The sequence below is a fragment of the Hemibagrus wyckioides genome, linkage group LG23 (assembly GCF_019097595.1).
Source record: "Hemibagrus wyckioides isolate EC202008001 linkage group LG23, SWU_Hwy_1.0, whole genome shotgun sequence".
NCBI lineage: Eukaryota > Metazoa > Chordata > Actinopteri > Siluriformes > Bagridae > Hemibagrus > Hemibagrus wyckioides.
Genome location: NC_080732.1, coordinates 9,832,706 through 10,121,063, shown reverse-complemented (window position 1 = coordinate 10,121,063; position 288,358 = coordinate 9,832,706). Strand labels below are relative to the sequence as shown.

General features: G+C 39.2%; 3 protein-coding genes across 7 annotated transcripts; all 3 read left to right on the top strand.

Moving 5' to 3' along the window:
- Window positions 1-4,964: 4,964 nt before the first annotated feature.
- lztfl1 (leucine zipper transcription factor-like 1) lies at window positions 4,965-47,699 on the top strand. 2 transcript variants are annotated; one of them, XM_058376612.1, is made up of 10 exons: window positions 5,162-5,191; window positions 5,717-5,841; window positions 6,074-6,268; window positions 11,625-11,682; window positions 16,664-16,735; window positions 16,884-16,949; window positions 33,738-33,815; window positions 34,159-34,335; window positions 37,977-38,080; window positions 46,046-47,678. In XM_058376612.1, exons 1-10 carry the CDS (start codon window positions 5,189-5,191, stop codon window positions 46,062-46,064), a joined length of 897 nt encoding a protein of 298 aa, XP_058232595.1. In that variant the 5' UTR covers window positions 5,162-5,188; the 3' UTR covers window positions 46,065-47,678. The 2 variants fall into 2 exon arrangements, with proteins under 2 accessions (XP_058232594.1, XP_058232595.1); XM_058376611.1 differs by lacking the exon at window positions 37,977-38,080 and having other exon boundaries at window positions 4,965-5,191; window positions 46,046-47,699.
- A 24,816-nt stretch (window positions 47,700-72,515) lies between these two features.
- Window positions 72,516-75,635, top strand: ccr9b (chemokine (C-C motif) receptor 9b). Its single transcript, XM_058375989.1, has 3 exons — window positions 72,516-72,878; window positions 73,127-73,179; window positions 73,997-75,635. The coding sequence occupies exons 2-3, from the start codon at window positions 73,132-73,134 to the stop codon at window positions 75,041-75,043; spliced, it is 1,095 nt and encodes a 364-aa protein (XP_058231972.1). The 5' UTR covers window positions 72,516-72,878; window positions 73,127-73,131; the 3' UTR covers window positions 75,044-75,635.
- A 23,872-nt stretch (window positions 75,636-99,507) lies between these two features.
- gli3 (GLI family zinc finger 3) lies at window positions 99,508-244,783 on the top strand. Of its 4 annotated transcripts, none has more exons than XM_058376353.1 (15): window positions 99,508-99,917; window positions 114,737-114,912; window positions 135,893-136,144; window positions 148,467-148,572; window positions 193,152-193,360; window positions 206,456-206,611; window positions 210,431-210,632; window positions 214,222-214,438; window positions 215,506-215,619; window positions 216,579-216,719; window positions 238,267-238,416; window positions 238,560-238,724; window positions 238,955-239,251; window positions 240,328-240,727; window positions 241,010-244,783. In XM_058376353.1, exons 2-15 carry the CDS (start codon window positions 114,777-114,779, stop codon window positions 243,295-243,297), a joined length of 4,833 nt encoding a protein of 1,610 aa, XP_058232336.1. In that variant the 5' UTR covers window positions 99,508-99,917; window positions 114,737-114,776; the 3' UTR covers window positions 243,298-244,783. The 4 variants fall into 4 exon arrangements, with proteins under 4 accessions (XP_058232336.1, XP_058232335.1, XP_058232337.1 ...); XM_058376352.1 differs by having other exon boundaries at window positions 99,509-99,917; window positions 210,428-210,632; XM_058376354.1 differs by lacking the exons at window positions 99,508-99,917; window positions 114,737-114,912 and adding an exon at window positions 155,549-155,731 and having other exon boundaries at window positions 136,111-136,144; window positions 210,428-210,632.
- Window positions 244,784-288,358: the final 43,575 nt, after the last annotated feature.

The following is a 288,358-nucleotide window of genomic DNA, read 5'->3' as shown; positions in this document are numbered from 1 at the left end:
AACGAGTACAGTTTGTGCTGTGTACGTTATATTTTTACGTTTTTTTCTGCAAGCCCTATTATGTCACCCAAACGCTCTACACCTTAATATTGTATGGGTTACATTACTTGTAAATACTGTACAGTACAGTACGTATAATTTTATGTATTAAAATAGCTTACCAAAAAACTTTATTGTACAGTAATTACAAAAACAAACCTTCTGGAAATTGACTAATGAGTTAACAGGTGGTTTGCTAGTGGGCGGTAGGTAGTACTCTCTCTATCTCATCCTGTATGTATCATGTTGAAGGGCTCATCTAATTTAATACCTGTACTGTATGTACTTAAAACAGTAAATTATTGCATATTCTTATAGGTTTTGTAAATACTTTAATTATTGTACCGAAAAAGTAAGCATAGGCTACGCTATTATACAGTAATATACAGTACTGTACAGTACATTACTGTACATACAGTACTCACTATAAATGTGATATTTCTACGAATTTACCCCAAATTCATCTTACTATATGCTTGCAAATGTTTTCTGCATGTGTTTAAAGAGTTTGGAAGGGTAATTTACGGCTTAAACAATAAAAAAAGCATTTGGGTGTGGCATCCGTGTATCGCAGATTTTCGGGGGACTACTGTACAACAATTACAACAACCCGCCAATCAAGACTCTCCTGAACCTTATTGGCTAAACTGAACAATATAATTAAAACGTTAACACTACATATTATACTTTATTGTACAGTACAGATTATAAAAAATATCATGTTTATAATCAAAAATAAAAAACCCACCAGTTGCATAAAAAAACAGCCCAAATTTTATCAACCGTTATATTAAACGTGACCAAAAAGACCCCAGTTGAGTGGGAACCCGCCCAATCTGGCAACACTGTCAGTACCTGTCCGTTAAGTGACAATCTGCTGAGCAGTAATGAGACTCTTTCAGAATGGTCCAATAACATGAGGACAAATATATAAAAACAATATTGATTCACTAACAACAAAAGTGGACGTGTTTGTGGGCGGGTTCGCTCAGAGAAAATTTAAAACAAGCCAATCACATGCTTTTCAAAACTTTACAGGAGCTACTTACACACTCGTTTGCCCGGCACCCCGCACACACAAACACGCACATACACACACACACACAAATGAACGAAATACAGTTTTGCTTTTTTTTTATTTGAAATAAATGATAATAATTATTAAAATATTCTTCTCTGGCTAATTTTAAGGGGGCAGTGCCCTAGCGCTCCCTATTCACCACCACTGTTTCTGGGACTGTTAATTACTGCTGCCAGCAAGGGTGTAAAATGGGGGAAAATGTTTTCGATTTGAATCCCATCACAATGGTGATACAAAATCCAGGAAATAATTAAGTTGATTATAATGATAAATTCTGCCAAAACGAATAGTGGGCTACTAAACTAAGTTCATCCTTTTAAGTTCATCAATTTTTATCACAGTTTCCTGGACCTGAATCTACTAAAAACACAATGTCCTTCTACATTTAACTGTGCACTGGCATGTACTTAAAGGCATATAAATTTAAATTTTTTATATGTGCCTTGTAGGCACTTTTATATGTGCCTTGTAGGCACATCTATGTCTTCTCTAGGAAGGCAATAGCACACTGCAATAGACAATAGACAATAGACACTGCTTGCATCATTGTGAGTTGACCTTTGTGAGCTTGTCCTTCTCTTTTTTTCATCTGCTGCTGCTTGCTTTCTGCGAGCAGTTTCTCTGCATGAGTAGCGAGCTGGTCAGTGAGGCTCAGTTTCCCGGTGTCCCACATGATGCATAGGTATTTCTGGGTTTAGTCAATTCAGGAAACTGTTTCTCAAGTGCGCCTCATATCTGTCATCTGGTGGATGACAGAAGTCCGCTTTGCACATTTCCTTTCCTTTCCACATTTCCTTTTGATATAATGGGCCATTTGTGTCTGACACAGCTCTCATGAGAAGACAGCTGCGAACTGGTTGTGGTGATTGTTACACCCCACTGCTGTGCTCCCTCCACTGGCTTTCAGGAGCTGCATGGATCAGATTCAAAACCGCACCCTCTTACTTAAAAGATCTTATCACTCCTCACACTGCACTGTCCTGTGTTTTCTATACCTTTGTATTTGGGTTGTACTGGGTGAATAAGGGATATATTTACTGTGAATACAAGTAATCTAATATCAGATGTAATCACTGCTTGTTGGTAAGAAAATTATTTATACAATCAATTATACAATCAACCTAGCCTGGAGATCAGGCAATATAAAAGTCAATATGCTAATGATAAATTGTCTCTGCCTCCTGCTTCCTTATCCCACCACACAACCACTTGGAGACTGCTACTCTGTTGCTGCAACCTGGGAATTGAAGAAGCCAGCGGATTCCTCACCATTGGTACAAATCATAAAATCCCTTGCCAGCCTCCACCAAACCCAATATCATTATCAAACCCCATATCAAGGTATTGACACATGCTGTTTCTAAGCTTCACTTACACTGGCCTGATGAACAGGCTAGCAATACCTGTTCTAAGCTAGACAACCACTATCTGATTTCAGGCCGTGTGCTACCGCCAAATCTCTCATTCTTCCATGTCCTTCACATTGTCCTGTTACATCCAACTATTTAGTGAAAATGGGCCTTCATGAGCATGGGGTGTTGCCTAGGGTTGAAAAGATGATTGCTAGCTATCTTTCCCATTCTTCAGCAGCACGGAGAAAAAATGCATTGCCTTCTAAGCCATGTAGGATGGCATGTGCCCTCATAGATGGATGCCCTCCTCATGGGCTAGTATGTGGTCCTTGATGACTACCCTGGTCATAAAATGTGTAGAGATGAAGGCTGTTTTTCTGGCTCTGAAACACTCTTGTATATTTCGGGGCTGAGGCTCCATCTCTATGCCTTTTCCCTGATACCTCTGCTCCTAGAAGTCATAGCCAGTGTGCACTAAGACCAATTCTGCCTGTTGATGGAATGGCTACACTTGCTATGCCTGGTTCGGGCCTTTAGGGCCTAAATCCGACACTCTAGCATATGGTGTAAGTCCAATACACTTTTTGTTAGCCACAATAGAGGCAACCTGGTCACCAAGCAGTGCCTTGCACACTAAGAAACAGAGACCATTGCCCAGGCCTCTGGAGCGAATAGTATGACTTCACCCCAGATATCAGGACTCACTCCACTCCACACAATCCAGTGTGCTTGCTAGAGTCGTACCCCCACACAATGTTTTTGCTCCAGCAGACTGGTCCTCTTTGCACACATTAATATGGTTTCATAGCCTAGACCTGGAGTCTCAGGTCCTGTGGGTTGATCTCTGTTCCCAACAGCAATCTGTGCCAATTCACATGGCCCTGCGGGACAAACATCTACCCTCATGTGCAGCATTGGTATTGATGTTCCCATAATGTGTGTAACCTGATTCCCTGAGAGGGGAAGAGAGTTTGAGCATCCGAAAGCACCATCCTTTAGACAATTAGAAGCTGGAGGTATATGATGTAGAAACCCTTTTATGGTCTTGCTGAGGCACGCTGCTACGTCCCCTGACCTTCTTCAGCCAACAGATTGGCATGTGTTCCCACAAAGCTTTAGACATCACTTCTGTGTTCCCATAGCATCATGCGATGACTCAGCATCTTGTTCTCTTTTTAGAGAATTGGGTTACACATGTAACCTGGACACATTTTCATGTTCGGCATAAGGACAATTAATGTAGTCAACCTCCTTAGTCCCTGTGGAAGAAGGGGCATGGTAGAGAGCCAGTTTCTGTATGGAGAGCAGAGCTGAGGGGAACACATGTAGCCGTGTTTGTATGTACCTTTAAATAGTAATGCTGAAACTTGAAAATAAAAATAAAGCACACTGTAGAGTTTCCATAGCCTGCCTCCACTTTGTCCAAAACCCTCTCCTTTGTTCAAAACCCTCTGAATCACAACAGTCCTATTTAGCCACATGTAAACTACCATCTTTTTCTAAACACATAAGAATCACTAGTGGGATACTACTAGTGTATTTTATGTCATAGAATAAAAAGTGAGCTTGTGTTAACCACATACCTGATCTCAGACATTTAACCACAAATGACTATTGTATGATGAACCGGAAGTGCAAGATGCTAATTTCTGGGTCTTAGGGCTTTTTATTATTATTATTATTATTATTATTATTATTATTATTATTATTATTATTATTATTATCATTATTTTAATCATTATTTTAATCATTAATACTACTACTACTACTACTACTACTACTACTAATAATAATAATAATATTATTATATTGCCAGAATAACAATTTATTTTCAGGGTAAAGAATATAATTTTACATCCTTACATAGTTTATATTAAGTAAACAAATTGAAGTGGCACAGTACCTCACAGTCCCAAGTTTTTTTAAATGTTTGTTTTATATTATTTTAATATTAAGAGTACACTATATCCAATTTAAAATGTTTATATAATTCCTTAACAGGGTTAAGGACACCCCTGTCTTATTAAAGATATCTTTATTATGCCATATAAAATTTCAATGTGATGAATAGTTGTGTTTGAAGACTAATTGCCAAGTCAGCAGTGATTGTTTATGGAAGTTAGACAGTTTAACCAGGTTTTTTAACAGAAAACATTTGGAGAAAAAATGGATGCCACCTAAAGAATTAAGTATAAAATTGGGGCAAATGTTTCTTACGCCTTGTCTTTATTGATATATTAAATTATCAATTTTACTTTAAAATTAATGTAGAGGTGTGTAAAATTTAAAACCTCAAAGGTCCCTATATCCTTTATCAATACTTATAATATCTCTTCACTAATAGTATTTTTTCTTTCCGCGTTTAGTGCGATTCCTGCAGTATTACGAACCGGAAAGACTCAAAGCGAGTCATACCATTGGCCCTTTATCACTTCTTCGCGTATTTCTTCAATGCTCTCTACTACCACTTTTGCTTCAGTGTTCCCTGCCGTCTGTCAGGTAGTAGCGCAGTGACGCTATTCCGTTGCCAGGAGCAACTTAAATAGGCTGGGGGAGAAAGGCAAGACAAATAACGTAGCTAATTCGCGTTTACTAATATACCAGACAAAAACTAGAATTCACGGTTCAGTGCCTGATTGTTCCCCATGTTGGCACACTAGTTCGCACTCTGACGTCTGTATTTTCCTGCTTAGAGTCGCATTTACATCTTGGTGCCATGGTAAGTAGCTAGCTTAGACCTGTTAGGCTAGTGAGCTTACTAATTACATTACTGCACTCCTATTTATCAAGGCTTTATAGTTAGCTCAGAGTCACGAAAAATGTAACCAATAGCACCAGTAAACATATAAATAGAGTTTTGGTAACTGCATGGAAACGACGAATTAGCTGGTACGATCGTTTGCAGGCTAATAGAATAAACTGGTATATGTCCGTAGCTACTCCAGCAAACTGTGAATCCTGATATCTAGTGAACTAACAAACATTATATTGTGTGGGGCTTCCGTTTTAGTACTTATACCTTGGACTGTTTATGGATTGTTTATAAATGTCATAATATGTTTCCCATGTTTGTAAGTAGGCCGTTAATAGCATAGTAATTAGGAATAGTTAATTTCTCGTGTACAGAGAGTTTTAGGACACCTCATAGATGGTAGGAGTGCCTAATAAACTGGGTGCTGAGTGCAAGTATTTTGGGTGTATTCTTCATTATTACAAACAAGTGTTTCTGTTATCAACATTGCAGGCTGATTTTGGGTTCAGCGAACATCACCAGAACGAGGTCATAAACTATATGCGCTTTGCTCGCTCCAAGAGGCTACTGCGACTCAAGACTATTGACTCGTGCTTTCAGGAACTCAAAGACAGCAGGTGAGAGGCCACATTTCGCTTCATAGACTAGGTTTTTAATCTCCATTTCACTACCATATAATATATATATACCTTATCTTCTTTATCTGTTTCATTCAGTCTCACTTTAATTTTCTTTTTACTTCACTTACTCACTTCCTACATGTCGCCCTCTCACACCACCTCTCGTATCCTCTCTCATTAGTTTAAACAGCAATGATATCAATAATAATGTCACTCCCCCTTCCTCTAGACTTGTTGAGGAGACATTTACAGTGGATGAGGTGTCAGATATGCTGGATGGGCTGCAGGTGGTGGTGCATGGAGAGGTGGAGATGGAGCTCATCAACACCGCCCACACCAATGTCTTGCTCCTTCGTCAGCTCTTTTCCCAAGCTGAGAAGTTCTACCTGAAATTGCAGACTGATATCTCAGAGCTGGAGAGCAGGTACTACTTTTTAATGTCATTGATACTAAATACTCATTCTGCCCTCTGCAAACCTAAATACTGTGAATCATAAAAACGTCTTCAGTTAGTAGCAATAATAATAATAATATTTATTGTTATTGTTGTTATTGTTTTCTAAATAGCAATACTGTTTTTTACACAAAAAGATTAGAATAGCTCTTTATGAGTATTAAAGTACCAAGTACAATCACAGCAAAAATATAGTCACTATTGTTTTAACTGAGAACTTGAGATTAGAAGCCTAGTTCTTAGTGTAGCTTTACTGAAACCTTTACTAGGTTTGACTGGGTCTTGGAGCTATGCCTTACAAAGAAAACCACTTCCTTCCTCACTCAACAGTTAAGGGACACATATAATAATGTAAATGCAGAAGAAACTATATGGTTTAGGAGGGTGGCTAATATTTATTTATTGTGCTCTTACATTTGCTTAACAGTGCTTTAGGCTCTGTTATTATTCAGAAGAATATACATGGCAAGATTCACACACCGTGCGAAAAAGGATAGTAAACATGTAGTGTACCTTTAAAGCTTTACTCAAGGCCCACAGGCCAAATACAAGCCACAGTCATGTGCAATCTGCAAAAAAAATATATTCTGAAACAGCCTGTAGTATCCAGCAATTTTACTCTATTTAGAATTCACAGCAGAGCTACAGAGGTTGGCCAATGAAACTGAAACAACTGGTTTTAGACCATAATAATTACTATCGTGGTCCTTTTATGGCCAATACAGCATTATTTTGACTTTGACATTTTGACAGATACAAATCCTGCAGTGGCCAGAAGGATTTTATTTGCAGAACAGTCAAATGGAAATGGAAAGCCAAGGCACATATTCAGACAATGCCTTGTTGCTTTATAAGAAATGCATTGGGACACCACTGTATCATTTGTAATTTGAATTTTGTGTATTGTCACAAAACCTAGTGCTATGTGTTAATAGAATGATGAAAAATATGCACAAAATCATAGGTATAATATATATTTGTGTACCTAGGGCAGTGTTTTTAACACCACTGTCTTTACAGAACAGACTGCAGTATCTTTTTGGCTAAATATGTAGAATATACTTAAAACGTATTTTGGTATTTTACTTCTTACAAATGATTAAACTTAGCTGTTAAAAACTGTTAAACATCAAGCAGCTTCGCCATGGTGCCATGAAGGACACTATGTGGTCAAAAGTACTGGAGCACAGTAATGTTATTTGCTGTACACTGAAGACTTTTGGTTTGCAATCAAGAGATGAAAATGAGATAATGGATTAGAATTTCATCTTTCATTTCCTGACCTTTACATCTGATGTAACATACTTTTGGCCATATATAAAAATAAAATACAGTAAGCCTAAACTCTATATGAGTATTTTAGTGCTTACAAATATTTTAATCAATCAGTCAACTGCAGATCCTTGTAAAGTGCACAAACAAAAGTAAATATAAAATAATGCTATGTAAGAGTCTAAAGTCTTAGGACCATACTTGTCACTATGGCTTGCTTAAACACACAGGCAGGGAAAGCACCCTTCACTTAAGGCTCTATGTGTGCTCTGCTGTCATTTCAAACCCTGTTAATTTTGTTGTTAATCTCATCTATCTTAGGTTTTCAACTAATTTTGAAAGGAAGTTTATTATATTTAGTAATTGGATTGACACAATTTTCAAATTTTTGCTTCTGTACACCATCACAATGGATTTTAAATTAAACAATCAAGATTGTATTGTAGACTTTCAGCTTTAATCCGAGAAATCCTAATCTTTATTTAGGACTATTTACTACATTTCAGACTAAATTACTAAATATTTACTAAATATTTTAATATTTAAATATTTATGGGACATAAATTCAGGGAAGGGACAGTGCAGAGACATTGATTAGATAGCAAAACTCTTCAAGGCTTCAGCAGGGATTATTTATAAGAAAAATGTAGTATTCAGTGTTATCTATTGATAAACAAAATACATCAACAGAAACAGACATGGTGGTTTATGCTTTTACTGATGGGTTGACGAATTCATTGCAAAGTGTCTGGGCTTCACGCATGTTTATCAGAACAGAACAGAACAGAACAGAAAGAATGTCCAGGCCAAATCAAAGGATATTATGGTCCTAGTCGAGGTCATAGATGAGCTCATAAACAAATGGTATTACACAGTCAGCTCAGGTTAAAGCATGCCTTGATGGATTCAGAATTTATAATTGCCCCCTTAGGTCCCAACTGGACCTGTGCATACTCTTAACAAGCATCAACGACTCTCTCTCACTGCTCACTGGGCCATCCTATAGCCCCAACCTCATACATCAACCACTATTTAAGGCTGTGCATGCCAAAGGTCAGAGGGTGGTCCTGTCCAGCAAGAAGAAGACCTATTTTATTGTGTTGAGTGGAACTGATATGTAAATGTTTTCAATTAGGACACCTATGGATCGCCTTACACAAGTATAAATACATTGAAAGATTGAAAGATACAAGGTAAGAACAGAAGGGCTGAAAACAATATTCACAATAATTGGTACAATGGAATGCAAAAGCCAATAACCCCAACCACCTCAAAGAGAAAAGAACCACACATACCATAAGTCATCTGCCGGTGATGGAGAGTAGAGCTTCTCTCATATGTTGAATGATATTGGTGATGTTATCAGGAATAAAGAAACAGCATGAGCTGTTAAGCATCTTACAGACACCTCCCCACTATAGATAATATTATCCTATTTTGAAGTACTACATTTCTTATAGCTTCTAATTCACTGTTGACTAATTTCAGCGCTTGTTCGGAATTGTTAGCTAAGGATTAAAGCATATAAGTCAAGCCATTTATTTTGTTAAGAGTGGCTATGTTACCTCCTCCTCCAATGTCTTGGAACATGCCTCCTATTATAGCGACAAGACACACAGTACTCAGTACTCAGAGTTGGGATTTTGCCAAGGGTTACGTGTGTGTACACTGGGGACAACAAAGGCTGGATAGCAACACTTCCAATTCCAATGACGATGTATATCAGTATAGGCCTTATTACCGCATACCCAAAAAACAGTATTGGTTCAGGTCAAAAATCTTAAAGGACATTCATTATGTACTGTGACCGACGGCATCAGTAGATGGAGGAGAACCCTTATCATTAATAAAATAGAAAGAACAGACAAGTTCCAATTTTTCTGTGCCCCTATTATGGCAATATGATTTTTTTTTCTTTCTTTCTTTTTTTTTTTTTTTGAAAAAACAACCTTTTGTCCAATTTTCACCATTTTTGGCTCAGGTCCAAAGCCACACAAAAGTTACCAGATAGATTTTTAAAATAATCATAATAACAGTCAAAATAATTTGACATTAATTCACAGAATTGGAAGTGAGGTCGTAATGAAAATGAACAGTATGGCATACATGCTGGGCATACATGGGCCTATAGTGTGTGCACAGCATCTAAAGTCCCATAAGAATGTAAAAAGCACAAAAAAGCCAGCCCTCTTTTTATGGATAGTACAAGCACTACAAACATTTCAGTCAGTTCCTATGTTAATCAGCATGCATGCAACTGAAGTCTAATACTATATCAGACATGTTGGTCCCACGTTAACCATGTCTTAATAAATTCATGCTTTTCACAAAGGTGAAATATTATTCCAACAATTGACCAATAGATGGCAGTCATAAACCACAAATGACTCACCATAATGCCTCTTTGCTTATTGTTGCAAATTACCTATGAAGAGACAAAAAAAATCTGATTATTCAAAAATCATGTACAGTTCTCATTAAATGTCAGTGGGTGCAATGAATGCAAAAGAAATAATGTCTCTCCTAAACCTACTGCTATGACCTTTACACAAACCATTTAAAAGGTATAGTGTAAATTACCTTAAACATTGGGTCAATCTGCATAGATCACCAATCAATATATTAATTGATTATCCTCTCTTCTGAAGAATAGAGATTTTATATCATAACATGAGTCTCACCATAATGAGTTTATTTACTGAATAGTGCATCAGCTTCTGATGTGTGCAGGACACACCTGCCCACTCACTCACTCTTTTTTCAAACCTGCTGGTAACAAGTATTTTTTAAGGAGAAACATTATTTCTTTTGCATACCTTAGGTATGTCATAAACAATAAATGTACACTTTATATACGTCACATACTCTGTATATTGTGACCTTAATTTAATCTGTATAGCACTGTCTGGAAAATAATTGTGTAGTGATGTTATTTATATCTATACTTTTGACGGTCACAAACAGCTTGCCACCAGTTTCCTTGTCTGTACAAAACAGACTTTGCCAATAGACCTGATTCTGACTCAAATTCAAATTCCTGTTCATGGTTCACAGTGTAGTCTTATACCAGCGTGCTCTTTCACTGTTGCAGCCCATTCACCTCAAGGTTTCATATTTTAAAAAAGTTTAGTTGCTTTTCTGCTTACCATGGTTGTAAAGAGTGATTGAGTTACCATATCCTTCCTGCCAGTTTGAACCAATCTGGTGATTTGGCCTCTCTCAACCAGGCCCATCCCAAACCTACAACCATACCATTGTCACAGAGATCATACTTTTTCTTTATTCTGTTGCATCATTAATTGAAGCTTGTAATGTGTATTTGCATGAAATTATGCATTGTATTGCTGCCACATGACTGGCTGATTGGATAACTGAATAAATAAGCAGGCATTCAAGTGTTCCTATTAAAATAAACAGTAAATGTACACTGATCAGCAATAAAAGTAAAACCATTGACTGGTTAAGAGAATAGCATTGATCTCGAGTGGTGGGATATATTAGGCAGCAAGTGAACAGTCATTTCTCAAAGTTTGGTTTGTTAGAAACAGTTATATAATCTAAATGACTGACAAGGGCCAGATTGTAATGACTAGAGCATTTCCCAAAGACAAGATCCTGGGGGGAGAACTCCTGGGGAGTTCCTGGGGTGCAGTGGTTAATATATCCACAGAAAAGCTACTATAGCACCAAATTGCTTGAAAAACACTCCAAAATCTTGTGGAAATCTTGCCTAGAAGAGCGTAAGCTGATGTAGCTACAAAGGGTTGAACAACTTTATAATTAATGTCTATGTATTTACAATGCAGTGTTTTAATGGCCAGGTGCCCAATACATTTGTCCATATAGTGTAGATAAAAAATGAATTACTGTATATGTAGGTAATGCATTACAGATTTCATCTGCTTTTAATATCACAAAGGTTGTAGTTAGTTGTAGCCCTATATGGAATGTGCAAGTAATGTTTTAAAGTCAAATCCCCTTATTTAAACTCACAGCTTTTATTTCTATTTTGACCCACCTGTAATCATCACTCTTTTTTTTTAATCTCCCACAGAGAATTACTGGAACAAGTAGCAGCATTTGAAAAGACTGATTTTAAATCCATCATCAAGGTTGGTGGTTTTGAGTCTACAATATCAAATAACTCTCTCAGGCAGGTTAACATGAGGCCTGTGACTCCTGCCATCTTCACACGGATCATGCAGCACTATTAGATGTTGGAATCGTTCAGAGAGCCCATTTTGTGCTGTAAAGATACATTTTGCTTTCAGTGATATTTGCAATACTATGACATTTTTAATTTTTTTTTTAAGTTCAAATTTTCAAATCGGTGTATGTCGCATATACACTGATCAGCCATTACATTATGACATATAGGTAAAGTGAATAACACTGATTATATCCTCATCATTGGCACCTGTTAGTGGGTGGGATATATTAGGCAAGTGAACATTTCCTCAAAGTTGATGTGTTCGAAGCAGAAAAAATGGGCAAGTGTAAGGATTTGAGTGAGTTTGACAAGGGCCAAATTGATGGCTAGACGACTGGATCAGAGCATCTCTAAAACTGCAGCTCTTGTGGGGTGTGTCTGGTCTGCAGTGGTCAGTATCTATCAAAAGTGGTTGAAGGACGGAACAGTGGTGAACCAGTGACAGGGTCATGGGTGGCTAAGGCTCATTGATGCAGGTGGGTAGCAAAGGCTGGCCCATGTGGTCTGCTCCAACAGGCTGTTGCTCAAATTGCTGAAAAAAGTAATGCTAGTTCTGATGGTGTCAGAATGCACAGTGCATTGCAGTTTGTTGCGTAAGGGGCTGCATAGCCACATAACCAGTCAGTGTCAAGATTCAAGAGGCTTTATTGTCATTTCAACCTATAGCTCAACATATAGCTGACGCCGTACATAGTGAAATGAAACAACATTTCTCCAGGACCTGGTGCTACATAAACATACAACATAAAGATCAAATATGAAAAGAACAACACAGAGCTAGGACCAAGTTTTTGTCCTAGCCACATAAAGTGCAAAGTGTGCAACTAGGTGCAAACAGTGCAAGACAATACAGTGCAAAAACAGTAGGTACAAAAAGACAGCACAAAAATAAGACACTTGAAAAAGAACGAAAAAGAACACATGTAATGAAATGTAAAAAATGAAATGGAGTAAAAAGAAATGATGTACAGAGTAGCAGCAGTTGAGGTAGTGCAAATAGAAATAGACATAAACATAAATATGAACATAGCAGTGTAATAATAACAGGGCTTGAGGTAGTGCAATAAGTAGTGAAAAATATAAGTTATGTGTGTGTGTCCACACAGGTGAAAGAGAGTGTGTGTGTGTGTGTGTGTGTGTGTATGTATGTAAGGCCCTGTCCACACGAACGCGGGTGTTTTTAAAACCGCAGCTTTTTTTATGCGGTTAGGCCATTCTTCCACATGCAAACACAACATCAGGTCACTGAAACCGAACATTTTTGAAAATTCTTGCCAGGGTGAAGTCTTTTAAAAACTCCGATTGCAGCATTATCGTGTAGACAGCGAATGAGAGAGACAGAGAGTTTTGTACAGTTCAGTTCTCTTGTCTTGTACAGTTCTGGGTGTATGTGCGTGTGTGTGAGAGAGAGAGTTTTTGTACAATTCAGTCCTGGGTGTTGAGAAGCCTGATGGCTTGAGGAAAGAAACTGTTACACAGTCTGGTTATGAGGGCAAGAATGCTCCGGTACCTCTTTCCAGATGGCAGGAGGGTGAAGAGTGTGTGTGAGGGGTGTGTGGGATCATCCACAATGCTGTTTGCTTTGCAGATGCAGCATGCAGTGTAAATGTCCGTGATAGAGGGGAGAGAGATTCTGATGATCTTTTCAGCTGTCCTCACTATCCGCTGTAGGGTCCATGTGTCCATGCTGACGCCTGCAGCACCAACAATGGGCACGTGAGCATCAGCACTGGACCACGGATCACTGGAAGAAGGTGGCCTGGTCTGACAAATCACGTTTTCTTTTATGTCACGTGGATGGCCACGTGTGTGCGTTGCTTATCAGGGGAACACATGGCACCAGGATACACTATGGGAAGAAGGCAAGTTGGCGGAGAAAGTGTCATGCTTTGGGCAATGTTCTGCTGGGAAACTTGGGTCCTGCCATGCATGTGGATGTTACTTTGACATGTACCACCTACCTAAGAGTATCTTTCGAATCGAGTATCTGTGGGATGTGCTAAACAAACAAATCTGATCTATGGAGGCCCCACCTGGCAACTTACAGGACTTAAAGTATCGACTGCTATTATTTTGGTGCCAGATAGCACAGCACACCTTCAGGGATCTAGTGAAGTCCATGCCTCGACGGGTCAGGGCTGTTTTGGCAGCAATAGGGGGACCAACATAATATTAAGCAGGTTGTCATAAAGTTATGGCTGGCTTTTTATAATCATGCACAGTACGAATGTTTTTCCATCAGAGAGAGTTAAACAAGAGGTAAATAAATTGCACAGTCAGTGCAGTTATGAGGTAGAGCTGTAAGGACAGACTTAGTAAAAAAAATTTACACAAATAAAAATGAAAAGGTAAAATGTGAACAAGATGGGTAAAATTATTCAAAGGAGTTATATTCAAGTATAGGTACAGAATAGGCTTTGTGCAAATTGGCTGAGTGCAATAATGAGTAAAATGTGCATATCATGATAATCTAGTCTTTGGTTGTTTGTTTGTGTGTGTGCGTGTGTGTGAGTGAGATGAGAACCAAATTTGTTGTTAACTGGTTAGTGCCCAAATGGCCTGCGTAAAGAGGCTCCTCCTCATTCTGTCTGTGTTCGCCTTTAGGGAGCGGAAGTGCTTCCTTTACTGCAACTGAGGGAAGAGACTAATGTTTGGATAGCTGTGGTCCTTTTCGTCCTTAGCCCAACACCTCTTGCTGTAGATGGACTACAGGTCGGGGAGCTCAGTGTGAATGATGCATTCAGCTTATTGCACCACTCTCTGTATAGCCCATCTGTCCTGCATGGTGCTGTTCCCAAACAAGGTTTTAAAGTTTCCTGTGATGATGCCTATCTATGGTGCAGGTGTAGAAGTTCCTAAGCACCTTTGAGGGCAATCTAAAGTTCTTCAAATGTCTGAAATGCTATAAATGCTGCTGGGCCTTCCTTACCACGGGGTTGTTACAGGTCTGGTGAGATGTGGACACCAAGGTACTGGAAGCTGTCCATGCTCTCCACTGGTGTCCTGTTCAGGATGAGGGGCTGGTAGTTCCTCTTCTGCTTTGTCCTAAAGTCTACTATCAACTCCTTTGTTTTGTAGATGCTCAGGAGGAAATTGTTCTTTGGACAAATCTCCAGGTGAACTCCTCTAGGTAGACTGTCTCATCATTGTCAGGCCTTTCAAAGCACGTCATCACGCATGAGGTCAGGGCTACAGGGCAGTAGTCATTGAGGCAGGTTGGGGTTTCTTTGGGACTTGGGGATTACTGACTCTTTCAGGGAGAGGCTGAATATGTCAGTGAACACAGGTACTAGTTGTTCAGTGCAGGCTTTGATGACCCGACCTAGAATGTCATCTGGTCCTGCCGCCTTACCGGTGTTCACATTCCTAAGGGCTTTTCTCACATCGTGGTCCAAAATGATCCGAGCTTGCACCGGCATCACTGTTAGCATTGCTAGCACTGTTGCACAGTCAGCTGCAGCCTTGAAGTGAGCGTAAAAGGTGTTCAGCTCGTCCATTAGAGAGGTGTCTGTGCTCATTATTTTGGTGTTTGGTGTTTTATAGTCCATTAATGTCCTTAGTCTCTGCCATAGTCTCCTAGAATCACTCTGTTGGAACTGTGACTCTAGTTTCTTCTTATAGCCCTGCTTTGCATCCTTCACCACACTGTGCATGTTGTATGGTGCAGCTTTGTAGTTATCCATCTTTCCAGAAGTCAGCCCCACATTGTAGCCAGCCCCACATTGTAGCCAGCTGTGTGAGAACTCAGAGCATCGTGGATCTTTTTTTCCACCCAGTGCTTTTGATTGTGGCTTTTGGGACAGTATCCTCCACCAGTTTCCCAATAAATCCTAAACATGCAGAAGTCATCAGAGCTGTTCTAGAACATGTCTCAGTCTGCGTCAACAAGACTGTCCTGCAGAGATGCCATTAATTGGTCTATCCAGCACACAACCGCCCTCTAAACCAGAGCTTTCTGTTTCAGCTATTGTTTATATTTCTGCATGAGGAAGATGGCATGGACCAATTTCCCAAATGGTAGACACGACTTCTCCTTGTGGTCGTACATAAACGGTGTAACGGTGTAAACGGTGTCTTGGTGAAGCAGAGGATATTGCAGGTCGGAATGTCCCTCTGGAAATTGACCCTGGCCCTGAGATCCTCCAGCTTGTTCTCTAGAGAGTGGACACTGGCTAGCAAGATGCTAAGCAGGGGGGGCACGGTGTGCATGAGCCCTTAGTTTGCTTTTGATGCCGACTTGTGTCTCTGGGGTCATTGCTTGTGGTTGCATCCTTTGTTCCTCCTCAGGATCTCACTCAGCCAACATGGATCCATTGTTAAAAACAACGGACGGTGAGTGAATTCTAAATCAATAGATATGAGTGTATCTCTCGTATCTAATTGTAGCTGTGCTGAAGAAATTAGTACTCTGCTTTAAGAAAATTAAAGGATAAAGGTAAAAATGGGAACTGGTGGTCAGAGTAGTCATGAAGGTAGCTGGTCTCAGCAGAGCCATCTTGATCTCAACATTCACAATTCCACCATGAATGAAATGTGGTGATGGAATGACCATATTATGATGGGTTAGATCATATACTTTTGTATCAGTACTTTAGGATTATATAACATATAATAACTGAATTATTGTCACCAAGCGAGTGACGGTTTGGAGTTTGATTGAGTATACTAATGACATATCATGAGGTGCACAGAATATTTCATATGAACACTACTATTATCCCAGTTCTAAGCAAGACCATTAGTAGAGTTTGCATCTAGATACACTAGGCACATAATAAACGATTCATACTATGAAGATCTGAATACATATTATAAAGATCTAAAACAATTGTGTGTACATTAAGGTTTGTCCACAGGGTTCAACTAGGGTGTTTTTTTTAAAGGTAAATCAAGAATCAAGCAAACCCAAATTAGCCCCACTGAATGAGGGAGGAGTGTCAGAACTACTCAACAAGGTAAATTGATTTTCCTCATCTTAATACACAAACAATGTTATATTCTATTTTAGCACATTATCATTAAGTTGCTTCTGATACTGTATGCTGCTAAAAGTCATGTATTTGATTGTCTGTGTTGGTTATGGTTCCTGATTTTGCTTACCAGGAAATTTCCAGATTACAAGAGGAGAATGATAAACTGAGAGCTAGACTCAGAACATTGGAAAGCCAGGTAAGGCGATTGAAGTGAGCCTTTCTGAATTTTAATTTTAGGGTCTGTAGCCCAAGTCTCATGCATGGGGGAAAAATATTTATCCAGATTTTTTCTATTTATTTGTTATCTGTAATTGTTTCAAATCTTTAAAGTTTAATGTAATTGTAGAGCTAAAATAAAATTTTCCAAATGAAAATTTAATTTATGAAAGGAAAATAATTTTACAATTATTATTTCCAATTATTTCCAATATTTAATAGGTCTGCATTAAATGGTAATTCCCCATTTAGTTCATTAATCAACCAATTAACCAAATGTAATTGATTAATGGGTTCAATTAGACACACCCAGGCATTATTACAGTCAGCCTTGTTGCATCTAAATATCACTTAGATAAAGCCTTTTGGCCTGCAACATGAAGTAGGCTAAAAAGTCTCACCATGCAGCGAGCATTCCCAGAATTGGCCAGCCTAGTTATTGGCATTCTCCATATGCGTGTATGCCCTAGATGCAGCATGATGCACTGGGAAATGTTCTGCTGAAATATCATGGTGCCTAGAATTCATTTGGACATTACTTTGACATGTCCACTGACCTAAACATTGTTGCAGACCAAGAACATCCCTTCATGACAACAGTATTATTATTAGCAGTGGCAATAACCTAGTTACAAAAGTGTGCTTACTCTTTTATGATTGCGGGTGTGGCTATGTTCACATTCAGTCTCATGTTCAAAAGTAAATTATCATACCGATGTCATCAGTGAAATCAATCTGATTAACCTCAAATAAAGATCACTTACTGTATTACTGCAGGATTTTCTTAACATCTTGGTTTTGTCTGACTGCTGTACCCATGGTCCACAAAGAATTTACAGCATTCAAGGTTTCTCACTTTATGAAAGTTATTAAGATAAATGTATGAAAATATTTTCAGACCATCAGATGTAACGCAAAACCATAAAGGCCTTCTAAATTTTGAAAGGACAAAACAAAAAGGCTGCCAAGAGACTTAAAGCAACAATAAAGGAACTGTAGTAATATTTGACATGGAATGATTATTTTGTGGAAACCAAAAAATATGTGGGGTGACCTGAAGTGGACTTTGCACAATAGTTGACCTTACATTTTTTTGGGATGTAGAATGTTTTTCAAGAAAGAGTGGGAAAATAGAGCCAAGTTGAGATGTGCCACATTGATGGACTCAACCAGTGTGACATAGGACAGTGTGTTGGCTCAGATAGCCCACTGGTAGTGGTTTGCAAGTTCTTAAATTGAGCGAGGTTTTCCCTTGCCGCGCCTGCACGAATACCCTGGCAGCTGGATTGTCTTAAGTTTTTGTGTCTGGGGAATCTTTCTTTGTTTCTGTAAGAGAATTATGCATATTGAGAACTAACGTGAATTTTCATATTACAATCACTGTTGATGTTTATGCATATAATGTAGGTGATGGCTTATATTTTTTGTAGAAGACTGATGTGCTTGCCCTATACCAATCTTTTAAACAGTATGTTCCAAATGGGTGGAGCTGAGTTGTGTTAAGTGGCATGCAAGTGTAGTGCTGTTTGGAGTTTGTTATTGTGATCCTTAGAGTCAATGCTTATGTAATATATATTTGCCTTTTTTGGGGAAGATTAATGTGCTGATACTTACCTGCTACATACTTTATAAATGATATGATAAGTGGGCAGAGCCTCAGTTTTATAAACATTGGTCTTGCTTACAATTCAAGTGTTAAGGATGCAGAAGATAGGGATAGGTGGAGAGAGATGATTCGCTGTGGCGACCCCTGAAGGGAAAAGCCGAAAGAAAAAGAAGAAGGTCTTGCTTATAACTGGAAAACAGAATAACTGGAACTGGCAATGCTGTGGAAAATAGTGTTTTTTATGTTCTCTTTGATGGTATTAAACATCTTGAATGTTGCAGATCCCTAATTTCACGTCTTGCACACCAGAAAATGTAAAGCAGAAGCAGTTCCCATTTATGTTGGCCATCCATGAACACAGATACACTTACATACTGTTCTACATGATCTTTCTGTCAGAGTCATAGTTGTCATAGTTGGACTGCTGCAGAGAAGCAGTGCCAGGAACCAGTACATTCTGTCACTATACAACCTGGAACCCTCAAGCCTTCCCTATATAAGTGACCACCAATGCCATAGTAATCAGTGAATTTTTTTAGTGTTTTCCGGTGCCAGCACTCCAGATGAGATCATCTACATAAACTAAAGCACCAATTTCACATTCAATCTCATGAAGCTACTCCACTTAGCATCAAGAACATATTTTGGGTTTTCAAGTTGGTCTATGGCTGGTTTGTCCAAAGCCTATTGGACCTGTCAAAGAACAGCTGTGAGGCACTAATATCATCTGCTGTGAGACATTGTCCAGTATGTTCTTCATATGAGAGACCATCTGGAGATTTCCTGAAAACAGGCCCATGTGAATGTCTATAGAGTTTAGAGGGACCAGAAGCTGTAGAATGACCATTGTGCCAGACAGAAGGTGCTGCTGTTGCTGCCATCATCTACGAGTAAATTGTTGGCGAAGTGGTTATGACACTACACCATCTTTAGAACAACAGGACCAGTCACATATGAGGTGCACCCCCAAGACAAAGGAAAGGAGAGCCATATCTATCATGTCAACCACATCAAGAAGTGGCAAGAGCGGACACCTGAGTGAAAGTCCTTGATCTTGGGCAAAGGTGAAATTTCTAAACTATTTGAAAGAACTGGGAGAGCCAGAACATCTGCAAGGGTAACTGGCAGGTTCCAGAGGAGAAAAAGTCCAAAAAATACACTGCATTCAGGACACCTCTAGGTCTTTTCTTGTTCAATTCAATTCATTTTATTTGTATAGAGATTTTAACAATGGATATTGTCTCAAAACAGCTTTACAGAAATATAAACATTTAGAATAAAAATTACAAGGTTAAAATTAAATTTAAATTCATCTCTAGCTAGCAAGCCTGAGTTTTTTAAGGAAAAACTCTGAGAAGATATGAGGTAGAAAACTTGAAAGGAACAAGACTCAAAAGTGGAACTCTTCCTCATCTGGGTGACACCAGAGAGTTTAGTTCAGTTTAGGTTATTTATATAGCACAATACAACAATAATTGTTGACCATTGTGTTGTACAAAAATTATAAGATCAAAATGATGAACACCAATTATGAACACCAATCAAGGCAGGAAATAGTACATACAGAGAAAAAAAACAAGCTCAGAATGATTCAGATGTTAAAAGCCTTTTCTAAAACATGAGTTTTAATTTTTAGTTTAAACAGAGATGTATGGATTATCCTAATAGATAAAGGAAGGCTGATCCACAGTTTGTGGCCAAATATCAAAAGCCCGGTCTCTCCCTTTCTTTTAAGCCTTGATCTGGGATCCTTTAACAGTTTCTTATTTGATGACTGTAAACATCTAGCAGATATGTTAACAGTCACAAGTTCAGATAAATAAGAATGTGCCAGACCGTTTAAGACCTTAAAAACGTAGAGTAAAATCTTAAATTCTACTCTAAAATGAACCAGCAACCACCGCAGAGATAGTAAGATGGGGGTGATGTGCTCAAGTTTACGTGTGTCAGTAAGGAGTCTAGCAGCTGCATTTTGGACTAATTGCAAGCAGTTCATATAGGAATGACCAATAGCTATATAGAATCAATTGCAATAGTCTAGACAAGAAGATATAAATTAATTAATTACTAGGGGTTAAAAAACTTTCAACTTTGGCCAGCAGTCTAAGCTGAAAAAACATCATTTGACAACTGCATTTACCTCCTTGTCAAATAAGAGGGCAGAGTCACAGACAATACCTAGGTTTTTAACAGATGGTTTTACATAAGCAGCTAAGCTGCCTAACAATTGATTTAAGCTATGTGCTTTGGAGGATAAACATCCATTTATATAAACAGAAAAGGTTCTATTGTTCAAATAAGATTTGAACCAGTTCAGTGCATGACCTTTGATACCAACACAGTATTCAAGACGAAAAATAAGAATGTCATGATCGACCGTATCAAAGGCCGCACTCAAATCCAACAGCAGAAGTATTACTGAGTTCAAATAAAATATCATTTGACACTCTTAAGAGAGCAGATTCTGTACTATGAAATTTCCTAAACCCAGACTGAAAAGATTCAAAAACTCCATTTGACTCTGAAACTACCTTCTCAAAGATTTTAGAGATAAAAGGTAGATTAGAGATTTACCTAAAATGTGAGAGAACTGTCTCTTAATTATTATTATTAACTCTTATTTATTATTGCCAAAATACAGGGCCCAACATCAAAAACCTGAATAAGTTGGCGCACTGGAATAATGTCAGTTACAGATGTGGTTATTTTTAACTTCATAACCAGTTCATAAAAAGAGTCTATCGAGATTTCAAAAGCATTAAAAGATGAAGTACAAACCACCAAAAAGGAGGGATCTTAGTTTATAGGGACAATAAGCTGTATAATGTCATGTATTTTGTTTGTAAAGTACCTTAAAAACATTTGCAGGCAATAACTGGTCATCAAAATGCAGATCAATAGAAGGGTTTATAACAGAGTTAATCATGGAGAATAAAATCTTAGGTCTTTGATAATTTCTAGCTATGATGTCACAGAAATATTTTGATTTAGCCTCCTTCACAGCTCTTTGATGATTAGTTAATAAAGTATGTAGAATCTCTAATGACACATGCAACTTATCTTTTTTCCATTTACGTTCTGCATGCCGACATACTTGTCCCAGAGCCCATGTATCAGTATTTACCCATGGCTCTGCCTTAAGTTTAGACTGCTTACTCCAAAATGGAGCAATAGAGTCTTAACCTTTAGTATAAATAGAATTAAATAAAGTAAGCTGCTGTTCAGCATCTAAATTATTTAAGGGACAGTCAAGAAAAACCAGCTTACATGCCTCATCAAAATGGGAACCAAATCCTCACTAAAGGTAGAGCCAAACATATGTGACCAAATAATAGGCTTTTTGGTTTTAACAACCTGATCTAAAATAGGTGAACAGGTGAACATCACAGGGTTATGATCCGAAAAACTTAAATCACTGATTTCATGATCATGAATAGTGATACCATGTAACAAGACAAGGTCCAGATTATGACCGAGTGAGTGTGTAGGCCCTGTAACCATTTGGACAAAGTCAAAGGAGTCAATAAGACTTTTAAACTCTTTAGCAAGCGGATTTGTATCGCAGCATACATGAATTTTAAAATCACCAACAATCAAACGTTTGTCGAATTTAGAAACAATTCCACCTAAAAAATCAGCAAACTCTCATATAAAGTCTTTATTTTTGGAGAATGGTGTACAACAGCAATCGCTAAGTTTCACATGAAATAACAGTACCTCAAAGCTGGAGAAAGTCTCAGATTGAACAGTCCAACAAGTGAAGCAGCTTTTAAAAACACAAGCTAAGCCGCCACCCTTCCTAGGTGATCTTGGGCAATTTAAAAATGTACAGTTTGAAGGTACAAGTTCAGAGAAAGGACTCACATCCTCAGCTGTCAATCAAGTCTCAGTTTGTTGTAAAAAAAAAATCATGTAAAATGAATGTCTTATTCACCAACGATCTAGCATTAATCAGAGCCATCTTAACTTGCATTGACTCACTAATCGACTGAGGTGTGTGATTTAAAGTATGAAGATTCCTGAGATTAATTCCACCTTGATGAAAATGAACCAGGGACCACCAAGACCTCGGAGAGTTTAAGAACATTCTGAACCACAGACCGAACACATTGCTGAAGAGACTCCAGTAGTCGCTGCGAGACCAGGTGACCACCGACAGGCTCAAAATCTGGGAAAGCCAGGAAAGGAGATCGCATAGACAGACACGTTAAATGTAATTTTATCTTAAATGCAATTCCTCCCTGCTTTCCTCTCCATCTGCGGCGTTTCCTCTAGGAAAAATCCCGCGGTGTACGACGCAAGCAGGTGGGAATGGATGCCAATACAGGGGGAGGTGGACGATTAAAGGTGTGATTATAATGTCCTTTCTACAACTGTGTATAGTCAGGTGAAGTTGTATAAGCAGGAGCTTTTGAGTAACTTATAAATCTGCATAATTTTTAAGTTCACTATAAATTTAACACTAATTTCTTAAAATAGATACTCTATAATCAAAAAGCTTACTTTTGGCTGCATGTGGTCCTACCAGCACTTCTGACTTAGCATCCACCATCTAATGTCCTTTACACATTTTACACACTTGTCATTAAGCTGATGTCTCTTATCTGGCTTTACTGAAACATATAAATGTGTGTCATCAGTGGAACAATGGAAGCTAATATTATGTTTACGAATAATAATTGTACGAAGAGGTAGCACATATAAGGAGAAAATCAGTAGGCCTGAAACAACCTTGTGGAACACCGAACATAGCCTTTGTATGCATAGTGAAGTCACCATTTACATCTAACAAACTGATAACGACCAGTCAATTAATACCTGAGTCAGAAGAGGGCTGTTCCCTTAAGTCCACCAACATTTCCTAGCCTATCAAGTACAATAGTACGATGACACACTCCTGATCAGAGGCCAGTAATAGGTCTTTTACCACTTTAATCAGTGCTGTCTCTGTGCTATGATGAGGCCTTAATCCTTACTGATAGGTATGAGCATAACTGCTGTGCCACAACCTTTTTTAGGATCTTGGATATTAAGGGGAGGGTTGATATTGGTGGATATTTGGACAGCTGACAGGGGTTGAGGTCAGGGGTTTTTATAACCATTCATTTTATAGATTTAGGTATATAGTCGGTACTAAGGGAAGAATTATAATGTTGTTATCTACTGTATTAGCCATCAAATTGTCTGGGTTTAATCTGAATTTTTTGCCTGACACTCTTAATTTTGTCGTTGAAATAATTCATGATGTTGCTGCTGCAGATTTCTGGCATATGGTTTTGCGCAGTGGTTTTATTCATTATTATTTATTATATGTAAGTGTGCTACAGTATTAAATAAAAACTTAGGAATATTTTTGTTATCTGCAGCTAGGTTGGAGACTTATGTTGATCTAGCAACATTAAGATATTTCCTGTAGCTCAGGAGGCTTTCCTTCCATGCTAATTGAAATACTAACTCTTGTTCACAACTATGCCACTGGATAGCATGGGGTACCAGTGACCATCCAGTGGACACTGGTCAAGAGCAACACATACTTTACCTCAGCTGCAAGCTAAGAGACCTGTTGTAACACAGGCTCAGAATCTTCACATTGCCACAGGGGAATTAAAGGCAAAAACTCTCCCATCTTGCCGCTGCTCCATGAAACTAACTAATGAGAATAATGTTGAGGCTTAACTGTACACCGTTGAAAGGTCTGCTGTCAGGGAAGGGTAGCCCAAGGATGACTGGGCCTTTCGGAGTCCCAGCTGGCCTACTACGTGCTTGATCCAGAGGAGGTTATTGACTATGAAACCCATAGTTCAGGAGGGAGATTATGCAGTGAGTGTGGGCAGTCTCCAATCAACACGGCAGCAGAGTCCCACCACTGGACCTACTGCCTGGGAGACAACCCAAGAACTCAGATTGACACTTTAATGTGAACCACAAAGTGGTGGTTCCAGCCAGAGCAGCACTCAGGTGTGGAAATAATTTAGAGGTTTGTGATGGACCAGTTCTTACGAAATCTGTCGCTGGAAAAGAGGTTTTATCAATATTGTGTGTTCATGGAGATGTCTGTAAAGTCCCCACTGCACAGATCATAATCCAGACTGATCCCTGAACTCCTCCTCCCACTGCTACTGGGGTGAGACTGGCCCAATTTTCCCTCAGACTATAAAGGCAAAGAACACCAAGGCACACTGTTGATGGAAACCAGTAACTGCCTAAGTAAAGAGGGTCTGCATGGCTTGATGTGGAGGAGACACCAGAACATCCTCAGAAGGGGAGACACACAGCCTAACCCAGTGTTGTCTGTATTCTAGCAGGTCACACAGGAGGGGAGCTTTGGGTTCAAGCAAAAGGAAGTCTACTGGCTAAAGCATTGCTGAAGACATGATGCAAGTTGAAGGAGATAATGTGGATCCTTAGTGTAGATTCATAGCCTCCTAATTCCTGGTCTGTAGGATCAGCATAGATCTCAGGCCACTGCTGAAGTCAGCCTAGGTTCATGAATGCATCCTAGTCATTTTAGACTATCACCACTTTGGAAAGCCACCTCCCACAACATTGTGAAGCACCTGAGGATATCTGTCTACCATCCCCAGACAGACAGACTAATTGAAAGATTTGATGAATCTTTGAAATGGATGCTCCAGGGGCTTAAGTGGGGGGTGGCATAGTAGATAAGGAGGGGAGGAACTAGAACCTTCTCCTGCCTTTTGTCCTCTTCGCCATCTGGGAGACCACACAGACGTCCAAGAGATTTAAACCATTTGAGCTCCTCTTGGCAAGGAGCAGCCATTGCTGTTTCCCCCATAGATCCCATGAAGTATACCTTGGTGCAGCGAGGGGAGGCTCTTACTCCAATGCATCATAAGGATATTACAGTGTTGGTGGACCACTTTGCTGATATGTAATCTATTCCACTTCTGGATTAACGCATCTGGTCCACCATGAGATCAAAATTCTTCTGGGAGTAGTGGTGAGACAGCAGCCTTATCAGGTCCCTGAAGCCTGCCATCAGGCTATTGAGGAAGAGGTTAGCTAAATGCTCTGAGATGGGATCATTGAATAGTCTGCCAGCCCCTAGTTAAGCATTGTGTCTCTTGCAGCTTGATGGAAGTCTCAGTCTCTTACAGAACCTAAACTAAGTATCAGAGTTTAACAGCTATCTTCTTCCTTGTGTGGACGACCTGGTGGACCAGCTGAGAAGAGCCAACCCTTGACATCACAAAGGTGTACTGGCAAGTGTCCCTGGTCCCAGATGCCATGCCTAAAAAGTCTTACACAGCCTTAAAACAACAGCACTGGGTTCCTCCTTTCGGCCTGCACAGAGTGCCAGAAATCTTCCAACAACTGAAGGACATCATTCTAAGGCCCCATTACAAGTATGTTGCAGCCTGCATCAATAACATTGTGATCCACTCCACCACCTGGTTGGATAATCTATACTACCTGGGGGATGTCCTGAGGGAGCTCCGGAAGGTGAGGCTGACCGGCAATCCATGCAAGTGCCACCTGGGGCTGACCAAAGCCAAGTAACTGGGGTACCGCATTGGCTGGGTCTGTTAAAGCCACTAGAAAAAAGTCTAAAGGCCTATTTTTGAGCCTCTTACATTCAACTCAATTTAAAATGAGTATGTCTCAAAAACTGCAAGGTGTATTTGAATAATTCTGGTACCAAAATAAAAGTAACATGTGTGATTGCAAAGTGTTAAAATAAGTATGTGTATTACCAGATCAGAGTAAAGGAAGATGGATCACAGCAAAAAAAAAAAAATTCTAACTGAAAATTTTTACAATTTTATAGAATATATATATATTTTTGAATTCAAGCAGCTGAAAGCCTAAAAACTCAAGAAATCCATTGTATAACATCTCATCAGTAAATGTTTCAAGATTGATTTATCTACTGTGTATCAGAGATGTTATAGAGAGGTTTTTGAAGAGGAATATTTAGGTGGACTCTCCAGTGCCATGTTGTTACACCTGTGCCACCTGGGGTTTCTTAGTTACCAAACTATAAAACTTAATTTATTTAATTTATGCCACTATAAATGTTCATTCCATCCAAATGTAACTATTTAGGATTTGTTTTGGAATTTCTCCACCCCACATCCCCCTCCATAGCCATTCATGTATAACCTACACAAAGGAGATTGTTTGACTCCAACTAGAGCATATTTTTTTTTTTACAAATAATCTAAAATAGTATTAAGTAAAATAAAGTGGTGCATATTTAGAGTTATTGAGAGAGCTACGGAAGAAACCGGGCACTTCCGGGAATAAACGCAAAATAAAATAAAAGCGGTAATATCGGACCACATACAACAAACTAATTCGTGTTTGCATACTTTTCATAAGTATTTGCATAGGTATTTCTGATCACTGTTCTGATGAGGACCCAGCTGGAAAAACATTAGCCCCATGCAATTCACACATGCAAAGAAATCAATCCATAGATGTCCATAAATTATGTGTCAACTGATTGCTTATAAAAAGGTGTCTCATTACCAAAGTGTCACACAAGAAACATCTCATGATGGGTAAAAGGAAAGAGCTCTCACAAGAACTTTGCAACCTTATTGTTTAAAACATACTGATGGCATTGTTTACAGAAGGATTTCAAAACTTCTCAATGTTCCAGTGAGCACTGTTGGGGCCATAATCTGGAAGTGGAAAGAACATCATTTCACCATAAACTGACCACAACCAGGTGCTCTTCGCAAGATTTCTGACAGAGGAGTGACGGAGGAATGATCAGAACAGTTGTCCAAGAGACAAGGACCACTTGTGGAGAGCTTCAGAAACACCTGGAATTAGCAGGTACAATTGATTCAAAGAAAACAATAAGTAATGCACTCAACTGCCATGGCCTGTATGCACACTCACTATGCAAGACTCTATTGCTGAAGAAAAAGCATGTTGAAGCTTGTTTAAAGTTACTGCACAACATGGACAAACCTGTAAAATACTGGGAGAATATAGTCAATATAGTGCACCAAAATTGCATGCCTCTCTGCATTGCTGGCACAATCTCCTTAAGGTAGGAGTTTGTTACGAGTGTTACAGATGAGTTTTTCCTCTCACACAACATTCCGGTGGACATAGCAAGGAGCCCCAGCTCTCCATGGATTATCATCCCTGTGAGGAGGAAGCGAAGGTGGCGCTGTGAAAGCAAGCAGAAGCGAGGCAGCAGGGCCAGTGCACTAGCTAGGCTACGGAAGCAGCCACTCAGACCATGGCTCCCCAGCCTTTTACTCATGAATGCCAGATCCCTTGCTAATAAGATGTATGAACTGAGGCTTCAGATTGCGACTAAGAAAGTTGCAAAGGATGGCTGCATTCTGCTGATCACAGAAACCTGGCTTCATTCATTCATTGTGGACTTAGATATCGAGCTAACAGGCTACACCATACAGCATCGTGACAGGACATCTGACTCCGATAAGAGCAGAGGACTGGGGCTTTGTGTGTATGTCAATAACAACTGGTGTACTAACACAGTAACCGTAGACAGTCACTGCTCCCTAGACCTGGAGTATGTGACTCTTAAATGCAGGCCCATATATCTCCCAAGAGAGTTCACTGTGGTCATGATTACTGCTGTTTACATTCCACCGGATGCTAATGCTAACTCGGCTATCGGACATTCACATGTCAGAATTTGGAATCAGCATCATAGCAGGGGACTTTAATCATGTGGACTTGAAGGCAGTGTTCCCCAAATTCTACCAGCATGTTAAATGTTCTACAAGATTAGCTAACATGCTGGACAAGGTCTACTCTAACATCAAGTGGGGATACAGGGCTAAACCACTTCCACACCTGGGTCAGTTTGATCATGTCACTGCTCTTAATCCCTGCATATGCCCCCCTCAGGAAAACTGCTCCTACCATCACTTAGTCTGTCAAGATTTGGCCAGATGGTGCCTCTCAGCAGCTGTAGGCATGCTTCAACAGGACAAACTGTTTTTGAAATCCAGACCTGGAACTGTTCACAGACAGTGTGCTGTGTTACATTAGGAACTGCATAGACACTGTCATGGTGGACAAACGTATCTGAGTTTATCCAAACCAGAATCCCTGGATGACCTGTGAGGTCCAATGGCTGCTGAAGGAGAGGAACACCACCTTCAGGCCTGGCAACAGGACTCTCTACAACCCCGCCTGAGCTAACCTGAAAAGAGGGATCAGAGAGGCCAAGACTGACTACCAGAAGAGAATTGAGGACCACCTATACAGCAACAACAACAGGCAGGTGTGGCAAATTGTCCAGCATCTCACCAACCACAGGGCCAACCTTGGAGTTGCTAATGGTGATGTCGTGCTGGCAGAGGAGCTAAAACTCTTCTTTGCCTGCTTTGAGGTGGCACCACCGGAGACAGCTAGAGTAAAACCCATGGCCGACAGCAGCTTCATCCACACAGCAGAGGAGCATAAGGTCAGGTGCACAATGTGGGCCATCAACCCGAGGATGGCTGCAGGACCCGATAGCATCCCAGGACGTGTGCTCAAGGACTGCACGGACCAGCTGGCTGGAGTCTTCACCAGGATATTCAACCAGTCCCTGTATCAGTCCACTGTCCCACCCTGTCTGAAGTCCTCCATCATAATCCCCCTGCCAAAGAAACCCCACAGCTTCAGCCTCAACTGCCAATTGCACTCACTCCAGCTTTGAAAAACTGGTCCAGGGTCACGTCACCTCACTCCTGTCCCAGAGCTTTGACACCCACCAGTTTGCTTATAGATCAAATAGGTCTATGGAGGACGCCATAGCTACAACCCTTCATGCTGCACTGTCCCACCTGGAGCAGTAGGGGATCTATGTGTGGCTGCTCTTTGTTGATTTCAGCCTTGCGTTTAATACCATCCTCCCCCACAAACTGATGGACAAACTGCGGGACCTGGGACTTCCACACTGCGCCTGCATGTGGAGTCCACACTCCACCTGGATCAATAGCTTCCTGACTGGTCTCAGCCAGAGAGTTAGAGTGGGTCACCATGCATCTACAGTTCTCAGCATCAGCTCTGGCTCCCCACAGGACTGTGTGCTGAGTCCTCTGATCTACACCCTCCTCACACATGACTGCACCCCTGCCCACCAAAGCGACACCATCAAGTTTGCAGACAACATCTCTAGAGTGAACGAGTCCACCTACTGGGACAAGGTGGAGCGGCTGACAGTGTAGTACATGGAGAATAACCTGTTCCTCAACACCTTGAAGACCAGGGAACTGGTTATAGATTATAGGAAGTAGAAAATTGATATCGCACCACTAATCGTCGGTGCGGACTGTGTGGAGAGGGTGGCTGACTTCCGCTTCCTAGGAGTCATTTGAGGTGGATTTGACCTGGAGCATGAACACCTCTGAGCTGCTGAATAATTAGTTGTAATTAGTGGAAATTGATCCTCTTTTTATAGGGATTTTTAAGTTGATATCCTGATGTCATGTTTTCTTCTTCTGTCAGTGGAGATTTACTGGCATTTTCAAGTAAAGAGGTTGTTGTTTAAACCATATTTATCATATTATAAAAAGAGCACCGACTAGTAAACTGTCTGTTGTGCAAAACAGTTGTAGTAGCATTTAGAAAAAGTAGAGATGTAATATATAAAAGAAATTTCAGTTTACAGCAGCATGTGCAAAATCACAGTTTGTAGTAGTATTTAAGAATGTAGAAAAAACGTGATGTGCAAAAATTGCAGGCCAAGTGCAAAGATGCATAGTTACGTTTGTGTGTGTTCAGTCCAGTCCTTGAGTGTTGAGGAGTCTGATGGCTCGAGAGAAGAAACTGTTGCACAGTCTGGTTGTGAGAGAATGAATGCTTTGGTACCTTTTTCAGTCACTAGGATGGTGAAGAGTATGTTTGAGGGGTGTGTGGGGCCAGCCACAATTCTGTTGGCTTTGTGGATGCAGCATGTGGTGCAAATATTTGTGATAGATAATGTTCTCAATGCTACCAAATCAGCCCTGACTCGTCGAGGCATGGACTCCACTAGATGCCTGAAGGTGTGCTGTGGTATCTGTCACCAAGATATTAGTAGATCTTGGTTAGCAGCCTTCATGGATCAAACTTATTTGTCCAGCACATCAAACAGTTGCTCATCACAGTTGCTCAATTGGATTGAGATCTGGGGAATTTAGAGGCCAAGTCAACACCTCAAACTTCTTGTTATGCTCATCAAACCATTCCGGAAACATTTGTGCTTTGTGGCATGGTGCATTATCCTGCTGAAAGAGGCCATAGCCATCAGGGAATACTGTTTCATGAAAGGGTTAGCTACTATTCCTCATTTGATACTAACCACTGCAGACCGGGAACACCCCACAAGAGCTGCAGTTTTGGAGATGCTCTGATTTAAGTCATCTAGCCATCACAATTTAGCCCTTGTCAAACTCTCTCAAATCCTTACACTTGCCCATTTTACCTGCTTCTAACACATCAACTTTGAGAACAGAATGTTTACTCGCTGCTTAATATATCCCATCCAATGACAGCTGCCGTGATGAGGAGATAATCAGTATTATTCACTTTACCCGTCAGTGGTCATAATGTGTTATGGCTGATCGGTGTATGTCAGTAGTGGACTTTCTGCTTAAGGTGCACATGGCACCAGGATGCGCTATGGTAAGAGGGCAAGTTGGCGGAGGCAGTGCCATACTTTGGGCAATGTTCTGCTGAGAAACCTTGGGTCCTGCCATCCATGTCGATGTTATTTTGACAATACCACCTACCTAAGTATTTTTGCAGACCATGTACACCCTTTCATGGAAACGGTATTCCCTGATGGCTGTGGCCTCTTTCAGCATGATAATGCACTGTGCCTCAAAGCAAAAATGCTTCAGGAATGGTTTTATGAGAACAACAAAGAGTTTGAGGTGTTGACTTGGCTTCCAAATTCCACAATCTCAATCCAATCAAACATCTGTAGGATGTGCTGGACAAACAAGTCTGATCCATGGAGACCCCACTTTGCAACTTACAGGACTTAAAGGATCTGCTGCTAACATCTTGGTGCCAGATACCACAGCACAGCTTCAGAGATCTAGTGGAGTCCATGCCTTGATGGGTCAGTACTGTTCTGATAGCAAAAGTGAGACTAACACAATATTAGGCAGGTAGTCATAATGTTATTCCTGATTGATGTATTATATCTAACAAATCTGTCAAAGTCCCTTCTACTAATCTGTGATCTGTTAATCTGGAAGAACATTGTCTTTGGCCACTCTATTAACTAGTCCAAATCAAAGATATTATTACAGTCTGAGTGGCATTGAATTTCAGCGGCTCGGGATTTATTATTCAAACTAACTGCCTCGTTTAATAAATATCCTGGAACTTGTATATCTTTCTAACTTAATTTCACATCTGTGCTACAGCTGATAAAAGAATAACTGTTTACATGGAACTAATTAAAATGACTTTTATCCCCTATTGGATGAATCTCCACAATCAAAATAAAGATACTCCCAAAAATTATTCTTTATTGTTCAGCGAGTCCTCTTTTCCCACCCCAAACTGGTTCTCCAAATGTCTTCAGTGCATGCAAACACATGAATTGGCCTTGTCATTCAAATGTTCTCTCTCTCTCTGTCTGTCTGTCTGTCTCTCTCTCTCACTGTCTGTCTGTCTCTCTCTCTGCTGTACAAGTATAGATGTTTCCTTTAATTTGAAGATAATTACATTACCTTCAAACATGGTATGGTTGATGGTTGGTTGATTGGCTTGTTTGTGTATTTCACAAACTAAAGTCTCTAGCGTTCACCGAGTGGTGCGAAAAGTAAAAATATTGTGTTAGTGGAGGGTTTGTAGCAAGTGTTGATGAGAGACACCAGAGAATGACCAGACTGGTCTAAGTGGGCAGGAAGACTATAAAGGCTCAAATAAGCACTTGCTACCCTGGTGAACAGAAAAGCATCTCAGAATGTACAACACATTAGACCTTGAGGTGGATGAGCTCCAATAGCAGAAGGCTGACCTCTCATATGTCAATAAGTCTTTTCCACAGACAGAACTGTTGCACACTTGAAAGAGAATGCTGTGTGGTGGAAAATTCCAGGGGTTTCTAATATAATCAACAAAGCCTTTCTGTACCAATTGACCAATTGAAGTCACAGAAATCATACTTGTTTCTTTTTTTTTTTTTTTATGTGAACATTACGCAAACTCTTGACCTGTATCTTCATGATGTTACTGAGACCCTCATACTGTAAAACTCTATAAATTTTCCTGTCATGCCCATGTTTTCTGGCATTATATAGATGCAGATCATTTAAGGGAAGACGTCACTGGAAGTGCTTAATGGAGAAGTTCACTTCCAGAACAAAAATCTACAAACAATTTACTCACCCCCTTGTTATCCAAGATATTCATGTCTTTCTTTCTTTAGTGATAAAGAAATTATGTTTTTTGAGAAAAAACATTTCAGGATTTTTCTCTATATAGTGGACTTCTGTGGTGCCCCAGAGTTTGAACTTCTAAAATGCAGTTTAAGTGCAGCTTCAAAGGGCTCTAAATGATCCCAGCCGAGGAAGAAGGGTTTTATCTAGTGAAATGACTGGTCATTTGCTTAGAAAAATAAAAAATTGTATAATTTCTAATCACAAAAGCTCTGGGATGCACATCCATGACACTACGTACTATGTAATCACGTTGGCAGAAGCGTTGGTGGAACTACAGATGCAGTGTTTACTAGTGTGGAGAAGGAGGACCACTCCGAAGTTGTTGCGTTAGTAAACACTGTATCTGCAGTTCTGCCTACGTCATGTGTGTCCTTCTGACATGATTACGTGGTATGTAGTGTCGCAAACATGCATCCCAGAGTTAATACTAGACGAGTTTTTATTTTTCTAAAAAAAATGACCGATTGTTTCTCATGATAAGACTCCTCTTGCTCATCTGGGGTCGTTTAGAGTCCTTTGAAGCTGCATTTAAGCTGCATTTTGGAAGTTCAAACTCAAATCCACCATAGAAGACCACTAAATGGAGAAAAATCCTGAAATGTTTTCCTCAAAAAGCATGATTTCTTTATGACTAAAGAAAGAAAGACATGAACATCTTGTATGACAAGGGGGTGAGTAAATTATTTGTAAATTTTTGTTCTGAAAGTGAACTTCTATTTTAAGCAACTTTTTTTTATTTTATCTAAAATTGTGTTTAACAACTGCTGCTGTTTTGTAGGCCATGAGTGCCCTAGATGAGAAGTGTGAGGTTGAGAGGGCCCTAAATGACCTTCAGAAAATCCAGGGAGATCAACAGGTATGTCTATAAGATCTGTTTCCCTACCCTCTGAATCCTGCTTCTTTGAGCGAATGCTTAATTAGGTGAGTTAATTAGGGTTTTATTGAAACTGTTGGATTCATCTGCAGTGTAGACTATGTCAAATGCTCTATTATTCCATACAGTTCTTTGGATGCTGAATGGATTTTTTCATTATTTATTTTACTGTCTTGTTTGCTCTCTGGATTTTGGTATGCTGGAGTCTTACCAACATCTCAAATACAGATTTTGGAGTTAGGCAGACAAAATGTCAAACTTAATAAAACTCAACAAATACAATGAAGGCATATTTTATTTTTGTTTTTTTGGTTTTGTCCTTCAGCACACCATTCATGCTCAGGAGATTTCTAAACTGGAAGACACTGTAGCAGCCATGCAGATAAATTTTGAGAAGACACTCAGTGCCAGTTCTGCATCACAGAAGGAGCTACAGGACAGCCTGGTGTCAGCTAAACATGAGCTGCTCCGTGTTCAAGATCAGCTCACCCTTGCTGAGAAGGTATTCTAAATGCTCCTTAGGTTCAATGTACAGCTAATATTGCTATGTTGCACATTCAACTTACATCAATATGTCAAAGCACTGTTATCATTTCTAATATAGCCATGCACAGTTATTAATAGATTTGACATCTTTTATCAGTCTTTTGGTGAATTGTAAATGTTTGCAAAAAACAAAATAAACTTTTCTGCTTTTCAGTGGTCACCCAGTGAAAACTGCAGCCATATAAATATATTTCACTGGCAATAAAATGCTACAATGCAATGAATATTGTTGAATATCATAATTTATAGAAGTTATTACATCTTAACATATAATGTAAATCTCAATCATGTTTTTCAAAAGTGACATTCCCTACCCAGTATAAGGATAGATTTTGTGGACTGCCTATGCCTCTGTTTTTAACATAATCATATTCAATCAATTAATTTTATTTTGTGTTTGCGTAGGTCACATCAGGGTCCTTTTCATAGGCATTTTGAATGGAACCAGACCCTGATCACATGCATTTAAAAGAAATAACCATATTTTAAAACTACCATTGAGTGACCCATTTACAAACGTATCAAAAAAGCTGTCCTCTGTTTATATTTGGCATTTCTTTTGACACAATTAAATAATTAATTTTATTTGTTTTAATTTATAGTTTTGTGTTACCTTACTTGCTTTATTTTTCATAGCTTTTAATTAATGGCAATGATATAAAATTAATGATTTTCACAAGCTTATCCTAGTAGTCATGAAGGCACTTTGGTTAAGAATGTCTGCTAAAAGCACAATAAACATAAACCATTTAAGCTAGATGGTAATCTAGCCATGGGGTCACAGTCCAGTGACTTCTGTGCCGATCCCAAGCCCAGATAAATAGAGAGGGTTACATCAGGAAGGGCATCCGGCATAAAACATTGCCAAATTTAACCATGCAAATCGACAGTAGGATGGACATGGCTGTGGTTAACACTTATTTTCAGAAGAGGGAGGAGCATAGAGTGACTTGCAAGAGTGGAGGTAGGAGCACACAGGTAGACTACATCCTGTGTAGAAGAGGCAATCTGAAAGAGATTAGTGACTGTAAAGTGGTAGTGGGAGAGAGTGTAGCCAGACAGCATAGGATGGTGGTGTGTAGCATGACTTTGATGGTCTGTAAGCAGAGGTCATCTGGAAGGAGGAAAGAAGATAAGGAGACTTGGTGGTGGAATGAGGAAGTTCAGGATAGTATTCAAAGGAAGAGGTTAGCCAAGAAGAAGTGGGACATGGACAGGACTGAAGAGAATAGACAGGAATACAAGGAGTTACAGCACAGAGTGAAGAGGGAGGTGTCTAAGGCCAAGCAGAAGGCATATGATGAGTGGTACACTATGTTAGACAGTAGAGATGGAGAGAAGGACTTGTACAGGTTAGCTAGGCAGAGGGATCAAGATGGGAAGGATGTGCGGCAAGTTAGAGTTATTAAGGATGGAGATGGAAAGGTGCTCACAAGTGAGGAGAGTGTACGGAGGAGATGGAAGGAGTACTTTGAAGAGCTGATGAATGAGGAAAATGAGAGGGAAAAAAGAGTAGAAGGGGTGAACTCTGTGGAACAGAAAGTAGATTAGAAAGGATGAAGTCAGGAAGGCTTTGAAGAGGATGAAAAGTGGAAAGGCAGTTGGTCCTGACGACATCCCGGTGGAGGTCTGGAAGTGTCTAGGAGAGGCGGCAGTGGAATTTTTAACTAGTCTGTTTAACAGGGTTTTAGAGAGTGAGAAGATGCCTGAGGAATGTAAAAGAAGTGTATTAGTGCCGATCTTTAAGAATAAGGGTGACGTGCAGAGTTGCAGCAACTATAGGGGGATAAAGTTGATGAGCTATACAATGAAGCTATGGGAAAGAGTAGTGGAAGCTAGGTTAAGGAAGGTAGTGGAAATTTGTGAGCAGCAGTATGGCTTCATGCCCAGAAAGAGCACAACAGATGCAATTTTTGCTCTGAGAATGTTGATGGAGAAGTATAGGGATGGTCAGAGAGAGTTGCACTGTGTGTTTGTAGACTTGGAGAAAGTGTATGACAGGGTGCCAAGAGAAGAGCTGTGGTACTGTATGAGGAAGTCAGGAGTAGCAGAGAAGTATGTCAGAGTGGTGCAGGACATGTATGAGAAGAGCAGGACAGTGGTGAGGTGTGCTGTAGGGAAGACAGAGGACTTCAGAGTGGAGGTGGGACTGCATCAGGGATCGGCTTTGAGCCCCTTCCTGTTTGCTATGGTGATGGACCAGTTGTCAGAGGAGGTCAGACAGGAGTCTCCTTGGACAATGATGTTTGCAGATGACATTGTGATCTGTAGTGAGAGCAGGGAGCAGGTGGAGGAAAACCTGGAGAGGTGGAGGTTTGCGCTGGAGAGAAGAGGAATAGTCATAGTAAGACTGAGTACATGTGTGTGAATGACAGGGAGGGAAGTGGAACAGTAAGATTACAGGGTGAAGAGGTGAAGAAGGTATAGGAGTTTAAGTACTTGGGGTCAACAGTCCAGAGTAATGGAGAGTGTGGGAAAGAGGTAAAGAAGCGAGTGCAGGCAGGTTGGAATGGGTGGAGAAAAGTGTCGGGAGTTCTGTGTGAAAAATTTCACCAAGAATCAAGGGGAAGGTGTACAGGACAGTGGTGAGACCAGCCATGCTGTATGGTTTAGAGGCAGTATCACTGAGACAGAGACAGGAGTCAGAGCTGGAGGTAGCAGAGCTGAAGATGTTGAGGTTCTCTTTGGGAGTGACAAGGTTGGACAGGATTAGGAATGAGTACATCAGAGGGACAGCTCATGTTGGACATTTGGGGGACAAAGTTAGAGAGGCCAGGTTAAGATGGTTTGGACATGTCCAGAGGAGGGAGAGTCAGTATATTGGTAGGAGAATGTTGGACATGGAGCTGCCAGCCAGGAGGAAAAGAGGAAGGCCAAAGAGGAGGTATATGGATGTAATAAATGAGGATATGAAGCTAGTGGGTGTAAGTGTTGAGGATGCAGAAGATAGGGATAGGTGGAGAGAGATGATTGGCTGTGGTGACCCCTGAAGGGAAAAGCCGAAAGAAGAAGAAGATTTAAGCTAGACGGTATATGCTATATTCAAACGTGCAGTAATGCATGTAAATTATTTGATTTAAAGTCAGTCAAGGTGAAGTGTACATTAGTCAGTCATTTTGAGGCTGATTTTATGCTTGCTGTTAACTGCACATATACAAGATAGCTGTAAGATAGAAACTAATGCAACACATCTGCATGGTACAATACAAATAAATTGAATTGAATTCCTATACCAACATTAATAGTGGAGATAGTATAACATCATGTCACATTGTGTCTTAATAATAGACCAATATAAACAGTAATGCCTACTGTGGAAAATTTGAATGAGAAATGGAGATCATTATTATTATCAGTATATTTGTAGGTCTATGAATAAATATAAATAATTTTCATGAATTCACAAATGTAAATGGTTCTGCAATGATTTATGATATACAATTTGATCATTTTATACTTAAAGGTCAGCTTTAGCAAATTTCATTAAAAAAACAAAATAATAAATAAGAATAAATAAACATGATTTTAAACTGTGTTACTCATACTTATGGACATACAAATATGCTTTACAAAAGATAATTGTCTGTGTTTATATAGGAACTAGAAAAGAAGTTTCAACAGACAGCTGCGTATCGGAACATGAAAGAGATTCTGAATAAGAAGAATGACCAGATTAAGGAGCTCAGGAAAAGACTACAAAGGTTAGGCCTATTTTAATATTTAAAATATATTTAAACAATCAGTTTGCCTATATAAATAGTTACACTTCTTTACAAATCTTTGTAAAAATCTGTGTAAAATGTATGCTCCATAGGAACTGTGAGCACCACTCATGTTGGCTGGTATGGTACAATTGGGTGTGTGTGTGCTCACTGGGTGTTTGCAGGTGGAAGTGGATGTCTTGTGGACCGTGTACAGGCCCTGCAGTGGGCCAGGAAATTAAAAGCATAATTAGACTCAAAGAGGAGCATTTGATCACCTGTGATCACCTGGTTGGAACTCCTGGGCAGGGCTGCCCTGTTGAACACCCTATGTTATTATCTCTAGGCTTCCTTCATGTGTTCCCTGGATGATCTGAGCCACTAAATTGATTAGCTCCTGGATGTACTCAAATAGCAAGTGCTCCTCCCAAGCTTTCTGGGCCACATCCAGCCGTCCCTGAGGTTGCTGCCCAAAGAGGAGTTTGAATGGGGAAAAAGCCTGTGAAGGCTTGTGGTATTTCCCAGATGGCAAAGAGGATGTTGGGCAGGAGGAGGTCCCACTGTACCATCTGCTTCAGAATTTGGTTGAATCGCTTGGCCACCCTGTCAGTCTCTGTGTCAATTACGATGTATTTCTGGATTTCAGCACAGCTGAAGAGTAGAATGAGCTATCTAGTGATGTTGCCTAAGGTGGCTTTCTGAAGTGAGATTACTTTAGGGTACTTGATGACATGGGCTGACTTTGGAGTTAGCACGAAGAGATCCATGCCAATCCTTCTGAAGTGGATGCCAGTGGGGAGTGGGATGGATGCCTTGGGGCTGTGTGCTAGCACTGGGGGACCTGCTGACAGAAGGCCTGGACCTCTCCAACTGTGCTAGCAAGAGAGATATGTCACACAAAGTGGCCTACCTGTGTTTGAGCATGGTGCATCAAAAGTCATGTCTTGTAGCTGGGGACCATAAGGATGTCATGTGGTTGGCTCCGTCAGCCCAGAATAATTGCCTTGGCTTTGCCCACTTTCGAGTAACATCTTAATGACATTAGAGAAGCCCACCAGGTTGATCACTAAACTAGCCAAATGCCAGTTTTGCTGTAAACGTATGATTTTGGGGTATCACATCTGTCCAAGTGGCATCCTGCCAGACCAAGATAAAGTGAAGGCTGCTACAGATTTTAAAACCCCTATTAGCGGAAAAGAAGTGGGGTAGATTTGGGGCTTAACAAGCTATTATTGCTAGTTTATACAAGACTATGCCTGCCAGACCAAAAAGCTGTTTGTGCTCACATAAAATTGATGTTCCTGTGTGGAACAGAGCCTGTCATGAGGAAGCACCGAACATATGATGAGTCACTAATATATTTCTTATCTGACAATGCTGTCTCTGTACACTGTCTTCAGTGACCCATATGGATCCATCACATTTAAGACAGCTCAATGATCAAATTACAGGTGAGCTTCTCTGCAAAATCAAAGCTGCAATCCAACAGGACAGTGACATTGATTATTGTTCTCAATATTCCATTGAGGATGGTCTACTGCACTTCAATGATCCCAAAACTGCTTGTGGCATCCATGCCTTGAAATGTTTTGGAAACTTGAAATGAAAGGCTATAAGCCCCTACATCTATCAGAGAGATCTTGCTGGGATATTATCACCAAAGTGCTGCTAATACCACAGCCTGACTGAAACTCATTTATTTTTGGCCTTAAATGGCATCTACGATGAAAAAATATGTAGACTCTTGCACAGTCTGCCAACTGATTAATCTGAGTCAGAGAAAGCCTGCTGGACTAATGGCCCCTATTTGGCCTAAGAAGCCTAGGGATTATGTCACAATTTGTTTTTTTGGCCCTTTGCTGCATGACTCACTGCCTGGCAATGCTTACATCTTGGTCTTTGTTGATTTTAAAAGTGGGTGGAGATTGTGACAGTGAGGGAAGCTGCAATTCAAGTGGCAAACTGCTTAGGAAAGTATTTTCTCATCACAGGGCCCTCATCACTGTGAAATAAGGTGCTAATAATTCATGATAAATAAATCATGCACTGGGCTAAAAACCAAAAGAAAAAAGGTCTGGCAGTACAAGTTGATTCATCTGTGTCCGCTGACTGACAGCATGGTGACAGCAACAGATGAATATATGTGTGAATATATGTGTATACTGTAGGTTTCCCAGGACTATCATGGCACCTGTTAGTGGGTGGGATATATTAGGCAGCAAGTGAACATTTGGTCTGCAAAGTTGACGTGTTGTGAAAGTTGGGCGAAGTGGACGTCCTTTGGCCACATCCCACGTTGATGACCGCTTCATTGTGAACAGTGCCCTGCGGGACCGGATGATGAATGCCACTCAAATCCAGGCAGATTTAAGGGAGGTGAGAGGCACCCAAGTGTCACATCAGACCATTCCAAACCTGTTTACATCAGCGTGGTCTGCGTGCTAGACGACCTGCAAGGGTACCTGACCACACCACCAGGCACAGGCGTCGGGCCAGTGAGCATTTACTCTGGACGAGGGACCAGTGGGCCTCAGTGCTGTTCTCTGAAGAAAGTCAATTCACGTTGAGCAGAAATGATGGCAGCCAACGATGTTGAAAACGTCAAGGAGAGCGCTATGCATCAGCCACTGTTGTGGTGGTGTTACAGTCTGGGCAGGTGTGTCTACTCAATACAGAACTGCCCTACATCTTGTGAATGGTACAGTGACAAGCCAATACTACCTGAATAACATCATTAATCCAGTCAGTGTGCCCCTGCATGAGCAACACAGGCCTAATTTCATCTTCATGGATGACAATTCTCCAGCTCATCGAGGTCGCATCATTAGGGAACAGCTGCTGGAGGCTGGGGTACCTCAAATGGAGTGGCCTGCACTTTTTCCAGACCTGAATCCCATAGAAAACCTATGGGATCAGCTAAATTGCCGTGTAGAGGCTCGTAACCCTGCACCCCAGAACCTCAATGACCTGAGGGCCGCCCTTCAAGAAGAGTGGAATGCCATGCCTCAGCAGAAAATAAGTTGACTCGTGAACAGCATGAGACTTCGTTGTCAAGCTGTAATTGATGGACAAGGGCACATGACAAATTATTGAGACATTGACATTTTTTGTTGTTGGCTTTTGTTTCAATAAATTCTTTGAGATGAGGAAATCACCATTGCATGCTTCTACTTAAATGCCCCACTTTTCATTATATAATATCACTGTAATGTGAACTTTTTACATTTTCCATAAATTTCACCCAAAAGCTAAATATTCTTAACTTTTTGTGAGTAGTGTATATATAATCAACTTTGTGTAAGATGTAAAGAGGACTGAAACAGAGTATATAGTGGCTTACCTTGCGAACACTGGGTTTAAGATGAGTATAACCTGGGGTAAGATGCAGACTGGACACACTAGAATACTTAAAACATACAATATAATATAAAATATACAATAGTTATGCTGCAGAACACAGTCATGGGTAAACAGGGAGTAGAGCAATGGCCTCAGCATGCAACCAGTGGGATGCTGTTGTTCAGGATACGAGTTGAGAATGTGATTACCCAAGTCTGAGGTCTATTTGTTAGGAAGTCCATAATCCAACTGCATATGTATGTGCAGATTCCCAGGTCACTGAAATTAGTGATAAACTTACTAGGAATGACTGTATCAAATGCAGAGTTGAAGTCACATCCTAATGTATGTTTTGTTATTATCCAGAAGGGTGAGAGCTAGATGAAAAGCAGTGGAAATGGCATCCTCTATTGAGTTATTCAGATAGTAGGCAAACTGGTGTGGATTCAGTCTAGGTGGCAGGCTTGCTATGAGATTACTTAGAACCAGCTTCTCAAAGCACTTCATAACAATGGGGGTGAGTGCAACAGGGTGGACAGTGACTTCTTTTCACTCTTTAAGAGACTGATTTAGTAGACTGATTACAAGTTTGAAGACACCTGCATATGTATTTACAGTGCCTTGCAAAAGTATTCATACACTTTGACCTCTTCCACATAACTCTGAAGCGGAAGGAAAATGATCATTTTCACAAATAAAAATCAAGTGGAACCGATTTCTTTCAGAAGTCACTTAATTAGTAGAGTCCACTTATGTGTAAGAGGTTTGTTAGAGAACATTAGTGAACAAACATCATGAAGCCCAAGGAACACACAAGACAGGTCAAGGATAAAGCTGTGGAGACGTTTAAAGCAGGGTTAGTTTATAAAAAATATCCCAAGCTTTGAACATCTCATGGAACACTGTTCAATCCATCACCTTAAAATGGAAAGAGTATGGCACAACCTAAACTGACAGGCTGGGCAAGGAGAGCATTAATCAGAGAGTAGCCAATGTAGCCAAGGAGCTGCAGAGATTTACAGTTCACATGGGAGAATCTGTCCACAGTACAACTATTAGTCGTGCACTTCTCAAATCTGGCCTTTATGGAAGAAGTTATTGTTGAAAGAAAGCCATAAGAAGTCCCATTTGCAGTTTGCAACAAGCCATGTGGAGGACACAGCAAACATGTGGAAGAAGGTGGTCTGGTCAGATGAGACCAAAATTGGCCAAACTTTTTGGCCTAAATGCAAAATGCTATGTGTGGCGGAAAACTAACATTGCACATCACCCTGAACACACCTTCCCCACCGTGATGGCCCAGTCAAGGCCTAGACCTAAATCCAATTGAGAATCTGTAGCAAGAATTAAAAATTTCTGTTCACAGATGCTCTCCATCCAATCTGACTGAGGTTGAGCTATTTTGCAAAGAAGAATGGGCGAAAATTTTTCTTTTACTCTCTAGATGTGCAAAGCTGGTGGAGACAAGTCCCAGAAGACTTGCAGCTGCAATTGTAGCAAAAGGTGGTTCTTCAAAATATTGATGTGGGGGCTGAATACAAATGCATGCCAAACTTTTCAGATATTCATTTGTAAAAACTTTTGAAAACCATTTATCATTTTTCTTCCACTTTACAATTATCTGCCACTTTGTGTTGGTCTGTCACATAAAATCCCAATAAAATACATTTAAGGTTAGTGGGTGTAATGTATGTAACAAAATGTGGAAAAGTTCAAGGGGTATGAATACTTTTTCTAAGGCACTGTATACACTGATCAGGCATAACATTATGACCACCTGCCCAATATTGTGTTGGTCCCACTTTTGCTGCCAAAAAAGCCCTGTCATGTCGAGGCATGGACTCCACTAGATCCCTGAAGGTGTGCTGTGGTATCTGGCACTAAGATGTTAGCAGCAGATCCTTTAAATCCTGGAAGTTGTGAGTTGGGGCCTCCATGGATCAGACTTGTTTGTCCAGCACATCCCACAGATGCTCGTTTAGATTGAGACTTGGGGAATTGGGAGGCCATGTCAACACCTCAAACTCATTGCTGTGCTCAACCATTCCTGAACCATTTTTGCTTTGTGGCATGTCGCACTATCCTGCTGAAAGAGGCCACAGTCATCAGGGAATACCGTTTCAATGAAAGAGTGTAAATGGTCTGCAACAATGTTTAGGTAGGTGGTACATGTCAAAGTAACATCCACATTGATGGTAGAGCCCAAGGTTTCCTAGCAGAACATTGCCCAAAGCATGACACTGCCTCTGCCTGCTTGCCTTCTTCCCATAGTTCATCCTGGTGCCATGTGTTCCCCTGGTAAGCGATGCACACGCATCCTGCAATCCATCTGATTTCAAAGAAAATGTGATTCATCAGACCAGGCCACCTTCTTCCATTGCTCCGTGGTCTAGTTCTGATGCTCACATGCCTGTTGTTGGAGCTTTTGGGGGTGCAATGGGGTCAGCATGGGCACCCTGACTGGTCTGCGGCTATGCAGCCCCATACGCAACAAACTGTGATGCACTGTATATTCTGACACCTTTCTGTCAGAAACAGCATTAACTTATTCAGCAATTTGAACAACAGTAGCTTGTCTGTTGAATCGGACCACACATGCCAGCCTTTGCTCCCAACGTGCATCAATAAGCTTTGGCCACCCATGACCCTGTCACAGGTTCACTACTGTTCCTTCCTTGGACCACTTTGATAGATACTGACCACTACAGCTGCAGTTTTGGAGATGCTCTGATCCAGTCATCTAGCCATCACAAATTGTCCCTTGTCAAGCTCAAATCCTTACACTTGCCCATGTTTCCTGCTTCTAACACATCAACTTTGAGGACAAAATATTCAATTTCACAAAGGACAAAAATCAATTCACCTATCATTGGTCATAATGTTATGTCTGATATACACTACCAGTCAAAAGTTTGGACACACCTTTTAATTCAATGTTTTTTGTTTATATATTTTCTACATTCTTTAACAATACTGGAGATTTCAAAACTATGAAATAACACACATGGACTTAAGTAATCCATATGTAATGACAACAAAAAACAGTCAGTTGTTATTTTAAGACACGAAGGTCAGGTGTTCTGGAATAGTTCTTGCAAGAACAGTATTGTCAAGTGCATTTGCAAAACCCATCAAGCACCATGATGAAACTGGCTCACATAAAGACCATCCCAGTAAAGCAAGACCAAAACTTACCTCTGCTGCAGAGGAGAAGTTCATTTAGAGTTGCCAGCCTCAGAAATCACCAATTAACAGCACCTCAAATTAGAGCCGTTATGAAGGCTTTACAGAGCATCAGTAGCAGACATATCTCAATATCAACTGTTCAAAGTACTTTATTGTGTATTTCGACCACCTTCAGCATTGTTTTACAATGTAGAAAGAAATAAACATCAGGAAAGACCATGGAATTTGATGGTGTGTCCAAACTTTTGACTGGTAGTGTATATGCAATCTAAAGTAATTAATGTTGATACTATGTTGATACATAAATCTAATAAAAATTACTTCATGTGCAGTAAGCTTATTGAATAATCTCACTAATAAAACACAAAATGATAGCTAACTGGACAATATTCATGATTAAATTAGTTCTGCATTTTTAAAAAATATTATAAAAGTTGAAATTAATAATAATAAAATACTAAACCTGTGAATCGAGATGTCAGTTTTACTCCATATATTATAATTAGGGCTGTCAATTGATTAAAATATTTAATTGCGATTAATCGCACGATTTTCATGAGTTAACTCATGATTAATCGCAACTTAATTCTTAATCTCATTAACTTAATTAATTAATGTACCTTAAATTAATACTTTTTTAGTTTTTAATACTCTAATCAACATGGGCATGGACAAATATTGAAATGTATGTTGTTTATTATTAGTGAAACCATACTCAACATAGAGCATGAAGACTAGACATGTTTCAAAGTTCATAGATATTTTTCAAAGAACTTGTTCATGTCTATTAAACATATGAAAAAAAAAGAACATAAAAAACAATTACTTCTTTCTTTGCACTGAGCTATTTACTTACACAAGCCTGTTAACATTTTCAGATAACTTCTTCTAAACATGCAAAGTGTACATTTATTACTGAAACCACCTTTAAATATAAAGCATAAAGAACATAGTCATGTTTTTCAAATAACTTGTTCATGACTATTAAACACATGAAGAAAAGAACATAACACAGGTTCACATCATATCTCCGCTGAAAACAATCTAGTGTTGTCTGCCTTTGGCGAGGGGCAGGAGAGCTCTCTGCATCAGTTGTATGCTTCGCCATCAAGTGATATTTTAATCTCGACGTGCTGCGGTGATGACTTAATTCACATCGACAATAAATCAATAAATGCAGACATTGTCTTGTCGACAGAACCATCAAACATCGTTTTATATATAAAGAAGATGTTTTTATTCCTCAATTTTGGTTTGCTGCTGCATCTCCCATTTCCCAAACTACGGGCAAGGCCAAGGGTCAAACAGAAAATGTGTGCTGCGTTAATCGCGTGTTAATAAAAATTAGTGCCATTAAAATGAATTTGCATTAACGCATTATTAACATGTTAATTTTGACAACCCTAATTATAATAATATTCCTTTGTGCTTCTTCCACAGGTACGAGTCTGATGAGTGATGTGATGGACTATAGAAAATGGCTTGTGTAAAGGGGTTTTACAGGCTTTGAACAGTTTTGTCCACAACACTTGGAAAGGGACCAAAGAATGAAAGAAAAGATGGACAAAAAGGAAGTTTTTTTTAAATAATAAATTAATTGATATTTGCAAGCTTTTCTTTTAATAAAATTATTGCTGTGCTTTAGGGATGAGCTTATTGAATATGTGCAGTATGTCTTGTGAACTATATGTACAATTATTATATATACTTTTATTTGTAGATGAATAGTAGTTTTCCACACCACATTATTTACCTCTAAACATTTTGTAAAAGCTCAAGCCCATTCACAAACAATGACAGACTGTCATTAATAAAGCGTGTTCCTGGGAGCTTATGAACACTATATCTTGTCATCAAGAAAAAAAAACACTTTTAGGGTTCGTCATAATGTATCCCTCATGAGTCAATTTTAAACAAACAGTATCAAAATGTGCAGCAATAGGTTACCCCATTTGGTTATGCTTGGAGAATTTCTTTTTCAAAATCTTTGTGTGATTTATGCCATGAAAAAAAAAGTAACTTCTTAGAGGAACAAATTTTCAAAAAATTAAAATCCTGTTAAAGTAAAAATCCACAGAGGTTTTCTTTCATATGATGTAAGTGAAGTCTATGGGGAGGTTTAGATTGTATGGGGCAGTTTTTGTATATGCATATCAGAGACAAAAAGTGTATTTTCTTCTTCATTTTCCTCTAATTAAACTATTAGTTCTCATCCATGAGCACCCAAGAATTGCCTTCCATTGTGATGGTTCTGATGTGTGAACAGAGGAAACTAGAGACAGGCTTGAGGAACTAAAAAGATGTGCTTTGTTTTACTTTTGCTTTTCAGCTGTATTACTTAAATGCACACTACCATACATTGACGCATGGCTCTGTAAACTCAGCTCTGTCTCCTTTCAAAGACAGGGACTCATTTAAAGTTTTTTAGCATACCACAGAGTCCATAAAGCTAGATAAATTATGATTTGTGGGTCTCTGAATTCTGAAAATAAGCATAGCAGGCTAATGTAATAATCAGATATGTTTTAGTGCCATGAGTGAACAGGATAGTTGTCCACTTATGATCCGACCACTCAAGATGGCTGTTAATGACTGGTGTGAATGGGGCCTATACTTTTGAGCATGTGAGCACATACACATGCTTCCTTCATGGTGTGATACAAACCACATTTTATTTGTCAGTTTATACATGTTGACTGCCGGCAATTCACACGACAGGGACATTACAAATTTGGCCATTACAAAGCTTTGGCCCCCTCAAGAACCCATTTGTTTAATTGGGCATAGATGGGCCTGTTGCCATTGTCTGTGTCTTTATGACTGGCAAATGGTGGTTTGTGTCTGTGCCACCTACATCTGCAACTGGAACTCCCAAATTTTGGTGTTGTGTTCAAAAAGCAGAATTAATTTGTCTACATACAACTGGCTCAGCAGAACTTTCACCAATCTATTGTTGTATTAATGATTATTAATATTTTAATAATAAGATTATTAATACTTGTGTTGTGTGTTATATGGCTAATGAATAATTTAATATGTGCAAAATATTTCATCAGTTATAAATAAAATAGTTTACATGAGCAGTGAGCGTTAAATGAGTGAGTTCCTTCTTCAGCCATAACAGTAAATTATTGTGTCGCCAAAATTGTGTCACTTAGAGTCATCAGACATAGACTCCTCAGGACCTCTAAAGGTGTTATGTGGTATCTGGAACCATGATGCAGGTCCATTAAGTAAGTTGCAAGGTGAGTCCTCTATGGAATAGACTTGTTTATTTAGCATATCCCACAGATGCTTGAGCGGTTTGAGATTTGGGGAATTTGGAGGCCAATTAAACAAACTGAATGCTTTGTCATTTTCCTCAAATCATTTGTGAACAATTTTTGCAGTATGTCAGGACACGTTATCTTGCTGAAAAAGGCCACTGCCATGAAGGGGTCTACCTGGTCTTGAACAATGTGTCAAATTTACATCTACATGAATGCTAGGATTCAAGATTTTCTAGCAGAACACTGCTAGGAGCATCACAATGCCTCTACCATCTTACCTCCTTCACATAGTGCATCCTGGTGCCATCTCTTCCTCAAGTAAATGATGGCACACACATAGCCATCTGCCTGATGTAAAAGAAAATGTGATTCATCACATCAAGCCACTTTCTTCCATTGAACAGTGTCTAGTTTGGATGCTCAAATGCCCATTGTAGGCTTTTTTGGCAGTGCACAAATAACAGCATGGGCATTCTGACCAGTTTGAGACTATGCAGTGCCATATGCAGCAAGAACTGCACTGTATTTTGTATTCTGACACCTTCTAGCACTTCAATGGGATTGGACCAAATGGGCTACGATTCACTCCCAGTGAGCATCTGTGAGCATTGGGCACCCTGTTGCAGGTTCACCTATTGGCCATCCTTGAACCAGATCTGGTAGGTACTAACCCCACCCCAAAAGACATTTCTGAGATGCTCTGACCGAATCATCTAGATGTCACAAATTAGTCACTGTCAAAGTCAGGTACTATGTTAATAATCAAATCCTAACACTTCCCTAGTTCCAATACTAAACTGACTGTTAATTTTTTGCCTAATATATCCAAAAAAATATGACAATAGGTGACGTTATGAATAACACTGATTATATTTTTATGTCATCTGTGGGTTTTATTGTTATGGCTCGTTGGTGTAGTCAACAGACTTTACCTGTTCATTGATGGGTTCAATTATATTTTTTACCATAGTTCACTAAAAAATTTGTTTAAAATAATGTCACGTTTTAAGACAACCATATTGCTACACTAAAGAGGCATGCAGCTTGATATTTTATTTAGACTTGATTACTTTGCTGTATTTCTGTGCATGATTTGTTTTTGCTGGGAGAAGTTTAAGAAGTAGCGAGTCTGTATAGGGTAGATTGCATGTAAAAAAAAACAAATACTCATTTGACAGTATCCAGACAAAAATGTACAAAGCTGAAAAGTTAAAAAAATGCTATTTTATTACTTATCTTATTCACATAACTAAATGTAAGAGGTAACTGCAGGGATTTTTGTTTTGATAATTAATCGATTACTTATATAAAACTGTTATACACAACTATGCAGTTTTACATGAAACCATCATTCACTTTCTGTAATTTTGTCTGTCATTCACATGAATAATTCTGCATAGCGTTAAATTTTATTTGGGTGGTTTAAGCTCCTGATATTTTTGCTACCATTATGTGTGCTAATATCTTGATCTGTTATTTATGTGTTATTTATTCATTATGTGTGTGTGTGTGAGAGAGAGAGATAGTACACTGATGATCACATACACTACCAGTTTCCTGATGTTTATTTCTTTCTACATTGTAAAACAATGCTGAAGGCGGCCGAAATACACAATAATGTCCTTTGAACAGTTGATATTGAGATATGTCTGCTACTTATGCTCTGTAAAGCCTTCATAACAGCTCTAATCTGAGGTGCTGTTAATTGGTGATTTCTGAGGCTGGCAACTCTAAATGAACTTCTCTGCAGCAGAGGTAAGTTTTGGTCTTGCTTTACTGGGATGGTCTTCATGTGAGCCAGTTTCATCATGGTGCTTGATGGGTTTTGCAAATGCACTTGACAGTACTGTTCTTGCAAGAACTATTCCAGAACACCTGACCTTCGTGTCTTAAAATAACAACTGACTTTTTTGTTGTCATTACATATGGATTACTTAAGTCCATGTGTGTTATTTCATAGTTTTTAAATCTCCAGTATTATTCAAGAATGTAGAAAATAAATCCCTAAACAAATAATATTGAATTAAAACGTGTGTCCAAACTTTTGACTGGTAGTGTACACCACAAAATAACTGAAAAAGAAAAAAAAAAAAAAGTAGCTTTCAATCAACACTAGCCTCTGTAATCTCTGTAATCACCATGAGGCTGTGGAAACCTGACATTTTATTTGACTTTGTACTTCTGTCTAAAATGACACAATATGTTAGCTGCTAATATAGAGCTTATTAGACTATTTTTATTAACTCAATCAAATTTTAACTCTAAGGTTTTAGATCAGATGATTGTACACACTGAGGTGGTAAGAAGTGCTCACACATTGTCTTATGGGACTTTTTGTGTTATATTATGGTTTTATAGCTTGTATCAGAAATAAAATAGCTAGCATTTGTAAAATTTATAATAAATTTTCTTAAAACCTTTATTAGTTTTCACTTATTTGCACACACACACACACACACACACACACACACAGGGGCAGCACGGTGGCTTAGTGGTTAGCACTGGTGCCTCACAGCAAGAAGGCCCTGGGTTTGAATCCCGAGTTTGAACAGGCAGGGGCCTTTCTGTGTTGAGTTTGCATGTTCTCCCCATGCCTGCATGGACAGTGTGAGTCCACAGTCCACAAACATGCACGTTAGGTTGATTAGTAATTCTAAATTGCCCATAGGAGTGTGTGGTTGTCTGTCATTATGTGTGGCCCTGTGATGGACTGGCAACCTGTCCAGGGTGTACCCCTGCCTTGTGTTCCGGGATAGGCTCCAGCAGATCCCCGTGACCCTAATTAGGAATAAAGTGGGTATAGAAAATGGATGGATGGATGCACACACACGGCTGCATGCTGCTATTGTGAAATGTGTTGCACCGTACCAGATATTTTTGTCTTACAGTGAAAGATCAATGTGGTTATTCCATATTGTATATAAATATGTTTTACGTATTCTAGTGTGTCCAGTCTGCATCTTATCCCAGATTATACTCATCTTAAACCCAGTGTTCCCAGGGTAAGCCACTATATACTCTGTTTCAGTCCTCTTTACATCTTACACAAAGTTGATTATATATACACTACTCACAAAAAGTTAAGTCTAATGAATTTATCTCAAAATTTAAATATTTAAGTGTAATTATAACTGGTTATAATTAATTATAAATATTGAAATGGGTGTTTTAGAACTAACTGTTAGAGAATCAATAACATAATTATTTGATTTGTTCATCCACCGAACAGACAGTATAATTATGTATTAATTCCAGGGAAATTTATCTTCCTGGCCAGGAAAGAATAACTACTTTATAAAGTACTAGCTGTAATTTAGTACGTAGCAAGAGCAATGTTCAGGGACCCTGAAACTGTGAGCAAAGCACAGAGACAATCACTCGTGAATAAAATGCGTTTAATAAAACAGAAACACACAACACATACTAACTACGACACATACATAAAAGACAGAATAAGGCCTATAGAGAGAGAATAAGGAGGTAAAGAGAGATAGATAGTAAGGAAGGGAATACGGAGGAAATCAGAACGAGAGAGAGAGAGAGAGAGAGAGAGAGAGAGAGAAGGAGATAAGGAAATAGAGAAGAGATCAAATATGGCAAGTTTCAAATCTAGTTTTGGTTATACCCGTGTGAGAATCGTCAGGGTAATTAGGATTCGCCTTAATGAAGGGGCTTCAGCTTAAAATTGCGAATCTAAAATAATTAGTAACTTTTACTTGCATTGGTTCGTTGATAAGAGTCCTGATGTAGTGGACCAAGTAGGTTCGGAGATTCGAAGTCCTCGGAGTAAGCAAGAGATTCTGCTGGAACGAAAAAGGTTTCGGTGGTGCAAACAAAAGTTCTTCGATTGAAGCTGCCGGCAAAGTCTCAGAAGAAAGTGAAAGTCTTGTCCCGAAGAAAGATCGGAGTCAAGTCGGGCGACAATAGATGAGGTCGTGCCGGGAAGGAAAGGCGCACGGGGGCCCCCCCGACCGCAGAGCGGAGAGGGGGTCGGCCCCTGTGGGGCCGAGCCGCGCCGAGCTGAGCCGAGCCGAACCGAGCTGAGCTGAGTAAAAAGCTGAGCAACGATAGATGGGTGCTTAGGGTTTTTATTTATCCCTTGGTTGCGCCCAGTTTTTCAGAGTGACCAATCCAACACCTGAAACTTTTGGAGGGAAAGAGTTTCTTTGTCTCCGCTCGGTCACTCATTTGCATACTTTATGGTGAAGTCGGGGAATGGATAAAGTTTCAATTAAAGTATAGTAGGCTCATGTTATGTACTTGGATGACCATATGGCATACACTATTGCTTATAAAAGTAAAAGAGGATCATTTTGATAGTAGACACAAAAGAGACAGTATGAGAAGAGAGGAAACTGGGTATAGGCAATTAAACATACAATCTTATATTATAAAACATTGTTCTGTTTCATAAAAACACAGAACAACAGGTCATGAGTGGTAATACAACAATAAAAATATAAAGGCAAAAAGGGGAATACATATACAGGTGTGTTAGGTATGGGTCAGGTAGGGTTTTACTATTGTTTTATTGAAACTTGAATAAAGGAACTCTCCTTATGTGTGTGCGTGTGGGGGTCAGAATGAGCATTTCCAGACGCTTTGGGGGTGTGTGTGTGTGTGTGTGTGTGTGTGTGTATGTGTATTTGGGTGTGTGTGTGTGTGTGTGTGTGTCTTCAGTCAGAACTTTGATCATCCCCCGGTCAAGGCATTGATTTGGTTTAGATTAGGGAATTCTTGTTGACTTTTAACGGCAGTAAAACTGCTAGGCGCAGGGTGATTTGCATGTTAAGGTCACAAGTTGATGAAGTTCCAGGGGTGTGAGGCTGGGCTATCAGTACTGATGGTCTGCAGAACTCCAACATTCATGGAGGCAGGATTCCTCCTTTGTCTCCCGTCTTGTTGTGGGGGTCATTGGTTATCCAGAGCCATCAGACATCCCGGAGCCTGGCTCCCGTGAGTTACAGCATGTCAGTTGAGTCAAAATGAAATAACTATAAGTGAAATAGTTTAGTTGTGAGCTGCGTAATGGTTAATTGAGTTTTTGAGAAGGATGCAACTGACCCCATGAGCAAGTGAGCCAACCTGGAGACGCTACAAAAGGATATTTGGCTTTTGGGTGAAATTTATGGAAAATGTCAAAAGTTCACGCTACATATCATGAACACATATACATATACATATACATACATATACATATACATACATATGGTACATATATCATGAAAGTAGGGCATTTATGTAGAAGCATGCAATGGTGATTTCCTCATCTCAAACAATTTATTGAAACAAAAGCCAACAACAGTGGTGGGTATACCACAACAAAAAATGTCAATGTCTCAATAATTTGTCATGTGCCCTTGACTATCAGTTACAGCTTGACAATGACGTCTCATGCTTTTCACGAGTCGACTTCTTGTTTGCTGAGGCATGGCATTCCACTCTTCTTGAAGGGCCTTGTGGCCCTCAGGTCATTGAGGTTCTGGGGTGCAGGGTTATGAGCCTCTACATGGCAACTCAGCTGATCCCATAGGTTTTCTATGGGATTCAGGTCTGGAGAAAGTGCAGGACACTCCATTTGAGGTACCTAATGATGCAACCTCGATGAGCTGGAGCATTGTCATCCATGAAGAAAATTAGTCCTGTGTTGTTCATGCGGGGGCACAATGACTGGATTAATGATGTTATTCAGGTAGTATTGGCTTGTCACTGTACCATTCACAAGATGTAGGGCAGTTCTGTATTGAGTAGACACACCTGCCCAGACTGTAACACCACCACCACCAAAGGCTCATCTGGTGACAACAATGACTGATGCATAGCCCTCACCTCCCTTAAATGTGCCTGGAGTTGAGTGGCATTCATCATCTGGTTCCGCAGGGCACTGTTCACAATGAAGCGGTCATCAACGTGGGATGTGGCCAAAGGACGTCCACTTCTATGCCTTTCTGTGACTCTTCCAGTCTCTCTGTATCCCTGTCGCAACCTGCTGATGACACTCTGTGACACTCTAAGCTTAGTGGCCACTTCCCTCTGAGAACATCCTGTTTGAAGCCTCACAATGGCGGGGTACTGTTGATCAATTGTTAGGTGTCGTCTTGGTTTCATGATGTCAAAATGTGAACAGCATGATGAAGAGGAGTGTTTAAATACCAATTCTAATTGAACCAGAAAATGTATTGGTTGATTCATGGATCAAACACCTTTTGTGAATTTTGCCATTAAGCACCTTGTTAGAGAACAGCAAGTTATGCGAAAAGTACTGAAACACTGAACAGTTGGACATGTGAATTCAAAAGTGTAGAGAAGGTCAAATTAAGTTCACCTGTAAAGGTTATAGTGCATTACAGTGCACATCAGTGTGTGACCTCACAAATGCGCTTTATATACACTATATTGCCAAAAGTATTCGCTCACCTGCCTTGACTCGCATATGAACTTAAGTGACATCCCATTCCTAATCCATAGGGTTCAATAAGATGTTGGTCCACCCTTTGCAGCTATAACAGCTTCAACTCTTCTGGGAAGGCTGTCCACAAGGTTTAGGAATGTGTTTATGGGAATTTTTGACCATTCTTCCAGAAGCGCATTTGTGAGGTCACACACTGATGTTGGACGAGAAGGCCTGGCTCTCACTCTCCGCTCTAATTCATCCCAAAGGTGTTCTATCGGGTTGAGGTCAGGACTCTGTGCAGGCCAGTCAAGTTCATCCACACCAGACTCTGTCATCCATGTCTTTATGGACCTTGCTTTGTGCACTGGTGCACAGTCATGTTGGAAGAGGAAGGGGCCAGCTCCAAACTGTTCCCACAAAGTTGGGAGCATGGAATTGTCCAAAATGTCTTGGTATGCTGAAGCATTCAGTGTTTCTTTCACTGGAACTAAGGGGCCAAGCCCAGCTCCTGAAAAACAACCCCACACCATAATGCCCCTTCCACCAAACTTTACACTTGGCACAATGCAGTCAGACAAGTACCGTTCTCCTGGCAACCGCCAAACCCAGACTCGTCCATCAGATTGCCAGATGGAGAAGCACGATTCGTCACTCCAGAGAACGCGTCTCCACTGCTCTAGAGTCCAGTGGCGGCGTGCTTTACACCACTGCATCCAACGCTTTGCATTGCACTTGGTGATGTATGGCTTGGATGCAGGCCACATGAAGTTTGGAGGTCTGTAGCGATTGACTCTGCAGAAAGTTGGCGACCTCTTCTCACTATGCGCCTCAGCATCCGCTGACCCCGCTCCGTCAGTTTACGTGGCCTACCACTTCGTGGCTTTGTTGCTGTCGTTCCCAAACACTTCCACGTTCTTATAATACAGCTGACAGTTGACTGTGGAATATTTAGGAGCGAGGAAATTTCACGACTGGATTTGTTGCACAGGTGGCATCCTGTCACAGTTCCACGCTGGAATTCACTGAGCTCCTGAGAGTGACCCATTCTTTCACAAATGTTTGTAAAAACAGTCTGCATGCCTAGGTGCTTGATTTTATACACCTGTGGCCATGGAAGTGATTGGAACACCTGATTCTGATTATTTGGATGGGTGAGCGAATACTTTTGGCAATATAGTGTATATATATTCACTAATCTAAACACAATTTCTATAATGTCAAATCACTGTGTGTCTAAATTATTGAAATATCTTTGACTTCATATAGTGGACTTTTACAATAGTTGCAATAATTATCGTATCTCAGCATGTCTATTGGATATATCATCATGTTTGATGGCTTTTCAGCTGAAACTCAACCCAAGCAAAACTGAACTGCTGGCCATCCCAGGTGATTCATCCCAATGCCAGGATCTTGTGATATCCCTGCAAAACTCTCTAATCTCCCCTTCAGCCATTGCCAGCAACTTTGGGGTAACCATAAACAATCTACTGTCCATAAACAATTGACTGTCCTTTGGTTCCATGTCGCATCTGGTAAGGTATGATTCTGACTTTTGTGTACTATTTGTTTAACTCGGTTGGTTCTAGAGTTATTTGAACTGTGTTATATTGTATAGCTTGTTGATCCTTTACTGTTGGTCTATGCTTCTTAGTTGTCCCAGGTGATTAGTCAAGAGTAGTTTCAGTCTCCCTTAAGGTGTGGCTTACTAATTTATATTAAAGGCTCTCGTTTGCAGGTAGCTCTGCCAAGACCTATTAATATCTTAAATAGTAAGTGTCTACTCACATACTTTTCTTGTTGTTACATCCTTAACTCATACTTAACCTACTTTGACCAAGCCATAGACATGTGCCTCAAACCCGTCTCTGTTTTTACCTCTTACAGACGCAGGCATTCTCGCCCATGAAGCAGTGGTCATGTTTCCAGCAATCTCATCTACCCTCCCCTGTTGTCTCAGTCTCAAACAGTGGTGGTAGGTGGGCTCTGGAACTGCCAGTCTGCTGTAAGGAAGGTTGATTTCAACTCAGCTTTAGCCTCCCATTATTCCTTTGATTTTCTCGCACTAACCGAGACCTGGATATAACCACAGAACACTGCTACACCCACTGCTCTATACTCTGCCTATGCTTTCTCTCACTCACCACGAGAATCAGGCAGGGGTGTTGGTACAGTTCTGCTGTTATCACGGAGATGGTGTTTCACACCTCTCCCCTCATCTAACCATCTCTTCTTTTGAATTACATGCAGTTTCAGCTACCTCTCCAATCACCCTCTTCATCATTGTCATCTACAGCCCTCCTGGTCCCCTAGGAGACTTCATGGAAGAAATGGACACACTCCTCAGTGTCATCCCTTCTGACAGCACCCCTCTAACAGTCCTTGGAGATTTCAATCTTCCATTCAACAAGCTTCAGTCTTCTTTCCTTCTGACTCTTCTGAATTTGTTCTCATTCAACAGCTGCCCTCTGACACACAACGGAGGAAACATCCTGGACTTGGCCTTCACCTGTCCTTTCCCAGCTACAGACATGACTGCTACCCCACTTCACATCTCAGATCATCACTTGGTATCTTTCAGTATCACTCTCCTTGTCCTACCCAAACATAACTCCCAGCATCCCTCTTTCGCCCGCCGAAACCTTCACTCTATCTCTCCTTCCTCTGTAGCTTCCTGCACTCTTTCATCTCTTCCTGACCATGACTCCTTTTACTCCCTACCCCTAGACTCAGCTACAGACACTATTCTCTCCTCTCTTTCCTCAACCATAGACCTTATCTGCCCTTTGTCCACTAAACACAGGAAGACTGCTCCATCTTCCCTGACTGCGAAAGATTTTGCCACTTTTTACACAGAGAAGATTGAGAAAATCTGCCAGACCTTCAAGCCTGCCCCAACTTCATCTACATTACACAGTCAGGACTCAGCTACTCTTTCATTGAAGCATCTCTCAACCATAGCAACAGAAGAGGGTTTGAAAATCATCCAGTCCTGCAATCCTACCACCTGCCCACTGGATACAATCCCTTCCACTATGCTCCAGACCATCTCATCTGACCTCCTGCCCTTCACCACATTCATCAATGGATCCATAACATCAGGTCAGGTACCAACTGCCTTTAAGAAAGCAAGGGTTATCCCTTATACTCAAGAAACCTGCTCTGGATCCCTCTGACATCAGTAACTACAGACAGGTATCACTTCTCCCCTTTCTTTCAAAAATTCTCAAAAGAATTGTTTATAATCAGCTGTCTGACTATCTCCTTCAGAATAACCTCCATGATCCCAACCAGTCTGGCTTCAAAGCAGCACATTCGACAGAGACTGCCCTTTTGGCAGTCACTGAGAAACTACATGCTGCTAGATCAGCCAAGCTGTCATTGGTCCTCATCCTCCTCGAACTTTCTGCAGCATTTGACACAGTCAACCACAAGACTCTCTTGTCCACCCTCAGGAGTCTTGGAATTTGTGGAACAGCATGGGAATGGTTTGCTTTCTACCTGGATGGTCGCTCATATCAGGTAACATGGAAGGGATTGATATCTGCTCCACGCAGACTCTCAAGTTGTATCCTCACATGGCTTTTCATACCACTGCTATGCTGATGACACCCAACTTATCTTCTCCTTCCCTTGCTCAGATACCATGGCTTCTGCTCGGATCTCAGCGTGTCTGGCAGACATTTCATCTTGGATGACTACTCATCAGCTGAAACTCAATCCCAGCAAAACTGAACTGCTGGTCATCCCCAGCCCAGGATATTGCATTATCTCTGAACAACTCAATGATCTCCCCTTCGGCCACTGCTCTCATCCTTGGGGTAACCATGGACAATCAACTGTCTTTTTCCTCCCATGTTGCTAATGTGACACACTCATGTCAGTTTCTTCTGTACAACATCAGAAGGATTCGACCATTCTTATCCACACAGGCTACTCAAATGCTTGTTCAGTCTCTGGTCATTTAGAGACTGGACTACTGCAACTCTTTACTGGCAGGTCTTCCTCTGAATGCAATTCCTCCACTTCAAATGATTCAAAATGCAGCTGCACAGCTTGTTTTCAACCTGCCTAAGTTCTACCACACCACCCTACTGCTGCGTTTGCTCCACTGGCATGGTAGCTGCATGCATCAGATTTGAAACACCATGGACCAGCACCATCTTACCTCAAAGATCTTATTACTCCTCGCACTCCACCTTGCTCCCTAAGGTCCACTAGCACTGCTCGAATGGTCCCACCATCTCTCAGGGTAAAAGGTAGGTATACATCTAGACTCTTCTCTGTTCTGGCACCGAGGTAGTGGAATGAACTTCCCCTAGATATCCATACAGCCGAGTCACTGACTGTCTTCAAACGATGTCTGAAGACCTACTTTTTCCTGAAGCACTTAAACTAGCTGTTATATTTCCCTGTTTTTATGTATTTACATTTCTGCTAAATGCCAGAAATGTAAATGTTAATGTAAATCAGAAGGATTTGCTCATTTTTATCCACACAGGCTGCTCAAGTGCTTGTTCAATCTCTTGTCTTTTCGAGACTGCACTACTGCAACTCTCTACTGGCACGTCTACCTCTAAATGCAATTCGTCCTCTGCAAATGATCCAAAATGTAGCTCCGTGACTTGTTTTCAATCTGCCTATGTTTTAAGACACCCCCCTACTGCTGCACTCCCTCCATTGGCTTCCAGTAGCTATATACTTCAGATTTAAAAGACTGATGTTTGCCTACAAAGCCAAGATTGGATCAGCACCCGCTTACTTCTCTTCTAAGCTCTTATTACTCCTTGCACTGCCCCACACTCTCTCCTATCTACTAGCACTGTTCGACTGGTAAGAGGTAGGTATATGTCAAGATTCTTTTCTCTACTTGCACCGAGATGGTAGAATAAACTTCCCTAAAATGTCCAAACAACTGAGTCACTGGCTGTTTTCAAATGACGGATGAAAACCTACCTCTTCCTAAAACACTTAAACTAGCTCTTATTTTCCCTGTTTGTTTTATGTATTGCTGTATGATTAAAATAAATCCTTTGAACAGTTTTTAGGCTGATGGTATCCTAAGTCTGTCACCTAGTAAATCAGTGTTAATGTATTCATTGATGGAGACTTCAAAGCATTTTGTACTCTTTGTGTATTTTAGGCAAACTTTATAGCAGCTGTAACACATTGAGATGTTAATCAAATTTTCTCATAGTACCAGAAATTTGTCGTCCGGTACAGTGTAATGCCTGTAAAACAGCAAAATACTGTACATACTGTATTTATTTATTTTGTTATACCATTTAAATTTGTCCATCTACATATATGTATATATTGTATCTTTCTATATATTATAGAGTTTACACATATATATTATTTATTTATATATTTTATTATTTTATTTTTTATATATACTATATATTATACTATATTATATTTTATATTTATTATAAATTTATATATTTTCTTATTCTTATTTTAATTTTATATTTTTATATTATATTTACTGCTTATATTTATATACATATATATCTATCTATATATATATATATATATCTATGTATCTATCTATCTATCTATCTATCTATCTATCTATCTATCTATCTATCTATCTATCTATCTATATATATATATTTATATATATATATATATATATATATCTATCTATATATATATATATATATATATATTTATATATATATATACACACACATATTTGCATATGAATATCCAATAATAATTGGTTTTTCACAATTATTTTTGTCTTCAATTTCTACATTTAATTTTCCCTATTTTTCTCTTTATATTTTTAACTCTATCCCTTTATTTTTCATGCCCACACACTTTAATTTTTTACTCTTTTCTTCTTCAAATGTAGGACAGTCGTAAAAAGCATTTCACTACATGTCATACTGTGTATGATTTTGTATGTGATTAATAAAATTTGAATTTTGAATTTGAAAATCTTGAAACATGAAAAAGTCATGAAACAATCCATAGATTCCTGGGAGTATGAAAGTTTAGTTCTGGGTATCAGTGTAAAATATTTCTGTAGTACTTAATTAATGATACAACTAATCATACAATCAGCACCTAAATAAAAAGGTATAAAAGCATATATTAAGATTAGATACCAAAGCCCCTTTCACAGAACATGCTCGCTCGCTCGCTCGCTCTCTCTCTCTCTCTCTCTCTCTCTCTGCGCATTGAGTGTGGTTAAGTGGATTTTTAATTGTTGTGTGTGTACACGAGTGTGAGATTCTTTCTCGGCAATGGCTGAGCCTGCAGTCGAATGCAAGGCGAATCCAGATAGTGTTTACGAGTCACTGACATGCCAAAATGGCATGAAAATTGTGTGTAATGCCAGTGTATAGGAGTGTTTTTTAGTGGTTGGTAAGGTAGTTGGGTATAGCAGCATTCTGACCACTTCACGGATGAACAATGCGATTGTGATTTTTTTTAGTTAGTGATAAATGACTCATACTAGTGTTTCCTCTTAGTACTCCATCTAAGAAAATCATATTGTCAAATGTTCCTCCCTTCCTGAAAAATTAGGTAATTAAAAAAGGAGCTCTCCCGCTATGGGAAGCTACAGATGGGGAGCAAAGCACCAGAAAAAAAGTCTAACATTGTGTCTTTTAGGAGGCTGGTGTACACGATACTGAACAATGGTCTAGATGAGCTAGACCTGGTGATAAAATTTCTGGTTGATGTTTTTGACTATGTTGTGTCTGTCACAACAGATGCTGGCATGAAATGTTTCAGTTGTGGAGAAATAGGGCATTTGGTCTGTGCATGTCCAGAAAAGCTGAAGCTGGAGGGGGCAACAGACAGGCACACTGAATGGGCCATACAAACAAGCAATAGGGATTCTGGGAGAGATGGGCTTTTCCGTGCACCTAACTAACTTTTCTTCCAGTGTCTGTCCTGTTCAATGTGAGATCATTGCCCCTGCAGTCGAGGCTGGACACAGCAGAAGTGACCCTGATACCACTTTGGCTAAACCTGCAGGGGACAAAGCAGGAACGACTGAGCCTGCCACTAGTAGAAAAGGTGTGGGCAAAACAACAACCAAGTCCCAAGTGCAGGTAAACCAGGATAACTTTTACAACTTGATGAAAAAGAGGTGGTCTACACAGCTGCAGACATCTCTAAGTTTTTAAAAGACAATAAATGGAAAAGGGCAGTAAATCCGGAGTTTTTTCCAGACACAGTGCAGTTGTACAAGATGTCAAAAAATGAATGCAAAGTGGATCTTTTGAAAAAACCAAGATATACCGTCTCAAAGCAATGGTGAAGAAACTCAGAAAGAGCATAAATTAACAAAGGTATCTTTTGGTATGCATTGCTCTGATATAAAATAAAAATGGTTAACTATACAAGTTAAGAGATTAGTTTAGAGAATGTTGTTTTCAAATGTCTTAAGCACTGTAATTGGTTATTGTCAGCAGAATGAAGTTTTGATCATAGGAGGAGATTTTAACTGCACTGCAGACAGCCTAGACAGGAATCACCCAGTACCTCACACCACCTCCCAAAAATGACTATGTAAATAAATAGAGACACATGAACTGAGTGATATCTGGAGGAACTTCCACAGAACACAGGAACAATACACTTGGTCCCACTGCAAGAAGCACTTTTCCACTGGAAAGGCTTGATTGATATTATAGTTTTAAACATCAGCTGAATATTTTTAGGTCATGTTTTATTTGTCCTGTGGGCTTCTCAGATCATTTTATGGTACAGTGCACTTTTAAGAAAAGTGAGGTAAAGCCACACTGGTATTTTAATAAAGCGCTTTTAGATTATGTTAATTTTAGAGAGAGTTTTATGTTTTTTTGGGATACTTTTAGGCTTCAAAAGCCAGGTTTTACTTTTTTGCAACAGTGGAGGTATGTTGCAAAAGTACAGATTCAATTATTTTGTCAACAATCTGCTCACAATGTGACTAAGGACATCACCAGATTTCTTAGAGCTCTATAGATAAATGTAATCCACAGAAAAATGAGGCCACAGTGAAAAAACATGTGTTGGATGATTTGTTGGGCACAAGAGTGCAGGGGGTGCTGGTCTGATCATGCTTTAAAAGTGTAACACAGATGGATGCTCTGTCCAAGTTCTTTTCTGGTCTTGATAACTGAGGGGTCAGCAAGAGTGCTTGACAGGAAGCTGACCCTTGAGGAGTTAGAGCCTGCACTTAACAGCATGCAGAACAGTACCAGGAATTGATGGGCTCTCAGTAAAGTTCTATAAAGCTTTCTGGTCATTGTTGGGGCAGGATTTGCTGGAAGTGCTGAAGGCAAGTTTAAATGATGCTAGCTGCTGCTGAGTAGTCATAGAGCAGCCCTAATTCCAAAGAAAAACAATCAAACAGACCTGAGAAATTGGCGCCCTGTCTTGCTACTAGGCACAGATTGAAAAATGCTCTCAAAAGCATTAGCAACAAGACAAGGGGAAGGTAATGGAGCAAGTCTGTCACTTTGACCAGATGTACTGTGTGCCTGGCAGTTCAACAGAAGTAGTTCAAACATTGTACAAACCACTGTTAACTAAAAAAAACAGGTGACCTGTATTGGAGAAAAGTGGATTCGTCCACTTTTTAGAGTTTTAGCACATATTTTTGAGAGCTTTAACACAATTTTTTTATCCTTGGTTTTAAATGCATGAGAAAAAAATATTAAAGTGTCAGCTGATTAATTTTATCCTGGGCCAAGCAAAAATGGCTATCTATAGCAGCAAAAAAGCAAAGTGACACAGAACACACATCATGATATAACACCAATTTTTTGGAGACTGGTAAAAACAATCTTTGTTCATTTCAACTTTTACAAAAGCATAAATGACCTTGAAAAATTTCAGCTGATTTAGTGCTATGGGGAATCTGTTTAAAGTGTTTTACATGATAAACTGTTGTTTGCACCAGAGTTAAAATGAAAAACTTTTTAAAGTTTCTTTGCGTTTTAAATAGCTTTTTTAAAAGTAGCATTTGATGTAGCATTATTTATTTATTTATTTATTTATTTATTTATTTATTTATTTATTTATTTATTTATCTATCTTTAAAAATTAATTACTCTATTTATTTATTTATTTATTTATTTATTCATACATTCATTCATTCACTTTCACATGTGAATGTGTAAAATGCTGCCAAAGTGAACAAATAATTGGACTAAATAAAATTGCTCTAAGCTTGGCTCCATTTTCCTCTTGTTTGGTCATTCAGATTTTGCTACATTTATAATTAAAATAAAGAGCAATTCTTAAATTTTAAGGAAACATGAGTATTTGTCCCTCCTCTGCTACTGGTAGGGTTAATAGTCATTCAGGAAACCAGGGATGTTTATTTCATTTACATTCAGTAATTGCTGCTTTCGTTTGTTAACTTTTTCACTTTCCTGTCGCATTTAATCTTTTCCGAAGACACTTTTGTTTCCTGTATAAAGACAGCAAGTAGAGGAAACCCATGTTAGATTATCTTAATATTCAGCTCATATTCAGTCAAAGGGTACATAGTTATTAAGTATGACAAACATTCAGCTTGTCCAGTGTGTGAGCTGCATGATGTTCAATAATTATTTCTCCATCGTTAGCAGTAATTTTACTTGTGATAAGTGTAATTTAGTTGGCTGTCTGATGGAGAAGATTTTAACATTACAGGTGGGCATCCAGATGCTAGGGAGTGAGAGCAGATGCTAAATAGTGAGAGCAGTTTGGTGGCTAGAGTTAGTAAACCCGCAACTCCAGCATTAAAGCCTTGTGGGTGACGACTCTGCGACATAGACGCAAAGCTAATGTTAAGGCTTGCCTACAGGAGAATCACTCATCTCCACTTCACATGTTTAAAAGGTTTGCTCTCCTCAGTGAAGCACCCAAATCCATATACAAATGACAATATCAAAATGCTTGGCACAATGAGGAGAACTGTCTTACGTGTAGACTGATGACATCACATGAGGTCATATGATGTCATGTGCATGTCATGACCAATCACACACACTCTTCACCCTCCTGCCATCTGGAAAGAGGTCAACTCACACACAGACACACTCACTCAGTCAACTGTGACATATTTCTATAACTCTACCCACATGATAAATGTTTACATTTTGTATTTGCATACTTATTCAACTGCTGTTACTGTATGTTATTCTGTTTGCACTGTCTTGTCTTGCAGTGTTTGCATCTGGTTGCACATTTTATGTAGCTAGGACAAACTTTTTGTCCTTATCTCTGTGTTTTGTTTTGTAGCTATATGCTGTTATGTTGTCTATGTAGCATCAGGGTCCTGGAAAAACGTTGTTTCATTTCACTATGTACTGCGTCAGCTATATGTGGTTGAAATGACAATAAAGCTTCTTGACTTGACTTGCTAAAATCTGTGGTGGCCATATTTGGTAATTGCTTTGAAGCAGTACCCATGATGTTGCACTCTGTGACATAGCTTCCCTAAAGGGCTCACTCTGGGAGCCTATACCTCACTGGGCCTTCCCCTGGGTATCCTGCTCCTGTGGGAAAAAAGTCCTCTCTAGCTACAATTTCACTTAAAAGTTGGCTTGCAACAGGTGGTTAGCCTCAGCATGGAGCTCTTCTTGGAACATGGTCTTGGGGAAGAGCTCTTGAGCATTGGAGGCTATACTGGTGGCCTTTGGAGTGAGCTCTTTAGCATTGTGGCCAGACTTTCAGCCTCTAGAGAGAGCTCTTGAGCATTGGAGGCACCCCTGTTGGCCTCAGGAGAGATCCCTTGAGCATCACAGACTGCCCTGTCAGCCTCCCAGTAGAATGGGGCTTGACAGATTGACACGTGTGAGCCATGTAAAAGAAAAGCTAAGCTGGATCACCATGTTGGCTCTCCACAGACACAGCAGGAACAAAAGTCACAAAATTAGGAACAGCCAAAAATTTTGGGATTGTCAAAAATAATGGTGTAACACAAGCACAGCCAGTGTCTATATCAACATCCAAAACAAAGTAGGGAGAGGTCAAAATGGGGCAAAACAGCAATATCCAAGATAAACTTAATCCAAAAATCGAAAGAACAGGCAATAGAAAAAAATAGAAAAAAACACAGAAAGAACTTCATGATTCAGAAGAAACAGAGTGTATAACTTGTAAAGAGGTACTGAAAAAAAGGAGCTTAAAAAGGCAAACCAAACACATAATGAGAAACAGGTGTGTTGTGTTCATGAGTAACTGCACTGTGACTACTATTTTGAAATAGTAACTCTGAACTGTGTAGTTAACCGGATGTGATGTGAGGAGGAAAAGAAGAGGTGAAGTGAGTTAAATAATAAACCAGATGGATGTTCGCTAATTCTGTCTTGTTTGCTTATTGATAATTATACCGAGTGACTTGCGAGGGTGGTAAGATGACAGCATCCAAATGTCCCAGTACACCAAACACTCTATGCCCATGAACCTTCCAGATCTGCTCCTTTACCTAAGAAAACTATATATTAAAAGCTTAACTAAACAAATGTGTCTTCAGCCTAGACTTAAACATTGAGACTGTGTCTGAATCCCGAACACTAATTGGAAGGCTGTTCCATAACTGTGGGGCTTTGAAAGAAAAAGCTCTGCCCCTTGCTGTAGCCTTTACTATTTGAGGTACTACCAAATAACCTGCACCCTTTGAGCTGAGTAGGCATGGCGGCTCATAAAAGACTAAAAGATTGCTCAAGTACAGAGACCATTTAGTGATTTATAGGTCATTAACAGAATTTTATAATCAATGCGAAATTTGACTGGGAGCCAATGTAGTGTGGCTAAAATAGGAGTGATGTGTTCAAATCTTTTGGTTCTAGTTAGGACTCTAGCTGCTGCATTCTGGACTAACTGGAGCTTGTTTATGCTCTTACTGGAACAGCCAGACAGTAAGGCATTATAATAACCCAACCTAGAGGTAACAAAAGCATGAACTAATTTTTCTGCATCAAGAAGTGACATCATATTTCTTATCTTGGCAATATTTCTGAGATGAAAGAAGGCTACCCTAATGACATTATCTACATGAGCTTCAAATGAAAGACCAGAGTCAATAATGCTGGACAAGATGAAACCGAAAGACCATCCACCATTACTTTGTAATTAGAAAGCTTACTTCTAGCTGCATGTGGTCTTAGTACTAGCACCTTGACTTGTGAGGGTGGTAAGATGACAGCATCCAAATGTCCCAGTACACCAAACACTCTATGCCCATGAACTTTCCAGATCTGCTCCTTTACCTAAGAAAACTATATATTAAAAGCTTAACTAAACAAATGTGTTTTCAGCCTGGACTTAAACACTAATCCCGAACACTAATTGGAAGGCTGTTCCCTAGTTGCAGGGCTTTGTAACAAAAAGCTCTGCCCCCCTTGAGGTATTTGAGGTACCTCTACTTGACTATTTATTATTGAAAATAATACTTGACTATATTACTATTACTTGAGGTAATCATTGCAAAATTTGACTGGGAGCCAGTGCAGTGTGGATAAGATAGGAGTGATGTGTTCATATCTTCTGGTTCTAGTTAAGACTCTAGCTGCTGCATTCGGGACTAACTGGAGCTTGTTTCAATCCTACTGGAACATCCAGACAGTAAGGCATTACAGTAGAGGTAACAAAAGCATGTACTAGTATTTCTGTGTAAGGAGTCGCTGGACGCGGGAGAGGTAGAATCCATTTGCGGATCTTTATTGAAATCAGCAGGCAGAATCATAATCGGAAAGGCAGGCAAAGGATCAAAAACTGGTAAAGCAAAAACTAGGCGACCAAAACCAAAACAGAAACCATAAACCATGGAATCAGGAAAACAGGTAAGGATCATACACAATAAGCAATCAGAATGGCTAGTAACAGCAAGGCTTGGCACGAGACTCAGGGAAACAATGCTTCACATTGGATCAGAGAGAGCATGCTGTTTAAAAGTCCTAGAAACAGGAAACCACATGTGCACAGTCAATATTTGGGCAATGGTTCCCTCTGGTGGTCTGGATCTGCATACACTGTGACAGAATGTCGGATGTGTTCACCCAGCAGTGCTCCTCTGGGCCATACCCCTCCCAGTCAACCAGGTACTGCAGCCATCCACCTCGGCTCAGTCCAGTAGCACACGAAACTGGTAGGCTAATGTGCCATCAATGTCCAGGGGTGGGGGCGGTTCCAGAGGCGAAGGCGTGGAGCTGGTGGGTTCGTGATAGGGCTTGAGCAGAGACACGTGGAAAGTAGTAGAGATACGATAGGCTGGCGGCAACTCCAGGTGATAGGAGACGCCATTTTTTTAAATTTGCCAGACGATCTTGAATGGGCCTATAAGTCGTGGGCTGAGTTTCTTACATGGTAGTTTCAGTCTGAGATTTTTTGTAGATAGCCATACTTTCTGGCCCACTTGGTAATCGTGCTGAGGCCATCGCCGGCGGTTCGCCTGGATCTTCTGTCTCCTCACAGCCTGCTGAAGTCTCACATGAGCTCGTTCCCAGACCTCCTGACTCCATCTAGACCAGTCTTCCACACTTGGGACACAAGATGGTTCCTCAGACCAGGGGAAGAGTGGAGGCTGATATCCTAGAATGCACTGAAATGGAGTCAGCCCAGTGGATAAATGACGTAGTGAATTCTGGGTGTATTCAGCCCAGGGCAGGAACTCACTCCACCTTTGCTGTTCACGGCTGCAATAGGTCCGAAGGAACCTCCCCAGTTCCTGGTTGAGACGTTCTACTTGACCATTGGACTGTGGGTGGTAACCAGAACTCAGGCTGATGCTGATGCCCAGCTGGCGGCAGATCTCGAGCCAGACACGGGACGTGAACTGGGTTCCCCGGTCAGACATGATGTCCTCTGGCAGACCGTAGGTGCGGAACACGTGTTGAAACACCGCCTGTGCGGTTTCCATGGAAGTGGGGAGCCCTTTCATTGGAACTAATCTGCAGCCTTTAGAGAAGCGATCGATGATAACCATGACAGTGGTGAACCCGTGAGATACTGGGAGGTCGGTGAGGAAGTCAATGGATATGTGGGATCAGGGACGCTGAGGAATCGGTAACGGCTCTAAGAAGCCTTCAGGTAACTGGCGGCTTGTTCGTGATTGTGCACAACTGCTGCAAGACCTGACGAACTCCTCAATGTCTCTGTGTAGGGATGGCCACCAAAACCGCTGCTGGATCAGCTGGGTCGTTCTGTGGATACCTGGATGTAGAGCAATGACATAGCAGTTCAACATATCTCTGAAGACCTCGTTTATCAGAGACTGAAACACAGCAGGAGCATTTGTGAGGCCATAAGGCATAACTTGGTACTCGTAATGTCCGTGAGTGGTGTGAAAGGCTGTCTTCCATTCATCCCCCTTCCTGATCCTGATCAGGTTGTAGGCACTTCGTAGATCCAGTTTGGTTAACACCTTTGTCCCTTGGAGCTGTTCGAGAGCTGCAGGTACGAGTGGTAGAGGATAGGGGTAGGGAACTGTTATGGCGTTCAGTCCCCGATAATCAATACATGGACGAAGGCCACCATCCTTCTTTTCCATAAAGAAGAAGCCTGCTGCAGTGGGGGACGTAGACGGTCGGATATATCCAGCAGCGAGAACTTCTTGTATGTATTCCTCCATGGCTTGCTTCTCAGGGATGGAAAGAGGGTAAACTTTACTCTTAGGTGGTATGGCGTGGGGTAAGAGCTCAATGGCGCAGTCCCATGGCTGATGTTGGGGAAGTTTGGCTGCTCTCTCTTTACTGAACACTTCCTGGAGGTCGTGATACTCCCTAGGCAGAGTGGTGGTGGCAGTGCCGATGGGGCTTTCAATGGATGTGGAGCAGCATGGACGTGAAAGATGAAGTAAAAAACAGTTCTTGTGGCAGTGAGCAGACCACTTCAAGATGTCTCCTTCCTTCCATGAGATAAGCGGATCGTGGCTTTCTAGCCAAGGAAGGCCCAGGATGACAGGATTAGATGGAGATGTGATAACAAAGAAGGTGTTGATTTCATGATGAAATAATCCAATCTGGAGATCAACGGAGGTTGTCTGGTGGCGGATTAGGCCTTCTCCTATTGGCTGGTCGTTTATGGCAGTGACTCTTAATGGAGGAGTACATGAAATGATAGGAATCTTGAACTGTTGAACCAGGTGTTGATCAATGAGATTAACCGCAGAGCCAGAATCAATTAGCGCTGTGGCATAGAAACACGAGTCTGCGAGGGCTATACGTACAGGAACAGATACTTTGCTAGAAAATGTACGAGTCTCTACCTTGGCTATGATGGGTTTTTCAGGACATTCGTACACTCTGTGGCCCACTTTTCCACAGTAGAAGCACAGGTGATGCTGTATGCGGCGCTCTCGTTCCTCTGCGGTGGCTCGGGCCCGTCCGAGTTGCATGGGTTCAGAGGAATCAGTCTCGTAGCTTTCTAGAGTGCGGCGGATCTTAGCGGAAGTTGGCTGGTGTTGATGGCGCAGATTCTCGAGGTGAATGGTGGTAGTAATATACTGAGAGAGAGTGTTGTTCGTATCTCTGCATGCCATGTCGGCTTTCAGTTCCATGTTAAGTCCTTCCCAAAATACAGCCATCAGTGAAGGCGCGTTCCACCCCGATTGTGCCGCCAACGTGCGAAACTTGATAGCATAATCCGCCACTGTGTCAAAGCCTTGGTGCAGCTCCTGTAGCTGAACTGAAATGTCCTTCCCCCCCGCTGGGTATTCGAACACTTCCTTAATCAAATTGGCGAAATAGTTTGCAGATGTTTTTACTTGGGGATCGGAATCCCAAACAGCTGACGCCCAATCCAGCGCTTTGCCCGTAAGTAGCGATAGCATAAATGTGCACCTTGTAGATTCTCTGCCGTAGGCTTCCGGTTGCTGGCTGAAGAAGTTGTCGCACTGGCGCAGAAACCCTCTGCATTTGTCGGCTGAGCCATTGAATTTCTCCAGGAGAGCGAAGCGGGGTAGCTCACCGTGAGAACTCGAGGCTGGCATGGCATCGGTGGCTTGGTTAGCTGGCTGTAGCTGCAGTTGTTGGTTAGCGGCTTTCAGCGAATCCACTTCCGTTTGGTAGGCTTGGATGAGGACACGCTGTCGCCACAGAGCCACTCTCATATCCGCTGGACTCATATCCGGCGAAGCATCCTGTAAGGACTCGCTGGACACGGGAGAGGTAGAATCCATTTGCGGATCTTTATTGAAATCAGCAGGCAGAATCATAAACGGAAAGGCAGGCAAAGGATCAAAAACCGGTAAAGCAAAAACTAGGTGACCAAAACCAAAACAGAAACCGTAAACCGTGGAATCAGGAAAACAGGCAAGGATCATACACAATAAGCAATCAGAATGGCTAGTAACAGCAAGGCTTGGCACGAGACTCAGGGAAACAATGCTTCACATTGGATCAGAGAGAGCATGCTGCTTAAAAGTCCTAGAAACAGGAAACAGGAAACCACATGCGCACAGTCAATATTTGGGCAATGGTTCCCTCTGGTGGTCTGGATCATCATACACTGTGACATTCTGCATCAAGTGATAACATATTTCTTACCTTAGCAATATTTCTGAGATAAAAGAAGGCCACCCTAGTGATATTATCTACATGATCTTTAATGAGAGTCTGGAATTAATAATCCAGACGCTCATTTGTTTAATCAGACCAAGATATTTTACTGCTGAACATAATGAAACAGAAAGACCATCCAGACTTACTTTTTTATGAGAAAGCTTACTTCTGGCTGCATGTGATAATAGGACAATCTCTACTGTCTTGTCAGAGTTAAGCAGGAGGAAGTTAGTAAGCATCACTTTCTAATGTCCTTTACACATTCTTCAATCTTATTAAGCTGGTGTCTCACATCTGGCTTAGCTGAAACATATAGCTGTGTGTCATCATAACAGTGGAAGGTAATACCCAACTACCTCATGTTAATAAGGTTGATAACAGAGACAAAGAAGTTGGATCTGGACTACACATGTGTAGATAGAAATGCTACCTCCCTATTCGCAATCAGAATCTTTATATGGATTATTCTTTCATGTGAATCACAATATTTAACATACTTATATTTATGCTATTTACTAATACAATGTAGCATGCCAACCGTACAGAACTGGTGCACACTGAAACATGAACAAACACCCTCCCCATCACAGTGACATCAGTAACATTGGTACAACATTTGCACACCACTATAAGCCTAATTATAAGAAACTGAAGTCAGAGTCTGAGTTCACTTCAGTGCTACATTGGATGGAGAATTACAAATTATGCCTTAGGGTTAGAGACCAAGAGAGTAAGAGGAGAGCCTGAGAGAGACACAGATTATTAGTTATGACTATTATCATGTAATGGTTATATGGATACATTTTTTCATTTCCCTGATTAAATGACTGCCGTAAATGTGCAGTAACGTGGATGTTGACTGTATTTCATGTCAGAATTTTTTCATATTCCATTAGATTCCAGTCACTGACTGATTATTATTAAAGCCTATTGGCATTGTTTCCCAAAATGTATAGAATTTGCAAGACCTGGCCAATATGACAAGTTCTGAATTTTTAGATTTAGAACCAAGAGTTAGAAATAGTATCTTTTCAATTTTTTTCATATATTTTGCTTATAATTCATCAAAATAATTCATTATATTTGCTCACTAGAATAACCATGTTCAAGCAGTCACATTTGCATGTTATACCCTATACTGCATATTGGCTTAAAGATTATGTTGATTGTTATATTCTTTTGGGGGAAAAATGCTACTGCCACATTGTAAATTCCATGTTATCAGCAGTATCACATGACAATATAGCTAGGGGAATAAGATACTTCATAATGTACTCTTAACTTCACAACACATGTAAAACATGGCATGAGAAACAATTCAAGGGGGAATGCTGGGAAACCTGGACAATAGAAGAGGTAAACTGGAATGTAACAATTAAATAACTTATACCACTATATCTCTGGTTAAAAAACATGTACTGTATCTCTATATAAATTATCCACTAATAATACTATTAAGCACTTTTTATACATGTTTTCATATAGCTAATCTCTGGCTGATTTGTAATTGCTGTCTGAATTTAGCTTGATCATATGAAGACTGCAGCTCACCAGTTACAGAATATTTTAAGTTTCTCATGCAGTGATACACTTGGAAGGAAAAGGTGCACTGCATGGCAGAATGCAATAAAATGTGCACTGCATGAGATTCACTCCAGTGGCTTTTCCCTCATTTTGTAGTGTTACATGCTATACCTGAGACTGACTTACGGAATTTGTCAGTGAAGCAACCATTTTACTATCTTACTGTAAGATTGAAATGCATCTATATTAATTTTATAAAAGAGATATAAGATAAAAAATGTGAGAAGCACTTTAAAGTGCTTCTCAGTGTACAAATCTCAAAACACTACAAACTGCTTTTACTCTTGACACCAGCATGAACATCAAACCAGACCACATTATGCAAATCCTGAGAAGCCAATCTAGAGGCTTCAAAACAGTCTTGTCAAAGCTTTTTAAATTCGAGTAAGAGCTCATGTGACTCACTTTACAGTGAGATGCTTTATAACAAGGTCACAGTGTACAAATGAAAAACTCCATATCAGCCTCTTAGTGCTTGACACTTTAGTGAAATTGAGACTGGCAAGAGTTTACCTTAATTAGCAGCTGTAAGTATATAAATTTAAATGGTTCATATTTAATTTAAGATAAGATACTTGCTTTTAGGCATTTATACAGAGGTGTAATTGGAATACAATACTTAAACTTAAAGATATTCAATGAATATATTCCCAACTCAAAATGAATATAATAATATTAACTTATGTATCTTTAATATTCCTGAGCTACAGGGAAGCAAAAATAGCATATTTTCATGTATCTATTGTTAACTAATTTGTACGTAAATCCTTATTAGCAATAATGGATTATGAAGATTTATCAACATTGGATCCCTTTTCTGCAGGTTATGTAAGTATTTTCATTATAGTTACAGTTTCTCACTATTTTACATTTTATGTTATATTCAGTGGTTAGCAGCATTGCATGTACAACAAGTACTGAATATCAACTGAATGTCCATATCTGTTGTTGACTTTGTTTTGTTTGGTTTGTATTCTTGTCTCTTTGTGAATACACATAGGGTTGTGTAACTGTATTTTGTTTTTATACATAGGGTTCTAATAGAGATCAAGTTGCAATGTTATGAAAACCTAGCTTTTTCCACTGTCAACCATATCTATATCTCAGCTTAGTCACTCAATTTGTTACATGTATAAGGAGCACTGGTAATGGCGCTTCTAGGTCGTTTCAGAAGGAGGATGTGGTACTCTAGTGTGGTTTTGCTGCTAGTGACACACAACACCTGCATCTGTGTTGAGCTCTTGAGCATGTTTTGGAAAGTCAATGTTTAGAGCTGCCTAGGTTGATGCAAAACATGTCTTAGGGAGACTTGTCTCTGATTCTAATGCAGTACAAGGCAGCTGTTACACACAAACCCCTAAAAGACAGGAAATAGGTTAGGAGCATGAAAGGTACCATGTAAAACTTTAAATGTGTGAGAGAGGAGAAAAAAAAAATTACAGAAGTTCCTGGCATCCAAATTATAGTAAAAACCATTCACTAGATCAGTCTGTAGTAGTACACCAAACACTACTTATTGCCATTATTTCAAAAATGTAAAAGACACATAATACTTCTCATCTTACACTGTTTTTCAGTTAGTACTGTATATAGCTTGACATTAAGAGTGTTGTTTTGCAGTAATATGTCACCTATTTATTTTCAGGAGACTAATGTTACAGACAATGAAGGAGACTATTTACCACCAGAAAGTGGCATTTGTGAAAAAAGCTGGGTGAGAGAGTTCCGTGGCTCATATGAACCCCCTCTTTACTGGATCATCTTTGCAGTGGGAGCTATAGGCAATTTACTTGTTGTGTGGATCTACACTACTGTACGAAACCGACTTAAAACCATGACGGATGTCTACTTGCTAAACCTGGCAATAGCTGATCTGCTCTTCCTGGGCACACTCCCATTTTGGGCCACAGATGCTGCCCAGGGCTGGGTGTTTAGTGTCAGTGTCTGCAAGGGAGTCTGTGCTGTCCACAAGATAAATTTTTTTGCTAGCATGCTACTGCTTACTTGCATTAGTGTAGACCGGTACATAGCAATTGTCCGTGTAACACAGGCCCACAACTTTAAAAACAAGAGGATGTTCTACAGTAAACTGGCCTGCCTGTTTGTATGGCTGCTCTCCTGTCTTTTGTCTCTCCCTGAGTTCCTTTTTGCTAAGGTGAGGACAAGCCAGCAAGAGGAATCCTTTTGCAATCTGGTTTATCCCTCTGAAAACAAAAACCTTACCAAAGTTTTGGTGTTGTCCTTGCAGATCTCAGTAGGCTTCTGCGTACCTATATTGGTCATGGTTGCATGCTATTCTGTGATCATTCGCACCCTGATACAGGCTCGCAACTTTGAGAAGCACAAAGCTCTAAGGGTTATCTTTGCTGTAGTGGGAGCCTTTGTCCTCTCTCAGTTGCCATACAATGGCCATTTGGTTGTAGAGGCAATACAAGCTTATAATGTGACCATGACAGAGTGTGATGATGTAAAGACCTTTGATGTGGCTGGGCAGATTGTGAAGAGTCTGGCTTATATACATTGTTGCCTGAACCCTATCCTGTATGCTTTCATTGGGGTGCGTATTCGGAAGGATCTACTCCATCTGTGCCAGTGCTTGACCTCAGGGCTTGGTGGCATTAACAAAGTGTCAGTTCCCAAGAGACCATCTGTAATGTCTGACACAGACACCACACCAGCACTGTCTTTGTAGCCTCCTGTTAACCAGTTGCCTTTTCCAGTTACTTCCAGTCAAAATTATATCTTTCAAACACCAGTTGAAAATTAGTAATAATGACTACTTTTGTCTTTCTACTCAAATATCAATAGCATTTTCAAAATCTTTTGTACAGTGACTAAAAGCATACAAGATGAAAAATACACATTCCTCAAATTCACAAGGTAGTCCTGCAAGAAAGGACCTTCTCAAATACATTGAACATAGTCAAGGTTGTATTTGAAAAGGTCCTTTCTTGCAGGACTATGTTGTAAATTTGACTTTTTAGGAAGCTCCTTTCATGCAGGACTATACTACAAAACACACTATTGTTCTTGTTCAGTGTCCATTGATATGGAGTTTCTGAAATTAATGTGGCTCTTCGTATGGTCACTGTTAATTCTGTACTTACTTGTGTGGTAAATTTGCTTTGTTACAAGAAGAATTTATGCTTTATGAAACAAGTCATTTTTTCACACATGCTGTCTAGATTTTTTTCTTCTGTTTAGTAAAATATTGTAAATACACATGTATGGGGTCAAAAAAAATTGTCCTTCTTTTTTGTTTGATCCTTATAATGTTCTACATTTCTACTTTCAAATAAAGCATATTTTGAAAAGTCTATGAATTCTGACCAATGGCATCATACTTCTTTACTGTGGGTCATTAATGTCCTATTACCGGCCTTTTCACTGTTAATGTATATTATGCTGCTAAAAATGAATGCAGCATGTCCTGAAAATCTAGTTGTTAGTGAATATGTCAGCATATACTTATCTGTCTTTCAACCATATGTCAACCATATGTCATACAGTTTGTCATTTTATAATTTATCAAATTTGTGGTAGTGGTAGCACTAAGTACTGAGTATACAGAGCTAGCTATATAGAAATAAAATCCAAATTAAGGAACAGGTTGATAGTTTATAGACTATCTAGAATTATCTTCTAAACCTCCAAATCTATATTCTGTTGTCCTGTTGTTGAGTACTATTTAATATCTGGGTTATTGACAGTCACTGGGTAGGTTGCTGATTATATGTGGAGTGTCTTAAAAGCACTTTTCAAATAATGCTAACATTATTTCAAAATAATAACATCTACCTATCATAGATTAATACAAAGTAACAGTACATTTCCTGATTATTCTGTCTTATTTAATGCCTGGCTATTTATAGAAAATGAACTCAGATTGATGTAGTTTCTGAAATGAGAAAGCCATATGGTCTATAAAACTGAAAAGTGAGCAAACAAATCTTGTAAATGAAGCTGTTTCTTGATTTGTTGAATGCATTTTTTTGAGTGTTTAAAAAAAAATGATTGAAAATACTGTTTTAATTTGGCACTGCAATTTTAGTCACTGTTGTTTTTATATCTGTTGCGGTAAATAACGGCATAATCAGGTCGATGTTTTTGAGGTTTGAATGCTTCTGTACCTGAGGCCTACAGGTAAGACCACAGACTCACATACACACACACACACACACACACACAAACACACACACTCTCTCTCTCTTTCTCTCTCTCTCTCTCTCTCTCTCTCTCTCTCTATCGCAGGAAGCTGTCAATCAAGCTGTCCCCCCTGCTCTACAGAGCATGCTGATTTTTGCACTGGTGCTCTGGTTCTCTCTACTGTTTAGAAGAAAAGAGAAACACGTGCACAGAATTACTCAAATAAAAAAATCTGAGAACTCTCTGTCCTCATCTGCACTCACTGCAACGAATACATTTTTAAAAAGAGACTGGGTTTTTGTTACTAAGATCATGAAAATATAAAAAAGCACACAAATTCTGAGTTTTTTTCAGTGATTATTTGGATTGTGTTTTAGAAAACCTTCTTTTAAAACTTTAAAACTAAATTTCTAACAAACCACATCAGGTCTCATGTAGACCCACCAATGTAATTTCAGACTATGAACATTAATAAAAGCACATTTGTGTAAAAGTTTTGCGGCACACTCAGAAACACTACTTTAGCATAATAATAGCAATCTATATATATATTATTGTCAATTAATTAAACCAAATGCTCAGCAAAGTTTAAAATATTTAAATATGTATACATCCTCATATATATATGGAACCATGTCCTATGGTCCGATGAGACCAAGATAAACTTATTTGGTTCAGATGGTGTCAAGCATGTGTGGCGGCAACCAGGTGAGGAGTACAAAGACAAGTGTGTCTTGCCTACAGTCAAGCATGGTGGTGGGAGTGTCATGGTCTGGGCCTACATGAGTGCTGCCGGCACTGGGAAGCTACAGTTCATTGAGGGAACCATGAATGTCAACATTTACTGTGACATACTGAAGCAGAGCATGATCCCCTCCCTTCGGAGACTGGACCGCAGGGCAGTATTCCAACATGATAACGACCACAAACACACCTCCAAGAAGACCACTGCCTTGGTGATGGACTGGCCAAGCATGTCTCCAGACCTAAACCCCATTGAGCATCTGTGGGGCATCCTCAAATGGAAGGTGGGGGAGCACAAGGTCTCTAACATCCACCAGCTCTGTGATGTCATCATGGAGGAGTTGAAGAGGACTCCAGTGGCAACCTGTGAAGCTCTGGTGAACTCCATGCCCAAGAGGAGTTGTCATTTCTTCAGTGTTGTCACATGAAAAGATATAATAAAATATTTACAAAAATGTGAGGGGTGTACTCACTTTTGTGAGATACTGTATATATACATATATATATATATATATATATATATATATATATATATATATATATGCTGTATACTGTATATAATATATATATACTATATATACTAAGAATAAACACTGCATATATACAATTGGCAGAACACTCCCTGCCTGGTATAAATTGTTATACCATCATACACATTTATAGCATACATTTATAACAACATTTACATTTTGAATATGTGTACAACATTACAAGTTATTTCTTACAGGACAGAAAAATGACTCCACTTGAAATAGGTCTAAGGTATACTTTAGCAGCCCCTTGTTTCATGGTTTTCACTTCAAGTTTATGAACTTTCCCATCGGCACTTGGAATGACCTATGTAACAAGTCCCATTGGCCACTCATTGTGTTTTACTTGAGAGTCTTTCAACAGCACAACATCTCCTTCTTGAACATTTGGTTTCTCATCTGTCCATTTTCTCTGAGTCTGGAGAGTAGACAAGTATTCCTGTTTCCAACAGGAACTCTTGACTCTTGTACATATCCTTAAGGTTGAACTCTCTGGGAGGAGCAGATGTTACATAAGTCATTTGAATTAACAACATTGCTGGAGTAAGAATCTCTATTTGTTCACAGTCAGTGGAAATAGGAACCAAGGGTTGTGCATTCATTATAGGTGCTATTTCAGCCATAGGTGTAGTGAGAATCCCATTTGTAAGTTGAGTGTTTGTTAACAGCATTGGGTCGAGAATGCGTTTATATCAGTCTCTCCCACACTCCTCCCATGTGAGATGAATGGGGTGCATTGAATGTCCAGGTACATCCATGGTCCAGTGGGTAATTTTGAATCTCAGGATCTTCATTGTTGATTTTGAGTTCCTTGCAAGCTCCTATAAAGTTTGTACTTCTGTCAGATCTGAATTGCTTGACAGGCCCACGCAGACACCGAAACCTTCTTAAGGCGTTTATGAAACTTGAAGAGGACATAGATTCAAGTACCTCTAGGTGTACTGCTCTGGTACATAAACAAGTGAACATGACTGCCCACCTCTTGCTTTCTGCGCAGCCTCCCCGAGTGAGGTGTGTCAGAACATTCCAGGGTCTGAAAACATCAAGAGCAAGAGAGTACTTATGTGATGATCGGCTGGGATGATAAGAGGATTTTTCTCATTGTTTGTCATCTCTGCATTTAACAGCGTCCTCCCACTCTAATTAGTCCTTGCTCATCAAGAATGGGATTAAGACTCTTAATAGAACCTTAACTAGAGATCTTTTTGCCATTGTACAAAGATTTTAACTCGTCTTGGAAGATCTCTTGTTGGACACACTTGATTATGGCTGTTTCTGCTTGTGCAAAATTCACTGTACAGTGCATCATTTTGCAGCGATGCCAGCTTGTGCATGAACTTTTTTGCATGCTGCTGGAATATGTTTCAGCAATGTGAATAAGAGCAGCTATCCCCCTCACAAGGGATTTCCAATTGGAAAATCTACTGAATCTGTGGGATCAGGGCTGACATTTATTGATCTTCGTCACTAAGGTTGTTATCTCAGGCCGAATTTCACTGTCAGACTCTGGATCAATTAAACTGAAAACTTCATGTTTAGTTTGTTCACTTGCATAGGTATGATGTAGAAATGCCGGACCTGAGAACCAGTTTGTGTTCCGTAGTTCAGCGGCTTGCACTGGTCTGGTAGCGTTGTCTGCTGGGTTCTGACTGGTAGCAATGTAATGCCACTGTTCCAGGTTAGATGATTTCCGAATCCGTACAACTCTGTTAGACACATAAACAGAGAATCTTCGAGAAGCATTGTTAATGTATTACAGTACAATTTTGCTATCAGTGTAGTATTTCACTGAATGCAGATCAATGTCCATTTCACTGGTTATCAATTCTGCAAGTTCAACTGCTAAAACAGCTGTGCATAACTCTAAACGTTGTTTTACACATCTAGATGTAAATATCAGGAAATGAAAGCTGAAATTCTTATCTATTCTGATATACATCATCAACTTCATCAACATCAACTTCATCTTTTGATATTAAACCCAAACATCTTCAATGTACATGATAAACTGTATTTTTAAATTGGTTTTATAATGAGGCATGTAGCTGGTCTCAGAGTTAACCAATCACATTCAAGCTCATTCAAAAGTTATTATTAGACTGTGATCGATTAAATTATTCTCATTGATCTGATTCATTTTCTGTAGGAAGTTTTTTTTAACCACCTTCTTCTATCTTTGTTTTATCCACCTGCTAAAGCCAGTCTTCAAAAAGCTTCCAAAGCATTTTTGTGATCTAACTGTTGAATGCTAAATTTCATGTACCATGGAACATCATAAAGATCATTATCACCAAGTGTGACACCTCATTGACATGGCCAAGAACAGAATGTTCCTCAAATACTTATGAAAGGACAAGCAAACTCAAACATGGTAACTAATATGGTACATTCTTACCCCAAAGCAGTGCTGTATCAGCTAAGAAAAAGATTAGTTAAGTACAAAAGTATTAGTTAAAGGGTGTGCACACTATTTGTTTTCACTTGAGTTTTGTTGGCTACTATATCACATTAATGGTGGAAAAAGATCCAACATGATTTATCTTGGTTTTCATTTTTTTTGCTTTGGTAGACTTGTTATTTCCACACAACATACTGCTGTTTTAAAATCTTAAATGGAGTGTGCAGTTATTGACCACTAGATGGAGACTATCGTACTGTGAGAATTGGGGAAATGCAGCCTTACTTATGACACATAAGGACACTTAATGGGCATGCTGTTTTACTTTGGCAATACACAGGAATAAAATATATTTTTGGGATGTATAGCAGGTTTGTATAGGTAATGTGTGTGAGTATTAGGTGCTGTAACACAAAATACACATTTTGTTACTTTTTCAGATCACAAAAACTTCTCTTTGAGAGCTAGCACAAAATCTCTTTTAGAGCAAGCAAGAAAAGGGATAGAGGGCAACATGGCATACACATGCATATGTTTCAAAGCTCACTGTAGAGTAGGTGTACAATACGATGTAAAATTTGGCAGAGTTGAATGTCAGTAATGTCTTTTATTGCTGTTTTCTTTTATTAACTCATATTATATATTATATATTAAATTATATTTTAGCTGTACTTTTCTTCTCCTTTTCCATGAAAATCTGACGTCCTATGCAAGACTGTCCTCCCAAATCACAATTTTGTTCCTATTTTCCTCATCTCTTCATCCTCTTAATTTATAGAATCTCACTCCATCAACCCCACCCCCCATATCTCCACACCCATTCCCATTTTTATTTTACCTGCATTGTGATAATGTGTATGTGACTAGCCACGGGTGTCATTTATCATTGTCACACATACATATACCCATCCCACATGACCCCCTACCCAAACAGACACAGAGAAGTTGTGTGACACAAAGAACACATGCAGATATATACAATTATAGCACTTGTTATAGTCAGAGAAAGATCTTACTTTAGTCAGTGATAGCAGTTGCTTGAGGGTTTTAAGCCCCTCATGATTTTCATCAAGCCCATGATCTTTTTGTAATTATTCATTCTGTTAATGTTATCTTTAATCTTTAATTATCTGTAATTTACAATACATTTCCAAGGTATGCATTTTCTTTCTGTCAAGCATCAGACAGAGATAGTAAGAGAGTTAGAGTGAGAGTTAGAGAGAGAGTGCACTGATCATGTGATTTTTCATGGCCCAGCTGCTTGCACCCTTACCAAAATTTCACGGCCCACCCGCTTGTACTGTTTAATTCAATTCAATTTAATTTGTTAGTATAGCACTTTTAACAATGTCTTTGTTTCAAAGCAGTTTTACAGAAGTTACTATTTTATCCCTAATGAGCAAGCCTGAGGTGACAGTGGCAATGAAAAACTCCTTGAGATGATATGAGGAAGAAACCAGGCTTAGAAGGGAACCCATCCTCATTTGGATGACACTGGACAGTAAATAATGAAAATGTTGATAATGCCGTTTCTGCAACAGCAACCTGGAGCTCTGGAGGAACTAATAGGTCAGTGTAGTTTCTTAGTTCATTATTGACTTAGCACTAATTCCTTCCTGCCCAAAGCCAACTGATGCAAGGGCAGTTCAAAGACTGTCTCCAAGTGGTTCTATCCACAGCAGCCCCATGGGTCACAAGCTGTCCACGCAGATCTATCCATGGCAGGAGTGAGCACCACCAAGCGAAGAGACTCCAACCAGGTGTAGAGTGTCTGGATGGATCAGGCAAGTCTGGAAAGAAGAAGTGGTCACACTGGGAACTTAGAACACTGGGAGCTTGGGAGTGGGGTGTATAGCTCAACAGAGAAACAGAGAGATAACCGAGAGAAAGATATTAGGTATGCTTGTGATCATGTGATATTTAAAGACAATGTAGATTATTTGCAAAATGCAGGGAGTCTGGCAAGACTAGCTATGACAGCATAAGTAAAAGAGAGAGCCAGAAGGAGACAGACATGAAGGCTTCCCAGGACATAAGACGTCCAAACACTTCATAGTCAGCAAACCTGAGTGACTTGTGAATGTGGTAAGGTCACAACATCCAAACATCTCAGTACACAAAACAAGCTGTTACCTATAATTATGAAATGCCAGAGAACTCTGGATACGGAATGCCACATTATTATATTTTGAAAGAATATTAGAATAGTTCTCAGTAGCTTTCAGCAACCCTTCTCCATTACTCAGACCCACTAATAAGCATCTGTGATGCTTTGGAGCCTTTATTAGTTGCTGAAATGCCACCTCACCTGCTGCTAAGCAGCTCATTATGTTACAGTAATAAAATAATGATCAAAAATTGATCATTTGATCAAACATAAATAAATCAAATTTTTTAAACCTTAATTTTTAGTTCAGACATTGCAGAACAGAGCATTTGAGGTGGTAAGCAGTGCTTGTATACTGTCTTTAGAAGTCTTTTGGGAATGTTACGTTATTTTTAGCTGATTTTTTTTTATTTGTCACAATGTATCAATCTGTCCTCATTGTACCAATGTACTTTTACTGTATGATATCAGCTAAATATGAGACTAAAATAATTCACATGGAATGACAACAAAATTAGACCAAGATACTATATATAATTAAGAACCAGAGATGGATGGTGAATGGCACAGTCAAACTTGTCTAATGTCTCATAATGGATCATTCGTCCCTCCACTAAATGGAGCCCTTGCCAGAATTCTTCCAGAATTCTTCCATTCAGTTTCACTTCCTAGGTCCCCAGTTCACTTCCTATTTATGAGACATTTAAACTACAAATATGTAGTCAGTAGCCATTTTGGGGAAGTTTTGTCAGTTAGTCTGCATGTTTTTGGATTTCTAATTTTTTTGTATTTGTTTGGTGTCTGACAGTTTTGTTTCATGACATGTACAGATAGCGGGAGTTTCAAAGGGCTACCAGGAACAGCTAATACAGATAACAGATATCTTGGGCAGATAAGCCCTGGCCTGCTGGCTGTGCCCTCCACAAAGTAACTCAACCAAAGGCACTCACTGTCCCTGTTAAAATCAATGACCAGCCTGCAAGAGAATGGCTGCTCCTTGTCTGGCTAATCCCTGAGCTTCAATTTCCAATACTCCTGGGCAGAAGCTGGCCAGGCTTCCAGGAAGCACCCACATCTGAGCGCACCAGATGCCAGCGCCAACAAAGACCAGCAGAACCTCTGACAAGGAGGGTGTCTGCAAGAAGGTCTGCAACACCCTTAAGAAACTAGAGATACCCCTAGTGTCAACAGACTCTCCCATTATCATTACCACTTCCCATTATCAGCATCCCTTTTGAGAAGATAGGCATGGACCTCATCAGGCTGTTACCAAAATCAGCCCAGGTACACATGGACTATGCCACCAAGTACCCTGAGGCCGTTCCACAACACACAGCCACACAGACAGACAACATCCCCTATATCCTCTTTGCTATCTGGGAGACATTACAAGCTTCCACCAAGATCACCCCATTCAAAGTACTCTTCGGACAGTGACCTCGAGGACTGCTGGACATGGCCCAAGAAGCTTGGGAGGAGCAACCCTCCTTTTCTGCTCTCTTATGGACTATGTGCAAGAGATGCAAGAAAGGATCAAATGAGTAGCTCCAATCATCCTGGAGCACACAAAGGTGGCACAAAAAGAACAGCAACAGGTGTACAACAGGCCTGCCCAGCCACAAGAATTTCACTGGGTGATCGAGTGCTCCTCTTAGTCCCCATCACTAACTGATAGAAAGGATGGTACCTGCACATCAGTGACTGTTCATGATGGCCTTCCCAAGGCAGAAGGCATTTCAAGCTAGAAACACAAGTGGGGCTAACAAGGAGAGATGCATTCCAGTCTGAGAGAGCAGTGCCTGTTGGAAGTATTATGCGATGCTAGTGTACCTCCAATAGTGGGACCCAAGGTTGAAACGTGTAACTTTACATTGTTATTTCCAGGCAGATTATGTAAGGTGACAAATGAGGGCCCATGAGAGGGCCAAGTAAAGCCACACCCCAGCCCATGAGGGAAGCACCTGTCAGAAAAGTTTGTAATGACAGCACACCACAGGAGTGGGGCCAAACGATAGAACTGGGGTCTTTCACAAATGCAGGGTTCAAAGCCTGCAGTGCGTAACCCTACACCATGGTGGGCAATTCAGATGTCAAGAACCTCTATAGTTAAGCATAGTGTTGACCATGGACCAACATGTGGTAGCCTTTCAAAGGCTGAAGAAAGTATTTCAGAGATAGAAACACAGCCCTCAATTTCTAGGCAGATTAAATGTCATGAGAGATGAGGGCCCTTCCCTATATGCCATGAGCAGAGTGGCCAGGAAAGCCTCAGTGACAGCATGCCCCTCATGAGAGATAACCCCCCCCCCCATGTGAGCAGGGTGGACATAGGGAACCCCACCCCAGCCCATGAGAGAGGTGTTCGTCAAATTGTCTTGTGACGAGAACATGACCCAAGAGTGGGACCCAAAGAGCGAAAGCAGGGTCTTTTCCATATATGATGGGTATACCCCAGATGGCTAGGCATTAGTCTAACATGATGTCACTCATAGCAAAAAAAGATCATACAAGCAGAGGGAAATGTGCCTGCATCATGGTTAGATCCTATATTACCCCTCAAAAAGTAGTCTTTAAGAGGGAGAAGGCAAAAAAAGCAAGCATAGATGTTCTGGAGACAAAAGGGAGCCAGAATACCATTCATGCACTTCATGTTACCAAGGTGTATGGTAACAGAGCTAGATTGAAAGGAGGAACTCAGTTATGGAACGCTTTGCCCGAACCTGAGAGACTTTCCAATGTTTATGTTTGCAGATCTAGAATGGGATGCAGGTCCCTGACCCTCTTGGGTGCTAAAAGTTGGACGGGAGACCACTGTCAGAGGCCTGAGCCTTGTCCCTGTGAGGGCAAAGGTGGTTCTACACAGCTTTCAGGTAAATGTGAGTTGAATGAAGAGACTTATCAGCTGCAACCCACAATTTGTTGCTGACATCGAGCTCCAAGAGCTCCATTTGGTTTGAAAGAAATCATGAAATGAGCTTCAGAGTCCAAAATGAGGAGTCAGAGGAGAGGGTGAGAGAAACAGGATTCCCCATCTTAAGCTCAGCTTCTGCCAACTTCAACTACAAGCCTCGTGATCATAACTGGTATGCTGCCTCAGTAGACATGGGGCCAGAGCCATAGGAAGCAGGCGTCTGCCTTGAAAATAAAGCTGGGTGGGAGCGGAGCTTCTTAAGAGAATAACTCTCAAATTGCATGGGGCCAGCTCCCTTGAGAGCTGACTGCAAATGTCAGATCCCAAACACCTATGATCCATAAAAGAACAAGGGCATGGAGGCACTCATTTGATTCATTCTTTTTTCTTTTTTTTTACCTCTAGGTTGGATTATTGTAATGCTTGTCTGGATGTTCCAGTAGGTGCATGAGCAAGGTCCAGTCAAGAATACAGCAGCTAGAGTCCTAACTATAACTATCACAGAACACATCACTCTCTGCATTACCTGAGTGAACTTTTGATTTTTTATGATCTGCCATGCCTACTTCAATCAGAAGGTTATTTGTTGGTACCTTAAATAGTAAAGGCTACAGCAAGGGACAGAACCTTTTCATACAAAACCCCACAGTTATGGAACAGCCATAGAGTGATTTGGTGAACTGGGATGTTTGTATGTTGTGGTTGTGTCTCCATCATTGAACATTTGATGGCTTTGGCAGAAAGGAAAGTATAATAAAACTATTATGAATTCATAAATTACATTGATGCCCATACTTATAAGTTGCTTAAAAGCTCCTGGTTACACAATTGTACTTAACTATTTAAAGGCAGTAGAAAGGAAATTATTCATAATCATTCTCTAGTGTCACCCAGAAGATGGTGGTTTCCCTTTTAAATCTTAGATTAAAAGGTTAGACTTTTGACTAACCTTTCATCCTCATATCGTCTCAGGGAGTTTTTCTTTGCCATTGTTTCTTTGACTTGCTCATTAGGGACCTTACTGTAAAGCTTTGTGACAATGTCTATTGTTAAAAGTGCTAAAGAAAGTTTATGGCATCTATAAATGATATCCTGGTCTACTTCCCTACTTCAGGTTCTATCTTGTCTGCTTGAGAAACAGCTGTATGCCAAGGGTAAGTCAACTGTAAATTCCACCAGCACACTATAGTGTTCTTGGGATCATCATAACTCCAGTGGTAAAAGTGATAGCTGTGGTAGACTTGCCAACCCCATAGACAGTTAAGCAGCTACAGTGATTCCTGGGGTTCTACTGGCTCTTTATCCTTGGATTTAGTTCCATTGCTCTTCCCCTCATATCTGTCCTGCAGGCATGGTCTAAGTGCCTGACCTGGAAATGGGCTGCCAATCATGCCATGGCCCAGCTAAAGAGGGCACCACAGCTTCCATGCGGAAGCACCCTCACCCCTCCATGCAATTCACAGTAATGCAAAGCAGAAGCAAAGCAAAATATGATGAAGATAATTTAATAAAGGAAAATAACTGAAAATAACTAAGAGAAAGCGAAAAAGAATGCTAAGAACACAGATATAAATAGAAAGCTCTGGAAACAATAAGAGACCACTGCCCAATCTCCAGATTTGAACCCTATTGAAAACCTCTGGAATATCATCAAGAGGAAGATGGATGGTCACAAACAATCAAGCGAAGCTGAGCTGTGGTAAAAGAGTGGTATAAAGTTATCCAACAGCAATGTGTAAAACTGGTGGAGAGCATGCCAAAACACATACAAATTGGTGTTATTCCACCAAATACTGATTTCTTGATGTTATTAGCCAAAGCATTAACACAATTTGTTTATAAATTATTTGCATTTTGTTTTATTTGAGTTATTAAAGCTCTGCAAATACTGCATGATCTTGGGTTATTTTGATGTGTTGTCATTTCCTTCAAATATACACTCTAAATAACAATAGTTATATTTTGAATTTAGGAGAAATATTGTCAGCAGTTCACAAAAAATTAAACAAAACTGTTCATCTTACCAATACATGCACCTGTAAGAAAAGAAACATAAGAAACTTTTTTTTTGCAGTGGTCTCTTATTTTTTTCCAGAGCTGTATATGTATTTATGTCTGTCATTCTTAGAGAAGATGTGTTGAACCAAGGGCAGAGAGAGTGACAGGAAAGTACTCCTGCTTTAGAGGATCATGACTTTTGGATTATCATGACTTTTGGATGCCAGTTATAAATGTATGAATGCCACACCAGTTTCACAACGCCTTCTCATCATTACCCCTTCGTAATCCCTGGCAATAGAAATTGGTCTGGATTTTCATTACATAACTATTACTCATGTAAAATGGAATCCCCCTGGATAACCATACAGAAAATTGCTTAAGTAGCTGAAAGTTGTAGTTGGCCATTTAGTATTACCAACCATTTTAAACCTGGCAGGTCCAGTGCTCGTTATCTATCTTACACACTAATGGCACACTCAAATAAACCAAATATACATGGAAAAGAGTAAGAGGAGTGTTTCCTTCTCTGTTCCTCTCATTTGCTTTAGGGTATTCAGATCTATCTCATACAAGCCTTTTTCCAGTATTAGGCCTTCTGTGCTTCAGCTTAAGTGCTCAGTGGATTAGCAATAATAATCTCTTTGTAGCCTGTTTGCAGTCTAAAAACTTAAAAAGGCATAGCCACAGACTGTTTGCCAACAAATAATCCCCACTCAATCTGCAAAAGAAAAATTAACAAGCTTTAGCTTTGGCTACAGTACTGACTTTTTGTCCTATTGTGTGTTTACAAGTGCACCTATGCACTCTATATGCATTTCTGATAAAATGTAACCACTTGTCAATATTTAGTGTAAGCATAATTTCAGCCTGATCTCACAAACATTTCTTAAAATCAAAAATTATTTCAGTGGAATTTTTAATGCATTCCATGAATTCCTGATTCTGCTTGGTTAGAAGATATTACTTTATTTATTATAATGGTGGCCCTGATAATAGTGCTGGTTGTAAATCAATTTATCACAGTTGCTGTGGATTTGTTTGTGTGTGCATGTGTGTGTGTGTGTGTGTCTGTTTTGTTGTAGAAATGAGAAGATTTTAAAATGAAGAACAAAACTCTGAAAGAAGTAATACTTCTCCTGAATTTTCCTTCACAATCCACACACACACAAACACACTGGGTTCTACAGTGGATCTGAAACCCAGGAAATCCTAGATGCTGCCATGGAAACATTCCTAATCAACAAGGTAATTCCATCTCTAACTTCCATAATCAGAAACAACAGCATGCTGTTATGCCTGGGAAAGGCTCTATTATCGTTTGTTTTCCTGTTTTCCCCTTTCCTTGTGTGTCAAATGTTTGTCTCTACCCTTTGTCCTGTGTGTTCTCAACTGTGTGCACATCTGTGTGTCTGCGTGTGCTCATGTGTTGTCATCTGCATGTGGCTCTTAACTTTGTGCCTCTTCCTGACTAATCAGGTGAATGCAACTGCTCCCCATCTGCTCATCAGATGGCAGTCAGAAGATTGGATGATATAAAATCTAGTTCTCCAGCCACTCATAGACAGTTCGTTTCAGCTACCAGTACAATGTCAATGGTAAGACCACCTTTCTATTGTTTCTTTGAATTTATACCATGTGTAACCATGTTTGTCCTGTGTTCTATGTCCACATCCCTGCCTACCTGCATTCTACTATGCCTAGCTCACCTTCCCAGTGGCTCACAGGCACTTGCTGCAAACCTGAGTTTATGTCTCCAACCTGAATTCATATCCTGGCCTCAACAGATGCACTGAGCCACATTCCTTCCCTTGTTTAAGTGTATGTTCTGCTTCTGGACTGTAAGCCCTCACTGATTTTTACAGAACAATCTGGCCAACATAGATCCAGCAGAATCAGATCCCCTGCACTTAGCTCTGTCAAGCCATGGTGCTGTCCTTGGCCAGCATGACCAATGGCTCCATGACCTTTGTCAGAGAAACTGTACTATGCTGTCAGTTCAAGCTCACCTAGCTCAGATGGCCCCTCAATCATCCAGGTTGGGCCCTGCTCACCCCTGCCAAGCATTACCAAAAACTAAATATGCCTAAGTGCTTTTATTGTGGCAAATGGAGTAACTATCCTGGCAAACTACCACTCTCCCTACCCCTGCTCATGCTGGTTGACTTGGGTGCTGATAACAGCTCTCTGAATGTATAGCTGGTTTTCCAGTCTGGTGTGAATAGCTGGATTCTCTCATCCCTGTTAATGCCCTGGATGGGAGATACTTGGCTCATATAACCAATCATCATGTTACTGCTGCTCCTCTCAGGTCACCACAGGTAGCATGCAGAGCTGAACCTTATTTTTTCCCCTGCACCAAGTTTGTGCTGGGACACTCATGGCTGAGAAAACACAACCCCCACTGATTGGTCAGCAGGGAAGAAATCCTTATGCAACTCATCCTGTCTGTGATTGGCCTTTATCCAGTTATTTGGGGGGTGCTGCCCAAGTAACATGATATGAAAGGTTTTTAGCAAGAACCAGGCCCTTTCCTTACTACCTCACCACCCATATTACTGTGCCATAGACCTGCTCCCTGCCAGCCAGTCAACTGTACACACATTCCCACCTGGAAAGAGAGGGCATGGAGAAGTACATCATTGACTCCTAAGTTGTTGACATTGTCTGACCTCCCTCTTCTGTGTGCTGGCTTCTATTTTTGTATGCAAAAATGACCACTCACACCATCCTTGTATTGATTACAGGGCCTTTAGTATGGTAAGTATTTCCTTCCTCTCCTCAAATATGCCTTCAAGTCACTTCATGGGGCCACCATCTTTGCCAAGTTGGACCTGTGGATTGCATACCACCTGTTCAGGAAGAGATAAGGGGGCAAGTGGAAGACTGCATTTAACATCCCTCTGAGCCACTATGGTCACTTGGTCATGCCCTTTGCCATGCTCCTAGCTACCTTGATTTGATACACCCTATCAAGCACAACCACCAGTATGCCCCCCTTTGAATGCTCTCTGGGTTATTTACCTCCTTTCTCCAACATCCAGTGTATTCTGTGCAAACCCACATCCACCCACTTTGCCATGCTCTGCTGACCATAACCACTGCCTGTATTGGACATTGGACTCCTGCATCTACTACCAGCCAGGTCAGAAAGGCTCTTACCTAGGGATAGGGATTATAGAGGATTATTAACTCCTCTGCTGTGACACAAGTTTCCAAAAACCATAACAATTCACCCTTCATTCCATAAATGTTAAGGTGACCTTCCAAGTTCATGCTTCTTTTTTTCTTTGTGCTTGTTCCCAATGAAATCATCTTTCTTCTGTGTTTCAGGTCCATGCCCTGCATGCCTATCTGCCTTCCTGCACTCTACTAAGCTCAGCACTGCTTTGCCCTCCCAGTGCTTCACAAACAGATAGTATGACTCTCACTCTGCCGACTCGTGGTCAAAACCTGGCCTTGACAGATGCATTGAGCTACACATCTCTAGCCCCATTATCCTTTAAAAAACCTGCTAACTATCAGCCATTGAGTCCATGTTCTGCTTTTGAGTCCTAAGTCCGCATTTTCTATTAGACATGCCCTTTCCAACCTGTACCATTAACTACAGCAGCTCTTTAAAGTCATAAGTAATGAGTAAAAAGTGAAAAAGTAAAGTGCACACAAGGACGTTCACAAATATCCACTGGTGCCAGTCATTGTCCAAGCCCATGTACAAAAGCATAGAATAGGCACAGTAGGAAGTCTATGTCTCACCCATTTACTAATTCTCTGTCCAGGAAATGTTTGTGATGCCATCAAAAGTGTACAACAATGCTTTTCTATGCAGACAATGCTTTTCTATATCATAAATCCATGCCTAGACATTTATGGAATGGAATGTACAATGTTTTGTGTTAGTGTTACACTATGACAATCATAACTGTAATAATTTCATCAAACTTCTGTTATTTGCAGTATAAGAGGTTCTCCAACCCTTTACAGGGTTCTCATTTTTTAATTACTGTAAGAGCACAAGCTTGATGACATCTCAAATGCTATTAGGTAAATTGGGAGTATGAAACTTTTAACAGTATAATATAATTTGAGGAATTGATGCTCTGGATCTGAGAAAAAAACTCCACACCTTTGGTCAGCTAACACAGATTCAATGTGATGCAGGCCAAAGAGCAACTGTCCTGACTGTATGACAGGGAATGTGGCTACAAGAATTCACATTAGGATATAACAAGCTTATTTACTAATCAAGCTCAGCTCTAAATAACATGCAAATTAGCAAATGCTCTTTGATATCACATGGCATGTTAGAGAAGTTGACTATGGGGTCAGACAAACAGACAGAAGTGATGCACATCAAATATACCAATTGATTCTTCTGAAACCATGCAGAGAGAGGCAGATATTATGGCTCTGTTGATGGTGGTTCCCAAGAGAGAGGAGGTAGGACCAGAGGTATATCTAAAATGTTTAGCTTAATTCGAGCTGTTCTCTGGTGGAGACCACCTCTCTATGGGTTGCAAGTTGTTTTTTACCAATACCCAAACCTCATAGGACACCATATTGAGATGCTTCTGGGTGTGTTTGTATGCTGCCAGCCCTGTTGTTATTTGCGGATGTTACTGTGAAAGGGAAATAATTGAGGAGTCTCACAGTGATTCAAGCAGCCTGATCTTTGTGCCTTGGTGACAATGTCAGTTATAACATCTAAGAGCTGTCTGGAGATCCTTGAGATGGATGGGACTCACAGCATAACATGAAAATTGTGCAACTGAATTGGTGGAAATATGGTATCTAGGCCAGAACCAACTGCGGACTACCCCAAGATAAGGCTGAGGTGAAGACAAAACAACACACAAAACAAATGCATATTTCAAAACAAACAAACAACACAGACAATGGTTGAAATAAACTTTGTCAGCCTTTCATAATTAAAAAAAGTATAATCATTCCTAAATTGTTGTGGTATAAAATCAAGGGATGTGTTCCTACTGAACAACAATCAACTTTATAATCACCCCACTCCGTTGCTGATTTTTCAATTTGTTCCAAAGTGTTTAATTTTTTTAACTAGTTATTTCTTCTGTACCATGTAACCTTAACTTTAACCTTAACTACTTAAATACTTCTGAATTTGTTGTAATGTTACCTTGTTCAGTGTACTTATTACTAATGCAAATATGTTTCAATTCATGTGTGATCTCTGATAAAATTCTGGATATCAATAGGTTCATTTACAGCATTTTAGCAGACACCCTTATCCAGAGCAACTTACATTTTTATCTTATATGTTTGAGCAATTGAGGATTAAGGGCCTTGCTCAGGGGTCCAGCAGTGGTAGCCTGGTGAACCTGGGATTCAAACTTATAACCTTCCAATCAACAGTCCAACACCTTAACCACTAAGCCAGCACTTCTTCTGATTAAGCTCTATTTTCTTAATTATCTTGTTTCTTTCAGTTTTAAAAAAATATTTGGTTTGTGGTGGAGGAGAAAGAAAGAAATAATAAGAGGAAAGGTGCAAGAGAAAAATGTGTAGTCAGTCATTGAGTCGGCTCTTGTGTGGGGCAGGAGTACTTTAATTGGGGTGATATCTGGGGCTCCAAGGAGGCCAAAGAAAGACCTGTATCCCTTTTTTGTCTCCTCCATAACCACTTTAGTACCATGGCTGCTTTTGATGTCTGCTTTGCCTGTCCAAGGCTGACTTAGGAATATGTTCTTGGGAGACCAATGGTTACTTGCCTCTAGGCAAAAGCTCAGTCCCTGGTATCCTCTTACTCTTTGATAGAATACTTTTGGGACCCACCACTCTTCAATTCACCTTACTCCTCCTCACTCTCCTCTGCTCTCTTTGCCTCCTTTGAGGCAGTCTAAAAGAGTAAAAGACCAACTCTTCACATTTCTTTATTAACCTATTTGCTAGCACCAACAGTGTTAGACGTAAAGACAATTATAATTTCATCGAATACATAAAATAAAACAAAAACCAGCAAGAATTGGTTTTGTTGACAAATATGTTGTGTGTAATGGATTATCTCATGCTATGGCTTTTTGTTTATTATTGTACTTCTGCAGCCGCTATGTTTTTTTTGTTGTTGTTGTTGTTTTGTTTTGTTATCAGTGCTTCCTTTAGCTTCATTTTGTTCAGTGCTGTGGCCTGATGAACGTGTAGTAAAATGTAAAAAAGGAATTTTTACATTTAAAGTATTTTTAATTTTTAATTAATTTAATTTAATTTAATTTTTAAAGTAAACTTTAATTTGACAAACATAATTGTAGAGATTCACTATTGTCGCACAACAAAACTGACATTAATTTGCTCAGCAATCAACAGTAAACAATACAATAAGCAAACATAATTGATTTGAGCCATCTTTGGGGGAAATGGAAGCCTGACCTTTGATATGACTCTCCTCTGGGACAGTTAATGATAGAGTTATAGAGATAACAAAGACATTTACTAAATGTGGATAGTGACATCATCATCCAGGGCCATGTACTGATTTTCATTGGTGCATAAGCTCAATTTTACAAAGAAGCCGATACAATTTTACAAAGAAGCGAGAACACCTAACAGCATAACCAGTTATAGCATAACCAGTTGACCAAGTGTTGGATCAAATACTAGTTTCATTATATTAACGGATAAAATCTGTTTTATATGATATGTTTATTTGTGTTTTGTTTTCTAAAATTGCTATTTCACTTTTACTTCAAAAGCAAAACTATATTTAACCCTAGACCTTCAATGTCAGTACTAACTTTTTTTTGGCATCTTAACATTTGATTACAATTTTCTTTGATTAATATTTGCATATTTTAATATGTCTTGCTTTATTTTGGTTTGAAAATTATCATTGTATGATTGTGTGCTTACTAAGCAAAATATTATACAATGAAACAAAAGAGAAAAAAGCAATTACATTGCAGTTTCTCTTATAATCTCAGTTTGCTCCCAACACTGTGCTGGCCTGGAAATGTGCTGTATTTAACGTTCTGTTAACGTTCTGACGTTACGTTGTTTCGTGTAATGGTTCCAAACCCATCCATTCTTTAACCGTTGACTATGCGATGATTTTGCCTCCCTTTTCATGTGTAAAGTTCGGGTAAATCGTGCTTGTTTTAAACTAAAATAATGTTAACTAACGTTAATTGCTTTGTGGTTGAAACGGTCCTTAGAAAATGAATAAATATTAAATAAATAAATATTTGAAATTATAATATTTATAAATTTATATTGAATAAATATTCTCAAGTTATTCAATCAATTTTTTCATTCATTATATTCCTAAAGGACATGCCATAATATATAATTAATCACATGCTGCAGAAATAGTTTTTGTATAAGACAGAGGTGACTACAGTTTTCTTCAATAATATTGTGCATATATGATATGATATGTGTGTTAACTGCTGACAAGCCTTTTTAACACCCCAAAATGTGATTTTCTTCATGACACATCAGGATTGCATGACTTGCTATGCCACCCATGACTCAATACTGAAGGTATGTTAACTGCTTGATCTTGTGAGAAGATGCTGATGCTTATTTAGGAATATTTATAGAAGAGTTTATTTATTTATTTGTTTTATTTTGCTATTATGCTGCAATATGTTACAGAGAATTTTGTGTGTTCAGATTTGCATGAACATAATGACTATATTTGTTACATTTAATGTACTTTCCAGATTACTATCATTTTGTTCAGCAAATTGGCATCTTCAGCTAGTGCAGGGTAAGTAGATTAAAATAGGTCATACATTCACTTTGACATGTTTTTTATAATATGGTTTATTAAGATCATTACATTTGGGCCTTTTTCCTCTTTTCCACCAGGTATTCAAAACATGTTGCTCCTCCAGCAGCACCAAAAAGTGTACAGGGGAGAGTTGGGAACGTATGTGACCACTGTCTTGTGATCATGGTAAATGGCTGATAGTAAAGTGGCTGTTCTCTGCTTATGTACTTGACAAAATTATATATTTTTTAATTATTTCAGACAAAAAAAAATGTTACTGTGAATTTGAGTTGTAAAACTAAAACCAAGGAAAAGTATTGGCAATAAAGGCCTGTTACAATTTGCCATCCAAACATTTTCTGTTTGATTATGAGGAAAAGATAAAGCTATTTAATTGATTGTTGATCATAGTTTGAATTGGTATATGATGTACATTGCAAATAGACTGCTTTTTAATCCCTTCTTGGATCTCTACAGATATGCTAAAATCTTGCATGACAGATAATACGCACATAAACCTTATTGTATGTGTACTGTATCTGTATTTCCAGATACAGAGGACTTCTCCTGGTCACTCAACACCAGCTCCATCACCAAGAAAGCCCAGCAGTGCCTCTATTTCCTAAGGAGTCTGAGGAAAGCCCATCTCCCTTCCCCCATCCTGACTGTGTTCTACAGAGGGACCATCGAGAGCGTCCTGAGCAGCTGCATCACTGCCTGGTTTGGGAACTGCACCGTCTCGGATCGCAAGACCCTTCAGCGGATAGTGAAGACAGCTGAAAAGATCATCGGAGTCTCTCTTCCCTCTTTCAAGGACATTTACACTACACGCTGCATCCGCAAAGCCAACAGCATTGTGGATGATCCCACACACACTCTTACACACCCCCCACACCCCTCACACACACTCTTCACCCTCCTGCCATCTGGTAAGAGGTACCGGAGCATTTGGGCCCTCACAACCAGACTGTTGAACAGTTTCTTTCCTCAAGCCATCAGGCTCCTCAACACCCGGGACTGAACTGTACAAAACTCTCTCTCTCACACACACACACACACACACACACACACTCAGGACTGAACTGTTCATAACTCTTTGTCTCTCATACACACATACACACACCCACACTCACTCTATCTCTCTCTTGTGTGGATACGCTCACACTCACATAACCTATATTCTTCGATATTTATTGCACTACCTCAACCCCTGTGTATTTCATCTGCTGCTATATGTATATTCATATTTATGTTTATTTCTGTTTTGCACTACCTCAACTGCTGCTATTGTATTTTTGCACAATACATGTTGTCAGGTCCCAAAGTTCATCATCATCTCATTTTATACATTACAGTTCCTTGCAGGTTCTTTTTTTCGGTGCTAAAGTGTCCTTTGTTTTGTGTTGTCTTTTTTTTTTTGTATTTATTATTTCTGCACTGTCTTTTGTTGCTTTGTTTGCACCTAGCTGCACCCTTTACACTTTATGTGGCTTGGACGAATCTTTTGGTCCTAGCTTTATGTTGTTCTTGTGTTTAAGCTATATGTTGTATGTTTATGTAGCACCAGGGTCCTGGAGAAACGTTGTTTCATTTCACTATGTACTGCGTCAGCTATATGTGGTTGAAATGACAATAAAGCTTCTTGAATCTTGATCTTGTTGTTGGAAGACTCTCTTTTATTGTAAATTAGTATATTTTATTAAACAAAATACTATGTAAACATTACTCAAATATAACTGAATAAAAAAATTTAAAAAGCAAGAACTTATTTAGAAACATTTTAATAAAGATTACTTAAGAAAAGTAAGTAAATTTTTGTACCAAGAACAGAATATTACTGTACTTTACTTAAATATTTGGACAGAAAGTACTTCGTTTGTCTTGGTATAATTTACTTGGGATTATCTCTTGAACAGAATATTTTAAGTAAACTTTACTTAAATATTTAGACAGAAAGTACTTCGTTTATCTTAGTATAATTTACTGGATTATCTCTTGTAAACTTTACTTTCAAGTAAATTTCACTCCAGATTTTATTCAGTGTGTATACTGTGTGGCATAGCACTGTAAGAGGACAATTTTCTGAAGGTTTCTCAATCACCAGTATTAAAGAGAAACTGTAAAGGAATTATTGATAATGTTTGCCCAAAATGTTTCTTACATATCGTTTTATTTGAGTGATCCTCATGACATCTATCTATCTATCTATCTATCTATCTATCTATCTATCTATCTATCTATCTATCTATCTATTAATAAAGGGTGAAATAAAATACGGAACAATGACCAAAAGCAGTACGAAAGTTACGCTAACGTTAATAATTGCATGTATATTGTGTCCGTTTTGGCAAACCGATCAGTGAAGATCTTGATAGAAATTAGCGGCCTCTGCCTTTTCGTGTGTGAATTGCACGCCAACTCCAAATAAAGAACGAATGGGTCACGTTACTCGATAATATATGAACGAGATTAGTTACATCAGTTACGAAGAAACGCTCGTTAATTAAAAAACATTCTAATGTTAAGGAGATAACTACTTAGCGTTATGAACATTTCGGGAAAACCACCCCGATCCTAAAACGTGAATTTAAGTATCCAGCCCTCGCAAAACTTCCTGATGAAGTCCTATAAGCCATGTAAAAGAGACAACAGCCAGACAGGTGAGAGACAACCCGACTGCTTTAAAAACAGAAATTAATCTTACCCTCTCTCTCAGCGTCACGGAGCAACCAAGCTGTCTCGGAAGTACGCAAATGGCTTAATTGTCTAATCAAATATTATAACAATTTAGATCTTTATTTATACTGGTATTTATGCGGTAAAAGATATTACTTACCGTCAGCCAGTGTTCTTTCTTTATTTTAACGAGTACACGCGAGTTTGTGGCCGTGCGCTAAATTTCTTTTGGGTTATATTTTCTTCAATTTAAGACATAAAGGTCAAGCCAACGTAACAAACCCAGGGCTATCATCATCTTCATCCTTCAGATCATAGATGGCAGGATTTTACTAAAAACAGGAGGCCAAAAACACGAGGCCATCGAGGGGAAACGTGGCACTTACATTTAGCAGATGTCTGTGGAAAGTGACTTACATGAGCCTCTGTAGGTCAGGGTCTTATAATGTTATAAAGTTCAAACTTTGTCACAGAGGAGTAGAGGTACAGAAACACAGAGTACACGTTTTTATGCAGTACAAGCCAATAAATCACCTGCTAGCTTTAATGACATTTTCAAAAGTCTTATCAGTCATAAGAATGTGGTGTGAACAATCCTTATCATACTTTGTGCCTCCAACGTTGACTAAGATGAAAGTGACACTTTGTGTTGATAAATCAGTAGCAGTCTTACTGAATTTCTTACTGATTTGAGTTTTCAGTGACAGTCAAATACAAATGACGGGATAAGAGTGTGATTTCATTCTTTATCTGACATCAGCTTGTTTGATGATGTAGCGCATATCTTATGAGCCTAATTTCTCCACGTATGGATGATGCATTTAATTTAAAATTCCACTATAGGCTCAGTTTATATGATTTTGAATGATTTTTATCAACTGGGTCTCACCTACATTTTGTCCTTAGCATGTCCAGTCAAATCAGTGTGAATATACATGACCAACCTCATAATAACTGTTGTATTATCTTTCCCTTTGTATGTGCTTTTTTAGTCATGTGATGTAAAGGCATTTCTCACTCTCTTCCGTTCACCCGTTTTCCCTTTATAAGGACACACCTGCAGTCACACCATTCTATTTTATTTGATTTATTTGCACTGTTTAAATGTGTTAAGGGAATTGTACATTATTATAACGTATTAAAAAATAATTTTCGATTCTAGATAATATATTGTAGGCAGAAATAAAACTGAAATAATCATTATATTTATATTGTTTTTCAAATGTAACAACATTAGTTATATTTACATTACATTATTAATTATACAACGTGAATTATATTGCTATTATTTTGTCAACTGTAACACCATTAGAACAAATATGATCATTTATAAAAATTTAAATATTGAGAAACATATTTCTTGGTGTATTAAAGCCTTTCTACAGGTTTGCCTGTACAAATGTATTTTTTTACATGCACATTCAGGGTGAAAACTAAAAATTGTGAAAATATTATATTTCGATACCTGCTTGGTGTAATCATATAATCATCCTTGCGGGAATGAACAAAAGATTCGCTATTACCTTTTTTCAGAATGTGTACTGAAATCAAATTTGTTCAGGCTTGACCGAGTTCTAAAAAAAATTAAAAACACATTTAATGACCGTATATATTCCATTGTCTTGTTCAGATAGTGATCTTGATTATAGTTCATTTTTCATGCAATGTAAAGTATGCATCTTTTTTTGGAAGTGCGTCTCGAAGTTTTTGAGAATCGTATAGTGTACAGTAAATTACAACAGCATCATTAAACCATTCTTCACATACTGTATGCATAAAAGACGAGATTCAGTGGCAGGAGCAGTGGTTGAACTGGGATAAGGATAGGAGGGAGAGAGGAAGAAAGGAGAAATGAGCGGGGTAGAAAAGGAACTTGTCTGTGTGCGCGCGCGCCGAGGGAGGAGTCATGCGAAGGAAAGGGCAGCTGGAGTTGCACACTCCACATAAAGTATCCCCAGCGCTCGAAACCACAGTCTTTGTTGCCATAAAGCTGTAGGAATCTCTCTCTCTCTCTCTCTCTCTCTCTCTCTCTCTCTCTCTCTCTCTTTGTGTGTGTGTGTGTGTGTGTGTGTGTGCGCGCGCGCGCGCTTTGGATTGTAATGTTCTGGCAGGCATGTAGAGAAAGTTGCGAACGTTAGTCCGCTACTGGAGGCGTCCCGGAGAAGAAAAGGAGAGGACCAAGAAAAGAAAAGTCGGCTAACTTCTAGAGTTCAAGCGGAGCTTCGAGAGCGGCACATTTGCGACGAGCAAGAAAAAAGTGAAGAGGAAAGTTCAGAAAAGTTGAAACATATTTTAACAAGGGAAAGCCCGCACTCGGAAACGTAAGTTTGAGAAATTATTGTGTTGTGTTTTGTGTGTGTGTGTGTGTGTGTGTGTGAGGGGGGTGTTGGTGGTTGTGGATGTTGTGAATCAAAGTTTTAAGTTAAACGACCAGTATTAGAGAACGTCGAAATGTCACGTTTCAAGTTGCAACGTCGCCATAAGCACCGACTACAGCGTAAATTAACGGCCAAAACCAGAAAAGTTAAATGCGGAAAAAAGCTTATCCTTATGTGCTAAGTTATTGTGTTTAATTTTGTACTGTGCACATGAGGTTGAATAGTTTCACAAATTGGGTTTATAGCATTACACACAATGCAAACTTAATCTATTCATTTCTCAACGTGAATGAACGTGTATCATGTTTTCCCTGTTTTTATATACAGAAAACCTTCTGCAGAATACGTTTTTTAAAAATTTTTTTATTTATTAAACGTCATTTTAGAGTGAGTGCAATCTGAAAAGCTAGTGTTAAGGGCTTGGCCTCTCTTTGGCCTGTACTGGTGCAGTCATTAGTGATGCCTTTTTCCCTGGACCGATTTTGCGGGGGCTGAGCACATTTTAAACGGCATCAGATTACAGAACGATCTTCACGTGCTCTTCTACTTTCATTGACCGAGGCTAGACGCACAGCACGGAAAAATGTAAATCTAATTTGATTAACATTTATTATTTTTAAGCTCACTTTCACTTTATTCTGGAACAATTACATTTTTGTTTGTAACTTTGACTTGTATTATGTAAATGAATTTGGGATAAATTTACAAGACGAAGTCAGGATAATTTGAATATTTATACTGATGGCGTTTCGTATTTCTGTTTATTAAAAATACATGTTTTTTTGCATTTATTTGTAATTTATTCTCATTGTTTGCTTAGGAATTACATGTTTGAAAACTTTAATCAAAAAGAACTAAAATCTCATTATGCCCAATATAGAGAATGGTTTGTGAGTCTTCGTTCCTGTTCCGCACAGCTGTACTTCGCGGCGCACAGTGTGAGCGCGCGCTACTCTTCGTTTCTTATGGGTTGAGCCCAGCCGGTAATGACCACGCGGTAAATCAGAGAAATAAGTTGAAGAGATTTGCTAAATTTTTATAAAATACAGAACGTCAAAGGGAAGTTGTTATTTTTAAGTTGGCTACTGTAAATACCACGGAAAACGGCGGGAAAACAGTGATTTCCCTCCCTCTTACCCTGTCATAAACTGTTGTTTATGATGTTCTCATTTCTAAGCTGTTTCTAAGTGGCGATTTTCTTTGAATGTGAATGTATTTTTATGAATTTAAAAAATGTCCTAGTAGCAGACACTTTCAAAATGTATAATTTGTAAATATGTATAGTCCATCGCTGCTGTTACCAACAAAAGGGAAAAGCCGTATAGCCAAGATTTAGGCCATTTTTCGGTTTAGCCCATATTTTAACTTACGGTTTAAGTAACCGGCATTTTATTTTATACATTAGGAATTTTGTGTACTTTATAGCTATCATTTAAATGTAGGCCTTATTTCACCTGTCTTTACTGCATTTTACCTTTAATTTCTGTACTCGTTTAATCTTCTGGGGATTAAAGACTTAATTACATTATGCTTAGAAAAAATATATCCGCACGCGCTGCATTTTGAAGACTTTTACTATTTATATTAGATTTTAAAGACGATGAAATTTTAGACAGGCCAAAATAATTTATAAAACAGAAAGAAATGGAAAATGTCAGTAATTTAAACAAATTATATATAGGCCTAAAAAATATAAGTGATTTTGTGAATTTACATCTTAATGCTAGGTTTCAATATATGTACAGTACATATATGTCCAAAAATCTGAGACCACTCAGGAAAATATTTGGCGTTCTTTTCACACAACAATTTTCATTTCAAATTATATTGTTTACAACAAGTGGATCTTTGGAATATTCACATGAATTTCAGAGTTTCTTGGTATTTGCTGTGTCCTGTTTTTTTCAGTCAAGCTGGCATGCACTCCACAAGTTTATGCAAAAACCAATGATCCTTTTTAGACCAAATCCATCATAGTGTCATCTGAACACATGCGTCCATACAAGAGAGTAAGGCAAATCATGAGGAAAATCTGACATTTTGTACAAAGCATTAAAGCAGTTATGGGTTATTATCACAAACTTGCTTCCATTTAAATAGGGGCCTAGAAATAATGCATAATCTAGAATATTAAATATTCAAGGTATTTAATATTCACCTTTGCTCCTGAAGTGTAATAAATTCACGCATCTAAATGTAGACATATCTTGAAGACATTGTCTTCCTCAAATCTTGTATATATAGTCAATACTCTTTTTTTGCTGTAAAGGTTTGAAATCTGCTAAGATTAGCATTTCTCTCACTGCCTCCAGTTTCTACAAACAAAATGTTGTCATATCACTAGCTAATAAGAACAACGAAGATGACTCAATTAATTCCAATATTTTCTGCCTATTTGTCACTAAACTTAAACACACATGTGCTCTCAAACTCAACTCGCTTAGCCCATATCTAAAGCAGCATACAGCACTATCAATAATTAATAATTCTAAGGTGTGTGTATGTGTGCACATCCATGAGGATGAATTGGCTTAACTGCTGTCCATTGTCATCCTAATACTAATTTAAATATCTCCCTTAGCCTGTCCAAACCAATATGACGATTAGCAGGGTGAAAGTTTTTCTTTTTTCCCAGTGTCTCTGGGATTGATTCTAGATCTTCTTTTTTCAAGTTTCATGTTTGATGCTTAGGCAGTAAGTTTTTGTGCTAAAGCATATAGGAGTGATTTGTTATTATGGATCTGTACCAGAAGCGATGACTCTCTTCTTTAATGAATTATCAAAAGCCTTGAATATTTAATACAGAATTTTGTCATAATCTTGAATTTGACTGAAACATCTCAATATATAGAGTTTCACCACTGATTTTTATTATCAAATACAAAGGACATAAAGCATTTAATTATTAATTTATTAATAATTATAATTAATTATTTGCGTGTGTATTGTGTTGACACAAAGTTGGGCCGTTGTGTTAAGGTATAAATATGTCAAAAGTGATTGTCCATATCTGTGTTTCAGAGGAGGTAGCAAAGGGGTGTGTCTCATTGCAGGAAAGGTCTCTTTTTCCCTCCCTCTGTGGTTCCTCACAGTCCAGTCTCCCCTCTCTTTCTGACTAATCCCCAGGCTGAATCAGCCCTTCAGGGCATGCTTCTGATCTGCCTCTCCTTCAGGACAACCCCCTTTTCTCTCCATCTTTCTCTCCTTTCCCCTTTCTCTCTTCTTTATCTTTTTCTTCATTCACTTTTCTCTTTGCATCCATCTACTTTTATAGTGATTGATGTATTGTTTCTCTCTGATGTGCTGTTATCCCTTCCACAGAAAGCTCTTGTTCACCTGTTGTTGTCTGCTAAATCTAGAAAGTCTATGTTTGAGCATTTTATTACATTTCCTTTATAACAAGGCTTCTATCATTACAATAATTGCAATAATTACTGCATACGCCTGCTCACAGACACTAAAAAACACAGATTCTATGAAGTGCAGAAACTTCTCTCTATTATGAATAATTGAGTTTAAATGAGTTTATTCATAATAATGAGTGAACAAGAATTGAGTTAATCATTTGTGTATTTTTAAAATGAGAGGAAAATTTGTTTGAGCAGAATATGAATGTATGAAAGATTTTCATTTGACCAGGATGCAGTTAATGCCAGGTGTGAATGGGGCCAAATTCCTATCACTGCTTCTCATTCCTGCTTGTGAATGTGTTTAACTGCTTCTTAATGTCTTAGTGGTTTCCAACTGATTTTGCCCCAAACTACTTCACAAGAAAACATCAAAGTCTTCATTGACCCCCTCTGTAAGACAAATATCAGCCCTCCTCATAAAAACAAAACAAGAGGATGAGACTGGGGAGGGCAGGGTATTAGCTCTGTGAGCAAATTTTCAGATGAACCCAAAGACTCCTCTTTTGTCAGCAGAGCATCTGAAGAGTAATCACTTTTTCTCATGCAAATTGTTTTAAGAGCCTCACCATGGATGGGGTATGAGAGGGAGGAGGGAAAATCTGGGGAGAGAAGAGATGCTGTGTTTTAACAATACTCCACAGGGAGCATTGAAGAAAGACTGAAGCTAATGGCAGACTCCCTTTTCCTTTACAATGCCAGTTTCTTATAGGGGTTAGAGAGAGGTTGAAGTTGAATAGTTTTACAGTCTAGTTTGTTCCTTGAATGAGGGAGAGAGAGAGAGCTAGAGAGAGAGAGAGAGAGAGAGAGAATAATAAGTTATACACTTACAAAGTGCAGGGGGTAGTAAATGCTTGTCCTTGATTTGTTAAGAGACCTTCTTGCACTAAGAAAGTAGGACTTGATGAATGAAGACGAGGTTAGTATTTGGAGAATAATTCATTGTTCATACATATGAGCACACATGTAGCTTCTTTAGGTTCAAATGTGTAGTGAGGAGTTGGAAGGGTTCCACAGCAGCCATGGCAAAAGATAAAGGATCCATTTATCAGAAAAGATGGAACACTTTTCCCCATCATCCTGCTGTTTGTCTACATTTTCTTGGGCTCTGAAGAGGCAGGACATTAGTCACTGCAGCCAGGGGAGCTGGAGAGTTCAGCACCCTGAGAAAGAGAGCTTTTCATTGAGCTTTATGTGGCATGGCTAAGTTACTGGGTAAAATGAGCTCTAGAGGCTAGCAGGAGTTGCTTAAGGATTTGGTTCAAACACAGGTAGTGTTGACAGTAGTGGAGCATGAAAAAGGGAAGAAAAAATAAGGTGATGTGAAGAGAGCAAAGGAAAAGTGTCAAGAGAGTCTGAAAATAGAGGCAAGAAGGACAAGAGCTGAGGGGAAGAGAGAGATGAGTGGAGTGTTTTTGCTCTCCCTCAGAGCCTAGTGTGTAAGTTTCTGTCTACATCCCAAAGCTTCTTTCAGAAAGAGATTTACAAGACATGTCTCTGAGCATACTCTGCCTCCCTAAGTCTTGAGTGTGTGTGTGTGTGTGTATCTGTGCATGTGCCTGTTTGTTGCAGTATAACTGTGACTGGGTTATGTTTATTAGTGTAAATTGGTTATGTGTGCACGTATGCATGCTTAAGTGTATGCATGTGTGATATACATGCTTAAAAACAACAAACTGTGTTTGTATCCTTTATGCCTACATTATGAACTGTGTTGTAAAGGAAAGAGATCAAGGGAAATAAAATTACAAAGTCTGCATGTGGGTCTACAGAGTTCATTGGAACTGATGGCTGAAAAGACATTCTTGTTGGTGGCTTGCACAGAGCCTCAGATGTCAAGAAAGGGAGGTAGGCTCTCATATAAAGAAGCCTCCTTAGCTTTTAGAATTATTTATAATGTTTGGCTTTTGTGGATCACTCTAAGCAGTTGTCTCCTTCTATTAGACAGAAGAACGGAGCCTAGGCTTCCACACTTTATCCTTCCAAATCCCTCCACACCACATGACTGGCTTCCCTGAAAATTTGCATGTTATGAAGAGATTGCTGGCTGGCTTGAATTTTTGGGAACTCATCGGCAGGACAAGAGTTACATTCCTTCTTTTCTATTAGTTTTACTGCCCTTATTGAATAATTAATAGAATTTACATTTCTGGCATTTGGCAGATGCCCTTATCCAGAGCGACTTACATTTTATCTCATTTTATACAACTGAGCAGTTGAGGGTTAAGGGTCGTGCTCAAGGGCCCAGCAGTCATGGCTTGGTGGACAAGGGATTTGAACTCACAACCTTCTGAGCAGTAGTCCAACTCCTTTAGCACTAGTCCACCACATACACTTTACTGAGGCATAATAGACTGGGTCTTTAAGGAATTCAATACATTGTGTTTCTCATTTCATCCTAAAACTTTATAAATTTAGCTTTATAAACTAGGTTATAAAAGACATTCTTTTCAATTTTATTTGCATAGAAATTTTAAAAGTGGACACAGCACAGATGAGTTTTACAGAAATATAAATCCATGTAAATCCAGTCATCTTTTTCTGAAGAACATATTACAAAATTCAACATATTTAATAGAAAATCAACATATTTTGAACAAGGAGCGAGGAGAGATGCATGTTATAAGAAATGTATTGTACAATATTAAATTTGTCTGCTAGTTTGTTATAACTGTCCACCATGCAGTGTCATTTTAGGCCTTATGCATATATCAAAACATTGTAGATATATGGAAAAATCTCTGCTTGTTCATCATTGAATGGTTAGAGAAATTAACAATTTGAGTTTATGTTTGTGTAAAATATGGTGGAAAGAGCTCAAAGAGTGCTCAGAGTGCACAGGTGAGTGTTTGGGCTAGTTGGAGTTCACTCTATTTACTGAGGGGTATGTTGAGATAACATATGCTAATGGTACCATTATTGCACCAATTAGTGATATGATTAATGACACAGAAGGCTAATGTGAGAGCCACAGCAAAGTACTTTGTCTTCAGATCAATGCAAACAGACTAAATTAGCCATGTAAACACGTTACCTCAGAAAGACCATCTCTGTATTTACATACAGGAACATTGGTCCTGTCCACTCTTATTCAAAAGCTGAGGTAAATCAATGAAAGTGTGTGTGTTTGTTTGGGATTAATGCGTTAATGATCGTGAGATGGTGCCTTTGTTTTATAATTAGATTCTGTTGACATGTCGTGCAAGACGAGCTTTGTGAATGTGTTTATTTTTACAATCATAATGTGATTAGCAATCTGTAGTGGTATAAATAATTAGGAGAAATGCATTTGGCCTGTCAAGTGTAGATTTGTAAATGTGTATGAAAAATTGATCTATCTATCTATCTATCTATCTATCTATCTATCTATCTATCTATCTATCTATCTATCTATCTATCTATCTATCTATCTATCTATCTATCTATCTATCTATCTATCTTGTCTGTCTGTCTGTCTATCTATCTATCTATCTATCTATCTATCTATCTATCTATCTATCTATCTATCTATCTATCTATCTATCTATCTATCAGATTTCTTCCTTCCCAGGTCTGTGGGATTAAAAACGGTTCATAAACACTTCATTTTTTCCTTAATATTGTTAACCTTCATTGCTTAAAATATAGAGGAATATTATTAGTAGGTATACCTGCTGAACTAGCATGTTTCAACAAAACATGGCATTTCAACAAAAACCTTGAAAAACAGTGATCAAAATTAGAGAACACAACCATTGTAACACAAAAGAAGATTACAACTAAAATTTTTGAGGGTTACAGCTATCAAAAATGGGTGGACATATAGAGGCCATTGCTCTGAATGACTTCAGCACATCTGGTCTTGGTCCACTCTTCTTCCAGGCTCTTAGACAGTTCCATGACTGTAGTGGGTTTCTTAGCAATAATTTTGTTGCCAAGGATTTTCCAGAGATTTTCAATCAGGCTTAGATTATGACTCTGGGAGTTTTATTATTTCTATGTTCTTATCTTCAAGGAACTGCTTTATCCATTTTGCAGTGTGACAGGGGACATTGTCTTGCATGGAAATTGTGAGCCAATTTGGAGATGCTTGCAGGAAAGAAACTGCATGTTGCCGAAGGATTTTTTGAAACATTTTTTGCATTCACCCTGCCATATATCTGAATAAGAGGCCCAACTCCCGCTGAAGAAGACATCCCCCAATCTGTGACACTTTCAGCATGTTGTGTGGACAGAGGAGAACTGGTCCAAAGTTCAGTTTAGTGATGAAAGCAAGTTTCCATCCAAAGATGGCATCCAACTCCTAATAACTTTAATGGCCAACATTCCCAAAATGAGAGTCATCCCTCCCTCATCAATAAAACAAAATTACTTCTGCACTTTGACCTCTGTTTGACCTTCCCTTTTTTCCTCCTTGTCCCTGTCCACTGCTTAAAAATAAATAAAGTTTTGTACTTTATTTTACATTCATTACTCTGTATGCTCCTCTCGCTCTCTTCTTGGTTTGTTTTGAGATGGGACTCTGTAGTGCTGCCTTGTAATAATAAACTGTAAATGGAAAATCCACTAGGGTCTGTACAGGAATTAATAAGAGCCAATAAAGCAATGCAGTGGGGGAAGTGGGCTGTCTTTAAGTAAACATTATGACCCCTCCAGAGGCTTTAGATTGATGAATCATCTTAAAGCTCTGGGATGGGTAATTTGCCCCCTGATTCTGCACTGACAGGGGCTTTGATGCTTTATTTCCTTGATTGGATAAGTAAGCCAATATCTGTGTTTTGGGGATGCTTGGGATTTTGGTTATTAGCATGGATATTGTGTTTCCGCACTGCATGTGATTATCTTCAGGAATTGAGCAACAGTGTACTTGGTTTTTATGCCATTTTAATGCACGTATTTAAAGCAATGTTAGTGGACTATGAAGTGGTGGACCAGTTAGACAGTAAACAAACAGGCTGCACAGTCATAAAAATTATTATGTATAGGGGGTTTATACAAAATCTAATTGTTTGTGTAAAGAATATATAGGCAAATTGAATGGATCTTTTTGAAGTTTTATTTTTTGTGTACAAAAAAAAAAAATAATCTGAGCATAAAAACAGAGCAAGAAGGTTGGAGTTGCTTTTTGATGGATATGTCTCACACAGGTAGTGTTGATTTAAATTTCAGTTATCCCTTAAGTCTTTTATGGCACTAGCACCATGCAAAATCATTTTTGGCTATATGAATTTAGGAATTTCCTGAAGTTGAATTTACATAAGAGTACACAGGAATTGTGACCCTACATATAACTTCACATTTTAGCAGTAGAAGGATGTTCTATGTTTGTTATTTTGTTTGGATGCAGACCCGAATGTTGCAAAGGATTTGTATTTCAGAGATGAGAATGAGACTATGCCAACCAAAGCCCAGTGTTTGTGTGTGTGTGTGTGTTGGGGGGGCAGATCAGGAATTCCTACATTCGCTCATCACCTCCCTAGGGTGTCTTTGCACAATAGAACACACACGTGCGCGCACACACACACACACACACACACACAATTCTGTGCAACTTTCAGAGTCTATGTCTGTCACACAAACTTCAACTGAGAGCAAGATGCATGGATACACTCAACATTGAACACTGAACACATGGATATACCTTCTCCTGTGACTCATACCTTCTCCTGTGAACAACTGAATCTGATTTTAGTGCAATCCAATCAGGCTTATTAACACAGCTCTCACTGTTAAATATCACTGAAGCCTTACATGCATTCACTTAAAGAGAATATTAAATATTCAGAAATGCTTACAGTTAAAAAATAACAATTTCTTGTATTCAACACCCCAACCGCCACCCCCACCCCCTCTCTAATCCCAATCAAAGCTAAACAAACAGCAAAGCATCAGTGGTAATAAGCTGTGGAAGACTGTGTCCGCTAGAGGTTTTCCATTGCCTTCATATATCTATCGAGAAATGATTGTTAAGGAAGACCCATGTAAGCATTATGATAACATTGTAGTTTGTTCAGTATCCCTCTTATCCATGTCTTAGGTTGTGTCTTGAATGAGAAAGGTCCTGGAACACTCTACAGGGAGAGAGAGGAGAATGAAAAGGAGGAAACAATAGAGAGGGAAAGAGGCAGTGCCAGAGAGAGAGAGAGTGAACAAGCTAATCTAAAACAGCATTCAGCAATTCATAACTCAGAATTTCTGTCTTTATGGGGGAAAAATGTGTTCTCATTCCTACTTAGAAATTTACAAATGTCTGCTCAATCCCAAGTTCAGAAAGTGACATTAAATCATAGCTGTTCATAGCATCAACAGTAAACAAATTAGCTCTTCTTTACCTTAAATGAACTATAATGTACAGTATCTCACAAAAGTGAGTACACCCCTCACATTTTTGTAAATATTTTATTATATCTATTCACGTGACAACACTGAAGAAATGACACTCTGCCACAATGTAAAGTAGTGAGTTTACAGCCTGTATAACAGTGTAAATTTGCTGTCCCCTTAAAATAACTCAACACATAGCCATTAATGTCTAAACTGTTGGCAACAAAAGTGAGTACACCCATAAGTGGAAATGTCCAAATTGGGCCCAATTAGCCATTTACCCTCCCCTGTGTCATGTGACTTGTTTGTGTTACAAGGTCTCAGGTGTGAATGGGAAGCAGGTGTGTTAAATTTGGTGTTATCGCTCTCACACTCTCTCTTACTGGTCACTGGAAGTTCAACATGGCACCTCATGGCAAAGAACTCTCTGAGGATCTGAAAAAAAGAATTGTTGCTCTACATAAAGATGGCCTAGGCTATAAGAAGATTGCCAAGACCCTCAAACTGTGCTGTAGCATGGTGGGCAAGACCATACAGCGGTTTTACAGGACAGGTTCCACTCAGAACAGGCCTTGTCATGGTCGACCAAAGAAGTTGAGTGCACGTGCTTAGCGTCATATCCGGAGGTTGTCTTTGGGAAATAGACGTATGAGTGCTGCCAGCATTGCTGCTGAGGTTGAAGGGGTGGGGGGTCAGCTTGTCAGTGCTCAGACCATATGCCGTACACTGCATCAAATTGGTCTGCATGGCTGTCGTCCCAGAAGGAAGCCTCTACTAAAGATGATGCACAAGAAAGCCCGCATACAGTTTGCTGAAGACAAGCACACTAAGGACATGGATTACTGGAACCATGTCCTGTGGTCCGATGAGACCAAGATAAACTTATTTGGTTCAGATGGTGTCAGGTGTGTGTGGTGGCAACCAGGTGAGGAGTACAAAGACAAGTGTGTCTTGCCTAAAGTCAAGCATGGTGGTGGTGTCATAGTCTGGGCCTGCATGAGTGCTGTCGGCACTGGGGAGCTACAGTTCATTGAGGGAACCATGAATGCCAACATGTACTGTGACATACTGAAGCAGAGCATGATCCCCTCCCTTCGGAGACTGGGCCACAGGGCAGTATTCCAACATGATAACGACCCCAAACACACCTCCAAGACAACCACTGCCTTGCTGTAGAAGCTGAGGGTAAAGGTGATGGACTGGCCAAGCATGTCTCCAGACCTATTGAGTTAGGGTTTCCACTTAGGGGTGTACTCACTTTTGTTGCCAACCGCTTAGACATTAATGGCTGTGTGTTTGAGGGGGCAGCAAAATTACACTGTTATACAGGCTGTACACTCACTACTTTACATTGTAGCAGGGTGTCATTTCTTCAGTGTTGTCACATGAAAAGATATAATAAAATATTTACAAAAATGTGAGGGGTGTACTCACTTTTGTGAGATACTGTAAGCATTTAGCCTCAGGTCAGTCAACATATATTAGCTTGGTAAATCTATAACTACATCAAATACATCACACATCAAAGTTAGACAGTTAGATTGCGGATAACAAAAGATGAACATGGAGATGTACATTTTTACTCCCCAGATTTTGTAACTCAAATGTGCACAGGTTGAAATTAAAGAATTAATGGGATCCAACCTCTGACTTTGAACACAGCATAATTAACAGCCCACACAACACTTACTGGTGAGTTGGTAGTGAATCATTCATATGTAAAACAGTGTAGATTTCAACTTCCCAAAAAGTCATTGTTCATTTGAATAACTGTGCTTTCTTTTTGGTAATAATAATAGAGTCGATGCTTCTTATAGCTCACACAGAATGCATGCTATTCACTGGCCAACATCTCTGCTGGCTCTAAGAAAAAAATAACAATGTAATAAATGTTATATATTTGATCTGTTATTGTGTATGTGTCTTCTCATTCATAAAAGAACACCTTTCATTGTTTAAAAAAATTCATATAGACGTTGAAAAAAAAGAAGCTCCAACACACACAAAACATACATATAACCTATACACACAACCTACTTTAGAAATAACGTTGTTATTACAATGTATTTTTAAATATACACATAAAATAAATAGTTTTTATTGCAAAATCTCTTTTGAAATTCATGGGTATATATAAAACGAAAATAGTAACAAAAATATCAAATCTCTTGATTGTCCTTTTATCTGTGTGATACAATTTCTGCATGTCTGTTATTTTATGTTGTCAGAGGTTGCCTGTAGTTATTTAAATGGAATCACAATCTCAGTTTAAACTAGAGTGTCTTCATTATGTACAAATACTTTATAACATTATAGAAGCCATTAATAGCACATAATTGATTCAAGAGAAAAGAAGAACAGAAAGTTAGTGATTGAAAAAGTGTTTATAGTGTCCTTACTGATATTAGCATGACCAGAGTTCAGTCAATTTTGCCTCATACCATGATCCAGAGACTGATGTGGTTGATGCTGATAATTTGATCTTTCAAATTTATTATTCCAGTAGTCAGTTAGATTTTAAATGTAGAGGTTGGTGGTGTGTCATTTAGTAGCACTGAAGAGAAACCTGAGCCTATCCTGGGAACACTGGGTGCTACTAGATACATGCAAAAGAGAAACAGATCTCCGTTCAGAAATATCGGTAGTTTTCAGAACTATATACTTAGAAAATGGCAAAATTTTACAATGTGAATGTTTTTTGCTGGCTGCCTCACATACTTCATAAACAATAACATGTTTAAAATCATTCACATAATGGTGAAAATAAATGCCTTAAGAAAAGACTTTTTTATTAGAAAAGTTTATTCTGTTGTTTGACTTTGATGTTTCATTTGCCACTGACTTTCAACTTGCTTTTGTCACTGGAGCGTATAATTTATGTTAAATTGATTTGCCTAATGTGCTTAAAATAAGAATCTTTTTTTCTTGGGATCAGTCTGAATTGTGGTATTTTAAACCTGGTTAATCGCCCCTCTTTCTCTGAGTGAGGATTATGGACAAGCCCACATGAAGAGAACACTCTTTCTGTCTCACAGCTAATTGGGTGTGGGACTCCATCAAGTGGGGAATGAAGTCTAATGTGAAATTTTACATTTATTTTGGCACTGATCAGAGGCCTTGAATGCATTCTATTGTGAAGATCTTACTGGTATATGAATAAAATTCTACTGTTTCTTGGAATTTTCTTAAGCGCTATAGGCTCATCTCGCTATTCTCACTTGACATTATGCAGTCTTTCATGAAGTGTGCATTGTTGACCTTCACACTCTCAAGTACACCTGTTATTTCTTCCTAAGCTTAGCAGCAAACAGTAATGCATATTACAGTGCAAAATTGGGCAAAGAATGAGGACCAAGAGAACCCGGCAGCAAATAGGGGATATCAGGCGAAGTCAGGGCATTGATATTGTTATTAAAAATAACAAAAATGTTGATATTAAAAAGATAAATTGTCTTAATTGGTGCATTAGCTATACTTGGCAAGACAGGGATATAAGCATTTGCTGTCTATTTTCTGCTCCAATTGTCCTTTGTCTGACTTTTTACACATCTTTCTTTTACTTCTCACCTGTCTCAATTTTCTGATCTTAGCTTCTTTGCCTTTTTCTGGGTTTTTTTTTCTGGATTGCCTAGGGACTGACGATTGGGGAACTGGGGTTCAAACACTCACAGACATGCAGAGCCAAAGCACCCAAGTGTCAGAGGCTAGTCAATAACAGGCAGAAAGGACTCACTGCATGTTTTCACTTTCCCTCTTGCCCTCTTTTGCTTCTTTTTCCTTTACTGAATGGGCAGAAACTGCTGGATGGTGTAATGTAAAAGAAAAAGAGCTGACTTTTTGGTGCTATATGTCTGATCTTTCTTTGTTTCTCCGACAGGCTGTCAGTGCTAGTGTACATGCCTGTGTTCTCCACCTGGGCTTGCAATCGATTACTGTTTGGCCTATCTAGCTGCAGAGTGTTTCTTTTTTTCTTATATAAAGAACCCAAAACATATTTTCAAAATGTGTTTATTTATTTACTTTATGTGCTGGCAGTTAGTTTGTTGTGTAGGTTGGGAAGGTTAATATGTTTTTGAATTGTTTTCAGAAAGAGGCATAATTCTGCTGTTTTTTTCCCCTTTTTTTGTAAGCCCTGATGTCATATAGATTTTGAAGATTGTTGTTAGAATTCCACAAATTCTGGGGCCTGAAAAATTGATTCCTTTAAAACATCTTGCTGCATTTGTGTGTCTAACCCCAATCCAACTCCAAACCTCCCTGTCACATGCATTTAAGAACAATGTAACACAATAACACTTCAATAACTGTGTGTTAAGAAAAAAAAGTTATCTCTCTACTACCCTCATAAATTGCATTTTTTTAATTACGTTCTTATGCAATTGAAACAGTTAGAGCTAAATTAAAAAGAGCATAGTTTGCAATGTATTATCATCTTATCAAAAGGAAACTTTCAGATATTTTCTTTACTTGTATTAAAATTGAATTCTAGTCTAATTAAGAGTTCATACAGAACAATAGTGGCATTTGAGTTTCGTTACTGGGATTGATTTTGGCTATATTTTTACCAACTGGCAAATCTGTAATGCAGTTTAAGGGGTTCCTCTCTTCTTTTGGTGCCACAGCTGCAGTGACTACTTGTCTTGGCTGAACCCAAACAAACCCAAAAAGAGCTTTACTTACATAGAGCTTACTGTAAAAAGAGAAAATGGCCCAGCACTCTGATATTCCCAGATGGAGCTTCAAACAAACCTTAATTTTGATGGGTGTGTTTCTCACTTCCTAAAGTATCCCTATAATGTTTTTTTCTTTGTGTATTTTTCAGTGTAGATGAAGCATTTTGGTATATGCTGTATATACCCATCTGCAAACATACCCACTCCCACAAGAACATAATTAGTTCTGAAATCACAAACCTTGGTTCTGGGGTTAAAAATCCTGAATGTCTCATGAAGGTTCTTTTATTTGCTGTTCTTGACCTTACTGGTTAGATTTGATGGTAACATTTTTGACACACCTCACTTACCTCTGTCATTTTTCGGGTGGAACTTACAGGTGTCAACTTAGATGCGGCTCTAAGGAATGTGCAGTCACCATGGAAACACAGTCCCAGGCAAGTTCAACAGCAGAGAAGAAAAAGAGGGTAGAGTCCATCATAGCAACCAAGAGATCCTCCTTGACCCGTACTGAGATCAGCGAAAAGGCTGTGGCTTCCAGCACCACATCCAATGGTATTGAAAGCATGATCATAATCCATTATCATCCGACATAATCTATCTCAATCATCTGACAATCTGATCCACAATTCAAACATCTAACTACAATGGTTCTGGCTTAGGAAGATGATGCCCTAAAAACTCACAGATGTGACATCTTAACCCTTAAAAGCATAGGTGTTTTGTCAGTTGTTCAGTAATTAATGGAATAAGGCTAGTTCAAGAAATACAAGAGTCTCCCTCGAAAAACCTCTCCTCCTCTCAGCCAAGTGATGTGTGTACCCTGTGTTTTTTTAAATGTATTATTTACACGTACCTGTTATTCAATACCTCCTGAAATTCCTGTGTAAATGTTTGAAACTAAACGCGATTATATATTAATTTCAGGTATTTTTGTGTTTAAAAGACCTGTTCATACTAGGCAAACATGTCTAGTGTCTTTTCACCTATACCCCTGCATGTTCATACAAATTATCCAAACAACCAATCATGCAATAATGAGCAATCATGGGCTTCAGATAATATTCACATTAAATGTCAGAATACGGAAAATGTGATTCCAGTGACTCTCAGAATCTGCGGATCTTGTGGGATTTTTACTCTAGAGTTTAAACAGAATGCTGCAAAAACTTCTACTGTGCAGCAGTTCTGTGGGAGGAAACACCTTGTTGATAACAGAAAAGAATAGCCAGAGTGGTGTGAGATGGTAACTTAATGGTAACTCAAATAACCTTTCATAACAACTGTAGTGAGCAGAAAAACTACACAGAACCTTGAAGCAGCTTGGTTACCAGGTGGACATACTGTATATATGAGCCTTTCCTTAACTGTTGCCACAAAGTTGGAATCACACAAAATTTTTTATGCTGTAGCCTTTCAGATTCCCTTCACTGGAATTAAGTGGTCCAAAGTTGTTCTAGCATGGCAGTGGCCATGTGCACAAAGCAAGGTCCATAAAGACAGGGCTTGCCAACATAGGAATGGACCCGAACCTCAACTACACTAAACACCTTTAGTTTCAAGATGTGTTGTTCAAGCCATTTTGAAGAAGCACAAAGAAATGGGCAATGTTGAGGAGCGTAGACCCAGTGGTCAGAAAGGAAATCTAATGCAGCGGATGAAGTACACATCATTGTCACTTATCTTCGACACCAAAAGATGTCCAGCAGTGCCTTCAGCAAAGAACTGGCAGAAACCAGTTGAACCCAGGTGTACCCAACTGTTGTCAGGAGAAGTCTTGCCAAAAGTGGTCTTCATGAAAAAATTGTGTGTCCAATGTGTAAAAGTGACTCAGCTATGCATGAAAACAGGAACTGGGGTGCAGAAAAATGGCAGCAGGTGCATTGGACTGATGAGTCAATATTTGAAATATTTGTCTGTAATAGGAGGCACGTTGTTTGCCAAAGGGCTGGAGAGCAGTGCAGTATTGAGTGTTTGCAGGCAACAGTGAAGCATGGTGGAGGTTCCTTGAAAGTTTGGGTCTGCAATTCTGCAAATTTTGTGGGAGATATGGTCAGGATTAATGGTGTCCTTAATGTTGAGAAAAACAGGCAGATACTTTTCCATAATGTTATACCATAAGCTGATCTGATTGGCCCCAAATTTATTCTGCTGGAGAACCACAACCCCAAACATAAAGCCAATGTCATTAAGAACTATCTTCAGTGTAGAGAAGAACAAGGAGTCCTGGAAGTGAGGTTTGGTCCCCACAAAGCCCTGATCTCAACATCGTCAAGTCTATCTGGGTTTACATGAAGAGACAGAATGATTTGAGGCAGCCTACATCCACAGAAGATCTGTGGTTTATTCTCCAAGATGTTTGGAACAGCCTACTTGTTCCTTTGAAAATGTATGCAAGCATACCTAGAAGAATTAGTGTTTTTTTGCAGACAAAGTGTCAAGTGACAAACAAACCAAAAATTGATTTGATTTGGATTTCTCTTTTTGTTGATTTACTTTCAATTTTGTTAATTGATAAAAATAAACTATTAACACTTCTATTATTGAAAGCATTCTTACTTTACAGCATTTTTACACAACTGCCTAAGACTTTTGCATAGTACTGTATGTGTGTTGTGATCAGGTGTGCTGTGAGAGTTCTGCTCATCACAGTACAATCTAAAATATATACTTAGAACTTTGACTCAAAATCTCACATAAAAGACTAGTTTACATAAATGAATAAAAACACCATGAAGACTAAAGTAAAAAATAAACAATATCTCTAAGAATAGAAAAAAATGCATAAAAGAAAATAAACGTTAATCACAGTGAAGAAAAATGTTAAAAAATATTAAAACAATATAAAGGTTTAAAAACTCACCACAATAAAAACGTAGTGCAACAAATGCTTAATTTAAACAGGTGGGACCTTACCTGTATTTAAAAACATGTAAAAAAGTCTGCATTCCTAGTAAACACTAGAATGTTACTCCACAGGTTAGGGGGAAAAAGTAATGAAAATAATCCTAGGTATTGATCAAAAGATGGGTTATAACTTTCCAGGAGACCAGTAAGAGTTCTAAACCATTGAGACTGAGATATATGCCATTTACAAAACTTTGTATTGGACACAGAACTCAATAGGCAGCCAGTGTAAACTGAATAAAATTAGGGCAATATGTTGAGACTTTCTTTTTTTAGTAAGCTTGAAGCTTATTTAGAGAAGACATTGGGCAAGAACCTCATAATTCATTACAGTAGTCAAATGTAGAGATAATAAAAGCATACATGCAGTGAGAACATATATTTTTGTGATGTTTTTCAAGTAATATTGGATAAGTCTTACAAATGCTGTTTATATGAGAATACTTGACCAACAACAAGCATAACTTAAAGGCCCTTAATTTTATCTTTTAGAATGACAGACCAAGGCTCAAAGGTAAACTTAGTGACTTTATCATAGACAGGCTTAGTACAAACAAAATTACCTCAAATCATTCTGTTATGATGTAGTATGAGTATGATATAATCTTGATAAAATTATAAAGAATGCTTTAGAGGAGATCATTGCATTAGAGTTCTTGCATAATGATGTTCATAGTTTCCCATGTTATGTGTTAGTTTGGATCCCATATTAAATAAGAAACAATTTTTCTTTTTATTACTTTCAATCAGAGTAATCTATCTTGATGACTAAGTACTTGCTTTTATTTAGTGAGAGATTCTTTCTAGACAAATGAAAATGTATTCATGCCATTTTTGGGTTGTACTGTCTAGATCATTGTTTGAGGCTATGTATATGTTCTACAGTGAAACAGAACTCTAGATTTCATTTAACAAAGCACTATACTCTCCAAAGTAGATTATAATGATACATAAGCTTTAATATTGCTCTTTATGTGCTGTAATCCTCACTATACAGTAATCCCCCGCTATATTGCGGTTCATATATCGTGGTCCTGGTATATCAGATTTTTATTTGGAACATAACTAATTTTATTTGTGGATTTTCCCGGTATATTTCGGTATCCGCAAACCTTATAGTGAATTGTTTTTATGTTGAAATAAGGTAATTTATTAATAGAAAATATAATTATTAATTACAAAATAAAATCATTAATTAAAATGAAGTAAAATGTTAATAATATATCAAATACTGTTTAGCATATTTACTCAAGAGACAAAGAAGTGCGGTGTGGGGATGCTGGAAATCAAAATACAGTACAGTTGGAGGAGCGAGTCTGGCCAATCAGAATGCACTGTTCATTTAATCATGGTTGTGATTGGCTGCTGGCTATGCATGCAGTTGGCAAAAGGGAAGCAGAATTTTCCAGCATCCCAGTTTTTTGCGTGTCACTGTCCTGAGTGTTTCGTTTTGTTAAGTGTACGCTGTATTTTTACAGTATTTCTGCAAGCCCTATTATGTCGCCCAAACGCTCTGCAACTTCTAAGGCTTCTGGCAAGAAACATACATACATACTCACTATAAATGTGATATTTCTACGGATTTACCCAAAATTCACTCGCTATATGCTTGCACGTTTTCTGTGTGCGTTTAAAGAGTTAAACACAGTAATTTATGGATTAAACAATAAAAAAAAAAATTGAGGGTGGTGTCCCTGTATCGTGAATTTTCGTTTATTGTGGGTGGTTTTGGAACGTAACCCCCGCAATAAACGGGTGATTACTGTATTTCAAAATAAAATACAACAGTGGTCCTGTATATGTTTGTTTGTAAGTACACTTGGCATCATTTATTTATCTTTATTTTTAGTTATTTGTATAAGCCAAATTGAAATACAAATTTCAAGGTTGTTCATATCCAATCCAACCATTTTATTTTTTGAGTCACATAGCATTTCCTGTAGCTTGTAGCATTCTATTTCCAGCATCATGATTTGGTCCCACATGCTCAAAACATGGGATTTCAGTATTTGTAAAATGTTAAAAAGAAAATGATGAGCAGTTGGGAGGTGAGGCCTAATTGGAAAAAATGTGCAAGGTACAAGAGGAAGAGTGCACATTTACTCTCTTACAAGATAGCTCAACCTTAATCTTCCAGAAACTTCCAGCAGTTTTACTGACATACTGGCTGACATCTGACACAAAGTATCGATTATACCATAGAAAGACATGAAAGTCACTGACTTACTGAATAAGCTTGACATATTTGTAGCCTTGTCAAAATTCACCTATATGGTTAGTGTTGACCAAAATTCCAGACACTGTAAGGAGACTGTGCATAGCCCCACACTGTGCAATGCCCCATACTGGTGATACAATTTAGTTACTAAAGCTAGATTATATATAAACAGAACAATGAAATAAAAATTCCAGATTTTCAGCTGCATTTACGTTTCATTCTTGGCTGTCTGAAATGAGGTTTAAAACTAGCACTGGCCAATGTTTTGTTATGCTTTTGTACACATTTGTGGGCATGTTAATGATGGTTTGTCTGTTGGTTGAGGAGTTGTCTGGGTTGCACTCTACTCCACATGCAAGCTTTTGATTGTTACAAAGTGGGGCTATAGGTGGATGAAAATCCAGGAAATATTTTATTTAAAAAACAAAAATAGATGACAGCAAGGCCCATGCTGGAAGCAAGGACAATGGTGAGACCCATGCTAGGAGAGAGGATGAGGGCAAGGCTCACAACTGGAGTGAGGACCCACATTGGGAGTGAGGATGACAGCGAGGCCCACACTGGAAGCAAGGATGATGGCGAGGTCCACACTGAGTGCGCGGATGATGGTGAGGCCCATTCTGGGAGCAAAGATGATGGAGAGGTCCAGACTAGAAGCAAGGATGATGGTGAGGCCCCCAGGGGGAGTGGGAATGACGGTGAGGCCCACACTGGGACTGAGAATGATGGTGAGGCCCATGCTGGGAGATAAGATGATGGCGAGGGCCACAATGGGAATGCGGATCATCGTGAGGCCCACCTAGGGCGGGGTGGGGGATTTTTGGGCAGGGGATTTCAAGGACAACGGTGACACCCGGGTGACTGTGAGGCCCACGCTTGGAGTGAGGCTGACGGCAAAGCCCACGCTGGGAATGAGGACGACAGTGGGGCCAATAGGAGCAGCGTAGATCTAACTTCATAATATGTGAAAGCTACATTTGCATATGGATTTTCTCACCACATCTAAAATTATTTAGACCAATTCTCACACTTAACAGGCTTGTGGCTTAGAAAATTTTTTTAGGTCATCTTCCAGTTTTGGCCTCAATTATTAAAATAACTATAACTATTTTTAATTTACTATTATCAAAATAAAAATATTTTGAGCTTTGAATTACCTGCTGCTCCATATCAGAACAATTAGCCATTGTAGGCACTCTAGTACTTAACTTGTGAACCGGAAGCTGGGCTCAGTGATGCATTACTCAAGAAAGTATCAATTTTGCATATAGAGGACCTCCTAATCTACTGTTTTTCCACAACCCTTACAAATTAGGTAGAAAATAGAGGCATTTTTCAAAACAGTACAAAGGATTTCATTTGATTGTTTAAAAGGTTATATTAAAATGATGTGTTGTTGTGGAAATTATGCTGAAATCACAAAACTATTGAACCTTTAACACTTTTTAGCCTTACCACATCAGTCAGGAGGGTTGAGCTTTTTTGGGGGTCTGCCACCACCTCCATCTTCGGTGGAGCACTGAGACTATTGATGTTGATAGATATGATCATCTATGGCTTCTTAAGAAGCAGGAGATAGTAAATAAATTTAAAATTTAATTAAATTGGTGAGTAGTGAGTTTAGGGTAACTAATATGACACTGGACTTGACAGCAGACATAATTCAATTCAATTCAATTCAATTCAATTCAATTCAATTCAATTGTATAATGCTTTTAACAACTTACATTGTCTCAAAGCAACTATATAGTAGTATAAAAAAAATGGAATAAAAGTTCTTAAGTTTAAAGTTAAGATACTATTTAAAATTAATTTGTCTGTTTATCCCTAATGAGCAAGCCTGATGCAATGGTAGCAAAAGAAAATCTCCCTGAGATGATATGAGGAAGGAACCTTATGAGGAACCAGGCTTAGAAGGGAACCTATCCTCATTTGGGTGAAACATGTGGGTGACAACACAGATTTGAAACAGATGTGATACATATTTGCATGGGAGAAGGGCAATGAAAGCTGGAAAGAAAAAATAAAATGTGTAGTAATGGTAATAATAATTTACAAAAACTGTACAATACCATCTTTCAAGTTTTTGGGTTTATAATTTAGTATTATGTATTTGTTAATATTTTGCTAGTGCTGTGTGGTATTGGTTGTAAGAAATTAACTGTTGTGAAGTGAATCACTTTACAAACGTTTTATGGATGCTAAAAAAACACTGAAATAATTATCAGAAAACTGCTGAACTTTTAATATTTTTTGGTTTCAAATGTCAATCAGTCAGGGCAGTTTGGTTGATTGAATTTCCTATAATTATTATTCCTATAATTGATTTTTATATAGATCAAATTTGTAAAGTTTGTACATATGGTTACACTAAAATACATGCTATATTAGGTTGGAATCAGCCTTTGTACCTCTTAATGACAGAAATTCAAAATCAGTACAGTTTTACCTGACGCTGATGACTGCCTCTTGTAGCAGCATTTTAGCTATTTATAAATATTTTAAATTGAGGCATTGCTAAAGCATTGGTGTATATTCTATTAATTTTTCCTCTCTCTTGATTTGTTCATTCATACACGACTTAAACTGTTTCATTAATTAGAGGTGAGGGTGAAAAGCTTTCCTGTTGTAGAAAATGTTCATATGCAATTTTGTTTTAATGACTGTGTATTTGTCTCTGTAATGGGTGGCTCTGCAACATATGGTTTCTTTTGGCAAGTTGAGCACAGTAATAATTTGGACTATACACACTGTCCATATCTCACTGTAAAACACAACCACCATCACAACATTAAATAATCACTCTTGAAATTCAGGTAAACACTTCTGTGTTATATTCAATTCAATTCAATTCAGTTTATTTTGTATAGCGCCTTTTACAATGAACATTGTCTCAAAGCAGCTTTACAAAAGAAGAAAAACAGAGAAAGGGGAGGGGAAAAATAAATTAAATAAATAAATAAATAAATAAATAAATAAATAAATAAATAATATTTATATATATATTTATATTTATAATAAAATAAATAATAAATGATTAAATTTAATAATTAAACTATTTATTTATGCCCTGGTATAATATTAAATATTATAACAGGGCATGGTGAATTTTTAAATCTAATTGGTCAAATGACAGGTTTATAGTAATGCAATTTTATTATGTTATCACTTTTATAGTAATAGGTCATTCACACATGTAGTGGACATACCACAGAATAAATAAAATGAAAAAGTGTCTATGAGAAATTAAATTACAAGAAAAATGTACAAAAACAAATGAAAATGTCATTTATTAATAAATACAACAAAGTAATTTGCTGTGATATAAGAGGAATTCAACACTCAGTTCTGTCATAAGAAAATAAGCAACTCGTTAGGCTGCTTCACTTCACCCTATAGCTTACCCCAATGTTTTATTCCTTATTTGAACACTTATTTGACCATAGTCTCTCACCTTAACCATAATATCCATAGACTACAGACCAAGAGCTAATCACAGCAAACATTCCTGCTGTGTTTATAACTTCCAGCGAAAACCAAAGTCCTCTTAGACTTAGACCCAGCACTCCAGAAAGCCCAACAGCCCCTGAGAACAAACAAACAAAGATGACTGAAAGATGTCTGTTTTGTCTTATAATTGACAAAATTCATAATGTATCTGTTCTTTCACTTCTGTTTCTCTAGTGTTTAAATTGTATGTCAAAGTAATATGATAAAAGTATAAAACATTACTTAAGACATGAAATTTGAGCTTGTTCAGAATAGTGTGCCTGAGATCACACAGCTGCTCAGGATATGCTGGATGCTTTTAAAGTGTTCAAGCTTCTGGTTAAACAAGGTGAAAAGAAGATGGTTCTGTTATGGAATCAGTAGCAAATCTTACAACTGTATTTCAACATAGTTAGTTCTTAAAACATTTTTTTTCCATGTCAGTTTTTAGCTTTAAATTTTTACGTGCTATATTAGCAAATCTTTATATGCAGTATGACCAGTTTGCAGTATAAAGCAATTACTGCACAACCAACAATACATCTAAAAATAAAGTTGTGCTGATAGTCATGTATGCTGTGTGTCTTTTCCCATACCTTCTCTCATCTTTGTTGGTTCTTGTCAGCTCGAAGAGACCAACTGTGCCACCACAATGGCCTGATTGGTGCTCTGCCACCCGAGCATTCACCATGCCAGTGGACCACAAAGTCCTTTGATTCTTTTGTCACTTCTAGAAAGAAACCTAGAGAGAGTGGCAGCAAGAGGGCTTTAACTTTATAAACCAAAATAAGAAGTAGTTAGTTGTCAGATATAGTTTGTACATTTTGTGACTAATAAGTTAGTGAAAGTTAGTGAAACAGAGTAAAATCTGAAGAGTGAAGGGGGGTGTGAGCTTGTAAAATTGTAAAGGAATGTATTCTAAGGCTTGCAAGGTACAGGATTAGTGCCCTTTTCTCAAAACTCAAAGCAAAAAGGGTAACTAATCGTGAATATTGTCAGGAAATCATTGCAAGGCATAATGAAATTTATCTGTATATTTTGGACAGTATGACATGCATAATGTGCATAAGATAAGATAAGATAAGATAAGATAAGATAAGATAAGATAAGATAAGATAAGATAAGATAAGATAAGATAAGATAAGATAAGATAAGACAGAACTTTATAAATCTTAAAGGAAATTATTTTGCCAGAAACTGCTTTAGATTAGAAGAAAAATAAATATAAATTAAATATAAATGAAAAAATAAATGAAATAATAATCTGCATGTAAGGAATGTAATGTGCATTTAAGGGAAATTGATATCTATATAATCAAATATATTTTTGAACATGTATGAGACAGTAAAATGAGAGTTTGAGATAAAGAGGGCATTCTTCTCCTCTAGCCAGGCATTTAAATGATCAAATAGAGCAAATAGAGGGTAATATCACCAGACAGGAATAAAGTTCGTGTAAGCAGCACAAGCGGAAAGTAATTTACAGATAGCGTGTCATGGCCCAGCTTTATGCCTCAGATAAGGGTTCATTTCAGACATCTGCACTCCTGCCGCCCCTATTCTCACACACCTGTGATAACAGCTTGTGGAGCCTAATTGAAAATGTGGTTCAGAATGGATTTTCACTCTCCCCCTGTAACCCAGCACACACCCCACCCCCACCTCCTGTCTCTTTGCAACTCCTTTCACTTCATACACATTTCTTGTGCCCTGTCTCTGTGCTTCCCAGTTTATAGATGTTACTTTTGTGTGGGGAAAATGTTTAATAAATACAGAGGATAATGTGTGTGTGTATGAGAGAGGAGAGAGAGATTGGGAGTGAGGAGCATTGTTCACGGACGTGTCAGTGAAGTAGCAGGCATGTAATCAGTCTTATTAATGAAATCATTGATCACTTGAAGGAACTCATAATCAACTGTTTCTTCACTCTATATTTCGCTACTCTCTCTCTCTCTCTCTCTCTCTCTCACACACACACACACACACACATGCACACACACAAACACCATCATTTTCTCCACTTTGGTTAGTTCTTCCATTTGTTTTCTTTCTCTTTTTTATTCCCTTTCAGCTCTACCTGTCTACCTTTCTCATGTATAGTTTCCTCTGAAAATACTGGATGATGATGTCAGACTGATAAATCACATGTACATTGAAACACACATCTGTTGCTGTTTTCTTGTCTCCACACTTCTTTTCTTTCTAGAATTTGCCTTTTTCACCTTTTGTCCCCATTTTTCTTCCAAATGTCCTCAGCAACCCCAAACAATGCAGTGCAATTTTTCTAGCAACGTCAAGGTCACACTCATGTCCCTCCTCTGGAGCTCATTTCCTGGAGCAGTAGGGAGACAGGTATCAGGTTGGCACAGATCATAGCCTCTTTAGTGCCATGGAGCATGTATTTGATTAGGGTTCACTGGTTCACACTAGGGTTCACAGGTCTAGGGGCTCTCAGCGGGTCTGTCCCTGTCTAACACATACGTTCATATAAATCTAAAGGCCTCATAATGTCAGTTGAAAAAAGTCAAAAAAGTCAGTTGAACTAAACATCACATGCATTACATTTGGCTTGGTTACATATGCATTATTCAAATATTTTCAATATGGATAGAAAGATTCTCAGTACCTTGCCTTGCCTTTTGTTTGCATTATAATGTTTCCTACAAACATACCACTATCTGTCATACTGGACAACCTCACTTCTTCCAGTCTCAAACTCAACACTGTTGTACCCCAGGGATGTGCACTGTCCCCTCTCGTATATTCCCTCTTTACCCATGCCTCCAACAATTATCAACTTTTCAGATCACACCACGGTGATAGGCCTGATCAGAAGTAATGATGAGACGGCTTATAGGGAGGAAATTCAGCACCTAGTGGCTTGTTATGGGGACCATAACCTGGAACTTCAGACGTGCTGGGAATCAAACCCACACTCCCATCCACATCAACGGAGCTGCTGTCGAGCATGTACCCAGATTTAAGTTCCTTGGGGTCCACATCTCTGAGGACCTTACCTGGTCCTGGTCAAGAAGGAGCAACTGTGCTTAATTTTCTGAAAAAGGCCTACCTGCGCTCCACTATTTTGGTAAACTTTTTCCGCTCTACTATTGACAGCTATCCTTTTAGCAGGTGGTCAAAAGGTCAAAACTGTCCAACGAATCATTGGTACCTAGCTACCCACTGTTGACAGCATTTACACTGACTGCAGAGTGCAAAAGTTATCAAAGACACCTCTCACTCTAATCATGGACTATTTACTCTCCTTCCATCAGGAGCGCACTACTGGTGCTAAGTGCCCGCATGAGCATACTGAGGAATATCTTATTCCCCTCAGCTGTTTCCACACTGAAAAGCTGATCACACTGCACTGTTTACTTCTATTTACACTGTTTACTTACTTATTTTTTAACATACTGTATCCACTATGCATCGCTCGCCTTCTCTTTATATATATATAAAGACTTGCATTTTAATATATTTAATATATTTTTCCATGAATGTGTATTAAATTATTTCCAATAGTCTATTCTCTATATTTCATAGCTTTTCTCTTGGTTGTGCTGCTTCCAGTAGTGTATATTTATGATAAGAATATTTATTCAATCATATTTCAGCCAGTGGCTGACATCATGTGTTTCCAGGGTGAAAGAAATCTGCCTTAAGGCCTACAGAATCAATAGTGTAGGCGCCTGTAGCTTAAAATAAGTGGCAATGAAATTGTTACATTAACCGATCAGATTTTGAGTTGGCATAGTTTCTAGCAGGCATACATCCCGTCCTTTGATTGGATAATTGGAGTAGTCAGAGGCAGCGAACCGCACAAACTAAATAACTAAATCTTCCTCTCTCGCTGTATATATAGTATCTCACAAAAGTGAGTACACCCCTTACATTTTTTGTAAATATTTTATTATATCTTTTCATGTGACAACACTGAAGAAATGACACTCTGCTACAATGTAAAGTAGTGAGTGTACAGCCTGTATAACAGTGTAAATTTGTATAACTCAACACACAGCCATTAATGTTTAAACCGAACAAAAGTGAGTACACCCCTAAGTGGAAATGTCCAAATTCCATTTATTATTCCATTTTTATTTATTAGCCATTTACCCTCCCTGGTGTCATGTGACTCGTTAGTGTTACAAGGTCTCAGGTGTGAATGGGAAGCAGGTGTGTTACATTTGGTGTTATCGCTCTCACACTCTCTCTTACTGGTCACTGGAAGTTCAACATGGCACCTCATGGCAAAGAACTCTCTGAGGACCTGAAAAAAAGAATTGTTGCTCTACATAAAGATGGCCTAGGCTATAAGAAGATTGCCAAGACCCTGAAACTGAGCTGCAGCACGGTGGGTAAGACCATATAGCGGGTTTACAGGACAGGTTCTCAGAACAGGCCTTGCCATGGTCGACCAAAGAAGTTGAGTGCACGTGCTCAGCATCATATCTGGAGGTTGTCTTTGGGAAATAGACATATGAGTGCTGCCAGCATTGCTGCAGAGGTTGAAGGGGTGGGGGGTCAGCCTGTCAGTGCTCAGACCATACGCCGCACACTGCATCAAATTGGTCTGCATAGCTGTTGTCCCAGAAGGAAACCTCTACTAAGGATGATGCACAAGAAAGCCCACATACAGTTTGCTGAAGACAAGCAGACTAAGGACATGGATTACTGGAACCATGTCCTGTGGTCCGATGAGACCAAAATAAACTTATTTGGTTCAGATGGTGTCAGGCGTGTGTGGCGGCAACCAGGTGAGGAGTACAAAGACAAGTGTGTCTTGCCTACAGTCAAGCATGGTGGTGGGAGTGTCATGGTCTGGGCCTGCATGAGTGCTGCCGGCACTGGGGAGCTACAAGTCATTGAGGAAACCGTGAATGCCAACATGTACTGTGACATACTGAAGCAGAGCATGATCCCCTCCCTTTGGAGACTGGGCCGAAGGGCAGTATTCCAACATGATAACGACCACAAACACACCTCCAAGACAACCACTGCCTTGCTGTAGAAGCTGAGGGTAAAGGTGATGGACTGGCCAAGCATGTCTCCAGACCTAAACCCTATTGAGCATCTGTGGGGCATCCTCAAACGGAAGGTGGGGGAGCACAAGGTCTCTAACATCCACCAGGTCTGTGATGTCATCATGGAGGAGTGGATGAGGACTCCAGTGGCAACCTTTACATTGTAGCAGGGTGTCATTTCTTCAGTGTTGTCACATGAAAATATATAATAAAATATTTACAAAAATGTGAGGGGTGTACTCACTTTTGTGAGATACTATAACACCCCCATAGCTGTATATCTATTTGTAATTTATTTCACTATGCACTTCTGGTTAGATGCTAACTGCATTTCATTGGTTTTGTACATGTACGTTGCACAATGACAATAAAGTTAAATCTAATCTAATCTAATCTAATCTAATCTAATCTAATCTAATCTAATCTAATCTAAGTATTTAAAATAATAGTAGTCTGCAATTGTATTAGACTCTTGGAGAGTCATGCCAAAATGCTCAGCTATAACATGCAGCAGATGTTTTTGCCAGTAAATCTGGAGATGTCAATTCAGGGCTGCTCATCTCATGTAGAATCAGCAGCAGCTTGAGAACCTTGCAACTTTCTGGATAAAATCGAATCACTGATGTTCCTGAGACAACGCTCAGGGCTGTTGGCACCAGCCCACACCATTGTCACCTTCTCTCCCCATCCTACTAAGAATGTGGTTTTGTCTCCCAGCTCAACTGAAGAAATCAGAAATCCACCACGCTGCTCAGCTGAGGATTTCCTTACTTTCCAGAGAACATTGCCCCCCACTCTGAACTTAACAGGGATGGTGTTTTCTCCTTGAGATCTGCCAAGATCTCTTCCTTCTAGTTTCATGAGGATTATTGTTTTTGTTGCTTGTCTGGGACCTCACTGTGTTTATGTGTGTTCTCTCACTGCATGGAGAGATGAAGAAGAAAAAATCCAAAATTAATTGTTTATTCTAGCTTTGTCCATTTGGAGTCTGACATCACTGGCCTCTCCCTATGGGAAAAAAAAGCAGCTGAAGTGTCTTTTCCCTATGAAGAGAATTTACTATACTCAGATACAATGTAGTACAATGTACAATGTAGTGGCCATGCAGTGGCCATGTAGTGGCTGGGAATCCTGTCATTTAAATGATTTCAGACTTGAGGTCTTAATTATTTTTGGCTTATAGCTATATTTCTGAAGGTCATGAGTCAGTAAACGGGGCTGTATGTGTATGTTGTATCTGTAGTGAAATGACAAGCATTAACTTGGATTGATAGAGGGCCAAAACACCATCCATCTGAAGCCAAAATATTGCCTTTAGGTTTAATTCAGCACCCTCTGTAGATTTGCATCCAACCTCAGTCACTGCATAGACCTTGCAATAAATTGTTGGGTTCATATTCAAATGTGAATATATTAGACAAAGAAAACGGGTAGGAAACAAATTTACAATTTAGTGCTTATCTTTCTATTAAAAAGGTTTGATTAAAACTGTGTATACAGTACATGGTGTACAGACAGTACTGCATATTTCCTGGAAGTTTACTTCATACCGTTAAATCTAGTTTTGTTCTGTTCTGGTCTAAAGGGATGGATAGAGTATGACAGAGTTTGCACAAGTGGGTGGGAGGATGGAGGAGAGTGGTAGAAGTGTAATCTTTCTCCAGCTAATTGGCTGATCCTTCTTATTCTTCAGATATTAAACGTCTGAAGTTAAATTAGCCGGCTAGCTCTTGATAGCATTTATCATGTTTTTAGAGGAAAGAGTAGAGGCATAAGATGACTAGTGAGAGTTTCAGCCTGGGTGGTAACCATGTACCTTTGAAATGTTTATTTAGCCACCATTGTACTGGTTAATAGACTTAAAAGGCAACTTCTCTTTGTGTGTGTTTGATTGATTTGCATGTTCATAGAAGTGAATCTTAAAAGTAAATCAGTGAAGGTCAGTGTTTTACATTTTACATGGATGTTACAAAGTTCAGATAACAAGCAGAAGGACATTTTCCAGATTCCTGGCCATTTTTACCTGTAAAGGGTTTTAGAAAAGCAATACAGAACATAACAGTTATTGGTTTGGCTGTGTTTTTCTGACCTCCTGGTAATTTTGCACTATTCAGAGCACCCTAGACAGTATTGAATGAGAAATGATACATGCTAACAATCAGCCAGCAAAAACATAAGTGTGTAAAAGACAGTTAAAACACTGTTGTAATGGATGCCATTAGCTTTAAACTAAATAATATTTAAACAATAATCTCTAAGTAATATAATATTTCAGTAAAAGAATTCGGCAGCATTGTTGAAATTAATTGATCTGTTTTTGGCAGGAGAAAAAAATATATGATTGGTGTCAACTCTGAAATACATAAAGCACAAAGGAAAAGCTCCAAAATATACTCTGAAAGTACTTAGACTTAGCTAAATTGTTGGATCAAACTTCACAGAGAAGGAACATGTACCCATATCTGCTGTGCATTGCTTTAGGGACCATAAATATATCTCATTTCTATATCACAGAAAAGCTTCCCCTTATTAAGGAGCCTTATCTGGGTCAGTTCAATGGCTGCTAACACCAATCACATCCCATTATACCGTCTGATCAAGGCCCTAGGCAATTCGTCTAACAGGTTCTGATGGCAGTAGAGGTGCGATTCAAGTGACGACAGAGAATGCCAAACTCTGAATAGGCCAAATGCACCATTGTCCACCATCGGAGAGGCACTTTCATACAGGGTACACTCTTACACAATCATTTGCTCTTGATGGAACATGCCTGAGTTGTTGAGGTTGTTCTCAGAGAATGCTGTTCCTCAATCGCAGGGATAGTAGGTGGGGGTTGGAGGCAGGATGGCAAAGTCTTGCAGAGCTCTTAAGCCTTTTTACTGATGCTGATTTGAGGTGAATGGGAAAAGGAGAAAGAAGAGTTGCCTGAGCTTTCATATCCCCCAAGCCCCCCACTTTATGTTTCCATTAAAGATTCTGGGTACGAAGTCAGAGAAGATCCCTAAGGAGGCCTAGCATGAGAATGATTTACCAGTTGTCCTGTTTTCCAGAAAGTGTATTAACCTGTTCATGTGTGTTTTCACCAAATATTTTATTTAAATATTCCCATATGTAACCATATGAATACTTTTGGCCTCACGATAACCACCCAATACATAACATTCACTGTTTGATTAATGTAATACAATAAAATATCTTGTTAATGAATATTTTATTTAAACAACAACAACATTGAGGAGGTTTTCTTACCCACTCTCTGTACATTTGAATGTGTTACTGTTGCACAAGAAATTCGCTAACAATGAAAATATCTTTCACCATTTGTAATTTTATTTTAACAGTTACTGCTTGCTCAGCCTAATATTAATGCACAACCTATAGGGTTTCATTCTTGTAAGTACTGTACTAATTGTATTACTTGTATGTTAGTGGTAGCTTCACAGATTTTCTTTTATCCAGTGTAAAATATATTAGGAATAATCATCGATTGTTCTTTTCAACAGTGGGGGCAGTGTTGAAAAGCCTAATGAAGTAAATGAAATGAAATAGATTCATTTTCTGAATTATTTTTGTGGATATGACACAAACGTGTTAGTAATTAATATTTATATTAACTAAGAAGTGATAGAAAAGTCTGCATAATCACAGTTAATCCTTTGCTCTTTTCTGGCTCCCATGGCCTTTTAGTATTTGGTGGAGATTCCTGGCAACCCCCTAAATCCCCCTTATTTATAAATAATCATGTGTGTTCCTCTGAGTTTGATGTAGGTGCCAGGTTTCTGAAACAGGTATTGCTAAGCCTCTTGTAAATTGGCTCCATTAAAGTGCTGCCAACTGTAGGCCTTGCAGTATTTTCCCTGTATTGTTGTCAGTGTAAGTCAATTTGCTAAATAAATGGGAGGAAAAAATGAGGGGAAAAAAGTAGAGAAAAATGAGAAATGCTTTGAGAATGTCCAATTTTGGGTTTTATGTGACTATTTCTTCTGTTTTTGTCTGTTGTTTCTTTCTGCCGAAGTGAAGGTCTAGTGTGAATTTTCCCAATAACTGTCTTTTTAATCTGCAGTGGATACTATCACTGAATGAAAACACAAAATGTGTTGCTAGGAATATGATGCATAAATATGATGCTCCAGTACACATAAGGCTGTATGTACATGTATGTATGACTGTTAAAGGCAAGATATAGAGTGTTTCACAATGATGGACAATCAGACAATCAATTTTAAAAAGATGGACACTAATGGGCTGAGGATGGTACCCACTCCGCTTTGTGAGCCCTGAATACAAATTTGTTAAGTTCCTGATTGTTCTGTAATAGCCTTAATGAAAATTATTTCTTGTTAAGGCTCTTGTGGCATTTAGCAATTTTGAAGTGATTTGAGGCCTTTTTACAATTCAGACTATACAATACAGAGGATACCTGGGTACTTGTGTTTAACAAGGGGGTTGGCAGGAGGGAAAATACAGAGGTGTAGATGAGGAGAGGTTATGAGGGGAAAAGAAAAGAAGGGAGTAGTAATGAGGGTGGATTGTCAGAGAAAAATATAGAGAGCCTGATAGGAAAAAAGAGAGAAAGAAAGTGAGGGATAGAGGAAGAGAGGTTGGACAGAGGTACAGAGAGCTGGTGAAACACTAGAGCCAGAACAGGAGCCTGTGATCACAGCTGCAGAGAGTACAATTACCTCCTTTTCAAATCCTTCAGTGACACTGCGGGAGGAAGGAGGACTTTGAAGCTTGAAAGGCAGGAGCTTGCTTTCAAGCCTCAAATGCGAGCAGGAAAGGCCTCTGAAATTTGTTCAGGCCTCCCTATCCACCATTAGCTTGTTTCTTCCTCTGGCCTCCGGGCATTTAAGCGCTTTTTGAAAAGATGTTAAGAAATTCAATCACCATAGAGAGAGAGAGAGAGAGAGAGAGAGAGAATACTACTTCTCTTTCTCTATTTCTCTATGTTTTGCTTTATCTTTACTTCCACTCAGTCCACAGAGAGCAGTCCTGTAGGACTGAGAGAAATGGATGGGATACACAAACAGGGCACAAAGTTTGAGATTAAGAGGAATGAAAGAGTGAAAACAGATCAGTTTATGCTAATGGCTATGCAGGGCCCCTTAATTTATCCTCTGACATGTCCAGTCATAGAATAATCAACTGTGCATCAGCATCAGAGATATTATATTATTATTATTATTATATTATTATTATATATATTACTGTACTGGAGAGATTCAGATGGTGTTCAGAGATACGCAATAGAGCTGAAGATTTTGATTAAAAATTATTTTGATTTAGCAAGGAAGATAGAGATTTGCTGTAATGCTTGTAGTGGAACACACAAAGATTCTGGTTTCTCATAGATTTAGATTTGTTTCATGCATTTTTTAGAGAGCAGGAGAAATTATCTCAGTAGATGATATTTATTCAGGTATATAGCTCTTTCTATGTAGACTTTACTCTTATTGCTTTTTCAACATGCTATATTTAACGAAATAGCATGATACATAATGGACTGAGATTTAAGGACAAGGTCACAAACTAAAATATTAAAAGGAAGAATGTAAATGATATCAGAGTAGCCATTATAGAGAACACAAATAGTTTTAATAGATGTGTAAAAAAGTTTTTTCCCTCTGGATTAAAGCTTCAGGGGAAAGTTTCAGGAAAGATTAGGAATCCCTCTCAGTCTGCCCACTCATTATTAACACAGCATTCAACACATCACTGTGGCACAATGCTTATTTTGAGTTTTTTGTATGGGAGGGGCTGGATATGGGTGAGAGAGTGAGCTTTGGTATTTTTCAACCCGGTTATGACATAGTAAATTCAAATCTAGTTAAGTACAGGCCCAGCATGCATGGTGGGAATTCAGTCATTTGACTCAATATATTGAAGGTTGTTCTGTGAAAGTTGTGAATGGGTGAGGTACCTCCTCTAGCCAGTGACACCACTTTTCAAATGCCAGGTTCACAGTGAGTAGTTTCCCATTACAGATGCCATAATTTTCATGGTCTGGGGACAACTTATGCCACTTGGTGAAGCTTTATTTTTTTTCTCTAAATCACCATGATAGGATGACCCCACCCCTTCATTGCCATAATTTCTGCATCTTCTAATGGAAGTACCCACCATGTCACAAAGCAAAAGTCATCTTAACCGGTTTCATGAACATAATAACCACATTCAGTGTTCTTCATGGGCCTCCACAGTCACCATATCTGAACACTTTTGGAATATAGTAGAACAGGAGATCTGCGGCATGACACTTAAAAATGTGCAGGAATTGCCATCATATGTAAAATGGACCAGAATCTTAAAGGAATGCTTCGAACATGTTGTTAATTCCGTACCCCAAATAATTGCAGCTGTTTTAGGAGCAACAAGAGGCTCTACACAGTATTATTATAGTGTTCCTAATATATTGCTCAGTGAGTTTATATGAAAAACATAATAAACTCTCAGTTTCTTAGGTCTTTTTTGAGCATATAAAGTCCTGCAATTGTTGTTGTATCAGAAAAGTACATGTATGGAATGGTCACTACAGACTGGGCACCAGTGCTCACTGCAGGCTTAAGCTAGATAGTGGGAGTCAGACTTTTTCTCAAAAAACAGAAAACAATGGTCTCCTCTTCATGTTTGACTAAATATGCTCAACAGTTTAATAATATCATATAATTAGGTCCATCATACAGTTTTTTGTAATCAGTAAAACAGATTCAAATATTTATCTCACTGAGCCAAAACCTGCCTAGTGAGTATTATCTGAATAATTATTCAGTAAATGCTGAAATAAAAGATTTTTCATATTTAAGAATGTCTTATAATAACACACAAGTTAACATTTGCTAGAATACTTTATATAGCAGTATTCAATGATGTGGCTGGTTGGAGCTGACAGTAAGTGTATAATTCCTGTCAATATGTACATGCACCATTCAGATCAGCAATATATGAAATTCTCAAAAAAAAAAAAACCTAATCTGCTACTATCCACAGCAATCATGTGTATCTCCAGGCTGTCCATGTGGAGCCATACTCAACAACAGTGACCGACCTTTGAGAGACTCCAACCAGAAGTAGGGCAATGTATTGAGATAGAGAGCAGGTCTAAGTGAATGTGTGCAATGGAAAGATAGAGAAAGAAGAAGAGTGAGGGAGAGAGAGAAAGAAGGATGGTGTTAGCTTGTGGGTGTTTGGAATGCGGGGAAAAAGAACCTTAGCTACTCTTTCCACAGAATTTTGTGTCTTTGAAAAAAATGAGGGAGCAGTCAGACAGAGAGAAGGAAATAGGAAGAGAAATGCCGGGAAATCCTCATATCCCTGCTGCTGGGATGTTTGCCTGTTTTATTTCTCAGGCATGTGTGTGTGTATGTGTATATGTGTATGTGTGTCTGTGTGTGTGTGTGTGTGTCTGACTCTCTTCTGTCAAGCTTCACATGATACTCCTAAGACACTAGTGATCCTGAACTGTTCTGCTCCCCAGACCAGCCTGAGCCATCTTGATACCCTACTTCTGGCTGGAGTTATTGTCACTTGGAGGTTGCCTTTTGCTGCTGGGGCTAGCCTTGTATGGACAGCCTAGAGATACATGAGACTGCTGTGGATAGTACCACTTAGAAACTGTGAAAATGACTTTGGACAATTTTTCACACGTCTCCATAAGTGAACAGTTCAAAAGTCAAAAGAACCTTACCAAAATAGACAAGAGCTTCAGTTAATGTTCATATTAAACATCACAATGTGGGGAAAATGTGATCCTTGTGACTTCAACCATGCAATGATTGTTAGAACCAGATGGACGGAATGTTTGCACAAAAACTTTGTGTCACCTTTTTGATTTAAGTTAAAATTTAGAATGCAAATTCATCTCTGTTATTTACTTTTTCTCTTTCTCTGCTGCTAATAGAAGATGAGAGCTCTAGCTCTCACTACCATCGGGATAGGCGCAATGTGATTAGCGCTCAATTACCAGTTCCAGGCCAGGCTTCAGTGACTGATAAGATGAGTGATGAGCCATGCACCTCCACAGAAGAGCGTCCCTTGCTGGTGAAGAAGGAGTTGCAGACCTCCCTGCCCTACTTCCCTGAACACGCACTTCCTTACCGGGGCACATTGTTTGCAATGGACCCTCGAAGCGGCTATCTGGATCCTCACTATAGTAAGTGATATGCTGACATGATAGTAGTGTAGAAGTTGCTGAAATGATCATTGGTTTGAATGCTGCCAAAACTATACTTCCATTTACATTTTACACAGTAACACTGACTGCAAAACTAAATATTTTTGTGATGCAGTGCCATCAGTATACACTCAGCTATGCAGATCATATTATTTTTATTTTTAGTAATGAGTGTCCACATTAATTGAAACTAGAAAGCTGTATTAAGTGATACCTCTCCCACCACTAGCAAAGCTGTGCTGTTCTATAGAAATATATAGGGAAAGTTCTATAGGGAAGAAGAATGAAATACCAGAGATTTTAATTAGTGGTGAACCAATATGGGTTTTGTAGTGACTGAGCCATAACATTAAAATCACTGACAGCTGAAATGAATAATATTGATTATTTCATTACAGTTGAACCAGTCAAGGGGTGGGATATATTAAGCAGCAAGTCAGTTCTCAAAGTTGATGGAAGCAGGAAATATGGGCAAACCTAAGGTTCTGAGCAACTTGACAAGGGCCAAATTTTGATGGGCTACACAACAAAACTAGAGGCTCTACACAAAAGACCATATGAAAGACCTGGTGCCTCTGAATTGGCATGGAAATAAGGCAAGTTGGAGGCACCTAAACATTGTTGTAGTAGACTTCATGACAAGAGGAAGCACAAAGCAGAGATTTGTAACACATGACCTTAGAAAAAAAATTATACAAATACTGTACCAGTACCACACACATGCACAATGTATGAATTGCAAATTTCAAACATTGCTATATTTTTCTCCTACACAACAGAAATCAAAGCAAACTGTAAGTGACTTGATTATGGCAGCCTTTGTGGTGCAAATGCTGCACAAGCAGAATATTTTGATGACGGCTGTGGCAGAGCAGCCAGTATTATACAGCTATAATCCACTGTGAGTGTGCAAAGCATTGTGATTTGATTTTAGTTTTGAATCATATTTTCTCACTAAATGACTAAATACAGGGCAGAGTAAACAGTATTATTTGTATAAAAATACAATTAAGTGAGTTAAATTAATTAAGCTCTTTACGAGCTCTGAATTCTACCATGTGTTCTCCGTGAACTTTTATGCCAGGATTTCTCTGAAGGATTTCATTGCGTTTGAAGGCATTAAGTGATTAACAGGCAGAAAATAGTGATGCTTGAGCACTTTTATGAATAAGCCATGCCTGCATACTGATTGGCAGATACAAGTTACTTAAAAATATCAGCCTAGGTAATTGAGTTTGTCAGTTGTCAGGAGCTATTGGGACAGTTCCCTGCCAGACCACCAGAGGGGGTATTGGCAGGCGTTCCACCATAGTCTGCTTTTTGTTGTTTTGCTTTCCCACTGTCACCTGCTCCCCATTTACCCTAATGTTTTGTCCTATATATACCATCCCTTTGTATCTGCCGTTGTAAGTCATTGTGTTGTATACATGTGATATGGTGTGCCACTATTATGTTCATCCAGGTACCCATGTAATTGTCATGTCTTTGTTACTCAGGTTTCATTTCTTTTGTATCACATCCAAGGCTTGTTTTCATGTCAGTTTGTTTTGTTAATAAAACAGTGCCAGCTTTTTATCCTGAGTATGGGCCTGATTCTCTGTAATGTGGGCAATTGAGACTACTGCAGAGATCTGGGTTTGAATCCCTGCTTCAGGTGGCATCTCCTCTCTGTTACATCAGTATTATAGAAGTGCAGGTAATGTGTCTCATTTATCAGACTGGACATTAGTTTATTCAAGTCATAATTATTCAAAAGTTGATATTCATGAAAATCCCATCATTTCAGAAAAACATGCCTTACTCATGCTCTAGAGTGTGTGTAAATTTGTGATTAAGAAATGATTTATTGCACAATTTAATGCACCTTTATATATGGACTATGCAGTCAAGTTCAAATAACATAGACATACAAATTTAATACAACTTTTAACTTTAATTAATGAATTTTAAAGAAAATTTAGATTTAAAAAAAAATAAAGATTCATTTGTAATTCAATTAATAATGCCACCATGTAAATGGTAGAAGCATTCAGTCAGTGTCTAAGATGGTTCTGTTTGCTCAGGCATCTTCCTTTAATGCTGCGCTACACTATATTTGGTAACTCTTAATGGATACAGCATTAATTTGGCTCCAGATTCTGGCCATTCAGGTGATGTTAATCTGTTAGACAATAGATTTTTTTGAGATTACTAAATATCTACTCTATTTTGATAAAGAGCATTATGACATATTGTGATGATATCAGTGTTATATATTATATTATATATTATATATATAATTTATATATATATATATATATATATATATATATATATATATATATATATATATATATATATATATATATATTAATATATATATTAATGAAGGGGTGTAACCATCAATGAGTTTCCTTTCAGATATGCAAGAGACATTCCTGTCAGATTTGCTAATTGATTTTGTGTAAGGATGTCAGAGTTCCTGGAATAAACTTGTTTTTGCTGTATTTCTCATAACAGTAGGTGTAGTAGCAAACTATTGACTGATGCTTATATGCACTTCCCCTTGCAAGGACAAAATCTAAATTTACACGTTCTTTTGGACCTGACTAATTGGCCCTTCTTTCTGTCCCTTTCTCTCTTTTTTTTCTGCCTGAACAGAGGCCTGTATGGGGGAAATAGTTACTCTATTCCCTAATTCTCTCATTAGAGGCTGAGAGTTAGCACACAATTCCACCACAACCTCATCAGCACTCTGATCAAAGGCATGCAGGGATGGGAGCCATCAGCCTCTCTTTTAGTCTCTATTCCTCTTACTTTTTTTTTTTTTTTTACTCACTTGTTTTTTCTTTTCTTAGATGCTTGTTAGAAAGTATTAGTGCTCAAAAGAAAAGAGAATTCAAGAAAAAAAGAAAGATGTGCTTGTGCCCTTTAAGAGGTTAATTTGTCTGAACAGCTTTTGTCTGTCCTACAGACTGGAATTCAATGTAATGGCTTGTTTGTTTGGTTAAACTGGCCTCAAGTTGGTCTTGAACGAATAGTACACTGTGCTTAATGACTCTTACTTTCGCTCTTTCAAACTTTCACTCCATGTCTCAGGGCATTAACTTTGTCTCTCATTAGCCAGTTCATTAGCTTAGCTTTTATTTTTTTGTGCTCCACTAGCACTGATCTTGACTTATCTGAATGTAGGAAGGTTAAACTACAACTGGAACAATCAGACTTCTTATGGCATCAATGACTAATAGTGGCCTGTTTAACTCAGCAAAGCTGTCACCTTTCATAAAGCCTGTCTGGAGGTGATATGAAAGCAGGTTTGTAGGAGAGCTATGCATGTTTACAAAAAAAATTAAGGGAGTAATCTGAAGTACAGGCAAAAAAGGCTGAGGAAAGGGAAAGGGAAAGGCTAAGGAAAGAGGGAGTGAAAGGCAGAGAGTGAAAATAGAAGAATTCCACTTGGCTTAACACAAATTAAGAGGGAAGTAAGGGTGTCAAGCTTCTGGAGGCACAGAGGTCAATGCTTGTATGGAAAAGTCACTTTTTTAAAAAAAAAGGAGAATGAGAAGTCAAAGGGGAACTCTCTCTGATATATCTCCATTTTTTCCACATGAAGGACCTAAGATCAGCACTAAAATGAACTGGACAGAATAGGGAAGCATGCTCTTATAACAGTAGCTTGATTGAGCTTCATACAAATTAGGTTATAAATTTGGAAACAACTATCCTTATCCCCAGTACATTATTTATTCAGAACATGGACAGGACATTGTTTACCCCTTTTTTCTTCTACCATTGTTTATTCCTTTTTCCTTTATTAACACATCTGTTACTTTTACTCTTTTGCTATGGAGTTAACTAATTAGAATAAATTAATTGATGTGTTTGGTAGGGTGTGTGAGTGTCACAGTCTTCTTTCTGGCAGAGCTTCATAAGCCTGCCTAACTAATCATAGACTTTCCTTCCATAAACTTTAATGACTGAAAAATAATAACTCTTAAACTTCAGCAGAACTGAGCCATGACACCTGTTTCTCTACAGCACCAAAATATTTTGCACTGCTTTTCCTTTTTATAAATTTTCCAGGCTGTAAATGTGTTTCTGGTTTATGCTTATTAGTCTGTGTGTGATGGAGAGCAGCGTGTAGTTCTTTTTGCTGTGTAGGCAGTAGTATAGGTGAGGAGTGACAAGGCATGTAAAGTGTGATTAGCAGAGCCTTATGCATCCAAACAAGCCTCCACCTACTGCCCACACACCTTTCTGCTGTCTGATAAGAAAGCAAAAGTTGCATAAACAGAAAAGGGGAGAGAGCAATAATGTTGACAGAGAAAGGGTCTTGAACCTTTTGCCTTCACACTTTTATATATTATATATTATTATATATTTTATATATTTACACCTTTAATAGCATCCAGCATAGCATCCCTCACGCCAAGCACTGTATAGGACAAATAGCCCTCCTTTGTACATTAGTGGAATCACTTTTCAGTTTTGTATCTTTCACAAAAATTCATGGAAAAAGAATTTCCATATAACTCTGGAATTACCAAATGTCAAAATACAAAATATGACATATTTTGAGTAAAGAAAGTAAATATGAGTAAAGAACAAGAGAGAGTTGTGATTTGAGATTAATGCTGTGATTTTGTACAGTGTGTTATTATATCATTATATATTCATATATTATTATATATTATATAATTATAACATTATATTGTAAGCTGATTAGAACATGCAACATCACCTGAATGCTGGGGAGTGAGATACTAATCTCCTTGCACCAACTCTATTAATTTAACAACAAATAATCAAATGTTTGGCTTTTATATGAATCTTAAACCAGCAAGGGAAGTTTTTTTTAAATGAGAAAAACTGGACATATATGCGATTAAATTACTAATGTTAAGCTGTATAACTTGTTTAACAAACTTTGAATGTTGTTGATCTTTCGGCTGCTCCCTATGTGTGTGAGGGGTCACTTGGCACAGGTTTTATGCCAGATGCCCTTCCTGACGCAACTCTGCCATTTTATCCAGGCTTGGGACCAGCACTGCCTCAAGTGACTGGGGTTTAGGCACTAGCTGGGAATCAAACCTGGGCCTTCCGTATGGTAGGCAAGAAACCTACCACTGAGCCACCGGTGCCCTGTTTAACAAACTTTGAATATTGAAGCTATTTATGTCCCTTGCTGCTCACAAACACCTTTTTTAAAATCTTCTTTTTGGAAAAACACAAAGCCAAGTTGCAGGAAAGGATTTTGTTTTAACTCAGATTAACTTACAGTTTTAGGCATCGTATCTTGACATATTGTCTGCACTTGTGAACTTGGTGGAGTATGTCTCTGTTGGACTAGATGAAGGTAACAGTGGAAGACTGAAGGATGAATTTAGACTGATGTGTGATATGGCATGAAAATGTGACATGAAGAGTAGTGAAATGACTGTACAATAAAGAGGTACACTTTGTCCATTTCTCTTTCAGCAAAATCCTTTCTTGAGCAATGACGTCTTCTTAACAACTTATCCACAGCATGGCTAGTTTGTGTCTTTACCACGTGCCTTCGGCATGGCTATTCTACATCTTATACACATGCCCCCAGCATGGCTATCCCTTTAGCTACAAAAAATGACGTCATTAAGAACATCTACAGTATAAAACAAATATAAACCAAGGAAATATTTACATTAAACAACTAATAAACAGAAACAACTCTAATGATACATTTACACAATAAAAATGAAGTATGACTCTTACATTCATGTTAGATGATTTTTCTGTGTCTTGGTATCATGAAGAGATGCAGGTCTTACCAATTTCTGAAAGAGAAAAATGCTTTCATCAAAAAAGAAAAACATAAGTATGATTAGTATTTACACTCCAGAGTGATGTGGAGCATGTTTAGCTAGCTAAGCTTAATATGTGCCTTTTTGTATATCTTTCCTATGTGTAACATGCTGATGCAGAAATGGATTGTAAAAGACAAAGTATTTCAGGGCTATAAGTGATGCCTTGTCTTAAACCACTGAGATGAGATGATTGAGATGAGTTACTCATATTAAGATGTATAATTCTTTCCTTGTAGTCACCTGATTCTTAATAAAACAAACATTTTTAAATATTCCTACAAACATTTGCATCTTGTTCTACTGCCATGCTGACAGGCAAAGCCAACCAAAAAACACTATCTTTTTTAAATATCTATCTATCTATCTATCTATCTATCTATCTATCTATCTATCTATCTATCTATCTATCTATCTATCTATCTATCTATCTATCTCTCTCTCTCTCTCTCTCTCTCTCTCTATATATATATATATATATATATATATATAAATATTTTAAATATATTTTAAATATTTTTTTAAAAATAGTCCTAGATCTTCCTCTAAAGCAAACAAAACATTATACATGTAGCAATCAAATTTGTTTTTAATGACTTCAATATATAACAGACAGTGGCAAAAAGTGGAAAAACCATTATATTTTTGCTTATCCTCTTCCATGTGACTTCTCAACACTGTGTTACTATTGACAATTGGTGTCAGGGAGAGAACATGTTATTCATTTCAGGTCTCTACGTGTTTGTTTCCATGAATCAAGCATATCATCTCAGCTGGTAAGGTTCATATCCTTGTCCTTGGAGTCTCCACTCAGGACTTTGCTGAAGTCAGTTGTGTTCCTGGTGGTAGGGGACATGAGAGTAAACAGTAATTATAATGTTTTCCATTTTTGTATGGGTCTGGGCTCAATAACAAGAGGTACATCCCTGGCCAATGTACTTAGCACAGGAGAAAAGACCACAGGAGACTCACAGTGAGAAAGAAAGACAGAAAGAGGGGCAGGGAGGAATGGGGGTGTAACAAAGCAGAAAAAGAAGAGAGACATAAAAGAGAAGGAGCTGAAGGAGGTCAGGCCCATCACATGCTTAGTGCTGCCTTCAAAGATGGCTGGGACAGGTGGCAGCTCCAGACAATCTCACTCTGCAGAGCAGCATCCTCTCAGGAGGAGATAAGGGATCCCTTCGTCCACCCCCTTCCCCCAGCCATGCTGTGTCTCCTCTGTCTCTCCTGCTCAGTGCTGTGCTGTACTGACTCCTTTGAAGTGTGTGGAGTGAGAGCTTGGCTGGGTTTGAGACTCAGGCAAGAGTTCTGTGCTCTCTGAGGTACCTGCCGCTCTCTGTACTCATTATGGCAGTAGGACTGGATTAATCAGCTTTAAGCTTCACGCACGCACACACACACACACACACACACACACACACATATGTATACACACATCCTGAATGCACACTACCTCTTAATCCACAAATACACACACCTGTCTGAGCAAATCACTTGGGTAGCAGAGAAAAAGATTTTCTGTTGTGGGTCTCAGATTGAGGTTTTTGCTGTCTGTTGCTGCTGTGTTCACTCTCTCATTCATAATTGGTTAAGCTCTTGCTTCTCTCCCTTTTTGCCCTCTTCTAGAAGTCTCAATTTCCTAATGGCACCCCGGCTAAGTCTACTTGTAAGAATGTTATAGGTTGTTTAGGATTTTGTTTCGTAAAACAATGTAAAGGGATAACAACCCCTGCTTGATTGTGAAAATTGAAAATAAAGGTATATGAAAGGGGTAACAGTGAGGATGAAGAAGAAAGTCATTCAAAACAATCACTGATCTGCTCACATGACACAACATTAAAAACCTCAGAATTGCTGACGTGTTCACACTACAACAATTTAATCGCTTGCAGTTAGTGCTTTGTTTGTTGTAGTGGTGTGCACACTACATGATCATTCACACACACTACATGAGACACACACAGTTCACAAACTTTCATCTGGAGTGAAGTAAGAAACAACAGTAAACTTACATTTTGTATATAAAACTTAATGACCATCATGAAACCATCACAACAGTATTCAGCTGTGCAACATACTTGCAAACGGGTTTTCTAATGACATATTAGCATTTTATATGAACCTTGATTACCAATATAACAACATGTTATTGGAAAACAGAAGTGAAATTAACCCTCTTTTCACCTATATAAATATTGAATTAAAAATCACAAGTTTCTGTTATTTCATTTGGAAAAAAGTGTCTCTTTGTTTCAAAATGAAGTGATCCCAATATATACACAGGCAGTATATAACACACTTTATTAGAAACACCTATATACCTACTCATTCATGCAGTTACCTAATCAACCAATCATACATCAGCACTGCATTACATAAAATCATAGAAATGTTTCATCACAGGATAAAATAGAGCAGTCAGAATAACTTTGTATTAATTTGCATTGACAGTTCCCGTTCAGTGGACAAGTGGATACCGATGTCCAGCATCTCCGGCAGCACTGTTATCTTTACTCCCCCTATTTGTACATTACTCTGCAGTAATAAATTCAAAAGAGAGTCACAGAGTGTTTAAACCTACACTGAAAAAAAAACTTAATTGAATTTATATCATTTAAATGTGTATATTGGTTCCACTTTATTGAACTGAGCACATTATCACAAATAGTTTTTGCACATCCAACATGATTTAATCGCATATTTTAAAAGTCCTGAATAAAATTGAACACAAGCTCACAAAAGCTGAGAATCAAACCCATAATGTCAATGTATTGCAACAGACATATTACAGATGCACTAATTCTACCATGAATTTAATACTATAGTTATAGTTCTGATCTGTGCCAACATCCTCCTTTAATTAAGAAACTTAGTGTAAGCAATGAAATCACTTTTTTTTTGAGAAACTTCATACTTTTTTGTAAACTGTATATATTATAATATTTTTTAATGTGACCGACCACATAATCCTTTTTTACTATATGAAACCTGTATATTTTAAATGGAATACATCTCTATTCCCAATTATGTATCTAATTCTACCACCAAATTTAATTCGATTAATCCCTAATACGTTATCATTTGACCATGATTGCCATTAACAATTTTCAAATATCTGTCCTGTCAAATGTTTATCAAATGTTTATCATGTCACTTGATCTAAAATAGGTAAAAGAGTTAAGTGAGACAATTTCAGAGAGAACAAAGAAAATGAGGGGCAAGAGCGAGACACTGATAATTAAGTGAAACAGATGGCTTGGATTAGGTAAAGGTCTTAATTTGCCCTGAGGTGTTGACCCCTGTCTGCTTTGGTGACCTGGCTATAATTAAACTGATTGCTTTGATACTGAGTCACCTCCCATTACTCCAACCCTTCATTGTCTTTCTCTTTCAATCTCAGTCAATATATTAAGTTTCATTTATTTCCAGAGCAACTGAGGCTTTTTTTTCAGGTTAGATTCTGGTATAGTTTACATATTTATAATATTAATATAAATAAGTAGATTACTTATATTAATATTTTGATTAATATTACATAACAAACAAATACTACAGCCCGAACAAAAGAGTAGAAACCTATTTAAATGTCTGGTACTATGTATAGATTAATTATAGGATGGAATAAATAATTTGTTTAATTGAACGAAACACACAAAATTGAAGTGTAAGTGCCATGGAGGAGAGACCAATGTGTGTTTACATGCAGGAACAGCTGGAGCCTTGATTTTCTGCAAACACTGTTTTAACAGTGTTTTACCTGTATCTTTTGCTGTGATTTGGCTCTTTGGTTCCTCAGTCATCAGCTCAGTTGAGATTTAATAGTGAGATCATGAAAAAGGAGATCAGTGGTATAATAAAATCTGGCAGTGTGCATACCACACACACACACACACACACACAGTTTTTTAAAATCATGTTGTGTGTGAATAACCCACGTGCTGTTTTTTTCTGTTTCTTACCCTTTTCTGTGCTGAATTCTAATTTCTTTTCTTATTTATTTATTTATTTATTTATTTATTTATTTATTTATTTATTTATTAACTTTTTTCTGTCTGCCATACAAGAAAATGAATGCAGATCATCTTATTTGAGACTTAAGTAGTGCTGTGCCCTTTCAGTTGCACTGTCACTATTTAAATCAGTGCAAAAAGAAAATGAGATCTGTTCTAACTACCGCTGAAAAGTTGTGCTAAAAAACTTGCATTGATTTTCTACTTCTCAATTAGATTCTGATTTATTGGTGAGAATACAATTAATCCTTAGTCTGAGGAATCCCAAAAGAACATCATTAATGAAACTTTATAACAGAGACATTCATATTTCAGGGCATGATGTTATTAACTGCTTGGGGCTGTAGCTCCCTCTTTATAATCATGATCATACCCTGCCTTTCCTTCCTCCAAAATAAACACAGTTTGTGTTATTAGAAAGTAATAGTCTGGTCAATGTTTGCCTTTAATTGCCCCATCATTAAAACTCATTTGTAAACCATCTTAATGAGCATCATTTAAAATAATGACAGGGAAATATTAAAACTTCTTGAATATAAAGGTCTGGGTTTAAAAAAAGTGAAAAGAGAAAGTGAAAAGTGCAAAACTGTTGACAACAATAGAGATAAACACGATTAAAAATAAGTTTGGAAATGTCACATCCACGCTGTGCTGGCTGGATAAAATTGTCAAAAATGTTTGGATGTAAGTGTCCTCAGAGGTTTATGTACCATCACTTGAGGCCAAATGACAATGCTTTTGTTCTGAAATTCCAGACAGTAACCTGAGCTCTAGTTTGAACCAGGGACTTCGGAGCAACAGCACCACTTGCTGCTTGCATAAATTCCTTTTACTGAGTGCTCTTATTGCTCTTATATCTTTCCTTTGACTCTCAATGGATATGAGACATTGTTTAACCTGGGGAGGAAACTGTGTAGTGAGTATAGCATAGTTAGTCCTGACATGTGTGCTAAATTCCTCCCATACCTCTTGCAGCTGTTTGTGAATGCTCTAAGCAGGAACAAATAAAAGAGCAAGCCTCAGAGCTGGACAATGTACTCCTTTATTGAGTAGAGCCTAAGCATATCATCCCCTCTGGAGAACGCTCAGATGAATGGCTGGATCAAACACTTTTTCTCTTCATTCTTTTGTCATCTTATTTCTTTATTTTTATTTTCCACATTTTTGTCCCCCATGCAGACAGATGCAGTGTATCTCTAGTGGCATAAGCTATCTAGCTCTAATAGATCGAGTCTATATGTGCAAGAGCTGAAGAAACTGATGTTCCCTGTAGTGCATACTTAAAATGGAGCTTTAGATATGTGGATGCATGAGTAAAAGAAAGTAGAACGTAGATTTGAATTAAGTGATGATAAAAAAAATATATATATATATATATATATATATATATATATATATATATATTCTCAGTTATGTGTGAGGCATAACATACAGGTAGTATTTAAACTGAGAAGAGACATAGTGGTAAATGCACAAAAGCTTTTTGGTTTCAGACTTTACATACCAAAAAACTCATAGACACAAGAGCTCATCAGGATCCATGATTTTGATGTTGCTGAATTTTGGTGTGTCAAGGTCCATCTCTGGAAAAAAGAACTCCACTCCTGCAGCTTCAGCAGTGCTGCAACTAAGTGAATGTCAGATGAAATAACAGAAGTGGCCCAAATGGGGGCTGAGGAATGATGAAAAGCAGAGCTTAATGAGTGAGAGGAGATCATGAGGAAACATATTGCTGATTCTGGCAGTGACTGTAGAACAGGGATTGAACAAAAGATATACATATAACAGACATACACTGCACAGTACAGCAAAGTAGACAAAAAAAGTACAAACACATTCAGTTGCTTTGAGCTATATTGTAGCCTTGCTTAAGATTGTCCAAACATAATCATCCCAAGCTGTTATTTGAATGGAAAAAAACAACAAACAAACAACAACAACAAAACAGAATGATTGACATTTACTGCATGAACAGTTTAAAGCTGAAAATATATTTGAAGTCATGTTCCTTATTTAATTTCAACCCAAATATACTGTGGTAGACAGCTAAAATAACCATATTGTCACTGTACAAATATGTTTCCTTGTTGACAATGTCTGACTTCACGAATGCTGAATGGGCAAACTCCCACAGTCACACTTGAGAATTTAGTGGAACACCTTGGTGTGCAGGTTATTATAAATGCAGTAGGGGCTAAATCTTGAATGGAATGTTCAAAAAGCACAAATGGGAGTGATGGTCAGCTGTCCACTTAATTTGGCTATGTAGTGTATTTCTGTGAATAAGTTTGGATTACATGTGCACATGGAACAAACCTTCTCAAATGTATTAAGTCAGTCAAGGATTCACAGAAGTTGGCTGAACATGGCTGAAGTTGGTAGGTTGCCATGATTAATGTTGTGTAATTGTAAATCTGAATATATTAAATGATGAGCTCATAATTAGACTCTGATACATGTTTATTTCTTCAGCTCCGGCTCAGTTTTTCCATGGATTCCACCCTCCTGTGCCAGTCGACGAAAGACACACACAGGGACGATACATCTATGAGCCCTCTCCAGTGCCACCAATCCATGTGTGAGTGACAATAAGACACACACAGATCGATACTATAAAATGTAACAGAGCCTTTATTGACACCACTATTCTATATGTCATGTTCTGCACATGGGTTCTGCTAACTGGCTTGCCTTGCTATGTGTCATAAATGAATGCATTTCAAAGAAAATATACAATGCAACAACTTATAGTCAAAAATAAAAAAGTTCTCTGGAGGGAGCTTGGCAAAGGAGGTCACACTGTCAGTCCCAGGAGGGAGGACCGCACTGGAGGCCGCCCTGTCAGTGTTTGGAGGGAGCTCTGCTCAGGGGGCTGCCACGTCATCCTCTCTGTGAAATAGGACATTGATGGAGTCTCAGCATAGGAGACTGCCATACATACACACATGGACAAAATTGTTGGTACCCTTAAATTAAAGAAAGAAAAAACCCATAATAGTCACTGAAATATGTTGAAACTGACAAAGTGACTAATAAAAATCAGATATTGCTTTTGAATTGTGGCTTAACAGAAGCATTGAAAAAAACAAACTAATGAAACTGGCCTGGACTAAAATTATGGTACCCCTAGAAAAAATTGACTATTGGGACATGTTAAACTAAAGCGTGTCCTGTAATTAGCACCAAAGGTGTCTTTAAACTTGTAATCAGTCAGTCTGCTATTTAAAGGGTGAAAAGTAGTCAATGTGCTGTTTGGTATCATGGTGTGCACCACACTGAACATGGACCACAGAAAGCTATGGAGAGAGTTGTCTCAGGAGATTAGAAGGAAAATTATAGACAAGCATGTTAAAAGTAAAGGCTATAAGACCATCTCCAAGCAGCTTAATGTTCCTGTTACTACAGTTGCACATATTAGTCAGAAGTTCAAGGTCCACAGGACTGTAGCCAACCTCCCTGGACATGGCAGCAAGAGGAAAATTGATGACAAATTAAAGAAACAGGTAATACAAATGGTAACCAAAGAGCCTAACTTCCAAAGAGATTAGCTGCCCAGTGTCAGAAATCTCGGTCTCAGTTGCAGGTCATGGGTCCATCTACAGGATAATGATCCAAAACACACAGCTAAAAACACACAACCTTGAACAAAAATGTACCTGGCAAATTTTAAATTTAAACAATTTATTAATATATTTTAAATTCACAGACTAATTTGATTTTTTTTCCTTTGATTGATGCTCAGCACAATTATTATTTTGACACTTTTATTTTGAATTGCTTCGAAAGTACTATTAAATTATCTTTGTAGTGAGTATGAATCTAACTCATAACTATGAAGCTAAATCACATGAAGTTTCAAGTTTATTTGTCATTTGTACAGTACAGATGTAAGTGACAGTTTGTACAATGAAATGCTTAAGTGAGGCTTAGCAATATAATTTAAACAACAGAATCTGTAGAAGTTGGTTTCGGATGATGAGGCCCATGATGGAGGTATCATCAGCAAACTTAAAGATAATGTTGGAACTATGCTTGGCAACACAGTCATTCGTGAACAGGGAGTACAGGAGGGGGCTGAGGACACAACATTGTTGAGCACTCGTGCTCAGAGTCACTGGATCAGGTCAGTGGCTATAAAACGTTTACACACCCCTTTTAAAATGACATGTTTTTGAAATGTAAAAAAATTTAAGAAAATAAATCCTGTCAGAAACCTTTCCATGTTTTTTTGTGGAATTGCAGACCATATATTAAAGTCAAAAACAATAAGAATGATTTAGGGGGAAAATGATAAAAAGAAAAATGTACACTAAACTGGTTGCATAGGTGTGCACACCAGTAAACGAATACAGTTGAAACACCTTTAGATTTTATGACATTTATCGCATAAATTTATCTTTTCTTTTTTTTTTAATCTTTTTTGAGTAACAGTTAGTTTGGCACATCTTGTCTTATCAATATTTTGCCATTCTTCCCCCAAAAAGCATGATAACTCAAATTGGTTGGGCATCTCCTGTGCACAGATCACCCACAAATGCTCGATTGCATTTAGATCTGGACTCTGTTTGGGCCAGACATCTTGTTTTGTTGAAGCCATTCCTTTGTTGATTTGTGGGTGTGCTTCGATTCATTGTCATGCTAGAAGGTAAAATTCATTTTCATCTTAAGTGTTTTAGCAGAAGCCTTAATGTGTTGCGCCACAATTGACTGGTATCTGGAGCTATTCATTATTCCCTCCACCCTGATTAAAGCCAAATCCAGATCAAGAAAAGCAGCCTTAAAGCATGATGCTGCCATCTAAATGCTTCACTGTGGGGATGGTCTTCTTTTAATGATCTTTTAATATACTGTTGTCACATGTATAAAGCAACCAGTACTTGCCAGAAATTGCTACAATTCTTTTAATGTTGCTATAGGCCTCTTGGCAGCCTCCCTGACCAGTTTTCTCCTGGTCTTCTCATCAATTTTAGGGGGACGTCCTGTTCTCAGTAATGTCACTGTTCTACCATATTTTTGCCATGTGTTGATTATGGTCTTTACAGTGTTCCATGATATGTTCAATGTCTTGTATGTTTTTTGTAACCCTCTCCAAATTGATGTTTTTCAACAATGAGATCCTGTACTGCTTTGTAAGCTCTCTGTGTATTTTACACTTGGATTCTCCCAAGAATATATCAGGAAAATCCTATAGGAACAGCTGTACATTGTTTGTGTTTAATCAGTCACTTTTTTTGATGGGTATATACTAATTAGTATTTAACATGAATTTGAATGTGTGTATTCACATGTGTTTATATACACAGTGTATATAAGTGTACACACCTCTGTTAAATAGCAGGTTATCTTCTTGGTAACATCCAAGTGTAAAAGCCACAGAGAATTTACAAAGCATTATGGGATCTCATTGTTGAAAAAATATAAATTAGGAGAGGGTTACAAAAAACATACAAGAAAATATGGCACAACAAAAAAACCCATTTTTTCAGGCTTCATGTTCTGGCAATTGCTTCTTTGCAGTTTTGTTATAAAAGGAATATAACACAAACAGCAAAGCTAATGAACATAGTGCTTGCCATTTTGCAAACCTGTGTGCACAAAAGTAACACCTAGAATTGCACATTTGCCCACAGTTTGGAAGAAATTATTCTATGTGGATGCAAACAATAGTGTGGGATTGTGAGCTGCTATTTCATATGAGCCCAAATTTGTATTTGAATACAAGTATTTGGGTTAAGTGCCAAAAAGCCTTAAGTAGGCCCTGGTCCTTTAATGAACTTTTTACAATTTTCGTTTCATTGGTTTTATTGTTGAATAAGATTTGTGATTTTACTGTGCATCTGTGTATTTTCCCTCACACCGGGTTGAAATGATCATTAATCTGTGCTCTACAAATTGGTTGAGGCAGCTACTTGGTCCATATTATGTTTAATATTTTTTATCATTATATTCCCTACTGCCCCTATTCTCTCTCCCATCCAGAGTCTAGAGTCATATCTTTCCACTGCAGTAATGCTGTTAACAGTAATGAATTTTTATGTCATCTCCACACTCTCACCCCATGGGCTATAGAGTAGCGTGAAAAGAGGCACAGAGAGAAAGAGAGAGAGAGAGAGAGAGAGAGAGGGCAGGAAAAAGAAGGGCACTAAGAACATGATTGATGTCCTGTTTCAGCATGAACAAAATGGCAAATATAATTTAGCATTTAGCTTATGTGGAGATAATGGGTCAACATGCAGCTCAAACAAGACTCAGACACACAATTCGCCATGCTTTATCAAGCAGCAGGAAGGAGGAGAGAGTCGCAGAAAAGGTTAGAAAGAGAGAAAGAGTGTGTGTATGTGTGTGTGTGTGTGAGAGAGAGAGAGAGAGAGAGAAAGAAAGCACTGGAGATGGAGTGGGTGAATTAAATTAAATGTGAAGTTGGGTACCTTTTTACTTTATCGGCAGTGCATGCTTGACTTGCCACACCTGTGTTTAAGTGGTCAGATGGTACCTGCTAAACAGTGTATGAAATACCCAAGGCAGTATTCATAAGGAGAAAAGGAATATGGCAGAGAATGATGATGATTACATACTTTATTGTCAGTGCTGTGTGTTGACATGGTTCATATGACTTATTGAGCAGTAGTGGGTTGAATATTGTTACTGGATCTGTTAACATTAAAAGAAAAAAAATATAATGCTATTATGCTTAACAACTGTTATTCAGTCTTAAATGTACAGGTCAAAGCATACACTTAAAAAATAGTTCACATCTAAAAAAAACCCTAAAAGGTTCTTTGATGTGTTCTTTTGGTAAAACAATAACCCAACATACAATCGAAGGAGCTCTCATTCTCTAAAAAAAAGTCTGTTAAGTCACAACCCCTTTTCCCCTTTATGTCAGCATTCAATAAATATCCCTCAAAATTCCATGGGCTACATCGAGTCCCAACATGGCCTTGACTTCTCAAGTGAATTAATATTAAAGTGTTTTAATGTCTAGACTTTGGCTGGAAAGTTGTTGTTCATTTTTATTTTGTTTACTTTATAGAGGAGGTTGTCATTATTCTGTCTATACTGGATGTATTCTTCCCTCTACTTTTGCTTAGGAAATTGTGTCTCCTGGTCAATGCCTGCTTCAAGGGATCCATGCAGCTTATGGATCTTCTGCCAAGAGGTCCAGGGCCTTCTCTTTTGTCAGTTTGTGAGGCGTGCCATAAAAGGGGTGTTAAAAAGCATAAATAAAAGCATTTTTATTAAGTTTGCTACAAATGCTGTCTTGCTAGAAGTCTGTAAAAAGCATGGGAACTTTCACATTTTTGCCACATTTTCGATTCACCTCTGGAAGAAGTTTGGTGATGGTTTGCTGCCAGCTTGATGCAATTACTGGAATATTATTTAAGACTTTTAAATTATTTTGATTATTTTGATTAGATTTTTCTCTAGGTATCAATCAGGAGAGGGATTAAAAGACTTTCTAGAACAATAAGTTAACCATGGAAGATCATAAAAAACACTATAAACAAATACATAAAATAGAGCACCACAATGACATCACCAAGAACAGGAAGTTCAAAATGTGTAATTGGACACAGCAAAAAATTACCAGGAAGGCTACCAAGAGTCCTACAGCAACATTAAAGGAGGTACAGGAATATCTGACTACTAAGTACTGAATACTTTCTTATGTGACATTTTTTCATATTCTTTCTGTCTGTCCTATGTGGTAGGGTGGCTAGACAGAAAAAAAACAAAAAAACTTTCAAGCTCAACTACATCATGATGAGAAGAATTGCAAAAGTGAATGGGTAAAATCGTAACAGATATTTATTTAAAACAGATTTCCTGCCTCTGATCCTCTTTGTAAAAAAGTTTTGACTGACAGTTATCTGCCTTTTTTCATGGTGTATCGATTCCAGTTGAGAGCAATGCTATGATGATGGAAAGAAATTGTATTTCATTCTGTCAAACAGCATGTCAGACACTTGCTGTCAACCCAGGACCTTTTGCTGACGTTTGAAATTCTAAGTTCACCACTGAATGAAGTCATAAAAATGTCATAAGCTTGGAGACCATGTTTTAGGTTAAATAGCTTCTATGCTTCTTTTGGACGTTAACTGAGTTTTGCAGTGCAATAATACAGAGCATGTACTTTTTCTAAGCTGACTGCTTGTTTGTGCCCCTCTGTGCCTGTATGTGTATGCTCAAATGTGCATTTGGGATTGATGGAGCCTGGGGTGTAGAGGTTAAGGAAGAAAAATTGAATTGTTTTAACACAAGTTCTTCTAGGTGAACAGAATTAATCGTTATTAGTGGCCTTAAATATATGCCTAAGTTCAGGCAGGATATTATTGCAGTACTTCCCCATGCTGCCTCTCATTACAGTCTGTAATTACAGCTGCTTTTACCTTGCGGCTCTGTTATCAATCTAACCAGCACGCTTTCAGCTGTGAGTGGGCATCAACGACTACAAAAAGAGCCAGAAAAAAAATCCCAATGGTTATAACCATCTAATTTTCCTTGCCCTCCGATGATCTGCTCAGTAGTGCATTATTATTTTGGAAGGCTTTAATTGAAACATGTTTATTTATTACCCCTTTGGTTTGAGTGGAGGCCGGTAGCATAGCACACTAACTGCCACTAACAGCCCTGATATGAGTGAACGGAATTAAATTAAAAGCTCATAAAATGAAATATGCTCCATATTAGCTGTTTGACACTTAATTTGCCTCTGAATGAGCAGAGGAAATCACAAATTAACTGTCCTTTGTGTTCTTTCTCCCGCTTTCTCCCATGGCAGTGCTATTAGGCTAGAAGAAAGTGCAATTATGAACAAGAATAATTCATTCAGAAGAGAGCTTCAGTGTGCTGTTCAGTATTAAAGAGTTACAAGAAAAGAAAGAGTAGTTAAATTCACCTGTGTGGCTTCAGTGCACAAAGATAAATACACAAAATAGTTTAAACCCATTAGATGTCACACTTACCACAGAGTGCAAGTTGATAAGCAAATGAAAACATAAGAAGGTAATGACTGAAAATTGCCTGTCAAATATGTAAAGTTATTTGTTCTTGCACTAATATACTTTACTTCTGTTGTCAGTTAATAACTGAAATACTAGTAACCAAACTATAACTAGTAACCAAAGAAATGGGTAAGAGGTAAGACATTATGACACACACACTAAGTCATTGACATCACGATCAACCAACTAATGCAAGGATCAGAATCCAACACTTGAAGAACACTTTAAAAGCAGAAATACATAGACCATAAGAATTGGAAGGACAGATTGGAATTCACATAGAAACATGGATAAGAACCACAAAACTTCTGAAAGATTAACCTCTACCAAATTGATAGAAAGGCCAAATTGTGGAGAAAGACAGGATTTGCTCAAGATCCAAACCATTCAAGGTCATCAGTCAAGAATGGTGGAGGTAGTACCATAGCTTGGGCTTGCATGGCTGCTTTTGGAATGGGCTCACTAATCTTTATTGATGATGTAACTCATGATGGAAGTAGCAGAATGAATTCAGAAGTGTACAGAAACATTATGTCTGCCAATTTACAGAGAAATGCATCCAATCTAATGTGGAGGAACTTCATTATGTAGCAAGTCAATGACCCAAAACACACTGCCTGCACAGCAAAGGACCAACTAAATCCAGAGACCCAACTGAGCTTTCATTTGTCCTCCTGAATAGAAGACTGAAGGGAGGAACCACCCTAAAACAAACAAGTGAACAAAGCTGAGGTACAAGTCTGTAAAAGCATCTTGATGTTAATGTGTTGGCGGATGAATGCAGTAGTGCAAGCAAGGGATATACACAATATTATTATACACAATTCTGCATTTATTATCTGTACCAGTTGTTTTGCTCTCCTAAAAATTGGGTATTCTACCACAAAAGGTGTCATGTTCTAAGATTGTTTAACATATTTAGATGTAAATATCAGAAAATTAAAGCTGAATTTTTTTATTTATTCACTCATATTCATAGTTTTGGAGGGGACTGTATTTATATACATATATTGTCATTTTCAATCTCAAAATTGTACAATATTAGATACCAGATAATCTTTAATTATTCTGCACAGACATCAGTGTCATTGATGCCTCCATCCTATAATTATACAGTATTTTAGAGAGCTACACATTAAACATAACATGGCATAAGTAATATAATGATAATAATTAATTAATGGGTTAATGGGTTAAATTTATATTTTAATGGGTTAAATTTATATTTAAAAAATATGTTTTCTTTCTATCATAGTTCTTTCTATTTGAGTCTGTGCCATTTGTTTGATGAAGAAAATGTTGTCCCGTCTTGATTGGTCAAAAGCTCCTCTACTTTCAATCACCATGTTTTTCAGAATTAGTCTTTGTTGAGCCCAGGCCTTTTCACTTTATTGCTTCACTGTGTTAATATTTTATATTTTTATACACCTCATATTGGTACAGTGCATAAAGTTTCGGTTCCACAACATAAGCATGTGTTTCTGTTCATGCATGTGTGTCTAGGGCATTTAAACAACTATGAAGGAATTTAAATGAAAAAGTTAAAAAAGAAGAACACACTTTCTGTGTCCAGGTGAATAGAGACTTGGATGATTATGCTAGCCTTTCTGCTGGTGGTTGACTAGCATACACAGTGTCCAGGTTCGGGATTTCAGGAACAATTTATTGTCCATACACCACTGAATCAGGTGTTGAAATTCCTCCCTGCAGAATGTTTCCTCATTGTCAGATAGAAATCTTCTTGTGATCCTAGATGGTGGCACGGCAATAACATGTAGCAGCCACTCTGGATCCAAAATTGTGCTATTCAAGTTTTTAACCCAACTTTTCATGGTATATAGACACCAGAGTAAGCGGTGTTCATGTCTATGACCACCAGACACTAATACAGAACAGAAATCAGGCAACAGCCAACCTGCATGATGATGTGCTGGAGAAGTTTCACAATCTTGCAAAAAACAGGCTTCCAGTCCTTGGGATTGCCTGATGCCATTGGTCAGGAAAGGGGACGTTGTAAGCAGTGCACAAGAAGGCGAAGCGTGGCAAGAGGGCAGGCGTCCATGCTAGGCCAAAAACAAACCCTAGCTATCTATCATCTATTATCCATCCTACTTTCCACTGTTTGCTTCCTGGACAATAAACTGAACTACATCCAACTTCAGTGGACCACATAGACTGCTACATCTTTGTTTTTCATGGAGACATGGCTCTGTGTCAGAGTTCCTAAGCGACAGATGTGGCTCAGCAACAGAGTTGCTAAGGAAGCACTTTGTGAACTCTATGAGGCTATTAATAACATACAGAATGCTCACCCCAATGGGCTGTTTATCACAAAAGATTGCAACCATCCAAATTTCAAATCGGTGCTCCCTAAATTCCATCAGCATGTGGACTTTGCAATGGGGAGTGGGGTGGGGTGGGGGTGGGGGTGGGGGTGGGGGCGTGCTGGATCTTGTTTATACAAACATCACCAGTACATACTGCATGGAGCCCCTCCCCATCTTCAGCTACTCAGATCACATTTCTGTTATGCTGATTCCAGCATAGAGACCACTTGTCAGATGCTCTAAACTGGCTCTGAAGGAGGTGAAAACCTGGCCAACAGGAGCCACTTCTGCCCTTCAGGACGGTTTTGAGTGCAATGACTGGCACAGGGAGGCTGCAACCTATGGCGATTACATCAACTTGGAGGAATACACAGCATCAGTGACGAGGCTGATATAAAGAGAACCTGGACCAGAGAACATTCTTGGCAAAGTGCACAGGGAACAGCTAGTAGAACATAGCAGAACAGCTAGCAGACGTCTTCTCTGATATTTTCAACATTTTCCTGAGCAGTGCTGTGGTTCCTGCATGCATAAAGGCCATCATTGTCCCCATGCCAAAGAAGCCTACAGTGTCCTGCCACAATGTCTATCATGTCATCACACTCACACCCATGAGGTGTAATGAAGTGCTTTGAGAGACACATCATGAGCAACATCAAGATCCTGCTGCCACTTTCACTAGACCTCTTGCAGTTTGCATATTGTCCAAATCGCTCCACGGATGATGCCATTGCCACAACCCTCCATCTGGCCTTCACACACCTGACAGAAAGGACACTTACATACAAATGCTATTCATAGACTTCAGTTCAGCATTCAACACAATCATCCCCCAGCACCTGTTTAAGAAGCTGAGCCTGCTGGGCCTAAACACCTCACTCTGCAACTGGATCTGGGTCTTCCTGACTGGAAGGCCATAGTCAGTCCAAATCAGGAACAGAGTCTCCAGCATCACAACACAGAGCACTGGAGCTCCACAAGGCTGCATGATCAGCACACTGCTGTTTACTTTGCTGACTCACAACTCTGTAGTAATGCACAGCTTGAACCACATCATCAAGTTCAATGATGACTCGACCGTGGTGGGTCTCATCAGCAAGAATGATGAGTCGGCATGTAGAGAGGATGTGCAACAGCTCACAGCCTGGTCTAGAGCCAACAACCTGTTTCTGAACTCTCCACTGTCCACCCTCCATACTGACTATGTTCTACAGAGTGACCTTCAAGAGCATCCTGAACAGCTGCATCACTGCATGGTTTGAGAATTGCCACGTCCTGGACCACAACACCCTATAGCCGATAGTGAGGACAACTGGGAAGATCACTGAAGTCTTCCCTCTATCACGGACATTTACACCACATGCTGCATCCACAAAGCCAACAGCATTGTGGACCACACATGGCCAATCACACAACCCTCTCGCACACACACTCTTCACCCTCCTGTCATCTGGGAAAAGGTACCGAAGCATTTGGGTCCTCACAAACAGACTGTGTAACAGTTTCTTCCTGTAAGCTATAAGACTCATCACCAGGAAATAAACTGAACTGAATTATACTGAACTTCACACTTATTGTTTACATCCTTTTATATGCACAATGGTAAATACAGACTGTACACTGGTTGGCACTATTTTATGTATCGGTGCTGTAGTGTATTGTATTGTCTGCCTACACTGGGCTTGGTGTGACGTCACTTCCTGTGTTTGAAGCGCTTACCGCGAGTTTCTTGCCTGTTTTGGCTTTTTTTATTAGAAGTTTATATAGTCAAATTTTTTCTCTTTTGCCTGAATATTTTATGCTGTCAGATTTCGTTTTCTAAATCTTTACTTGCATATTGCAGTAAATTGTTAATTTGTTTTCACTCGGGAGAAGCCTTTTTTCCCGGTTTTCATACAGCAATCGGAGGAAAACCCTCTCCGGATCTCTTTATTATCAGGACAAATTCACTCAAGGTACGTAATCATACAGTATGATTAATTTTCAGCTTGTACAGCTGCAGGATGTTTTAGCAATTCTTCCTCTGTCGTTAGTGTTAATTTTACCTGTGATAAGTGTACACTAGTTAGCTCTCTGATGGAGAAGATATTAGATTTAGAGGTACGCATCCAGACACTACAGAGGGTTAGTGATAGTGACAGTAGTGTAGTGTCTGTAGGAGGAAGTCTGGATGCCTTAGGTGGAGTTAGTAATTCCCCAACTCCGGCATTAGAGCCCTCACAGCGGGGCGAATGGGTGACGACTCGGAGGCATAGTCGCAAAGCCAAGGCTAATGCTAAGGCTTACCCACGGGAGCACCACTCCTCTCTGCTTCACATGTCTAACAGGTTTGCTCTCCTCAGTGAAGCACCCGCTGAGAAACCTGAAAGAGCTCTGGTTATAGGAGACTCAATTTTAAGGCATGTGAAATTAGCTAGGCCTTTAGGGGCTCCAGCAGCACAGGTTAGGTGTATACCAGGAGCCAGGGCACCGGACATTGCAGGTAATCTTAGGATCCTAGGCAAGCACAGGTTCTCGAAGATAGTTTTCCATGTAGGAGCTACTGATATACACCTTCGTCAGTCTGAGGTTACTAAGAGTAATGTTGTAGAGGTGTGTAAATTAACGAAGGCGATGTCCGATGCTGTAGTATGCTCTGGCCCCATCCCAATGCGGCGTGCGTGATGATGTAGCTTACAGCAGGTTATGGTCGCTAAACTGCTGGATGTCCAGGTGGTGCTCTGAAAACAATGTGGGCTTCATAGATAATTGGAGCTCTTTTGAGGGCAAGGCTGGCCTGTTAGGACGGGATGGTGTCCATCCCACTCGGGAGGGTGCTGCTCTCATTTCTTGCAGCATAGCACATAGTCTTAGAGCAGATCTAGTTAATCGGTGACAATCCAGGGCCAAGGCCAGGGAGCAGACAAGCAGGCTAATCCGACAGTCTGCTAGCTGCAAAGAGTCGTCACTCAGGGTTCATAACATTGAGACTGTGTCTGTTCCCCGAGCCAAACGAAAATGTTTTAACAGAAATCAGAAAATTTGTTTTAGTAACCTGATTAACATAAAACTAGATGATAGTGAATGCACAGCCTGCACCTTTGATCTGAAGCTAGGACTGTTAAATATAAGATCTCTGTCAACTAAAGCACTTATTATTAATGAACTGATTACTGATCAGGAGTTCAGTGTTCTTTGCTTAACAGAAACATGGATTAAACAAAACGAGTATGTAGCATTAAATAAAGCTTGTCCACCTGGTTTTAGCTATATGTACCAACTGCGTCTAACAGGCAGGGGAGGAGGTGTCGCAGTTATTCACGATAATAAGCTATGCGCCACACAAAAACCCAGACATCAATTCAACACATTTGAAGTTCTTTATACTAACCTAACGTATGCAGCTACAAATAATAAGTTCACAGAGTCAGTTCCACTAATTGTTATTTACAGACCCCCAGGGCCATACTCTGAATTCCTCAGTGAATTTGGAGATTTTATTTCAAATCTTGTTGTTTCTTTAGACAAAGCATTAATAGTAGGAGACTTCAACATTCATTTTGATAAGCCAGAAGACCCTCTGAGAACAGCAGTTGTATCCATCTTAGATTCATTAGGTGTTAATCAAAATGTAATCGGACCCACTCATAATGGAGATCACACTCTGGATCTCAATTTTTACATTCGGATTAAATATAGACTCTATACACTCTTCCACAGTCGGAAGCTATCTCAGATCACTATCTTGTTTCATTTAAAATGCGTCTTAGACACGAGATGCCACATTACCGTATGAAGCGTACATTTACGTCTGATACTGCAGAGAGATTTACCAATAGTCTCCCAGAATTATCTCGCATGATTGGTTCGCCGTCTGACCCCACAGAACTTGATCAGGTGACCAATTACCTGGAGTCAATGTTTCGGAACACCCTAGACACTGTAGCTCCACTTAAATGGAAAATAATTAAAGAGAAGAAACTAGCACCCTGGTACAACGACAACACACGAGCTTTAAAACAATCAGCTAGGAAACTAGAACATAAATGGCATCAAACTAAATTAGCAGTATTTCAGTTAGCGTGGAAGGAAAGCCTTCTGAGATACAGAAATTCCCTTAGTACTGCTAGATCAGTGTATCTCTCTGCCCTAATCGAAAATAACAAAAACAATCCTAAATTTTTATTTAGTACTGTAGCAAAACTAACTAGGAGTAAAACCACTGTAGAAAAGCGCACACCATCTATATTTAGCAGCAATGACTTCATGAATTTCTTCAATGAAAAAATTGACAATATCAGGCAAAAAATTCAGTCTCTTAATTTAAAACCAAATTATTTGTTAGATAATTCCTTAGATAATATAGCTATTTCTGATCAGAGCTTAGAATGCTTCACTCCACTTCAAGAGCCTAATCTAATTTCGCTAATTTCCTCTTCAAAACTCTCTACCTGCATCCTAGATCCTTTACCCACATCTTTCCTTAAACAGATACTACCAGTAGCTACTGAACCCCTTCTAAAAATTATTAATTCTTCCCTAAGCACTGGCTATGTGCCTAAATCTTTTAAGCTAGCAGTTATCAAATCCTTGATTAAAAAACCGGACCTCGACCCCTGTCAGCTGTCTAACTATAGACCAATATCAAACCTGCCCTTTATCTCCAAGATCCTAGAAAAGGTGGTAGCACAGCAGTTATGTTCATACCTGCATAAAAATAACATTTATGAAATGTATCAGTCAGGATTTAGACCTCATCATAGCACAGAGACAGCATTGGTTAAAGTGGTAAATGACCTGTTACTGGCTTCTGATCAGGGTTGTGTCTCCTTATTGGTGCTACTGGATCTTAGTGCAGCTTCTGACACCATTGACCACACTATTCTACTTGATAGGCTAGAACATGTTGGTGTTAAAGGAACAGCCCTCTCCTTGCTCAGGTCTTATTTGACTGACAAATATCAGTTTGTAGATCTAGATGGTGACTTCTCTATGCATACCAAGGTTATGTTCGGTGTTCCACAAGGTTCTGTTTTACGCCCACTGCTTTTTTCCCTATATATGCTACCCCTTGGTGCAATTATTCATAAACATGGTATTAGCTTCCACTGTTATGCCGATGACACATAGCTATATGTCTCAGCTAAGTCAGATGAGAGACACCAACTTATTAAGATAGAAGAATGTGTAAAGGACATTAGACATTGGATGGCCACTAACTTCCTCCTGCTTAATTCGGACAAGACAGAGGTGTTAGTACTAGGACCACATGCAGCTAGAAGTGAGCTTTCTGATTACAGAGTAACGGTGGATGGTCTTTCGGTTTCATCTTGTCCAGCAGTAAAAGATCTTGGTGTGATTATTGACTCTCGTCTTTCATTTGAAGCTCATGTAGATAATATCACTAGGGTAGCCTTCTTCCATCTCAGAAATATTGCTAAGATAAGAAATATGATGTCACTTCATGATGCAGAGAAACTAGTTCATGCTTTTGTTACCTCTAGGTTGGATTTTTGTAATGCCTTACTGTCTGGATGTTCCAGTAGGAGCATAAACAAGCTCCAGTTAGTCCAGAATGCAGCTAGAGTCGTAACTAGAACCAGAAGATATGAACACATCACTCCTATTTTAGCCACACTACATTGGCTCCCAGTCAAATTTCGCATTGATTATAAAATACTGTTACTAACCTTTAAAGCACTAAATGGTTTCACGCCACAGTACTTGAGCAATCTTTTAGTCTTTTATGATCTGCCACGCCTACTCCGATCAAAGGGTGCTGGTTACTTGGTAGTACCTCAAGTAGCAAAGGCTACAGCAGGGGGCAGAGCTTTCTCTTTCAAAGCCCCAAAGTTATGGAACAGCCTTCCAATTAGTGTTTGGGATTCAGACACAGTCTCAATGTTTAAGTCTAGGCTGAAGACACATTTAGTCAAACTTTTAATATATAGTTCTTAGATAAAGTGTTTTGTGTACTGGGATGTTTGGATGCTGTCATCTTGCCACCCTCGCAAGTCGCTCAGGTTTGCTGACTGTGAAGTGGTTGGACGCCTTATGTCCCGGGAAGCCTTCATGTCTGTCACCTTTTGGCTCTCCCTTTTAGTTATGCTGTCATAGCTAGTCTTGCCGGAGTCCCTGCCTGCACTTTACACATAATCTACATTTTCTTAAACATCACATGATCAGAATCATACTTAATATCTTTCTCTTTCTCTCTCTGTCTTTCTCTGTCGAGCTATACACCCCACTCCTGAGCTCCCACTGCCAGTTCCATTGTGACCACTGCCCTACCCCAGGTCAGAGTCCCGTCGCTTGTTGGTGCCCACTGATGCTGTGGATGGATCTGTGTGGACCAGGAGACAGCCATGGACAGAGCCACTTGGGGACTTTCACACCGTCACAGATCTGCCATTACATCTGTCAGCTTGTGACAGCAAAGAATTAGTGTTTATAATGACCTTAGAAACTACACTGACCTAATAGTTCCTCAGGGGCCATTGATTTCTGTTGTAGAAAGGACATTAATCAGTTACAGTTACATTATTTACTGTTTAGTGTCACCCAAATGAGGATGGGTTCCCTTCTGAGCCTGGTTCCTCTCAAGGTTTCTTCCTTATTCCATCCCAGGGAGTTTTTCCTTGCCACCGTTGCCACAGGCTTGCTCATTAGGGATAAAATAGTTATTAAATTTAATGATTTACTCTTATTTCTACTTATTTAGTTATTTTTATTTATTTATTTATTTATTTTATTATTTTATTTTTTTTCATTTTTCCCCTCCGCTTTCTCTGTTTTTCTTCTTTTGTAAAGCTGCTTTGAGACAATGTTCATTGTGAAAGGCGCTATACAAAATTAATTGAATTGAATTGAATTGAATTGAATTGAATTGAATTGAATTGAATTGAATTGAATTGAATCGAATCGAATCGAATCGAATCGAATTGTCTTTTTCTCTTGCACTGTTTGGATCAGTTTGCACTAGGTTGCACACTATATACTTTATGTGGCTAGGTCAACTACTCTGATTTTTTATATTCCTCTGTGTTGTTTTTTGTAGCTCTGTGTTGTTTCATATATTACCTTGGTCCTAGTGAAACATTGTTTCATTTCACTATGTATGGTGTCAGCTATATATGTTTGAAATGAATTAAAACCTTCTCGAACTGACTTGTCTTGAGACCTACTAAAGTTTACTATAGAGTTGGAGGAATGGGTTGGGGTGCAGTCATGAGTAAAGAGAGTGAATAGGGCTGGGCTATGCACACAGTCATGCATTACATGCCTGCGTTCAGAACAAGAATAAATGATGTGTTATTGCCTATTCTGATGTGTTGCAGTCTGTTGGTGAGAAAGTCCATGATCCATGAGCGGAGTGCTGTATCTGGGCCAGGTTGCCTAATATGCATGATGCCGAGTTTGTGAGGGATGATGGTATTAAAAGCAGAACTGAAATCAATGAATAGCATCCTATTGTAACTGTTAGATTGCTTGTTAGGGTTTATTAAAATGGTGGAATCAGGTGTGTTTTCTGCTTGATTGGTATGAAAACCTGTACCCACATCAGCCCCTGGCGAACAAGAATGGACACCTCTGGTTGAGTCCCTTGGGGATGATGTTTTTTATATGTGACAACAGTACTGCATGATGATTTGGTTTACGGCAACTGGGCAGTAGTTGTTGAATAATCCACCATAGATCTTTTGCACCCCGGAAAAATAGTTGTGGATTTGAACACCCCCAACTAGCTTTGCCAGTTCTGAGTGTGCAGCCTGTAGGTCATGCAGCTCTGTAGATGTCAACTTTTCAGAGTGGATCTCACTTGATGGATCTCACTGTAGATTGCTTGTTTTTTAGTAAAGGCTAGGCTCCAATCAGGGAGGCAGGGGTCATTACTAAGTTTGAGGGACTATCCTTATAGTCAGTGATGACTTTAATTCCCTTCTACATGGTACGAGTGTTCTCAAAATGTCTCTTAATGAACTGTTTGTATTTGTGTTTTGCCTCTTTAATGCCCTTCTTCAGGTCTCTCCTGGCATTACTGTAGGCCTGCAAGTTGCCTGATTTATAAGCTGCATCCCGTTTGTTAGCAGAGATCCAAGCCACCAGAGGGAGCTGTCACCCGAGTTTTAACCACTTCCGGTTCAAGGTTACTTCCAGGTTTTGACCTAGCTTTGTTTTCTTGTTTTTCTGATTCTTGCCTTGTGATTTGGGTTTGTTTGCTGATTGTTTGCTAACCAAGTTTTTATCTTCTTCCTGTCTTCTGACTTCGAGTTTGGATTACATTTTGGATTTGTTTGCCGTGTGGATTATTAAAATTGCATATAGATTCCATTGCTTCTGCCGCAGGGGTGTCAATACACCAGCCATGGCTTGTTTGGGGAATATTTTGATGATTTGGTTTGTTATAAAAGACTCTGTGCAGAACACTATGCAGGTCAGGACTGATGTACAGTATTCCTCCGCATCAGCTCTTTCTGCAAATACATCCCAGCCACTGAGTTCAAAACAGTGTTGCAGTTATGAGGTGGCTTCCTCACTCTAAACTTTGACTGTCTTAAGGTTTTGGTTTTGTTCTGCAGATCAGAGGCATGTAGGACAGAGGCAAAAGGAAAAATGATCTGATGAGCCATGATGTGGAGATTCAAATGAATTAAATTTATTTGTATAGTGCTTTTAACAATGGGCATTGTTTTAAAGCAGCTTTACAAAAATATAGAAACATAGAAAAAAATTATAAAGAACATTTAAATTAATTTTTATCTCTAATATTTAATTATGTTATTATACAGTATTATATCTAATGAACAAGCCTGAAGGAAAGGTGGCAAGGAAAAACACCTTGAAATGGTATGAGGAAGAAGCCTTGAAAGGAACCAAGGCTCAGGAGGGAACCCATCCACATTTGGGTAATACTGGGCTGTAAATGATGTAAATGTTAAAAAAAAAAAAAAAAAAATTCTTCCTACAGCTGTTTATAGTCAAGGGGAATTATTCTACCAAGAGCTCCTGAGCAATTAATAGGTCAGTGACACGAAGAAGACCTGAGCACAAAGACCTGAGCACAAAGTTGACTGCTGCAACAGCAGTTCGAAAATAATAGAGTGATAATCTCCAAATGGTTTTACCCACGGCAGTCCCATGGGTCACAGGCTGTCCACACAGATCTATCCCCAGCAGCAATGTGCACCACCAGGACTCCAACTAGAGGTAGGGCGTCAGGGTGGATCAGGCAGGTCTGGAAAGAAGAAGGTTATGTAGAAAGACAAGAGGTCTTCCTGGGACATAAAGCATTCAACCACTGCACAGACAGCATCCAAACATCCCAGTTTACCAAACACTCTATGCCCATGAACCCTCCATATCTGCTCCTTTACTTAAGAAAAACTGTACATAAAAAGCTTGACTGAACAGATGTTTCAGCCTAGACTTGAGTCCTGAACACTAATTGGAAGGCTGTTCCATAATTGTGGGGCTTTGTAAGAAAAGGTCTGCTCCCTGCTGTGGCCTTTACTACTTGAGGTACTACCAAATAGCCTGCAACTTTTGATCAAAGTAAGTATGGTGGATCATTAAAAAAAAAACCCAAAAGATCGCTTACGTACTGTGGCCAGGGACCATTCAGTGCTTTATAGGTTAAAAATAGTATTTTTTAATCAATTTGAAATTTGAATGGGAGCCAATGCAGTGTGGATAAGATAGAAGTGATGTGTTCATATATCCTGGTTCTAGTTAAGAGGGCAAACCTGTTAGACTTGTGAAGCAGAGAGGAGTGGCAATCCCGTGAGTGAGCCTTAGCGTTATCTTTGGCTTTGCAACTATGCCCCTGAGTCGTCACCCATTCACCGCACTGTGAGTACTCTAATGCCGGAGTTGGGGGTTGCTAACTCCGCCTAAGGCATTCAGATTTTCCCCTACAGATACTACACTACTCTCACTATCACTACCCTCTATAGTGACTGGATGCACACCTCTAAGGCTAAAATCTTCTCTGTCAAAGAGAGCTAACTAAAATACATGTATCACAAGTAAAATTAACGCTAAGAGTGAAGGAAGAATTACTAAACATCCTGGAGTACATACATTGTACAGCAAACATTTGTAACAATGTTTGCTGTACTTAATGATTACATACCTGTGCAGGAATATGAACTAGATATTGAAAAGATCCAAAGTTGGTTTCCTCCGGTTGCTGTTTGAAGATTAACTGTGACAGGAAAGTGAAAAATGTGACAAACGAAAGCAACAGTGTAAAATATTGAAGAAAACCGGTAAATTAAACAGTGTAATTTAAATGATTATGGTAGCATGAAAAATGGTCTACATTTCACCATCATATATTTAAGTCTGAGGAGCAATGCTGTGCACCAGTTATTGTTTACACATTGTATGCACACTCCACTGCCTCTGTTCTTACCAGAGTTTTTCTGTCCGCCTTGTATACAGTGTGGTCTGTTAGCTCTTTGGCAGCATCAGAAACAGTGTTAAGTGTGATAAGTCTTAAGCAAATTTTGTCCATCTTGTTGATGAGTGACAGAGATTGTGAGAAGGCCCTACAGAGATGCTGTGTGTGGGTTAGCTCTAAGCATAGCTCAAATTCTAGCTCTCTTTTCCCGCTTTTGCTTACTTTCCTTCACTTCCTGAATCACTTTCCAGATAGGTTGGTTCAGAGCATAGAATCTCTGGTGTGATGAAGTTTCAGTTTTCAAAAGTATAATCCTGACACAGTTCTAAGATTTTGAAGAGTTAGAAGCATTTGTATACTGAGTGTACACCAAATGATTGTACTAGTAAACTTAACAAATATATTATACACAACTGCTAATCTGGGAGCACCTAGCAGCTGTGTTTGCATATGCTGCAATCTTAGAAAGATTAGTTAAACATAGTTTAGTCCTTGTGACATAGATATTTGATTTTACAAAGAGAGAAAATAAAGATGTGGACATACACACATACAATTTGTTAAGGATTATTTTGAATTAGGTTATATATGTTAGATGTAAGTATAAGTTAAATGTGTTTGCTCCTTTATGTACAGTGCTGTGAAAAGGTTTTTGCCCCCTTCCTGTTTTTTTTTTTTTAATTTTTTGCATATTTGTCACACTGAAAAGATTCAGATCATCAAACAAATTTATGATTATTTCATTTAATAAGGAAAAAAAAAGCTGTCCAAACCTACCTGGCCCTACTTGAAAAATTAATTGCCACCTCCTGTTAAATCATGAAAGAACATTAATTAACCACATTATTTTAGAAAGCTGAGTTAAATTTCACTAGACACACCCAGGCCTGATTACTGCCAGACCTGTTGAAACAAGAAATCACTTAAATAGAACCTGTCTGACAAAGTGAAGCATGCTTAAAGAGCAACACATCATGCCACGATCTAAAGAAATTCAAGAACAGATGAGAAACAAAATAGTTGACATGTATCAGTCTGGAAAAGGTTATAAAGCCATTTCTAAGGCTTCGGGACTCCAGCAAACCATGGTCAGAGCCATTATCCACAAATGGAGAAAACTTGGAACAGTGGTGAACCTTTCCAGGAGTGACCGGCATACCAAAATTACTAAAAGAGCGCAAAGACGACTCATCTGGGAGGTCATAAAAGAACCCAGAACAACATCTAAAGAATTGCAGGCCTCACTTGCCTCAATTAAGGTCAGTGTTCATGATTCAACAATAATAAAGAGACCGTGCAAAAACGAATCCATGGGAGAGTTCCAAGGCTTGCTGACCAAAAAGAACACAAAGGCTCGTCTCACATTTGCCAAAAAATATCTTGATTATCCCCAAGACTTTTGGGCAAATATTCTGTGGACTGATGAGACAAAATTTGAACTTTTTGGAAGGTGTGTGTCCCGTTACATCAAGCGCACTTGGGTTATGCAGCAGGACAATGATCCCAAACACACCAGCAAGACCACCTCTGAATGGCTCAAGAGAAAAACAAATTTTTTACTGCATTTCTGCATGAAATAATTTATTGCATTTCGTATTTACTTGCATTATCTTTGTGTAATATTAAAATTTGTTTGATCTGAATCTGATCTGAATCACATTACGTGTGACAAATATGCAAAAAAAAAAAAACAGGAAGGGGGCAAAAACCTTTTCACAGCACTATAATTGTCAAGCATGCAGTTATGCAATTATCTGAAAAATAATAAAATAAAAAAAACCTACAATGAAATTAGTTAAAGCTGTAATGTTTGTTTTTAAAAGAAAAAAACAGCCAAATATAACAATCCCTAAATTGTATGATGTCTTTCTTTAATTATGGGGACATTTAGTAAACTGAAATCCATACAATGTTGAACAGTGTAAGAAAGATTTTTTGAAAGAAACAAGCGTTTATTGTTTTTAATAGGCTAGATATGTACAGAGAGGTCCAAAAATCTGATACAACTAGTGAAAAGACTTTTTCGCATTATTTTCTTAATTTTATTTTGCAAATTATTTAAATGAATTATGTTTTGGTTTTTTTTGGGTTTTTTTACAATAACTAGAGTGCGAAGTTTTCATTGTCTGTACTGCTTATCCGATCCATACTCGATATATATTTGTATGTATGAGCTCATGTATTTTAGCCTATGATATTCCCTTTGCTGATCACCTTTGCTTTTTTTCCGGTTTTGACTTTGCCTAGTGTTTTGGACAGTTTGCCACTGTATTTATTTAATCCTGCTCTGCCTGCACTTGTATCTAACTCTGTGTTTTTTCTAAAGGTTTTGCCAAGAATGAGGTTGCTCTGATTGCCTGTAAAAGTAAGGCTGAATCAAGCTAAAAAGAACTGAAAGAATAAAAATTATCAAACAAAATACTAAAATATAGAGACTTGAATCTTGTCAGTGGGTTCCTATTTGCCCTTTTCCTCTGGGATCGAAGAACTGAAGCTCCCTTGAATTCCCAGTGTCGCTCTCTCTTAATCCCTCGTTTTGCACTGTAGCTTGAGGACGGTCAGTCAGGCAGCAGCTTGCCTCATGATTAATGATGTTTATAGTTGACTGAAAGCTACCTTATTTATCTGTATTGCTGCTCAGCAGATACCATCAGTCACCTGAATGAAAAATATTCACTCATAGCAATTTTGCAGTATAATTGAGTGGAGTCACTTTCCCTCTGTCGTCTTTTTTCCCTTTCCCCTCTGTCTCCTTCTCTTTCTCCTCTCGCTCTTTCGCTGCTATCTGGCAGTCTTATCATTGCCACAGTAATTTTTGTGCTGCCTTGTTTGATATGGAGAGGTTGGCTTTAGCCACATTTGACATTAAGCTGCTTCAATTTTCGCACGAGAAAGATAGATTGAGAGAATGAAAAGATGCAAAGAAAGTTACGTGCCACAATTCGAAAATGACTGCTTTTTTTCTCGAGCAATTTCAGGATTTCAAAAGAAGTGAGATAAATTCTGAAGGAGAAATTGGAACAGATTGAAGTCCTATCATCCACCCCCCAACACATCCCACCCATTTTTTGGTAGTACATTGGTTTCATAGCCTAAACGGTTGGGCACTTTTTTTCATACCATAAGCCTTAAAGAGAAAGCAGTATATTATGCAAGAATCAGGCTGCAGCTAGTGTAAGTACAGAAAAGAGGGGAAATAACAAATAAATGAAGGCTAAGAGGAACATTTAACAATAACATTAAAAAACATATTACAATGATATATTAAGCAATTACATTTTTCATTTAATTATTACAGACATGTAATGTCTGGATTTTATAACATTTTTAAAAACATTTTGTTTAAAATATATAAAAGTATTAGATTAATCTGATGAAAACAATACTTTTGTTGTATATACTGGCTACATAAATTAGGAAAACCAGAGATAAGAAGAAATAAACAGGTTATTTTATTTTTAAGTGTCAGATACAAAGCAGCATTTTGGCCTTTTGTTTCTTAATATTTATGCCATAATGTCTGATATTCTGATATAGACTGGATTGTTGGAAGGATGGGTAAAATCTATGTAATCAAATTGAAACTTTTTAAAGATTTTGAATGTCAGTCATGCCATGGGTGTAAAGAAGTTGACAATACATTCTCTCTAAAAGAATTAAGGAAAGAAAGAAAAAACGCAATCACAAATTTTATGCCTTTCTTTAAAAAAAAACAGAAAAAGTGACACAGTCATCACATGCCACATGCCAACAACAACAACAACAATAATAAAATAATAATAATAATAATAATAATAATAATAATAATAATAATAATAATAATGTTTAATTAATATATTGTCTTTTTCAAATTAAAGGTTGCTTCACCATTATTGGAAACTATACACTACCAGTCAAAAGTTTGGACACACCTTCTAATTCCATGGTCTTTCCTTATGTTTATTTCTTTCTACATTGTAAAACAATGCTGAAGGCGGCCAAAATACACAATAATGTCCTTTGAACAGTTGATATTGAGATATGTCTGCTACTTATGCTCTGTAAAGCCTTCATAACGGCTCTAATCTGAGGTGCTGTTAATTGGTGATTTCTGAGGCTGGCAACTCTAAATGAACTTCTCCTCTGCAGCAGAGGTAAGTTTTGGTCTTGCTTTACTGGGATGGATTTCATGTGAGCCAGTTTCATCATGGTGCTTGATGGGATTTGCAAATGCACTTGACAATACTGTTCTTGCAAGAACTATTCCAGAACACCTGACCTGCGTGTCTAAAAAAAAAAAAAACCAACTTCCTGTTTTTTGTTGTCATTACATATGGATTACTTAAGTCCATGCGTGCTATTTCATAGTTTTGAAATCTCCAGTATTGTTGTTATTGAATGTAGAAAATAAATCCCTAAAGAAAAAACAAAATGGATTAAAAGGTGTGTCCAAACTTTTGACTGGTAGTGTGTACATACACATATATATATATATATATATATATATATATATATATATATATATATATATATATATATATATATACAGTCTTATGCAAAAGTTTAGGCACCCCTTGATAAATAACAGATTTTAGTGATTTTTTAATTGAAAAGATGTTAACACAGTCTCTCTTGGAAATGGAAAAAATGCACAATATTTTCAGCAAACATTGATGCATAGTTACTTCTTATGCCATAAATTGAACAAAGATAAAAAATAAAAACATTATTGTGGCACTGTGCAAAAGTTTGGGCACCCTACATAATCAGTACTTAGTAACACCTCCTCTGGCAGATATCACAGCTTGCAAACGCTTTTTATAGCCAGCTAAAAGTCTTTCAATTCTTGTACTTGGGATTTTCTCCCATTCTTCCTTGCAAAAGGCTTCTAGTTCTGTAATATTCTTTGGTCGTCTTGCATGCACAGCTCTTTTAAGATCTACCCACAAATTTTCAATGATGTTTAAATCAGGGGACTGTGATGGCCATTCCAAAACCTTCAGCTTGCGTCTCTTTAGGTATTCCATAGTGGATTTCGAGGTATGTTTAGGATCATTGTCCTCTTGTAGAAGCCATCCTCTTTTCAGCTTCAGCTTTTTTACAGATGGTGTGATGTTTGCTTCCAGAATTTGCTGGTATTTAGTGGAATCCATTCTTCCCTCCACCCGTGCAATGTTTCCTGTGCCACTGGCTGCAACACAACCCCAAAGCATGATAGATCCACGCCCATGCTTAATAGTTGGCAAGCATCGCTGCACAGTGGAACGGTGCACCACCACTCCTGAGTCTGCTAAATCTTCCTGCAGGTTTTTTGCAGTCAAATGGGGGTTTTGATTTGTCTTTCTGACCAGCATACGAGCAGTTCTCTCCGAGAGTTTTTTTGGTCTTCCAGATCTCATCTTGACCTCAACAGTTCCCCTGAACTGCCATCTCTTAATTACATTTCTCACTGTGGAAACTGCAAGCTGACAACCTTATGCTATCTTCTTGTAGCCTTCTCCTGCATTGTGGGCATCAATAACTTTCATTTTCAGAGTCTTACACAGCTGCTTAGAGGAACCCATGGTTGTTGAGTGTCCGCAAGTGTGTGCACAAGGTTTGAAGAGTCAAAGTATTTGTAAAGCTTTGAAATTGGCATTTACTAATGACAGCTGTTGCCATGCATCAGATCTAATGAGCTGATTAAGGTCTGAAACCTTGTAAAAAGAATCTGAGACTCTGGAACTCTTAGAGTGCCCAAACTTTTGCACAGTGCCATAATAATGTTTTTATTTTTTTATTTTTGTTTAATTTATGGCATAAGAAGTAACTATGCATCAATGTTTGCTGAAAATATTGTGCATTTTTTCCATTTCCAAGAGAGACTGTGTTAACATCTTTTCAATTAAAAAATCACCAAAATCTGTTATTTATCAAGGGGTGCTTAAACTTTTGCATAAGACTGTATATATATATATATATATATATATATATATATATATATATATATATATATATATATATATATATATATATATATATATATAAACCTAAATCTATGCTGGTACATTCTACACAGCCGCAATGCCACAAGGCACAACTGCTTGAAATGCTGAGCCATGGATCTGGAGAACTGCAGAAAACACAGACAAATCACAAAGGGCCGGGAAGCCCCAAGGACACTTGGAACGATGATTCCAAACTCTCTGCCATCAATGATAGTAACATGCACACTGAAAGTGATCAGACACTGAATGGCTAGAGGGTGGACATGCATCATACATGTTCAATCAAGGCAGTGGGAAAATCCGCTGCCCTAGCATGTGCTATTCCACAACCATAGAAATACAATACAATAAAAAAGCAGGCACAGCATACTTTGAACCACTTTTGAATAGAAAAAGACATTTACATGATGAAGTGTACATTCATTTCCGCTTGTCTTAATAAGATATGTTCATTTATTTATCAATAAATTAAGTTATACTATTAAGTTCTTCAATAAGTTCTACATCAAATTTACCCTGAACTCAATGAAATGAATTTGAAGTGAATGTCTGACTACTCTGAAACCTGAATAAAGGAAAGTTTTTGAGCATTGGGATTTTGCATTGTGCAATATGTGCTATTTTGGAAACATGGGCTTTCCATTCCCGAAAGTCCATTGCTTTGGGCTGTGCTTAGGCACTCTTGGGGCCACTTACAGCAGGTAACCAGATTTATAGAACAGTGCTGTCAATTGTGCAGAAAAAACCCTCTCTGGCATGTGTTTTACCTGCTCTCTCTCTCTCTCTCTCTCTCTCTCTCTCTGTGTGTGTGTGTGTGTGTGTCTGCCTCTCTTTCGATGTTCAGGTCTCTCTGTGCTTTCCACATCTTTTTCTGTTACAGCAGTGTGTAAATAGAGGTAACCTGTGGACTGTAAAACCTTTTTATCTGTGTAATGCTACACACTGTACACAGAATACAAAATGTGACATCATGGCACAATATCAATATTGCAATTAGGTATTATTGCAAGCATTGTTCATGTTTTAATAACATTGATGTGTGAATCTATTTCTAAAATCTAAGGTTTCTTTGACAATAATGTGATTGAGTGACATCTTTTCTTTTGACGTTTTGCTTATATAAAAATATATACATATATAACTTTTACATTTCTGGCAGACACCCTTATCCAGTGCAACTTACATTTTATCCAGCTGAGCAATTGAAGGTTAAGGGCCTTGCCCAGGGGCCCAACCCTGGCAGATTGGTGGACCTGGGATTCAAATTTATAACCTTCTGATCAGCAGCCCAACGCCCTAACCAGTAAGCTAACCACATCCCATATATGCCACTTCCACAAGCATATATATATATTATAATTGTTTGAAAATAATTAGTTTATGAGAGTATAGTTTGTTCACATACTTTTTTAAAGATTTTTTTTGTAGAATACACTCTCTTGTAAATTTCTTAGGAAATAGGAAATTATAGGAATGCTGTGTGTGTGTGTGTGTGTGTGTTAATAGTGATGTGTAAAATGAAAGAAATTTGTTCCAGTGAAATCATCTAGTATTACAGAACAAAAAGTAAAATATGTATTCAATGTGAACCTGTTTTAAAAAATAAATACCTAGATCATTTTAGTATTAAATTTGAATTGAGAATGTCTAATTTGTATCATTCTAATATAAACAGTAATTATGCTGTAAGACAAATCTAGGCTTATAGTTACAGTTTAAGTGAAAATTGTAAAATCATTGTAAAATCTTCTAAAACATATGAATTGTTCTTTTGAATAGAAAGATTTAGAGCATTTGCAGAAATATTTCTTCAGTTTTTCATTAATTAATTGCCAGTCTTCCTGAATATAATAATGCGTGTCTGTCCCCCCATGTTATTTGTAATGTTCTTTGTTATTCTATTAAACAGCTGTCTCTTTCTGTATTTTCTCTCTCTCTCTCTCTCTCTCTCTCTCTCTCTTTCTCTCTCTCACACACACATACACACACACACACACAGTAAACCCCCCCCCCCCCCCCCCCCAACTGGTCACTCATGATTAAATATCAATGCAGTGAGCTTGACATTTTATTAGTCCAACAAGATGGATGAAATGGCAAAGATAAAGTAGGCTATGCATGCTCCCTCCCTACCAAAGCCTGCCACCTCTTGTTCTTTTTTTCTTCCCCAATTTACAAGATGAAATGTATGTGAGATGGATTTTGGGGGTAAAGAGTGTTTTTTCCCTTTAGTTTACTTCTCACTCTCTCGTTTGCTCTTCTGATTACTTTTTACTATTCTTTTTTCACACAGACCCACAGTCGGAGGTGGTAATTTTGTTTCATCCAAGTGATTTAAATCATTTGATTCTGTTCAAAAAAATTCATTCAGAGCCATTCAGTGATTTGTTCAGTGACCCTTTGCATAAATGATCATTACATTATGGCAGTGAGTGTCCTTTTAAATTGGAATAAGTCACTGCTTCTTTCACTCAATTTACTATTATGATTTATTAAAATTGGCATGTCCAATCCACAAAGAGGTCTGGTTATTAATAAGATTATGAACATAATTTGAACAAAATAACATTTTTTAAATACATGTGTGAAATAGTTTTCAATTCTACAGCAATTTACAAAAACAGCCATCAGTTAAAAGTTTACATGTTTTTGTATAACAGATTATGCTATAAACACCACAACAACATATAAGGCCTATCTTATTGATTCTTACTTTGCAAATATACTCATCTTTCTCCTCCTATGCCTAAACAAAGCACATCAGTGAGTCCATCAGTAGATCCTCACTCAATTTATTAATTTTTTAATGGAATAACAGCTACCAGTTTGTTCAGAATCAGTAGGTCTACCACTCTCATTCAGTCTTGAAATAGGGTGCGTATTTATTCAAAACATTAGGGACAGAGGACAGGCTTCGAAAGAGGAGGAAAATGGATTTCTGACCCCCACTTTTGCTTGACCTTGAAAAGCAGCTACAGTATTACTCTAATTTATTTTCACCATAAATTAGAGTTATAGATGCACCCTTATATTAAGTATGAGTTCTAAGACAAAAATATTTCAAAATATTGGAAAACATTGTCTGAATATGTTTTTCTAGTTGATTGATCATGAAGCGATAAAGATAATCAAGCAAATAGCATCGGCTACTAAGCAAAATGACCAATCAGCACTCTTACATCATCTTTGTTTCTGTGAGTCATCAACTCCCCATTAGTGCAGATAATGCTGGATGTAAACCCAAGGCTGTATTAACCCAGAGATATTCTTTGCCGGAAACAGTTTCTAATATTCTTATGTTATTATATAGGTTACTATATCCTCACTGGCAGCTTATTAACAAGGCATTTACAATGGTCATTCACTATTTTTTTTTAAATTAATTATTGAATTAATTTTTAATTAATTAATTTAAAAAGTTTAGATAGTTTATAACATAGTTTAGATGATTATAGCATTGTGACAGTTGTTGAGCTGTGAGTTGTGAGCTGTTATTCCTGTATTTATTTCTGTTTTTTTCCAGAATGCCTTAACATGGCAGGAAAACCATGTGGTGTGTTTAAGTCATGCTTTGAAATCAGCTTCCAATGTGGATTTTCTGCTTTTTATTTCACTGACTGTATGTGTTAATTACAGTGGGGAAGAGATGAGGCTGTTCCTCTTCATCAGATTCCCACTATAATTAACACAACGTAATTAAAAAGTTAAATAGGAAACAAAAAATCTAAAAAATCTAGCTCATGATGGTAGAGTTTAAGAGGAAATCAGGTTCTGAAAGAACTAAACTTTGTAAATGGAGCATTTGTCCTAATGTTGTGGAACAGGTCATAACGTTTTCTTTCATCATTTATAACAGTCATTTCCTCAACAGCCTCTTGTTTTTCCTCTTTATTTAAGATAAAGATCTTAATAAGATAAAAAAAAACACACAAAATGGAAAATCCTCTCACCTGAAGGTTGTGTCTGAAAATGTTACCTCTAAAACTAGAAGTAAAAGAAAAACATCTGTAAATTCTTACAGCCTTTGACTGTAACACAGAACTGTGTACTCTACAATGACTGAGTTAGGTGGGTAGTCCTGTAGTGAAGTCTAGCGATACGTGGAACCACAGTCATTTTATTTGATGAAGTAGTCCCTGGGGACATTTTTGGGAATCTTTGCTCTGGGCACAGGTGGTACAAGTAGCCACAAAACCCTGTGTACCTGATTCCATGTTAGGTATAGTTGGGATAAAATGATGGGACTTATGATTTATGATGGGACTTCTGGTGGCTGAAATAGCTAGAAAGGGCATCTTTTGAAAACAGAGCGCACCTGGCCTCTTGGCCTGCTTGATATATTTAAGATTCTTGTGACCAGTCCACACAGTGAATGGTTGTTGGGCCATTCCATGGAACCAGTGTGAAAGGAAGGCTCATTGGTTTTCAATTACTCGAAAGCGATGTGGGAAGCAAAAGGATCAAAAAGCCGGAAAACAAACACTTAGTAACCAAAACCGAATCACAAGATCAAAAGGCGTAGTCACAATAGAACAGGCAAGGATCTTAGAAAACGCTCAGTAGTCTCTAGAGAGCTTGATACTTCGTAGTGAGTGGAGGCCTGAATGGCATTTAAGTACCCTAGAAACCGGAAGTCCGTTCATGAATTCAAAACTCAGGCGAGGGCGCCCTCTGATGTTCGGGATCTGCATGTTCCGTTACAGAACCCCCCCTCCTAGGAACACCTCCAGGTGTTCACCAACATGGGCGCCCCCTAGGGCGTGGTGCGGGTCGATTGGGAAAGTCCCGATGAAACTCCTCCAGAAGAGAGGGGTCCAGGATATCATCAGTGTTAACCTAACAGCATTCCTCGGAGCCATAGCCCTCCCAATCTACCAAATACTGGAGGCGATTACCCCGACGACGAGAGTTAAGGATGGAACGGACCTGGTAAGTGACAGAACTCTCTATATCCAATGGAGGAGGAGGTTCACTAACCATGGGACCAGCGGTGGGTGGCTCATGGAAGGGCTTCAGCAGGGACACGTGAAACGTGGGCGAGGTGCGGTATGACGCGGGTAGTTCCAGACGGAAGGACAATGGGTTCACCTGATGAAGAATCTTGAAAGGGCTGATATACTTGGGGTTGAGCTTGCTACATGGGAGTTTAAGTCTCAGATTCTTAGTGGCAAGCCAGACTTTCTGGCCCACTTGGTATTCTGGGTGAGGGCAGTGTCGACGGTTTGCTTGGATTTCCTGCCATCTGACAGCCCTCTGGAGGTGAACATGGGCCTTCTCCCAGACCTCTTGGCTTTGCTTTGCCCAATCATCAACTGTAGGAACAACTGATGGTTCTCCTGACCATGGGAACCATGGGGGTTGATAGCCCAAGACACATTGAAAAGGAGAGAGGCCCATGAAGGAGTGGCGGAGTTAGTTTTGAGCGTACTCCGCCCAGGGAAGAAATTCACTCCACCGATGTTGTTCTTTACTGCAGTAAGTCCGTAGAAACCTTCCGAGCTCCTGATTCAATCGTTCCAGCTGGCCGTTGGACTGAGGGTGATACCCGGAACTAAGACTGACACGGATCCCGAGTTGTTTACAAAACTCTGACCAGACTCGGGAAGTAAACTGAGGACCCCTATCAGAAACAATGTCCTCTGGTAGGCCGTAAGGGCGGAAGACGTTTTCAAAGATAGCCGTGGCTGTCTCCATAGCAGTGGGAAGGCTCTTTAATGGAAGCAATTTACAGGACTTAGAGAAGCGATCAATCACCACCATAACTGTGGTAAATCCCTGGGACTTTGGGAGATCTGTAAGAAAGTCTATGGAGATATGCGACAATGGTTGTTGAGGAAAAGGCAGAGGTTCTAGTAATCCTTCAGGGAGTTGGCGACTGGTACGAGATTGTGCACAGATAGCGCACGCCTGGTCATATTCCTCTACGTCATGGCGCAGTGCTGGCCACCAGGATCTTTGGCCGATAAGCTATGCGGTGCGTTGAACGCTGGGGTGTCCAGAACTGGGACAGTCGTGGATCATTTGCATGACTCTATGTCGTAGATCGGAGGGAACATATACTTTGGAGGAAGGACAGGTAGGTGGAGGAGCTTTCATTGATTGGGCTTGTTCGATTTCCTGATGATGTCCCACTGCACTGGAGCTATGAGGACAGACGGTGGGAGGATGGGTTCAGAACATGCTGGTGGTTCTAGAGTTTTATGCATGCGAGACAGGGCATCCGCCTCCCCATTCTTGGATCCTGGACGATATGAAACTGAAAATCTGAATCTAGTAAAGAACAGGGCCCACCTAGCCTGGCAGGGATTGAGGCGTTTAGCTTCTCTGAGATATGCCAGATTCCTGTGGTCTGTAAGAACTAGAAACGGATGGCGAGCCCCCTCCAACCAGTGTCTCCACTCCTCTAAAGTGGCCTTTATCGAAAGAAGTTCCCGATTTCCCACGTCGTAATTCGTTTCAGCTGGCGTGAGCTTCCAGGAAAAAAAGGCGTATGGGTGCACTTTGCCAGAGTCTGGTTGTCGTTGTGAAAGAACTGCTCCCACGCCACTGCTAGAGGCGTCTACTTCCACCACAAAGGGCAGTTCCGGGTTGGGATGGCAGAGGATGGGGGCTGAGGAGAAGCTGCTCTTGAGTTTCTGGAAGGTGGTCTTTGCTTGATCAATCCATTTTATTCTCTTGGGTTTGTTTCTCAGCAGGGAAGTCAGTGGGCTCACTACAGTGCTATAATTCCTGATGAACCGCCTATAAAAATTCGCAAATCCGAGAAAGCGCTGGAGCTCTTTGATTGAGGTCGGCTCGGGCCAGGACATAATGGCTGAAACCTTTTTCTGATCCATTTCCACTCCCTCACGCGAGATCACGTATCCAAGAAATGACACCGATGGACGGTGAAACTCGTACTTTTCCAGCTTAACGTAAAGATGATGATCTGCCAGATGTTGAAGTACAGCACGGACATGGGAAACATGTTGTTCCTGATTGCTCGAATAGATAAGAATATCGTCGATATACACGATGACGAAACGGTTAAGCATATCCCGGAAAACTTCATTAATCAGTGACTGAAAGACAGCAGGAGCATTCGTGAGTCCGTATGGCATGACTAAATATTCATAATGTCCATGGGTAGTATGGAACGCGGTCTTCCATTCATCTCCCTCCTTTATTCTGATGAGATTATACGCACTGCGTAGATCAAGCTTAGTGAAAAACCGCGCACCTTGTAGTTGTTCAAGAGCTGCAGGATCCAGGGGAAGTGGGTATGGATAAGGCACCGTGATCGCTTTCAATTCTCTGTAGTCTATGCATGGACTTAATCCTCCATCCTTTTTTTCCACAAAGAAAAACCCCGCAGTGGCAGGTGACGTTGAAGGGCGTATATAATCAGCCGCAAGAGCTTCCTTGATATATTCCTCCATGGCTTGCTTCTCCGGGATAGACAGGGGGTAAATACGGTTCTTAGGTGGCGTCGTGTTAAGCAGGAGCTCAATAGCACAATCCCATGGTTTATGGCGTGGTAGTCTCGCAGCTCTCTCCTTGCTGAACACATTAACGAAACTCTGTTATTCTTTGGGTAGCGGTACTCGGAGGGCTGATTCTGGGCTTTCCACTAACATGGAGAGACAAGGATGTGTTAACGGGTTATGAAAACAGTTCCTACGGCAAAACGGAGACCACTCTCTCAGTTCTCCATCCTTCCAGGAGATAACCGGATCATGAGTCTGGAGCCACGGAAGTCCTAAGACAACGGGGTTGGAAGGCAAAGAGAGGATAAAAAAGTGCAGTTTCTCTCGGTGAAAAAGTCCGATCTGTATGTTAACTTGGACAGTGTGGTGAGTGATAAGACCTTTCCCGATGGGCTGGTCATTAATTGCGGTGACTCTTAACGGTGGGGTACATGGAATCAGATTCACCACCGCCCCGGAGTCTATCAACACGGTGACAGAATAACGACAATCATTAAGTAGGAAGAAGGTAGAGAGAGAGACTTTGAAGGCAGGTTTCACAAATTCTACCTGACTTGGTTTCTGTGGGCATTGGAAGACTCAGTGACCCGGCTTTCCGCAGTAGAAACATAGCCGTAACTGGGTGCATCGTTCGAGCTCTCCGTCTGAGACACAAGATCTCCCGAGTTGCATGAGTTCCGTAATTTCTGCTCTAGGGCTGTTATATTCCAGGGGATGTCGGTGCTGACAGCGGAGATTATCCAGACATATGGCTGTGGTGATGTATTGAGACAGGGAGACATTGGTTCCAGCCTGACTGCGCTGCCAGGGTGCGGAACTTGATTGCGAAATCCACAGCTGTATTTGCACCTTGGCATAATTCGAGCAGCTGCACCGCCACGTCCTTTCCTCCAGCAGGGTATTCGAAGACCTCCTTGAGTAGGTTAGTGAAGTAGTCAGCAGAGGTCTTCACCCGAGGATCCGAGTCCCACACCGCTGAAGCCCAGTCTAATGCTTTACCCATCAACAGCGAAAGGATGAAGGCGCACTGGGTAGTTTTGTTGCCGTAGACCTCAGGCTGCTGTGCAAAAAGGTTGTCACACTGGCACAGAAAGCCACAGCAGTGGTCGGCAGCACCATCAAACTTCTCCAGAAGTCCCTCGAGTCGTGGGAAATCCCTGCGCGGTGCCGGTGCAGGTGCAGGATTCTGTAGCTGAGTGTTTCTGACTTGGAGCTCGGCTACTTGATCTTGATATGCACGAATCATGTGTCCTTGACGCACAATAGTGGCCTGTAGTTCCGCTGGATTCTCTGTAGGCGAAGTATCCTGTAAGGACACACTCACGGCGGGTTGATCTGAATCCATTTGTGGAACTTTATTCATAGACAGCAGGCAAATACTTGATATGTGCGGATCATGTGTCCTTGACGCACAATAGTGGCCTGTAGTTCCGCTGGATTCTCTGTAGGCGAAGTATCCTTTAAGGACGCACTCACGGCGGGTTGATCTGAATCCATTTGCAGAACTTTATTCATAGACAGCAGGCAATTACTCGAAAGCGATGTGGGAAGCAAAAGGGTCAAAAAGCCGGAAAACAAACACTTAGTAACCAAAACCGAATCACAAGATCAAAAGGCGTAGTCACAATAGAACAGGCAAGGATCATACACAGAATATCTAGGCAATCTTAGAAAACGCTCAGTAGTTTCTAGAGTGGTTGATACTTCGCGGTGAGTGGAGGCCTGAATGGCGTTTAAGTACCCTAGAAACCGGAAGTCCGTTCATGAATTCAAAACTCAGGCGAGGGCACCCTCTGATGTTCGGGATCTGCATGTTCCGTTACAAGAGTAGCCACTGCACAGCGAAACTGTGGATGATCTGCTGATAAAATTTTGGACTCAAACTTCTATTGTTTAACGTATAAGTGATTCCTCATTAGGCATAGCAAGACTTGCTGGATATCTATGGCATGTTTTTGGAGTGACTTAAAAATATAAGGAATGCACAGGAATATAAGGAATGTAACTCATTAAAACATATAGGCATCATTTATTGTGAGATTTTAATATGCCACTGTAAACAAGTAAAGAAATCTTTTTTTTGCAAGCACAACAGGCTAGCAAGTCAGATAGGCACAACATGACATCCACAGTGAACCACCTTGTTTCTGATAATGGTAACTATAAAAATGAAATGTATAATTTTGTAATATTTTGGTAGTTATGACTTTGAAGCTAGATGTTTGCAATATATGTGGAGTATCTGTAAGTAGATCATATCCTACCTTCTTTTGAGAATGTATTTTTTTTTTACTGTACCTTTCTGACCAGCAATACAAAATAGTCACTTTTTACTTCATCTTCAAAGCTACTTATGCTCTTCCAGTCATTGGGCAGTAATCACATGTTTTGTTGTGAGGAAACCAGCGTGAGAAACTGGGGGGTGGGGGAAGTATCTTTATCTGATTTATTATCACAAACTCAGAATCAATTTGGAACACTGATAATGTTACAAAATAAATTACTTCTACATATATTTCATTTAATCATGGTGTAAATAATGGGGGTGGGGGTTATAATTGCTAGTGCAGAATTGGTGGGTTACCTCCCCATCCCCCCAGAAACTATTCCCCTGAGTTCTGTATTTCTCTCTCTCTCCCTCTTTCTCTCTCCCTTTACCCCTCAGTCATTACTGCCATTGATCCTTGTTTTTTCTTTTCTTTTTAACTCCTTAATGTGCCACATTGAAACAAGATTTACATTTCTTTTCCATAGAGGTTTATGGAAAATTGCTTAGTTAAATAACAAAGGAGATAAAGGGTTTAATCAGCAGATGCACCCCTTTTAAGGGTCATCCTAGTCCATTTCACACAGAGCGTGAAGCAGGAATACACTCTGCGTGGCTACTCCATTGCAGAGCATTATGCACACAAATATACACTAGTAGCATCTACCAATAGTTTTTTTGGGAGGTGGGAGCACCCAGAGTCAACCCAATAGAGGTAATGTGAGACTTGTTTTTATAATATTATAAAAGTATTATAACAATAACAGCAACATCATTTATTTATTTATTTATTTATTTTTATGATTATTGTTGTCATTGTTATTGAATATAGCTACAAGCAGGGGCCAAGCACATTGCATTTTCTGTCCCCACCCCATTACAGAGAAGGAAGACCAGAAGCAACTGGTACCATCAGCATTTTCTCCAAAGGAGATGTATTAAATTGGAAGGCAAAATGTCACGCTGGTGCTGAGATATCTCACGTCTCACGTCTTGTTTTCAGTAGTTTACAGACTGATCACACAATGCTGTGATCCCAATTCCATGGTTAAGAGAAAAACTGTAGTAGAAGACTACCCGATTTGTGATTTGATGTTAAGCAGGTGTAAAAATTTTTAGCAATTATAAGAATTTGCAAATTATAAGGGCAAATAGAGATAAAAAATTAGGTAAAACATTGGTTGTACCAATTAGGGTGGTGGTAGCTCAGGTGGTTAAGGCTCTGGGTTGTTGATTGGGGTTCAAGCCACAGCACTGCTAAGCTGCCACTTTTGGGCCCATGAGCAAGGCGCCCAACCCCCAACCTAGGGATGCTGCATCATGGGTGACCTGCGCTCAGGCCCCAATCCTCCAAGGATGGGATATGCAGTAATGTATACAGTATGTGACAAATAAAGGCTACTTAATGTCTTGAAGACTGATAGTTAAAGGTCCTTGATCAAAATGCATCACAAGGGTTCTGTGATATGCTCTCAAATCTTATTGCAGATAACCTATGGCAGATTCACTATCAGATTCATTCACATGTTATGGACAATCTTCCCCATAATTCAAAAGTCAGTGCTGGAACATCAAATTCAGTCTCAGTACTGAATGCCAAAATTGATAATGGAAGGGAAAATGGAAAATTCAATATGGCAAATATATTATACTGTGTTTCAAAAACATTGTATTGTGATATTATTGTATATATAAACTATATTGCCAAAAGTTTTGGGACACCCCTCCAAATTATTGAATTCGGGTGTTGTTTTTTAGGGGTTGGGCTTACCCCCTTAGTTCCAGTGAAAGGAACTTTTAATGCTTCAGCATACCAAGACCTTTTGGACAATTTCATGCTCCCAATTTTGTGGGAACAGTTTGGGGATGGCCCCTTTCTGCTCCAACATGACTGCACACCAGTGCATAAAGCAAGGTCTATAAAGACATGGATGAGCGAGTTTGGTGTGGAGGAACTTCCTGAGACCTGATCTCAACATGACAGAACATCTTTGGGATAGCTAAATATTAAAACTATGAATGTGATTGGCTTATGGCCTCTGTGTTTTTGAATTAACCTTATGGCTTCTATGTTTTTGATGTAGTAAAACAGTAAAACTCCTTTTGTACATTAGCACAACAATACCTGCTTAAATTTACAGCCTGAAACAATTATTTGAATCTGTCCTTTTTGGAATCTATATGATGAACGTTTTTTTTCTTATACAACCTTTATATTATAGAAGTAGATCATGACTCAAACACAGGTGTGCAGGACACACATGCTGATTGAAATTGTGAAAAGAATTTGGTTCAGAATTTTACATGGCTGTCTGTTTTAGAATCACACTAAGAAATGTTTAATTAGTTGAGAAATAAACTTGTAAAAGAATGATTAAAAAGCTCAGTGCAGTCTCAGGTGCAGTCTGCACTAGATTTGACTGTCAGTCATCAGATCACATTTGACTTTTGACCAGCAGGTTACTGGTGTTAATCAATTTGCATAAAATGTCCCTAAAGCTTGGTTTACACATGCATATGATAGCTTTATATACAAAAAGGTAGTTATCAGGTGTGCTAAACTCAAATTTTGTCCTGCTAATTAAAAATATGTCCATAGACTCCCACCTCTCTTTCCTGGTGAGGAACACACACACAAACAAATACGAGGCTCAACAAGTTTCAAAGGTCTATGATTTTCTGAGTATTCAGTTTTTGGTATGCTATATTTCATCTCTAAATATATTAATTTAAAAAATTGACCAAGTAAAAACAGAAAAGATTTCATCACTGTATGACCAACAGGGGGTAAATGCATTTTTAAAAATTATTGTTAAAGATTTGAGTGGCGGTCAGAGAGTGTCTTTCGACTATATATTGCATAGTTTGTAGAAATTTGACTTTGCATTCAGAAGATATGACTCTTAGTAAACACATGCAATGGCTTAAAATATCATTGACCTGTAATGGGCAAATGTTCTTGCCAAAAAAAGATTTTTTTGCATATGAATTTTAATGAACAATCCAGAGGTGATGGTGGCAAGTGAGTTCACTTTGTTGAAGTTCACTGATGAAGACTTGCATATAAAACTTCTTGGGGCATTTGCAATCCAAAAACTATACTGAAATCATTGCAGTTGTAGTTCTAAGCAGTTGTAGTTCTAAGCAAAGCTGTCCACTTGTCCAAAGGCAAATTCTTTTATTATACTGCCCCCTTCTGTTGGGAGTTCATTTAATTTGCCTGAATGATAAACCTTAAAGGTGTTATTAATTGATTGATTGATTGATTAAATGGTGGCCATTTTGTTTACAAATGAACATTATTGAAGATCACACTCGGCTGAGTAGTTTGACACCAAAATTGTGAAGCTAGGTCTAAAATCCTGGAACAAGTTCACAAAAGTAGGTTTTGCATATTAAACAATTTATTAAAAGAATTGAGATGGCAGAAAGGGTGTGTGAGAATGTTTTTTTTATATAGTCATCATCAAGCATCCATTTGCAGATTAACATAGAAATGCAGTACATTAATTTTCAGCATTACCCGACATAGCTTTCTTTAGAAAAAAATCTGACCTGTTATGCATAACCATATCGCAAACTTTGGATGTGACCTCAGAATCTTGTCCTGTTTAGGTGTTTGAAAATTCTGGTGGAAATCCATACAAAAATTCATTATTCATGATCAAGTTCATTGGAATTGTGGTGGCCATATTGTTTATAAATGTCAATGTATTTTTGAGTGTCATACTCTGCTGAATAGTTTGACACCAAAATTTTGAAGACAGGACAATAATTCTAGGACAGGTTCTCAAATCAAAGATTTGTATATTATTATGTGGGTCAAACAAAATGGTTCTTGAGGCTTTTTTAATTGGCAGAGCAGAAGGGAAAAAATAGTAAAAAGAATATTCACCATAGAACTTATAGCATTTAAGATACAGGCCAAATAAAAAAAATACTTGCTATAGCACAATCATTAGAAATCATCAGAAAAAAAACAATTTTGTGTGTGTGTATTTTAGTTTTATGGTTCATAAGATATGGACCAGAAAATATAAGCCTTTGCTATTGCACCACCATCAGTCCTATGTAGATCTTTTCATGTGCTTGTGTAGTGGGTGTCATACTGCATCTTTCCTCAAAATGGTGTTTCTATGACTTAAGGTCTTTGTACATTTTCATTTACATTTCCTCTCCATACTGTTTTAGCAGAGACAATCATATACCAATAATCAGAATAAGCAGTGATTATCAGGGTCCAAGACACCGAGGAAGACCCAGGACATTGACTATGTCTCTCGGCTGACCTGGAAACGCCTCGGAATCCCCCCGGAAAAGCTGGAGGAAGTGTCTAGGGAGAGGAAAGTCTGGGCATCTCTGCTTAGACTGCTGCCCCTGTGACCCAGCTGTAGATAAACAAAATACGATGAATGAATGAATGAATGAATCCATACAACCAATCCTCAGTTATAGTTGATTTATCATGTCAAGTCACACACCACTTTGATTGACTGGCATGTGAAGGTAATGTTGTTTGCAACTCAGCCCATGTGGCAGAGTGCATTACAACATCATCTAGGTAGTCAGCTGAGTATTGGCAATGACGCCTTAGCATGATATCCAAGAGTCTGTGAAAGGTCACTGGCTGTGCTGTAGGCAGTGTTTTCATGAGTGTTGGTGCCATAGACACCTGGTGAGATCCAGAATAGAGATAAAGTAGGTTTCCAGCTGCTCTACCAGTCCTTCCACACAGGTGGAACAGGCTATTACAATGACGATGGGGCTGTACCAAGGGCTGGCAGATGGTTCAATTATTCCATCCCTCTGCATGTAGTTGACTTCCTTCCAGTGGGCAAGGAACCTGCAGGCGGCATTTGGGACAAGAATTAGCCCCTGATCGCCTGGCTGGAACTCTTGTGGTTGTGCCAGTCAATTGTAAACCTGTTTCTGGTCTCTTTGTGCTGCCTCCCTATGTTCCCAGATGATTGAGGTCACCATCTAAAGAGGAGCTCAAGTGGCATGAAACCAATGAATGCTTGTGGAGTCTCTTGGACAGTGAAGATATTGTACCAGAGGAGGAGATCAAAATTCCTCCCTTCATTACCCAATTCAGCATTTGTTGAGTCCAGTTGTACAGCTTGTCTGTCTGGAGGACACCCTCAGGTGCTTCATCTGCAACAGACAGCATAGATCAGCCATTTCAGGCCAGGAGAATTGATCCCACAACTTCTCAGTTGTGTTGCTGTGCCCCAAGTGGATGTGGGGCAGGTGGATGAGGGGTGCATCATGGAAATAGGACTAGAAGGAAGTCGCATAACTGTCCATGTTGATCAGTATGGAGGGAGACGAGCCCTGGCGTTCTCCAAAGGTTTGGTGTTGGCCAGGGTAGCCTTCTTGTTGTTCCACCCTGCCCATTTCAAGGGTAGTCAACGCACATTCCAGTGCATCTCTCTTGGTTTGCACTCCTCTGGAGGCTGAGCCCAGAGGAAATGGCCCATCATGACCTTCTTTATCACTTCAGTGACTGTGTTTCTGTCAGGCTGGAGCAGTAACATGTCCATCTGGCTGTGGGGGCTCGTTCCTGGATGGTAGCTCCAGTGAGGAAATTTGGCCATGGCATTGTGGGACAGGTTCTGCACCAGGATCTCATTTTTGATTGTTTCATAATTGGCTGCCTCCTCTGTGCTAAACACAGGGTAAGCTAACTGAACCTCCCCTGAGAGAAAGGGGTCAAGGATGCAGGCCCACATATCCAGGTACCATTTCTCTCTTGTGGCTACCCTTAGAAGAGGCGCTGGCATTACGGCAGGGGTCGGGGGAGTGCAGCAGCTAGTAAAAGCTTCTTCAGTGCCACTAACTCCTCCATGATGACGTGGAGGCTTTGGGTGAGTCTCTGGGTCACTGACTCCAGCTAGTGGCTGGCCTCAAGGAAATGCTTGACCATTTGCCCCATCTTCAGTGTGTTGAGAGGTCTTTGCTCTTGCCTGCATCTGCCAACACTGTAGCACTCAATATGCAATGGCTGAACACAAACAAGCAGAAAACGGGTGGTAGGTGAAAAAAGTGGTCTTTTATTATTTTCAAAGCGAAGGTTGAAGAAGTGCAGAGAGGCATTGTCATCGGGCAAGGTGTGGTGGCCTTCTGATGTGAGAAGAGCAGCAGTGAGGCAGGAACCAGAGAGAGTAACTCAGGTGCAACGGATTCTGGTAGCATCGTCTTCACTGTCTTCTTCAAGAAAGAGAGATCACACACAACCAGGAATGTTTTAGTTTGTCTGAGAGCTGCACCCATTTCTACTCTGCTATAGACATAAGTGCAATACACTCTCCATGGAAGAACTTTCATTTGACATCTATGAGAATGAAATCTGAAGAGGTCAAAATATGGAAAGAAATTATGGAATTGATTTCAATCTCTTCAGAGTAATATAAATTAAGTCAGAAGATACTGACCAAAAACTTTAATTAAAAAAAATTAAAAAGTGTTCCTTCTTATTGGTAGAATTTCTCTGCTACCACCCATATAGCAGACGGGTCTGGGCCAGATCTGGCATTAAGCCGACACTGCTGGCTGGGTTCTGGCATGGCAAGTGGTATGTCAACCAGATGCGGACCAGGTCTGGCAGTGATGGCACTGTTTATATGATGGCATGCCAGATGTGGCCCAGTTATGGTTTGGTTTATGTGGTGTGGCCCATTGCTGGGCCTGTGCTGGCCCACCTCTGGCAAACCAGACATGGGCCACCAAAGGGCCATCATTCTTTGTGGTATGAGGGTCGAGTGTAAGTGCATTGTGTGGGCCAGATCTGGGCCAGACCTATTTTGCTATCTGGGCAGGAAGGCCAAACCATGACAAAGCTTTTAAAATTGAGCAGATGACAGGGCAAACATTGCATCCTTAAAAAAACATCTTATGACTACCATCTGCACAGACCAACCCTGGGTTTTACCTGTGATAAATGCATTATTTTATAGTCAGTGATGCAATAAATGCATTATTTTATAGGAAGAGGTGCTTAATGTTAAGGTTGATTGATTTGTACTGATGGAGTGTCTAGAGTGAAACATTCTAATTCTTCTGGGCTGTAATGCTTTCTTTTATCCAACCTGGATAAGACACAAAATGTTTATAATCTGAGTAGAATAAGAATTTTCTTTTGTCATTCTCCTTCCAAAACAAGCAAATAATTTTAAAGTGGCCTGCTAGTTTGGGGATGTAGATGGAGATTTGTGTTTATACTGTAATAGCCTTAGTTCATTGAAGGTTTCTTTTGTCCCAGCCACAGGGGTTATTGATTCCAAGCTTGTGTTAAAGCTGCTATTGCAGGTATTGATTTTGTAGCAAAGTGTCATGATATCAGATAATAAATGTTAGGTTAGGTTAGGTATTGCAGCCATTGGATTTAAACCGAAATTGTAATTAATCATGGAAGTGTGTGTGTGTGTGTGTGTGCAAACTTATTTTTTTATTTACTGGCATAATATGAGTAGGTGTTAACATTTTGTAGACCTGTCCACTAATATAAATTAATGTGGTGGAATATGTACATGCATACACACACACACATACACACACACACACAAACCAGTTTGAAAAAAAAAAATACATTGCAGAAGAATCAAATGGATGTGGGTGTATAGTTAGGTAATTTATTTTGACACACGCAATTTTCATATTTTTGGCTCTGTATGCCACCAGAATAGATTTAAAATTAAACATTAGAGTTGAAATTGAAATGCAGACTTTCATATTTAATTCACCTAATTAACAAAATATTATATGAAACATTTTGAAATTGCAACCTTGTTTATACACAGCCCCCCTTTTTTCAGGGACTCAAACGGAATAGGACAAATTAATATAATCATAATTAAAATGTTAATTTTTAATATTTTAAAGAGAATTATCTTTACAGGTAATGACTGGCTGAAATCTGGAACCCATGGACATAACCATAGACTGCTTTGCCAGGCCTTTACTGCAGCTGTCTTCAGTTGTTGTTTGTTCTTGCATACCTGAGAGGTTGAGATCAGGTGACTGACTCTTAACTTTACTTAACTTTTAACTTTAAAAAACTCCTAGGTTGCTTTTGTAGTATGTTTTGAGTTATGGTCCATCTGTACTATAAAGCACCGTCTGAATAGCATTGCTGCATTTAGCTCAATCTGTGAAGACAGTATATAACTATACAATTCATAATTCACCTGGCTGCTTCAGTCTTCAGTCATATCATCAATAAACACCAGTTACCCAATGCTACTGGAAGCCATACATGTCTATGCCATCACTCTGCCTCCATCATGGTTTCAATACGATGTTGTGAGCTTTGGATTATGAGCTTTTCCAAGTTTTCTCCATACTTTTTTTGTAATGAATGATATATTTTTGTGAAATGGATGGAGTGGGCAGGCTTGGGAGTATTTACGTTACATTTACATTTCTGGCATTTGGCAGACACCCTTATCTAAAGCAACTTACATTTTTATCTGATTTTATACAACTGAGCAATTGAGGGCAGCTAAGGGCAGTTAAGGAACAGTTAAGGGCCTTGGTCAGGGACCCAGCAGAGGCAGCTTGGTGAACCTGGGATTTAAACTCACATCCTTCCGCTCAGTAGTACAATGAATAAACTACTAAGCTACCGCATCCTTCTAAGTTACCACATCCTTCAAGATGCTTCATAGGACAAATATTTTACCCACTAGCTGTTCTCACTTATTGTTTTTGTAAGTCTTTGTGCTCTAGTGTCCTCCCTTTTACAGAAACCTTTGTATCTAACAGCTGTCATTATTTTGAGCCCTTGATGGATATTTATTTTAAATTGTTTTTTGGCAGTTGTAACATCTGTTCTATTTCACCACACCTAACTGCCATGGGCAGCATCTCCAGCATATCCAGCATTTGGATACCTTCTCGTCTGGGTGCAAACACATGTTAAGACTTTTACCACAAAGTCTCACTAATGCTGAGTTCATTTGGCAATTCAAAATCCTGCTGTGTGAAATGAGTTCTGACTGAAAAATACATCAAAGATGACCTAAAGCCAATGAGAGCGCAAGATACAGGGCAGCGGGAAGTTCGAGGAGGAGTTATGCGTTTGGTTATGCCATACAGTATTGTCTGTGATTTTTTCTATTGTGAAGTCATGCAGTGCATAACCTCCTGTCACTGATCCATCGTGCAATGTGAACACAGCAGCAACTGAATGCCAGAGATAGTCATGCAGTGTGAAAACAATGGTGATCCAACAATATTGAAAATCGTGCAGTGTGAAATCGGCATAAGTGATAACCATTATTTCAGTAAAACATAAACATCCCTTGATACTTTAGAAAGTGTGCCTACAAATCTGTAAAACAAACCTATCAGACTCACAGACTTAAGAAAACATTGCAAGGCATTGTGAGAGTGATGAGAAAATTCCTGGTCATCATCATCTGATTAAGATGCTGCCATGATAGCTGGCTTTGATCTTTTAAAAAGTCTGAAAGTGAGGGAAACATTTGGAATTTAAGCTTACTCCTTCCCTCTAGCTATAAGATTTGTTTGCACAGATGGTGACAGATAGTGTCACCATTCATTTCCTCCTCCACTTCCAGCTACATTCTTAGGTGAAGTAACTCCAGGAACAAAAAACAGTAGTGAATTCCAAGCTTTTCACTGTTTAGTGCATGAACATATATGCATGAAACTAAAATTTTTGTGCTTGAAAATAGCAATTTTAAAATGCTAATTCCTTTTCCTCACTGTGTTTTTGAATCCAGGCCTCCAGTACTGGCAGGTAGCCCTGCATTTTCTGATATCTCCGTCATCAGATTCCCACCTCACCGGAATTCTTCAGGCATTGGTGTGGATTCACCTTTTAGCCCCCCACACCCATACATCAACCCCTACATGGACTATATCCGCTCCATTCACAGCAGCCCTTCTCTTTCTATGATCTCTGCAGCCAGGGGACTCAGCCCTGCAGATGGTAAGAACGTAGGACCCATTATGGGTCACTGACATTCCTTTTATTAGGAGTTACAAAGCAGAGCATTTTCTAAAGTTTTCATGCACAAAATCCTGCTAACGCGTTGTTCACTGGTTTGAGGAAGCCTAGTAGTGCTGTCACCACTCTGCCTTTGCACCACAATTTTTTTGATTGCTAACGTGCATTGTTTAAAACTGAATTTTCAGTGTCAAACCTTCACACAGTCACCTTTGCAGACCAAACTGTGAATCATTTCCCCTGCTTTCACACAAAATGAATTGACCACATCTTCCAAAATACATGAACTGCAAAATGCTGTATATCTACACAACATTTTTCAAATGCTAACACACTTTCAAAACTGTTAAAAGCACATTAAAACAGAATGATGGCAAATTTTGTGCAGTTTGGAAGTAACCATAATGAAACATATAGAAAATCTAAGCAGAATATTTACAATGAAATGAAATAATAATTCCATATTCAGCAAACTGCAGTTTTAGCTAAAAGCCTACTCAGGTGTCCTGTTTTTAGTCCTGTTTCCATATATTCACAAAAGGGACCAACTTCAAAATGATTTTGTTTGGAAAGATGAATCGAAGAAGACATAGGGATAATGTTATATTTCAATAAAGTTTTCTTTTTAAGTATATATACTTTAGCACAGTCAATAAAGTTAAAATGTGTTATTTCTATTCTGTAATAAAATACTGATTTATGTGAAAAATATTATTCAAACTTCAAAAATCTCAAAGGTTCAGCATTTATGTAATACTCCCTGTTATTAGTGTTTTTTAGGTCAGTGTATTATGAGTGGCAGTGTGTTTTGGTGGTTTGATCAAGTTTAGGAGATGAGATTAACTGTTTGGCCAGGATTCATATTTGTAATACAGACCAAAGAGTTTTGAAAAAGTGTTTTCAGAATAAGCACACCGACCAATGCATGTTAGCAACTGAAAAAAAACCCTGTAATTATACACGAAACACAAAAGCAACAGAAAATAGCAAAAACACAACACATAGTTTCACGTTTCACACATAGCACCCTCAAGGTTATGTACTTTGTGTCTTTAGTAAATAGTTTCACCTGAAAAAGTAAATGCACTCTACTTTCAAAAATTGTTTTAAGGTAAATAACTGACTGATTACTCATTAGTTATAATAATTTTGTAGAGGCTCAAGCCCAAATTGTAGTGCTTATCTTGGCACTTTTATTTTATTATTTTTACAGGACTAACAAAGTGTCCCTTAATAATGACAAAATATCATATTAGACTTGGAAATTATGTAGTACATCATTATATAACAATATTCTCTCTAATCCCAGTATATGTGATTGTTCTATTATGAGGAAAGGGTCTGTAGCTGGGTCATTTTCTTTGATCCCCTTCTTGTGTTATTGTCTCTGCAGAAAGAACAAGTGAGTGTACTGATTATGTTCAGAGTTAAAGGGGGATGTCCAAGCCCAGGGTTTGGGGCAAAGGGCACAGTAAGAGAGGTCAATCAGCATGGGCTTGAAGCTTCAGGCCTATAGGGAGCTGTTTAGGTCCATTGCACAGAACCAGACTGGAAAATCAATTACAGGCTTGGCAGGACCCAGTGTGTTGGCCTTTTGGCCTACTGCACAGTCAGGGGGCTTTAATTGAAGTCTTGAGTTCAATTACTGAAAGAGGCCAATTGAAGACTCCTTCCAGTGGCTACAGATAATTGCTACTGGATCAAAACATGTTTCTATCCCACCAAAGCTAACAGTGTACCAGATATACAAAGTGTATTTCACTTTGTGCATTATTATGATGTTTGTCTCAGCATACCTAAGGTCAGTAGACAATGACTCCTCTGGGTTCTCCATTTTCCTCCAACTGTATAAGAACTTGCAGGTAGGTGAATTATCTATGATAAATTATCCCTAGGTATGAATGAGTGGATGAATCACAGGCAGTTGTTTTAAGGCTACAGAGGAAGCCAGACTTGCCATACAATATCATTAAAATGCAGCAATGAAATGTTTCACAGCAAGCCACTAAGAAACCATGAGAGCAACCATACAAAAAGGGAGCCTATCTTCATCAGGGTAATACCAGTGCAACTGTAATCATGTCCTTACTATAACTGTACACTATACTGTCAAGTGCAATTGTTGAACCAGAAGCTTTGAGCAAACTTATAAGTATGAGCATCAGCGTAATTTCTGAATTAAGTCTAGTTCCAATGTAAATTCATTCCTGCCAAAGCCATCATATATTCAGTGACGGAGATCAGAGTGCAAAACATCCAGTCATCCCAGTTCACCAAAACATTCTATGCCCATGAACACTCAAGATCTGCTCTTTTACCTAAGAACATACTATTTATAAAAGGCTTGACTAAACAAATGTGTTTTTCAGCCTGGTCTTAAAAAGTAAATGGAAGGCTATGAGTAAATTGTGGCCATAAAGGGATGCACATGGTCAACAACAATACTCAAATCAGCTATGGCATTCAGGTGATGAATAATTGGTTTAAACAGCCCAATGAGTGCCAAGAAGACATTCCTCATACCATTAAGCCTCCACCAGCCTGGACTGTTGCCACAAGGCAGGTTGGATCCAAGGATTCATGCTGTTGGCACCAAATTCTGACCTTACCATCGGTGTGCTTCATCAGAAATCAAGATTCATCAGATCAGGCTATGTTTTTCCAGTCGTCATCTGTCCAGTTTTGGTGATCTTGTGCCCACTGCAGACTCAGCTTTCTGTTCATAGCTGACAGAAATGGAACCTGACACGGTCAACTTACTCTAGCCTTTCTGTCAGCTTGAACTAGTTTGGTCATTCTTCTTTGGCCTCTTTCATCAACAATGTGTTTCTGGTGTTTTTATCTGCAGAACTGCCACTTACTAAATGATTTTCTTTATTTAAAAATTCTTTGTAAACCTTAGAGTCCACTGTTTGTAAAAAAAATCCCACCAACAATCATCCAAATTCACTAAGATCCTATTTCCCCCCCATTCTGATATGAAGATCATTCAAAGCTGCTGGCCTGTATCTGCATGGTTTAATTCATTGCACTGCTCCCAGATGATTGGCTGATTAGATAATTGAGTAGTGTATATATAAATATAATATCTAGTTCAGCCATGGAACTCCTTGTGCTGATTGGTTCTCTAGATGCTGTTACCTTTTGTAGACCTTTATTATCCCAAATAATCTAGCAGGTAAACTTGTTGCTCACAGAATTCAATGTGGCTTCAGCACATACAGAGACACTACCTGTGAGGTCATCTTGGAGAGGACACCAGAGTTTATCACATACCTAGCCATCACCTCAGACCTGGCCCTAAACCTTTGCATCAAATGCATGCTCAAATGCAGATCCTCTTTGCTGTTTTGTTTGCACAGTTCCCCTAGAACTGTTTGTCCCCTCAAAGCATCTTCTTTCTTTCATCTTCTTTTAGCCATTCTAAACATGAATAAACACCTTTATAAAAATATTAATCTTTTTTATATCTATATCCATATCAGGTATCCAGTTTCACCTCTGATGCTGTTATCCCTGCACACCTAGACTGTTCAAACACTCCATCCACCCACTCCTGAACATTATTTCAAAGTCTTCCCCTCCAAACGTTTACCTTGAACATAAACATTTACCTCTTATCTTACTACTTTTACACAACTGCTGCACAGTTTCAGTCCAGGTCTACCAATTGCTAACAAAAGCCTGTATCTGTTCAGTGTTTAATTTCAATGTAAATAAATAAATAAGTAAATGAATGAATACATGAATAAGTAAGTAAGTAAAAAAATAAATAAATAAATATTTGGGGAGAAAAGGAAAAAACAAACAAATGGTGCATCACCACTCATATAGCCTCTAAGTCACAGTAAAATAAAGTTTGACATAGTACTTGACAAGTAACATAACACTATATGTAAATCTTTATCATCCAGTTCCTGAGAGATTTTCCTCCTTGCCCTCCTCCTTCCCAGCACCACCTGATCTGCAACAGAATGGGATGTAGCAACAGCACCATGTCCCTAAATTGTCACACACACACACACACACACAACCACAAGCACACACACACAAACACACATACACACTCTCAAACACCATGCACCCACACAAACACACACGCACACAGCTCTGTAAAAAGTTAAGAGACTGCTCTAATTTTCTTTTAAAATCAGCATCTCTACAATTTACGGCAGCCATTCCATTCATGTCTGTTGAATTTCAAAACTGGCATACCTCATTCTGCCTACTGAAGTACTGATTAGGTGATCACCTGAACCAAATCTTATTTAATGAGGACAAATATAAAAACCACTATCCTCTTCCAGTGGACCAGCTGGATGGCAAAACTGGTGCTAGTAGGTACATCAAAAGTAATTGGAGTCAAATAATAACTATTGACCATGCCGAAATGCTTTAATGGCAGAAAGATACAGTGAGTGCTTCTGTCCTTAAACTTTCAAAGACAGCGGTTCATAATAATGAAATCAAGTTGCATTCAACAAAGCTACAGACTGGCTGAGGGAAAATCCGACTCTTCACTGGGCAGAATGGGCCTGAAACTCATTTGAATGTCACTCAACAACCAAAGGATGACACCAGGTGACCTACAAAAAAAATGGCAAAAGGCAGCTGGGGTGAAGTGCATGGTGAGGATGGTTTGAAACAGTCTCCTAGAGGCAGGGCTGAAGTCATCGAGTCAAAAGCCCTTTATCAATGAGAAACAAAGAAGAGCCAGACTGAGTTAGACAGAAACCTCGAGAGACATATCTGGGGGTGCTTCAGCAAGGCTGGAATCAGGCATAAGGTTGTCCTAGAAGAAAACTCGCTTCCTTTTGCTTTGACAGTATTTCCTAACTTGCTTTCTTTGCATTATTTGAGGATTGATAACATCTTTTTTGGTGAATTTGATTTTCTGCAAATAAATTCTGACAATATGGTTATTTGGGAGAAATTGACACTTATTGACACCCTCCATGGGTAAGCCACAGAAAATCACTGCAGAAAGGGCTGGCTGTTCACAGAGTGCTGTATCAAAGCAAATTCATGAAAAGTTGACTGGAAGGGCAAAGTGTGGTAGGAAAAGGTTCACAAGCAACAGGGACTCAGTGATCCAAAGTCCTCTTTTCAGATGAAAGTAAATTTTGCATTTCATTTGGAAATCAAGATCCCAGACTCAGGCACAGAATCCAAGCTGCTTGAAGTCCAGTTTGAAGTGTCCACAGTCAGTGATGATTTGGGGTGCCATGTCATCTGCTGGTGTTGATCCACAGTGTTTTATTAAGTCCAAAGTCGATGCAGCCATCTACCAAGAGATTTAAGAGCACTTCATGCTTGCATCTGCTGACAAGCTTTATGGAGATGCTGATTTCCTTTTCCAGAAGGACTTGGCCTCTGCCCACAGTGCCAAAACTACTCTGAACTAAAAAATCTATGGGGTATTCTCAAGAGGAAGATGAGACACCAGACCCTGCAAATACAGATGAGCTGAAGGCCAATATCAAAGTAACCTGGGCTTCCATTACACTGTGCCACAGGCTGATTGCCTCCATGCCATGCTGCAGTGATGCAGTAATTTGTGGAAATGGAGCCCCAACAAAATATTAAGTGCATAAATGAACATACTTTTCTGTATTATAAATCATTTCTGTGGTTATCATAGAAAATATTCTAACATTCTGAGATACTGTATTTTTGATTTTCATGAGTTGTGAGCTATATTTATCTAAATTAAAAGAAAAACAGGCTTGAAATATTTCAGTTTATGTGTAAATAAATATGATAAATATGAGATAAATATGAAAATTTCAATGTGTAAATAGTGGGGGGGAAATGTCATTTCCTAGATATTCAAATTTATTGAGACACACCTGTATATACACCGAAAAGCCATAACATTATAACCACCTGCCTAATATTTTGTTGGTCTCCCTTTTGCTGCCAAAACAGCCATGACCCATTGAGGCATGGACTCCACTAGATCCCTGAAGGTGTGCTGTGGTATCTGGCACCAAGATGTTAGCAGCAGATCTTTTAAGTCCTCTAAGTTGCGAGGTGGGGCCTCCATGGATCATACTTGTTTGTCCAGCACATCCCACAAATACTCAAATGGATTGCGTTCTGGGGAATTTGAAGGCAAGGTCAATACCTCAAACTCCTTGTTATGCTCATCAAACTATTCCTGAACTATTTTTGCTTTGTGCCACTGCACATTATCCTGCTGAAAGAGAACACAGCCATCAGCCATACCATTTCCATGAAAGGGTATACGTGGTCTGTAACATTACTTAGGTAGATGGTACGTGCCAAAGTAACATCCACATGGAGGTCAGGACCCAAGGTTTCCCAGCAGAACATTTCCCAAAGCATGACACTTCCTCGGCCGGCTTGCCTTATTCCCATAGTGCATCCTGGTGCCATCGTTTCCCCCTGTAAGCAACACACCCAGCCATCCACGTGATGTAAAAGAAAGCTGATTCATCAGACCAGGCCTCTAGCTTCCATTGCTCCGTGGTCCAGTTCTGATGCTTGCGTGGCCATAGTTGGTACATAGTTGGGGCAGTGGTGGCTCAAGTGGTTAAGGCGCTGGCTCGTTGACCGGCAGATCGGGGGTTCAAGCCCCAGCACTGCCAAGTTGCCACTGTTGGGCCCTTGAGCAAGGCCCTTAACCCTCTCTGCTCCAGGGGTGCTGTATCATGGCTGACCCCCAACCTCCAAGGATGGGATATGTGAAGAAAGAATTTCACTGTGCAGTAATGTATATGTGACAAATAAAGGCTATTTCACTTTTGGTGGTGCACAGGGGCCAGCATGGGCACCCTGACTGGTCTGTGGCTATGCAGCCTGACATGCAACAAATTGCGATCAAATTGCAATGTGTATTCTGATACCTTTCTATCAGAACCAGCATTAACTTCTTTATCATTTTGAGCAACAGTAGCTCATCTGTTGAATCGGACTACACAGGCCAGCCTTCACTCCCCACATACATCAGTGAGCCTTGGCCGCCCATGACCCTGTCGACGGTTCACCACTGTTCCTTCCTTGGACCACTTTTGATAGATACTGACCACTGCAAACCGGGAACACCCCACAAGAGCTGCAGTTTTGGAGATGCTCTTATCCAGTCACCTAGCCATCACAATTTGACCCTTGTCAAACTCGCTCAAATCCTTACACTTGCCCATTTTTCCTGCTTCTAACACACATCGACTTTGAGGGCAAAATGTTCACTTGCTGCCTAATATATCCCATCTATTAACAGCTGCCATGATGAGAAGATAATCAGTGTTATTCACTTCACCTGTCAGTGGTGACAGTGATGTGTATGTGGAAAGTTGATTATTATCCTTTCTTTTTATTCTAGCATTCTGTTGGTCTTCTCCAGCCCCTCATGGTTCAAATAGCTGATCAGGTGTATAGTGCAGACCTTCATGTGGGTAGAAACGATGAATGGTCATGTAGGTTTGCTACCCTTTGAGAGACATACAGCAGTGCCCATTATGTTCTTTGATTGTCTTTGCAAATATTTTCTATTAAATATCTTTTATACACAACAGAAATAGACCAGAGCCCACAATAGAAATAGATCAGAGCCCTGAATTGACCCCAGAGCAACTGCAGCTAAAGTACATTTACATTTCCAGCATTTAGTAGATGCCCTTTTCCAGAGCTACTTACATTTTTACCTCATTTTTCATTCAACTGAGCAATTGAGGGATAGTGGCCATGGTCGGGGTCTAGCAGTGGCAGCTTGGTGGACCTGGAAGTTGAATTCAACCTTCCAATCAGTAGTCCAATGCCACTAAGCTATGAATTAATATAGCTATTATTAAACATGAATTAATCATTTTTTCCCCTTCATCTACAATACATGTCTTAACTGATCATTTAGGTTGTTTTAATTAGTGTGCTACACATGAATGATGTGGTTTAGATATTATTTATGACAAACAAATCCAAATATGGGTGGGATCTTTTTTTTGCATCTGATTCTATTTTTTATTCTATGAATTTGCACACACTCTTTCTCCTTGCTTCTGTCTGCATCTCACTGAAGGGATGCCCCTGGCTGTGGTGGAATGCAGAGTAACTGGTTTGTTTTTTCTCTTCAGTGTGTCACCCACAACTCTTCACATGTCCAAACTTCTAAACAACAGCCCATCAAGTGCATGCCTCAAACCATTTTGCTAAGGGCAAAAAATTTTCATAAGAGCTGGGCAGAGACAATTAGAATAGCAGCCCTGCAGCCCTAACCATCAACTTAAAGACACAATACCCATATCAAATTAATTTAAAATATTTCTCTTTCATTTATTTAGCCAATAACTCATATTCCAGGCATAGACACTGGGTCACTATCTATGTTTTAGTCCCCTTGTTTTTGTTTTTTAATGTATTTGTGTTCCTTATTTCTTTTCCTTTACTTTAGAACTGAGATAGAGCAGGGATTAGCCAGAACACATTGATTAATTTTACATTTTCATTCCAGGAGCAAAATAGAAGAATGTGTGTGTGTGTGTGTGTGTGTGCGCGTGTGTGCATGTGCATGTGTCTGTGTGTTTGTGTGTGTGTTGGCAGAGTAAGAGGCAAAGATGGAGTGAAGGAGATAGAGAGTAAAATCCCAAGTGTACCGCTGTTTTATGCATACAGATCTGAAGAGATTTGGACGATTTGTTTTTAAATGGAGTTTTAACTTTGGCATTGAAAGAGAAGGAATGCTGAGAGGATGCAACGTGGAGTGCTGCACCTCCCGATAACACCCCCCTTCCGCTCTTCCCTACGTTATGAGAACTCTCATGGTCTGATAAGTTATCCAGCTGTTTATTACCCAAATAAATACAGAAGCCTTGTCTCACTTGCCTCAAGCCTTGAGTTGAGTGCTCGTATATGTGATTATATTACAAAGTGAATTCTTCTTTAGTTGTTTTAAGTGTGAAAACAATGGGATTAAAGAAGTGGGTATTAATCAAATAACATTTGATATACATGGGATTGAAAGTTATTCAGTATGCTCATTCAGCATGCTTAGTGCATTCCTGTGTACCTGAACATCCATTTCAGTATTCTTAAACATTTAGACAATGTCAATCAGGCATGCATACAAATGACACTATATGGAGTGAAATTATAGTAATAATGAGATATTTCTGAAGAAAATGTGAGTGGTGCTCACATGAGGTCAAGTGAGGTCATCAGAATACTCGACATGCAGGTAGCAGTAAATTAGTGATTCAACATATTTTGTGCATGGACCTGGAAGTGACATCACATGATGTCACTAGGATACTCGTCAAGCAGAAGAAGCAAGTGAGATAGTAATACAGTAGTGTGCTTTGCAAAGCAAGCACCACTAATAATAACTAGATATGTACATTTTTTGAAGATAAAAATGGCAAAACTCATCCCCGAGTGGACAGACAGGGTGCTAAAACCTTCAGATGCAAGTGGGTAGATAGGGTGCCAATACTGACGAGACATGTGTGCCAATATTACGGTGCCAATACTGTTAGATACATGTGTATGGATAGTGTGTCAATAATTTGGAGGTGAGTGCATAAGGCAGTTCTCCTCTCTGTGAGTATGTTTTGGTAACATTGTGATTTCACATGATTTGGGGGTTGCCTTGCATATAACATTATATGACACCATATGATGTCATCAGAATACTCATTAAGCAGTTCTTCTCATTGTGCTGAGCATTTTGATATGTTGCATGTCCACCTTGCGGTATTCTGTGATTCAACTTAATTTTTAGCGTTTGCTATGTTAGTGCTGTCATGTGATATCAGAATACTTGTCACGCAGTTCTGCTCATTGTGCTAATTGCTTTGATATGTGGCATGTTGTGGTAATTTTGTAATTCCAGTGATTTTGTGAAATAGTAATAGTGTGCTTTGCAAATAATAATAATAATAATAATAATAATAATAATAATAATTATAATAATAATAATATTAAAAATAAAAATAAAAAATTAATAAATAAAAATCATCATTTCGGAGTCTTGCTGCTAAAAAAGGAGTTCATTAAATTCATTACATATTCTCTCTCACACAGGTATGCCATGCATTATTATTTCTTTTACAGCTTGTGTGTGGGGCAGTGCTGTGTAGATCCTTTTTTATTATTATCATTTTACAATAATCTATATTCTATAGATATATCTATATGCACCTCTTATTTCATTCCTCATTTATGCTGGCACTAATGTATGTATTATTCTTTGTTTGTTTATTTATTTTTTACAGCTTCTCTTCTCTTCTCTTCTCTTCTCTTCTCTTCTCTTCTCTTCTCTTCTCTTCTCTTCTCTTCTCTTCTCTTCTCTTCTCTTCTAGTTCTCTCATCTCTCATTCTCTCATCTGTCTTGCTGCTTGTATCTTGTCTATGTCATGCTCTTGGTGACTTTTCTATCCTATTTTTTGAGGGTAGAAACATCACAGAGTATCTCAGAGACTTGACTTGAGCAAAACGGTCAATTACCATACTAATATTTGTGTACAGTTCTGAGAATTCCTTTTTCAATTGACAGAACAGCTGAATGATGGAGTCTGTTCTAGTCCATTGTTCACCTAAGCCATGTCTGTATTTTAACTTAAATACTGCATTAGCTGAATAATAGAAAGTCATGATGTTCAGACTGTAATGTCTTTATAGTTTATATTTTATTTAGATCTATCTTTAGGCTTATTTAATTCAAGGCTTTTGTGCATATTGGGTATGGAATAATATTCAAAAAGGTCCTATATGTCAGGGGTTTTCAGAATCAAAGACAGTGGGCCTCCTTTTTTTACACAACATACATTTGTTAGCCTACTTTTATCAACTGTGTTAACATTAAAAATTAAAAGTTAGGCTATTATCTCAATAATAAGATTCTTGTGTTTTCTTACAGTGTTTGTAAAGGCTGTAAGGTGTTTTAGTCACGTGGTGTGTGAGTGTGTATAGGTGTGATCGACTTAAAACGCCGCTGTGCAGACCGTCGCGAGAGCGGTTCTAGAGCATATTAGAGCGCACACTCTCATTGTATTTTGAGAGAGATGTCAGTCAAAATCGCATACAGTAACTGCAGTAGTGCTCAACTAAACCGATCAACATTTGCTTAATTCCTCTACAAAATTTGTGATAAAACATTCGGGGCTAGATTAAAATCATTCGGGGCTCGAGCCGAATGATTAGCCCTAGCTATGCCCTTGATTCCAGTGATTTTTTGGGGTTAACATGCATGCGACATCATGTAATGTCACCAGAATATTCGTCATGCAGTTCTCCTTATTGTGCTGAGCATTTTGATATGTCCAGGGGTGGGTAGAGTAGCCAAAAATCTTACTCAAGTACAAGTAAATCTACTTATAAAAATATTTATTCAAATTACAATAAATGTAATAATGTTCAAAGTTGAGTAAGAGTAAAAAGTATCCAATGAGAGGACTACTCAAGTAGCTAGTAACTATTTACTTTGGATCTGATGCAAATGAAAGGAATCCTGAATCTCAGACTACATCTGAATCTCAGACTACACTAGGCCTGTAACATCTCTTTTCAAAAGTCTGTTCTGTTTAGAGGATATAAAACCATATACAGTATAATCCTACAATCATGTTTCATTTCAACAGGATTGTTCTTGACACAAATGTTGTATTGCTGCTCAGTTTGCATAATTTAGTATAACGTATAAAATAATGTGCAGACATTTGGAATAAACGTAATAATCCTGCAACATATTGTGAGACCCACAATCTCATTCTAAGTAATGTAATATAAAGATTGTGAGTTTCGCGATTTTCTTGCATATTCTGAATCATGCGGCAGCCACTTATTTTTAGCGCACTCAGTTCTGTAAGATAAAGGCCAACAAAGGGCAAGAAAAGCTAAATATTATTCATTACCTTTTAACGGTGAAGAAACACAAATGAATGTAGTGAAGTAACAATAAATTTCTGCTATTAATAATTAACTTGAGTAAGCGTAAGGCCAGCTAAACTACTCAACATTACTCAAGTAATTGTAACGAAGTAAATGTACTGTGTTACTACCTACCTCTGCGTATATCACATGGCCATGTTGCAGTAATTTTGTGATTCAACTTACTTTGGTCTTATCTATCTAAGGAATAAAGCAGCTAAGAAAGTATACGAAAATAACAGTGATGGTGTGAAGCTGGCCCAATACAAAGCAGATGTAGTTAGCAAAATGAGGTTCCTTTTTTTCCCATAAGTTTTCTTTTTTTTTAAATATATTTTTAGTTACATAAAATGTTGTGCGACATACACAAAACAATTTAGTTCCTGGTTATCTCTTATACATTAAAATAGGGTACAGGGTGCAGCAGAGGAAACGTATGATTTTTGAATAGCCAATACACAGCAACAAGGAGGATGGCTCTTGATGTTAACGGGCAGCTCAGCTCCTGTCATTAACAAGCAGCATAGACGATGCAATTTCAGTAGCCAGTAGCCATGGCACCAAGGACTTGTGAGCACTGAGTGTTCGTTGTTAAAAAATTATTTGTACTAATTATTTTAATTATTTTATTTTAACAAGCAGCAGAGCTTACTGCGTATTGCATCTATACCTTTTTTTTCTTTCTTTTTAATCTATAAAGATGGACAGACAAACAGAGAGATGAACCTTACTGACATCTGAAACTTTGGCTAAAACAAAGGAATATAGCCTGACATGTTACTAAGTACTATGCTGACAATGGAAACTCTTTAAAAATGCTTCTAAAACACATAAATATCAACAATTACACACTTTTATGTGCAGTGACAGCAGTACAAATCTCTGAGATTTCATTTTTCATTTCATTGTCTGTACTGCTTATTCGATCTATCCTCGGGTAATGGGGAGCCTGTGCCTATCTCAGGCGTCATCGGGCATCAAGGCAGGATACACAGAATGAGTACAATAACACATACTTTGTAGCCAGAACTGTCAGAGCTGCTGTTATATAAAATTAATCAAAACCTTTTGACCAATCTGAGTGGAATATTCAAGTCTATAAATTAGTATAATTAGTATAAACTGGTAAATTAGTATAACATAACATGTACAACTGTACAACTATGTGTTTTTTTCATCTCCCCCATCTCATAGCCCAACACAATGGTTTGACCACTGCAGAATACTACCATCAGATGGCAATGCTAGCAGGTCACCGTAGCCCCTATGCTGACATAATTCCCTCCACCATATCCACCACTGGAGCAGGGACCAGTACATTGCACATGGAATACCTCCAAGCTTTGGAAGGTGAGTGTTCAGATTACATATTCTGACCCTGACTCCAAATATGATGAAAGTGATGAAAAACTCCTCTACTGAACAACTAATCTGAAACTCAAACTTACCTTCTTCAAGTATTTCTGTGACTAACTTGGATCTATGTCACTTCAGTTATTGTATCTAAAGTAAAATGAAATGACCATTCAGTATAAAAATAATTTGTTTATTCTTTCTCTGTGAATTAGCCAAAGCAATACCCAAAATCTGTACTTTTTCTTAAGGTAGCAGATGAAAAGACAAATGATTAAAAAGTTAGTAAAATAATAATGTGACCTGATTTAGATTTAAATAAGACATTGCCTTTATGGTTCAACTGTGTGTGTGTGTGTGTGTGTGTGTGTGTGTGTGTGTGTGGGGTAATAAGTTATTTTAAAATGTATGTAGAAAATTAAAGGCACACAGGTACAAGAGAAGTTGTACTGACTGGCCTTTTTGCCTTTGCTTTGATGGGAACGTTTAGTCAGCCTCTTGTTAGTGCTTCCGCTCCATCTAGTCTCACAACCTAATTAAAACTAGCCAAACTTGCACTGGTATCAGAAAATTAATTGCTATTAAGTGGGAATTCGAATGTCCCACTATTCATCATGGGAGAAATCCTTTCTTCTGTGGCACTGTTTAAGATTAATAGACTGGAACAAAACAATTAGCGCTATTCTTTTTTGATGGAGATGTAAAGGCTTTCTCTACTTCACAGACTTACAGTGATCGAGCCTGGGTAATAACTCATCCTGTTTCTACAATGCATGTTCCAAGCCAAATTAGCACTTAAAGCACTTTTTTATGATGTAGAGATATAGTGTGAGAGCAAATAAAGAGAATGGCATTATCAAATGTCTTCAAGCTTAGAAAGAGAGCAATAGTAGGTTACTTGGATTTCAACTGTCCTCCTATCAGTTTAATTACTGTTGGAAGGAGGCTAATAAAACATAACAGGCCTGGTCTATGTGTGTTCTGATGAGGATATTGTTTAAATGTGTTGGCTCCTAATCAGACATTGGCCATTTCAAATATCTGACATTTGCATCTAACATCTACATATAGGAAATCATGCAATTCATAAAATCTCATTTTAAGTTTAATTGCCTACATAGTCAAATGGGGAAAGAATTACACTAAAGCAAGTGTTTTTTCCCTGTATTATTTCTCAAGGCAGTATTCTGTGCAGTATTTCCTATGCTTTTTATATACACTAATCTGTCATAATATACTATCTAATATTGTGTACACCCCCTTTGTGCTGTGGGTCAGTGAGAAATGGACTTCATGAGAAGGTATGCTGTTTTTTTTAGCACCAAGACATTAGCAGCTGATCGTTCAAGTCCTGTAAGTTGTGAGGCGGTGGCTTCATGAATCAGACATGTTTGTCCAGCACATCCCACAGATGCTCGATCGGATTGACATTTTGGAAATTTGGAGGCCAAGTCAACAGCTTTAAATTCTTTGTCATGATCCCCAAACCATTACTAAACACTTTTTGCAGTGTGGCAGAGAGAATTATCCTGCTGAAATAATCCACTGTCATTAGGGAATACTGTTGCCATCACAGTTTGGCCCTTGGGTGCTTGGATCAATACACTTGCCCATTTTTCTTGCTTCCAACATATCAACTTTGAGAACTAGCTGTTCACAGGCTGCCTAATATTCCACCCCTTGGCAGGTGCCATTGTAACAGGATAATCAATGTTATTTATTTCACCTGTCAGTAGGTTTAATAGTATGGTTGATTGGTGTAAGTATTATGTTGTGAATCTAGATTTTGTTTTAAAATTCAGCATTTTGAACAGCTGTCATATAGTAGAATCATAAGCCGAGACTAACTGAAAGCCCTGTGTGTGTCCCACACATCAAAATTTAAATCCATTGAAAGCCTTGGAGCAAAGATGTGAGGAGGCCTGATTGTGAATATGCTGCAAGAATATGGACATGGACACACACACATGCACACACATCTTGTGATTTACATGTGAATGGCAGGCACTGTAAATGCTTGAAGTGTCAAATAAGAGAGAAGGGGGAGGGGGTGAGGGAAGGAGAGAGATGAGTGTGAGTAATCTTATTTGCTTGCTTCTGCTTTCTGATAAAATTAAAACAACTGAAGGGAAAATGAGTCATAAAGTCATTGTGTCACTCCATTGCAACAAAAGAGCTACATCCCCTCAGCATCACTCTTTCCCCCTCCTCCTCCTTTCACTCCTTTCTTGTTTGTGACATTTCCACTGAAAAGACAACAAAAGTCATTTCTTAATCTGTAGATACTGTCATTGTGTTCACATGGGCCTGTCTTCAACGAAGCAGCTTTTTACTGAAGGCTTTTCAAAAACAGACCACTGCAATTCCATTCACGAATAAAGAACTATTCAAGGAAATTAAATGTGATTAAAAATTGGGTGAGGGGAAAGTCACTGCTACACACACACACACACATATATAAATATAAATATAAATATATATATATATATATATATATATATATATATATATATATATATATATATATATATATATATATATATATATATATATAGTAAAATGTGTGAAATTGAAATTAGTGATTGTAAAGACCTTTCTTACTTTTTTTTCTTTAAATCTCTTATAGTCTCATAAAATTTTAAACTGTAGGCTTTGGAGACAAAAAACCTATAATTTAAAATATAGGCTTTTTGTCTCCAAAGCCTACAGTTTAAAATTGTATGAGACTATAAGAGATATAAAGAATTTACCATATATATTCCCATTTCACAAAGTTTATATACATGAGATGAAGGAATGTTTATTCTTATACAAGGCACTTAAAAGACAAGGGAGCATTAATGGGCCCATTATGCAAAATAGACTGAAATGAACATTGTCATATGATAGGGCACAGGCTTATGTGTCCAAATTGAAGAGAAAAAACAATTAAATAAACAATCAAACAGATAGACGGACAGAATGATTGACTGATTAACTGATTAATTGATATAGTATCAATAGTAACTTAAAGGCCACTTGGTGAAGAGAGACTTCTTCTCCCATGATTTATCTATTCATCATGATTTATTTATACCACTGTTGTGGTGAATTTAAGTTCAGGGCAAGGTTGTAGTTGCTCCAGTTTTGCTATCTTGGATTTAAGCATCACATGATAGGGTGAATGCATTAATGTTGTGCCCAATGAGAGCTCTCATATCTGTCTTTGTCTGGCTTCTGATGATAAGCTTCTGATTATATGACTAAGCATGCTCAAGACATCTAATAGAGCTTCAATAAATGGTTTGGTCAAAAAAGACATTTAAATGTATTGTTTGATGTGTAATTTTTTTATAGTTATGAGTTCAAGTATCTTGTTATACTTTGCTAGAAAAATTCACTAGTGACTGTTGACAGCATATACAGACAGCTGGTTCCCTTGTGAATGTCAAAAAGGATAATCTTTAAGCCATACACCAATAAATGTCAAAAACATGACAAACTGGGGTCTCTTCATCCTCTAGTCTTTGACTCTTACCATTAGACAAGATTTCAGAATAAATATACAATACAGTCGAACCTGAATGAAACAAATGAGTCTTTTGGCATCTCTGTCAAGACCTCTGGAGGTGGTTCTCTGGAAGTTTTGCATAATATTTTATACACGAATTTATTTGATCTCTTCATCCAGTATTGAAGTACTGAAATATTTAAATTTGTTTGGTGATTGGTGTTATTCAAAGCTCCTAGCTATTGATGTACTGAACACCAACCTGGACACCATTTTATGCAAAATGCAAAATTTAAATTAAAATTTGTCTTTCTCTCTTTTAGCAGGTTCTCGCTTTCCCAGTCCGAGATTCCTTAACCGTCAGGGCAGGAAGCGGCCCCTTCCTGTTTCACCACACTCAGACACAAGTTTTGATTTTCAAGCGATGATCCGGAAATCACCAAATTCCCTGGTAAGCATCCTGAACAGCTCGAGGCCCAGCTCATCCAACAGTGGATCCTATGGTCATCTGTCTGCTGGTACTATCAGGTACTGAATCTGTTACTTATAATGAATATACAGTGTATATGAAGTAATTGTTTAGTCCATCTGACCTAAAAAAACAAAAAGCAAACCTTAATTGAATTACTGTGAAATATGCTTGATTTTTGCTTGGTGCTGAATCAAGTTTGTCAGAAGTATTAATGTGTTACCATTAGAAATAAATATATGGCCTCACTTTCTGTAATGAAATAAAATAGTGCTAATTTGCATATCCTCTTTATTGCTGCTTTTAGTTTATTTATTTCTGTGCCCACATACTGTATATAAAACATATAGATAACCCAAAGAGAAACCCAGAGAACCAAGAAAATTTAATAACCCAAAGAGAAGCCCAGAAGAAACTAGAAAGTAAAGGAAGAAGAAAAGGGTGATAAAAGAAGTGGATTGTTGAGTAGGGAAAAAAACATGATTAAATGCTGAGGGTATTTCACTAATGAGAAAGGCGTGTTTAAAACAGACAGGACTGGCAGGGAGAAGACATGAGAAGTGGAGAACAAAAACGATAGAAAGATAGATGGCTAGGAAGAGAGGACTAGAGAGCAGAGTATTGCGTCTCAGGCTCCGCTGCAGAGTGATAAATGAACATACACTGCCAAATAAACGAGGGAACAGGCTGAGTGCTATTAGGCGGAAACGTGTGAACAGACTCCTCTCCTCCTCCCTAGCATCTGTCCCTCCGATATGTATCACCTGATTAATGTTCCCTCCATCAGAGTGGGAGAGCTCTACTCCAGTGCCACCACTGTACAATCGCTCATACTGGAAACAGAGGAAAGAAAAGGGGGTGATGGATGAAAGGATTGTAAAAGAAGGGACATGGGGAAGAGGATAGGGCTTTGTTGGGGACACTAACACTGATTCTAATAGGAAACAAATAGAGAGAAGGCAAGTAGACAGGGCAAAATTGTAAATAGAAAACATATTGCGTGTCTTATGGCACAGTTGCTGATTTTTTGTATTTGGTAATATTTCTAAATAATATATACACTACTCAAAAATGATAGGAACACATCAATATCTCGATAAATCAGATTTTCAAGTTGAAAATATTTACTTATGTACATTGTGTAATCCGTTGAGAACAAAATGATGCAACAATAGTCAATGGAAACCAAAATCATCAACCCATTGACGGCTGGATTCCAAATTACACCAAAAATGAAAAAAATAAAATAAAATAAAAATAAATAAATAAATAAATAAATAAATAAATAAATAAATAAATAAATAAAATTACTTACAGGTTGATCTAACTTGCATACATTTTTCAAGGTAACTTATAACGTTAGTCAGTAGTGTGTATGGCCCCCATATGCCTTTATGCACTCCCGACAATGTCTGGGCATATTCCTCATGAGATTGTGAATGGTGTCCTCTGGGATCTCCTCCCAGACCTGAATCAGGGCATCTGTGAGCTCCTGGACAGTCTGTGGTGCTTCTTGGTGGCTTCGGATGCTCTTAAACATAACATCTCAAAGGTTCTCAATTGGATTCAGATCTGGTGAACGTGAGGGCCAGTCAGTGGCATCAGACAATTGTCATGTACCAGGAGGAACTCAGGAGCTACTGCATCTGTGTAAGGTCTGACAAAGGTCTGAAATTTCATTCCTGTACCTAACAGCAGTAAGGGTACCATTGGTTAGCATGTGGAAGTCTCTGTGAGGACAGAAAGCAACTGAGCAAGTGACTGGTTAATGTATAAGAGTTAAGAATTTGTATTAATCTCATTAGGCTTTGAAACACATAGTAGTAATCATCTCTTAGAAAATGTAATTATTCATTATACAAGGTAAATGAATATCACTTAATATGTGTGAAGTAGTGACAGTTATGAGTCATTTCAATAATTTTAAAAAAGCAAAAAGCAAAAACTTTTGGCAAAATAAATGGCAAAGGCAATCTCATTTTTTTGATCTACCCAAGAGCTCCATTTTATTCATTTTTAAATTATGTATTTGTTTTATTTATTAAATCTTAACTTATAGACTTATGGCTGAATTATTTTTCTAGCTTTTTTTCTATGACATTTATTTTGTTTTGACTGAAGATCTGTGAGAAGTATGGCTGAAACAAAAATTTGGTTTAGTGGTTTTATATGATGTATTTTTTCTGCATTTCTGTCTTGTGGAAATTCAGCAAAATAAGGTTATTGAGCTCCTGAAGCATCTGTAGAATATAACATATGGGCTAATTATGAACACTACACTTAGTGTAATAGAAGTTGGGAAATTATTTTGTACTATTGGTTCATTTGTACGTAATTGTCTGTTAGACTTTTTTGGGGAGCGGTGGGGTTGGAGGTGTTCAGGGGTCTAAGATTCAAGTATACAACTCTAATGTTGTATCAGTCAGCCTACTGGACCACCTCCCTGCATAATCGGGGTGGAGAAAAAAAAGAATCTCCAAGTCCAAAGAGAAACAAAAAACCCAAAGCAGACAAAGGGAGACACAGAGGCTCCTGACCCCCATCCAGAGCGATTGATCAAAGATCTAGGAAAACAAACTGATCACTCATTTCTGGGATGTGTATGGACACATACTGATGAGTGATGAGACAGTGAGCCACACATTGTACTGTCCAGCTGCATTGATTTCCTTTCTGAAAATAAAAGATGAGGCATATGAGGGAGCAGAGGAGCCCACAATGAACTGGGCTTTAGGGACCTGCTCTTGGATCCAGACATAAGTTCAGCTTCTTAGTTTAAATGTCACTATCAAATATTTTATAAAATAGTTTCAGCTTGTATTGTACTAGCATCTGTAGATTTCTGTCTGCTGATTATACTTTTTTCTTTTCATTCCTTCTTTACTGAGCAACTATGTAGTGATTTGGATTATATGGAGTGTTTTGATCATAAATGGAAAATGGTCAAAAAATGCTGAGCTTAACCAGTTTAAAAATTTGGTTAATTGAGATATTGCATTTTTAATCACTGCATTGCTAAAGACCAGTATTAGTATTATATTGTATTGTACAATCATTGTGAAATTTACCTATAGCCCCAAGAAATCTTTGTGTATGTATCCTCAAAGATACAACACAAACCAGAATAAGGCATCTATTTACTCCGCCTCTGCTCGTATTTATTTATTTATTTTTAACTTAACTACAATTTCTTTTTTTTATATTCACTACAGATAATTGTAAGACTGAGATTAGAGTTCTGATTTGATTGATTGTGCATGAAAAACTGTAATGGGAAATCAGTTTCTTGTCTTCTCATACTTTTATTCACTTGTGTTTACCACACTCTCGTCTTCTCTTAACTGTTTTCTTTCTTATTTCTGTTTAAAGCTTATCATGTACTTAACACCTAAATGTTGTTTTCTTTCTTTATTTTTTTGGAACATCATATATTTCATTTAAGTGATACCATAAGAATGTCTTTAACACAGTTTATATACTGAATTTTATATTCATTAGACATTGTATTTTTGGCTAAAAACATTTTTAAATTTTCAACAAACGTTATACTTTATGAACTATAAAATAGGAGATGCTTGTTTTATTGTATTGTACTATATTTTAAACCTTTATTTTTATTTAATATTTTTTATTCCTAATTTCTTCTAGTCCTGCACTGAGTTTTGCCTACCCTCCCACCCCAGTAGCACTGCAAATGCATCAGCAGCTAATTGGCAGGCCTCCTGGAATTGTAGGTTCTACTTTTGGACACAGTCCTCCTCTCATCCACCCTGGCCCTGCTTTCAATACCCACAGACCCATAGCAGGCATAACCTCTTCAGGACCTGGGCCCACAGAGCGCTCCACCATCTCCTCTGACTTACAAGTGAGTCCATAACCCCTTATGAATTGTTTCATGAATCTTGCTTATATACAAAAACCATTCATGTTCAATAAATAAAATAATTGGATGGAACTGATTCTCCACTGTTCTTTATAAAAAATGTTTGATTTATTAGCACTCAGCATCAGTGTTGGAGCTGTTTATTGCTGTGTGTGTATGGAAACATGTGCCCTAAACACATCAGCATCCTATGACTGCGGAATGTGATTGCAGGTAGCCCTTTTCTCACACAAACCCCAGGGGATATTACTGAGAGTTTTGCATTTTGATAGGCTCCTTTGAGAAATAACACACTTTTTGTTAACAGCAATGCTGCCTCAGCTTCCTTTATTAATCAGAGCCAGATCTACTGTGCCCCTTTCACAAAGACTGACACATTTACAACATCTACTTGATGATTTTGTTGGAGTATAGAATACTTTGGGGAGCACTAGGAAATTTTGTGTTTGTTTCAGATTTGTGTTTTTGTTGCCATGTTGATGCCTTAGATAGACTCAGATAGAAACTCATTCTCATTCTTAATGACAGGAGCCTAAGTATATTTCCAAGCCACCCATACAAGTGTCCCTATCAAATTTGAATGGTTATAAAAGAACAATTATTGGGAACAGACTGAGGACCTAACCACTGGTAAAGCAGTGACAAAACCACAGTAACTGCAAATGATGTAGTGTTCTTGGCACAGCTGTGAATTTATCTCACATTGTTTAGAGTAATATATGGGTTATTTGGGTTCAGACCTTTATTTAAGTTTATTATTTATTATATTACACATGTAGTCATATTTAGATGATGGTAGTGGTAGATTTGTTTTTAATCTCCATTGCTTTGGTCTATCATCTGCTGGGTTGTATCTGAGAACTAGCAGATGAATATATCCTGAAACATGAGCACAATTTAGCATCTAATACTAATAATGGACAGCAAGGTAGCAAGGGGGAGATTCTCCTTTGTTTGGGCCAGTTCTTGTTTTTGAATGTACATTCCATTAGCCCATGTGCATCTGTATGTTTTAAACACACTGCTGTGTGTGTGTGTGTGTGTTTCAGAGTAAACCCACTAGTGAGTCAGCAGTGACCAGTACAGGAGACCTCATGCAAAACAAACGCTCCAAACTCAAGCCTGATGACGAGCCTCCCAGCCCTGGAGCAGTTAGTGTTCAGGTATACACATACATACATACATACATACATACATACATACATACATACATACATACATAATCCATTCTGACAAATGCCACCCATCACGTTTCTCCACAGTGGAGTTATGTAACATTTTTCCACAGTGTCACCTTTGTTGCAGTTGTTGTTAGTGTCCTTTTGAAATCCAACAACACACTCAAGGTACAGTGTTGAATATTGTCAGAAATGGGTGACCAGTTTTCAAAAACAGAAACAATGGCCTCTTTGCTTTTTAGGGTCTAGTTCTGCCCCTTTTTTCACCATATCCATTATTTGTGAGCACATGAGACTACACATTTGCACACATTGAGAGAAAGATGGAGGCCAATTATCTGATATACTGTAATTCTTTACATATTTGATCTAGTGGTGGGCTGTGTCTCTGCCTCAAATATGATAAGCACCAACAATCTGCAGCTAGAAAACAGATACATAAACTAATGTTACAAACCTACCTGTGTATCTGCTTAATGACAGAAGGATCTTAATGACACACATCCATTCCAGAACTCAAGAAAGTAATGACTGACAAGAAAAATGGCTACCAAAATGAGTGGTTTCAATTATGGAAATAATAATAAGATGGTGGAAATAACACTGATGTATGACATTTGGCTACAACATTTGGCTTGTCTTTCAGTAAGATTTAATGCATGTCCAGCTTATAATACTTTGTGAATACTAGGCCATTGCATTAGATTCTTGCCAATAAAATTGTGACATTGGTCTGAGATTAAAACTTTGTATTATAGGGACAGTTTAGGCCAAATTATGGCTATAACTACAAAATTGATTTCTTGAAAATAAAAAGTTTCCATTGAAAATGAATAGAAAGTATATACATTGGCTTCAGTTTTGTATATCATGGGTCACTCTTCCATACAGGAAGTTGCTCAGAACATTTCACTAAATTGAATAAAACTGTATGTTCTGTACAGGATCATCTGGAAGGAATGACCCAGGTAAAAGAGGAGGAAGATAAAGAAGATGGGAAACAGGAGTCAGAGGTGGTGTATGAGACTAACTGCCACTGGGAGAACTGCTGCAGAGAGTTTGACACCCAGGAACAGCTTGTACATGTGAGAAAACAAGTGCACAGACAGACACACACTCACATGCACACACACACACACACACACACACACACACAAACACGTGGTCTTACTCTGTCTTGGTTTCTGCCTCTCCTAATTTTTTACATGGTCCACTTTTCACACACTGATCTAAGTGTAGGCAAGGTAATCACAATGATCACAGCAAAACACACACACTTGGAAACTTGTTTTTTTTTATAGCCATGCCATTTGTCACAGCCACTTCCAGTCTGAAGCAGCAAGTGGAAAGACACTCACCTCTTGAGACATGAAAGCTCATCATCAGTAAAAAAAATTGCCTTTGTGTGCCCTCTTTAAGCTCTCAGTTCTCATCCCAACACACTCTCAGTTCCCTTTTAACCATTCCACAAATACACTCACACAGGCACACATCAGATAGAAAGATCTTCAGTTTTCCACAGCTGTCTATCCATACTCTGACATGGCAATCCGAAGCGGCCATGCTAACCCCTATCTATAATTGATATCCTGAGCTGGGAATGGCCTGCCTCCCACATTTGAAGGTCTGTGCTCAAAGCTTGAGGACCTTGACAACTTCTTGCCACTATTTCTGAAAGCAATGGGGGTGCTAGCTGTGTGTGTGTGTGTGTGTGTGTGTGTGTGTGTGTGTGTGTGTGTGTGTGTATGTGTATGTGTATGTGTGTGTATGTGTCTGTGTGTGTGTCTGTGTGCGGGCGTGTGTGTGTGTGTTTGTGTGGGCAGGCCAACAACTGTATATGGGGGTGGATGTTGTAACAATCATTTAAAAGTGAAACAACTCTGAGACCCTCTAGTGGCTGACTGCAGAACGCTGCCCTATCCCATGAATAGAACAAACCTACATTTTACATCTTCACAAATTTTCTTTAGCAATAGTCTTCTGTGATATTTACAAGTTTAATTGACCTTAATATTTAGCATAACAGCACATAACATTTCATAATTGCATTGCTTTCTTGTCTGTGTTTACTGCATAAAATTCTGATTTTCTGGCTCCACTTTTGGTCTACTGCACAAACATACTCAGAATGGTGAGAGTTGAAAAGTTGAAACTAAACTTTTAAAACTACACAGATTTTATATTTTTGTGGGAACACAATCATCCAACAAGGATTGGAATATCTGACAGTTGTGGTCAAATCCCCATGCTTATTTTTTGTTTGTTATTAGAAAAACAGCAGGTCTTATTCATTTCATTTTACTGGGGTTAAAGTTAGGGTTTGGTTTAGGTGTAGCATACTGTTAATTAGCTACATTATTAATTATATCAATGGAAGAATCTGAAAATGATGGTAAGACATGTGTGTCTGTGTGTGTGTGTGTGTGTGAGTGCATATGTTCAACTATTTTCTGTATCTATGCAAAGTCCTTGATGATTTATTACTAAATCAGCTTAGGTGGAACTTTCCAATTTCTACATTAATTACCAATCAGCCCTAATAATTAGATATAGTAAGCTCATTGCACACAAATCAGGGCTCAGACTTGATGGTGTTAATCTACAAAGTAATATGTCTCTATGCCAATTCTCTTGATGTATCGCTACTTATCGTCCATTATTTCTTGCTTGCAACTGCAGCTGACAGCTCAGACGTGCTACTAAATGTAAACACCTGTATAGTCCCTTCCTTCAAATTAGTTGGTGCTTAAGGAATGAAGAATCCTATATTTGTCTCTCTTGTTTTAGGCAATTTTTGGAAGGTTGGGGCAGATTAATTAAATTTTTTTTTTTTTAAAGTACACCACGTTTCCCTAGGAACTAAATAATGCACTGAAAACATCTAGCATCTCTTTAATTTTGAGCTGTTATGAATTAGCCTCAATCTTTTTTATGTGTGATTTTTTCAAAATATAGAGTTTATTGTATTTATGTATAAAATGTAACTTGTATGTATACAAAGTTTTGCTTTAGAAATTATTTGGCTTGAGATTAATAATTGAGAGAAATTTTGACATAACAAGGCAAAATTTTGAGATAATAAGTGAGATATTTGACATAGTGCTACATATTTTGTGCCCCTTTTTAATTTCTACCTGCCAGAAATGGCTTGCTTAGCTCCTAGAGATTTTTGTTTGTTACTTTCTTTTTCTGCAAATCCTGGTGTGATTCATGCAACACTGCCCTCTAATGGACATGGTCACCTTATGTATAATTATGAAGACCACTCTACGCAAGTATCCACACAGGACTATTAATTCATCCTTCATACCCATATGATTTTGATGATTGTAAATACAGACACTCTCATGAGAGTTGCTAATACTTCATGAACACGGCAGCTTCTAAAACACTTGACAATGTTAGACATTTAATTTGTGTTTTATGACAGAACACATTACTTTTTTTGCATTTAAGGTTTTTGAATATATTGAGTTGTTGAGGTTTGGATGAAAATGACTAGTCAGACAGGATAATAACTAGAAAAACTTTTTTATACTAATTGGTTGTGATTTCCACCACTATAATATAAAAATATATTCTCTGGCTATTCTGTTACTGCGTTAGAATACTACCTTTCCCCTAATCAACTTAGGTTAGTTGGGAGTTTAATGAGAATTAAGAATATAATAACATCAAAATAGAATATCTACAGTATATTTAGGAGTAAATGCACATAATCATAAGTTCCTCACAAGCATTTTCTGTAATGAGTTAAACTTATTGTTGTAGCATGTAAGAATGGATGATATGGCACACATAGCATATACTAGTATATTAGGATACTTTTTAATAGTTAGATATTAAAAGAAGACATTATTAGCTGATTTTTTTTTTCAAAGAGAGTGCCAACATTGGTAGAAACAAATAATATAAAAACCAAATGATTGTTATATTTTAGGTATATGAATATAGTGGTTTTATTTTGTTTTTGTTTTTTTTTGTTGTTGTTGTTGTTTTGTTTTTTTACATCAAATTAAAAGGAAAATGAAACCTCAACAAACTGTTTGTTGTGTGTGTTTGAGTGGGATAGGGGGTTGTAAAGGGGGAATACTCTCTCAGCTCCTGTTTGTGCTTCAGAGATAAAGAAAGACTGGTGGGGGAGGTAGTCTTCTCTTCTCCCTTAACATACCCTCTGGCTGGTTCATGGAGCCTTTAATTTATTAAATGTGGATTTTTCCCCCTTTTTTTGATCAGCTTTAGGATTAGACGCTTTATCAGTCTGGAGTATCTTACACAGAGATGAAAAGGCAAATCAGAATTACACATGCCAATTCCACCCAAACCTCCTCCCCCTCCTCTCCCTCAACTCTTTTTCCCCCAGTCCTAACATCCCATTTAGCTTCTTTTTCTGCTCTTTCACACTGAATCCTTAAGTGACTGACATGCAAAAGGATTGTATGATTTATTAGTGTGACTGATAAAACTGAATGCTGTTGGAGTTTCCCTGCTTCAGGGAAATAGCCTGTAAACAGGCTCTTTTCATGCATGGCTGCATTTTAATGGGGTAGGCCACAGCTCAGAAAAAAAGATCATAATCAGACAATATAAATGGGTTTAAGATTCGGTAAAGAGGCTATAAAATGTTTCAGTAATGAGGGCATCTAGAGCGTTTATTTCTGCTTTTGGTTTGCGTATAAGTCTCATAATGTTACTTTGGTATGCCCTTTTTTATGTGCAATTGAAACTTGATTATACATTTTGCCACATATACAAACTGTTAACAACAACAGTAACATTAACATTAGCTCAAAATGTCTAAATATTCTAGCCTAGTCTAGTAAAAAAAAAACCTCTACCCCAGTATATTTTATGTGTTAGCCCAAAATGTTTAGTGTTGCTTGGGTTCAAGCTTAATGATAACTTTGCTGGTAAAGCCGGTCTAACTGGTTATTTTCAGTAGAAAAATGACTAGAGCTAAATTTTAATTGAACAAAAAAATTATTTTACATTATAATTTACTAAGAAGAAGAAGAACAAGAAGATGACAATGATGATGATGATGATGATGATAATGATGTGGTTTGGTCCCAAATGGGGAGAAAACTGTGGAAAATACATTTGATGAATTTTAAATTTAAAGTTTGGTATGGTGCTGTAGCATCCTCAGATTTGATTCTTAGCTAGGCTTAATGCTTCAGGTTACTGTGTGTAATTTCATATAGACTTGGATAAAGCAGTTATTATATGACCTTGATGTACTTCTTTATAACATTTATAGTTCCTTTGTATTAAAAATTGTTTTATTTAAAACAATAAAGGATAAGGTTTTTAAATACTTTTAGATACAAAATGAAAAAGTTCTAAGTCTGTGGATTCTTAAGCACATGTCCATTTCACAAATATTTATTGTATCACTATAGAGTTAAACATCAGGTCTAATAGGCATGCTAAAATTGCTTATGTTTCCACATAATGTTAAATCATCATAAAAGCTCCACTTTAATTATGCACTTCTAAAAAGGGAGCATTTGGTGTGTTTTGCACATAAGTAACTGTTCAGTTGTGTGTAACAGATTATAATTCAATTCAATTTATTTTTATAGAGCTTTTAACAATGGACAATGTCTACAACAATTTTACATAAGTATAGTAATGCAAAATAAAAATTATAAAGTTTAAAATTAATTTACTATTTATCTCTAACATTTATCCCTAATGAGCAAGCCTGAGGTGACAGAGGCAAGGAAAAACTCCCTGAGATGATATGAGGAAGAAACATTGAGAGGAACCAGGCTCAAAATGGAACCCATCCTCAGTTGGGTGACACCAGACAGTAAATAATGTAAATATAAATGTCCTTTCTATTTATAGTCAATAACTGTTTATTACTGTTTATAGTCAATTGTGCAGCCAAGAGCTCCTGAGGAACTAATAGGTCAATGTGATTTTTGAGTTCGTTATAGACTTAACACTAATTTACGTTTTTTAATGTTCACTGTTGAAGACCTGAGCAAGTTGATCGACATAATGGCAGTGTCAAAGACATTGTGATAAGCCCCTGGGCTGTAATTTATTACATCACAGAGCAACATTTAGAATAGCACAGTAGCCTACTTGGACACAAAAAGTCTAAGAGCAGTACTTCTGGTTTTCCTGGAAAGTATCCTGGAGAGTAAAGTGGTGGACAATAGGACAGTGTATAATACCAGTTTAAAAAAAAAACGTAAATGATAAATCATCATCTTTTGTGGAATGTCCTTTGTTTGTGTGCAGGATGTGTATGTAAGTGTTTGTAATAATATATTGTATAGCATCACTCAAAGATGCTTTGGATGGTTAATGGCTCTTGTCCTAAACTTGTTAAACTATTCTTGTTTTTGCTATAGTAAATACTTTGATGTAGAGTCTACATATATCAATTAAGTATTCTCCCAGAGGGACAAACTGATGTTCAGTCTATTAGGATGAACAACAGTGTTGCAGATGTTCTGGTGTCACTGAATCTAAAGATAAATCTTTTAATGCTGTTCTTTCCACACGTGAATCTGTTTTTTTAGCCACAGGCTGTCTCTTTCTTTATCTCTCCCTATTTCTGTCAGTACCACCTTTTCAATTATGAGGGCTGTTGTATCTGTCCATTACAACATTAGTGTCAAATCCTTTTCCATTCCTCTCTCTCCTTTCTCTAACCTCCTACCTCATCCTGCAATCAGTGTTGTAACCTCATACATCACAGATGACAGCATCAGACTCATTTGTACAAGTGAGTGTTAAGGGACATGCAATAGTCTCCTTCTCTCTATTCATCCATCTCCTGTTGCAGTTACTTTGTGTCACTGCCACATCAGACAGATCATACACCACTGAACCACTGAATTCCAGTCAGTGTAAGGGACACTGAAGGAGAGGGGAAAAGATTAGGGATGAGGAAGAAAGGGGAAAAAAAAAAAAAAAATATATATATATATATATATATATATATAAGGAAAAAAAAAAAAAATATATATATATATATATATATATATATATATATATATATATATATATATACTACCAGTCAAAAGTTTGGATACACCTTAAACAATTAAATGTTTTTTGTTTAGGGATTTATTTTCTACATTCTAGAACAATACTAGGGATTTCAAAACTATGAAATAACACACATGGACTTAAGTAATCCATATGTAATGACAAAAAACAACAGTCAGTTGTTATTTTAAGACACGAAGGTCAGGTGTTCTGGAATAGTTCTTGCAAGAACAGTATTGTCAAGTGCATTTGCAAAACCCATCAAGCACCATGATGAAACTGGCTCACATAAAGACCATCCCAGTAAAGCAAGACCAAAATTTACCTCTGCTGCAGAGGGGAAGTTCATTTAGAGTTACCAACCTCAGAAATCACCAATTAACAGCACCTCGGATTAGAGCCGTTATGAAGGCTTTACAGAGCATAAGTAGCAGACATATCTCAATATCAACTGTTCAAAGGACATTATTGTGTATTTTGGCCGCCTTCAGCATTGTAGAAAGAAATAAACAATAGGAAAGACCATGGTGTGTCCAAACTTTTGACTGGTAGTATATATATATATACAGTATATACATACTGATCAGCCATAACATTACGCATTATGACCACTGAGAGGTGACATGAATAACACTGATTATCTCCTCATCGTGGCACCTGTTAGTGGGTGGGATATATTAGGCAGCAAGTGAACATTTTGTCCTCAAAGTTGATGTGTTATAAGCAAGAAAATTGGGCAAGCATAAGGAATTTAGCAAGTTTCACGAAGGGCCAAATTGTGATGGCTAGACGACTGGATCAGAGAAACTCCAAAACTGCAGCTCTTGTGGGCTGTTCCCCGTCTGCAGTAATCAGTATCTAATGAAAGTGGTCCAAGGAAGGAACAGTGGTGAACCAGTGACAGGGTCATGGGTGGCTCATTGATGCATGTGGGAAGTGAAGGTTGGCCCGTGTGATCCGATCCAACAGACGAGCTACTGTTATAGTCTTTGCCCACTTTTCTGTCATTTCCAATCACTCTGACATCCTTTTTTACTCCAAATTAATGTATTATATCTTTATATAAAGACATTTGTAGGTTCTTAACAGGCATTACAGTTCAGGTACTTGAAGTTTTTTTTTTAAATTTAAGCCGCTTTCCAGATTATATTTAATTTATTATTAATGCCATATTATAAGTAAATAGCTTTTATGTCCCTTGGTCCCTGCTAAGATTATTCATGGTTTTATAGCCTTCGGGCTCCTAGCTTACCTGAAATAATGGTATTACCTGTGGCTAATAGTAGTTCTTGTCTCACTCACCTTATATTATAGGCATCTATCAAATTACCTAACACGATTTAGAATTATGTTGCAAAAAGTTAAAAAGTCTGGAGAAATGAGAAATCTTTAGTAGTACAGAAAAACCAAGGGTATCATTAGATAAAAATAATAAATGTAAATCCTCTTGAGTTAAATCTGTTAAACTGTGTCCTTGTCCAAAAAAGCTTATTTGCATAATCTCTCGTTTCACAATTTCCTGGATCCTAGGGCAGACCTTCATATATGAACTACCTTCCCAGTAAAAGTGGCTTGTGCTAAAGATCTCATGTCATCTTTCTCTTTCCCTGATAAATCAGATTCTTTTTATTTACTGCATAATTCCATAATATATTATAGGAAGATTACTTTTGGTGTGATTACTTTTTTGAGATGGTCAACATTTTTATTAAGAATTAAATAGTATGAGAGCAGATGCCTCAGGATTTTCAGTGTTACGATGAAAGTTTAATTAAAATCTGATGATCATTGTAGAGGCATGTTGGGGTAAAACAAGGGAAGTAAGCAGAAACAGAGCCAGAGTGTGAAACAAAGGTCAGGTTTGAATGACAGTCCACTACCTCACAGTCATTCTTTCTCACACATAAACTGATAACATACTCCTTCAGCACCATCCAAACTCTGGGAAAGTTTGGGCAGATGGTAGGAAGATGACAGAGAAGCTAGTGATGCCGGGCGCCTTCATGTCATGAAGAAGAATAGAGGATGAGTTCCTCTCTGTCTCAACCAGCACATTTCACTCATTTTTTCTGAATCCCACTCTCTCATTTTTGCCTTTTCACTGTCGCCTGCCTCTGTCCCCATCCTGCTTTGTATGTAAGGGAAACAGTTCAGAGATTTTTTTTTTCTCTCTCTGTTTTTGTTCTCTTTTCTTTTCTCTCTCTTTGTCCCTTGCCTAAAAGAAGTGTTTCCAGCTACCCAGGTTGTGTATGATCAGTGTATTGCTTTTGTTTGTGGCATGAAATGCAAAGTAGTGACACTTCTGCCCAATGTTGTGCTTGTGTGGTACATATATACAAGTTGTACAAGTACATATATACACATACACAGTAGTAGCACACAATGGATGAGAAGGACAATATGCATTACTGCAAATATTTATCCTTTCATCTTGAACTCAAATGTCTTCAGCATGTCTTGGTAGAGGTTTAGCTTTTTTTAGTTTGGCATAAATCTCACAGTGTTACAGTCCCATTTGGAAGTATTGGAATGACAAGGCCAATTCTTTTGTTTTTGTTATGCAAGCACTAACAGCATTATGTATGCTAAGATTAAGAAATAATAAATAAGAAATAATTAGATCAATTTGTATAGCACGTTTATTGCACACCTACATAGGAATAATATTAATGAAATGTATCAGTCAACTATGTGTCTCCTTGCCCGTGTTGCTTAACCTTACTGCAGCTTTTGACGCCAGTGATCATACTATTCTAGTTGATTAACTACAAAATGTTGTTTGGAGTTAAGGAAATAGCTTCTTCTGGCTCAGGTATATTTTGACTGAATATTATCAGTTTGTAGATGTAAATAATGATTTCTCTATGCATACAAAGGTTATGTTTGGTGTTTTACAAGGGTCTGTTTTTGGCCCTTTGCTTTTATTTAAATAAATAAATAGCCTTTATTTGTCACATATACATTACTGCACAGTGAAATTCTTTTTTCACATATCCCATCCTTGGAGGTTGGGGTCAGAGCGCAAGGTCAGCCATGATACAGCTCCCCTGGAGCAGAGAGGGTTAAGGGCCTTGCTGAAGAGCCCAACAGTGGCAACTTGGTGGTGCTGGGGCATGAACCACTGTTTTTCCGGTCAACAGAGCCTTAACCACTTAAGCTATCACCTCCCAATAACCAAGCCTGGAAGTACTACAATACCAGGCCGATGCGTGGAGCGGATAGTGTCCTCATATAGAAGACATATCAGATTATATTTATAAACAATTATTTATAAACATGGTAGAAGCTTTCTCTGGTATGCTGATGTTACACAGTTATATGTTTCAGCACAGCCAGATGAGAGACACCAACTAAATATAATTGATCCAGATCCTATTTTGCATTGTTTATAAAATACTACTACTGACCTGTGAAGCACTCAATGGTCTCGCGCATCAGTACCTGAGTGAACTTTTGTTATGAACTGCAACACCTACTATGATCGAAAGGTGCAGGCTATTTGTTTAGTATCTCAAGTAGTAGAGGCTACATGGCAGAGCTTTTTTCACAAAGTCCTGCAGTTACAAAACAGGGTTCCAATTAGTGTTTGGGACTCAGACACAGTCTCAGGGTTGGTCTCAGTCCAGGCTAAAAACACATTTGTTTAGCCAAGCTTTTTATGAATAGTTTTTTATGAATACTTTTCTTAGGCCTGTATTCATAACGATTCAAAGAATCACCTCAGAGATCTCCTAAATTAGCTTTAAATTTTCTAAATTGGAATCCTAGCTTTTAAAGTGATTTAGACCCAATCTCAGAGCAAATCTGAGCAAGAAAAAAAAAACAACTTTTATCTTATTGTGGCTGCAGGAAAATAAAACACAGGTTCCACAAAAATCGGGTGGGGTTCACAATTTATTGTGATTGTTTCATTTGTCTTTAACTGAGCAGGAAATAAAAACTAAAAGGAGAAGAAAACAAACAAATATACCAAAATGCAGTGTCAGAATTCCTTCAGTTTTAAACAATAAATGACACCCATTTAAAATGAAGTAAAATATAAAGTTGTCTTTGTTTCCTTACAATAATTTAAACAAAAATAACAATAATTCCAACAGTAATAAGTCTAATAACAATACTACTACTAATAATAATAATACGGTAAGAAGAAAACACAACATCTTAGAAGTGCTAACAGTTACATTACAATAACACACAAAATACACTTACATTAACAAAATATAGTGAACATTACTCACTTTTCCAGATGTTTCTAACGATGTACACTAATATAATCACTTCTGCGCTACCAGACCTCGTCTGAACGTGTGGTGCATTAACTTAGCCACACTCGCTCATCAACGCAATCCTGCGTCAACATCCAATTCCCTACAGATATAAAGCAACATGTGAGGAAGTGTTCACGTAAACTGAGAACTTTTCAAAGACAATAAAAACTTTATACATAGCGATCTTTACCTGGATGGTGTTAGATTAAACTTAGATTAAAAGAAATCGTGAACACCTGTAGCTTACTCTATAACTTCTTCGATTGTGCATGTGTACCTACACACGGATTATGTCATCCGTGTCATCCAGTCATATTCGTGTCTGCAGCTATGTACATCAGTAATATTTTGAATATTCAGACCCCCTTAAATATCACCTGGTTACATTATAGAGGAGGCAGTGCTGGCTCCATTGCTAGGTATGACACATTCTTTTGAAGACTGAGATTTGTTGTCCAATAAAAATATGACCACTTTTAAATAAGGTCTATTATAAGCCTTCACTTTGTCATTACCTTAAGAAATTTGAGGATAATATAATAGGTCATAAACATAATCTCTACACAATCTAATCTGCTGTATCTTATTAACTCACTGTCATCATTAAATACTGTATGCAACACATTCACATTTAACATGTTTTAATTTCCTAGTGCTCTGTTTTAATGTGCACATGTGATCATTATTCCAGGGTGCTAGTTATTTGTCTCTAATTTTTTGTTCTTTTAAATGGAGCTACATTATTTGGAGTGTAGCAAAACACTGACTCTAAGTAATCAATCACCTAGACAATTCTGTGGGTTCTTTTGATGTAAAAGCTCTAATATAGAAATAATATATACACCGATCATAATGACCATCTGCCTAATATTGTATTTTATCCCTAATGAGCAAGTCTGTGGTGACAGTGGCAAGGAAAAACTCCCTGGGATGATATGAGGAAGAAACCTTGAGAGGAACCAGGTTCAGAAGGGAACCCATCCTCATTTGGGTAACACTAAACAGTAAATAATGTAACTGTAACTGATTAATGTCCTTTCTACAACAGCAATCAATGGCCCATGAGGAACTATTAGGTCATTGTATTTTCTAAGGTCATTATAGACACTAATTCTTTGCTGTCACAAGCTGACAGATGAAATGGCAGATCTGTATCATTCTTGCTAAGACGTACCAAGCCGTGGATTATTGCTACCATAGTTTAGATTTAATGTGTATGACCCTTGCCTGTTTCGTCTACGTTTCACAAGCTTGTTTTGTGGTTTCGGTTTTGTTTTGCCTAGTATTTGATTTTCTGATTTTTGTCTTCGGATTTATGACTTTGCTTGCTGTGTTGGATTTAAATAAACATTTGCAAATGGATTCTACACCTTCTGACTCTGGTGAGTCATTACAGGATACTTTGCCTACGATAAATCCAGCGGACTTACAAGCTGCATTATGGCGTCAAGGAGTTATCATCCACGCTTACCAAGTGGAGGTTGAGACGCTAAAAGCTACCAACCAACTACTACAACAGCAGGCTCAGAACCAGGCCGTGCCTCCCGCTCCCACGCCACCACCATGCAGTGAGTTACCTCACATGGCACTACCTGAAAAGTTTGATGGATCCGCTGACCGCTGTCGTGGGTTTCATGACAACTTTTTCGCTCATCAGCCGGAACTTTATACAACCAGGTGTGCATTTATGCTGTCACTCCTTATGGGGAAAGCACTAGATTGGGCTTCAGCGGTGTGGGATTCGGATCCGCAGGTAAAAACTCCAACGAACTATTTCGCGGGATTAATTCACGAGGTGTTTGAGTATCCAGTGGGAGGAAAAGATATTTCAGTTCAGTTGTTGGAATTACGCCAAGGCTCTGAACCAGCAGCTGAGTATGCCATTAAATTCTGTACCTCACAGCACAATCTGGATGGAACGTGATGGCCCTGCAGGCTGTGTTTCGAGAAGGCCTAAATCCAGCTCTCCAAGCCGAGATGGCCAACAAAGACACTAACATGACACTGTCTCAATACAACTCCACAGCTATCCGTCTGGATAATCTCAGACGCCAGCATCACTCCAACACACGCATCCGCCCTCCGCTTCACCACCACACCCAGCCAGTTTCCCAGCCAGGGAGAGGAGGTTCCTGAGCCCGTGCAACTGGGACGGGACGTGTATCTGAGAAGTAATGCCAGCGCCGTACTCAATACCAGCTATGTTACTACTGTGGACAACCCAGCCACCGAGTCTACCAATGCCCTGAAAAACCAGCCACATCACAGGTGGGAAAGAGTAGCTTTGTTTCTAAAATATCTGTGCCTGCCTTGTTACACTATGCTCACAAGGATTTCCCTGTCTCAGCGTTAATAGATTCTGGAGCTGCTGTTAACTTAATAGACAGCAACCTGGTAGAGGAACAAGGTCTCCCCACTGTCCCATGCACTCCTCCCCTACGTGTGATGACCATCACCGATCAACCCATAGGGGAGGGATTTCTCACATGCCAAAGTAAACAGCTCGATTTATGAATAGGACTATTTCATCATGAGAAACTGGCGTTCTATGTCATTTCCTCTCCAGCTAACCCTATTATCCTAGGTTTCCCATTGCTACAGCAACATGACCCACATGTATCATGGAAAGAGGGGGAACTTAAATGCTGGTCATCTCAATGTATTAGTACCTGTTTCTACAGCACCATTATATGCCCATGTCTCACCACAGCAGTTGAAAGCTCAGGAAATGCTACCTTTGAAAACCTTCCTCGAGAATACCATGACCTTCAAGAGGTATTTAGCAAAGAAAAAAGCGACTAGCCACCCTCTTCACCGTTCCTGGGACTGTGCCATAGACTTACTCCCTAATGTCATGCCACCAAAGAATCGAGTCTACCCACTCTCTCTTCCTGAGAACCAAGCCATGGAGAATTATATTGAGAAAGCTGCTGGATATATAGAGTTTTTCTTTGTTGATGAAAAAGATGGTGCCCTTTGCCCATATATTGACTATCGAGGTTTGAAAGCCAACACTGTACCATATCCATTTATTCTGCTTCTCTTGAGGAACACATAAACCATGTCCGCTCAATCCTCTCCCGCCTTCTTGAACATAACTTATATGTGAAACTTGAAAAGTGTGAATTCCACCGTAAGAACAAATTTTTTTGGATATGTGCTCTCTCAGGAGTGAGTGGAGATGGATCAAACGAAAGTAAAAGCAGTCACCACCTGGCCAGAACCCACGACCATTAAGGAATTACAACACTTCTTAGGTTTTGCAAATTTCTACAGATGTTTCATCCGCAATTACAGCACCATAGCCGGCCCCCTGATGTCAGTACTTTACTTAAGAGTAAACCAAAGAAACTAGCTTGGACAGATCAAGCCAGAGACGCATTCACTAAGCTCAAGCAGAGTTTCACCAAGGCTCTGATACTCTGACACCTCAACTCCAATCTCCCATTTGTAGTGGAGGTTGATGCCTCTAGTTGTGGAATAAGCGCCATTCTGTCCCAACAGCAGGGAGATTTAGGCAAGCCACACCCCTGTGCATACTTTTCAAGAAAACTGACAGCGGCTGAAGCTAACTATGTTGTAGGTAACCATGAGCTATTGTCCATAAAGGCTGCTGGGTTAGGGTTAGCTGGTACGTGTCAAAGTAACATCCAAATGGATGGCAGAACCCAAACTTTCCCAGCAGAACAGTGCCCAAAGCATGACACTGCCTCTGCCGGCTTGCCTTCCTCCCATAGTGCATCCTGGTGCCACGTGTTCCCCTAGTAAGCAACACACACACCCGGCCCTCCACGTGATTTAAAATAAAATATGATTCATCAGACCAGGCCACCTTCTTCCATTGCTCTGTGGTCCAGTTGTTCACATGCTCACATGCCCATTGTTGGCCGTTTCAGTGGTGCAAAGGGGTCAGCATGGGCACCCTGACTGGTCTGCGGCTATGCAGTCCGATATGCAACAAATTGTGATGCACTGTGTATTCTGACACCTTTCTATCAGAACCAGCATTAACTTCTTCAGCAATTTGAGCAACAGTAGCTTGCCTGTTGGATCAGATCACATGGGCCAGCCTTCACTCCCCAAATGCATCAATGAGCCTTGGCCATCCATGACCCTGTCACCAGTTCACCACTGTTCCTTTCTTGGACCACTTTTGATAGACACTGACCACTGCAGACCGGGAACACCCCACAAGAGTTGTAGTTTTGGAGATGATCTAATCCAGTCATCTAGCCATTACAATTTGGCCTTTGTCAAACTTGCACAAATCCTTACGTTTGCCCATTTTTCCTGCTTCTAACACATCAACTTTATGGACAAAATGTTCACTTGCTGCCTAATACATCCCACCCACTAACAGGTGCCATGATGAGGAGATAATCAGTGTTATTCACTTCACCTGTCAGTGGTCATAATGTTATGGCTGATCACTGTATAAAGGTGTTGGCTTATAATAAATATGTATATAAAGGTGCTGGCTTTGCATTCGCAATGATCTAGTTTTATGCTAACTAGGTTACTCAAACAAATTTTCTGAGAGTTTCTAAATTCAGCTCAGGTAACCAACACAGTTTCAAGTTTGTGAAACCTGGGTAACTTCACATTGCAGCTAGCAGAAGGTTGGTTTAGCCAGTCTGCTCCCTGGCTCTGGATTGTCTCAGATTAATTAGGCCTGTTCTGATACTATGTTCTATGCTGCAAGAAATGAGAGCAACACCTTCTGTGTGGGATAGACACTGTTCCGCCATAACAGGCTAGCTTTCTGGTTACCTTAAGAGCCCACATTGCTTTGGAGCACAACCTGGACATCCAGCAGTTCAGTGACCATAACTTGATGCAAGTTACATTGCTATGCTGCATTGGGACATGGCCAGAGCATATTACTGCATCAGACATCACCTTCACTAATTTATACACTTCTGCAATGTTATACCTATGACTGATGAAGGTGTATGTAGCTCTTAGATGAAAAACTAACTTTCCATACATATACTTGCCCAAAACCTTGAGATTACCTGCTATGCCCAGTAGGCATAACTGCTTCTCTCCCAGTATACAACTGTCCAGCAGGTACCTCACTGAGGAGAACAAACCTGTTAGACACACTGAAGCGAAGGGGAGTGGTGCTCCCATGGGCATGCCTTAACATTAGCTTCAGTTTTGCTACTATGTTGCAGAGTGATCACCCATATGCTCCACTCTAATGCCGGAGTTGGGGGTTACTAACTTCTCCTATATGGAATATATCAAGGGAGGTGTTACAGTGAGAAACAGACAAAAAGGAGACAAAAATGTTGAAATGGAAGCCCTTCTTAAGTTATCCAATGCATTTTATGTGAATGATGATTTGTTGAATGATGAAAGGGTAACTGTATGAGCCAGTGAACAATCTGATCTTTTTGGTTAACGAAATCTAGTGATTCATGTCTCTTAGTGGAATTATAATTGCCATCACTACTATACACTGAGACTTTTAGGTTTAACATCAAATATATTTGAGAGTATCAGAAGTTGATAGATTAGTCAGATTAGAAGTTCAGCTTTCTTTTTCTGTATTTTTCTGAAGAATTTTGAATTCCTTCTGATGCAACCATTATTAGGTATATTATCAATTAAGATTAGTGAGAACATTGCAGCCTTGGATCATGAGCTGTTTATTTCTTTCTCCACACTTTGGGCTTTACATCATTTTCATAGAGATTAGTCTTGGTTCATTTTATGTTTTATTCATTCATTCATTGCAAACTTATTTGCGGCTAATTGCATTCCATTACAAATTATACACTGGATTGTAATACCTTCACCATTGCCTTGTGGAAATTGTTTTACTGTACTGTTTTTGTAGCCAGCTAAACTCTTCATCATACTTAATTTCCAAGGAACAGTGCAGTGTGTTGTATTTGGACATTTTAATATGAAGAAGTGAGAAAATACAAAACAGCAAAAAATATAGACTGTTAGAAAATTATGAATAATAAACATACAATTTTAAGCATCCCCAAACATCTCAAGCAATGTTCAACTACACCAGATAAAAATGAATCCACGCCTGACTAGGGCCTTTTGCTACCATTTACAGTGTAGTACTTATCAGTGATGCTAATATGTTAGGAAAGATTACATTATTGTAAACATAAGCAATACTCTTTTTAAATGTACAAGAAATTAAATTAAATTAAATTAAATTAAATTAAATTATACTCACTGACATTGCCACTCAGTAGGCTAGAACAAACTTTATGGAACAGGATTCCAGGCCATGTGCAACCCAGGGGCGAATCTTGGATTTGAAAACATCAGGGGCTGAGCCCAAAACATCAGGGGCTACTTAGGGAGAGGGGGTAAGCGAGAATAACACGTTTTGTAAGAGCATTTTTATGTAATATTGTTTAATAATAAACACAAATAAACACAGACAATATGCAACTGTAGAAAATTTCATTCAATCTTTTTTCTGACTCCTCCCATCATTTCAGAGTCTTGCTACTAAAAAAGGAGTTCATTAAATTCATTACATTTTCTCTCACACAGGTATGCCATGCAATATTATCCCTGTTACAGCTTGAGTGTGAAGCAGTGCCGTGCAGATCCTTTATTATTACTATTATTTTACAATAATCTATATTATCCGTGCACCTATTATTTCATTCCTGATTTATGCTGCCACTACTGTATGAATTATTCTTTGTTTATTTTTTACAGCTTCTCTTCTCTTATTGTACTCTCATCTCTCATTCTCTCATCTGTCTTGCTGCTTGTATCTTGTCTACTTCATGCTCTTGGTGACTTTTCTATCCTATTTCTTTGAGGGTGGAATCATCAGAGAGTATCTCTGAGACTTGATGATGCAAAATGGTCAATTACCATACTAGTAATTATAGTGCTGAGAATTCCTGTTTCTATTGACAGAACAGCCGAATGATGGAGTCTGTTCTGGCCCATTGTTCACCTAAACCATGTCTGTATTTTAATTTAATATTGCATTAGTTGTAAAATAGAAAGTCATGATGTTCAGACTGTAATGTCTTGGTGATTTAACAGTTTATATTTTATTTAGATCTATCTTTAGGCTTATTTAATGTAAGGCTTTTGTCTTGGGTATGGAATAATATTCAAAAGGGTCCTTATGTCAGGGGTTTTCATAATCAAAGACAGTGGGCCTCCTTTTTTAGCCGACTTTTATCAACTGTGTTAACATTAAAAACGAAAAGTTAGGCTATAATCTCAATAATAAGATTGTTGTGTTTTCTGACCGTTTTTATTGCTGTCCCCCTTAAGGGCTGTAAGGTGCTTTAGTCACGTGGTGTGAATGCGGTGCTGTGCAGGCCGATAGGTGTAGGACATTAAAGTGTCATGAGAGCGGTTCTAGAGCATATTCCAGCGCACACTCTCGCGGTATTTTGGGGGGGGGGGGTGCGCGCGCGTGCGGAGAGAGATGTCAGTCAAAAGTCGTGTACAGTAAACGGTAACAGTGCTCAACTAAAATGATCAACATTTCATTAATTCCTCTACACTCCGGTGGCAAAATTCGGGATAAAACATTTGGGGCTAGATTAAAATCGCCCTAGAATAGCCCTAGTGACGCCCCTGGTGCAACCTACTGTACTGATTAGCTACATATGAAAAAAAAACCTACAAACCTGGGCAGGCAGACTGCACCACTGCAAATTGTCAGTAGAGGGGGAAAAACACTTTAAACTTTGACTGACTTATAAGTACATTACGATAACTGTCTGTTGTTTTTCTTCAGAGCTCTTGCAATGTTTCTTTCATCAGTGGCTGTTGTTCCCTTAGAAGTCTGCATCATAGCTGACAACATGGGAAAGCTTCTTTACAGAGGTTGTGTCTGAAGTTCTGTGTGAAAATCATGCAGATTTATCAGCTCGGGTAGGGCATGTGAGGAAGCAAAGCATGTCAGCAAGACCATAAAAAGGGCAACTTCATCAACTTACTCTAGCATTGAGTTGCCAGAGGAGGAACAAGAGACAGGTCATCCCCTTTCTCTTGTCCTCTCAACTCTTCAGTTCCAGAAGCTCACTTTGTGATTTCTCCCAGCCCTAAGGAGGAATTATTATTGTCTTCACTGAACAATCAGTGGTTTTTGTGCTGTTAAAGGCAATTTTGCATGCTTGCTTGGCTGTATTTCTAGCCAAAAGCCTTACCGTGTGGCTTGATTCCTGCTTCTGTTGAGGCAGCGCACTGACTTTGGTCATGGATGTCGCAGGTTAGCAGAAGTTGAACAAGAGGCAGGTGAATCCCTTAATCTCAGCTGACTCTAATGCCTCTGCTTTGGCACTTGGAGCTCACTTTGTGATTTCCGCCGACCTGGATGAGGATATAATGTTGCCTACAATGGACTCTGAGAAGCTTTATGTGGGCAACAAGCAGCAAGCAGCAGTCAAATTGACACTGCATTTTGTGGTGTTCAGAGAGTTCCTGGAGGTGATTATACACACTGTTGCTAAGCTTAGCTCAGGTTAGCATTGTCCACTCTAAGCTAGATGACTGTAACAAACTTCATGCCACCTTCTGCCTCCATGCAGGCGTCTCCTATTTTTCCCAGACCTACACACAGAGGTGTTGAGGTCATAGAATGATCCTTTTTCTGTCTGTTTGTTCTCCTCAACCACTTCTAACTACTCAGGAAGAGACGTTTGCAATTAAAAGAAGAAAGCTTTTCTTTTAAATGGCCAATTTCTCCTAAACGCCTGTCCTTACCTCACTGCAGCGAGGATTTAGGACTATCAACTAGTAGCCATCGGCTACATCGGTTTCATCCATGATGCAGGCATCCTTTCTGGCCTATGCCTCTCTTCCGCCCAGGCAGAGAGGGTACTTGGCTCATGCATTAGTGACCGAAGCTATACCTTTGGGTCTGCTAAACATAAAACAGTTTCAACAGTTTCAGGAGCAGGGTTTTTCACCCCCACAAACACGGTTTTTGGGGACATGCTCGATGACTAGTTGTTAGCCCATCAGTGGTTTATTTCTTTTTTATGACATTCTAAATTACAGTAATACCTTGACTTACGAGTTTAATTCGTTGTGACCGAGCTCGTAACTCAATTTACTCGTATATCAAATCAAATGTCTCCATTAAAATGAATTGAAATGCTATTAATCCGTTCCAGGCCCCAAAAACCACATCAATTTTTTTTTGTTACTTGTTTTTAAATAAGAAAAATGTACTTTATAAATAACAAATAATGTATAAAAAATAATAATACATAATAAAAGAGAATATAAAGAAATAAACTGGTTTTATTAAGTGTATTTACGTTGAAGATAAGACAAAGATCCTAGCGGAGGTGGAGGAGATAGGCAGAGGAGGGTGGCGGAGTTTTTCATTTCGTGCTCTATCGCTTAACATAACTTACTTGCTACACACTTATTGCTAGACAATTAATTGCTAAATTTAACTTTAAACACACTATGCTACTCTATCGCTAAACTTAATTGCTACTTTTTAAAATTTTTTCTACTTTACTTAATCTTCTTCTTCACTGACTTTTGCCTTTTTCGCCACACTTTCCTCACTTTCACTTGCAGGGCGTTTCAATAAAAACCTGTCCAAGGAGGTTTGTTTCTTCCTCCCTTTCAAAATGTTTGGAAAATGAGTGAGGCAAGTGTCGTTACACAGCGCCAATGCACGACCTGGAGAGATAACCACGTGAACTGACCGCTCGCTGGGCTACCTAGTGGCAGGTGGCGTAAGCTCGCTTGCTCGTAACTCAGATCTCGGCTCGTATCTTAAAGCAAAAAAATCGACCGAGCGACGGCTCGTATCTCAGAAAACTCGTACGTTGATTCACTCATAAGTCAAGGTTTCACTGTATTTTATTGGTTATGCCTAGGGTTCCAAGGGAAAAATGGAAAAATTTCCATGGAAACTTCATTTTGGGAATTTTGGAAATAGGGAGGAATTCCCCCTTAAGTGACTGAGGGGGATTGTGTGTGTTTGTGTTTGTGTGTGTGTGTGGAATGGTCTTTTTTAGACAGTTTGTTTTTATCTCACCTAAATGTTTGCTCAGTCAGCGTATTTACAGTATTTTACAACAGTAAAATTTAGTTTTAAATATAAATGTATGTAATATTTATGTAATTTCATGACTACTGTCATGTTTTTAGTACATACAGATATAAATGTCATGAAAGCTGAAATTCTGTTCTCATATCTTTTGATCTCAAAAGTATATAGAAAAAACAAAACAATTGGCCTTGCCTTTTCAATACTATGAGGGGAATGTATGTCTTTTGCAGTCCCCGGAATTCTCAAATATTACTGATTATCTACTGTATAAGTTATCCTGTGCTCACACCTGTAGGGACACAATGCACCAAATTTTAACTTTATGGAAAGGAAAGTTAATTGGTGACTATTTGAGTTTCTTTTTTATGTATCTTTTTTCCTCTGAATTAATATTTTATTTCACATATCCAAAAGATTATCTATAACATTAAAACTACCTGCCTACCTAAGACATTGTGTGCCATCAAAACAGCTCTGACCCACTGAAATGTACTCACACCTGTCTATCTACACAATTTAAAAGAAAACCATTCATTAGAGCATGCCACCTTCTACCATTGCTTGGTGGACCAGTTCTGATGGTCACATGCTCATTGTATGCACTTGGAGGTGGACAGGGGTCGGTCTCTGGTCTGTGGCAAGCTGCGATGCACTGTGTGTTCTGACACATTTCTATTATAGCTCTTCTGTGGTATGAGAACAGACAGGCTAGCCTTTGCTCCCTATGCACATCACTGAGCATTGGGTGCCCATGACCCTGTCACCGGTTCACTGGTTGCCCTTCCACAGACTACTTTTGGTAGGTACTAACCATTATAGACCAGGAATATCCACAAAACCTGCCGTTTTGCTCCAAGACAGTCATCTAGCCAACACAATTTGTCATCTGATACTTAAGCTTACCCATCAATTTCAAGATCTAACTTGCCTACTTGCTGCTTAATATATCCTACCCCTTGATCATTGTGTTTAAATAATCAATTTTATTCACTTCCCCTGTCATTGATTTTAATGTCATGACTGATTAGTGTATTTTCCTACTCACTGTTTCTAAGCCAGTTGGTCCCCCTCTAACAACAATTTCCCCCCAGAATTTTATTTTTATTATGATGTATGATCAAATGTGTATTTTATATGCATTCTTTACATTACATGTGTGGATAAGTTTTTTTCCCCCAAAAGTCCAGAAATCATTTTATAAAAGTAGTATAGTGCTTAATTAGTCATATGTTCTGTAGTTGGTTACAACTTGTAGCCTTAATGTCTACAATTACAATGACCAGATCTAAATATTAATCTTTAACCTCCTTTTGTCTCATTAAGCATATAAATAATGACCATATCCATGGTGAGAAGAAGGAGTTTGTGTGTCGATGGGAAGAATGCTCTAGAGAACAGAAGCCCTTCAAAGCCCAGTACATGCTGGTGGTACATATGCGCAGGCACACAGGCGAGAAACCACACAAGTGCACGGTGAGAAACTATATTGACCAGCATATGCTTCTCTTAAAAGGGATTCCTTAAAAGAGCATTTAGGAAAATGTATGTTTTGTAACAGTAATCATTTGTCTGTGACTGTAACAACTTTTCTGTTATTATGCTGTTATTATTATTAGTTTGAAGGCTGTTCCAAGGCCTACTCTAGACTTGAGAACTTGAAGACACACTTGCGCTCTCACACAGGAGAGAAACCTTATGTATGTGAGCATGAGGGCTGCAACAAGGCCTTCTCGAATGCATCAGACCGTGCCAAACATCAGAATCGGACCCACTCCAATGAGGTATATACACACAAATAAAATAACACATTTTGCAAATGGTATTTTTATATTTTAAACCCCAGTTTACTAATTCATAACATTACAAAACATACAAGTTGCATAGTTAGGTGTCCTAGTAAATGTTAAATGTGTCCTAAAACCTGTATCTGCAAAATATAGGAGCTCTTGATTGGTCTTTTTTTTTCCTGCAATTTCAATTCATCAAGAAAGTTTGCTTCCATGTTTCTCAGAAACCCTATGTATGCAAGATACCTGGCTGCACCAAACGCTACACTGACCCCAGCTCTCTGCGCAAACATGTAAAAACTGTTCATGGTCCTGAAGCCCATGTCACTAAGAAACAACGTGGAGATGTTTATCCTCGCCCCCCGGCTCATCCCCGTGAACCTGGAGCCAATGGACAAGGCCGGTTGTCAAAATTGCAGCACTCCTTAGAAGCTTTTCCTGACCAAAAGGAGTATAGCAATGCTACCTCAAAACAAAATGACTGTCTGCCAGTCAAGTCAATCAAGACAGAGAAGCCCATGGTGAGCACCTTTTCACATTCAGGTCACTTCATAAGGTTTATATTGTGAACTACAATAATATAGTCTTATTTCTGAAATAAAATAAAGTAACCTGGCATTAATAAGTTTTTTTAATTCAGATATGATATTGTGTTTGACATATTACTTTTTCATACTTCTCTGCTTACTCTCATAACTCTTCACTTATTTACATCTATTCCAACTTTGCTCTGCATGGCATGTATAATAACTGAATATCTTTTTCACCCAATGCTTCATGCTTTTCTTGCCCTCTTTCTAAGGACAGTGGGTGATCAGGTGAGATTTGGTGAATGATCAACATTAATATCTTTGTGAATTAGAGCTCTATTATTCCTGACATAAATCATATTGTCCTCACAATTTAGAGGTCATCAGGTTTAACAAAAAATGTTTTACCCATCTCTGTGTGGTGTCATTGTACAGTTCAGCATTAAAACCTTTAGAAGACAAGTCACCAGAATTAATTACTCTTACTAAATGTATACCATTCATGTTACTTTCTGTAAGTCAGAGGTAAAGCAGTTTGTTGACTGCTAACAGGATTTGTTTTTTTATGTTTCTTTTTCCCTTGTATTTATTCTATTTCACTGCTTTTGGGCCAGTCAGTGGAAATTGCACTGCAATTTATTTTATTATATATTTCTTTTTTTTATTATTTTATTTTATAATCTAATGTATGATCAAAAAGTTTTATATACATTCAATAGATTCTGCAAATATTATTACTAAATATTGAAGAAATAATATGACACTCTTGATGCTACTAGTAAAACCATGGCAAATGCCAGTAATCTAAAGCAACTAGCTCAGAGTGAACTGAATTTAACAAAACATAAAAACCATGACTGATGTGTATGTCAGACCTAACCAAATGAAAAAAAGGTTAGTGTTTTTATCCATTCCATGTGCCATGTCAAATGCCTTTCATCATTGTATTTTAATCCAGTTTTCATGGATTGCTTCATATTTCATTAGAAGATCTCATATTTTAACATGGTTTATCTGTTGCATGTGCTTGCCAAATTAAATGTATTCATGTATCTCTTGTCTTTCAGACGTCTCAGCCAAGCCCTGGCGGTCAGTCTCCATGCAGCAGTGACCAGTCCCCCACCAACTCCCATTTCAGCCATGGAGTCCAACCTACTGTGAGTGCTATTGGCCTTATGGGGGAGAAGGTGGTAGAGGACCAGGAGTTTGAACAGGTGGATGAAGAGAAGGACAATGAGGGAGAAGAGGAGGATTCCCCCATCATGGTCTCTACTGTATCCACTGCTACAGCCACAGCAGCTACTCTAGCCATACAGCCCCGCAGAAGTCTAGGGCAGCCCTTGCGCTGGATGGAACAGGTTAAGATGGATAGGCTAAGGCAGGTGAATGGAGGGACATCAAGGCTGGGACATCTGTCACTCACAGCACCCTCTAAAGTCCACAGTCCTCCCTCCCTCACAGGAAAAGGTAAGACTTTTCTCAGTTCACAGTGAATATATTTTTTCCAATATAGACTAATATCTTCAGTTCTTTATTCAAGTCATGTCAGATTAAAATAATCATGGAATGAGGGAGAAAGAAAAATAGTCTAGTCTGTAAACTCTCTCCTGTGAACTCTTTACAGTACACTTTGTTTTTATGGTATATTTGTAAATAAGACACAGCCAAGATCTTTGGTAAGTGTAGTAGTGAGTAATGCTGACAATAGCTACTTTTCTTTACTTAGCTATGTTTCTCTGTGAACTCTAGGCTTATATACACTTAAAAGTACTTGTGGGGATACACCAGTGCCTCAGCCTCCATTAGATCCCGAGCCATCCAGCACAGAGCTGACAATGCTGAGCCTCCTACGTGATCGCTGTAACAGCAGTGGCAGTGCCACCAGCTCAGCCTACCTAAGTATCTCTCCCTGCTCCTCAAGCCGCCGCTCCAGCCAAGCCTCACAGTCTGAGCACAGCCAGCAGAGACAGCTGCACAATTTCAGTGCTACTGACTCCTATGACCCCATCTCCACTGATGCCTCACGTCGCTCCAGTGAGGCTAGCCAATGTGGTGGAGGTGGTTCTTGTGGGGTAGTCATTGGAGGAAACTGGGGAGATGAAAGTGGAGGTGTGGGAGGAGGTGGGATGGGATCAAGAGGTATGTTGAACATAACACCAGCACAGCACTATCATCTCAAAGCCACATATGCAGCTGCAATTGGTGGACCTTCTCCAACACCTTTGTCTAACATGAAACAATTGAGCTATAAAATTCAAACAACTAAGGCCAGGGATGTAAAAGGCACAAACCAGCTCATATTGCCATCACTGTTCAGACCACGTTGCAGTAGTGATGTAAGTTCTCATGGACAAAGCAGTCACATTAGTCAGAGAGGACTGTATCCATGGGAAAACCCAAGCAAAAGTAACAGAAGAACAAGTGACCCTCTAAGGCCGAGAGAACAAAATATATATGGAAGTCCTCAGATACAGCGTTTTGGTAGCCAGAATAACATGGGTCAATTACCCCCTCTGGTTGGAAATGATATTCCAGGAGGGGTTGGTAAAAGTACAACCCACCAAAACTACACCAACTTAGAGGACAATATACAGAGTGGTCAGCTCTCCCCTTTCCCTCTTAGCATTGTGGAACAATCAGCACAATCAGCTTTAACCATGAAACATGATGAGGCTCTTTTATTTAGGGACGGTGACATTCTTTCCGAGGATAATGGAGCTCCCAGCAGTCAGCAAAATTGTATAAATTCCCAATTTCACAGAAGTTATTTTAGCAAGGAGGTGCAGAACATCCAGAAACATTTAAAGCAACATGGGGCACAAGAAGCACAAAGTCCAAAGAAAGAGAGACTGCCAATCCAGTGGAATGAGGTAAGCTCAGGAAGTCCTAATTTTTTACCCCCTCAGGAACCGTGGAGGTGTCAGTGGTGGGCAAAACAAATGAATGCAGAAGGCCTTCCACTTAGTCACTTTGAAAATATGATACAACAGCAGCTCCCTTCATACTTTACAGACAAGAAACACCTTAATCAGAGGAGTAATGTTAACCAAAAAAAAGAAGTGAACAATGGGCACAGTTACCCAAATCAACATAGGCAAGAATCAAATTCAAGCCAAACAATATCTTGCAAAATGAGCCAGGGTGTATCAGTGGATACTACGCAATGGAACTGCAATGGCAAAAATAACAACTCAAACACATTTAACTTTGGTCAGCAAAACTGTCAAAATGCCCTGGACCCTATCCAGCCAAGTAGCCCTCATCAAGCTAGTCAGTCAGAAACTCAACAGCTTCAACAGAACCCTGAAATTCCATATCAAACAAGTGGAAACTCACTCCAGCAAGGAACAATAAAGTCCAGTTTATCTCATGCCTTTGTGGTCCCTCTACAACCCCAGTGTGCAATGTCTAGCCAGTCTGTGGATCAATACCCCTCTCAAACACAGCAATATTCCAACCAACAGATCACCAGTAGTCACAATACACAGGCCTGCCAAAGATTTAAAAAAGTTAATATCACTAACTGTTCATTTGCCAACCACGTGTCAGGACTAAAACTAGAAATAGAAGACCTGCTTCAATCCAACTTATGCTCTTCCATGCAGCAACAGGAAGTGTACGAGCAGTGCTTTGACTCAGCAAAGTCTTCAACCTTCAGAGCTCAGCACTGCCAAATGGAGTCATTTAAAATCGAGACTGGGGTATCATGTAGACCCTTGGATGATCTTCTGTCCCCTGGGGCTGATCAGGTGACCAGCACAATAGAAAGCAACCCAGATCGCAGTGTTCAGGATAATGTTGACCTACATTTTTCCTCCATGGATGATAATTTTGACCAAGGCAGTTCTGTTTCTGATGTAATCAGTCGTAGTGTTCTTCATAGTTTATCACAGACTTTTTCTTGGCTTACAACTCCACACCTCTCAGCTGTACCTCATAGTTTGCCTCCTGGTACAACCAACATGGCCATTGGAGACATGAGCTCCCATCTGACTACCCTTGCAGAAGAGAACAAGTTTCTTGCAATTATGCAGTAGGTTTTATAATCCTCCAATAGAATAGGGAAAACAATAATATACTGAAGTAATTTAAAAATCTGGATGAGGAGCAGAAATCTTTGATTTACATTTGTCAGTGTAGGGGGAGTTAACTATAGTATATCTGCTATTTGTATATGCATTAGTCCACTCGCCTTACTCACCTTACACACACACACACACACAAACATATATATATATATATATATTATATTATATTATATTATATATTATATTATATATATATACACACACTACCAGTCAAAAGTTCTCAATAATGTCCTTTGAACAGTTGATATTGAGATGTCTGCTACTTATGCTCTGTAAAGCCTTCATAACGGCTCTAATCTGAGGTGCTGTTAATTGGTGATTTCTGAGGCTGGTAACTCTAAATGAACTTCTCCTCTGCAGCAGAGGTAAGTTTTGGTTTTGCTTTACTGGGATGGTCTTCATGTGAGCCAGTTTCATCATGGTGCTTGATGGGTTTTGCACTTGACAATACTGTTCTTGCAAGAACTATTCCAGAACACCTGACCTTCGTGTCTTAAAATAACAACTGACTGTTGTTTTTTGTCATTACATATGGATTACTTAAGTCCATGTGTTATTTCATAGTTTTGAAATCTCCAGTATTGTTCTAGACAAAAAACACTGAATTAAAAGGCGTGTCCAAACTTTTGACTGGTAGTGTGTGTGTATGTATATATATATATATATATATATATATATATATATATATATATATATATATATATATATATATATATATAGGCATTCTGTTTGTGGAGTATTTGAATATAGAAAATTTAAGGTGATTTGGTGACAACAGCATCATTCCCCCCTCTACAGTCTTCAATTCAATTCAATTTCATTTGTACAGTGTTTAAAGCATTAGCTCTTTCACAAAGCAGCTTTACAGAAATATCTAAATTCTGGATATTAATTTTACATTTATAAATTTGTCATTCAATATTCTGTGTATTACTGTTGTTTTGGATATTGATCTAAAACTTTCACTGACATGCATGTTATTTCTTTCAAATCTAAACAATGACTTTTTTTGCAAGTATAAAGTCTCGCATTTACTAAAGATATCCTTGCTATTTTCATCAGGTAGAGACAAGAGAAGTGTTCCATTTAAGAGGACTTAGTGTTGAAATTTCCTATGTTAACATTTTAATTATGTTGTATGTCTTGCAATGGAAGTATTGAAATCATTTTCCTGGTCTTGTATTGTGCTTGACATATTTTTCAGACATGGCTACACATATGAGGGGCTATTTTATTACACAAGTGCTGATCAGAGCCTCACATTTTAAATTATACTGCTTAATTTACCATGATTGATACATGTATATAAAATTTCCATATTTTTTACACCTTGCATACTGTGGCCTAATTACTGGTGCTTACATGCTGTGTGTATTATAAAAAGAAAAAGAGGTTATAATTTTTTCTTAACATGGTGCATTTTAATATGTCAGACTAAATGTTCCAATAAAATATTATTATTATTATTATTATTATTATTATTATTATTATTATTATTATTAACTCATTTTATGTTTTACTAAATATCTCAGTCATTTTGTATTTTCTTTTAAAATGCAAGTTGTTTATTCACAATGTGGACATAATTTGCAAAATTTCTTAGCAGTATTAAAAACCTCCATTTATGTGTACCTGCATATAAACAGTTTTATATGTAATGCTGTAGGAAATGAGTACTGTTTCATGTTGTTGATGTTGTTATTGTTGATGTTGTGAAAGTTGTTGTTGTGTTGTGTTTTCAAAGTTATATATCCTGAGGAAAGGAATATGGGGGGGGCAGTTGGCCTAGGAGGTCTATGCCTGATTAGTGCCTACCGATATTAAAAGGAACACTGCCAGTCTTTTATAAGGTATTATTATGTGTAGGGTATGTGTAGAATTCACCAAGAGACCCACAGTTTCACACACAACTTGACACCACAAACGTTTCTGGCATAGCCAATGTGTTAGGTGTAACATCAAACACATTTTAGCACATTTCTCACCATTTTATACTTGTGAATACATTATTCATTTGTATACTATATGTTTAGATGGCATTGTTTGCAAGATGAGCATACATACCAAGCAGGAATTCCTTACCCTATCTTTAAACCTAAGCAAAGGGAAACTAGGGTGTATGGCATGATGGTGCATAGGACCACCAGATGGGAATCAAAATCTAAATAATTTTTTGTAACAAACCACAACAAATGTTTATAAAACTTTAATAAAAAATGTGCATGGCATATATGAACATTCTGACTTTTTTATGAGCTGTGATTAACATGCAACTGCAGGTGGAGGAGGATGACTAATGATGTAATTTTACACATCCACCTGCTGGTTATGTTAAATTCAATTTATTATAACAGATACTTTGTTGGTATAAGTAAATGTTCTATGTTTCCCCAATTTTTCTAATTTGTTGGTTCTTATATCCAGTTTAAAATTAAGAAGAAAAAGTGATTTTATGTTTACCATGCTTGTCTGTAAAATGAATCTAATTTGTGTGACTATGACATGTGACTGTGTCACTTCCAGCTTCAGTTACTTCTGGTTTCCTGCAAATGAGGCAGGCATGTAGTGCATGCTCTGAAATTAACCCACTTGTGAAGTGATCCAGTGTGAAGCATCATAGAGGCAATACCGTATGTTCTTTTTGTGTTAAGCATGGTAAAGTTCAAAATGATGTTTGTTAAGTTAAAAAGTGATTTATTTACAAATGTGTACAAAATAATAGAAACATTAGCAGCCATTAGTAACTGCTACCTACACTGTAACATTAGTAACTGCTACCTACACTGTAAAAATGTAACGTTAAAAACTATGTAAATGTAATATATAAGAAGACAGACAATGAATATTTTTGTATTGTTTATCTACAGTTTTTACCTGTATGTTAATGAGAAAGAGTGACCGTAAATGGCCTTCTTCATTGGCTATGTTGTAACTTAGTGTTTAGTCAGAGTTTCGACAAACTGCACGAGAGCACTACAGAGTCAACGCAACATGTTTCCAAGAGGTCAAGATGGCTACAAGCATCAAGTTGTCTGCATCCAGTGCTAGGATCATCAAATTGACACCATTATCGGAGAGTATGGCACATCCCAGGGCTAAAGCAGAATCTGCCAAGGTGAAAAAATCATATGCTAACTAAGAGGCTAAACTGAAAATGGAAAAAGCTGCCAGAGAGGCAGAAAGAATTACAAGAGAGGCTTCAAATCAGTTTGAAACAGTAAGAATGGACACAGAGTTGGTGCTGGCATGGCAGCATGAAGCTGATGTAGCAATGGTGGAGGCACAAGTGCTGGAGGATGTTGATGCAAAGCATGTTGTAGATGAAGAAGGAAAGTCAAAGTTAAGTGCACTAGTGAATATGTTCAAGTGACCTTTCAAATTGACCTCCAGAATTTTTCTCACTCCCAACTCTAATCTATCGCTTCCCCCCACCATGCCGAATCACATGACAGCTTTGTAATATGGCATCCACCTGTGAGGGATATATTACAATTACAGTTGTTTAATAATAAGCCAAAGCTTGAAAACCTGACAGTATGCACTTGCTTGCACCAAATTTGCCTGATTCAACTAAAGTTGACATGAAGTCTGAAGTCAGAGGAACAAATCCCACCATAAACATACATGACCAGTCATATGCTCCCCAGTATATAACTACAGGTATCAGACCTACACCAACTCTGGCACAATATGACCTAGTCATTTCAGGACTGTACCAATTTGATGATAAGTCTGAGAATTATTGTGCATGGTATTCCTCACTTACCAACGCAATTAGCAAAGTTTGACTTATAGCAACTGAAGAACTGGATCACAAGACTGGGAAAGGAATCTGGTGAACAAGTGAAAAGCATATGCTTAGTGCATGTATGGACAAGGACTATTCTAAATTATGTGAACTGGGGAATTTGCTCACAAAGGATTAAGGTGCCAAAGAATATGGTTACCTCACTGGCCTATCATATCTGGAAACTTTACGTGGAATTCTACTGATCATACAGAAGCTTCCATTTTGGCTTCAGGAAAGTGGGTGTATTCTGTAACAGGATACATTAACCATGGTCGCTTCCTTCCGTTTGAGTATTTTAGTAAGTTTTGTGTGACATGTGGCAAAGAGGCATAACAACCCTAGTTTTATGCATGAAGTCTGCACCACAACACTTACAAAACCAGCCATCCATCTCAGTGAACAAAACCAATGTTTCTATAACTAATGGTCAGTGGAACTGCTCATGCTTAAATATCTGCCTTGCAAGGATAAACCTTGAGGGTTCTAAGGACATGGCCATCAAAACCTATGTAATTCTGGATGACTAGACTGCTCATTAGTCAGACCAGAGTTCTCCATGCTGTTCAATGTGGAGAACAAACCATTGACTTACAACCTTAGAACTTGCATAGGCATCGTCAAAACTTCTGGCAGGAAGACAGGTTATCATCTCTCTCCCACCACTCATTGAATGCCATGAGATCCTGAGCAATAGGTCTGAGATTGAGACTCCAAACCCAGTTCTGCACCAGCCTCATCTTGCCAAAAACATCTCAGAACTTCTGGACCCACAAGCAGAAATACTCCTGCTACTTGGAAGAGATGTTCTTAGGGTACACAAAGTTAAGCAACTGAACAACAGACCACTTTGCCCAACTCCCTCTTTGCCCAATGTCTAGACCTGGGCTGGGTATTAATCAGACAGGTGTGCTTGGGCAATGTACATAAGCCATTGGTAAACACATTTAAGACAATGTTATGGGCAGTGGTCACTATTTGACATGTATGAAGCACAAGTTCTGCTGCTCCATCGAACTGGAACTCATTTTCGAGAGATGACACTAATGAGATGACACTAATAGTTGGGTCATGCCACTAGTTTAGAGAACCATGCCAGGTATTACCAAACAATAAAGAGCAGGTAGTCAAACAGTTCACCTCACTCCATTGAATCCTGAAAAGGAACAGTACGTGACATTCATGGAGAAAATCTTTGCCAATGGCTGAGGTAGTACTGCCACTGAGAGAAGGTGTTGAATGCTGGTACCAACCACAAAATTCTGCAGTGGCCACCGATGAGCTGTGAAGAGCCATCAAAGAAGGTTCAAGAAGTAGCTTTTTTTTTATTGTCCTTTTGATTCAAGAAGCTTTATTGTCATTGCAACCACATATAGCTGACGCAGTACATAGTGAAATGAAACAACGTTTCTCCAGGACCTGGTGCTACATAAACATACAACAACAAGTTCAACACAAAAACAACACCACAGAGCTAGGACAGAAGTTTGTCTTAGCCACGTAAAGTGCACAGTGTGCAGCTAGGTGCAAACAGAGCATAGACAAGACAGTGCAAAAGACAATAAATACAAGAAAGACAACACAAAAGAACACAGGACACTTAGCGCCGAAAAGAAAGAAAAGAACATGTGTAATGGAATGTAAGTGAAATAAAATAAGATAAAGTGAAATGATGTAAAGTATTGTGCAAAAATATTGTGCAAAAATACACAGCAGTGGTTGAGGTAGTGCAAATAGAAGTAAACATAAATATATCTATAGCAGCGGATGACAGGTTGAGGTAGTGCAATAAGTAATGAACAGGCACAGATGACAGGTTGAGGTAGTGCAATAAGTAATGAACAATATAAATTATGTGTGTGCGTGTCCACACAGTCAAGAGAGAGTGTGTGTGTATCTGTGTGTGAGAGAGACAGAGAGTTGATATACAGTTCAGTCCTGAGTGTGTGTGTGTGTGTGTGTGTGTGTGTGTGTGTGTGAAGAGTGAAGAGTGTATGTGAGGGGTGTGTGGGGTCAGCCACAATGCTGTTAGCTTTGCGGATGCAGCGTGCGGTGTAAATGTCCGTGATAGAGGGGAGAGAGACTCCAATGATTTTCTCAGCTGTCCTCACTATCCGCTGAAGGGTTTTGCGATCCGAGACGGTGCAGTTCCCAAACCAGGCTGTGATGCAGCTGCTCAGGATGCTCTCGATGGTCCCTCTGTAGAACACAGTCAGGATGGGGGAAGGGAGATGGGCTTTGCTCAGCCTCCTCAGGAAGTAGAGGCACTGCTGGGCTTTCTTGGTGATGGAGCTGGTGTTGAGTGACCAGGTGAAGTTCTCTGCCAGATGGACACCAAGGAATTTGGTGCTCTTGACGATCTCCACCGAGGATCCGTCGATGGACAGCGGAGGATGGTCACTCTGTGCTCTCCTGAAGTCAACAACCATCTCTTTGGTCTTGTCGACCAGGGAGAGGTTGTTGGCTCTGCACCAGGCTGTTAGATGTTGCACCTCCTCTCTGTATGCTGACTCGTCGTTCTTGCTGATGAGACCCACCACGGTCGTGTCATCAGCAAACTTGACGATGTGGTTGGAGCTGTGCATTGCTGCACAGTCATGAGTCAGCAGAGTGAACAGCAATGGACTGAGCACACAGCCCTGAGGAGCTCTAGTGCTCAGTGTGGTGGTGCTGGAGATACTGTTCCTGATCCGGACTGACTGAGGTCTCCCAGTCAGGAAATCCAGGATCCAGTTGCAGAGAGAGGTGTTCAGGCCCAGGAGACTCAGCTTCTCAATCAGCTGCTGAGGGATGATTGTGTTGAATGCTGAACTGAAATCTATGAACAGCATTCGAACGTAGGAGTCCTTACAGTCCAGGTGTGTTAGGGCCAGATGGAGGGTTGTGGTGATGGTGTCGTCCATGGAATGGTTAGGACGATACGCAAACTGCAAGGGGTCCAGCGAGGGTGGTAGCTGTGACTTGAGGTGCCTCATGACGAGCCTCTCGAAGCATTTCATCACGATTGGTGTGAGTGCGACGGGACGGTAGTCATTGAGGCAGGAAACCGTAGACTTCTTTGGCACAGGGATGATGGTCGTTGTCTTGAGGCACGTAGGGATGATGGAGCTGCTCAGCGAGATGTTGAAGATGTCAGTGAAGACATCTGCTAACTGCTCTGCACACTCCCTGAGAACTCTGCCAGGAATGCTGTCTGGTCCAGCAGACTTCCGTGGGTTAACTCTGCATAGAGTTCTCCTCACGTCAGCCGTGGTGAGACAGAGCACTGGGTCATTAGGAGGAGGGATGGTCTTCCTCGCTGTTGTGTTGTTCTGTGCCTCAAACCGAGCGTAGAAGTCATTCAGCGCATCTGGAAGGGAGGCGTCACTGTCACAGGCAGGTGAAGTTGTCCTGTAGTTGGTGATCGCCTGAATGCCCTGCCAAATGCGCCGGGAGTCTCTGCTGTTCTGGAAGTGGCCGTGGCAGAGTCTCTCGACTTCAGGAGAGCACGCACTTTTGCAGTCATCCACGGCTTCTGGTTGGAGCGTGTTGTGATGGTCTTGGAGACCATCAGGTCACGTCATCGATGCATTTCCCGATGTAGCCGGTCACTGATGCCGTGTACTCCTCCAAGTCAATAGAGTCGCCGTTGGTTGCAATGTACACAAGAACTTTACTCACTCAAGCAGTGCACATGGAATTCTGTGTGTTGAAGGATGCATCAGCCAAGGCTATCAGTGCTGTTGCATTACTCAAAGTTCCTCAGGTAGATGTGCAAATTGAAGGAGGATTTGTTATGGGCAAGGCAAAGCTAACACCCCAGTGCAGGCCTACTATCCCAAGGCTTGAGCACTGTCATCTTGACAGTAGCGTTGGCAGATTTCATCCAGAATGAGCTAGACCTAAAGTTGGATGCCATCAATTTTCCACAGACAGCAAGGCAGTGCTTGGCAATATTTGTAACGAATCCAAATGATTCTATACATACATCCACAAGAGAGATTGATGCATCCACTTGTCCTCAAAGCCCAAACATTATGTATGCATGGAGGAAAAGGAGCATGTGTTAAAATCTTCACCTACATCATTTTTCCCCCAAAAACTCCCTGGTAAGAAGGGTTGTATTCCTTGTCCACACAGCAAGATCCTACAAACACTCAAATAACTAAAACTAAAACAATAAATGCAAGATGTCAATCAATTCAGTACTCAATTCAGTATTCAGTCACAAATTCATTACTTGCTGCAAGTTGCATGGAAAGCTGGTAGAACAACATATGGCAGACCTGCCACCTCAACTCCTCATAACCTGCCCTCCCTTTACATGTGTGGGACTCAATGCATTCGAGCCCTGGTCTGTCACAACAAGACCGCACCAGAGTGGGACAGGCAGGAGCAAGTGTTGGGCCATCTGGTTCAACTGTATGTGTTGATGAGCTGTGTGTATTGACATCAATGAATCTTCAAGTTGGTGACATATGGCCAGGATCACTGCCACATTCCCTGGAAAGGATGGACATGTTAGAAGGTCAAGGTGAAGACCACTGTAGACAGTAGACCAATATAGGCAGTAGACAACATACAAACCTTTCTTAGGCTAACTGCAGAATTGTTCTGCTTCTACCCTTCTTCTAAAGACTGGTCTAGAGACTAATATTCTGTATGCTTCCAAGTTCTTTGTGACCTCACATGGTCAGGAAAGGAGAGTGTTGCCCCTTAAGCATTTAAGTTCTTTTTTTTCCTTTTTTCTTAAAATAATTTGTTGGTGCTTATTTTTAGTTTAAAAATAAGAAAATAGTACTAGATAACTGATTTTAAGTTTAACATGTTTGTTTTTAAAAATTAATCCAATTTGTGTGGTAGCAACACATGATAACACCACTTCCGGTTTCAGTTACTTCTCATTTCCTGGTTTGGCAGCAAATAAGGCAGACATGTAAAAAATAAAAAAAAAATCATACATATGTAATGATGCCATTAAAAATTATGTTTGTTAAGTTAGTTAAAAAGGGTTTTATTTACAATTGTGTACAAAATAATATCAATATTAGCAATCATTGTAACTGCTACCTACATTGCAAAACAGCAACATGTAATGTTTAAAATGATGTATAATGTATGTACAATATATTGTTTATTGATAGTTTTTACCTTTATGTTGATGAGAACCTTTCTAGGACTTCTAGGACTTGGTGTTTAGTCATATTTGACACACATGAACACTACAAATACAGATCACTCACTAAAAACAGGTTACTATACTACTAAAACAAATAAATATCTGGAAAAAAATGAAGAACAAATAACGAATTGTAAAGATATGTAATAAAGAAAAATAATAAGGGTTTTTTGTTGCTATTTCTTCATTCTTTGACTTCTACTTTAGTTTCTAGGGGTTTTTTGACATCACTTCCTGTGTTTGGAGTGCTTACCATGAGTTTCTTGTCTGTGTCTGCATTTTAATTTTAGTTTATACCATCTAATATTTTCTTATGCCTCAATATTTTATGCCGTAACCCTTCATACTCAAATTTTTACTTGCCTATTGCAGTTTATTTTCCTTTTTTTCAGGAGAAGCTTTCTGTTTTTCAGTCTTCAAAGAGCAATCGCAGGAAACCCACTTCGTATCACTTCAATATCCCACTTATATTCACTTAAATGTACGTAAATGCAAACATTCAGCATGTACAGTGTGTGAGCTACAGGATGTTTAATAATTCTTCCTCCCTCATTAGCATTATTTTTCACTTGTGATAAGTGTATGCTAGTTAGCTCTCTGACAGAGAAGATATTAGCTATGGAGTTGTTACTAGAGATGGTTAGCGATAGCGAGTGTAGTGTAGTGCCTGTAGGGAAAGTCTGGATACCTAAGGAGGAGTTATTAACCCCTAAACTTTGGCATTAGAGTTTGCCCACAGGAGCACCACTCCTCCCCGCTTCACATTTCCAACAGGTTTGCTCTCCTCAGGGAAGCACCCACTGAGAAACCTGAAAGAGCTCTGGTTATAGGAGACTTAAAGCATGTGAAATTAGCTAGGCCTTTAAGGCCTCCAGCAGCACAGGTTTGGTGTATTCCGGGAGCCAGGGCACTGGACGAAACAGGTAATCTTAGGGTCCTAGGCAAGCATAGGTTCTCGAAGATAGTTTTCCATGTAGGAGATATATGCCTTCATTAGTCAGAGGTTACTAAGAGTAATATTGTAGAGGTGTGTAAATTAGTGAAGGCGATGTCCGATGCTGTAGTATGCTCTGGCCCCATCCCAGGGCGACATGGTGATACAGCAGGTTATGGATGCTGAACTGCTGGTTGTCCAGCTGATGCTCAGAAAGCAAACTATTCTTCATAGATTCATAGATAATTGGAGCTTGTTTAAGGGCAAGGCTGGCCTGTTAGGACAGGACGGTCTCCATCCCACTCCGGGAATGTGCTGCTCTCATTTCTTGCAGCATAGCACATAGTCTTAGAACAGGTCTAGTTAATCCATCACAATCCAGAGCCAGGGCCAGTGAGCAGACTAGCAGGCTAATCCGACTGCTATCTGCAAAGATTTTCCACCCAGGGTTCATAACCTTTAGACTGTGTCTGTTCCCTGAGCTAAATAAAAATGTATAAACAATCAAAAAAAACTATATTTATAGTAAAACTAGTTTATAGTGAATGCACAGCCAGCACCTTTGATCTGAAGCTAGAACTGTTAAATATAAATCACATCTAAAGCACTTATTATTAATTAACTGATTACTGATCAGGTGTTTAGTGTTCTATGTTTACCAGAAACATGAATTAAACAAAATGATTATGTAGCATCAAATGAAGCTTGTCTGCCTGGTTATAGCTATATACATCAAACACATCTAATAGGCAGGAGGTGTCGCAGTTATTCATGATGATAATCTAGGCACCACACAAAAACCCAGACATCTATTCAACACATTTGAAGTGTTTGATATTAACCTAACTTATGTAGCCACAAAAATAAGTTCACAGAGTCATTGTTATTTACAGAACAGATTTCATTTCAAACCTTGTTGTTTCTTTAGACAAAGCATTAATTGTAGGAGACTTCAACATTTATTTTGATAAGTCAGAAGACCCTCTCAGCTGTATCCATCTTAGATTCAGTAGGTGTTAATCAAAATGTAATAGGACCCACTCATAATGGAGGGCACTCTCTGGATCTTATTCTAACATTCGGCTAAATATAGAAAACATAGTCACTCTTCCACAGTTGGAAGCTATCTCAGATCATTATCTTGTTTCATTTAAAGTGCGTCTTAGACACAAGATGCACAATTTGCCACGCCACTGTATTTAGTGTACATTTACATCTGCTACTGCAGAGAGATTTACCAATAGTCTCCCAGAGACTATTGATTTACTGATGATTTGCATGATTAAATTTGGCAATGTTTTACGCTGGATGCCCTATCTGGGCTTGGGACAGGCACAGAAGTCACTGGACTGTGTAAAAGGTGCTAAACAAATAAAATTAATTGAATTGAATATTATAATGTAGCAAAAATCACTAGGAATACGGCCATCACTAATACATGAATACCATCAATATGTAGTAGTGACTTCAGGAATTTTTTAATGATAAAATTGAAAATTCTATAAAACAAAGAATACAGAATATTTCTAGAAAATTTCAAACCCCGGACTAAAAAGACTGATCTTATACCGTCTTAAAAGCTGTCCCACTATAGGCCAATATTAAATCACCCTTTAATCTCCAAGATTCTAGAAAAAAAATCGAAGCACAGCAGTTATGCTCATACCTACATAGAAATATCATGAATTAAATCTGCTATGATGAGGATTTGGCCCTCATCATACTGTAGTTTTCATTAACATGGTAGACGCACAGTACTGTATGTTTCAGCAAAGCTAGATGAGAGGCATCATTTTAGTAAAGTTGATTACTAAGATTTTTTACTAAGACAAATTGTCCTGTGAGCATTGCAGTTTGTATTTGAGAAAGAACAGATATGTTCTTGGATAAGAATAGCAATAACATATACATTAAATAGGGAAATGAAAATTATAATCTCTTAGATAGCTGTAAATTTTAGGTACAACATTATGAACTGTTCAGTGGGCTTCTTCATGGCCCTGATAGTCTGAAACAAGGGGTCATAAAAGTGTTGTAGTATGCAGTTTTATGACTATCCAATAGGGTATTGAGTTCTTTGAATTTTACTAAATAAAAAGGAATAATAAGAAAATTATTCATGGATGAATGTAATCTTATATTCTCCAATTTTATGCTTCAACCCTCATCACACTATGAGTTAAGGTATGGTTGGTAAGCTAAGAGTTGCTACCTGGGCATGTGAGCAATTGCTGGTAAATAAAAAAAAAGTGAATGAAAATGCACAAAGCTAAGAATTTTTCTTTAATTCTTTCCCTTCCATTTTCTTTGGCAGTGGAATACACAAAGAGGAGAACTGCATAATCTGTATTCACTTGCACCCATTTACCTCCACACTATCTATTCAATCAAGTATTGGCACTATCTATCTATCTATCTATCTATCTATCTATCTATCTATCTATCTATCTATCTATCTATCTATCTATCTATCTATCTATCTATCTATCTATTCATACATTATTAAGTGGAATCACTAAATTACTGAATATTTGACATAGCCAAATGCATATATCCAATTTGTGCAGAACTGTGTTATGTGTAATCTGATGACATCATGTGATGACACATGACGTTACATGCATGCCAGACAACTCTACATGCAAATTTACTGCAAGATACACAACTGACAAATTAAAATGCTCAGCACAATGAGGAGAACATTCATGTGCAAGGCAACCCTCGAAATTTGTAGACTCCCAAAATTATCACAACACAAACATGTGACAAATCAAAACACTCAGCACATTGAGGAGAACTGTGAATTCTGATGATGTAATGTGACATCATTTGCACGTGAACCCCATAAATAACTGGAACCACAAAATTACCACAAAATACATAAGTGACATCAAAACACTCAGCACAGAGAGGAGAACTCAATTATGTGTATTCTGGTGACATCACTTGCATCACTTGTACTGTCCTTTTGAACATAGTTGGCATTATATGTCTTGTTTGTCTGCACTGTCTTGTTGTCCTTTGCACTTACGTTGTATGTTTAGTTTTTTTTTAAAGAATTGCACCTTAAGTATAGTTTAGCTCTATGTTTGTCCGTGTCACCTGTACTTTGTTTTTTGTTCTGTGTAACACCTCTGGTCTAGGAGGAATGTTGTTTCATTTCACTGTGTACTGCATCAGCTATATATGTGGTTAAAATGATAATAAAGCTTCTTTGACTTTGACTTTGACATGTCCACTCACCTTCAAAAGTTTTGGCAACCCATTTATTAAATTGTCTCTAAAAGTATTGGCACCTGTCTAAAAGTCTACTACTTGCATCCAAAGGTTTTGGTGCCTATTCTGTTCATTTGCTTCCAAAAGTATTGCCAATCTGTCTGCCCACTTGGGATGAAATTTGCCACAGCAAGCATCACTCACATTTTCTTCAGAAAATGTACATATCTAGTTATTGTTATTATTCTGTACACATTTTTTTCCTGTGAACCATTTACTGTAGACCCATAAATAAGGTGACAAATTGTGTCGCTTTTTTGGCAATGATGTGCTATGACTTTTATAAGATATTGTGATTTTTCTAAGAGAGTTTCTAAGAGATTGGAATTACAGTTTTCCCGATACACAAAGTGACTAAATTGCCCACTGACTTTCACTGAAAATTTCTGAGTATCATAACTCATAGAGCTATTAAGAAAATTTCACAAAACTTAGCAAAATTCTTCTGGGTGCTGAACCTGATGAAGTTTTATTTATTTATTTTTTTAACCCATGATACTTGCAGTTTTCCCCTAGCAGATGGTCAAATTTCCCAACAAATCCCATTCACTTACATTGATGATTCCTAGGCTGGTTCAAATCTCATACACATCTGTGTGTGCAGGCCTGAGGGATGCTCCTCTTCTCTCACGCTCATTCGGTCACTGTAACAGACATTCATAATTCATATATTTAAAAGTAATGGCACTTTTTTCTCCACTCAGATCCAAAACTATTGGCACTCCATCTATCCACTCAACTCCAAAAGTACTGGCATCCATACTTTCCCATTACCTCTAAAAGTATTGGCAACCGATCTATCTACTAATCTCCAAAATTAATGGCCTTTTTATTCACTCAACTCTAAAAATATTGTCACCCAATGTGTATCTCCAATGCAAAAATTAGTGCCATTCTTTTTTAGCCACTTGCCTCTAAAATTATTGGCACCCTGTCTAACTAGTTATAATATTTAAATATTATTAATATACTCATTACAATATAAAAATTTGATTTACAAATTCAAATATTATTTGTCACATAGACAGTCATACACAGTACGACATGTATTGAAATGCTTTTTAAAAGTGCTCTTGATATATAAAAATAGAGCCAATTAACACTGATGTAAAAGAATACAAATAAGGTACAAATAAAAATAAAATACCAATAAGATATAATAAAATATCACAAATATGACATATAGAGAAACTATGATGGAAAATGACAATAGAAGAATAGATAGATATATAGAAAAGGTAGTATGTAAAAATAGTGATTACAATGATTAGATCGGTAAATGTTATAGTGATGTGTATGATTTTAATGATGAATATGAATATAGAATGTTGTGCATGTATTGCAAATGTACTAATGTGCAATTGTACAAAGGTCTGGCTGAGTTAGTGGGTGATGTAGCATAGAAAAAGCTCCTCAGTCTCTGTGTTTACTTTCAAGGACCTGAAACACAACAAAGAAGAGTCTTATGTTGGAATGGCTAAGGTCACTATCTTCTTTGGTCTAGCACACTTGCTGTAGATAGTCTTCATCACACCCTCTCCCACTGAAGAGCTCATTTGCCCTCTTTGGTACTGTTCCCAAACAAGGTTGTGAGGCTTCCCATAAGGATGCAAGTCCTTAGCACCTGAGAGGGCAGTTTAAAGTCCTTTAAGTGTCTGATGTGGTAAAGATGCTGCCGGGCCTTCTTCACCAGGGTGTTGATTTGACAGGACCATAACAGGTCCTGCATGATGTGAACCCCTAGATACAGTTAGGGAAAAAATTATTTGATCCCCTCTTGATTCTGTATGTTTGCTCACTGACAAAGAAATGATCAGTCTGTAATTTTAATGGTAGGTTTATCTGAACAGTGAGAGACAGAATAACAACAAAAAAATCCAGAAAAACACATTTCAAAAAAGTTATACATTGATTTGCATTTTAATGAGTGAAATAAGTATTTGATCCCCTATCAATCAGAAAGATTTCTGGCTCCCAGGTGTCTTTTATACAGGTAATGAGCTGAGATTACAGTAGGAGCACTCTCGGGGAGTGCTCTTAATCTCAGCTCGTTACCTGTATGAAAGACACCTGTCCATAGAAGGAAGCAATCAATCAGATTCCAAACTCTCCATCATGGCCAAGACCAAAGAGCTGTCCATGGATGTCAGGGACAAGATTGTAGACCTACACAAGGCTGGAATGAGCTGTTGTTATTCTGCCTCTCACTGTTCAAATACACCTACCATTAAAATTACAGACTGATCATTTCTTTGTCAATGGGCAAACATACAAAATCATCAGGGGATCAAATAATTTTTTCCCTCATTGTAGGTGTTCACCAGAATCCTTCTACTGGTGGGCCCCCATTGGTCAAGAGTGGCTGGTAGCTCCTCTCCTGCTCCGGCTTAGAACACAACCCTCCAGTGGACTCCATTGCTGTGGATTGTACCACTTATCGACAATGGAGATGGCTTTGGAATTCATTTGCCACAATCATTTTATGTCAATGTCTCCATCATTGAACATTTGATAACTTCAGAAAATACTTCATAATGAATCTCCTATAATTCTATATAATCCAGTAATGATGCTTATATTATGTTTTTCAAATTCTTGCAGTTTAATAGTGCACAGAGATGAATAGTTTACAGTTATAAAGATGAAATAATTTTACAATCACATTATCTGGTATCACCCAGATGAGAATGGGTTCACTTTTGAATCTGGTTCCTTTCATGGTTACTTGCTACTATCTTCCCAGGGAGTTTCCCCCTACCAACCCCAATTTAAATTTTCTCATTTATATTATAAATTTTTATATTCCTGTAAAGCTGTGGCAGTCACTACACCCCAACTTCCACTCACCAAGATGGGTCGTCAGGACAATGTGCAGGCCTTCATCAAGCTTTTCAAGTCAACAGGCCAAGTGTGGGGATGGCCACAGTAGGGTGACACGCCTACTGCTGCTGCTCTCTGGTGATGCTGACCTCAAGCAGGTGATTCTGTAGTGGGTTGGCCAAGATCCAGAACAACATTGCTGGCTCTTCCAGATGCTGTTGAAAATTTTTCTGAAAAAAATATACTTTTCATAAATCTAATTTCTTCCAGCTTTAATCAATAAGGCAAGTTTAAATTACTTTAACCAACTTATAAATCTGATTATTTTCCTTTAATCTTTAACTGAAGTCTAATTTACTTTAATCATTAAAATAAAAGCTAACAGTTACAATTAAAATTAAGTTAATGTTTATTCCTTAAATTTATTCAGTTAAGCTAAATGAAATCTAAGATGATTTTAATCTAGTATCTGAAGTTAATTCAGCTTTAATCTTTACTTATTTTTACTTTACATATTTATTCAATTTACTTATCCTAATCTGTTCCTAGAATCCTTTCAGTATTAATGATTTTATATAATCATTAGTTGTCAGCTAAACTTTATAACAAGCAGTAGATGAAATTAGCACATAAAGAAAATAGAGACACATAATCAGGTAAAAGTTTGAGTAGTTTATTAAGTAAAATAGTTAAGTAGGGAACCCAGTAGGTTCATTACAGGAGAAAAGGAAAAAACATATATATAAAACAACAAAACAGAGATGAGCAATTATCGGCCTAGTCAGGAGTCAGGAGTTGGGGAGTGCTCAGAGAGCCCAGGGAGATCAGTGGCTTCAGGGAAACCATTAGGAACCAGCTCAGGCTGAATGGGGGCTTCAGCAGTAGCAGGCAGGTTATCCAAGAGCTCAGTCAGGAGACGGGCCAGTTCAGCGGCCAGAAGTCTCACCAGGTGAATGACTTGCAGACAATGATCCAAGGACAAGCGAAGAGGCCTTCGGCCTGTGAAGCCATTCTGTGCCTCGCCTGCAGTCCATGACTCTAGAGAGAAACAGTATAAAGTCTGTCAACAAATCTATGTGTATGTCCTCGCTAATCGGATAAGCAAGCTGGGAAAGGACACAGAATGTACGGAAACTTTGAGCATAGGAGAAGGATTGTCATAACCAACCCTTAAAATAGGACAACACTAAGATACGATGCATGGGAAAATGACTGAATATACTATATTAAACAAATACCAAGGTATATCACAGCATGTACAAAGCATAGGGAATAAGGCCCTGAGTAGGTAGAAGTAACTTACACTATATTGCCAAAAGTATTCGCTCACCTCCCTTGACTTGCATATGAACTTAAGTGACATCCCATTCCTAATCCATAGGGTTCAATATGACGTCAGTCCACCCTTTGCAGCTATAACAGCTTCAACTCTTCTGGGAAGGCTGTCCACAAGGTTTAGGAGTGTGTTCATGGGAATTTTTGACCATTCTTCCAGAAGTGCATTTGTGAGGTCACACACTGATGTTGGACGAGAAGGCCTGGCACTCAGTCTCCGCTCTAATTCATCCCAAAGGTGTTCTATCGGGTTGAGGTCAGGACTCTGTGCAGGCCAGTCAAGTTCATCCACACCAGACTCTGTCATCCATGTCTTTATGGACCTTGCTTTGTGCACTGGTGCACAGTCATGTTAGAAGAGGAAGGAGCCAGCTCCAAACTGTTCCCACAAAGTTGGGAGCATGGAATTGTCCAAAATGTCTTGGTATGCTGAAGCATTCAGAGTTCCTTTCACTGGAACTAAGGGGCCAAGCCCAGCTCCTAAAAAACAACCCCGCACCATAATCCCCCCTCCACCAAACTTTACACTTGACACAATGCAGTCAGACAAGTACCGTTCTCCTGGCAACCGCCAAACCCAGACCCGTCCATCAGATTGCCAGATGGAGAAGCGCGATTCGTCACTCCAGAGAACGCGTCTCCACTGCTCTAGAATCCAGTGGCGGCGTGCTTTACACCACTGCATTCGACGCTTTGCATTGCACTTGGTGATGTATGGCTTGGATGCAGCTGCTCGGCCATGGAAACCCATTCCATGAAGCTCTCTGCGCACTGTTCTTGAGCTAATCTGAAGGCCACATGAAGTTTGGAGGTCTGTAGCGATTGACTCTGCAGAAAGTTGGCGACCTCTTCGCACTATGCGCCTCAGCATCCGCTGACCCCGCTCCGTCAGTTTACGTGGCCTACCACTTCGTGGCTGAGTTGCTGTCATTCCCAAACACTACCATGTTCTTATAATACAGCTGACAGTTGACTGTGGAATATTTGGGAGCGAGGAAATTTCACGACTGGATTTGTTGCACAGGTGGCATCCTATCACAGTTCCACGCTGGAATTCACTGAGCTCCTGAGAGCGACCCATTCTTTCACAAATGTTTGTAAAAACAGTCTGCATGCCTAGGTGCTTGATTTTATACACCTGTGGCCATGGAAGTGATTGGAACACCTGATTCACACCTGATTCTGATTATTTGGATGGGTGAGCGAATACTTTTGGCAATATAGTGAATCTAGGTAGAAGGATGGAGGTGAGCTGTAAGACTCCCGTGGGAAAGAAAAAAAAGGGATCTGAGGTTTTGAGATGGAAGTTGAGTGTGAGAGGTACACTCGCCAGGTTGTGTTTATAGGAGAGGTGGGCCAGGTCAAATCAAAATGGGGAAGAACCATCCTAGTGGCTGGTAATAACTAAAACATATGAAAAAAATAGGCAAAAGCACCGAATTTGATAGACAGGTGAAAATATGGACAGTGAGGTACTTCACTGGGTCTGAAGCACTAGAAGGGATTAAAACCAAATTGGATTAACCCTAACTTATAAACCTTATAAACTTATAACCTAATAAATAAACACCCAAATTAAACCAAACTAAACTGTGAAGGAGAACTAATAAGTTTACCACATTACCACTTAGGCCATGAGTAAAACTAAGTAAATAAGGATAGCATCCTCCCTTAAAGAATGGTGAAAATTCTTAGTATTCTAAGTAAATGCCAGGCAACTACAATGATCCTCATAAAACAAGTACTCAAGTATATGGGATATGATAATAACACTTAAGTTATAAGTGTAATAAAGATAAATGCTTTGATTTTAAATAAGTTTCTGAAGGTATAATTAGTATGGCCTAATGTTCAGCAAATACTACCACTTGTTGTATTAAAGCCTAACTGTGACACACAGGCAGATGGCATTCACAGGGTCTTCAGCTATAGATGAAGGTTAAAGTAAGGTGGGGTTGTTTTTATAGGGAATATTAATTTGCACTGGAAAATGTTCTTAATGTCAAAACAATCATGGAACAGATGGAGCCAGTAAAGGTTGGGTAACTTGGCCAGTAGGCATGTATAGTGGGGGATTTGTTTGGGTTTCAATAAAGCCAGTTGCTTCTTCTCATCCTTCTCATTTTGTACATATTTGGGGAATACTGGAATATTGGTAACTGGAAAAGACTTCAGAACCACCCTGCAGTGTGTCCACTCAGAGAGTTCCGACACAGCCAGCCCTTCACCTATGCCCAGCAGCTCTGCTATGCTTACCAGAAGTGGTTGCTGGCCAAGCAATGAACCCTTGCGGTCTTGTGCATCCATGGAAGTTCCACCCTGTTCTGGTCATACAGATGCGGGTCCGGAGCCCAGCAGGTGAGTGGCCGCTCCTGAGGTGAAATCCCTGATCTCCCCATGTCTCTTCTCCTAGGACATGACTGGCCGGGATTTGCAGCAGCCAAGGGAGCTGCCACCAGGAGAAAACCTCCCTGGAGACAGAAAACCCGAGGGCAGCCAGCCTGCATGGCTCAGGAGGGGCCCGGAGCCGAGCCCTCCTCCCCAGGTGAGTCTGGTTCTGATACTAACCCTCTCTTGTCTGCATCCCATCAGGCCACCTGGGAGGGAAGCTTCGGGAAGAAGCAATACGAGGATGACCAGCTGAAGCACTGTTGGAGCCAGGTGATGCAAGTGGAGGGGGTGATCACGGATCCCAGAGCCCAGCATCCCTCCTGCTTCCTTGTCCATTACAGGCTGCTATATTACCGTATGGAGCACCATGGAGAGACGTGTGATCTGCTAGTAGTCTGTCGGAGGAATAATTTATGCGCTGCTTTAATTTAGCAAATAGTAATGTTTATCTATTGAATTACTTAGATATTGATTAATAGCTGACTTTAATTAATGCAAATTAATAATAACCAAGCATAACCATCAATTTTAGCATAATAACCACACTGAGACTGGGGAAAAGGAAAAGAGACATTTATTGAAACATCAGAAGTTACAGCTCAGTCAGCCTGTTCAATGGAATCAGTGGGACAGTGGTGGAAGAAGGAACCTCAGGCTGCTGAGGAGAAGTGGGAAAATAATCAGTGGGGGAAACTGGAGGTGAGTACTCAGAATGAGAAGAAGGTATGGAGTTGGGAGAAGCTGGAGGTGAATACTGTGGGGTAGGAGAAGGAGGACACCTGTAAGGTAAGGGAATAAAGGAGGGGGAATATCAGGAGATCTGGGGTTAGAATCATCAGAAAAGATCTCAATAGGGACATCTTCAGTCTAAACGCCCTGAGAAGTGGTGTGTGCCAGTAGAGAGTCTGGGTGGACTGGTCACAGGTTTTTGGAAAAAATTGGGTGCTCTGATCATGACAGATGGTGTCCCTCACGATATGGTGAACAAAGTGGGGAGACTTGGGAATAGCGGTTTCAGATAGGTGTTCCAGGAAACCAGTAAGCTCAATGGCCAGGCAAGACAGTTGATACTGGCAGTAGTGTCGCAGAGCACCCTGGGGACTCCCCCTGGAAGATAGCACGGCGGGCTGACTGAGCTGGAGGAAAATAATAGAAGAAGATGAGTGGGTGCATATCGTGTGACTATGTAATCTTAACATGGCTTAGCAGGTAATGAGAAATGCTTAAAGGCTCAGGGCCCAGGATATGCACCAAGGTCAGAGAAGACAGTGTGGGCAGTAAGCTAGATGGCCTAATGTGTTATAGTCAAAACAATAGTAGGCTGATGAGAAGTGGTAACCTGGTCTATGGTGATCAACAGCGTTAAAGCATCAGTAATCACTGGCAATAAAGCTCAAAGGATGTGTAACAGTAAAATGGCAAGGCTTACTCACATTTAAAAAAAAGTGCATCTAATGTAGATTACTCATTAATAAAATATTAGACAACAGAAAAAAGGTTAGGGTGCTCACACATCGTTGTGGGAGACAGTGTATGCAGTTAAAATGATCCTCGTTGACAGCTTAAGAGCTCACGGTTGAATGAAGTCGACAAGGAAGTGGGCGCTTATACACTATATTGCCAAAAGTATTCGCTCACCTGCCTTGACTCGCATATGAACTTAAGTGACATCCCATTCCTAATCCATAGGGTTCAATATGACGTCGGTCCACCCTTTGCAGCTATAACACCTTCAACTCTTCTGGGAAGGCTGTCCACAAGGTTTAGGAGTGTGTTCATGGGAATTTTTGACCATTCTTCCAGAAGCGGATTTGTGAGGTCACACACTGATGTTGGACGAGAAGGCCTGGCTCTCAGTCTCCGCTCTAATTCATCCCAAAGGTGTTCTATCGGGTTGAGGTCAGGACTCTGTGCAGGCCAGTCAAGTTCATCCACACCAGACTCTGTCATCCATGTCTTTATGGACCTTGCTTTGTGCACTGGTGCACAGTCATGTTGGAAGAGGAAGGGGCCAGCTCCAAACTGTTCCCACAATGTTGGGAGCATGGAATCGTCCAAAATGTCTTGGTATGCTGAAGCATTCAGTGTTCCTTTCACTGGAACTAAGGGGCCAAGCCCAACTCCTGAAAAACAACCCCACACCATAATCCCCCCTCCACCAAACTTTACACTTGGCACAATGCAGTCAGACAAGTACCGTTCTCCTGGCAACCGCCAAACCCAGACTCGTCCATCAGATTGCCAGATGGAGAAGCACGATTCATCACTCCAGAGAACGCGTCTCCACTGCTCTAGAGTCCAGTGGCGGCGTGCTTTACACCACTGCATCTGACGCTTTGCATTGCACTTGGTGATGTATGGCTTGGATGCAGCTGTTCGGCCATGGAAACCCATTCCATGAAGCTCTCTGCGCACTGTTCTTGAGCTAATCTGAAGGCCACATGAAGTTTGGAGGTCTGTAGCGATTGACTCTGCAGAAAGTTGGCGACCTCTTCGCACTATGCGCCTCAGCATCCGCTGACCCCGCTCCGTCAGTTTACGTGGCCTACCACTTCGTGGCTGAGTTGCTGTCGTTCCCAAACACTTCCACATTCTTATAATACAGCTGACAGTTGACTGTGGAATATTTAGGAGCGAGGAAATTTCACGACTGGATTTGTTGCACAGGTGGCATCCTATCACAGTTCCACGCTGAAATTCACTGAGCTCCTGAGAGCGACCCATTCTTTCACAAATGTTTGTAAAAACAGTCTGCATGCCTAGGTGCTTGATTTTATACACCTGTGGCCATGGAAGTGATTGGAACACCTGATTCTGATTATTTGGATGGGTGAGCGAATACTTTTGGCAATATAGTGTATGTAAGCGCTGTTTTTCTTAAATTTTTCCAAATTAGGCTAAAGATAAGGGGAATTTGAGAAAGAAAAAGTGATGTCATCAAAGGAAGGATGATCTCAATTTAGAGGCAGTATCAGAACAAACAAGAAAATAATGGGAAATGGTAAAAGTATGTAAATTAAGTAAGGAGGGGCCAAATTATGTCCACTCGGAGGGGGCTCTGAGTTCCGACAAGTCCCCCGCTTCAGAACAGACCTCCTCATTCACCTGGCCCATACTCATCTCCTTGGGGCCACCTAGTGGCTCGGAACAAAAAAACTGAAGGTTTTCTCTTTGCAGTCCTCTTTGGCTTCCACTGGCTTCACTTCCTTCGAGCTCCTTTTCAGATGGTGATTTCGAGGACTGTTAGATGTGGCCCGAGGGGCCCATTATAAAGGATCACTTAGAGGCAGGGTTCATACACAGTCCTTAAGAGGGTGGGACCAGTCAACTACCGACTTCAACAACCAGATACCCAAGTCTACCACATAAGTATATTGAAGAAATGGTTGTTGCTGCATTTGGCAGTGTCTGCCTTTGCCTCACCTGTTGCAGAGCCCCAAGGGCTTTTTTTTTATTATGGCACACATTTGAATTTTGCTTCTGCTGTGTGACAAAATGGCTTCTCTGGGAAAAGGCTACAGAATCCAGTTTGTTTCCAGTTTTCCTTCTTTCAGGGTGTGCTGTCCACTCTTGTTGGCACAGACCAAACCTCATTCCTCCAGGAGGAAGTACTCTCTGAGAAAAGGGCCCCTAGAGTGCATTCCCCTCCCAGGTCCCAGAACATCTCTTTCCAATCCAAAAATAAATGACGAAAGAACTTTACATAAATGGTCAGTCATGTCATGATAAAGACATTACCCCCTGGCTTGTTATTGTTGTTTTGTTTATTATTGTTTTGCTATGTTCCCTTTGTCATTTGGGTTTCTTCAGTTATGTTAGCCTGGCGAGAACATTAACATTATGCACACATACAGTCATGTGAAAAAATTAGGACACACCATTGAATATTCAGTTCTTTATTACCTGTAGATGAAAGTAATGTAATTGCATGTAGACAACAAAATATTACTTTGTTTTCATTTATTAAACAAAAGAAATCTACAAAAATGAGTATTTAACCTGAGGAAAAAGTTAGGACACCCTATGCCCAAATAGCTAGTGTTTCCCCCATTGGCTGAAATAACCTTAATGAGACATTTCTTGTAGCCATCTACCAGTTTCTGACATTGACGGGAAAAAAGTTTCCCCCACTCCTCTATGCAAAATTCTTTCATCTGTGTGATGTCTGGGGGATTCTTGCATGCACAAGTCTGTTTCAAATCACCCCACAGGATCTCAATAGGATTTAGATCTGGGCTTTGACTTGGCCATTCCAGAATTCTCCATTTTCTTTTCTTTTCAGCCAGTCCTTGGTGGATTTACTGGTATGTTTTGGGTCATTGTCATGATGCACTTTAGCTTTAGCTTCAATTTTTTTGACAGATGGTCTTACATGTTACATGTGAACAAGGGCAAGGGTTATCCCTATACTGAAGAAACCTGCTTTGGATCCCTCTGACATCAATAATTACAGACCAGTATCACATCCCTCCTTTCTTTCAAAAATTCTAGAATGAATTGTTTATAATCAGCTGTCTCTTGCAGAATAACCTCCATGATCCCAACCAGTCTGGCTTCAAAGCAGCACATTCCACAGAGACTGCCCTTTTGGCAGTCACTGAGAAACTACACACTGCCAGATCAGCCAAGCTGTCATTGGTCCTCATCCTCCTCGACCTTTCTGCAGCATTTGACACAGTTAACCACAAGATTCTCATGGTATTTGTGGAACAGCATGGGAATGGTTTGCTTCCTACCTGGATGGTCACTCATATCAGGTAACATGGAAGTGATTGACATTCTGCCCCATGCAGACTCTCTACTGTTGGTCATCAGTACTTGGTCTTCTCCTTTTCTCCCTCTACACCCACACTCTTGGCAAAGTTATATCATCACATGGCTTTTCATACCACTGCTATGCTGATGACACCCAACTTATCTTCTTCTTCCCTCCCTCAGATACCATAGCTTCTGCTTGGATCTCAGCGTGTCTGGCGGACATTTCATCTTGGATGACAACCCATCAGCTGAAACTTAATCCTAGCAAAACTGAACTGCTGGTCATCCCAGGTGATTCATTCCCAGCCCAAGATCTTGCATTATCTCTGAACAACTCAATGATCTCCCCTTCAGCCACTGCTCACAACCTTTGGGTAACCATGGACAATCAACTGTCCTTTTCCTCCCATGTTGCTGATGTGACATGCTCATGTCGGTTTCTTCTGTACAACATTAGAAGGATTCGACCATTCCTATCCACACAGGCTTCTCAAGTGCTTGTTCAGTCTCTGGTTATTTTGAGACTGGACTACTGCAACTCTGAATGCATTCGGCCACTGCAAATGATCCAAAATGCAGCTGCACGGCTTGTTTTCAACCTGCCTAAGTTCTCCCACACCACCCCACTGCTACGTTCCCTCCACTGGCTTCTGGTGGCTGCATGCATCAGATTCAAAGCACTGATGCTTGCCTACAAAGCCAAGAATGGACCAGCACCATCTTACCTCAAAGATCTTATTACTCCTCGCACTGCACCTCGCACTCTCCGATCCACTAGCACTGCCCACCATCTCTCAGGGAAAAAGGTAGGTATTCATCTAGACTCTTCTCTGTTCTGGCACCAAGGTGGTGGAATGAACTTCCCCTAGATGTCCATACAGCAGAGTCTCTGACTGTCTTCAAACGACATCTTAAGACCTACCTTTTCCTGAAGCACTTAAACTAGCTATTATTTTTCCCTGTTGGTATTGTTATATGTTAAAAAAAAAAAACTCTGTAGTCTGTAACCTATTGAACCAGTGTTAATGTATTCAATGATAGAGACTTAAAACACTTTTGTATGTCACTCTGGATCAGAGTGTCTGCCAAATGACAGAAATGTTAAATATAAAACGTACATGTTTCTCAAGCACCTTCTGATACAATGTAGAATTCATAATGGATTCTATGATGGTGAGCTGGCCAGGTCCTGCTGCAACAAAGCTTCTCCAAACCATAACACACCCACCTCCATGTTTCAAAGTTGGTATAAGGCTCATTTGCTGAAATGCTGTATTTGGTTTATTATTCCAGAAGTCTTGGCCTTTGTGTCTGTGTTCTTTGGGAAAATTCAGTCTTGTCCTTATGTTTTTCTTAGACAGCAAAGGTTTCCTTCTTGCACACCTCCCATAATAATTAAGGTTGTCTGATTAATAATTAATAATAATAATTAATTATTAATAATAATAATCTGAATAATTAAGGCTTTCTGATTGTAGATTCATTCTTTTTTCATCTTTTTATATCCCTTACCAGACTCATAAGCATCATCAATCTTTTTTTCTAAAGGCCTTAGAGAGCTCTTTCAATCTCGCCATGGTGATACCTCTCACTTCAACAATTAAGAGCAAACCAAGCTAAACGTCAAAGTCAAAGTAAAAGAAGCTTTGTCACTTCAACTATATATAGCTGATGCAGTACACAGTGAAATGAAACAACGTTCCTCTTAGACCAAAGGTGCTACACATAACAAAGACAAAGTACAGGTGACGCAGACAAACATAGAGCTAAACATAGAGGTAAAGCTAAATTATACTTAAGGTGCAATCTTTAGAAAAACTAGACATACAACAGAAGTGCACAGGATGACAAGGTAAGACAGTGCATACAAACAACATATAGACCGACTCTGTGCAAAAAAATAGAGTTGACAGTGAGTGCAAAATATTTAAGTTAACATGTAAACAGGATCAATATAAAGTGTAAAGTGTAATGTAAAGTGACATATGCATGCAAAAAGGAGAATTTTTGTGTGTGTGTGTGTCCAACACAGTATAGTTCTCTGTTGAGAGCAGTTCTCAGTTGTGTGTGTGTGTCTGTGTCCAGCACAGTTCAGTTCTCTGTTGGGAACACAGTTCTCAGTTTTTGTGCATGTGTGTGTGTTGTGTGAGTGTGTGTGTCCATGTCCAGCAGAGTTGTTTCTTTGTTGAGATCAGATCTCGGTTGTGTGTGTGTGTGTGTGTGTGTGTGTGTGTCCGTGTCCAGCTCAGTTCAGTTCTCTGTTGATTGCCTGAGGGAAGAAGCTGTTCAACAGTCTGGTTGTGCGGGTCCGAATGCTTCGGTACCTCTTTCCAGATGGCAGAAGGGTGAAGAGTGTGTGTGAGGGGTGTGTGGGATCATACACAGATGGAGGGTTGTGGTGATGGCATCGTCGGAGAAGCGATTTGGACAATATGCAAACTGCATGGGGTCAAGTGAAGGTGGCAGCAGGTTCTTAATGTGCCTCATGAAGAGCCTCTTGAAGCACTTCATGATGATGGGTGTGAGTGCAACGGGACGGTAGTCATTGAGACAGCACACTGGAGACTTATTCGGCACGGGGATGATGGTGGTGGACTTTAGGCACATTGGGACGACGGCACTGCTCAGGGAGATGTTGAAGATGTCTGTGAATATATCCGCTAGCTATTCTGCACATTCCCTGAGTACTCTGCCAGGAATGTTGTCTGGTCCAGCAGCTTTCTGTGGGTTAACTCTGTGTAGAGTTTTCCTCACATCAGCCATGGTGAGACAGAGCACCTGGTCCTCTGGAGGAGGGATGGTCTTCCTCACTGTCACGTCATTCCGTGCCTCAAACTGAGCGTAGAAGCTGTTCAGCACATCTGGAATGGAGGCATCACTGTCACAGGCAGGCGGAGCTGGCCTGAAGTTGATGATGGACTGGATGCCTTGCCACATGCGCCGAGTGTCACCGCTGCTCTGGAAATGGCCATGGATTCTCTGGGAGTGTGTACGCTTTGCCTCTCTGATGGCTCGAGACAGTTTGCCCTGTGCTGTTCTTAGGGCATCCTTGTCTCAAGCTCTGAAGGCAGAGTCTCTGGATTTTAGCAGCACACACACCTTTGCGGTCATCCACAGCTTCTGGTTTGATCGTGTGGTGATGGACTTGGAGATGGTCATGTCATCGGTGCACTTTCCGATGTAGCTGGTCACTGATGTATTCAGCTGATGTATGTAGCTGGTCACGTGTATTCGACCAAGTCTGTGGTGTCACCATTGGTCGTAGCTTACCTGAAAATGTCCCAGTCAGTGCACTTGAAACAGTCCTGAAAAGCAGAGATGGCTCCTGCTGGCCAGATTTTAACCATTTTTAGAACCGGTTTAGAGCGTCTGACGAGTGGTTTGTATGTTGGAATCAACATAACAGAGATGTGGTCTGAGTAACCAAGGTGGGGGCAAGGCTCCGCATGATACGCGCTGGGAATGTTTGTGTAAACAAGATTCAGCATGTTCGCCCCTCTCGTCGCAAAGTCCACATGCTGATGGAATTTAGGGAGAACAGACTTGAGATTTGCATGAATGAAATCTCCGGTGATAATAAACAGTCCATCGGGGTGAGCATTCTGCAGCTCGCTAATAGCTCTGTAGAGCTCACACAGAGCCTCCTTAGCATTAGTGCAATGTACACCCCGACAATGAAAGTGGTGGTGAATTCCCAGGGTAAATAAAAAGGTCTGCATCTAACAGTCACAAACTCCACTAGCGATGAACAGTAATTAGACACAAGCACAGAGTCCTTACACCATTCTGTGTTGATGTAAACACACACACACCACCGCGAGTCTTACTGCACACAGCTGCATTCCTGTCGGCATGAAACACAGCCCGGCTAGCTGAATGGCGGCGTCTGAAACTCACTGAGTCACATCTCCATAAAAACAAAAACGCAGCAGTCTCTGAACTCACACCGTGTAGTTCGCTGGATTCGCATGTAGTCCAGTTTATTATCCAGGGAGCAGACATTTGATAGCAGTATGGAGGGGAGTGCCGGCCAGCTAGGGTTTGTTTTTAGCCTAGCATGGACACCCGCCCTATTGCCACGCTTCTGCTTTCTCGTGCACCGCTTCCATCAACTCTTCTCCCATCCACTGGCATCAGGTGACGCCGAGGGCTTGGGGCCTGATCTCCGTAGCAAGCCGAGATCACGAAGCTTTCTCTGTAGGTCATCATGCACATTGGCTGGTGCACAATTCCCATAACTTACTAGCATCTGGTGGTCGTACACATGAATACCGTTGTATCTGGTGTCCATATGCCATGAAAGTCGGGTTATCACAGGACAATAGCACCATTTTTGGTCTGGGGTGGCCGCTGCGTGCTACTGCCGCACCGCCATCTTACAGAGGCTTGCTGAGGTTTAAATAAGGCAAGCCTCCTTCAAAATGCTCTGTAACAATGTTCTAATAATTTGCACCTGGTGTGATACACCTGTAGGTAATTTTCTTCATTTTAAGTACAAACAAATGTGGGGGTTTCCTTACTTTTTTCCTCACAAGAATTTGGATTTTTTAAAATTACATTTTACAGATCATTTAAAAAAAGACACTTCTTTGTTTTTATTTGTTTAGTTAAAATACTTGAATCTTTCAATATTGTTAAAATGAAGATCAGTGCCCATATGTTTAACTATGTAAAAAAACAAACAGTTTTATTTTTAAGAGTTTATTACAATACAAAAATCTCATTAGTACATAATACCACCATTATAGACTCTAAGGGACGTTTTATTATAATAAACATTTCAATAGACAAAAGTCTGTTATAATTTCTGATGTATATATATATATGGCCCAAACACAGATGACTCATCTTTTTTTCAAAACTTCTTTTCCTTTGTTTTGTTTACTTCTTCGCTTTGTTTACTAGGCAAAATATCTATAATCAATTTAGAAAGTATAAACAGTCATTTACTCCTATTGGCGCTAGCTATCACCAAAAAAACTATCTTCATGAACTAGAAATCAAGAACTACTGATTATATCTCGATGGAAAGCCTATCCAATTCATTTCATAGTAATACAGTAGAATTACACCCCTTCTGGTCATCTTTCATCACTCTCCATCAGATATAAATCTGTTGACCTTCTTTGTCTAAGACCAACCACAACAGCGCATCTCCACATAAACTACTATTTATATTTATTTACATTTCATTTCTTCCATCTCTTGCCCTGGCTAGTTCTGGCCTGCATGCCTCACTCTTTTAATACATTTTATATTAACTTAAATACATACAAATCTACCAAATCGCTTAACTATATGAGTAGGTTTAAAAAAAAAAAAAAAAGACATACATAGGGCAAGTGTGCCATATGGGTGGGCCACGCTGCACGTCTCACTTTTTTAATGCATCACAAACTATGAGACATATACACATCTACATATTAAGAACATAAGTACATAAATAAATAATAGACATGTAAGGTAAGTGTGGCATGTAGGTACACTACCGCTAAAAAGTTTGGGATCACTTGCATATTTCAGCATGATTTCAGCTACGGAGGAAGACTCCATCAGCCAATCCATCTTGTGGGAGATGCTCCAGGAAGCATGGGGTGAAATCTCATCAGATTATCTTGAAAATTGCTGCAAAAGGTTTTTTTTTGATGAAGGCATTTTTTGAAAACATTCACCATTTCCAACAAAATCATTATTTCTAACTCTGACATGTCAGCATGTCCTGTTCTTTTGCTATATTTTCTATTCAGACTAATTTCATGTGTGTTTCCTTGAAAAACAATAACATTTTTGAGTGATCCCAAACTTTTGAGCTGTAGTGTAGTGGCCTTGGGTGGTTGGTGTTTTGGGAGATAGGGGGGCGTTGGGCCCTGTTGCCCTGCAGCATCTTTCCCTGACTCTCCCATTGTGGCGGGACATTGGTGGGGGATTAAGATGTGATATGTTGTAACCATAGAGGGATCAGAGGCCACTGTGGCGTGACTTGGGTGTGGGATTAATTTACGGTATGTTGTAACCACGGAGGGATCAGCGCGAAACCTTAATAATCATTAAATGTTTATTAATTTATAATGTAATACTATTATTGTTATTAGTAGTAGTAGTATTAGTCCTCTTCACTGCTGCAGCGAATCAAGCTCAACATTTAAATATTTACATGTAATTATAACAGGTTATAATTAATTATAAATATTCAAATGGGGGTTCTCAGAACTAATTGTCAGAGAATCAATAACACAATTATTTGATTTGATTTGAACAGACGGTATAATTATGTATTAATTCCAGGGAAAGTTATCTTCCTGGCCAAGAAAGAATAACTAATTTATAAAGTACTAGTTTTAATTTAGCACGTAGCAAGAGCAATGTTCAGGGACCCCGAAATTGTGAGCAAAGCACAGAGACAATCACTCGTGAATAAAATGCATTTAATAAAACAAAAACACACAACACATACTAACTACGACAACTACGACACACATACATAAAAGACAGGATAAGGATTATAGAGAGGGGAGAAGTAGGCAAAGAGAGATTGAGATTAAGGAAGGGAATACGGAGGAAATCAGAATGAGAGAGAGAGTGAGAGAGAGAGAAATAAGGAAACAGAGAAGAGATCAAATATGGCAAGTTTCAGATCGAGTTTTGGTTACCACGTGTGAGAATCGTCAAGGTAATTTCGCCTTAATAAAGGGGCTTCAGCTTAAAATTTGCGGATCTAAAATAATTGGTAGCTTTTACTTGCATTGGTTTGTTGACAAAGCGTCTTGTAGTGGATGTAGTAGTGGATCAAGGAGGTTCGGAGATTCGAAGTCCTCGGAGTAAGCAAGAGATTCTGTTGGAATGAAAAAGGTTTCGGTGTTGCAAAGTTCCTTGATTGAAGCTGCCGGCAAAGTCTCAAGAGAAAGTGAAAGTCTTGTCCCGAAGAGAGATCGGCGTCGAGTCGGGCCCTGATAGATGGGTGCTTAGGGTTTTTATTGATCCCTTGGTCGCGCCCAGTTATTCAGAGTGACCAATCCAATACCTGAAACTTTTGGAGGGAAAAGTTTCTTTGTCTCCGCTCGGTCACTCATTTGCATGCTTTATGGTGAAGTCAGGAATGGATAGAGTTTCAATTAAAGTATCGTAGGCTCATATTATGTACTTGAATGGCCGCATGGCCTACACTATTGCTTATAAAATTAAAAGAGGATCATTTTGATAGTAGACATGAAAGGAACAGTATGAGAGGAAAGGAAACTGGGTATAGGCAATTAAAATATACATTCTTATCTTATAAAAACATGTTCTATTTCATGAAAACACAGAACAACAGGTCATGAGTGGTAATACAACCCTAGAAATATAAAGGCAAAAAGAGGAAAACATATACAGGTGTGTTAGGCATGGGTCAGGTAGGGTTTTACTATTGTTTTATTGAAAGTTGAATAAAGGAATTCTCCTTATGTGTGTGTGTGTGGGGGTCAGGATGAGCGTTTCCAGATGCTTTGGGTGTGTGTGTGTGTGTGTGTGTGTGGGTGTGTGTGTGTATGTGTGTGTGTGTGTGTGTGTCTTCAGTCAGAACTTTGGTCATCCCCCGGTCAAGGCACTGATTTGGTTTAGATTAGGGAATTCTTGTTGACTTTTACCGGCAGTAAAACTGCTAGGCGCAGGGTGATTTGCATGGTAAGGTCACAATTTGATGGTGAGTCCCAGGTGTGAGGCTGGGGCTATCAGTACTGATGGTCTGCAGAACTCCAACATTCATAGTGGTAGAATACTTCCTTTATCTCCAGTCTTTGTTGGGGGATCAGGCGTTATCCAGAGCCATCAGACATCCCGGCGCCTGGCTCTCAGGAGTTACAGCATGTCGTTTGAGTCACAATGAAATGAACTATAAGTAGTGATAGCTCAGTTGTGAGCTGTGTAATAGTTAATTGAGTTTTTGGGAAGGATGCGATGGACCCCATGAGCAAGTGAGCCGACCTGGAGACGCTACACTGTATTATTGTAATGCTTCTTCTTCTTCTTCTTCTTCTTCTTCTTCTTCTTCTTCTTCTTCTTCTTCTTCTTATTATTAGTGTTATATATTTATATATTATCTGTTATTAATCTGTTAGATACTTTTTGATTTGTATGCTTACTCCCCCACCCTTAGATACAATGACACACGCAAACACGCACAGACACACATGCGCACACACATACAGGAGTTAACAGAATGAGCTCCTAATGTTGCCTATGGTTTGTTTTTCCAAGGGACTCTCAATTTGGCACATGTAAATATTGTCTCACTCTGCACTTATTCTACGTTTGTTTTACTTTTATGTCACATGTTTGGTTCAAGAAATTTTTTATTTGGCACACATATAATAATAAAATAAATAAATAAAATAAAAGAATCCTAAAATTAAAAAAAAGATTTACACTCCAAAGCACATTATTGGGAAACATAAGCAGGGGCTAAGGCCCAGGGAATGGCATCTCCACCTGTAGCTGGTGAAATGCATATGGCAATTTTTGGCCGGGCGGGAGTGGCTATGTTTGCCTCTGTCCACCTTGGGTTTCTATTTTTCCTTCTGGACAGTGCTCCTTGGGAGATTCCCATAAGGAGTAGTCTGCTTTCTCATGTGCAGGGGGCGATTCTCTACCCCCGCCCCTAGATTTGGAAACTATTGGTCTGGCCCCTGAAGGGGACCAGCTCCTAGACTCTGTTCTCCCAACCGAGGTTGTGGAGACTGTATTGAACTTTCCTGTGTTCCTGCAGAATGCATTTCCAAGTTCCCTTTGAGCCAATGTTTTCAGCTTCTGAGGCGTTTCTGACCTGGCTCTGCTATAAGCAGGAAATGGCTCTGTTATAAGCCGGTCATCCGACCCTTCTGCAGGCCTTCTATCCTCCACCCAATGAGTTGTCAGAACAGGAGAGACTGCACCTGCTGTGTAGTTCTATTGCTCAAGCGCATGGCGTAAGTCCTCTTTGGTGGCCACTACAGCAAAAGCAATCCAGTCGCCAAGCAGCACCTTGTGCTGGGTAGTAGTAGCTATCTCCTAGGCCTTTGAGGTGTGCTGTGTGGCTTTGCCTCTAGGGATTACAGCTCACTCCACTAGGTATATCACCTTGTCCAGCACTCTGTCTAAAGTTGTTCCCCTCCAAGATATTTTTGGTGCGGCAGGTTGGTTATCTCTGCACATCCTTATCAGGTTCTATAATCTCTACCTAGACCCCACTCCTGGGTCCTGGGTCTTACAGGAATAATGATGCTCTGCTCCTGGTTTGTATGTGCCCTTTTTTATGACCTCCAGGACAGACATCCCTCAGCATGTGGCAGCATTGGTATTGGTGTTCCCATAACGTCAGCCATGATGCAGTGTCCAGTTTCCCTGAAAAGGGAACTACACCAGGTTACATTTGTAAGGTTGTAAGGTTGTTGCAAACTAACCACTAACACCATTTCATAGTGTCTCTGAATCCCCTAGTGCTCTCAGGAAGGGGGAGGGGGGCACCACCTCAGTTACTTCAGGGAGCCCAGTGGCTCATCTGTCCTAGACTCACGTCTCAGCTATCCAATTTGATAGTCAGGTTGGCTTCCTAAATATTTCAGGACCGCCAGAACGTCTCTCAGATCATCTGGCAGTGTGGCAAACTTCTCAGAAACAGATCCTGTTTCTTCAGCAGGAACTTCTCCATCTCTTGGACAAGGGGCCATATAACATTTTCCTCTCAGAGAAAGAATCAGGATATTACAGCCAGTACCCAAGAGGGATGGGGGCTGGATCCAATTTTATTTTGTAAGGTGTACATATGCTGATGCACAAACTCATCATTATCCCCTTAGGTCTCTGCACATTAGTCCATTTTAATTCTGGTTTAGGGGCTTTCACCCTCTCAAACACCCACTCATAAATTATAAGGCTTATGCATCAGACACTTCATACTCTCTGTTTGTAGCAAAGACACTGGTTTCCTTTCTTGGGAATTATAAGTGCTGTGTTCAGATTGCTTGACATAAGTAGGCTGGCACTAATAAGACACTGATGAGGATCATCATGTGTGACTAGTAATGACTATATCATATAAATAAGCAAGTTCATATGTGCTTTGTGGGTAGGGGATAAGACATTAAAACATTGCTGGGGCAAAACTGATCAACTTTTTTTTGCTTTGGCTGATGGCTTGGGGGAAGAAGCTGTTACACAGTTTGTGATGGCCCAAATGCTTTGGTACTCTTTTCCAGATGGCAGGTGTGTGAAAAGTGTGTGTGATGGGTGTGTGGGGTCATCCACAATGCTGTTGGATTTGCAGATGCAGCTTGTGGTGTAAATGCCCATGACATAGGGAAGAAAGCCTCTGATGATCTTCAGAGCTGTCTTCGCTATCCGCTGTAGTATTGTTGTCTGTGACAGTGCAATTTCCATCAGGATTTTTTCTGCTCATGATGCTCTCAGTGGTCCCTTTGTAGAAAGTGGTCAAAATGGTGGACTGGGGTTGGTGGGACATGGGCTTTCCTTAGCTGTTGCAGAAATAGAGATACAACAACTAACTTTCTTTCTGAGGGAGCTAGTGTTGAGGTTTTCTGACAGGTGAACACCAAGGAAATTGGTGCTCATGACAATCTCCACAGAGGATGTTCAGTAGAGAGTGGTCACTTAGTGCTCTCCTGAAGTCAACAACCATCTCTTTTATTTTGTCAAAATTGTTGGCTCTAGACACGGTGTTGTTACACCTCCTCTCTATATGCCAACTCCTATATGCACTACCTCAAACCCTGTTATTTCAATACATTGCTATGTTTATATTTATGTTTCTGCCTATTTCTATTTGCACTACCTCAACCGCTGCTACTCTGTACATCATTTCTTTTGATTCCATTTCATTTTTTACATTTCATTACATATGTTCTTTTTCTTTTTCGGCGTTAAGTGCCTTGTTTTTGTGTTGTCTTTTTGTACCTACTGTTTTTGCACTGTATTGTCTTGCAACCTTCGCACCTAGTTGCACACTTTGCACTTTATGTGGCTAGGACAAAAACTTTGGTCCTAGCTCTGTTGTTGTTTTTTTTTTGTATTTGATATTTATGTTGTATGTTTATGTAGCACCAGGTCCTGGAGAAACGTTTCATTTCACTATGTACTGCGTCAGCTATATGTGGTTGAAATGACAATAAAGTCTGCTGAATCTTGAATCTTGAATCATCGTTGAACATGATGATGTGGATGATGTTCCCAATCCGGTCTGACTGAGGTCTCCCAGTCAGGAAGTCCAGGTTCCAGTTGAGATAGAGGTGTTTAGGTCCATCATGCTCATCTTTTCAATAAGGTGCTAAGAGAAGATTGTGTTGAATGCTGAACTGAAGTGTATAAACAGCATTTGTTCATGTGGGGATCCAAGATGGCACCCTCTGTATCAGATGTCTTTGTTCGCACCTCTTGAGAACGTTTCCTTTTTATTACAATTTTATTTATTATTTTAGTACTTTCACTTAAGAAAACCATCGGACACAGAACATATGAGAGAGAGACTTTATTGAAGATTGGAGCTACCCTATCATCACTGATCTCAACTGGTAAGCCTAACCGACAAGAAGACTGACGGAAGTGGAGGATAGGCAAATGTGGAGGGCTGCATCCTATGCTAAAGGCTCGAGCAACCTGACAACCACCACCTAGCCTGGATGGAGTCTGCATCTATGTAACATCTATGTAAACAACTTGTGGTGCTCGGATGTCAGTATTATGCATGAATACTGCTCACCCGATATAGAACTACTGATGCTGATGCTACCTACTGAGAGAATTTAGAGCTATTTTTATCACCGCTGTTACATTCAACCACAAGCCGATACATAGTAACACTTGGTGTTATTAACGATACTATCAGCATGCATGAGACCACATGAGACCACAGATCCAGATGCTGTTTTTATTATTGCTAGGGATTTTAATCAGTGTAAACTGCATTCAGTTCTACCAGGATTTTATCAACATGTCAACATCACTACTAGAGAACAGAACACACTGGATCACATATATACAAATTTAAAGGGAGCTTACAAAGCGAAGTCCTGACCTCATTTTGGACACTCAGACCACAATACAATTTTTCTATGCCCAACCTACAAACAGAAGCTAAAACAGTGTGCTCTAGAAAGGAAAACCATCAGAGTGTTCTGAGACAGGTGAATAAACACTGAAAGACTGTCTTGCATGTACTGACTGGGATGTATTCAGAACAGCATCAATACAACAGGACTTCACAGTCAATACTAATGAATATGCATCAACTGTTACAGCATATATCAGCACATGCATAGACAATATTATACCACAGAGGACTATTTGCACATATCCAAATCAGAAACCATGGGTTACTGCACAGGTACGTTACCATCTATGTGCTCGATCTATGGCTTTTAAATCTGGGGAATCAGAAGCATACAAGACGTCAAGATATGATGTTCACAAAAGCAATAAATCTGCCAAAGCATCCTACAGTCAGAGATGGGGGAAGGGGCATTAACGCTAACCCCCACACAGGTTTATAAGTCACTGAGTAAAGTGAATACACACAAGGCAGCAGGTCCAGATAACACCCCAGGACACCTGCTTAAGCTTAGCTTAGCTGACCACTGTCAAATTTAACCACTGATATCTTCAATCTTTCCCTTACAATGGCTACAGTCCCTGTCTGTTTCAAGTCCACCACTACCATCCCTGTCCCAAAAAAATCCACAGTTTCACAGTTTGTTTGAATGACTACAGACCAGTGGCCCTCACACTGATTCTCATCAAGAAACACATTCAAAGCATTGTACCAGCCACCCTAGACCCATTACAGTTTGCATATTGGGATAATAGATAAACAGTGCTGGTCAGGGAAATATTAAAGATGTTATCCACTAGCTGGTCTGAACATTGCCTGAGACCACACCAGGAATGTTGTCTGGTCCATGAGCCTTCCACAGGTTAACTAAGCATAGAGTTTTCCTCCACCATTTTGGATCCAGAGAATCTGCTTTGTGTCTTGTGGAAAAATGAACTAATGACTAATTTACTAGCTTAATCATCTACTCCAGTTGCCACTGACCAGGCTACCTCAGTCAAGCACATTACTTAAAAATAATATAAAAAACCCAATTACCAGAAAGCTAATAAAGAAAAAGCTAATTCTTGTGGGAGATAATTTTTGTAGTGAGGATATACACTATATTGCCAAAAGTATTCGCTCACCCATCCAAATAATCAGAATCAGGTGTTCCAATCACTTCCATGGCCACAGGTGTATAAAATCAAGCACCTAGGCATGCAGACTGTTTTTACAAACATTTGTGAAAGAATGGGTCGCTCTCAGGAGCTCAGTGAATTCCAGCGTGGAACTGTGATAGGATGCCACCTGTGCAACAAATCCAGTCGTGATATTTCCTCGCTCCTAAATATTCCACAGTCAACTGTCAGCTGTATTATAAGAACGTGGAAGTGTTTGGGAATGACAGCAACTCAGCCACGAAGTGGTAGGTCACGTAAACTGACGGAGCGGGGTCAGCGGATGCTGAGGCGCATAGTGCGAAGAGGTCGCCAACTTTCTGCAGAGTCAATCGCTACAGACCTCCAAACTTCATGTGGCCTTCAGATTAGCTCAAGAACAGTGCGCAGAGAGCTTCATGGAATGGGTTTCCATGGCCGAGCAGCTGCATCCAAGCCATACATCACCAAGTGCAATGCAAAGCGTCGGATGCAGTGGTGTAAAGCACGCCGCCACTGGACTCTAGAGCAGTGGAGACGTGTTCTCTGGAGTGACGAATCGCGCTTCTCCACCTGGCAATCTGATGGACGAGTCTGGGTTTGGCGGTTGCCAGGAGAACGGTAGTTGTCTGACTGCATTGTGCCAAGTGTAAAGTTTGGTGGAGGGGGGATTATGGTGTGGGGTTGTTTTTCAGGAGCTGGGCTTGGCCCCTTAGTTCCAGTGAAAGGAACTCTGAATGCTTCAGCATACCAAGACATTTTGGACAATTCCATGCTCCCAACTTTGTGGGAACAGTTTGGAGCTGGCCCCTTCCTCTTCCAACATGACTGTGCACCAGTGACCAAAGCAAGGTCCATAAAGACATGGATGAGTGAGTTTGGTGTGGATGAACTTGACTGGCCTGCACAGAGTCCTGACCTCAACCCGATAGAACACCTTTGGGATGAATTAGAGTGGAGACTGAGAGCCAGGCCTTCTCGTCCAACATCAGTGTGTGACCTCACAATTGTGCTTCTGGAAGAATGGTCAAAAATTCCCATAAACACACTCCTAAACCTTGTGGACAGCCTTCCCAGAAGAGTTGAAGCTGTTATAGCTGCAAAGGGTGGACCGACGTCATATTGAACCCTATGGATTAGGAATGGGATGTCACTTAAGTTCATATGCGAGTCAAGGCAGGTGAGGGAATACTTTTGGCAATATAGTGTATGTATGAGGTGTGTGTTTGATGTTGTGTGAAATAATCGGGGGACAGCAGGAGTGAGTTCTCAGGTAAGGTTTATTCATTAGGTCATTTGAGCTTGAGAACAATATAGGGTTTAACGCAGCATGTTGCTCTGTCACGGGCCTTGTACACAGGCTGCAAGGGCTTTGGAGAACAAACAGTTGTATTGATGATGTCAGTCTGGCAGGCTTTCTCTGCGGTACCAGGCTTTCCAAACTTGGACCAATCAATGGCAGAGACGCACCCTAGATTATTATGGTCAATCTTCGCTCCACTGGTACCTTGAGCGGCAGTGATCTCATCATGAAGTAAACGCAGCGCGTGCTGGATGGCAATGGTGGTACCAGGTGAAATATCTAGAGTACATACGTAGAAGACAGCGGATAAATCAGAAAAGCCATGAAGTGTAGAGTGTAATGTAGAAAAATAGAAAGAAAGGGTGTTGGCCCCTGAAGGACTGAGAACTTACCCATGCTGTCTCCTGAGAAAGAATGAGGTGTTGGAGAGAGTGAGGCTGAAGACAATCCCACTGGTGGGGGCGGAAATGCCCAATTTTTAATATAATGATTTAGGAAAGTTTAATTATAATGGTATTCGAAAAGTTGTAAATTCAAAGATAATGGTGTAAAAAAGAACCTAAAAGGTCCAAAAAAAAGAAAAATGGGTGGGATTGTCTTGGCAAAGAACCAGTGACGTGTTGCATTGGAAAGATAAGGGAAATGTATATAAAAGCTGTAGTTGGAGTTCCCCGGGCAGAGGTTGTTGGGACATTCATGCGTGAGCATCTTAATTCTTGTGCCAGCGCTGATTACAAATAAAATCTCTTATCTGCATTCATCTAGTCTGCTTGATTGGGTTATTTAGTTTGGAGGCCTAATTAACTGTGAGTCTCACTCAGACTGAGCTGTCGGGTCGGTGTGGAGCTGGAGTCAGATTTTTGTAGTGAGTACAGTAGAATTTTGTTCCACATTCTTCAGACTGGATGATCGCAGAGATGAGGTTTATTGTAGTCAGCACTGAGTACAACTTAAATACTGTTCAAAAGGAACATCTTATGAATACAATTTCCAAAATTTATCCTTATATCCTTTTCCCTTATCACAAATGATGAGTTCAGATTCACACCCTAGCTTTCAACCGTGCTAAATTTGAATTAGTCCACATAGTTATTAACTTGTTTAGTGCAGACTCCCCAAATTCTAGTCCCAGGTTTCTCATGAGACCAACACTGCTAAATGCAACCTGCATGCCCTTAGACTCAATTTCAAGGTATCATTCCAGGTATTGGGCCCCAACTGATCAGCAATGTGCCCTTATACATTTGTAGCCTTTATTTTGCCCCACAGGTAGGTTGTGAGTTAGAGGAGAAAGAGAGATTCTGGAGTGAATTAGATGAGGTGATAGCGAGTATTCTGACGGATGAGAGAGTGGTGATGGGGAACACAGGTGATGAGGTGGTGATGGGCAAGTTTGGAGTTAAGGAAAGCACCTTGAAGGACAGATGCTAGTGCACTTTGCTAAGAGGATGGACATGGCTGTAGTTAACACTTATTTTCAGAAGAGGGAGGAGCATAGAGTGACTTACAAGACTGGAGGTAGGAGCACACAGGTAGACTACATCTTATGTAGAAGAGGCAATCTGAAAGAGATTAGTGACTGTAAAGTGGTAGTGGGAGAGAGTGTAGCCAGACAGCATAGGATGGTGGTGTGTAGGATGACTTTAATGGTCTGTAAGAAGAAGAGGTCAAAGATAGAGTTAGAGAAGAAAACCAAGTGCTGGAAGCTGAAAAAGGAGGAATGTTGTGAGGAATTTAGACAGAAGTTGAGGCAGGCTCTGGGTGGTCAGGTAGTGCTGCCAGATGACTGGGAATCTAGAGCAGAAGTGATTAGGGAGAGAGGAAGAAAGGTGCTGGGTGTGTCACCTGGAAGGAGGAAAGAAGATAAGGAGACCTGGTGGTGGAATGAGGAAGTTCAGGATACAACATGGACAGGACTGAAGAGAATAGACAAGAATACAAGGAGTTACAGCACCGAGTGAAAAGGATGGTGTCTAAGGCCAATCAGTAGGCATATGACGAGTTGTACACTAGATTAGACACTAGAGAAGGACTTGTACAGGTTAGCTAGGCAGAGGGATCAAGATGGGAAGGATGTACAGCAAGTTAGAGTTATTAAGGATAGAGATGGAAAGGTGCTCACATGTGAGGAGAGTGTACAGAGAAGATGAAAGGAGTACTTTGAAGAGCTGATGAAGGAGGAAATTGGGAGGGAAAAGAGAGTAGAAGGGGTGAACTCTGTGGGACTGCATCAGGGATTGGCTTTGGTGATGGACCAGTTATCAGGGGAGGTCAGACAGGAGTCTCCTTGGACAATGATGTTTGCAAATGACATTGTGATCTGTAGTGAGAGCAGGGAGCAGGTGGAGGAAAGCCTGGAGAGGTGGAGGTTTGCGCTTGAGAGAAAAGAGGAATGAAAGTTAGTCATAGTAAGATGACTATGTCTGTGAATGAAAGGGAAGGAAATGGAACAGTAAGATTATAGGATGAAGAGGTGAAGAAGGTACAGGAGTTACTTGGGGTCAACAGTCCAGAGTAATGGAGAGTGTGGGAAAGAGGTAAAGAAGCAAGTGCAGACAAGTTGGAATGGGTGGATAAAGGTGTCGGGAGTTCTATGTGATGCCCTGACCAAACAAATATAATAGAAAATGAATGCATTATACTGTATGTATTAGTAGCCTTCTGGGCAATTGATAGTTCCCCCTGATTCCCTAAGTAGCTGTTTACCTCTCATTGGTCTCCCAGGAGTACAGGCACCAGTGGATATACATGAAGACCAAATGCACACAAAAAGTTCACCACTAAGAATGCCAAGAGAGCTATGAGTTAAATGAGTTTCAGGAATACTGATTACTCTCTCCATGTGAAAATATGTCATTTTTTTCATGTCTGGGCTATAGGGTGTCTAGTAGGGTGTCTAGATAGAAGCTCTTTCTCACAAAAAAAAATCCCAAAGATCAACTAAATCACCCCAAACCATGTGGCAAAATGTATTATGATTTGATGAGACCAATTCCAAAAGGTATAATCCAATATTTCTGGAAAAAAAAAGTTGAGTGGAAACCTTCATGAATGTCACCTTTTCAGCATGATAATGAACAAAGCATACCTGCTAATCAACAAAGATGTGAATGGCTTAACCAAAAGAAGTTCAAAAGGTTTGAATGACTTAGTGAGTCCAGAGCTGAATCGACACTAAAACTATGTAGACAGACTGATGCCCCTACGATTGATGCATCTAGAATGTTTTTCAAAAAAAAGAGGTAAAAAAAAAAGGGAAAGTTTGCCACGCTGCTAAACTCTTACCTAAAAGACTGAGTGTTATAATAAAACCTAATGGTGTTTCAATTAGGAAATAGTATTAGTTTAGGGGTATGCAAAGTTATGTCCACCCGGCTCCCTGATTAAATCCTTTACCAGCTTTTATCCATCTGGATAATAGGCCCGGCTCGGTACTCACCCCCTCCTTTAATACCGAGCTCTCCTTCCCCCGTAACAGTATGTCCTCACCAGAATGTGAATCAGCCGTTCTGGAGCGGATAGGGCAGATTGTCGTGGGTCAAGCCACGGCCCTTGGAAAACATGAGCAGGCCCTGGCAGCCTTATTTACTGAGGTCCAGGGAATCTCAGCACAGATAGGGCAGATTCAGGGTCTTTTGCAGCCCCAGGGCACCTCCACTGCTGGTGGTGCCCTGAGCAGAACTTCCCAACCTGCACCGACAGACCCAGTCTCCTCCTCCCATGTTGAAACACACCTGCTTCCCCCTCAGTCCTATGCCGGGCAATATTTTGCAGTACTCTCTTATATCTGAGTTTCCAAGTTTCCAACAGAGAGGTCTAAGATAACTTTTATGATTGCCCTCTTGACTGGTAAGGCTCTGGCTTGGGCAACACCCAAGTCTGGCAACACCCAAGGCAGGTTCATGTGGACGGGTGAGGCACAGAAAGCTTTTGAAGCCCTGGAGCACAGTTTGACTTCAGCCCCTGTCCTTTGGAGGCCCGATCCCAGTGCCTGGATTATAGTGGAGATGGACACCTCCAGCACTAGGGTGGGAGCAGTTTTGTCCCAACGTTTGGGACCAAAAGGGGAACTGCACCCCTGTGCATATCTCTCCCACTGGCTAACTGCCCCTTGAGAGACCTTGATGTGTGTAGTCATGTGCTCTTGGACTTTAAACTGGCCTTGGAGGAATGGAGATAGTGGCTGGAGGGAGTCAGGCTGCCATTCCTCATCTGCACTGATCCAAAAACCTGAGCTATATCCAGCAGGCCAGGTAGTCCGTGTTCTTCACCCAGCTTTGACTACAGGTTGTCGTCCAAACCAGGGTTGAAGAGTTTCAGGCCAGATGCACTTTCGCACCAGTGGGACCCTCCATTACCTGACTCCAACCCCCAGCCCATGACTTCCTCTTGCAAGGTTGGGGCATCTTTATGGTGGGGTTCTGGAGGAGATGTTCTTCTAGTTGCTTCCGCAGGAGCCAGATCCGGGAGGAGGTCGAACCAGCATGCTTTATGTTCCTCCATCGGTTCGACCACAGGTTCTTTCCTGGGGTCATACCTCCCCCATTGCGGGGGACCTGGGGGCAGTATGGATGCGGAAGTTTCTACGGCATTGGTTCTGATGGCTTGCCATGGACAGGGATGTCCAAGCCTATTTGGCGACCTGCCAAACCTGCACCCATAAAAAGGAGCCGGAGACCTGCTCGCGTACTGTTGTCCCGGTGAGCACTCGTGTGGCTGCTTGCAAAAGGGGCATGGCTCCCACGTTCCATCCCGGCCAGTGGGTCTGGTTGGCGGCTAGAGATGTGCCGCTATGGGTCCCTCGCTTTATTGGACCATTTAAGGACCTGAGGCAGATAAGTCCGGTGGCCTTCCATCTGGAGATTCCTCCCTCCATGGGGTTCAGCCCCACTTTCCATGTCTCTAGGCTGAAGCCGTTCCTCTGCAGTTCCCGGGCACCTACCACTGAGCCAGCTCCTCCTTCCCCGCCCGTCGATGACGGGCCTCTGGCCTTTACGGTAAGGTGGACCTTGGGACCCCCTGAGCCACTGCCAGGGGATGCAGTATTTGCTCAACGGGGCAGGGTCTGCTCCAGGAGAGTGCTCGTGGGTGGTTGTTCAGCACATCCTGTACCCAGATCCCATTGGGGACTGTCGCAGGGAACGTCAGAGGCCATTCCTCGTGGGGGTGCCTATATAGGCAAATCCGTGATTACTGGTATGCCTCTTTATAGTGCTCAGCCCAGCTGTGCATGCCGCTAAATAAACCTTAGGCTTTCGTCAGTCGACGTGCGGACATAGAGTCTGTGCCAGGTATCGGAGATACCTGGCACAGAGAATAGGTCCCGAGAGGTCATTTGGTATTAGACTTACTTTCCTGAAAGGCTCTAGCTTAAAAAACTAAGTCGTTTACTGGCAGTGAAGGCTGAGAATCCGCCAGAAGGTGACACTTTGTCACCTTCTGGCTCTCCTTTTTTGTTATGCTGTTATAGCTAGTCTTGGTGAGTCCCTGCCTGCACATTGCACATAATATACATTGTCACTGTTCTGAGAGTATTCTGAGATTCCAGTGTGAACGCTTCTTCTTTCCAGATCTGCCTGATCCATCCATATGCTCTACCCCTAGTTGGAGTCTTGGTCTCAGTGTTGCTCATTGCCACTGGGGATAGAGCTGCATGGACAACCCCACCCACACTGTAAAAAAAGAATTGCACTTTTACAGAATTTTTCCTGTATTTTTTAAATACACAGAATATTATTAATTTTACAAAAATATACTGTGAATTTACATGTGTAAGGTAAAATACCAAGGAAAGTTTGTAACTGTGAATAACCATAACATTTTTGTTTCTTTTACATTAAAGGACTGTTAAAATATATTATTAATGTATCAGAATTTCACAAATATTTATTTTTTATTTTACAGAAAAAATGTTATAGTTGTATACTTGGAATACATTTTAAAATAAGATTCAGTTATTTAGTGATTATTGACAATTAGATTAGTGACAATTAAAAATAAAAAATAATGGTTCTATAATTTTACATAGATTTG

Bases quoted from the DNA above. Each gene is read 5' to 3' on its own strand.
- gli3 (XM_058376352.1), top strand. From the start codon at position 114,777: ATGGAAACACAGTCCCAGGCAAGTTCAACAGCAGAGAAGAAAAAGAGG. The intron at 206,612-210,427 runs GTGAGTGTTCAG...TCTCTCTTTTAG, and splicing joins ATACCTCCAAGCTTTGGAAG to CAGGTTCTCGCTTTCCCAGT. The intron at 238,725-238,954 runs GTATATACACAC...CATGTTTCTCAG, and splicing joins ATCGGACCCACTCCAATGAG to AAACCCTATGTATGCAAGAT.
- ccr9b (XM_058375989.1), top strand. From the start codon at position 73,132: ATGGATTATGAAGATTTATCAACATTGGATCCCTTTTCTGCAGGTTAT. The intron at 73,180-73,996 runs GTAAGTATTTTC...ATTTATTTTCAG, and splicing joins ATCCCTTTTCTGCAGGTTAT to GAGACTAATGTTACAGACAA.
- lztfl1 (XM_058376612.1), top strand. The intron at 5,842-6,073 runs GTGAGAGGCCAC...CCCTTCCTCTAG, and splicing joins CAGGAACTCAAAGACAGCAG to ACTTGTTGAGGAGACATTTA. The intron at 16,950-33,737 runs GTAAGGCGATTG...GCTGTTTTGTAG, and splicing joins TCAGAACATTGGAAAGCCAG to GCCATGAGTGCCCTAGATGA.